Raw genomic sequence first — 288358 nt, forward strand, 5'->3', positions numbered from 1 at the left:
AACTGAATTCTGTTCAGGATTTTTTTTTTAACAATACAAGATAGACCATCTCCAGGATGGATAGAAAATCATTTTCTTGTAGCCATCTTGGGTTTTTAAAAGACACGGATGAGGCCAGGGCTTGGATTGTCGCTCAGATTGCTCAGCTGTGCCGGAGCACTTGATGCTGACAAGCAATACTGGAGCAGCGGAAAGCAATCTGCCTCCAACACACAACAATATATTCACTTTAAATGCACTCACGGTCGGAGATTTCATGTCACATGCAATGTGCGCTAGTCAGCTGGTATGTATGGTTCAGCAAACAAGAGCTGTTCTGTGCAACTGCTTGACATTGATTTTCATCACACTGGTGACCCTATTCTGTCACACATCACAGTGGGACACATGGAACTGAGGTTTGTGTTTGTGGTCCACATCGGGGGTTTGACTCTGATCCCGCCGAAGCACAAGTAAAAAAACTATGGACTTCAACTTGAAGTATACATTTGGAGTTTACATCTTGGGAAATTAATACCATCCTCTGAGAGTTTGTGTCACTCTGATTCTAAAAAAGAAAAGTATTCTATCAGTGCGTTTAGATTATGACAAGGTGCCCCCAGACACAGGAATCAGAAGAAAAATTCTGATGTTTTTAAACTTGGCTCAGACACTTTTTTATTGCCCTTTTGGGTTTCAGTGATTAATAGAGACTAAAAGCTTAGGAATAAACGCAAAAGTGAGAGAAAGTGCTAAAAACTGGCAACCACAGGCTGAAACTAAAATCGTAGAAGCCGTAGTCATTTTCAGGTAAGTCATCTGTGTGTGATGCGTTTAAATTTGATCTACCTTGTGCGCACAAGTTGCCCCAATACAAGACAACATTAATTAGAAGGCTTCAACAGGCTTTTACTCTCAGTCTGTTGGAAAAGTTTCCCTGGCATACATTAATCCAAAGAGCCAAATCATCATGTATTAGGCTTTTTATATCTTATAGATATGAACCACTTTATTAGACTGGATTGAAAATTTAGTTCAGCCCTCATAATTTTCCTCTGGAATGCCCCCTATTTTCCTCAACTTGTGCACAACTATGCAAAGCGAACTGTGTAAAGAAACAAAGAAGAAGAATCCACCGTGCCGCCCACTGCGCTGCCTTTTTTTACATCTCTTTCTGAAAATGTAAATTATCACAATACCCTTCATCAATGCTATGCTTGCTATTGTCTGAAACTGATGTCGGAACATGGAGCTGAACTCTGAAATCTGCACTGAAATGCCATCTGGAAGGGTGTACTGACTAACAACCATGCTGACATGAAGGCAGTGACATTTGAGTGGATGTACCTATATAAGTACGTGATTATGGGCCTTTACAAAAATCACTGAAGATATGTTGCTTTGGTTGCATTCCCATCAAAATACATTTGATAACTTAATTTTTGCAGCCATTTGACATTTTCATAAAATCTATAGGGTCATTTGGGACTACTGTCTGCCATGACTTGATTATTTCCTCTTGAACTTAAATTAAATATGAATACTTGACTTTTCACCAGTCTTTGTCCTCTATCGTTCATCATTAATATTGTGAGACATTATTACCTATTTTCAGTCAGTGATTTCATTTTAACTTTGGTAGTGAATCACCACTAATTCTAAATCCCTTGCAAACGAATCCCAGAACGATTCCTGCAAGACATGGTTACACTGTCTAGCTTCAACATCAAGGCCAACCCAACTTTATCCAAACTAATTTTCCAAAGAAAAAATGTCATATATCAGGGCATGTACTCTTCTTTTTCTCATGCTGGGCAGCTGAAAGCATAGACGCTAAAACTGGATATTTGACACACCATACTAAATAGAGAAACACACACACACACACACTACCTCTGAAACCAAAGCACACAAAACACTTAGTAATTGTAAATCAATAAACAATTACAGAACCACCATCATATAACACCCTGTTTACTGACCTCAAATCCCTCGGCACTGACTGTGTCTCCATTTTCTTGTTTGTTTGAGGGCAGCTAAAACAATACAGCGATAGCTGCCGTCTAATCTGGACATTCCCCACTGAAGCCTTGTGGTGTAGCTAGAATGCTGAAGTGCTTCTGTTTGTGCATTGCATGTTCATGCCTGGAGAACAAATCATGATTATTTCCCTTGAAACAGAAAATAATATCCATTACATCTCTCAGGTATTTTCAAGGAAACTTTGACTATTCAGAAATTTAAATGATTTCTATTTACTGTTAAAGATGCTTTGCATTTTTTGGACAGTGGTGATGTGATAAAACATTTTATTTAATTAAAAATTATTAAGTGTTTGTAATTGTTTTCATATGCATACAGGTTTCTGATGATTCATGGGAGGTCTTTATGCTAAATAAAGCACTGATAGTATTCTTAATCCTTCACATGATACCCCAAAAGCTTCACTTTTTGTTTTCTGAATGAAACAGTAGTCAGTAGCTACTGACAAATGTACTCTTTGTATTTTGATGCTGATGCACGAGTTACTGCTTAAAAAAGGGTGACTAGCAATATGTAGCCGTAGAGCCGCTTCCTGTGTGGCGACACAAAAAGTTCTCAAATAACCAATCAGCAGTTAAGTGATGAGTTAGGAGTTAAAATGTGCTGCAACAATAATGGCAAAAAAAAAAAAAAAATACACACACACACATACATACATACATATATATATATATATATTCATATATATAGTGTTTTTGTAAGGTGACAGCATTTCTTTTAACTTTTTTATGTCAACAGTTTTCTCTCATTGATAATTTAAGGGGCGAGGCTTGGACCAGTTTGTTTCTTCTCCAGGTCTTGATGTTCACAAGAGTTACAACACCACCATCCACTGAAACTTCAGCAGCCATTAGGTCACCTATGTAGCAGGTATGTCTCTTTTTATTTTTTTGTATTTATTTTTTGCTGTATAACTGGACTAAGTTACTAACTAGGTTTAGTTTTGAAGGGGTTTAATACTGTGTGTTGGTTAGGCAGAAGTGTGCTAGAGAAAGCTATGTTTAGCCAATGTGTATTAGTTGGCTAACCCATTGTTAAAGCTTTGGCTTTGTGATGCATTTTGCCTCCTGCAGGGGATAAAGGTCATTGTTTTTGCTGCTGTACAGGGTCTCATAATATGAAAACTGGATTCTGATGAAATGTGTATTCATGAGCTGCGCGATCTGGAACTACATTGGCTAAACTTAGCTTTCTCCAGCACATATTTGGAAAATCACATCACTGAAAAAAAAAAAAAAAAAAACTGTCAATGTAAAGATACAGTCAGCGTATAAAACACTGTCAACATAAAAAAAAACAAAACAAAAAAAAAAACACGGTCAGCATAAACATTTTAGATTTTAATTTTAATTATTGTCTTAATATCTATTTTATTTTCAGTGCTATGTTTACAGTCTTGGTACCTTTTTTGTGGTTCCATACCATTGTTTCTGTTTGAAGTTCTGTGATGACTCTGCCACTGTTGGCTGTGTATCAGAGAGAAACCACCTGCTCCTAAATACCAGCAAGACCAAGGAGATGTAGTTGACTTCCACAGGTTGACAGACACGTTGTGGCCTCTGCAGCCTTCTATGCCATCGTGTGCTGGGGAGGGAGCAGCACAGACAGAGACGGGAAGATACATCATGCTGAAATGGCTTTGAGCAGCTCCTTCAGCGCAAGGTTGCTACATCACACCCCATCACACCCCATTGCTTCCCACCACTCTTTTGTGCAATTATATGTTAATAATTATTTTTTATATACATTTATTAATATAATTCACAGTAGAATACATACATAGTTACTATTGCTGCTATTTTTATTGCCCCTTTTTTGTATTTTTTTCTCTGGGACTGACCTCTCTCATTGTTGCTGCTGTGGCATGCAAATTTCCCCAGTGAGGGATCAATAGTCTTATCTTACCTTAAGGTCAAGTTTAATATTTTAGAAACTGATTTTATTTTATATTAGCTTTAATCTGAGCTTTGAGTGTTTAAGCCCCACAGTCCTGACCTTAGATCTTCACTTTAGTGCTTGAAAAGTTTTGCACTTTTATTGAGAAATTAAATAATAGTCATTAAATTAAAACACTAAAAAATGACCCAAGTTTCAAATATCATATGAGCATATTTCAGAGGAAGTGTATGGGAGTTATTTTACTAATAATTCTGCCTGTAGTATGAAGGAACTTAAACATGGTAACCATCCAGAGGGAAATAATATTAAGATTAACAGAGGAAGGAGGAAGCAATATAAAACAAAGTCAGTTTGCCACTATCAACATGAAAAGAAGGTGTTTACTAAAAAATGAAATAAACACTAGCTTGTAAACTAAGAATACAGTTTTATATTTGGGCAAAGAGAAACAACTTTCTGACTACACAGAAGATTTCAAGCATGTAGGCTAACCTTAGAAACCGAGAGGCCACCTGCCGTTCACAAGAAACATGTAAGAGGAAATAGAGTTGTGGAGCAAAGCTAGGATGTAAACAAATACCTCCTATCAAAACGAAGGAAAGAGAAAATGGAAACACACGACCCAAAGCAGCACACTGCTCTCATTATAGTTTATACACTGAACTTGGCATTTAGCCATAAATTCACTTCTCATGGAAATGATAGGACGAAAACAGATATGTGTAGCAGCATTTGGTGTGCTCAGACATAATACAAAACTGGACTACCATACCCAGTATATCTCTCTGTTACCTGGGTTGACTTAGCCAGACATTTGCAATCCTGATAAGCGATACCAAGAAGCTGGTTATCAACTAATTCAAGCCAGGGTTTGTCCATCTTGATCAGTGCACACTCACGTCAAAGGTGGTGTTTGCATCGATCCCTAAAAACTCTTTCTCTCCTAAGCGCCAGTCTCATGATCTGCACACCAGTGGCCAAGATGTTCTAAGAATGGGCAGAATATTTTGCAAGAGAACCGATTGCTCAGGAGGTGGCGCTTTTAAACTTATTAATCACATATCCAGAACATAACCAGCAGGTTAGCCATTCAGCGTAAGTTGCCCCGTAAAAAGTGAACCAGCACTGTAGGATGGAAAACCCTGTGTTAACCCTTCGCAGTACAGGCCTGAGATGTCATATTATCATTCAGCAGGTCAACAATCCTACAATGTAGTCATTGCAGTAAAGATGAAGATGAAGAGGTAGAAAACTAGCAACAACCTGGGTCAGCAGTCATTGGATTTTTGTCTGACAGAGCTGATACCACGATATATAAAGAGCTGAAGGTATCGGTACTAGAGGTGTGTTAGCATCTATAAGTAGATGGAGAGTCATCAGGGGAAGATTAAAGCATCTGGTAATGTTTATGGGTTAAAGACTTTAATCTCTTAATGACCAGTTAAAAAAGTTGTGTTTTAAAAGGGCTGTATCTCCCACACAGTTTTTGCTTTTTGATTTAATAATAAATAAATAAAAACTGCACGAACTGAAGCTGACTCTGGGCACTTTAATGTAATACCCACGATTTTATCTGAAATCGAATGTGCTAAAGCACAGAGCCTGAAGAATATAAAATATGCAAGTAGCCAAATGCCTTTGGTCTCTAAGAGGAAATGTGTTTTCTATCACTTAAGTAGTGGATAGAGGAGGAGGAAACACAGGCACACACAAAACACACGCTCTTCACCTCTAAGAGATTTAGAGGAAGACGAGATTTTGTCAAATTCACACATCTTTATAAGACAGGACAAAATGGAAAAGGAGATCGTCTGATTGTTTGAAGACATTTTCTTAAGAGAGTCACATTAATACAAAGATCTATCATGGAATACCAGTATTTTATATACTGCAGTTGTTATACCACATTTTATATTCTGTAACATGTGTACATGGTAATATGCCAACTTTGCTTCAAAAAGTGTTCAGTTAGTTCATCCAAGAAAAGAAAGAAAAATAAAAAGAGTAAAACTTTAAACAATATTCAACTCACCATGACAGGATTACAATACCCTGCAAATGCTCACGGTCTGTGTCATAATGTCTTTAAGCGTTTATCTTTACCACAAGAGAATACACAAAAACTCAACGCTTTGGGTAACTCGATGGATTTGATCCCGCCTTTCATATAAAACACTTGAAATAACTGAATGCGCATTAATGCTTTACACAATCCCAAAAGGGAACAGAGACAACACTGTGATACTGTGAGAATTCATGTCAAGATAATAAGGAAGATGTGCAGAGTTCCACTCCAAAATGCTCTATATTCAAACACAACATGAAATAAAATTGTTGCCTGAGGTTTTTCATTCAGTCTCAAATCTCTTGGATGTGAAAAATGAACTAATTTAGTCAACTAAGCACTTTTTAATCTGTTCCTCAAAAATTAATACTATTTCAGTTTACATTGGGTTTTGTGAAAGGGTCTTTTTTTTTCCAGTCTCATTTTGGAACAAAACTCTTCATGTTTTACGGTTCGTTTAATAATGTAATTACAAAAAAATATGCATTTACGGTAATACCACACAATTAGCTGATCCACTTCAGCGATTAATCATTTTGATGCAAGGCCACAAATTGGCACAAGCATCTGCTTCACTGAGACCTCTGTGATGGGAACAGAGGAGTTTATTTATTTATTTTTTTAATCAAAGCAATGGAAATATAAACCACTATTGAACAGCTGATGGGAAAGAAAGCAGGATGGTAAAGAAGAAGTGTTTTCATTTCTGGATCATTTCTTTGTACAGCTAATGAAGTGACAAGATCTTGATGTTTTAAAATGAGTATTAAATGTTCCACATTTTAAGCTGATATGCTTTCTTGCTGAGTTACATGAGAAGATGTAAACCAATGTCATATCTTTACAGTCAGTATACAGCTAGTACCAGAGGTAGGTTAGCTTAGCACAAAGACTAAAAACAAGGGTAGCTGCTAGCTTGACAGATTTCACTAAACAAGATTTTGTGTTTAAGAAAGAAACATACTGAAGCCTTGAGGTGACACAACCTTGTACATTTTCATAGAGATTAACAAGATTTAAATGGGATTACATTACAAAGCCTAGATGTCATTTCCAAGCTAGCTTTATCAGGATTAGCTTTTGTTAAAACTATGTAATCTCACGCACACTAATTTTTCTTTTCTTTGCATCTGTTTATGTGATAAATTGAATTCTGGACATTGCAGGTAATTTGAAGTTAAACAAAGTGAAATACTATTGAGTATACAAAGCTACAGTTACAGTAAAAAGGCAGTGTACTTGTGTTAGCGACACTTGGTCTAAATCTATCCCGTCTATTTCCTGTTCTGGAATGGTAAAAAAAAAAAAAAAAAATCTTTTTTTTATTTTTTTAGTTCAGTGTGACTAGCTTGTGAATTAAGGCTTGTATATAATCCACAAGAACAGTTTTCTCTCTTCCAGGGCTGCCACACAAGAATGATGTAATGTTTTGTCTCACAGCTCTGCTTTGGGATTTCTTGCAGCTTGTTCTTGACACATCACCTCGAGAAAAATCTTTACGTGGTGTCCGACTTTTACTGTATGATTGCTCAGAAACTGGAAGTGGGCATGGTTAATGCAGAAAAGCGTCAAGTCGAAAGTTGTTATTTCAGCTTCTCTGTAAAAGGTTCAGGCAGTTCTAATGGATAGTTTAGAGAAACAGCTGGCCGATGTGGCGAGATGCAAACGCCTGCCCAGTGATGCGCCATAGACAAGGTATCTTGTAAAGTATGAAATGTCCTGATCAGAACAAAATTAAACTAGTTTCTCTGTTCTTGCTCTAATATGGTAGAATGAAGTACAGGCCTTTAAGGCCCATTTATGCTCCCTTACGTACATAAATAGGGATGTCCATTTCAAACGTTGTCATAAGTCACCATCCTCATACTTCTATGCATCTTTTGTCTTTTGCCATGGTTGTTGAGGTAATTCCTCCACTAGTGGGCAGTACAGACATCAGTTGGCAGTGGTAATGCTTCACTATAAAGTCTTTCCCAACTACCCAACCTGCCCTAAACACTCACATGTAATCTTTCTTCAAAAACTCGGGCAGTTTCTAAAGTTGTTGTCCTCGTATTCATTCTTCTTCTGCTTTTTTGTTCCATTCCTGATTCTCCCCTTTCCTGGTTTGTTTCTTCGCTGGTCGCATGTGAAAGCTCTGTGAAAATGGACCGAATTAAACGCGTAACTGACACAGGAAACAGACAAAACGGTCCGTCTGCACGTCCGTCTTTTGCATCGAGCATAGATGTGCCGTCATCTTCTGCACATTCAGTATGTAAACTGTTGCCCTGCATTCAATATGGCGCTTCAATCATCGAATCAGATTATTTTTATTCAACTGAAAGTTCAGTTACTAATGGCTGCAACTGAATGAATCATTTTTTGACAGATTCATCCATCCACTTTCTTTGCTTTCACACATACAGCCCTATACAACTGGAATTAAGATGTAATGACAAATAATATAAGTCTGAAATTAAGTTTAATTTTTTATGGTATGAGAAAGTTCTGAAATTCACCTTAGAGTGGCAGAATTGAAAGCTTTTCGTATTTTGAACAGAAGAACCAAGTTTAAAATATAAGATTGTTTTTAAAACATCTCAATCTTTTTTTAATATGTAATATTTTAATGAGGAAAAAAATCTTAGCATTGAAAGGCCATATTTAAGATTTGAACTTGTATTTGCAATATTTTAAATGTCATGTGCTTCACTAAAGGAGGCTTCACTGTGTGAGGCTTATCGCCTGTTTCCAATCTTTATGTAAAGCTAAATTTGCTGTCTCCTGGCAGTAGCTGCAGTTTGTTTAGCCTACTAATATAAGTGTTCATAACTCACAGCAAGAAAGCAAATAGTCAAATTTCCAAAAACATCAAACTACTCCTTTAACACATAAAGGAAACACACCTGCGACAAACAAATGATGAATATGTCGAGAGCTACAAAAATGTTTTTCTTTAGCAGTTTCACACCAAAAAGCTTGAAAATGAACAAAGCATGTGTTTGTGTTTGAATGGGGTGTGGTGTGAGATATTACTTATCAACTCATTATTCCTGCTATAAAAAGCAAATGAACTGGAAAGTGAAAATGAGGTTTCATCACCTTTTTGGAAAGTATGATGTTGAACCATGGCTCTGAGTCATCCCACATTCTCCAAAGTCTGTGATTTGGTGTCAGTGGGCTGTTTGAACTGTATTCACTGTCATTCACCTTCACCACATTAGACAACTTAACCAGTACGGACACGGGTAAATCCCAAGAGAAAATCTCCTCTGGATTAGGATGAAAACAAAGACCATAGCTTTATACTTTAGCCACCCAGATTACAGTCAGAAAAAGAACCAAAGTAACATCCGAAAAAATAAGTTAACATAATTCTGACACGTAGAATTTTACAATATGTACATTATTTTTAAATTAAAATAGATTTGTCGGTTGTCTGATTGGGTAGGTCCTCTACAGAGCGCTGCTTTTTTTTCTCCAACCATCCAGTGTTATTCCACAGTTCCCTTTAAAAGCTCAGTGCCAGCCAATCAGAGAGCAAGTAAGGCTTCCATCGCAAGTCCCTGCCAATAGTTTGTTGGTGGCGTCTTCGACAGGGCCGAGCCCTTAGCAACACAAATGGCAGACCCTTCAACACCTTGAGAAAAAGAAATAAATATAAAATATATGTAATATTTCTATTTATATTCATAAAACCAAACCCAGAATAGGTTTAAACTCTGATGTGTTTTTTTCTATATCATTAAACTGTGGCCATTATCCTATTGCCAGCCCACTCCCCATTCGTTCTCCATTTTTGTGTATTTTTGCAGTTTTTTTGAGGGGGGAAAAAAAAAGTATTCTTTAAACCTGTACATCTTATATGCAAGTAAACAAAATGTAAAAGTGCGTGTTTTTTGTTTGTTTTATTTTTTTGTTTTTTGTTTTTTAATACGTTTTATCCACTATATCCAAAAGTGTTGCAGGCACTTAAGTCCTTCCCAAACAAAGCAGGTGTTTTTCGACAGTGGAGCAGGTTGGTTTGGTTATTCCTGGATTCCTGTGGGTCGCTCTGTCTTATATGTCTCTGTCGATCTTTCTGTCTGGCGAGGAACGGGCCAGCCTGGGTTGCTGCTAGCCCAGGATGTCCAGGTAGACCGGCGTGGCTTTTCCCATGGCGAACAGGACCTTTTGAATGTCCTTAATGTTCAGTCGCTGCTGTGGTTCCCTCTGCCAGCAGCCCAGCATGATGTCATACACCTCCTTTGGACAAATCCGTGGCCTCTCCAGCACCCGACCCTGGGTTATGCACTCAATAACCTGCAGAGGAGACAGAGCATTGGAGTGAGACAGACGATTCTCACTGACTGATTGCTTCGCTTTGTTCATAATGAAAAAGTGGTGACATTGAGCAGACTGTCCTTTGAGGTTTGAACTAATGAAAGTGAGTGAAAGAAATAAACAGAATGAATTCGGTCCTAAATTTGTGTAATATTAAAGTGGAAACAAGTTTTAATCTTTTTTCAATCCCAGAGCACCAAATAATAATAATAAATATCAGTGGGGGTGGATGTGTGACATGTTGCTAAAAGCTTGAATGATCATTTCTTTGTTGGGCTTGTGCGCCAATTAGCCCGATGACTCACTGTTGTCATGACTGTTTGACTTCATTATTTGTGCCAATTCTCACCACTGTAGCTTAACTAAAGGGATCAGGATCTATTTAAACTGACTGTGGATAGACAGAAAAACTTTTGTTCATAGTCATTGAAAATCTTTACCTTTGAAGATTTTACCTTTGAAGCGTGGGGAAATTAGTGACACAGCTGCATGGGGTAAACAAATCCTCCCCTTAAGGCATTTTATGGTGTCATGCAATTTCATGTTCTTTCAAGCTAGCAGCACAGTAATACAATGCCAAAACAAAGATTCTGATTATCTATCACAATCTCAAGCCTAATTTTCTAGAAAAAAAAACACAAAACAAAACTAATCTGTGCTGTGATGTTCACGCAAATGTGCCCTTATGAATCATCAGATCAAACCAGTGGGGAAGCCCTGTTCTTATGCTCCAGCTTTTAGTTCCTTTCTGTTGTTATGCCTTTTTTATTAGGCTACCTAAAGAGTGGCAAGACAGACACAAACACATAGAGCCTCTTTGCATAAAGTACTAAATTACAAAGAGTACACGAGTACAAAGCTGCCTCTAGCAACTAACTACGATTTCTGTGCATTACTGTTAGTTTTCCTGCAGTTTAACATTATAATTTGTACCACTTTGAATCCAGAGGTGTCTAACTCTGTTTGAGAACTCCATTGTTAATGATCATCCCTTGCAGATATGTATCAAATATGAGAGATTTTGGTGTTAAGGAAACAAAAAGAGTGACAACAAGTGTGTGATGTGATGCTGTGATCACAGTTGTAGTCTTTGATTACAGCACAAGGGACTCCAGGCCCCTCTCCTAATAAGAAACTCTAGAGGACAGATAAACTGATGTAATGACATTGGACTGGGATCAGCTGCCACGACGAGCCCCAGCAGTTGGTGAAGTATGAAAAGAAAAAAGTGATGATGAGTTATCTCCTTTTGTTTTACTGTAAAGTAGTTTTAACACATTATTCTGCTTTATTTTAATTCGATGTATATCAGGTTTATGCTGCTACTGAGGTTTTTTAAGTGTCACTTCAGCAAAATTGTAGTTACAAAAGTAAGCAAACTGTAATATACATGATTTTTTTCTGACAGACATTAAGTATCAGTGCTTATCATTAATGCTGTAAGCAAGATGGCCATTATAGGAGACTAATTTATGTGTTTATTTACTTTGGAATAAATAATGCAAAAATCAATCATTCATGTAGGGAGCTTGTTGCATTTATATACAGTGTTTGCAAACTGTTACATTAGAATTCTCCCATGAGGCTGCAAAAGCATTAATGCAAATTATGGTAGAATTAAATATTATATCATCATATGTTAAAAAGCGTTTTACACATAAGGCCAAAATAATGATTAGAAAATAATTCATATTTATATTTTTTATAATTTATATGATATACAACGTGATATATTGCAATGTATGATTACTTATTTAAAAAAAAAGGCCAAAATGCAGAGGCAGTGTGTGATTAAAGAGCTATACCATTTTGTTTCTGCAGAAATGATGAGATTAACTCGCAGCCAGCTGCTGGTGATCAAATGAACTTGAATAAATGATTATCAGCATGGTTTGAAGACTTCTACAAAAGCAAAGGTTTGGCGGTTTGCTGGTCTGCAGCATTCAGGTGTGTTAACACAATGTCAAAGAGGAGAGATGCCAGCAATGGTCTTACAGAAGCAACTATTTCTGCCCCATCAACCTGGTAAGGGTTATAAAAAGGCCATTTCCAAAAAGTCTGAGTCCATTATTCTATAGTAAGAAAGATTATTCAAGACAGTTGCCAGTCTTCCTACCAATGTACATCCTATGTTCACACTAAGGTCAGACAGTGCAATGCTCAGAGAAATTCCCCAGAGCTCTGTCTTAGACTTTACTGACCTCTCTTAGCATGTTAAATGTTAAAAGTTTATGACACTGTGATAAGAAAAAGACAGAATAAGTGTGGCCTAGTCTGGAAGGATGCCAGGAAAGAAGCTTACGTTTCTGCTTTCTGAAAAGAACATGTCAGCACAGCTTAGGTTTGCAAATTACATCTACATAAACCACAAGAGGTCCAGAACAGTGTCCATTTGAAAGACAGGACATAAGTGGAGATGTTTGGCCTTAATGTGCAGCTTCGCCTTTGGAGAAACCCTAACACAGGGTTTCAACTCAAACATGTCATACCAACTGTCAGGACCAGTGGTAGTGGAGGGGTGATGAAGTGGGGGTTTTTTTTGCAGCAAAAAGACCTGGTTCCTTTGAGTTTTTATATGTTTTACATATGAAATTGTTATTATATTAATGGCATTTTTGCTAAAGATGTGCTCTCACGGTACTGTGGAATGTCTCTGTAACCCACACGACAAGGCATTAAACAGAAACGAAACTGTGGAAATCACTGCTTTCTTTACATGTTTAGTATAGCAGATGCAGCAAGTAGCAAGCTAAAAAGATGGAAAAATTAAGCAGGTACTCTCTCCAGCACACACTTACTCTGACAATGACAGCAAATACTATGAAATATTGCCTGTTACATTTGCACACTGTCTAATGAGTCTTTACTAAGGGGCTTGGTGGAAAATAGAGATTTGCATTATGGAATGCTACAACTCCACAACATCTCAAGAACATTTTAGAACTCCAGTGCATGTATAAATGTGTTTAACCAACCTTTAACAAAGTAAACTAAAGTATGACCGGTAAAGCTGGACTAAAACTGGGTCATGCAACAGGACAGTGATGCAAATCTATAACAGAGTGTACCAAAAAATGGGTTAGAAAACACTACTTGCAGTTATTCAGTTATTGCTGCTAAATATGGTTCTACAAGTTAATGGATCAGGGCTGTTCTTGATTAAATACAATGATTTGCATTTTGGCTTTTTGTTCAGTGTAATGTGTCACGTGTTTTTATTCATCTCATGTTGTATATACCTCATTTTAAAACTTGGCAAGGACCAGATTTTTAATGTCATAATAAAATCAGAAAAGGGTGTACATATTCCATGTTCCATAGTTATAATTATAATACACACACACATACACACACACACACACACACACACACACATATATATATATATATATACATATATATATATATACTTCATGTGCACTTCCGCATAGGCTTCACATTTTATCGCCGGAGGTTACCACTTGGTACTGATTCATTGTCACTGAATCACTTATACTTGTTTAGAATTCTAGCAGTAATGTAACCTCATGAGATGAGTTGGAATACATGAAAAATAATATTCTAGTCATCCTACCTGAGGATAAAGCTAAAAAAAAAAAAAACAGATTGAGGATATTTATAACTCACTCATTTCTTTATACTGGCATCAAATTTAGGAATAAATCAGAGTTTCATTTAGAGTTTCTCAAAATTAAACAGAAATCTGGATAATCCCATCTTTGTGTCAAGAAAAATTATGCTTTGACATCTGTATTACTCACAAATCAAAGGCATGCCATATGCTGCACTATTGTTTTGGTCAATATCCTTTTCTCAAGATGTTCCCTTTACAATATTCATTGTTACGTCCCCAGGCCTACAGCCTGTGAATGTGTGTGTAAACTCTACTGCTTGGTTGCTGGACAACGATTGATTGCAGACCCAGCTGGAGACACCCTCCTAACATACTACTGGGATTGGACAGATTTGCCCGCTTCCGGACTGATCTCACCGCCTACTACTGGGGTTGGACGCGGCCAGCGCTGTGCCTCCGACTACAGGGACCAATCAGGACGCCGCCGGGTCCTTAAGAAGGAGCAGCTGAAATCATTCGGGGCAGTTGTGTTTCATTGAGTCACAGTGTGCCAACTTGGGATTGGGCTAAACGCTGGTTGTGATTTTGTGGAATACCCAGAGGGGTTTGATAAGCTTTATATTCCCCTTTTTTTTTTTTTTTTTGGTTGTTTGCACAGTTGTGCTTGAAATTAAGAGTTGAGAAGAGACACTCCGTTTGAGTAGCAATTTTGAGTTTGTTTGTATAGGATTTCGCATTAGGAGACGTTTTGCATAGTTTTGAGTTACATTCTCACATTCTCATCAGGAGACGTTTTTGGTTTGATTGTGGAAATCGCTGTTAATTTGTGTAAACAAGTACTAAGTAAAAGACTGTTTCTTTTGTTGGATAGCGTTAATTGTAACAGTAATTTGTAAACTTATTACCTAATTAAGGACACCTTTTGTTTCTTTTTCCTTATTAAACCAGACTGGATATATTCCCTAAAGCAGGACACCTTTTGTTAGGTTGTTATTGCTTTTGTTTGAACCCTGGTTTATTTAATAAATTATTGTTATTATATATCCTCCCGTGGGTCTGGTTTGCTATGTTTGTTATCGACCCCAATTCCCCTAGCTTCTGAAAAGGGGTCATAACATTCATCCTAATTGAATTTTATTGATACAAAGCTTCAATGACAAAACAAGAAAACAAACCAAGCATGGGTGTTTTTTTTTACTGGTTTTACTGATGTGATTTTTACTAGTAGCTAAGTGGCACCTGTTTATAACCTCTTGGGTCGAGATGCATCTCACAGAGAGCATAAACAACACAAGACAGAAGATTAAGATCCAAAATGGCAGTGTTCCTTTAAATCAGCCATTAAAAGTCTCAGGCTTCCACTGTTGCACAAGCAAAGAAGTATCTCGCCTCCACCTTTGAAGCTATGTGACAGAAGGTTTCCAAATGCTCTGTAATAAACAGCACTACTTGATCTTTGCAAATGTAAAATCAGACTTGACATGAACACTGAACTACCTGGAGCCATCATTTCCAGTGTCTGCATTAAAGCCTGCATTAAAGGTTTTGGTTAACGACATAAATATACAAGGTTATATGGATGTTCATCTTTGTACCTCATTGTTGCCAAGTTGAAACCAAGGCTGTTTCCCATAGGTAAAGATCTCCCACAGGATGACTCCAAAGCTCCAAACATCACTTTCCGTGGAGAACTTCCTGTACATGATGCTCTCCGGGGGCATCCAGCGAATAGGTAGCATGGTATGTCCTCCAACCTGAGAGGAGATGAGAACAGAAGAGAGGGATGGAGGGGTCTTTATTTCAAACTGAAATACTGTATCTAAAACACAGATTATAATATTCAGTCATCAACACAACTGCTGCCTGAGGATTAACTGTCCTTAAACTATAAGTCATATTTTTAGCCTAACATTTTATGATTGCGTGCTGTGTTGTTGAGTGTTGACAATGACAACAAAGGAAAGTGCTGAATCATCTGCCTCCTCTTCTGTGCACTGAATCACTGGATGTGAAATTATTTAGGCTACAGTATTAAGCCACCCCCTTAATCTCGATGTGAAATAGCAACCTGCAACCCTTCTCTACAATACTTCTGAGTACTAGCATCAAGCAGAAGAATGAAGTGTCAGAGCAAAGAAATGGATATTTCTGAACATTTTTTAATCAGATCAACCAAGGAGATAAGAAAACAAGGCAGCAAATGTAAATGTTAACTACCATATAAACATCATGTATTCTTAGATGTTTGCAGGTTAAGGGGTAACAGTTGAGACAGATATCAGTGTGATGCTCAAACTGGTAGAAAATGAAATGATGATTTCCACTGATGTAAATTCTGTGACTGGATGTTAATTAATTAAACAGTTGTCCATTAATCATAAGCTTCCATTCACAGGAATTGTTTTAAGATCCTTTTCCAATATATATCAGTGTCTCTGCTTTAAACATGGCAGTGTCAAGCTTTACAAGACTGAAGTAAGACTTAATAATGATGTATTGCAAGTTTTGGCTTGAAATTTGAGGACAGTGTCACTTTTAGAAACTACTGTAGGATTCAGGTGTAAAAGTATAGTCAGATCATGTTATTAACATACTGTTGTGATAAAGTGTGAAACAAACTGGTTTGATAATAGTCCATACTCTTCTCTACATTCCAGTTCAGCTAGCTCAGTTACTTTCAGTGCTGCTCAGCATCACACAGATGATATAGAATTATTATTCACAACCTATTAGAACTACTAAAGGAATGTATTACTAGGACAATTCCAAGCCTTCTGTTAAAGATCTTAGTCACATAATTCAAGAATGTTGTCACAATACCGATGATGAAAACAGAAGGGCTTCAAAGTTGTTACAAGCTGCAGTTACAAGCTGAACACCTTGCATTGTGTTTAGCCATTAGCATATAAAGAGATGCTAGCACAACAATACCCAGTCTCTGTTTGCATCTTTTTCAGTTGTTTTAAATAATTATCATTATAATTATCTCAGTGTCAAATAAGGACAAGCTTTTATTTCTAAGTCAGTGAAGTTGCTTCTGAAATGCTTAAAATAAAATATTGGCTGCATGTGTTTAGCCATTAGCCAATTAATGGATGCTAGCACAACAATACTGCAATCTCTGTATCTTTTCTAGTTTTCTAAAATCATTATCAATCTCTATTTCAAACAAGGAATTTATGGCAGGAAAGGTAACTATTAGGGCAGAATGCTACAAATCATGAAGAAAAGCTAAAAGCCTCGCATGAAGTGAAAAAGTTAATCGGAGGTTCACTTCAGGCTAATGCATGTAGCATATTCCTGTTGATCAATTTGAACTTCTTTTGAATCGAGCTGCAGTAGAACTTGTACAGCTGAAGGCCTCTAAATGTAATTAATATGATATTCCCAAAAAGATATTACCATTTTCAAAACAACACTATGGTAATGCAGCGATAATAGCCACAATCCATTTGTGGTTGTTTTCTGCATCTGTGGGAAATGTATGAAAACTAAGAATGATGGTTTAATTGAAGGTTGACATGAAGGCATGCAGTGATATTCTCTTGTAGTGCTCTCAGTTTGTTAAAATTTAATCACTTTTTTTTTGGAGATATGGTTTCAAATTTGACAGTCACAAACACAATGTTCAGAGTAGAAGCGACCAGATTTTACAAACATCTTACAGGATGAACAACTCCAAAACTATATGTGCCACAAACATTTTTTTATGCTCAAAATAAATTTCCAAACACAGGAAACTTGATGTTAGAGTTCTGACTGATATTTAAATGAACTACTACTGAATTACTCTTGAACTGATTAAATCTGATAATGCCACTGTTATTTATTTTTTTATTTTATATTTGGTTCATTTGACAGGGACATTGTACATTAATGGCTATTTTACATCTGCAGTACCTGGACAAGGATTGAAAAACAAACAAACAAAAAAAAAAAAACAACAAAAAACAAATAGCAAGATAAAACTTCACACATATACAAACAATGAAGATAAATGTGCAGCCACAATACTAATAACAGTAAACAGTCTGGAATATGATAAACCAAAACCTTAAAAAAATTCAAAATAAATAAATAATTAAAAAATAAATAAATACCAACAGTTAGTTAAAAGTATTAGCACAGGGCACACATACTCAAAATGTTAATGATGGCACATCTGTCTTTTAATAAACCAGTTTTTAAAAAGTTTTTTGAACGTATATGAAGCCAGCTCTCTGATGTTCACCAGTCCCGTGCAGCCATTACTGAAAATGAACACTGGCTAAAATCACTTTTTCAGAGACTCACTGACAGAGAGGAACAACACAGTCTCCTCTTGCAGCACCTCTTGTTACTCAATATGAGTTATTTCCAATGTTTACAAATTGGCAAAGTGGAGGAGATGATAGGCTGTTAATACCGTTAATAATGATGCAGTACCTGTGATACTAACATGGATTTTGTAGTCCTTATCATCCACTGTTCTCTTAAGCCTGGTACACACATAACTATTTTTTTAATCTTATGAGATTTTTTATCTGGTCGAGACTTCACACATGAAGATAAAAAAATCAGTTTTGATCATATTGTTTGTGGTGTGCTCCGATAATGTAATCACAGAACAACACACACATAACGATGCTGTCCCGCAACTCATCTACAATCTACTCCGAACCGGACAAACGTTGAAACGTAGAAGAAGAACCAAAACAACAACAAAAAACGAAGACGAAGAAACATAGTAACAATTGGAAAACACAACACACAGCATGGAAGAGGATATATAGGATGAGGGAATGATGGTGGTCTTGGGACTATTGTTAACAGACAAATACAGAAATTAAAAAAATAACAGACTGGAGACGGCGTGAACACGGACTTTGTTTAACTTCCTTGTTCCCCAGCCAGCTGGCTCTCTGATTTCCTACATTCTGACCCACGTCATCATCTACGCAGCCAGAATGCACGAGTCGTCGGCGTTCCTCAGAAATCAGCTCTGAAATATTAAACATGTTCAATGTTCCCAATTGCCGGCTACGACCCATTTCAAAGCAGATTATCGGTATAAATCGGAACATAACACACCACAGACCAAATGATAATTGGACAGGAAAATCTCACAATGACCTCGGCCATCCGAGGTTGGGAAGAGGCAAAATCGGGAGAAAAACAGCCCAAAAATTGCTGTTACTTTCAGTTTTTTCAAGATAAAAATAAGATGAATTTTCAAGCTGTTTGAGGTTTTTATCTCCAAGTCAGTGAAAGTACTCCTGCAATATATCAGACACACATCTATCACTCATCCATCATCAAAACCACCCATCCATCAGGGCACTCAGAGATCCATCCAACATCTGTCTGCCCAAACATACATCTATCTCTGAGGTTGTTTCTGTGTTTAAATACAAGTCATGCTGTGAGATCTAAAATTGTCATTTACTGGGAGCTGTCTTCACCCTAACACACTGCCTCCAATCTGTACCACTGGGTTACAACACAATCAGATTCATTTAATCATAATAAGCTCTTCTCCAAACTCCATTTGCCAGCTCCAACATCTGTGTGCCTTCAGCTGTGAGTGCAGCGTGGCATTTTAAGTATCAAGAAGGGAAAAAAAAATCGACTCAATTCTTTCTAATTACCTCCTAGTACTGTGGCATATTCATTGCACATTTCCTTTGAAAGTCAAATATAATCTCCATGTGTCAGATTGATGCAGCAGCTGAATCTTCTGGATGTTTTTAAAAAAGCATGAGATCTGTCAGTCTGCCAAAAGCCTGCTTCTTCCTGGGCATTTATTTAGAACGTCCTCTAGTTTGTACACTTCATCAAATTTAGTTGCTGAGTATGACGCCTGTTTGTTTGTATTACATGTCCTGCATTTGTAACCAACTCTGATGTCTAGAATGGGTTGAACAAGCTACTCTTTACTCCAAGTTTACATGCAAGTCCTACTGGTTTGTACTGATGGCCTTGTGCACAAAATGTGCTATATTAATAAATTTGCTTTGTCTAGTAATAAAGTCTGCTAGTTCTTTTTTGATTTTTGTGAGGCTGTACAGATGAGCAGAAATGTCCAAACATTTTCATTTCAAACATTTAAATCATTTTGCCAACATCTACAAAAAAACCTCTCTCCATATTTACACATCTCTAAATGTCATGTGTATCACATGACAGTTTATATAGATTAGGGAAAAGTAAAAGGTTTGTTTAGCAGTGATCTATATGCTAAAGGGTTTTATATGTGGCAGGTGTCTTCTATTTACAAGCTGCTTATTGTTTCCAATGTGACAATTAATTAGGGGACAGTTATAAGTCTTTTAAATGGGATTTTCCTTCTGTGACCTTTAACTGGAAATCAAGAGGAAAACAAAAAAGCAAAAAGCATTTTCACAGTAGCTAGCTTCTGCCAAGCTAGCCCAAGCATAAATCTACCTGTCTTACTGTATATATTTTATTCTAAGCAGGAGTATTATTCACAGAATAAGACTTTTGTTATTTAAATAAGATGTGAAATGAGATTGAGACACCATGAGCTGTTCAGGAAAGCATCACAAAGAAATCGATGTGGTTACCAGGGAGTCAGTGTTGTATTTCAACCTAGACCAAGGCCAAAACATTAATACTCATTTTTTGGTCCATGTAATACATTACAGAAAAATGAAAACAGGCATAAAAACTTTGCAAATGCACGATTGCTTTACTTTTATTCACACAACTAAAGAAAGTTAACACTATTCATGTAGATCTGAATCAGTAACATGGACCTATCGGCCAAAAGGCTGGATTTCATGTATCTTTGCTCAAATGCTTTTGTAAGGAAATTCTAAAACATTAGTTCATACCATTATCATTCAGCTTTGATAAAGTAGCAGGTCACTCGTATCATCTATATCCCATCATCACCTTTGCTCTTAAGTCCCATTGGGAGTAATAAGCAACTTAAATTAACTGTTGTAAGTGCAAATGTTCACTCGTTTCATATTACATATGCTATGCCGCACTAACTTAGAGCTTATTGTGAGATCATGTGATTGAAAAGTAACACTGACTTCCTATTTTTTTTTTTTAAAGGCAGGTTTTGATAATTAAAAGTCAGAGAACTGAGCACACAGCTGGGACAGTCTCCTCTATAAAGGTAGTTTAAATGACTCAAGATGGCGCCTCTAAGAGCAGCTTTATAAATGATTCATTAGCCTTGTAACAACATCCACAATTCAAATGTACTTAAAGAAACCCCTCGCTTTGACAAAAAAAGAATTTCAAGGTATTTTGTATCTTCACGAAAGGATGTCTTTCATTTTGGACCTTGTTATTCCTCTATGTAGCACTCTTTCTTCACTGTCTTGAATAAGTGGATTTCTGCTTTGGAAAGTGTTTTCTATGTAATGATATCAGAAAGTTGTATCTGTATGCCCTCCTTGCATTTAACAAAAATCAATATTTGTATACTTGACCTGCAGGGGAGTAAAGGCCGTTAGAGGACGTTTTGCACACCTATATGCTGACTGACATTTTAATGGTTAATGGAGTGTTATTTTGGTTCTCAAACTTCTGGTCTTTCTGGTCCTTAAGCAAAAGAAATGGAAACATCATTTCACTTCCTGCTTCACTAAAACCACATCCATCTATCTGAACACCTTCTCCTTTAAAGTGTAATAAGATGCTAGTGAAGATTTATACTTGAGACTAGTCCAGTCTTGAGATATACTGCATATAACCACATATGTCCACACAAGTTCGAAAGGTTCCCTTATCTTATTTAAAGACCAGAAAAAATCTGATCTTCTGACTACATGTTTAGCTGTGCTTCAAAATGCACCCCCTGTGAGATATTTGACACACCACAAAATCCCCAATGTTCAGGAACCTTCAGGCTGTTAGTGCTGCACAATTATGAACAACTTGTTTACACATCCTACAATGTTCAAAATAATCAGCCAAAATCAGGTGTCTGGATGTATGAAGAAATAAGAGAAAATTCAGACTATGATCAAGTGAAATTATCTGTCATAAAGTAAGATGATATTCCCTGAAATACGATAAAATATCTAGTCTTTAGACGGGTTATTTACTTTACTGAGTAAAAGAAAACTCAAAACCAGCCTATCGACATTCCTTTCAGGGTTATTTCTTCTTCACTTTTAGAGAAAAAAAATCTTAAACAAAATTATATTGAATTCAATTCAGTTCTCTCAAAGTGAGAAAGAAACAACTACTGTATTTTTCTTTATATTAAGATGGCTATTCTTGTAGTGTAGCTCTATATGTTTGCTTTAAGGTTGCTCCGCAGTATCATGCACAATATTCAAACTTGGCTTTCATCGAGTGGAGGAGAGGCAGAGAGTAAGAGGAGAAGGAGCATGGGAAGTGGAAGAAGAATACTATAAATAAAACATTATATTCTACAGCTCTTACAATTTGAAGGAAAAATCTAAATGTTCCCACCTGAGCACAACCCTGTACTGTAGGAAGTGAATTTGGGCGCAGCTTTTTTATTTTCCCACTGTTCTGTGTGTGTGTTCACCATACTTTAACCCTGCTAATTAGATATACCGATATCCAGCTCTGACACATAAAACAGAAAGGATAGACATCTTTATCAGTTGTCAGTGGACTACTTTCCTAACCTTCACTGGGCTTCAGACTGAAGTGGAAACAGAGACAACCACAGTCCAGGGGAACCTTGTAATTAATTGAAAAGATTTCCTGGGTCTATGAGACCCCTAAAATTTTGATTATAACGCAGACTTTGTGTAAGTTTGTCATGGGAGGGAAAAAAAGTAGAACTAAAGACCTTAGTAACAGATATTAAGAAAAGGAATTTCAAATTTGAAATAGTCCTATATCTCAAGAGCAAAAAAAAAAAAAAAAAAAAAAAAAAAAAAAACCAAGGTAACATCTAATTCATTCAAAGTCTCATTTCCATGAACTCATCTTTGGGGAAACTTAATAAAAGTGGTGTGCATGGCAGAGCTGCAAGGACAAATCCACTGCCATCCTAAAAGGAGGTTGCAATCCGTCACATGGGCAAGACATGAGGCTCAAAAGCAGAAGCTTTTGGATAAAATAAGAGCCACTTTAAGGGCAGAAGAAAAGCCTCTTCACATTTATGAAACCCAGTGGTGGTAGTATAGTAGTTTGGGCTTGTGTTGCAGTAAAGGGTCAGGACAGAATGATATCATTAATAAACATTACATTTTGAATTATATCAGGACATTCTCATGGGAAAGATCATACAACATGAAGATGGCTATCACCTCAAAAGTCATTCCATCAAAACATATTTTAGGAATAAAGTTATATTGTTGAAATGGACGAAAAGTCTAAGTCCTGACCTCAATCCAACAGAAATGTCATGGAGGGATCTGACATGAGCAGGTCAAACTTGTCAAAGCCAAAGGTGTTTTTAAGAAGTAATGGGCTAAAATTCCTACAAACACTATTTTTTCCACTCAGATTTGTACAATTTTAATTAATCTTTAATAAACAACATAGAATAAAGTCTTATCTCTATGGGTTGTCTGTCTTTTTTAAAGAAAATCTGACAATGTTTTACATAATATTTTTTGCAGAAACAACATTTCTAACAGCTACATTTAATCTTTTTCCTCTTCAGAACACAGAAGAGCTCAAACTTAGGTTTTCCATTGTTAAAGTACTTAGAGGGTTCGTTCAGCACATGCCACTTTCCCACCTCTATCCTGGGCTACAACACATTCTCACACACGTTTACACCTTAGGGCCACCCAGTGCAACTACTGTCTTCCACTAATCTCACCAGGGGTTATGTGCTCTACTCAGCTGCATCTCAGTGTGGAGTTGCAATGTGAAGAAGAAAACACTTTTGTGCCATTTTTCCCAAATCTTCCTGTCACAATTCTGTCTCTATGACATGCCCGAGGGCGTTGGAGGCATTGGACAGAAACACACCTCCTAATGTCACAAAGCTTACCCTGCTAGCTCCCATCCTAAACAAGTTTGAGCCACTGCTTTCCGCTACTGCTGTTTCTCACCAGTGGGACAGATAAAATAGTAATTAAGATAAACGTACTTTTAAAAGGTGTTGTGAGTAAGGTGCCCTTTCTTTACATTGTGAATGCACACAGGCTTTATTGACATTGCCAGTGTGAATCTTGTAGCGGTGAGGAAGGCTGGCAGGAGCTCTCCCTCGTGTGCACCCGCAGACTCATTTACCACAATTTCCCCGTAAGCTAATGGCCAAATGAACACTGACTTACACTCCACCTGGTCTCATTACACATGACTTGTTTTACTATTGTGCATAGCATTAAGCCAATATTGATACCGATGATACTGACACCGCTCACCACCCCTGCTTGTGTAAACCCTCTGGGTCGAGCCAAGGCGAGGTGGGCTGAATGAGGTGAAGGAGCTGGTGAGGGGCTGTATACCAATCTGTCCCCTTGTGGAGCTTTACAAAGATTAAACAGAATTAATTAAGATCCTGTTAGTCTAAATGACTTGTCTGAGGCCCACCCTGCCCACTGGATCCAATGCTTAACCTCGTCAGATGCATACTAATGACTGAACCATTGTTGCCGTGGTGAGGGGAAGTAAAAGTGGCTCACTCGCTTCTCCCCAAATGATTGTTTGCTATCCACCTTGGGTTTCATGACAAGGCTATAGCAATTAGCTCGGGACATGTAGCGAAAAGAAATACCAAAAAAAGGAGAGCTCGTGACCAAAAAAATGTAATAATTTCCCCTGTAATTATCCTCATCATTCTTACTCAATGTCACATGGAGAAGCTGGCAATGCTCGGCAGGAAGTGAGGAATGAGTCTGGGGCTTTTTTTTGTTGCTCTGTAAACTGGATTAGTGCTCTGCCTGTCCCACCGTGGCAGGGGAGTGATTGGATTAACGGTGTGGAGAGCACTGCAGCATGGCAGGGGGATAGATTACTGGCCCAGTCAGGCTCTTCGATGGGCGCTTCGCGGCCCGCGGGGAGGCCCCAGACATCTTAAAGGACCCCGATAACCATCTAGACACACACTCACTTCCTGCTCTAACCGTGCTATCGCTGCTCTCCCAGCTCAAACAGCAGCAAACACAAGTTCACTCTTAGAGGCTATGATGTCCATTAGGTTTCTACCTGCTGCGCTGCTGCCAAGCGGAGATAAAGTGGTATCTACTCTGGCTGGTGCATGCTGGTGGGCGGAGGATGTCTCTGTGCGTGTAGTTTATTTATTTTTTTTTTAAATAATACACAGACACACACATTGCACTAATACCAACATGAACTTTTAATATTTGAATGTAATATGTGATTTGCTGTTATTTAAATATATTTTTTAATAAAAAGAAAATAGTAAAAAGACATAATATTGTATTCATCCAGAGGGATTTCATAGCTGCAGCTTAATAAACAGAATGAAATGTCTCACTCTTAAACTTTTTATATTTTAAACAAAATATTAGATTTGGAGTGTAACAACACATCGTTTAAATGATCCATTTACAATCCCAACTAAAAATTTGTGAGACAAGAGAGCACAAGGACTTTGTCTGATTCTCTAAATAGTAGATTGTGTAAAATCAGCTTGTGATATCACCTCATATTGATCAACTCCTTCTTTATTCTTTCCATTCAGACAAGCCGTTGTTTTCCTCATCTTTCAACTAAGCTATCCAGATACTTGTTATACTGTTAAATTTATTAAACACACCAGAGGAGCCGCATCTATTTCCTCCTCTGACGAGCAAGCCTAAAAATTTCCTAAAAGACTGAACACATTTGAGAGTAGGCTGCTGAGCCAAGAAAGAGAAAAGGAAAAACTCAAGAAAAGAGGGACAACAGACTTTTTTCATGCTATCATGCAGAAGTAACCAGTATGGCCTGTGTACTCATTAGCACCCAGCTTCATACAGTCTTGAGGAGCTTGCTCTTAATAAATAATGGAGTAGAGGAGCGTCTGTTTGATCCCTGAGACAAGACCAACCTGGGGGACCATTTTCCTTCAAAGCTAAGCAGCACAGGTAAGCAGAGGCTTCTTGGCAGAGTCACAAAGAACACAGAGTCCTTGAAACTGAGTCATTAGATCGTAACATGGTTACAGTGTTTACTCCTCGGTTTTTGTTTTTCCTTAAAAAAAAGTCTTTACTTGCTTCTATTGCTTTGTAAATTGCCAGGATAATGGGAAATGGATGCAGCAATTCCTAAAAAAAACATGTTCAAACATTGATAAAAATACAGTATAAAATAGAGTTTGTATAATTCTAACAATTGGTTTGCAACATGGTGTGAAGCCAGTAACACAGCAAGATTTCTTCTACTTCTTCATGGGTAGTTCTGCACGCTTGTTAAAGGGCTTTCCAACACTGTTCTTTGGATGTTTTCTACCTTTTGTTCTGTTTCCTGTTAAGATGATCCCACATGGCTTCAATCATGTAAAGGTTTGGGTTCTGGGGAGGATTCATCTCTCTATCAGACCTGTTGCCACTGATTCTCAGTCCAGTTCTTGTGTCATTTGGCAAACCTTAGCCTTCGCTTCCTGTTTCTCCATCTATAAGAATGATTTCTTGACTGCTACATTTCCAATGGAGACCAGTTCTGGAGAAGTTCCAGTGACCAGTTGATGGGTAAACTGAAGGTCCAGATGCATATCTGAGGTCCTGTGTCGGGTCTTTCTGGATTTTCTTACCATTTCTTAAAGAAATCAATTTCAGATACTGTTCATTTGCTGTGGAACAAATTTTTTTTAGACCTCACACTTCTTCTTTTGTCCTCTACTTGTCTAGTTTCCTGTTTGCTTAGGAATCACCTTGTTAATGCAAAGCTACTATATAAAGTATCCTATCCTCTCAAATGCAATTTTATAGGATCCTTTTACCAAACTGTAATATCTTTGGCATTTTTGTACAGGCAAATAAAAACCAAACTATGTGTCTTTGCAACACGCTGCTTGTGACAAACTGTTAAAAGATCCTATTTAAAATGGATTATTTAGAGACAAGGACCTTCGATCAAGGTTTCAAAGATTAAAATTTGATAGAAATGACTAGTTACATTAAGAAATTGTATTTAATCAGGAAGCAGCTGTCCTGGGCTTCTAATTCATTAAAACCGATGAATACTGCAGAAATTCAAATAAGCACATCAGGAAGAAATGAAGGAATGAAATTAGATGTCAAATTTACTGCAGTGCCCGTTGTTTGAACAACTCTGCTCTTTATTAAAGAGGACACGCAATATGAAGAAAGTTGTCATTTCGCAATGGGGAGATAATAATACAAATAATGACATCTGAGACCTGAAGGTTGCCAGCAATCCTGCATACGCACCTTCATTCTGTTAAAAAACACAACAAGCAAACAGCTTCCTGTCTTTCACTTTTAATGCAGAGGCACTCGGAGAGTTTTCACTTTCATTTATACCCACCTAAACATGCATAATTCAGAGCTCAGGAAAACTTTTCCTGACGCATACTGAGGCAATGGTATAAAGCTGCTGTCGGCCTGCGTGGGCTCTGCAGTTGTCTTAAATACCAGAGAAACACAGTCAATGCAGGTGGAGCAGAAGGATGTGACAGATGGATGTGATTTAGGACAATATTCCTCTCTATCTTGAAGTTGCTCCCTTCTGCTGCAAAGTGTCTCAGGAGTCCCAAAGGGGCAGCAAGCATCGATACAACTAGTCGGCGATGAGGCGGATTGTACTCTTGGCAGTATGCTGCTATTTATAATCACTCAACACAGGGAAAGTGTCCAATACTGTTTAGAGCTTCTTATCTCTGGGCTCTGTCAATATTCCGCAATGTAGGCGTACAGTGATGCTATCTCAATGCACCAAACAGCAGCTACACACAAAGAATGCAACACGCATTCAAACACACACAAATACACTCTGAACTTAAACTAAGGCAGCTTTACTGTGGTCTCTGCTTAATTTAACAAACAGATCTCTCAATTAATTATTTAGCTGCTTAAAATTTCCTCAAAGTCTCCACTTAGTGTGATACAAGGAGCCCACATTCAGCTGAGGATGTTGTTCACTTCTCATTCACTTCTTTCCATGAGATTATGTCTAGATTGTTGTCTTTTCTCAGTTCTTGTCACATTTTTGTGTTTGGCTTTACTCGTTAGAAGGGGCTCAAGGCTCCAAAGTGTGCTCAGGCTCCAGCAAATAAGACAGGAATGCAGTCACAGAGCTGTTAATTTCTTCAACCTTCAACCTTGGACAAACTCCTTCTGGTCTTTACTTGATAAATTCTTATTTTCAATTTTTTTAAATATATTTTTTATTAAAAAAATAAAAAAAATACATTTTTAGCTAACTGATTTATTTATTTGCCTTTATTCACTTTCATTTATTTGTGTGTTTATTTTTTTAATCAATAATTTACTTATTTTATCAATCGTCATTCCTATTTCCAATATCTAATGGGAGTCTATTGCAGTCTTTTTATTTTTGTTACTTTTTTCTTGATTATTAATTTGTCCTGCATTTATTTTGTTTTTCTTTAATCATAAATAAATTAGGTTTTATGGAGTTAACTTCATGCTCAGGAGAAGCTTTTACCTCTTCCAGTGTCCCATAATAATTTGGAAACTCTATTAATCTGACACCAAAATAAAGCTAAATAAATTTAATTGAGCCTTCTTGAGGTATGCATTTAAGGTATATTTAGAGTCCCAGTGTTGATGTGTTTAAATTCTTTGACTTTCTTTAAAGATCCCAATATGATTACTGATTTTTTTTATTAGTTATTTGGTCATTTTATGTTGATCCAGTGCCATTCAGGTGCTTCCAATTCAATTACAGTGTGAGGCAACAGAAAAGTGTGGATCAGTCGTTGTTCCTGATTACATTTTAATGTTGTCTCAGACTGATTTTGCTGTTAAAAACATCACCAGGAAAAGAACTGATGAAAAAGAATTGCACCTTTACAGATAGTTCACTCTGGAACCGTTCTGGAGCAACCCTGACGGCCTGAGAGGAAATACCTCCAGCAGCAAACTGTCAGTGTGAAAACCAGGAATTCCTGCTTTCTGTTCTAAAATTAGAACAGAATCTAACCGAGTCATTGACAAACAGAAAAAACAAACAAAAAAAAAAAAAAAAAAAAAAATTTACACAAACACTTTTCACTTTTTTCTAATTTCTAATGGCCAACAGAAACACTAAAATCTGTCCCACTGCTAACCTCACGGTTCGCCTGGGCATAGCTGCACATGGAGCATCCCGCTACTTCCTTTCATCTGTCAGCGAGGAGCATACTGTGCTTGGAGGGGGGCTCACCTTGTCGCCCCCCAGGTCCTCCCCCCTCTGCACAGACAGCTTGAACTACCAGCAGGAGTCTTGATGTCAAGGGCATGGTTCTTCACTGGTTTCCCATTTCGAGATGCAGCCAGTGTGAGGACTCAGCCAGCACACCAGAAACTTAACCTCAGAGAATCCCGATGCTCCATTATACCATATCTTTAGCAATCACACGCTTACAAAGAAAACCTTGTTCATTTAGGCTTCATCAGTTAAAACTTTGTTTGCTGGCAGCACTGACTGCATGTGCAGTAAAATAAGCTTCTGATTGCTCAGACAGGAGCTGCCAGCTGATCCAGTCTTCCAGCTGAGTGGTGTCTGCCCACTAAATGAGTTGTGACTGAGGCAATTATATGAAATGCTCTGCAGCCAAAACAAGGAATCACACTTGGTTCTGTCTGTTACTTGTCCACAGAGGCCAGCCTGAGCCAAGCAACACATCTATAGTCATACTGGAGTCGCAGATAAGTGAAATCTAACATTATTGGGTATATTTAAAAAAATAAAAAAAAACTTCAGATAATTATGTATTTGATTTCTTACCTCGTAATTGCATCTTGAAATTGGTTGTGTTATATTAAATTTAAATTTTCTCTCAAACTGAGACACAACCCTGAAAAGAAGCATTAACAGGATAGTTTTGGGGGTTGTTTCCCTCAATAAGGAAAACAAAATGAGTGTTTCACTACTTCTTTTAATTTTTTTCTCACTTCTCTAAATTATAGATTTTTTTTTTCTTTTTTCAGGGCATCTTAAATGTAATTATCTTACTGCATTGACAGAAAATTTCACCTAATTATACTGAGAATCTTAATCATTCAAATATTTTTTACTCACATAAGCACATTTTACAGTGCATTTTCTACACTTTCAACATTTTAAAAGTATTTACTGGCTCTATTATGAGCTGTCTTTGGAGGAAGCAGAGCAGGAGGGACCATTTAAATAACTCAATCTGCAAAAAAATTACATTTCAGCCCCTTTAAATGTCAAGATAAGTAACCTTTGTGGTAATAAATCAAAACCTGGAGAAATCCAAACAAAAAGAACAGATGAATATGCTATATAGGTGTCCAATTCAGATGCTGTAAAATAAGAATGGCACACATAAAAGCCATGTGTTTTCTTTCTTTCTTTCCTTCTGAAAAAAAACTGGCACAACATGTAAGATTTAAAGAGTAGCGTTTGTTATGGATGCCACTAAGCTGACCTGGAAGAGGTAGAAAGTGTCTAAACATCCAATTATCCGCCCTCAAAAACAGTTTGATGCTGAACCATTCAACAGCTTTGAATATTACATTTAGAAGAAGTGTGGCTGGCAAATGAAGATGTCATTAAGCTTTGTTGCACAGTTTTACATGCAACATGAAAATCGAGTCTCCTAAGAAGTGATATTCTACAGTCAATGCTCTAATTTACTTTAAAAAATATAAACAGATCAAGTGAAAAAGAAAGAACACTTTTAAGGATTAATGTTTTATCAGGTCTTAAAACAAGTCAAATAAAACCTCAGATCAACAAAACATGACATTGTGTTTTTATTTATTTGACAAAAACTAATTCAAAATTCAGAAAAAGTGTGTGAAAAAGCAGGGACACCAAACGGTTTGACAGCTTTTAGAACCACCTTTGGAAGCAATAACTTGAAGTGAGAATAACTTCATTCTGTGGGTAATTATTTATTTAGTGCTTTCGTAAAGTCCAGATATCAGATGTCAGGTTGAGGTCTACACTTTGAACTATTACAACATCTGATTCTTTCTTTTTTTTTCCTTTTTTAAAAACAATTCCTTGTAGATTTGTTGCCGTGTTTGGGATCATTTTCCTGTTGGACGACCCAAGCTTCAACTGTCAGACATATTGGCTTCACATTTGACTAAAGAATAGTTTGGTAATCAGAGGAGTTCATAGTTTGGACTAATCTGTCCAAAAGACATTGTCCCAGAAATCTTGTGGTTTGCTCAGATGCAACTTTGCAAACCTAAGCAGTGCTGCCATGTTAATATTTTAGAGAGAAGAGGCTTTCTCCAGATAAACCTTCCAAACAAGCCATATTTGTTCAATCTTTTTATAGTTTCTCAGAGCATTACACATTCTGACTTCGGGGTGAGTTTGCTGGAACGTCCACTCTTGAGAAGAGGGACAACAGTCTTGAATGTTTTCCACTTGTGAATAATCATTCTGACCATGGAAAGATGGACTTCAAATTGTTTAGAAAGGGCCTTTTAACCCTTTTCCAGATTGATGGGCAGCAACAGAGCAATGTGTTCACATGGGACACTTTTGATCCAGTCAAATGTCCAATCAAGAAAACTGTCATGTCAACATTTCAGCGTATCCAATTGGACATGATTGGAAAGAATTTTTCAAACCAAGAGAGCGAGACAGGGGTGGCTGAGACCTTTTTACGAAACAGAAAAAGACAATAAAACAAAAAGCATGTATACACTCATTCCGGTGATTTCTGTGGTGTGTTCTTTCTGCACATACATGAGCCACATGGGGAATAGGTGATGTAATGAGTTTCAGGAAAGACGTGGGGAAAAAACAAAACTTAACAACAGCAGCAAACCTAACCTGACTGGGGTGGATACAACATTTTTGGTGGAAACTGAAAGGGTTAAAGATTATGGAGCATCTTGATGATCAAAAGGCTCAAACAACGACTTGTTCATGCAAGTATTTGCCAGAACCTCCATCGTCTTTTTCTTCTTCCAAATTAGTACTCATTGTGCATGTCAAAAGTGGTAAAATGATCACACTGATCAGATCGATTCATTTCACTTTCATGTCAGCTGATAGATAAGCTTTATTGACATTGTAACATGCCATATGGGCAGTCATTTAACTTTCAGCAGTACAAAAGAAAACATAATAATACCTAATATGAAAGATATCTAAGTTAAGAGATAACTCAAATATATTAGCAAGTTTAAAAAACCTCTGATTAGATTGATTTCAATTGGATACAAGATTTTTCTTTCCTTTCTATGTGAACATTGCTATTGCTGATGGCTTTACTGGTTTTGTGTTAACACACACCTGGAAATTGCAAACAACCAAGCTGACAAAACTTCTTTCCATAGAAGTTTTTAGACATGTTAATGGTCAGTTAATCAAGTGCATCTGATCAGCAGCACCTGGCTCCTATTTAACTTCTCAGTACTTAATAAAGCGGTGACGGCGGCCTCAGTGTTTCACACATTGTGGCTAAGTTTGTTTATTAAATGCATTATAACACGGTGTGATACGTCATCGCTTTCTGTTTTTCCTGAAGTTGTACTTTTATTTTTATTTTTGTTTTTTTATAATATATATATATTCTGTTGCACCTCACAACACTATTTATTTCTTCATCCAGTGAAACATTAAATCCCCAGCTTGCATTGCACAGGACACACAGAATCTGATCATATTTTTTGACAACTTAAACAAATATTCTGGTTTTATGGCAGTAATATAACCATCACACAGATGGTGCACATGGAGAAGCCATGGAGCAGGCACAGAATGCATCTCCCTCAAATTTCCGAACAAATTATTTTATGGGTGCAGAGCTGCTCGCACAGCAGGCGAGTACTCCGTTACTGCTGGCATTGCCCCAAGCAGCGTCCGAACTGGCCCAGCTGTCACGCTGGGAACGCATTATCAGGCACACTGAAAGTCATTTCACAGGACCAGGCTATTTAAAGCAGCCAGATCTCTAGCAGCCATCACTTCTCTTATTCGTTCTGTAAAAATACTAAATCCTTCCACCCAGCATTTGCTGCCTGGTTTGCGGCATTCATAGTTGCTAATCGTGTTAAACAGTAGAGGAGACATGATTATGAAGCAATATAAACAAGCCTGTAAGCATCAGGCTGGAGGCTCAGCAGGCTCATATCCCACCAAACTGCTGCAGCAGCTCCATCCTCGAACAAATGTACAAGGCGTAGTGTGAAGGCCTGCAGCTGCATGCGGATGGGAGAACCGTTAACTCTCCGTAATGAAAAAAACTAAACAAAAAAACATAAACATGTAAACAAAATGACACAGAAGAGCAGCAGCATTCACCCATTAGTACAATCCCTTTTGTTTGCAGCCCTGGAGGCTTTTAAAAAAAATGTTATAAGCTTAATTAGAGACCAAGTTCTAAGCACTGTGAACTAAATTTACTTTTTGGGATTAGATTCCTTAGATTAAAATGTGCAGCATGTTGACAGCTAAAGGAGAGGGAATTTGACAGCTTTATATCTTCACACAATGTGGAGGAAAAGGTGCCTGTGGTAGAATTAATTAAGGGGTGGGATTTCAACAGGGATGGCTATTTTAATAGCAAATGACAAGCAGAACAGCAATGCTTGCTGAGGCTTACCCTGTAGTAGTCACTGCTGTAGATGTCCCTTGACATGCCGAAGTCTCCGATCTTGACCAGCAGGCCGTTGCCCACCAGGCAATTGCGAGTTGCCAGATCTCTGTGCACAAAGTGCTGGGAAGCCAGGTAGACCATGCCTGAGGCAATCTGGGTGGCGATGTGCAACATCTGGGAAAGACCCAGCTCTCCATTGGACTGCAGCGGCTGCCCATCAACCAGGATCATGGCGTCAGGGCCGTGGGCTCTGGGTTAGAAAGAATAATGCATATTGATTTAATGAGCTGGCAGCAATGACAGCAATCTCTCATCTCATCTCAGATCAGGTTTTAAAGAATAATAATGAAACGCTCATCTGGGTTGACTGGATTTTTAAAGGGGACATTTTCTGGGATTAAGAGCATATATTTGGATGTCTGAAGTTTCTGCTGATTACGTTCAGCTTTCTCATCTTTATCTCCATTCAACGCTAACTTCAAATCAAAACAACCTTAAAGCAAAGCTCGTATAAGCTATAGTTTTTTAAGCTGGCCTCTAAAACGATGAAGTGACGATGAAGCTATGGGTTTATGTGATGGAGGAATTACTAGTTCAACACATCACTTGCAAAGAGATTTTGCTCTCAATAGTTATCAGATTATAAGTGAGGATCCTGTATTTGAGAAAAGAACTGCCAGTTCAGTATTTATGAATTTGGTGTGTGGCCGTCTGAGCTGTGTTTACTGTGTGGGCTAGTGTGAGCGCTCAACTATTTATTGCATTTAATGTCACATGGTAATAACCTGTTTTCAGTGTTATTAAGTACCTCCGATCTGAGGCAAATCCTACAGAAAAAAGGGGTTGAGTAGGGGATGGGATCACTCCGAGCCATCAGACAGGTCAGTGTTAAAGTTAGGAGCGCATTCATGGTGGAAACTGTCATGGTGGTTTTACCAACTTGTGTATTTGAAACAACGCCATGTCGCAGATCTTTCATTAAGACCTTGAGATATTGCATCAGCTCTTTGGAAAATGATATATGTCTCTTTTAACATCACACAATTAGAAAAAGGCCTGAACTGATAATGCAAAAAATAAAAAATATATAAAGAACACCCGCTACTGCTAATACCAGGCCAAGCAGAGCTGCTGTATCAACAACCTTACAAGTACTAAAAAAACAGCAGTGTTATATTCTTCTTCTTTTAAAATGTCCAAAGTCTCTGTTAATAGCTGCATGTAGGAGTGCACAGTGTGTGCTCAGCTTGACAGATGCAGAATAGGGTTGCTCCTTTATAATGTCATCCAAAGCTCCTTACAGCACCACTGTAATAAACCCTTACGCTTGCACTATTTGTGTCTATTTATACTTATTGAGGATCATTAACATAATAAAGAGTGAATGTGAGGAATGTTAACAAATTAACTATAGCCTGGAAGCACTCAGACTGCTTTAATTTCATTGATAAACTGTTATGCGCCTGCACCATTGTGATTAATTCTATGGCTGTAATATGAGCATAGCAACCCCCCCCCCCCCCCTTTTTTTTTTTCTTCCCTTTTTCATGCAAAACTTTCATGTATTTCAACATGTCAGGAATTTAAAGTGAGTCTGTGGAATTTCATTGAGGTACTGCAAGTCATACTTTTGCCCAAAGAGGTTGTCTGAAGGTTTCTGGGTGTCGATGAAGAACTCATTTCCTGTGAAGTGTCCCTGCTGTTCTCATCACCCTCTTGTCAGTGTGATTACAGAGCAGCCGCCACACAGGAAGGAGAGCAGGCCTATCGCTCTGCCTCGGCCTGTCTTTCCATCGCCACTTCGGATGTGTGCACCTTCTTTGCTTTAAATGCTTGTGTGTGGTGACTGATTTTTCATAGCATGTCTCTTTTGTCTCTTCTTTCCCTTCACTGACATCCAGTAGTAGCTAATTAAGTGCACACTGCCCTCCATTTATCTGACGATTGAGTTGGATCCTCACATCTGATCCTCTATTCAGTCCCATTGATTCCCCCGCACGGCTCATCTTTTAAATGTGACCAGAAGGACCAGCAGACCAAGAATCAGCCACGTCTTGCACCTTCCATGAAAGAATTTCATCATTCGCGACGTTGCCTTTCATTTCAGGAATGATTTCCCAACAGAAGATCTTCACACATTCTTGAGTCTACAGACACACACACACACACACATTCACACTCAATCATAACATGTCATCTTTTCATCCACTGCTCAAATTTCAAAAACAAGAAAGACCACACACACACACACACACACACACACACACACATGCATGCATGCACGCTGCAGCTGCTGTCATCACACTTGAAAAAGCACTCTTCTATCTCTGACTTCTCTCGAGCTCACTGACATCAGCTACAGTGAAGTCTTCCATTACCAAAGCGTTCGCTGTAACGGCCTCATGTCGCTTCTGTTGAGGCTTGTCGGAGGTCACTTCTTTCTCTGCACACTGACAAATATGGAACAAAAGCACTAAAGTGCGCATGTTTACAAATGCAGAAAGCCACAAGGAGGTCTGAAAGTTTTATCACAGACAGGAGTTTGACATCAAAATTAGAGGTTTCTCATACAGCTAATGAAGTTTTACATTTCCATACCATTAATAAGACCAAGCTGAGTGGTGATGCTCCGAGTACCACTGGCACACTCACACACATTTGCATTGTAATTAAGTTTTCTCCCACTGCTGTGTTGTTTTCATGAGAACAAGCTAAGAACAACAGAGTATGAACAACACTTTCTGTGAATTACTGACCTCAGAAATTTGTTCAGGTCTCCATGCTTCATGTATTCAAACACCATGATGAGCGGATCTCCATCCACACACACCCCGTAGAATTTAACAATGTGGTCGTGCTGCAGGTTGGTCAGCAGCTCCGCTTCCCTCTGGAAGTCCTTCCTGGCCGACAGGTTGGGATCTTTAAGTGTCTAAGAGAAAAATGAAAAGTGAGTTCACCCAGTGAGAAAAAGACAATAAATGAGCAAACATGGCCTGTTTCAGTCTTTTTTTTATTTTAAATTATTATTTAAAAAAAAAAAAAACCTTTACCTATTACAAATTATTATTAATGTTAATTGTTTTTTTTAAAGAAATGAGTATATGCTAAATTCAAGTGATTGTCAACTCTTTCCTCCTTGTGTCCGTCCCTAAATTCCACTGCATTACTTGGCTTGAGAAGCCAACAGGGATCTCATGATGCCAGCAGGATGAATCATGTCAGTTATAAGACTGAAAAATTCATTGGACAGAACCAGGAGAAACCAGTGGGGAGAAGAGGTCACTGAACAAACTGTTTTACGTCATGAACCATACATCCCACCACCTCCGTGTCCCAAAGCAGGAACAGCAGAGCTCATTGTCAGCAGACTCATTCAGCTCTGCTGTCAGAGAGAATGCTGCAGGAAATCCTTTCTACCGACCACCGTAACACTGTACAACCGCTCACCATGCTGTAACAGTTAAACACTCTATTCTGATTCTCATCTGTACAAACTCAGGTTATAAATATGTAAATTCTTACAGCCGTTTAACAATCTTCCTTGTCCCCCTCCTGTATGTAATGTTTTCTCTTTTGCATTATTTTGATTCATTATTTTTCTTTGCTTTTATTTTATTTTTACTTATTTAAAACTTTAATTTTTTGTTGTATTTATTTCTATATTGTATTCAACATTTTTATTTTAAACTTCATTGTTTATGATATTTCTATTTTTTATTATTTCCACCCAGGGAAAGTATTTTAGATTTTTTTCCCCCTTTGCTTTATTGTTTATTTATCCAACTATCTATCTTGTTTAACATTAACTCATGCCGAGATGCAGCTTCTGCCTTTCCTCTTTTTACTGCTCACGCTCACTAATCCAATTAGCTCCCTCTGTTGTTTGCATTAGTAATAGACCATGTGCTTTGACTGAAATGGCCTGACAACACTTTGATGGATTATGATCACATTTGCTGCTGACATTAAAGGTTCCCAGCACATTATTTCTGGTGCTAATTAGCATGCTAAACTAAAACAATGAGCAAGCCTAACTTTATCTACCTAACATCAGCAGGTCTCCAAGACGATAAAGTCTGCCTTTTATTTGAAAGAAGAGCAAATCTGGGGTAACATTGAGGTTTGTGGCAGCAACCTGTGATATATCACTTTGGTTTTTGTTGAATTATCACTCCACACGGATGTTATATATTCTTTTGATGAAAGAATTGCTAGGTTTTATTTTAATCTCATGCTACTGTTTATTCCATCATCCGTTAGCAACATGATGCTATCTGTTAGCAACTGTTTGTTTGACCAATCTCATTTTCCCAGCTGATGAGTGTTTGACTGTTCAGATACCAGGTAATCCTCACATAGTGTACACCTACGCACATGGCAGTGATTTAGATCTATAGGATGATCAAAACATCACGACCACCCTCGCATTAAGTCAATCATGTAATGACATCTGAGGAGAAATACAAACTGACAACACTTATATGGCACTTTTCAAACCTTAATGAGCACATAATCACCATATTTGCACATACAGTGCCTCATTTAGTTCCTGGACTAAGTGCATATAACTACCAAATTCAGGTCTTTACATACAGTTCCTCCTGCGCTGCAATAAGGCTGAGTAAACAGTAATCACAGATATGTGCTCAGTTAATGTTTTAGGAAGACACCTTTCCTCTCTCAGAGTCTGTGGCTGTAATGCTCTGGTAGATGCTGACTTCAGCTAGCACTGAGGCGTACCTGCTGTGTTCTGCCTTCTGTTCCTTCTCCATAGCAACCCCTGTTTCTATGTGTGCTTCCACAGAGATATTGTACAATAATCACACAGAAGTAGTAAATGACCACCAGGATATCATTTGGTTATATTAACTATTTGTAGGTATGAGATTTTTCCTCAAGAAGAAGAACTAAAACTTAAATCTAACCTAAGTGTGTGCAAGCAGGGCATGTAAATATTACGACCATTGCTTTAAGCAAGAAATATAAGTGTTTCTTATGACATACTGTATTTACTGTATCAAACATTTATATTGTATTTCTTTCAGTCTTAAATCAATAAGGTGTAATAAAAGAAAAAATAACTTCTTTTAAATTATTTCATTAAATTTATATCCGTTGTTTGGGCTAATTAGTTGGTTGCCACAATAATAAATAAAAAATACAAATAAATGAATGAATGAATAAAAAAATAAATAAAATGAAAGATAAAGATGATTAAATAAAATTTAAAAGGATATACACATTTAAAGGACCCAGTGACATTTCATGGCAAACAGTTTGTGTGGAAAATGTACATTTGGTCCAGAAATGGGCAGCTTTGAAGGCCTGAGGGACTCTGACAGAGGCCAAAAGATTTTGGCTGATAACTGAGTGGCAGCATCTCTAAATGGCGAGGCTTGTTTGGAACAAGAATGAGCCGCCACGGGAAGAATTTAGATGCTGACCTGCAGGCAACAGGCCGCACATCTCCAATCGTTTAGCCAGGAGAACAACTTTGACTCTTGCTGTGCCCTGATGTTTGCAGATACGCATCAATGCAGCTATGAAATGAATAAATTGTCTGTCATTGTCCTATTTCTTTCTGAAAACAGTAATTTTGTTCTGCTGTCCAAGAGTTATGTTTGCTGTGACCAAATTAAATTAAGATTAAATTTTTATTTTAGGTTGCCAGGCAGCAAGAATAGTGTTTCCAGATAAAGAGTTTTTTTGTCTCCTAGAATTTCATCATGTAATTTGCTGTTTGTTCATTTCTATATATTCTTCCAAATTAGTACTGAGGCTGGTAATGAAAGGATCTGTAATGTTCAGGGAGTAAAGGTGCAGCGGTATCCACTACACCCAAAGCCTGATCTGACTGGTAATAAAATGAAGCACAGAGCCTGCCTTTGAGGTGGGAAGCAAATAAAATACCAAATATTGATGGGATGTCAGTTAAAGCCAGCAGCTTGAGCAAAAAAGAAAATAAATAAATAACAGCCGTAACCTGCTTTATTGCAGCCAACTCTTTCTTGGAGAGGAAAAAAAAGAGGCTCTTGACACTTCATCAGCTGCAGGAAAATAGTCAGTGTTGCTGTTCTTGATCTCCTCAGCCTTGAGTCCTGCTTTCCCAGCCTGCTGCACCCATTAACACAGATGGAACGACCTCAGGAATGCATTTACTTGTATGCGCTCTTCTTTTTTCAGTGAAGTGCTGGAGGTGGTTGAGATGTACGACAGGGCAGGAAAAATGGCCATAAAATTCTATTACCAAATCAAACACGCTTAAGGAAATGTTTTTTTGTCTGGGCATTCCTCCAAAACAATACCTTCAAAGTGCTCAACAACAATAAATTGAGAAAAGAGTGCTGCAATGAATTTTCTTTTTGTTGGCCTTTAAGTGTATTCAGAGAAATCCTTCCTGCTTCATCATTGGCAGATACATGATCATGAGGAAATGCACACAGAATTGTGTGGTAAAGAGGTCACGGTAGAGGAGACGTTGCATTTTTTGATAAAACTGTTCAAACTGTTCAAAACTGAAATCAAAGTAGGTGACAGCCGAATCCTCATTGACCCTCATCTGAACTATTTCATCAACTTCTGCTGTCAAGGGCGGGGTGATTTTTTTCTCGCTTTATTTTCTGACCAGTTATGCTGCGTTGGCAGCCTCTTATTCAGAACCAACCTGCTTCACATTCGTACAGATCTTTATTCTCACACTGGGAGCTGCCGTGTGAAACCTAATATTGATAGCACAGCGAGCCGCAGCACACTGACAACAGCTGCAAAGGCTCAAATCTTTCTGAAACAAATCTTTCGGTTCACTGGAGTATTAACTTTGTGGTTGCTCTTACATCATCTCTAAGACATCAATATTCTTTTTTGACAGCAGTTACTTGTCTTTGTGATTGATGGTAAGGCCGGTTTTAGTGTGGACAAAGACCAGTAAACTTGAGGACACCCACTACCAAAAGATAAAAAAGGAGAACGATCAGTTATATGTCAATGCAACAAACGTCCACTTCCGTTATGACTTTGTTGCTTGACTTTCTTCACCAGTAGTAAACTGCAGTGAGCCATGTAGCCGTGCTTATATGCTGTTTTCTCTTTTAATCAACGGGTTGGAGTTGTGCGTTATTTAACTTCTGCTGGTTGTGTGGTATTTGAATTTTAGCAAATGCCGCAAACCCTTAAATTGAAACTAGGATTGTCTTAAAAGCTAGATATTTTACAATACATAGTTTATACATTGCAATGTGCATGCCACAAAGGTAAATATCAGTTGTTACTACTTTTCTCTGATCCATTTAATGAAACTGAAGCCAACTTTTGAGCTGATTCAAACACTGCCTCATTGAACTCAGTGTGTACAAACTAAGGGTTAATCCTCAGATTCACTTATAATTTCTAAGAGTGTACCTCAGGGGTCAGTCCTTGGATCTTTCCTTTTCATTGTTTATATTGATAGCATCACACAGAATATTGCCAGGTTTCTATTTTTCTGCAGACTAAACATTGATATATACCTCAGCATCTACACATAGCCAGCCTCTCTATGTTGCAAAGTGCCTTTAATATTGTACAACCAATGGTTTTATTAAAAATGGTAAGAAAAGTCAATCTTTTTAAATATGAGGTCTTTATTTGGCCCTTTAACAAAATGTAACAAAACAGTTAACATTTTTTGGGAGGGGGTATCCACCATTTATTACCATGTGATAGTTTAAAAATATTACAATGTGGTTTTATGCTTCTAGGTATTTATTAGGGGACAAAAGACAAGTACCATACTGTGTTCAACAGGATTTTAAGCAAAGTTTATACCATAAATTAAAGCAAAATGTCTCAGAAACTGTATGTGACAAATATGTCACGTCTGGTTCTTATGGGTTAAAATTGGTTATAAATGCAACCAAAACTAAATACATGTTCGCAAATTCAAATTCAAAACCACTGTAATTACCAATCTCTGCAATTCTCTGTCACCAACTGACTGCACCCCTAAGACTTACTGTGTCAGTGTCTGGAGCAAATAAAGACCTGGATGAGGGAGAGTTGCCTACAATTAAATGAAGACAAAGCTGAGATTATTCTGTTTGGTAGCAAAGAGAAGAGGGTCAGCATTGGTAAAATTCTGGAAACTTGGCCTCTTAAAATCAAGTTCGTATGTTGGAGATAGACTCAGATCTGACTATCAACAGCTACATCAAAGCTGTAATTACGGCAGCTTTTTAAGAGAAACTCATCCATGCATTCATCTCCTGTAGACTGAATTACTGTAATGGTCTTTTAACAGGACTTCCTAAAAGAGCATTAAACCTCTACAGCTCATCCAGATGCTGCTGCTAGAGTTTAAACCGGAAATAAGAAATCTGAACAAATCACACCTGTTTTAAAATCTTTACACTGGCTTCCAGTCAGTCACAGAATCAATTTTAAAACCCTTCTGATTTTCACAAATTGTTTGATCTTGAACATGAAAGTTGCTATACAAACAAAGTTGCCTTGCCTTTGAACCACATATTCAAACGACTTGAGCTAAAACTGGGATTTTACTTTAGGATTAAATCCTGCATTTCCTTTAAGGCTGAAAAACCAAAAAGTGGTGGTTGATACCTTAATATTGGTGCTTGATGATGATGCTATTTATATAATTGCTTCTTGTATAATGCTTGCATGCCTATGATATTGTTAACAATGATTTCATTTCAAAGTTTATTTCAAACATGTTCTTTCATTAAATATTTACATCTTCACATTTCATGTCTGAAAAGGAGTAAGCAGAAGTATAAATCTACACAGCCCTACCCAGTTTCTACAACATACTGTAACACTACAGCTCACACACTCCCTTCCCTCCTCCCAAGAAAACATAAATAAATTAAACAAAACACCACAATTTTTCCCCTCTTCAAACAGAGTCACAGTATCATCACCGTCCATCATGATGCTCTTAGATTCATCATAAATGACAAAGATGAGTCATCTTCACTTTTGTACTCTGGTGTTGGTCTGACTTGTTCACAAGAAGACTGAAGCATTTGTATGTTTTCATCCATAAATGTTTTTCCCTTATATCAACAAGCATACTTATACTCAGCTAGGTATAATCTCAGGTGACGTCACACTGTTGTTCCTAGATCAGGCGGGAATAAGGTTTTAAATATGCTGCTCCTGTCGCCTGGAACCACCTGCAGAAGGATCTGGGACTGAAGAAGCTGGTCTCGCTACGTGCTTTTAAAGATACTTACATTTAAGGTGAAATAGTAATTCTGACCATTGATGCTTTGTTTAACAACTTGTTTTAGATCGCCTGGTACTTTTGAGCTTTGATAGCATTTTTGTTCATGTTTTATGTGTGTATTTTTGCTTTTACTATGGTTGACTAAAATTAAAATTTATCTTGGTCTTTGTGCTGCTGCTTGTAAAATAGACTTTTAATCTCAACAAGTCTGTTTTGTCCTGGTTAAATAAAGTTTAAATAATATATAAAAATAAATAATTAATTATACTGTTTAACCTCTTTCTGTAGTGGATGAAGGATTTGTGAGAGTGGTATATTTTCATACAATTGTGCCATTTGATTTATTCATTCAGAGAGATGTCTATACAATAAAATTTAGAAAGTGTTTTAATCCAATATGTTGAAGAAAGTCTCAAGAGGGTCGAGATAGTTTGCCAAGCGAGTAGCTTGTTAGCATCATCGCTGTTTGGTTTATCCTCCACTTTGGCAGATAGTGCAGTCTCTTAATTCACTGTGAAAGTTAGACTTTTTGCTCATCCATTAAGCAAATTCCGGAGGGGAAAAAACATTATGGGATTATGGGAATTCCCATTGGAATGAAAGGCATTTCAGATGACTTGCATTTACATGTAAAAAAAGGAAAAAAAAATTAATATGTGCAATGATCTATATTTCCTTATAGAGAAATTACATTACAGAACAAAGAACAACTCATAGTAATATCACTGAGAATAAGTAATGAAGTAATAAAAAATATAAAGACCAAGTATGCTAAGAAGCCGAAGTAAACACAGGGCTCTGCCTGTCTTTGAGAAATTAAGAAAAACTGAAAGAACTGCTTGAAAAAGAAAAGATTTTTTTAGCAGGCTGATAAACATCAGCTGTTGTTTAACAGAGCTAATTAGATCATCTCTCCAGCACAGCTGTGGGATCAGCTGGTCATACTGCAGCTGGTTTTTCGCAGTTCTGCCGACCGGTGAGCATATTGTTACGAAAACCATGACAGAGGTTGTCTGTATGTGGCCTTTCAAAGGTATTTATACAAAACAAATAGTGAACACTCATTTAGTAGCAATACCATGTTAACAGACATGCATATAAAAAGTACATCACAACAATACATTCATGTTTAGAAGTCAGATCAGCACGGCAGGTTTAGTAATAACTTTGCTGCACCTGCAACTAATGGTGGTAACAAAGCTGCTACTCCACTGAAATGTAAGAAGAAAACATAAAATAAAACTTAACGTAATATTAAGTTTGAATTTGTTTTTAGAATAAAAATATTGCCATTGTGCTCATGTTCTCTATTCTAACTATTCTCCAATAGGAGCCTCAAACACCAAAACATGCTTTCCTGCCTTTGAGGCAACGATTAACCAGTCAGAATTAATTTCACTGTCGGTTGTTGGTGGTTGTTCTGACAACAAGCAAAAGATCTGGACAGATAAGAACTTAACTTCTTCAAATGTCACTGTAATGACCTTTATGGCACAACTGGCTCAAACAAAGATGAACTGATGAGGCGAGACCTGCAATACCCACTAGGTAACAAATTTTAGGAATTTAACTTAGTAAATCAGCTACAAATGACAAACTTATAAAAATAAATGACTAAACTGAACATGGAACTAGACTAAGATTACTTAAACACGAGTTAAAGTGTAGAGTCAGCAGCCCGGGATAAATTATTGACGGGGCGATGTATTTGGGCCTAAAGGCACCACATCAACTTTCTTACACTTCACCAACAGGGATACACTTTTAAAACACCAACAAACATTTCAGGTTATAAAAAAAAAGAAAGTACTTCTGAGTAAAATTTCTATTAAAAAAACACATGCACATGTGAATTAGGCCCAAAGATGTATCTGAAACTGCCTAATACTACTACTAATACTGAAGCAATACACCATAAAATGATTACCACATTGTTTCCATAGAACCATTTCCTGAGAGACTGTCACGTTACATATCGCTGATCAGAAATGCAGTTTCTGTTTTGATTTATTTTGTGAACAGTGAGACTGTTCCTGTCTCACTGTTCTGATTGTTAAAAACGCTTTACTTTCTGGGACATCCTAGTCAGGGTAGATCCAAGTTTTTAACATATGTCTGAGAATAACATTCAATTCTTGTCTCAGTACATACATGTGACATCTTCATCAGAACACATTGCTGCTGTATTCTAATAGCAAGTAAAGATGGAAAGATAGAATGCAAATGACAAGACAGATTACTTTAAGTGAGTCATTTGATTTTAGCGTTACTGCCTCACGTGGTAGTTCATATTTTAATGAACATCCTGCTATAACGTGTTACAGTTATGCACCTAAATGGGCACTGTGTTATGATTTACTGAGACACGGACCGCTCTAGTTTGACTGTATTATTCAAATGCAGCAACATTTTGGATGCAAATTAGGCAATTTTTTGAAAATCTTCTTATATATTCTTAAGGGATGTCAAGCTTCAAGGACACTAACATACTCTATATTTGATATAGTATAAAGCATGCCATGAACATCATGTTATAATATAATATAATATAATATAATATAATATAATATAATATAATATAATATAATATAATATAATACTTTGCTAATCTTACTGGAAAACAAGCTTGTAAACCTTTTTTTTTTTTTATGTTCCTGCACTCAAGTGGTGAGTGTCTCTCAGATTATAAGCATATTAGCTGATTAGCATATTTATAGATCCTCATTCACTGATCTGGATCCCTCTAAGCCACTTGAAGACCATGTAAATATTTTATTGGTGAAATTATAAAATGTATATACTTGAGTAATGGACATTACCTTTTAGGGGTTTCTAAATGCTCAGGGGCACATTAAGAAGTTATCTCTACCAATGCATAGATTAAACACCATAAAAACATCCAACAACCCACAAGGAGAACCAAAGAGTCTGAAGATGTACCTTGACAGCCACCAGCATCTTGTCCTTGGTGGGGCTGAGGTTGTAACACTCTGCCAAGAAGACTTTACCAAACGCCCCCTCACCCAGTTCCCTTTTCAGGATGATGTCTCTTCGCTTTATATGTTGGACGACTGAAACCAAAGAGAGAAAAAACAGTGAGTATTGTTTTCTTTCTAAATCCCCTTTTTGAAAATCCTGCCATGATATATTTTATGAGACAGAAACTGTGTTACACTGACAGGAAAACATGGTTAGAGAGGCATTTCACCACCAAATGAATATATCTCCTGGAGAGAGAATATGAGGACTGACAAGATGCAAGCAAAGAGAAAGAAATTGTAAGTGAATCTATTTTCTGTTTTTTTTTTAAAAAAAAGCTCCACTCAAGATCCCAAGATTTTTTTCTTTTTAAAGATACTCCGCCACGTACTTCATGCTCAATTATAGGGTAGCATTTAACAGGAGGATGCACAAGACGGTTCTCTGCTGTGTCTTCTGAATATTTCAATATAGTCGTAAGAAAAAAATAAAACAATGTTAAGAGAATAAACAATGTCTCAGTGTAAAAAATTCTTTTATCTGACTTTGAAGCTACTGAAGAAAAAATAGTGGGAGCAATACGGTTCAAGTGGTCTTAAATCTCTGAAGTGCGAATAAAGTGCGAGATGACACTGGACCTACCGAGCTGCACATCTCTTATCTTTATTTCTTTAGTTTTACTGTCATCGCTGCGATGCCACAGGAGGATACGATCTAATGAGAATGGAATTGTAATCTGTTTATTAGTGGAAAAAAAAAAACACTTTTACCTTTAACTGAGCAGAGTGAAGAATAACAGCCTTTATGTCTCTTTCAGCGTCTTTTCTTATCTGCTGTCCCTAATAAGTCCTCCTAACAAGATCATTTCACAGGTAGAGGCTTGTAAAATCTGTTTATATATATATATATATATATATATATATATATATATATTTCCTTAGATCAGTCTCATCCTCTGCTGCCATTGCTTACAATGCTTGTGCTTCCAGAATGGCTTATCCGTTTATTGATTAGCCTTAAAAACTGGTGGCTCCACAGCATAAGAGGCTGAGTAAGTGACAAAGCTGCAGGAAAAAGGTAGAAATAACGAGACAGAAAGCTCAGTGGGAAAGAAATGGGGAGGTGCAGAGAGCTTTCAACAGAACTACTCTTTGTGCTCCACTCTGAATAAAACATGACAGTCTGTAGGTTTACCATGAAAGCTGTAGTGCTCTGATAGATCTGCACACAGAGTACACATGGTTTCTACTACACATTCAGATGAAAATCACCACACTATGCAAGATGGGCATCACAGCTTCAGCAGCAGCTGTCTGTGACATTAAATATTAATGAGATGAAAGCAGTTTTTTTAAATGGATAAAACAGAAAGAGTAAAAAATGAGAAGAAACTTTTTTTTTTATGTGAAATTGGTAATTATAAAAGGGGAGTGTGGGTGAACGTGGAGTCCAACACGGCAATAATTATACAGCTCAACATATAATCATCTGGTATTATCAGAAATAACACAGGGCTTTGTTGCATTTCACTTTGTCTTGTTGAAAGAAGTCAGAAACAAAATAATGTTTGCTTTTAATTGCCTTCCGATCATTATGTTCTGTTTCACATACGTCTTTATTTTTGCAGCTGCTTCTACAAGCTTTTCGTAACACACACTGATGTTGCTGACACTTGATGCATTAATAAGGCAATACATCTTCAGGCTTCAGAAATTTTCTAATACATCCATTGTAGACACGTTTACCTCCATGATTTTAAATCATCCAGACAACAGATGAGTCTGAGTGTGGTGGACAGAATGCCACAGCACACGAGGTTACAAACAGTATAAGCCGATGGTAGGAAGCATTGATGTTTGTGGTTTGAGCTGCTCAAGTGTTGTATCTGTTCCTATAAAATTGTTTTTCGTGTCTATCAGTAGAAAAATCCAATGACTTGCCCTCTCAATTTCTGATTGCAGTTCTATCTTTTAGCCACAGTCTTCTTGAGGCCCCTCTCTACCTCACTTTTTGCTAGAGGTATGCTGAACTATTCTCAAGACAGACATAATCAGATTTAGTTATACACCCAGGGATGTACACAAGTAATAGAATAAAAGCCTGAAATGCTGCTGAGGGGGTTTAAGCAGTATGTGGACGGCATCTTCTTTGATATAAGCTGTGCTATGGGCTTTGTACTTAACCCGGCACTAAAAGCTATGTAGCACACTAAAGGCAAGAGAAATACCCTTCATAAAGCATATTTTTACAGCTGTACATTTCCAGATGACTATTTTTTTTACAATAACAAAGTTCTTCATGTTTGATGGGGAAAAATAATGATTAAATTACCTTATTCATACCTGGACAGAGACATTTGTGGTAAAACCAGGGCTCAGTAATTCCTTGCTTACATCTATTTCTCACATTTTCAAACTTTTCTTTATTGCAAATGTGGCACAAAATGCTAAGTTTGAAGCAGTGCAATCATCCGTAAAAAGCACTCAGTGCTGCTAACATTAGCCTATTCTATACTCTGACAGAGTAACATCCAGAAAACTCTTCCACACACGCGATCATGATTCCCAGTGAATGTATTTGTTATTTGTTGTTTGTAGTGTGGATAGAAATGACTAACAGCTAACAAAACTTAAACTAACTAGCTCAAGTTGGTCAACAAACACACTGTTAATACATAACTTGAAGTTTTTGTCATGTATTTGCTTTTAAAATAAGCTTTTAAAAATTACATGCACCATTACGCTGGAGAATTAAGCATATTACTTCAATTTATCACAAAACCAGGGACAGTACAAACTTCTTTGGACTCCTTCACTGGCTTTTTTTTTTTCTAAAGTGGTTAATGTCAAATCTGCATTTAGCTAGATTTAATTACAACATTGGAATTAAATTTAGAGGAAGGTCAGAGCAGGAATCTGCTGTACAATTGTAGAGCCCACAGAGGGCATGGTCAATTAGTCAAAAACTTTTTCTATGGTCTTTACCCAGACTCTTTTTCTTGATATTGTTAGAAAAAGTCACATAGTTAAGGACAGGTGGTAGGAGAATTCTCGAAGGCATGTGGAAGGAAAATATGATTACTTAAACTAAGAATCTGATCACACTTTTCACTTTGTTCTTTAAAGGGTCAGAGATGGAACATGTACCTCCTGTGAGCCTTTACATATCAAACTGGCATCGTGATATGAGTGTAATGCTATGATGACGCATATATTTAAAAGCAGAAACAATCAGCAGTTAATCATACGTACAACAGTGTGGTGGTCTAAATATTTTGACATCAACACTGTTGCTTATGGCTGGTGAAATGGTATGAGGGACATTTTCTATTGCACGTTTTATACGCTACGCTACATACCAATGGCACCTAGTTAATGTCACACCTCCTGTGGTTCCAGATTGCAGTAATGATTTATGAAAGGACTCACTGGTGATGGATTGTGGCAACTAGTTTTGTTCATTTGTCAATGGACAAATAGAGAGGTGGTCAACGTTGTGGCTGATATTGGAACCACTTTGTGTAAAGGGAGACAGCTGTGAACATTTCTTTTTTGAGATAGCATAGTAGTTAATGAATGAATGAGTTAATTAATTCATTCTTATTACTAGCTCCAAAATGGCACCATCCCAGCAAATTTGGAAAGTAAAAAATAATAATAATAATAATAATAATAATAATAATAATAACTTGATGTAACATCACAACATGAAAAATCTTTTTTCTATTTAGCATCTGCTAGTTCTGAATATTCAGGATGGATGGATGGATGGACGGACGGAAGGGATGTCACCCAATAGGAATTAACCAAATGCTGAGACAGTTCTCTAAAATAATCATTTAAAAGAGTGATTGCTTATCCAGTCTAGACATTCCTGTTTTGTTTGTTGTTTTTTGTCATTCCTTCACATTTCTACAAACACCGGGTCATGAACATGTTAAGAAGGTAATGCAGAAAAAAAAAAAGGTTCCTTTGGTTCTTCTATCAGACTGTGTCAAAGCTACTATTTCTGAAATCACTGTTAAATATGAAGAAATGTCCTAGTTTGAAAGTAGATCGAACAGAAGTGTCTGCACAAGCTGGCAGCCACTTTGCTGGGTGACTTGGCCCACCAGGGACACTAACATACCACTGCTGTCAAAGCTTCATCCTGCAAAAGTCTTTCCAAGAGTAGAGAAAATAAAAGTCAATACATGTACATTTAGATTCTGAATGTGTTTTTAGAGGATTCATGGAGCCAAATATCTCCAACACTTTCACAGCTGATAAAGGTGTGGAGACTCATCAGATTCTATTCCCAAATGAATCCCACTGCTGCTTTTCTTGTATTTTTTTTAAACAATACCAGTAATCTATTCATTCATGTCTTATGTTACTTTTTTTTCTTCACTCCTTCATAAGGCGTGATTATTTAACCCTTTAGAGCCTGACCCAAGGAAAAAATGTGATTTTTTTTTAATCTGAAGTCTATTTGCCCCTTTAACAAACTGTTTAAAAAAAGAAGAAAACATTATGTGATGTCCAGAATATTGCTGTGGAAAAGGTATCCACCCGGGGGCAGAATACAAGTATCGGAACATGGTTTTGAGCCTAGTTTTTACCATAAAATGATGCAAAAGGTTTCAGAGACTATATAAATCAAATATGATATACAGCATTAAACGGTTAAGGAACATCACTGGTCACCTCATGATGGTTGCCATGGTGTTACCATCCAGCTACTGGAGCTTATTCTGATGTTGCACTCATCATTTGGTTTCAACAGTTGGTGAAACTGAGGTATCTAAGCATAGCATTTGTATGGTACACACTCAGGTTTTTACCATATGAGGTTCTCTGTCCTACAGACTGGATTGACACACGAACATGCATTCTATGCAAATGAGCATCCTATAGGCAAACTCTATGATTGGAGGACACAGGACTGAGGAATTTTCTTTGTTTAAACCCTATATAAGACAAAACAACACATCGGGTCTTTAGGTCTTCGTTCTGGTTTTGGGACCTCCAGATTTTGCTGCAGAAATCTGTTTTGATGTCTGAACTTTTGTAATAAACTTCTTTTTATTATTCAAGTCAGCGTCCAGAGACATTTTTGCCTGAAAGCCAATTTTTCCACATCTCCTGATCAAGATACATCAAAACAAAATGACAAAACAAAAATGAGGAAGATGTTGTCATCTATATATCACAGATGATTAATCATTTCTTAAAGGGATGATTTATCTCACATGTGCAAGTTGAAAAATGTATTTTATTTGAATCAGATTTAATCAGCTTTATCAGATTATCTCCATGTTTGTCTTATTTTATTATTGTATAAAGTAACCAGAGTGAAATGCATAAATTATTGAACCCACGGTTCTAATTTCAACTAGTTGTGCTTCTTACATACAAGTACTCGGTAATCATCGGGTTAAGTAGGAACTCTATTGGCACTTTTAGCCAATAAGTTGTGTGGAAAATCCCTTGGTGCTCAGTTTAAGGCAAAGTTGCAATCAGCTAAACAACAGCTTTGAGAAAGAAAATAAGCACTGACCCATGCTAACTGCTTAGGACAAAACTCTAGTGATTTATTCTCTGTCTCAACTTTAACTTTTACAATTTCACAGATCAAATCAATAAAAAGTCAAATCAAAAGTCTTTAACAAGCTGCTAACATTTAATCTCTGCAGAGAGGTCAAGTAAGCTACCAAAACTCCTTAAACTCTGTTTAAACTCTAGAGGTTTGTTTCCACCTGTTCAGTTATGTTTCTGGCTTCTTTTTTTTTTTTTTAATGATGAATAATTAACATTTTGTAGATGCATTACAGACTAAAGTTGTTTACACTTTTAAAGGACTTGCACAGTTTTTTCATGTGTTCATGAAAGAAATTGTTTACAACGGTTTGTATTAGTGGCAATTAAATATTATTTCATCACCTGGCTTGTGATAAGCAGCAAAAAGCCAACTATATGTCTCTCTCCCTACAGTGGAACAAAATTACCTCAGCTCCAGATGGGTTGGCCAGATACTACTAACCCAGATGATGCACACATCATACTTAAAGCATCTGTGTGATGCTTACAGTCCATCAATTATAATGTTGAATTAAGTCTGCGGGGCAAGGAACTGCGGAAGTTCTTCCAGATTTCCTTGGCATTGCTTTTGAAATGAATGCTACACGCAAAAAGAAAGTTTAAGAAATCTGTAGATCATTTTACAACTTGCCCAGAGATGTCACTGCAGTAATGGAGCAGCAACCACTTCTGGTATTTGCCCTGATTCATTCATAAAGAGGTGTCAGTAGACTTAGGTATTTAAATTCAGGTAATGGAATTTTTCTATCTATTGATAAAAAATAAGTTTCTGAAAAAATTCACACTAGAAGGCTGCATTGTGAGTTGGTGGTAATGGTCAGTAATTCAATGGAAGAATGTAAGAACTGAGATTAAGAAAACCGTCCCACATAGAACCGGTTTTCAGATTTCACAAAGCTATTTCTGGATTGAGCATGATTTTAAAAAGTAGCGTTTCTGCTTCTTCAGCTGCACGTAAAACCTGTGTAGTTGCCCTCTCTTCTTTATTTCCTCCATGTGAATAATTCATCTGGTTTATTTTGTTCAGCTGCTATATAGGCGCCTTGCACCTTGTTCCTCTCCACTGATGGGATTAAAGCGGCCATTATGGAGCACGCCACACTGACAGTGGTGTAGACAAGTTACTTTAACCTTCAGTTTCCTCTTCAGGCAGACTCAGGCTGCATCCTGCAACCTATTTACCCAGAGTGGCACGTTGAAAAGCCCCGAGATTAAATCTCTATCCCACAGCTCAGCATCATTCATTTGTCCTGGCTCACTCGAGGCCTCCAAGCCAGCAAACATTCTCCCTAGAGGGAGAGACAGCACAGCGCTGAGATTTACTCAGCTAGTCAGGTCAGGCTGCTGTGGGAGAACAGATGTTTGGAGGGCTTTGTTCTGCACCCTCAACTGTGCATGTCTGCGTGTGTGCATGCATTTCACTACAACTACCTGCCAACTTTCTCTAGTGTCACGATGTGGCGGTTTGGGAGCGTGTTTGTCTCCTGCCAGTGTTGTGAATTAATATGTATGTTTATGTGTGTGTGTGTGTATGTTTCTGGCAGTCCTCCTATGTTGGGTTGACCTACGTGTCTCCTTGCTCAACTACTTAAAAATGGTGGCTTGTTCACAAATGCTGAGGCCATTCATATAAACCGTCATGTCAAAATACAGCTCTACATTTTTTTCTTAAAACACAGTTGACTAGTCACATTTATTTTTTGTATAAGAACTATAAAAAAGACACATTAGATAAATAAGTCATAAAAAATCAAAAGGGGAAGGCATTTTTTTTTTACATTTAGGCACAGCAGATGTTGCCAGCATTAAATCCACTGCAGCACGGAGACTGTGTGTCTGCTGGCATCGCTGGGTGATTGTGACGTGAACGCCAGCGTTCACTGTTGACTCTCAGTGGGTATCTACTCCTAACCTGCTGCTGCTGGCTGGCTGCCGGTCGGTGAGTCTGCTTCCGCAGCTGCACGGCCTTGGCAAATGCTCTGTAAAATAACACCTACGCCCAGATAAAATACAGAATACATCACCCACAACATCATCCTGATGACACCAGCTTTGTTCTGTAATGATTAGAAACGAGCTCCGGAAGTAAGCCAGCTGCCAGCAGTCCTCCATCGTTCCTGGTTTCAAAGAAGTAAGGTGTTCCCTGAGCTTCTTCTTCTATTTTTTTTGTTTAATAAATACATTCTTATTTCATATTTACCTTTTCAAATGTCTGTTTAGGTTTAATAACAGCATTTTCTTCTGTATAACTTATATTTTTCAGTGACAGTTATGAAATGGCATAAATACTCAATGCTCATCTTTTCAGCCAATCACATGCCCCCAACTACAGAAAAGGTCCATTCATGGCTTTCTTTCTTGACAAGTGTCCCATTATGGCATCATTAGTAAAGTTCACTCATTATGATCAATGGTCACTTTTCAATAATTCTACAGTTAAAACAGAAAATTCCCCTTTAAAGAAATCTCATTTAACTCAGTCATGTCTAGGTTATCACTTTCCAGCTCCACCTGTTCCAGCACCAGAAAGCAAGCAACAGATTTAAAGCCAGAGACAATTCAAGCTGAAGAGTGATTTCCTGTATCTGTTACATGGTTCTGCCACTGCTGATGATCTCCTTCAGGAAACTCATGTCTCATCCTGAGTCTATTCATTGCAATGGGAGACATGACAGTACAGATTGTGGAAATGTTGGACACATTTGACCCAAGCCACACATCTTCTGATCATTGTGGCACAGAATTTTTTTTTTTTTTTTTATCTTTGTTGAACCTACAGAAAATTAGGCTTCTCTGTATCCCAGCAGCACCATCTCATGAGATGTGGAAACATGTTTCCTCTTCTCAAAATAAAACTTAAATATATGCAAATGTCCTAAAATGAATTGATATTTAATTACTATATGCGTCTGTAGCGTGGCCCAGGCATGTTAGTGCTTCTTGTATGCTACACATGCTAACTGGCTAAGTGCTCTAACAGTTTGTTATAAAGAAACATTGAAGATTTAAGTAAACAAATTTCTGTCTTAAAAGTAAAATTCTATTATGAAAAACCGTTATGTTAATAATCACCTCAAATACAACAAAAATTTATTGGTGTATTAAACAATTATTAGAATTATTATTATTATTTATTTCATATGGCAACACTGAGGTAAAACTGTGAAAGTTGATATCCTTTTAACATTGTTTCCTCCCTAAGATTAACCCCAGTGTTATTGCTGGATTAAAGTTTGAGCATTTAAGCACTTAACACTTGCTTCTCAGGGGAGTTTCTTTAAAAGTCTTGGCTGGCTATATTATCTTTGTGGAGATGAGGCATGCTATCCACACCAAGCTGTTAGTCCCAGTACATACAGTATAAATTATGTTTCTAAAGCACTTTAGTTAAATTTTTTTTAGTACAAATTTTAATAATTTAAGCTTTTTTATGCTTCAGTTGAAACACTATAACATTGTTAATGTTGTAAAAATAAGGTCAGCGAACAACACATGCTCTCTCTGTATATTGTACATTCCATGTACTATATATGACTGAATCTGGATGATCTGGATGACACTCAACTTACTTGAATGGGGTTTCAGTCTTTTTGGGTGTAGTTGTCACAGGGCTTCAGCAAACATCATTTTAGAGCTCTTCTGGCTAAAAAGCTTATATTTTGCATTTGTCTGGCATGAGCTGATGGGGACTCTTGGTAATTTTGGGTAACACAATAAAGTAGGTTGTTTGAATTCACATCTTGTTACCGTGTGGGACCGTTTCATTTCATCAGACTGTAATTCAAGGAATCATAGCCTTGGAACATGATAAGTGCCTTTCAATCAATCTGCTGCCTATTCCCATTCATTTGCTGAGCTTTCAGGTTGCCAAATTAGTCACTCCTCATCTCAGCTGGGAATATTTTAGTCTCAAAAAATGTCACCTTAAGCATAATTATGTCTCTGTTACACCAAAAGCAGAGGAGACAGGGATGGAAGGCTTGTCCGAGTCATGCCTAGGAGTGATATCCCTAATAACATGGATGTAATGGAAGACTATACACACTATACTCCAACATCAAAAGCTATTGTCTAATTTTGGCCAGCGGGGTGTGACAAATCCGTAATTAAAAAAGCTAGCTGAATGATAAAACAAAGCCACTTGCTGGGAGACAGGGGATCAGACTAGATATGGATCTGTCATTAGGCTAAAGGATTGTCCTTTGCCTTCCCTGCTTTTATCACCCTAATGCGGCAACATTTCCCCAGGATTGGCCTTTTTCAGCTTTCTCAGTGTAAAACAAAAGGCCAGTTTAAACAAACGTCCTCATTGCCCACGATTTGCCTGTTTATCTCAGCAGAATTTGAGGACACCAGTTCAGTCAGGAGGTAGCCAACTGCATTATGGTACATTGTGCTTCTAAATTGGTACAAGAACAGCTACATTAATGCTAAAGCCAGCCCATTCCAGCCTGTTTACAGCTGCAATTGCACCATTGCCAGTTCAACAACAGGGCATCTATAATGGAATGATATTTATATTAGCTTTTCATGTTCTCTCCTGCAGCGAGGGATGACAGCAGCACTGTTACTGATTTCAGGTCTCACAAATTTACCAACTAAAATATGGGCAGTGCTTTTTTTTATCCAATTACAGCTATATGACCAATGGTACCAATATATAGATTTATGTATAGAAGTTGTATATATTCTTTTGCCAGAACTGACTTGTAGATCAAACGCTCATGAATAATACATCTGGAGCACGAATGCTGGAATTAATGGTGCGAGCTCTGCAGCAGGCAGTTTCTCATCACATACAGCTGTTTAAACAGGCCAACAGCAGCAGCATCTACACATTGTTTCCTCTTTTCATTGTTATTATTGGAGCTGATTTGAAAACACACGCAGAACAACAGAAAAGGGAAGTCAGACATCGCCCAAAGGTGGACTGGAACTGACCATCACATTAATTCACTCAAGATGGACACAGGTAAGTAGTAAATTCATATGAGTGAGACTGTGCCGCCATTGCTGGCCAGGATTGTGAAATTTCTGTGCGTGCGTGTGTGTGTTTGACACCCCGACAGCATGCTATTTCCCCGGATAAGAAGCTTTCAAGTAAATGAATGAATACATTATGGATTAGTGGTGGAGCGCCAATCTAGCAGCCATACTGCATCTGAGTGAGTGCTGCAGAACAATCCTGCTGAGCGAGGTCAGCAGGACAATGGCATCCCAAAGACCCCTGACACATCATATGATAGAGTAAGTGGGGGGATGTAAGGTGACATATCTGCAAACTTTCTGTACACAAGCTGTGGCAATGGCACATCCACATCTGTGAATAGATTATTTTTCTCTGGCGTATGCTTACACACATACTACAGATTTACATGCGGATGAATTGAGACATATCCTTTCTTTGTGTGTATGTCCTGAAGGTAAAGAAGACATTCATATTCAGTGAGTGATCAGCAAAAGCAGAAGCCGTTCAGATCTAGTTTGTTTTTCTAGCCCATGGCAGGAAGCAGTGGCCATTATGACCTTGTGATGAATTCAGGGTTCATTTACTACGGCTTCCTTTTTTGTGCATGCACACAGAATTTAATCTAAAAGGAGAAAGGGGGCAATACCTGTACGTACGGAGGGGGAAGAACACTTGGTCAAAGCTGCAATGGTGCATGGACATGGTCTGACTTTCAATTCCAGGTGCCCAGTGATCGGGGGAAAGTTTAATTTGTGCCCACTGTCATTTATTCATTAGCTTGCAATCAGATCTCCTGTGCAAGGCATGAGGCGTTATAAATCAGTCACTGGCAGGACATTAAAAATTCATGCAATTCATAATACATAAGACCCGTCATTTATTTATCACCTCTAAATGGGATTTCCTCTCTTCTCATTGGCTCCTATTCAGAAGTCAGCTTTTGTTAGCCTGACCAGCAGCCATTTTGAGGCAAAGCCAGATCTGAGCTGGACAGGGCAGTGGATGGAAAAGCTGGATCTGACATTCAGAACAAAGTGGAGCTGTTTTTTTAAATCTACATGGTTTGATTGGCGTAATCTGGAACAGATGCAGCAGACACAAAACTGCAGCTATCTGCTGTTTTCTACTCATTCACTTGTCGATGCAATTGTGATAAATTGGTCCTTAAAGTGGTCTTGTCTGACCTGGAACATTCAAGATCTACTGGTTCGTTATGAACCAACCAGACCCTTCTGGTCATCAGTGTCAAATCTACTTTCTGTTCCCAGAGTCAGACCTGAACATGGAGGGGCAGCGTTCATCTTTTATGCTTCTCACAAGTGGAACAAACTCCCAGAAAACTGCAAGTCTGCTGAAACTCTCAGCAGGTTTAAATCAAGGTTAAAAACTTTTTGGTTTGCTTCTATCAAAACAACTGTTAATTTCTTACACTGGAACTTTATTTCTTGCATTTTATCTATTTTATTTTAACTTTTCTTATTTGTTTTTTTGTTTTTTTTTTCATTTCTTTTAAAGTTTTTACTTATTAGGAAAAACTCTCAATGACAGTCACTCAAATCAGTGAGAAGATGCAGCTGTTTTACTGCAGTTGCAGGAGTTCACACAGAGTCTGAACACACTGGTCGACAGACAATATTAAACCGACATTTAGCTTAGAACATTTCTTTATACCCCCGTCACCATCGGGAAACTGTTATCTCTCAGCCCCTGGTGCAGGACCCTTAAAGTAAGGTTTCACATTGACCTACAATATCATCAACTATAGATTTTTCCATCATTTATGCACTTGTTATTGCTTCCTGCTCCTGTAATGCTTTTAATGTTTTATGTAAAGAACTTTGAACTGTGTGTACATTCATTCATTCATTTATTAGCTGTACAGGGTGAAATGTGTTATCCAAATAAATTTGCCTTGCCTTGCCTAGAGGAGGGACAATGAAGATATCAGACATCAGTAAAACAAAGATAACATTAGTCCAAGAGTGACTTTAGAGTGGGAGGTTGTAGGTACTGTATCTAAATACCAGTATGTGGCATTTTATAGCCCCCTTCTTTTTTTAATGGAGTCTGTTGCTGTTACAGCAGATGCTAACAGCAACAGCTAACAGAACACGATGGAACTGATTCCGCAGCTAAATTATACTTTTACCCTGAGGGCCCCAGCATATTGCAAAGATCCACAGCTCATTGCAAATGTTATGCAACAGCCAGAGCAAGCCTTGTAAAGACTGCTGCTTCTGAATGATTCCTTAAAAAAAAAATCCTCAGGGTCATGAGAGATTGGTTACACTTTATATAAATATCAGTAGCTCTTCAGTAAAAATGACAGGCAGTCAGCGTTTTTCTCCAAACATTGATTGGGTGTGTTGATTTCAGATTGACAGACTTACGGGTGGTTGGCTTGTTGCAGTTGTGTCCATGTCTAAAGTACTGAGGATTCTCCACCACAGGTATACGAGTCATCCCTATGACAACCGCATCAGGGCCCGCATCCAGTGTACATGGGGTAATAATCCCATGGTTGACGTGATGAAGCGGGCTGGCAGAGTCTTCCTCACCACTGATTACAGCTACAGGACCTGAAATAACAAAGAAAAGTGGCTTACTTCACAGTACACGTTGTTCTTTATTTTTTATTGTTTTCTAATAATGTTGCATGAGGACACACTTCATTATTAAGAATAAAAATAATTTTCTGAGGTTCAGTAGATTAAACTGCCTTACTTTACACAATGTAATTGAGGTTGTCAGAGAAATCATACATTGTTTACTTTTAACGATACTGTTGTATGTCTTAATCGATGTGTCCTAGTCTAAACGTCTGCTTTATCAAGTGACAAATGTATAACTAATGGAGAGATTTATGGTTTTTATTCGTTAAAAAAGGCACAGAATAAAAAAAAAAAAGGCAATTACAGTAAATGTGTTTCTATAATAGCTCACCAACACAAACACAAATTTAAATCAAGCAGATGATATGAAGTGATTGTCTTCAAGAGTTATTTCATAGTAGTTTTCCTTCACCCTCAACATAGAAAGCTTTTCAAAACTATTCCCACCCCTGGGCCTTTTTCCTGTTTTTGTTCTGTTACAGTGTAGAATAAAATGGATGTCATTTCATCAGCACAACATTGCTTTGACGAACATACACAAAACATTTTTAATATTCAAACAGTCATGCTTTTGTACCAGACTGTAAACATTTCTATTTATATGACTGCATGTTTACATACACATGGTGTTTGGGGTTTGGGAGCTTTAAAGGGATCCTCACGTGGCCATTTAAGGTAGTGAAGTTTCAGCATTGGCCTAATTTTTCGGCTCAAGAGGCTTGCTGCATTTTGCCTTCATTGGGTAGACAGACTTTCTACTGCTCAGATAAAAATAAAGCAACAACTTGAAAACATACTGAATCTTGATGGGAAGAAAGAATAATGCTGGATACCTATACTGATGTGGACTGGGTAATGTGCTAGAAACGAATAGATGCTACATCTTTCGATGAAAATGAAAAAGTGTCCAATTACAGAGCGCTGAATTAAAAAATACCACAAAAAAAAAAAAAAAAAAATTAAGTCCATTTTGCTGAAATTTCATTGCAGCTCAAGTGATACTCAGTAGTTTGTATTGGCTCCATGTGCTTGTATGCATGCCTGACAAAGTTAGGCTGTGCTGCTATTAAGACAACGGGTGGTGTCCTATCTCCTCCCAGATCTGGACCTGGGCATCAGAGGACAAAAATAATGTCCATGAGGTGTTAGTTGGATTTAGGTCAGGCGAGCATCAGGGCCACTGATATCATATCCTTCATCCTTCAGAAGCTCCCTACATACTCTCGCTATCTGGGGGCAGACATTGCCATGCACCAGAAGGAACCCAGGGCACAATACACCCGTATAGGGTCTAACAGTGGACGCAATGACTTCATCCTGATATCAAATGACAGTTGTGTGCTGGCCTTTGTGTCCTTCCATGGATATGTCTCCCCAGACCAGTGCTCATCCACCACCAAACTATCCATGTTGAACAATATTAAATGGTGCATAATGTTCACCAAGCCTTGTCTAGACCCTTTCATCTTGGTCACATGTGCTCAGGGTGAACCTGCCCTCATCTATGAAAAGCACAGGTGGACCTGATAATTTTTGTGTTTCGTGGTGAATACCAATCGAGCTCTATGGTGGGACGTGAGAACAGGGCCCACTAGATGATGCTGGTTCCTTTAAGCCACACTCATGGTATCTGTTTCTGAATTTTTGATTCACAACAGCCAGCTGGAAGTCATTTTATAATGCTCTGGCAGTGCTCATCCAATTTTTTCTCTCACAAAGCGACTTCTACTGCCTGACTCTTCTAAAGTAACTGCTTGTCTCCTGGAATCTCTTCCTTTGAGACTGGGCTGGGAGATACAGCAAACCTCCTGGAGGAATTGGACCACCTGTGAAACCTCTGTGCGGTGTGCAGGTATCACCTCATGCTACCAGTAGTGACAAGGACCCTAGCCAAAAGCATGCAATGTAACTGATCAGATCAATATACCAGAAGTTTTACTGACTTAATGCTATATTCTGATTTAAAGTATTCATCATTCATTATGTATTTTGCAGTGTATATTCAGGAGTGTTCAGAAGGCTTCAGCTCAACAGTGTAGTCAATAAAAGCAGTGAGGTTGAAATGAAGAGCTACCTTGGCCTTTTGTGATTGCAGATATGTTTCTTTTATCATACATTTCTGTTAAAATAACTACTGATGTCATTAAGTTGTGTGGAAAAATTCTGAAAGTCCACCATTTACTGTCAGGATAAAAAGGAAAGAGAAAAAATTATTATTATTATGGGCACTGCCAGAGAAGGTACGCTTTATGATGTCATATAACATAGTTGTCAATATGGACCATAATTTCCTGTCTATTTCTTTAAACAAAACTCAGAGAAAGACCCTGAAAGGTTGTGATTTACTTTCAACCAGCGTGATCCAGTTTGCTGTTCTATCACCACTGTGTCAAAAGCAACTCACAGCTCTGACAACAGCAATCTTTAAAGAGGAGTGAGAGGGAGGGAGGGGATGAGAAACAGAAAGTGGATATATGAAGTCAACAACAGCTGATTCGATGGAGCGGTGACAGTGAATCTGTTCATCCACCATGAGGAGTCTTTTTCTCACCTTGACAGCACTGTGAATAGTAATCAAAGTCCAGTCATATCAAATTATAGACCCTCAGTGGTGGAAATGGGGCAGTAGGGGGGGTGAAGATGACATGAGTTGATGTGCCACTTGGAAGGAACAATTTATTCACAACATTTATTTTCACTGCAGAATTTTTCAAACCTGAGCGCCTGCTCTATCAGAGACAAATACACAGCGGAGCACAGGTCTTCACTGGGTGACTACCCCTCAACCACTGGGGACAGGTGGCAGGCTACAGCTCTAAATCTCAGCAGAGGCCGTATACCCATCACCATACAGCTCAGATGCAAACATACAAGAGAAATAAAAACATCCATTTGGAAATCTTAAAGATTAAAAAATCATCCTTGGATGCTGTATGTCCTGTTTATTAATATAGTACGAAACTGAAGGAAAACCCATTTGATTGGAGGCTGGTGGCAAATCATTGCAGTCTTTACAAATGCCTGGATTTGCTTCAAACTGTAGTGCTAAAAAATATCAAAACTCCCACTTGATTCCTTTGGAGATAAAGGTTTTCTCTGATTCTAAAGGGGAAATTGGAATTCTTGACTCCAGAACATCTTAAAAATAGCATTCGTGTTACCAGAGTGATGAAAAAGTCCAGTGGCATCCTGGAGGAGTTTTATCATCCAAGATGATGTCTGAACACAGAAAGGGTTCCAGCTCTGGACATTTATCGCTGAAATGTTTATTTGAAAGTCAAGTTTCTCTCTTTTGAACAGCCTTTGATTCATTTAAGAGAACTAAACAATGCAACGAGACAACATTTGACTCTTGACTCATCTTCTGTCCAACTTCATTACAGCGAATGATTCAGGCATGAAACCTGATTTTCTGCTGGATTTATTTCAGACCTTGACTAAACACAGGAAGTGATTGATCAGGGGTTACTGCCTTCAGTCCTGTAATTAGTCTGGTATTTTCATCAATTTCATGATGTACAGAAATAAATCTTCATAACAACAAAAAAAAATCTACAAACTTGATGAGTATATCAATATTTTCAACGTTCTTCCATCTGGTGCCATTGTTGCCATTTATGTAAAATTTTGACTCTTTCTCCTACTGAATTTTAAAAATCAGTACCCATTAACTCCTCAAAGCTTAGGTTAGTTTCGCAGATTGTGACTATATGCTGTATATAAAGTGAACATAACCTTCGTGGTTTCAGACCTCTGTCCATTTTCAGATTAAATAGCGACAATGTGTGGACAGTTCGACCTGGTCTTTTTCCACAGTTGCTGTTCACACAAAGTACTTTGGGACAAGTAGGAGACTCTACAGAAGTGCTCTGGAAATATAAGGGAGGGGTTGTGTTTGAGTGGCAAAGAAAATGTACTTTGTAGAAGTCTCTGTCTTTTTTAAGAACATGTCAAAGGCAGTAGGAGATGCTCCATGAGGACCATTGCTTTGTTGATATCAATACCACATGTATTTATAATTATGGAAACTGTCTATATTTAGAATAAATGAAAGGAAAATACTTTATTAATCCCAGGCTTTAAGGTGAACTTTGTTCATTTTGGGCTGAGCAATGCTAGACTTTTCCCATGGTTTTCAGCCTTTAATATTTAAAGTGATGCTAACGATACTGGCATGTAAATGATATTAAGCTTGCATACAACTTGCAGCATGAGAGCAGATAAATGACTAGAGTAATGTGTGGAACTTTTAGGGATGTACAGCTCAGTATGGGACACTGTTAGGTCAACTATGCTAATAGCCTAGCAGCTATTGTCTATATTTCAATCATTTACATTTTCAGAATTTGCTTCTCGCTCACATTACAGCGTGATGCACCAGTTTTATTAAAAGTAAAAAGAATTTACTCTTAGATAATGATGCAACAGTTTCTGTTTTGAACACTTATTACAAAGTTTTTTAAGATACTTGGCAGCAAACTATTCAAACCATCTTGATGAACTCTTCTTTAGGTTGGTTCAGCTCATGTAATCTTAGATGTGATCTCCAGAATGACCACATCAGGATTCTGTGGGGACAATGCTGTGCGACTTCTTACCCTTCCTGTTATTGAAGTATAATCAAATATTTTTTCAAGTCATAGTTTTTGCCATTTGGCAGAAAAGTGATAAGAAATTTTAATTATCATTAAAAGGACATGTCACTAGTGAGAATAACTTATGTAACACATTGAGTGGAGTAACAGAAACTGGTTTGTACTGAGACTCCTCCTGGGTGGGTCTTAGATTAAAAGTGTAATCATTAAATCATCATCCCACTTTCTTCTAATTATCTAAAATATGCCACCGTTTCTAAGGTTTCTGTGCGATCTCTAAAAACTTGTCACTGGTCCTCTATTTAATGTTCTTTCTCCGTAAACGTCCACAATCCTTGTGGCTTGTGGCTGTGCAGCCAATGCATTAAGTCCGTGCGAGGAATGGTTCAGAGGAACGTTAGCTAATTTAGCCAAAACAATTGATTAAGAGTGACATTTGCATCATCTGTCTCTCAGAGTTTAGAAGTTAATCTAATTGAGCCCATACAGAAGTAGAGGAAGCGTAACATTCGTCTTCTGGGTTTTAAAATAGACTCATAAATTATAGTCCAAGTGCTAGGCCTCAGTGATGGATTAGAAGGACAGTGGCACCTTTTCTAGAACGTTATCAGAGCCAGACATGAGTATGATAGGACAACACCTATAATGCAGGTGGGGAGGTAATGTAAGAGAGGTTGCTCTGCCTGGTGGTCACGGAACCCAGACATTACACACCTTACCTGTATTTTAATGATAGTGTGGGCTAAATATGATCTTGAAGTTTTCACTAGATTGTGTTAAAAATGGACAGTTCTGATTAGTTCAACTGTAAAGCTAGTAGTTTATTAGACTGATTCCTATCTTTTTCATTCTTCCACAAAAGTTGAAAGAAGTCAACACAGTCTGGTGAAATTCTGGAAGGGAACAAATGCTCATCTAATGGAGATTAGAGTGACTTTTGGAGGAATTAATTAACTTTTGGATAACATGTGGATCCAGACTGTTATCTGGTTAGAGCTGGGAAGGCAAGGCAGGTTTATCTGGAAGCAAACTTAACTTTTTGGATTTTATTAACCTTGGATTTCACCACTTATTCCCAAACTTTTTCTGCAGTCCCCCCCTTTCCAATGACAGCAATAATACTACCACTACCCACTAACACATGCACCCCACAGCTTACAAAGAAACATATGAAGAAATGTGTCACAAAACAGTTTTTAGCTTCCTGGCTGCTACTTCGTTAACTATAGTTAAAACCACAGCAGTGGCAGAAGGAATTATCAATTCCTCTGCTGTAGTGTGAAGTTCAAACCAGGATAATCTGCAAACTGCTTCAGGTGAGTTGAGCTTTCAGTGAGCTGGATGCTGCTTTAGTAAAACAGCTCTGCTATATATGACAGTTGAATAGTTCATTTCTAAAGTAATCAACAGGCTTTTCTTTGAGTTCAGGATGAGACGTCCCCAAGTAGCACTGTAACTTGTTTGGCTTGATACTGTCAGATGCTAATATTTTGAGACACACAACACACTTCATCACCCACCATTGACCATTACTTATAAATTACCTGGTCAAGCCTTGGGCAAGATGTGCCTCATCATATTTTGTTGTCTTTTTTTGGTAGCTGAAATCTCTGTTGCCGATTCACCAGTTTGCCCATTGGGGCTTTCACAAATGTATTCGTGTTTTGCTGGCTGTGCAAAAAACTATAAATTTGCCCGTCATAACTCAATTCAAAAGCAATACTGCTGTATGTAAAAAGACTGTACTGTAGCAACAGGAAGTTTGAATATACACAACCAAATGCAATGCAAATGCAACACACAGCTGATATAAAGCTGGTCTAAGCTTTTCTTGGCATGTAGCTTGTCTAAATGTATTTTTTTTACTTATACATTTTCCACTTATCTGATATTTCTATCAGACTTTTATCATTTACTTTTTAAACTAACATCCACAAAACATATGAAATCATCAGAGCTAACATGTTTGTAGTTCCTTCTCCCGTGTCATAGGAATTAATGGCCAACCAAAAAAAACAATGAGAAAAAAAAGATCTCAAAAAGGATCAAGTAAATGTTTTAACAAACTGTTAATTTGTGGCATAACTTAACATAAACAACGCTTTTTAAAAGTTTGATTTTAAAAGTTAAGAGGAATATGTCAACCTTAGGGTTGCGTAGTGCAGATGGGAAGGAAACACACAGACGGTTATATGTTGTATGTGTGCACGTCTGATCCTGTAGATTGTTGGCTGGATAGCTCAGTTGGCAGAACAAATGCACCCATGCAGGAGACCAGAGTTTGATTCCCCCAGGGGATGAATACTAACACACTCCAGTTGGGTCCTTAGGCAAGACACTAAATGATACTGTCTAACCACTGTAAGTCGCTTTGGATAAAAGCATCTGCTAAATGGCTGTAATGTAATGCAGATTGTGGTTGGAACTGGATCAAAATGACCGAGTTTTGTTGCGGTTGCTTTGAATTATTGTCCCTCGTTGCTTTGAATTATTGTCCTTCCATCTCCTCTTTCTGTGCTGTGTCGGCGCTCAGTTAATATATTCCAGTTCTAATTTGTTTTTGTTCTAAAAGTTATCTCTGCACAAATGCCGGACGAGAGCAAAAATCTGCAGGGGTGTTTGTCTGGAGCCACCTGATTATTTTTGTTTTTGCTTTTCTACATAAGAGTGCATGCTGAAGGTGATTCTTGGGACAGTAGGAAAAAGATGGAAGGCAGCGGGTGACTCTGCAGGGTTTTCCCTGCGGTGGGAAATAAATGTGCAGAGTGTGATTGCTTCCGTTCCACCTCCTTGTGGTAATTATCGCACAGATTTCTTTCAAAGGTAGTTAATTAGGACTGGAATTAACTTAAGGACATGTAAAATGAACAAGAGAACACAGGAAGGATAACTTACTGAGGCAAGGCCACACTTTTAGTTAATGATGGATTTGAAACTAATTAGATCCATTCCTGGGAAAGGTTGAAAGTGACACCAGGACTACCTGACATGACAGTAAAGATGGATAGACAATGCTTTTCTCATTAATAAATCTGTTGGCCACTTACTATTCAGAGCTGTGACTAATATATTTAGATACTACTGTTAAAGCTACCAGCTAACATCTAAAAGGTAGAATTGACATAATCAAAGTGAATATCCTATCTCGCCTACTCTTCTTTTTTCAGTCAATAACGGTAGAAATACCGACGAAGCAATTTACTACGTGGAACAGAATGTTCTTAGGATTTATATGGAAGGGCCACAAGCCCAGAGTTAGACACACAACACGACATTACAACTTTCTAAGGAACAAGGTTTTATTTTAAAGTCGCTCAATTGAGATTTTCAATCTACTGCCCTTCTTATGAAGCTAAACAGAAAGAGGGGACATTACTCAATTAGACTGCAAACAATAATTGGAGACAGGAAACCGTATTTAGAACAGAAAAAACTGGCCCTGAAGAGTTGTCCTATAATAAAAAATATAACAAAAGAAACAAAACACTTCACAAACCGAAATTCAGAAAAGAAGAAAAAAAAAATGATAATAATAAATAATAATAATAATAAATGAGACAATTTCATTGTTCTAGAGTAAAATATTTAGACTGTTCCAATCTATTTTATGTTGTCCACATTAATTACAGATTACATAATGAAAATAAAAAAAAAATCCCTTTAAACTGAAGCAATATAGAGCACATTTTACCAGGTTCAGTTCAAAAGCTGCATCATTTATACTTCTCAAATCTGGACATTTTGCATTTATACAAATCACTTACTGTAATTTACAGAGTTTCGACAATCTGTGGGATAATCAGTTAAGATTTGACAAGTCTTCTGTAAGGTGGACCATTTCACAAGAAAAAAAAACAACAGAACAATTAAATGACCCTTTTCTGCATTTTAAATTAACTGCCAAATCATAAATCAAATCTATGAACTCTAACTCTGACTGTTCATAGACTCACTGGTAACGTTTACATGCCAGTTTTAATTCCCCTTCAATTCAGAATATTACATCCTCTTTAAAATGACCTCACAAACACAGAATTCTGAATGAAAACGACCATTCCGAATTAAACTGAAAGCCGTAGTGAGTGACTGCTTTATTCTGATTTTAAATCTGAATTGAATAATTCCTTGATCATATTCATTCTGTTTTAAATTAATTCAGGTCGTCCTGCGCATGCTGGTTCCTTTGTCCTGTCATGATGATGGTACGGGACTCTTTCTCCCTTCAGCTGACCAAAGTGAAGTTGTATGCTAGTGTCGAGCTGCTGCTTCAAAACTAGAATCAAAATCAAAGTGAAAATGGTTATTATGTGGTCTTCCATGTTGTAGACTAAACGGAAAGAAGCAGGAACTTGAGTTTGTTTACTTCCGGTAGACATAAATACGTCACATCTGCCCCCTGTCCAGTCAGAACCCTTCCAAACCCCCCCATCTTAAGCAGAATTAAATAAAGACGATCAAACATGTCTTCCATGTAAACATCAATTTGGAATTACTATTTCCATGTAAATGTGAAGGAGAATTATTTAATTCTGAATCATTCAATTCGGAATAATTAATTCTGAATTTAAAATACATCATGCAACCGTGGCCTCTGTTTTGTTAGTGGTTAGAGCCATCATGGACACATGTAAAGCTGCAAGAGTTGTCAGTTTAGAGGCGCGGATGAGAGTGAAACTAACCTTTGTTAGCTCACCAATATGTTTTATTTGCTAATTTAACAGCAGCCAAATGTGCAGATCCACACAGCGAGTGTAGCGCTAGCTCTAGAAAAGGTCAGCCTATGGCTGACTTCCTCTGTCATGCGCCTTGGGGTTCACAGCAAAATTCATATGACAACTCCTCTCGCTGCACTGAAGAAGACATGCAAATAGTTCTTCTGACAAACGGCCTCAACCTGCTCACTCAACCTCCCACTCAAGCATGGTGAGCATATGACAGCTGGGGAGGCCGGCGGCAAACCCACGCTAACCCCATTTCTCCCAGTTTCATGGTAACAGCTTCTGCAGATTGCAACATCCCTGGACTGCATGCAGTCTGCTTTCCAATTGATGGTGGATCTCCAGGACAGCTGATATTTATGAGCTATCGACGATGCACAGTTGTCCCTCATCGCTCAAAGTGCTTTCCTTTTTGAAATAAGCAATAGCAAATGCTGAGGGGAAGAGCGGCTGAGTCAAAATAAAGATAAACATGCATTTGAAACCCGCTGTAAACCCATCAGTCATTGCATCTGAGTCCACTTGTATGCCCTCTAAAATCAAGCGTCTGCACCACACTAGACATTATCTGCAATGACACAACAGTAAACCAATTACAGTTTGTGTTGCTGCTACATATCTGTGGTATTGATGCTCAGAATGATAATAAAAGAAAACACTGAGATTGTTATTCTTACTCTGTTCCCACAGCACCCTATCAGCTTTCATATAACTGACAGCACATTACCCATGTGAGCTCCCTGAAGACAGATGAAGCAATTTTAAACAAGTCTGAAAAGTGATGGAAAATGACATCATCCAGCAGCTGAGTAGTCCAGACTGTTGTTTCTTGATTTATGACTGAGAACAAGTCAGGTTCTTCACTAAAACTGGCACATACATTTTAACAGATGTAATGCGCCCAAACGCAAATTGGAAACGCAATACAGAAAGCACATATAGCAATCTGAGTAAATATTCATACAAGTCATCCGAACCCACACCCTGGGCTTTCATTTTTACTCTCTCTGCAATGTAATCAGAAAAGGCCAAATGAAAAGCTTGTGGCGGCATTGTTTTAGAAACCAGTTTTCATCAAAAACTCAGCAGTAAAAGCGATAGCACACACACACGTATCCAGTGTAAACAAATGCACAGCAGCAACCTCGCACCAGACGGCTGCATTTCTTGTCATGGCATTAGAATATGAGATGATTCCCCAGCGTCGAGCATCTGGCAGTTTGCATATAAATCACAAAGGAGACCGAGAGCCACATTCAGCCACTGCGGCCCTCAGAGCTGTTTGATGATGGTGCACATCAATGTTGCAAGTGAAGCCTCTGCATGCTAATGCGACGCACCACCCTGCAACCAACAAGTGTCTTAGATGTGGGGGAGGGTTAGCAGGGAAGCATCTCATTAGCCATTAGCCATAGGCTCTGATACAATGTGATTTCTTCATTATGTTAAATGTGGTGAAAAGTTGGACACAGGTTTACTTGGTAGCCATAACATATATCAACAAAAGGAATCTGTCGAAAGGCAGTGCTGATCCTGTATTAATCCCTGTTTATAAATATTTATAGCTGCCTGTGTAGCTAGACAGACAGCTACCTCATTGTGCTCCCTAGAGAGAAAATGTTTTCACAGTCTGCACATGGAACATGAACAGTTCACTGCACCCCGACACAGTGTGGATGTGTGTGGCTGGATATCTGAAAAGAAAGCTGAAAATCCTAGTACAGATCACGGTGTATCTACTAAATGCTGATTGAACAAGAGGAGCAGTATTAGTTACAGTGCAGGTACCACATGTTGTAGTACCAGTTAATGAGATGGAGACAGACAGCCTTCAGCCACACAAGCTACCTTGTGCAGGTCTATAAAGCTAACATGCGAATGTTTAGATGGTGGAGTTTAGCTTGGTCTCCATTTTAATTCACTTTGGAATTAGAACTGAAGTTTCTATCATGGGAAATTTTATTATATGCAAGTTCAAAAGCTGCAAAGCTGTTGAGTTGGAAACAGTCATATGCATGGTTGCACCAGAGCAGACTTCCTTTCTTTTTATTTAAAAGGTACAGCGTATAAGATTTACTGACATCTAGTAAGATGGGCAGAGAGATTACTTCAAATGCCAAGCACTGTTGTGAATGGATAGTGGCCGTCAGTGGGCAAAATTATTCCAAATACAAACATGTTTTCATCCTGAAGTGGATCCAGTAGCCTCTGGTTCAGCGATGACTGCACTTCAGGTAACTACTTCGAAATTGTTGAAATTGATGGAAACAAGCAAAACTGGTTCTGCACTTTTAAAGCTTAACGGTTTCTTGAGTTGTTTGTCCTTTCACAGATACCATAGTAAAAATAGTGGCACAAATGGCAACCCATGGCAAACATAAATGACTCATGCTAAGAGAATAAAAAGAGAATAGTAAAGTAATTAGAAACCAATTAAAATTGCTTTTAATGATTTGACCTTTGATTTTCTTTGATTTAATATGGACTGACTTGTTGATTGGAAAATTCATGCTGGATATTCAATGTAATCATTACTGATAAAAATAGAAAACGGTTCGGTCTATTACCACTAAGACATTTATGGAATAAGTCAGTAGAAACTCAGCAATAAGTCTTCAAATTGAAGCGATCATATATAACATTCCCAGGTTCAGGTTCGAAAATGATCATGACCACCATCACCCACATGGATCCCATTATGTGGGTTGCTTTGGTTATATGCAAAAACTCCAGTTAGGACAAAACGTTAGGCCTTTATATATTCACCTACATGCTGGGATTTATGTGCCCTCATTGTGCATCAGAGTTGAGGAAAAACAGAGGAGGCATGAAGAGGTCGATGGGCTGCATGTCCAAGGTTAAACCAGCATTGTAGAACTCAACCCTAACCAAGAATTCTGTCATCATTCAGCTGAAACCCAACACTGTCTGGATGTGTGTAAGCACACACAGATTAGCTGAAGATGGTGATTCAACGTTCTCATTATACTAAGATTTTACCTAGATTGGCAATAAAAATCCGAATTACACACACAGGACTCAAACAAGAGACCTCCAGCTCACTGGCATGTCTTGTTCATTTACTGAGCTACAAACAACAGTATATGAGTAAGGTGCATACAAGGCAAGCTGCTAATTACCATTTTATTGTTGCAGGATGAAAATATTAAGCAATAATATCTAAAGAGCAAGTTCAGAAAATAACAGAGAAAATCTGATTAATTTTTAATCTGAACTTTTCCCAGCCAGTTAAGGTAACAAAGGCAATGCCCCCATAGGGAGTTTGAAATTAATTGCAGGTAGCACATTAGTGTTGTTATTAATGTACCTAGTTACATTCAGGTATTGTTTTCTTAGCTTTTATTCAGATTTAAAAATACATAAACACACACTCAATTAAACCCTTGGCTTATTGTGCGATATCAGTCAATCAAATGTCTGTATTCCCATTCTCTCTTACCTCTCTCCCTCCCACATTCCCTTCTCTTTGTTTTCTCTCGACAATTTCTCTGATTACTTTCTTCCCCTTCAGTGGCCTGTTTTCAGACTCTTAAACATGTTGCCAAAGTTAGTTCAACTCCTTGCATCCATACTAATACCGATTAGAACATAAAACGCCTTCAGAATGAGAGCAACAGCAATTGATCAAAACCTAAATTCCTCTATCAGCATGTTTTACTCGAGCAACTGCTGTTTCATCATAACTTAAAAGCTGTTTTTAGCCTCACATCATTTATTTCATCCCTCCGTCTCTACAATCTCTTTCTGTCCCTGCCTCTTTCTTGTTTCTAGCCCCCTGGGGTCTTGATTCCTGCCTCGCTTCGCTCACAACCTCCCTCCATTGGAGGGTTTCAGACCAAACAGATTGGCTATCCCATGAGGTGGAGGAGTGAGAGAAGGGAGGAGGGTAAAGAAAAGGATGGAGGTGTGTGTGTTTATGTGCACACATATCTACCCGTCAGTCAAATTACACATTTAACCATGGTGCATAATTTCAAATCAACCTTCATGCTCCTCTACCTAATGTCCACCTTTCATGCACACAGACTATTAATTCATTATGAAATTAGCAACTGGCGGTCAGTCGGTTAAAGCCAAACCCGGTGTAAAGGACTTCAGTTAATATACCGCTATAACATACATGATGACCAATTTTCATTTGCATCATCACAGTGTTTTCACTTTGTGATTCGATACACCCAAAAGACATTTAAACGGGTCTGAAGACGTCTTGACTGAAATCAGGTTTTAAAGAGAGAGGGCTCATTTTTGTATATTTAAGGTGCTGAAAATTGTTTCCATTTAGTCCTGATTTCACCAGGATTCCCAACATAGATAGAAGATAGAATAAAAGCAACACACTGACGACTCAAACTAGAATTCCTTGCTTGGCTTGATGTTTTGGGTTTTCCATTGGGTCGTAGCACCTGGTACCAGATACTGTTTTTAGCACCTACTCAGCTGGTGGCTCCAAGCGAGATGTGTCGAGCCAAACATGTGATGTCTACAAAATGCATTCCACTGATTGGCCCGCGAGTGATGTCACTAAAGCGACTCCTTCTGAAGCTTCCTGTATTTTTCAGTGTTTTGTCTCTCTGTCTGCAGCTTTTTCTGGCTCTTCTTTTACCATGAGTCTGACAAAAAGCGATAGACTTAGCAGGAGGTTTACCATCAGCTCCATGTCCTCCTTTATTTTTTTCTTATGTTTGCTTACAAAGAATGTTATGTGACCTTTGGTTTACATTGAGGTGGTACTCAGTTGAAGTGGAAAGCGACCTAAACCTAGAAGAGTCAAGTCAAGTAGGGATGAGTAGGCACTAGAGAGGCTATAGTCTCAATAGGCACAACCATAGTGTTGTATTGCTGTTACCAGGTAACATCCACGCAGTAGCTGAAGCTGTTAAATGTTTACCATGTATTCAGCTCCTCCCTTTTTTGATTTTCCATAAGCATCTTGTCTGAAGCCTACAGCCTCTACCATTCTATATTTATATAATTTCATATGAAACATTAAGTGTGTTGCATTCTAGTAGACCACAATTATATCTACCAGTGAAATATCATATATTTACATTAATTGATATTATCTTTTGTTTAACACACAATTTAAAGTGAATAAATGTGTGTGTGTATTTTATATTTAAATATTAGAAGTGCATTTTCAGTAGCTGAAAAGAGAGTGATAAGTACTTACACATTCAGAGCATGTAACAATAATTTTACATATAGTTTGGTTGTTGGTTTGTGGGACTCCAGGCGGATTTATAGAACAATTTTCATTTGTATTTATATTTTCTGTTTATATTTTTACTGATGTATAAATCATGTAATGAGTGGTGAAGTCACTGGATTTAAAAATGGTCTACATTTAGCCCGAGATATTTATGGTTTATGAGGATTATGACGAGAAGCAACACCAACATCATGTCTCGTGCTCATCAGAACTGTGAAAATGCTGACCACTGATTCCCTATGATTTTAGAAGGGTTTTGAGGTTTGATAACTAAAAAGACTTTAAAAATGGTTTTATGGGACATGAATATAATTATAATTACATTTACCAGCATGGATAATTTACTCCATGTGGTCTAATGTGCAGGTTAAAGATATTGTGGTGCTTCTGTAATGTGTCATTATAGAATGGGGTCTTGAGTACAGCAGCGAGAGGTGACTTCCATCTAATGTATGCCAGTTTAAGGGCATCATATACACAACAGGACGTATTTATATCCTTGAATGAATGCATAGTTAGATGGATAAATATATCTCAGGATTGATGGTAATATAAGTGTCAGCTTATATGAAGAATAATCATCTGCTCTTGTTTCACCGACAGTAAGTGTCCAGCCATTACATGCAGTATCTACTGTAGCTATGACATATTCTACACCCTGCTTGTTCTGTGGTAAGGTGCTACAGCGGGCGAGCCGGCAGACTCTTTAATATTTTAGTCAGACTCGCGGCAGACTGATGGCTTACAGGGGCAGCCAGGCAGGGCACACAGCCAAGGTTAGCAGTAACATCAATCTCCTTTCATTTGAACCTGAACACTATACTGGTGCACTCAGAAAAAAGGACGCCTCTACTCCACAATTCCCTTCAGTTCAGGTTAGAGGTCTACATCATATAATGCCTAAGATATAATATGGAGCAGGAAAAGTGCTTTTTACAGATCTTTTCAATACTGATCATTTTTGCCTCGAAAAATTCTCCACGAGTTACAAATGGCAATTATGAGGTTTATATTTATAGTGCCATATATATATATATATATATATATATATATATATGCAGCTTCCCTGTGACCCTGAATTGGACTATGCATAATAGAAAATGGATGGATGGATGGACGGATGGATGGATGGATGGATGGATGGTTTTAAAGATGTATCTTTTCTGCAATAACATCAAAGACAAAATGAATAAAAAAGGCTGCATTTAATTTAATCCACTTTGTTTAACTGATGTTTGCTTTAATTACATCTTAAAGTCAAATTTCCAAACTTAAAGTGGTAGTGCACTGTAAATTGTGTTTTTTGAGCTGTAAACAACATAGTATTACTTTATTGTGATGAAAACCACAATTGTTGTTAAAATCTGTCATTTTTTTCATTTCTTTAAAAATGGGATTTTGTGGGTCAAAAATGATTAAAACCGTCCCCTGCAGGGTAAAACCAGGTTTTGTTTTTCATGATGTTCAGGTAAAATTGGTGTTCCTCTATGTCAGGAGAAAATTTTTAAAAATTCACAGCCCCCTCCCTCCAGATGCAAAATGTGCAGGTTGTCGCTTGCAGGCATAGAAAATCCTGTCCACCGACACATATACATATGTCAACTTGTTATATGATGTACATTCACTAGTTACAGATGTTTTGGACTTTTAAAAAAACCTTTGAGAAATATTGCTGCAATGGGATGGATTTGTGCATTTGAGTGTAACAGTAACACCAGACTTTATTTTTTACCTGCTGATCCTCATCTAGGGACAGACAGCAGCTCAAATCATGGCAGCGACAACTTCCAGCGGCTGCCACAACCTGCTGTTTACAGACTCAGACTGATACGGTTCAGAACCACCTCGTTCTTTCAGCACTGCAATGCGTAGCTGAGGGTATTCTGAAGGGGAAAAGTCTTCCACTTCAAAGACCGCTGTGGGCCGTAGGTGTTTTGTGAATCTGTATTGCTTTCCATCTTGCTAGTGGCCGCTGAGCTGCTGTCTGTCAATTGAACAAAATTAGGATATAGTAGTAAGAGATGGTTGATGAGAGATATCACTACTGCAAACACAGTTAAGGTTTCTCTCACTAACAAAACTACTAACTGCAGCTTATTGCTGTCAGCAGCAATGAGCAATTTTATCTACAGCATCTAAATCATAACTAAAGAAATGTTAACATTTAGGTTTGCCAATGATTTTTTTTCCTTCTAACTGCTTTTTTTATTTATTTTTTTTTTTTACGGAAAAACTATCAAAATACCCACATATGTGTGGACAAACGGATCTCATGACAGACAGAATTAACTACAAGGTTCCACAGCTCACAAAAAAGTGATTGTTGTTTCACGATAATTGGTTCTTTAGCACCTCAACGTCCTTCATCAACCATGTCTGTGGGTGTATTTGGTACAGGCGCTCCTGTAACTGTCCAATCGATCACTGTGCTGCCCCAATGCCACAAGAAATGTAAGACAACGACACAGAGAGCAAAAGTCAGGATTCAGTTATGGGCCATTGAATCAGTCCTTGTAAATGAAGGGGCAGATAGAGATGGTCTATTTACAGGTACAAATAAATCAGTTCTGTCAAGAACTGACTAAGCTGCTGCTGTCAGCTGACAAACCTTAAGCTAACATTTAGTTAATCTCTGAAACAAGACATCTTTCCTCTACAGAAATATAATTGTGTTTATTTAATAGTTTGTGTATCATTTATAGTTTTTATTAGTATTTCTTTCTACAGAAGGTAATGGAAGCTTTTGTATTTTTTGTAAGACTGAGGTACTAATAACCAATATTATATTGAGAGAAAAAAGTCAAATAATATCCCCAAAAGTTTCAGTTTCTGACTGCTTGTTTTGACTGTTTCTCCATGTAAAATCTTCATCATAAACATGCTGAAGGAGGATTGCTCTATGTACAAGAAATATAGGCATTTCAAGCAAAACAAAACTCAGAAATTCTCTGAAGGCGACTGCTGTGGAAACACAGCAGATACACCATGAAACATGCGACATCATTATCCACAGTGGCCTGTCAGTCAGTGTCATGGGATTCAGGATGAAAATGCTAAATTTATCTGTAGTCCATATGAAGCTATCCATGTCACAATAATCACAGAGAACCGTGGACTCGATCATGAACAAAATTCCTTTTAAGAGAAACTGGTGGGGATGAACTGGGATCCTTCAGAAAAACTTAAAACATCACAGGAAAGACTAGTGGCACTGAGTCTAAATTTGGAAAGAGAGGGAAAATAAACCTAAATGTAGGTCACCCTATCTCGCTCACTGTGACTTGGGGGGTACCTGGATAGTCAAAGAGAAGCAAATAAACCAATACACCCAATTAGACTCCCCCTTTCCCTTACTCATAACACCCCCCGTCCAGCTTCAGCAAACACTTCAAAGTGCTGCCATCAGCGAATGGGAATAAAGCGAATGAGCTGGCTGTAAATGGACTTGGATGCTGAGGATGTGGAGGCAGGGGACTGTCAAATGAAGCTCATCACACTGAGAAAACAGTGCTCCCTTGCTGTAAAACCAAAATGGGTGTCCAACACCTTTGACATGGAGGAGACAAACCCTGCTAACTCTGGAATAATAATACAGCAGCAGTTGAAGAGCACGATCAGACATTTCTGTTGATGTTCATGTGGGGTCGATGACTGTGCTTGCGAGCAACAAGAAAACAGAGTGGCATTATTAACGCGGTGTGTCAGAATGTCCTGGAAGAAAGAGCCATCCCCCAGCAGGAGATCTGAAATGACATCCTCTCCTGACGACCAGCCTGATGACTAAATCTGACAAAATACAGAGCTGGAGTGTTTTCCTGAAATAGAGGATATTCCCCCTGCAGGTTGAGAACACCCGGCTTCATAAGAGATTTCTATTTTACAACTCAAGGTCAATTCTGCTTCAAAGAGCAGATTTGAGGCATCTAATTACCCAAAATCCATTTTTTCCCAAATCCCTTTCTTTATGAAAAAAGATTAAGTTTTCCTTTCAGCACTCCTTCTACTCCTCTATCACACTCTGGAAGTGAAATCTCTTTCACTTCCAGAGTCCAGCTGTTTTGTGTCCTGCTGGGCATTTGCAGTGGGATGATTTCCACACAGATCTGAGCGCCATTTAAATAAACATCAACAGAAAATGTCAGAGGGAGACTCTGAATAACACCGGGGGCTTATCCACTTGCACAGCTTTAAAAAAGGGAAGAGGCTCTGTCCAATTCCTTCATTTCAGTCTCAGTATGCTGTTTGAATAACCAGCAACCAGCCATTTGGCTTTGGCTGTCTCCATGTTATACGAGCCAGAAAGGCCAGGCTTCAGCTCCCACAGTAGTAGGCCTGGCTCCTTGCTCCCCTTGAAGGCTTTCCTTATAATATAGATGTTTTTCATAGAATTTGCTTGCTGGCTCTGTGCTGTGCCTGATTCTTGGTTAATTGTGATTCAAAATAAATAGGCACAAGAAAGTGGACAGGCAGTTCGATGCATTCCTTGTGAAGATGCTTTCTATCAGCCTTCTGCAGGAAGAATTAAGAGTTGCCAAAGGCTCTACTTAAATATAGAGCAGGGAAAAGCCAACGCAGACTGAAATATGATCTCCGTGGATTGTTGTTTTAAAAGAATAAATCGTTTGTATGAAATAGATCTGCTAAAACTTATTTCTCTCATGACTTAAGTCATTTCAGGGCCTCTTTTAAAATCGATGAAAAGCATCCCAGCTGCAAGGGTGGGATCATCACACAGCCCGAGCGAACTCTTCACAGACCTCTATCCCCACTTCTCTCTGTTCTCTGTTCTTTTGTATTTGCATTGGAAAGCTGTTGGCAGCACTTGTCATTTTGCTTCATAAGTGATAGCAATTACTATTCCAGCGCTTGGGATCAAAGAGACACCAAAAGGCGGTTTTTAGACAGGAGAAAACACCAAACCCTGTTTCCCCTCTTCTGTTTACACTGATAGAGGTTGAGGCCTCGCAGGCAGAGTCAATGTGACTGACAGATTGAGAATACACCTCCTACTTTTAATCCTTGAGAGGGGGGAGGGGAGATGAAGGGAAAAAGGAGAGAAGAGGAGCTGTTTCTACAAAAAAAAAGGGCAAACTGTACCATTAACCATGAGGCTCCCTCCTGCTTACACTGGATTAGTCCCATTACTGATTCTTTTTCAGCTCTGAGAAAGCTGAAAGCATCAAACCCAGCAACAAAAACACCACTCATAATGAGACGACGTGGCCTCGACTTCAAACAAGCCTCCTCAAAATGCTCTCTTTGCTAAAAACACAAACTGAAATTGACCATGTAAACATCATTCACAGGGCATATTCCTATTTCCCAGCAGTCTTGTAGATTTCTTCATTAACAGGAAGAAATCATGAGCTATCCTGAAACTGTTTTACACAAGTAGGGTTGCCAGTTTCAATCTTAAACAAGAGGCGAAAAGTCAAGCATTGATTTGTATACTGATGCCTGGCTGATAAATTAGCCTGGCCAATATTAGCTTCATAAATTGTGGTGGTGAACATGCAGGGTTGCCACCAATTTTCTCACGTAGGAAAAAACTAATTTACAACTGATGATGTGTTCAATAAATAGAAGACAGACACCTAAAATATTACCTGGACAGAAGCAGCAGCAGTAAGGTTTTCAGACTAATCAGGAAAAAAGTGAGAAATATCTGCAGTCATGCTATTTTCTTTTTACTCACTCCAGCACCAGAGTCTTTAGAAAACATAACCTCATTCCCAGCTGTTGACATACAGCCATTTGGCTAAGTCTCTGTGTTAGTTTTCAATGCTTGGGATATCCCCTTTTACTTTAATGAACGATTAAATAGAAACTAATCTACAGTTTAACGTTGCTAGTTATTCTCCTGCAGCCGGTGGGGTCCAAGCCACTTTGCTTAGAATAGCAGTTTCAATCAGTCAAGCAGTCGGACACACAGTTAGGTTGTGTACACTGGTACTGTTTGGTCCACTTCAAGTTAAACCTGGTTCTTCTCCACATATAGGACAGTTCGTTTGGAACAGTGTGAATGCTTGTTCTCATTCTCAGGTCTACCTGAAAACCTTTCTGGTGAACCCTGGTGCGGTTCCCTTTCAGTGTGAAAGCAAACAGACCATCCAGAGAACCAAAGACAGGAAGAGTGCATCGCAGCACAACATGATGGATAGCTACTGGACAGCTTCTAGTAAACGCCAAAGAAAAACAGAAACCCTGAGACTAGAGAAACTTGGTCTTGCTTCATCAGTTACTTGCGGTGAAAAAGCTGGCTGAGAAGAAGGATATCCATTTTTGGTTTTGGCCTATTGATGAGCTAGATTTTCTTCTACCGCCATCTTTTTTTGTTTCTTTGTGGTCAGTGATTGTTTTGGGAATATTGCCTCTAGAGCAGATGTTGAAACTGCATGACGTTCAGGTGTGAAAGCGTCCTTAGTCAAACAGTTTCTTTGGTCTATGCCTCTGTTGTCATTTGAAAACGTTTGTTCTCAACTTTCCTCTTCAAGTTTTGCTGCGAAGCAAAGCAAAAAAATCCAGAATTTAATTTGGGAATGCAAGACATCACTATACTCAAAGTGAATGAAAAGCAAGTCTGTGAATCTGGCCTGAGTGCACAGACTAGCACAGTATTTCCCAATCCAGGTCCCCCTGCCCTGCATGTCTTAGACATGTTCCTATTCCAACACATCTGATTCAAATTAATGAACTTCCTCACCAAGTTCTCTTGCAGCCTGTTAACCAAATATTCATTTAATTCAGGAGTTAAAGTAGGGTCACATCTAAAACATGCAGGACAGTGGGTCCTGAGGACCTGGATTGGGAAACACTGGACTAGTGCAAGTGTCTGTCCTGCAGGTTTTAGTTGTTTCCCTTCTTCAGCGCACCCATTTCAAATGAAGCCGATCTTCTCTACATCTTGTTCTCAGGATTTGCACAAGCCTGATAATGAGCTAGGGCTGAGCGATATGAACAGCCAAGACTGTCATTTTGACTTTTTAAAATTTGCACATTTGATAACTTTGTTAAACAAAATCATGGAGCCTTGCTGGTCCCTGACTTTTCCTAACAGTACATGAATTTTCCTTAAAACTACTTTTAATATTTAATATGTAAAAATCAGTGGGAATATGATCATTTCTATCTATTTTGGCCACAGGTGGTTATTTTGACAGCACAGGACTTTGTGCTGTTCTATTTTTAGACTCCTGTTGTTCTGGATCTGATGATGTGAAAGTATGTAAAAGGTGATGTGCAGAGATGGATCCATGCCGTTTTATTTTTTATTTATTTATTTAGCCATATGTATAATAGGGGACGTTGTTGGAATAAAAATCCACATCAATGCATCGAAACCCAAACAGCTCAAAGCAATTTCTGCAGCAGCTACAACATATCAACAACATGCATGCTGCCATCTTGCACAAAGAAGCACATGCATGTGGAAAGAAAGCAAGAATATTTACATGTCATGTCATGTCAGACCATGAAAATCTACACTAAAACAAGCATTTAGAAGTACCAGCCAGAGCAGATCAGGTCTCTTCTCTTGCTGCACGCCTTTGCCTCACGTGCTGAAAGTGTCTGATTTTATTTATTTATTTATTTATTTATTTTCCAGCTTTGTGTTGCAGCCAACTTCTACACTTCACAGAATAAAACAAGATGGTTTAAAACTCACTGGGGTTTTTACTCTACTGAAACTCTTTTATTTGACTTCATCAGTGGAAGGTAAGTCTGTTTTATCAGCTGATAGATCAGCTGCTGTGTGAAATCATTCAGCTATCAGAGATCTGAAAACGTTGATGGCCTGCAAGATTATATTTAATAACAATTCTAATTTCCTTTAGTGCACTCAGAAAAAACCTACAACAGAGACCTGAGCTACAAGTTAGATCTGAAGGGGGGTGCGGTTCTTCAAGGAACGCATTAATTGCGCTAATTTATAAGAACATGTAGTTGATGAGATGTTGACGAGCCGTGGGGAACTTCAGCTCTATGAACATTTTTGTAGCTCTGAGAGTTCTGTGCTCTTAAAACTAAATGAATGAAAACACTTTAATGACCACATCAAAATATAATTTTTTTTGCTTAATTCAAAAAGTTTTTAACTCAAAACAAGCCATCTTGATATAAACAACAATCCCTCATTCTATACTGCGTGTGATAAAGTCTCAATATATGTAAAAATCTTCATATATTGCCCAGCCCTATAATGAGCCATTCATTTAGGCCAGGTGAGTACAAACAGGGACACAACTAAAACCTGGAAGACAGTGGCCCAGGTGACAGGAAAATGTCATGGTGTGGGGTTATGAACAAGTCACTAGGACAGCGTAAAAGGTTAAAGAAGAGGAGGATAGACATCCGACTTTCTGGCATGTGACTTGTTTTTGACTCCAGACTAGAGACCACTTGCTTTTTTCTTGTCGGTACCAGCTTTCATTAGTGATTTTTCTTTATTCTGCTGCGGTAATACAGGCAAACTAGCTGGTTAAAGTTATTGGGAGCTATTTTATTATTCCTAAAATGGACTTCTGTCTACTTTGTGTGAGTAGTCAGTGTTTTACGTTTAGTAGAGAAAAGTCAGAACACTCTCATTTTGGAGGGTGGAGCAAACAGAGGGTGGCATCAGAAGATTGAATTTGATGCCATCTAGAACAACTCAATTTCAGGTTGTTTTTCAAGATTGAGTTAATTTTTCTGGACTTACATAATCCAAAGAGTTAGAAGATGTGCCAGATTTATTAAGCAATTATGTCTCAGTGACAACGAAAAATCCTAAATGAGTGACCATTTCCGTAGTGAATCTATTGTTGCAGCAGGAATGACTAAAAAAAACACTTCAAGGAAAGCATTACTTACCAAATCATAAAAATGCTCTAATCACATAATTCTGCACAGCAGAAAGTGTTTTACCTCATTTCAGATCTTCCTGCTGGGCATTTCAGTCAATTTAATGGCCAAAGTGTGAACTTTTAAGCTAAATGATTCTTACTGTGTTTGGAATTTGTGTGTTTTTTTTTCTTTAAACTCTTCTTGATTGATTAAATGGAAAAAACCTACAGGCTTCAGATGTTAATTAGCTCATGCTAAAAAAGTTTAAAAATGACATTTTCACACTCCATAATTCATCTCACAGCTACAACCAGCTACAGCTCCACAGGCAAACTCTGCTTTGCTTGATCAATTGATAAACTGCTCTGTAAGGGAATGCGCTGACACCGGGAGTAATCAGTAATGCTGTCTTGCATCCCAGCTGCAAATGACCTTTTAATTTGAGCCAACAGGATATGTCTAATTTCCAAAAATTCTAACTTGAACTGATTGTAATGTTGATGTAGGAGTTGGAACATATTTTACAGTGAGAGTGCCAGTGAATCTAAGAAAGGTCAGCAGCTAATTGTCTGAAAATGTAAATTAAAGTGCTGTTGCCCCGGATACAATACTTGTACTGTGGGATTAATCTGCAGCACAGTGACAAGCCTGGTCCAACACTGTGCTCTGTGTCCCGTCTCCTCCCAGGATAGCTCTCGCTGACACATGGAGGACACATTCCTGGCCCACTTCCTCACAGGAAATGGAGGTTGGATGCTGCTTTTCCACATTTCTGCCCACATTAGCATCTCTAGTTAATTGGCACCATTTGCTCAATGGCATCGCTTGAGTTTGTAAATTACTTTTACAATTGTCACTAATTATCAAGCTCAATGAGTGGAATTGGCGCAATTGGTCCCCAGTGGAGCAGAAACACAACAGGCGGAGGAAGGATTAAGACTCTGGGGGCAAGAAGAGGGGCTGGCTAGCTGAGAAATACAGTAGCACTACATGCTAATCAACAGAGGATTATATGCAGATGGTGCTACTGTGGTGCTGGATGTGTGTGCTGCATGCCTGATGAACTATGGATGCACTTTGGCTGCATCCCCAAGAGGCAGCTAAAGTTTATTTTACCCAGGCTTTTACATTTAGATGGAAATGTTTAAAGAGCGTATGTCGATTAATGCTTAAATAAAGATAAAGACTATGATTGATTTAATTGAAAATGAATACAACTCCTAATTCAATATGTTGATTTTTGTCTTTGCACAAATATATAACATTTAATGCTCCTCATTGTGGTTAATATTGCTAACCCCAATGGTTTTATTAAAGCAGCTGTAGTCATATTTTTTCTTCTTCTTTCTTTTAATTTGCTCAATATAAATAGCATGATTTCAGTTAACTTGGCTGTAATAGTATTCGTGACAATAAGTCATCCCTGGGGATCACAACTTCTAGGCTGGCCAATAAGCATCAGGATATGTTGGACAACCACTGTGCATGTAATGTAACCGACCAACACAGATGTGCTTTGACAAAGAAAATGGTGCCTAATAAGTGCATAAATCGCTCTTTGATGTTAAAATGATTAATTATAGAAATCACCATATGTAGCATCGCGTGAGCTGCTGTGACTCTTTGAAGTTTGAGTTGCTTTGGATGTTAAAAATAAACTCTTCTGCAGTTCTGTTCTGAGTAGCTTAGCTTAATCCAAAGAGCTTGAATAAAGAAAAGTAAAATAAAGAAAAACACTTCTTCTTGATTTTTGAAAAAGGTTTGAAGGCTCTCTGACTGCAGTTCACAGTAGGTAAGACAGCTGACTGATTTCTCTTTTTGGATCAACATATGATCCAAAGCTTTTGCTTCATCATGCATCAAACTCCAAAGGCCTGTCATGCCTTGCTTCATGACCTCGGTTTTGCATGTCCTGATGATAATCTCATGCTGACCTATGAGCAAGTGTTTCCTCCCACCCACAGTGACACAGAGACAAAATCCTGAATCAAGAGCTGAGGTGTAGCTGCACCAGTCTCACAGCTTATCTCCAGCACATGACAGACGTGCACAGTGCAGAGAACATTCTGTTCAAAGACGCCTAATAATTGAGGATGGAGCAGTTATCTGAGAGACTGTTTTCTCTGTCATGTCAGTATGAGCTAGACAGTCCGGCCTTCTCAAAGGCCAGACAATTTGTGCTCCAAATGTCATGTTGCGAGAAGGCAAACATGGCCTGGTGGAAGGAGGCCAGCCAGAAGCAAAGGCTCAGGTTAAAGACATGCCAGACAATAATTCTTCTAAAAACCTTGTGATAGAACACACAATATATGAGGTGATACCATTTTTTCTATATGCAAGAGATAAATAGTCATTTACTGCAGGTATTACTCACTGATTAAAAAATGTCTTGTTTTTTTTTCTTGTCATGTTTTTTTTCTTTTCTTCTTGCATTATGGAGGAAACTGGATTTTGCCGTCTGGCACAAAGGCAAGATCAGATTGTGGCTGTAGTAACGTGGATTTTATCTTTGCTGCAGTACTGGTCCAAAACATATTGCTGGGCTTTTCTTAGTAGAAATATGATTTACCTGTGCTTTACTCTTAACAGACCACAGGTTACAGATACACAAGCCTGCAAACGTGCATAGAGACAAAAAAAAACTACATCTTTTCAATCATTTTATTCCCGCATGCTGTAGCTTTCTAAAGGTGAGTCTGTGTGTGTGTGTGTGTGTGTGTGTGTGTGTGTGTGTGTGTGTGTGTGTGTGTGTGTGTGTGTGTGTGTGTGTACATACGTATGGGAGGTGAAAAAGGTTGCTATATAAATCTAAAGGATGCCAACTCTCACATGACCCAGAAAGTGCATACTGTCGTGCTTGAAGTGAAGACTATCTTAAATCAGAGTGCAGTCCCTGGAGGTGGTTTTAAATCAAATGTACACACTCACACACAGAAATGCACCTCAAAAAATGTTTGAATCCATATTATCTCTCTCTCTCTCTCTCTCTCTCTCTCTCTCTCTCTATATATATATATATATATATATATATATATATATATATAAATATATATATATATAACATTCTGTAGAAATGATGTAAATGCAAATTTTAAGCTCAAAAAATGGCTGGATGGCTGGTAAGAATAAAAGTTAAATTAAACATATCAGTCCTTTGATAAGTTGTCTTTCACCAGTGTTTTTGTGTTAGAAGGAAATTATTCCCACTGCACTGATGTCAACCTCAGTTTTACCTACTCATACATTAATGTTATAATAATGATCATAAATCTCCAGGCTGTTTAAATCTAAAGCCGGCCATACATCTGTCAGGACCACAGAGATTTCTTTTAGAGCCAGGCAACATCCTCTGGGTGGAAAAAAGTAACATTATCTACTATATAGACATATTCAACCCGACAGTCACAAGAGAGTGTCAGCAGGCTAGCTAGCTCACCCATTAGCTAAAACACAGCTGAGCCAGCCTTCCAAACCTCCCTGAACACATTTTTTTTCCCCCTTTTTTATGCCACTGCTTCTTTTTTTCTCCTCTCTTTTCTTTCCATGTGTAAAGAACATTCAGTTTTTAGAGCTGTAGCACCGTTAGCCTGTTAGCCTATTAGCCTATTAGCCTGTTAGCCTGTTAGCCTGCTTGTTTAGCTCATCATCACTGTGCTCCCTTGGGCTGCATGGAGTTTATCTTCTTGCCAGTTAGCTGCCATGAAGCCCAAAAACAGAAACAAAACCACTTTGCAAGGAAGCTGAAGCACAATATTTCCTCTACAATACAATATCACAGCTCCAGTTGGGTTTTTTAAAGCACTGACAATGAAAGATGAAGATGGAAACTCTTCTGGGAGTTTTTTATTTTTTTTATTGTTTTTAGATATTGTGGACATTTGGTGACAAGACATTTCAACAAAATCCATTTTCCCGAGGAAGGATGCCAGTGCAATCAAGTGTTTTTTGGAAGTATTCTTTGTCAAGTTTTTGGTGACAAGCATTACACACTCAACACTGATGAAGCATTGAAAAACCTGGCAAAAAAAGGATGCAGGAAAGCACTGTTAGTAGGGCAGCAGCATGAGGCAGAATGAGAACAGTATTGATTAAGGAACAGTCACATCCTGAGGCACTGACATGTTTGTCTGAAATCTGAAAATAAAGTGAAAATCAAGTGAAACTGAATCAAAACCAAATTAGAGCAAATAATAGGCCACAATATTTGCTCTGTGAATTTTATATTTGCAGAGGCAGCTCAGAAAATAAATAAAAAAGAAGATAAATGCAACAAACGGCAGTAACATTGCAAATAACTGCCAAATTTATCTAAGAGGATCTCTGTTGTTGGCTTAAAAGAAATAAAAAAAAAAAAGGAAAAATTGTACATGCATTGATATATTCATGAAACCAGTGAATCAGATTACAGGAATAATGAAAATCAGAAGAGACTGCTGGTCGCTGACAAGAACAACTCAAGAATAGGTTGTTCTTGTGTGACCAAATATGAATGCCCCTTTGTAGTTTTGAGTATATGTGCCTTTAAATGTACTGCTCTGCCTCCTATTAAAGCCTATTAATCTTCATTGTGTAAAATCCAACACTAATAACAGTAATTACAGAAGCAATATCCTCTTTCCAGGACTTCTTAAATGATTACACCAACAAAAAAACTTCAAATCAAGTGAGTGGAGTTCAGTGCTCCGGAAAGATAGCAATGACTTCCTTTTTTTCACAACATGAAAAATGTTCTTTCATTTTCCTCAGAGCAGCGACTTCTGCTGAGTCGAATAGTGCGTTGCAGTTCTCTTCCGAGGTTGTTTTGCGAGGAATTTTTGCCAAAAACACAAAGTGACCTATTTTACTGAACAGAGAGCTTATAACTTGCAGAGAAACCAGAAATTCCAGATTTCAAGATGGCTGTGACTTATACCATCGACAGTATATTGTTGTCTTTATTTAATTTCTTCCTCGTATGATTTGCATCCATTCAAAGGCAAAAAGTGCCAAGTAGTTGTTATCATAATTACATTGTTACACTGGGGTTGTTTTTTAAATTTGTGATTTATTAATTGCTATCACCAAAATAGACTGGTGTTCTCCTGGTGCACATTTTTACAACCGATTTGTGATTTTCTAGTTTTATAATTGTCGTTGGTGTTGGTGCAGCGGGAACGCCAAACAACTATCTTTGCCTGGCAAAGTCATCATCTACTCTTGGGTACTCATGGGATTTGAAACAACCGGACTGTGCTATAGACCTAGCCGCTGTTGTTTTGGACTGTAGCATTAGCGATGTTGGTAGGTTGTGCTCAGTTGTTAGCTGACACTTCAGCTAACAGACACTTTATGTCACCCAGGGACAACCTGCAATTCCCTGCAATGTTCCTGTTCTTTTCCATGCAGAGATTGGAAAAACACTGTCCTCTTTGCTACCTAAGAGAGCTACACGTGTGGACTAATCTGATTTCCCTGTATTACATTGAAATGCAGCGACCAAAAGGAAGAAATGTCAGTAACAGTTTGCTTGTTTGACAAAGGAACTAATGATCTGAGTATTCCTAACACTTATTATTACAAGAACAAAGGAGCCATAATGGAGCTCATTGGAAGAATACATTTTCATCAAGGCTGTGTGTATAACAACCTACACCTCTTGTCTGTGATTTTTTTGCAGTTTCATTCCAACAAACAAAGCTCCAGAGCTTTCTGCACCATCTGGTCTACAATACTAGCATCACTGTGTCACCGCCGAGTTTTCCTTGCACAAAACATCAAGAGAACAATGGCACTCACTGGCTTATCCTTTTATATTTATGCATTTTCTATACCATCCACCCATCCATGTTCTATACTATCCATCCATTTTCTATACTGCTCAGTCCAATTCAGGGTTGCGGGGAAGCTGGAACTTCCTGTCATGTCATGTTTTCCAACAAATCTGATCAGCCGGGGTAGGATTTAAGGGTAAATGAGAAAGCGCTCCTCTACATGTAAACTGCCCAGGTCACACAGTTCGGTCAAATGTAAATGCTTTGAACAAACAAGATGAAGAAACAACAGTGATTTCAATAATCATGGCTGCTCTTGTAATGGAAAATTTATACACATGTCTGTACTTTGTATTGTTACAAAACCTTGTCTTGTGAGTTACTAAGGAAGGAGGATGACTTGTACCCAGATATTAACTGAGTGAGCTCCATCTACCCCCCCTTCCAATCTTCTGATACCTTGAAACAGAGGACTCATGATTTGTCTTGATGTGATCAGCTCATGCTAGTTTATATAAACCAAACCCAAACCAACACCTCCATTCGCGCAGTCAAACCCCTTTGTCAAACTCTCATTGTCTGATCAGCTCTTAATAAAATACTTTGTTTGATTCTCACTTAGTGTGTGATCTTTGATAAATAAAATTCCACAACACTCTAAACACACCTGCCAAATAAATGATCTGCCAGGAGAGACAACACCAGTGGTTGTGGATACTCTGAATACAAGCAGTAACGTCCCGCTGCCATCTGGCAGCATCTAATCATCGCCAGCTACCATTTAGCTGCTGTCTGTGAGCATCACAGTCCTGACGTAGTGCGTATTTTAACTCCAGGCACTTGTGGACTCATTACCAAGTGTTAAAATGTCGCAAAGACAAAGCAGATAAAAAAAAAAGAATGTAGCTGTCCACAAGACTGTGACCTGTGAAATTGACATGATCTGCTGCTTTTGAGGGGCCGGTAATGACCTCTCATTGCACAGTGGCACACTCTGTCTTCATTTCACACCCTCTTAGAGCAGCACAGATGGCCTTGGCATTTCCTTAACGGCCTCTGAAGTCTGTCATGAAGGAGGCTGCAAATCTTTTGCATCTACTGTTGCTCAAAAAAACAGGAAAAAGCATGCCGATGACAGTGAGGTAACTGCTTATTCAATAACAGTCTCACAATAAACAGCTGTATGCAACCCGGCTACTGCAGGAGCAAACACACAGTTGTGTTTCCCTCCTCACATGCATATAACCCCCAATCTATTTTGCATCACTGTGTACTAACAATGCTATTCCACGGGTTAATACACAGGTTAATGAGGCGGGACAAGGCCACTGTAAAATGCTACAAAACCAGCCATGCAGGATAATTCGTCTTGCTTCAGGAGTGTCAGCTACCGCAGCTCCCTCCTCTTTAATTCATTCAAATGAATTTTCTTTTAATTGTTCTAGCCTTGGTGCTCACTAACTCCATTAGTGGGGAAACGAAGGGTGGGTGGTTGGTTTGGAGAGAAAGGTACTGGAAGAGAGATGTAATTGGAGGCCAAGGAAAGCAAAGACAGAGACTGAAATGCAGGAAGAGAATGAATAAGATCCACTTTCTGTGTGTGTGTGTGTGTGTGTGTCTTTATGAATAATTAATTCCCTTGTTGTGATTATACAATTACTCTCCAGAGCTGAAACTTTAACCAACCTTATAAAAGATGGAGGCATGTTTTCTACCCATAACAGAGAGGTCTGCCAGTCCCATAGGTGTGTTAATGCAAACTTCAGGAGGCTGATGGGAACAGGGGCCAGTGGGATATATCAGCAGATGGAGAGGCTGAGAGATGAACACTGCTATATTTAACAGACCGCGAAGTTTTCAGGTTGACCGGGTCTCTGGATGAGTTATTTTACAGCAAAGTTGTAGACAAGAGGGAACAATATTTCAAAGAGTAATAACAGTAGTCCATCCCAGTCTAATCAGGATTATGGAAAAGTAGAAGCATATACATTCACTGGCTGCCTTATTATTAGGTACACCTGCTTGATTGATTGTTAACACAAATAACTGATCCTCCAATGACAAGAACTCAGTACATTTAGTCATGGTCAAGAAAATCAAACTGAGCATCAGAATGAGGAAGAAAGGGGATTTAAGTGACATTGGACATGGCATGGTGGTTAGTGCCAGATGGGATGGTCTCAGTATTCCAATAAACCACTGATCTACTGGGATTTTCACACACAACCATCTGGTTTGCAGAGAATGGTCTGAAAAAGAGAAAATATCCAGTGAGCAGCAGTTGTTTGGACCAAAATGCTTTGTTGATGTCAGAGGTCAGAGGAAAATGGGAAGACTGGTTGGAGATGACAGAAAGGCAACAGGAACTCAAACAACCACTGGTTTTTACCACTAAGAAGACCACATCTGAACACACAACATGACCAACCGTGAAGCAGGAGGGCTACACTCAGAATTAGGCATAAACACATGAAAGCATAAATCCATACAGACTGAATCATAGTCTGCTTTTCCATGTGCACCAGTATCCTGGTTATCAGGGAATTTTAGGAGCATCTCAACTTTTTTTTTTTTTTCTTTTTTCCAGGAAGTAGGATATACATCTACCAAGATAGCTTTAGTAACATAATCCCTAAAACTGGAAATCTCACTAAACAATATGATTATTTCTTATCTGTGCAGTAATTGCTTATTTATTTTCTTGTTTTACTCTTATTTATTTCATTAGCTCACTACTGCACTAGTATTTTATAATTATTTTATCTCAAGTGTTTTTAATTATGTGTGTTTTTATTGCTGACCCAGCATTGTCCTTTCGTTCTTCAGGGCATCTCTGATGTAATTTGCTTGAAGGACAATAGAAGTGATCTGGATCTCTGTTCTGAGCTGAAGCAGTGTGACATTGCTGGCCATCAACGCATACATCAATCCCAGGTGACTAATCAAAATCATATTTCTAACTTGAGTGCAACACAGGTGCTGCAGTCAAAGCAAGTAAGAAAGAAAAAAGCATGCCGACTGTGTGGAAGCATAAATTAAAAGGCCGATCAATATCACTGTCACCTCATTAAAGTAAAAGTAGACCTGATTATTTATGATAGTATATTTTATTAAATTTAGCGGGTGTGTTATTGCTGCATGTGAAAACATTTCAGTCACATTCTGCAGCATTCCACGCCGGCTGTGATCGTTGCACCAAGTAAAGAACAAACAGAAGTGACTTTAAGCCAGTCTACGATCATTTAGGCTCAAATATGCTTCACAAAAAAAAAAAAAAAATGTAATATGTGTGTGTTTCTTTGTGAATAATTAATTGCCTTGTTATGATTATACAATTACTGTCCAGAGCTGAAACTTTAACCAACCTTATAAAAATATATAAGGTTTTTTATATATATATACAGAGGAATATATATATATATATATAAATATATATATACATACACACGCACATATATAAAGACCTAGGGCAATTATTTTTTATATACAGTTATTATAAATTGGAGTAAGCTATACATATAATGTTTTGTTTTTTGGGGGGTTTTTTTGTTTTGTTTTTGTATATAGATTATAATTAGATTAAAAGTGAACTGGTACTATACAAATAAAGCTGAATTGAACTGAATATGTAAATGAGAACCATTCACACACATAGCTATATATTATATTAATTTAGCAGATGCTTTTATCCAAGCGACTTACAGTGGAAAGGCACTAACGTTAAGAGTCCTGCCTACAGATCCAACTGGAAGATGTTAATGCTGATCTCTTGGAAGAATTGAACTCAAGTCTTCCGAATGAGGCAGGGCTGTTCTACCAACAGAGCTATCCAGCAACGCATATGAACATGTCGGGAGTTTTGTACGTCTGACCTTCATATTGGCTTGCGATGCAACAAGATTTTTATTTTGATTATTATTGCTGCCTGAAAACTAAATATATTTACATATCTTATTATACAATGAAAAAAGGTTTTGGTGCCAAATACATTCCTGATCTGCTCATACATTATGAATCCTCCACATTTCTTCTTCATCTGGCGTACATGTGATTTCTCTTCCTGGACTTGTTGTTTACTCTCGCCAAAATCTGAACCTCCAGTAAAGTTCAGGTCAACTTGGAGGTTGTTTTTTTAAAGCAGAGTTTAAAATGTTTGTGTGTGTCTCCATGTTAATACATTTTGTTTAATTATTCAGTTTTAAACTGCACATGAGCTCCTTCTAATTTTCATTTTATATACTTGCATCATATTTTTAGGAAGATTTTTTCTTGTTTTATACACAAAATCTTGTTTTTTTTCTCAATATTATTCATGTGAAGCCATTTAAATCATCACATTGCCATGAGTATTAATGAGAAAGTTGTGTTTCAGTAAGCAGATATTCTGTTGTAAAACATGCTCTTTATTGTATATACATCACTCGAATACAGGTTACTGTACATATAATTGTTAAGCATAAAGTCCTTTCATCATTGATTTAGCAGAGAAATTCATTTCAATGCAAGATCTTTTTAATATTTGTCTATAAAAAAGAAACACAGTCCTGTGCAGCGTAGGAGTGAGCTTGCGGCATCCCACGTACGGCTGTTACATAACATGAGCCGCTTCCTCTGCCAGTGGCAGAAAAATCATACTGAACTGCGGAGTGGTTAGAAAAGCATATAAAAAACTGTCAGATTGCTTCTCCTCCACAGGAATGCAACTAATAATAATAAAATTAGGCTAGAATTTAATCAGTGACCTTCTTACCTCTGGGCATCCTCTCATGTATTATAATGGGGCAAAACATCACACCTCCAACATGTAGAAAATCCACCTTTGACTCAATTAATCTTTCCTCAGAGGAACAAACAGCTCCACAATTCAATATTTGTGGAAGAAGACAAAATAAATATTTAGTTTCTTCTTATTTGATGGTAATAATGGCTATCAGAGATGGCTGATGGCTTTTCCAGAAACATCTTGCGGGTGGTGTAGACAGCAGGGAGCAGTCAGATCAGCGTAACAACACGTGGAAAGTGCTGGATAAGCTGAATTTGCTGCACTTCGGGGTCATCTGATAAGATGCAGTCCCTTAATGTTCATTAACTTGGTAGAAACTCATCAACGGTATAGCGCATGAGTCTATATCAAGGCGTCATGTAAACTGCAGAATAAATGAGCACAATAATCATTAGCGGGGGTCCTCCAGGATTAGGAATGCACTTCATGGATGGAGAGTTGAATTAAAGTTCATGGCAGAGATAATAAATGTGTTTATGAACACTCGCTGTAGGATGCTGATCAGGAGTCTCTTGGGAACAAAAAAAACTGCCGTTGAGTGAAATTTAAGCAAAAGGAATGTAGTAAATGGTAAATGGCTGTGGATTAGTGGAGAGGCCAAATAATCAAACGAAGAAGAATAAAACATTTTTTGGTTAATTTTTTTTTTTTCCTTTTCATGTGCTCTCAGATTGGCCTTTTACTGTAACATCTGTATTCACAAAGCTAAATGTTGGTTCCTGCAGCACAGATAGTCCTTTTAACAGCTGACTAAGAACAGCAAACCTGTTCTTTTCTGAACTATCCCCCCCCGGGAAAGGCACCGCATAGCTGCAGTGATTCAAAAAGCCTTCTTTTTTTGTCCTCCAACACCTCCATTCTGCCACATCCTGACATTTCAAAATGCTATATTAAGCCATTGTTAAACTCAGAAGACACAGGACAGCTTTCTGAACTATTGATAGCAAAGATTTAAAAGGGAAGAAGCTTCCTAACACCCAGTTAAAGTGCACTCAACAAGACCACTCTGCAACACCGGCCTTTCAGTGGGAGTAACAGAGCGGCGGACATCTCTGCAGAAAACTCTATGAGGACACAAGGCACTTAGCTATTAGCAGTCTAACGCTGAATACCCAAAATAAAAATAAGACAAAAAATAGAGCTCCTGTTTGTAGCAGAAACACAATATCCAAAGCAACAACCCTGGGCCTTCCTGGCACTCTGTATCCATTTAGGGACAGATGGCGCCACAGCCAAACTCCTTGGGAAGGTTCTCATGCAACTTTAAATAAGCTAAATAAGTAAACAGCTCTTCTTTTTTTTCTCTTTCTTTTATGCAATTTAATTTTCCATACAATGTGCAAAAAGACTTGTAGACTAACACGTGAGCTCATGCCGTGGCTGAGAGGTTGCAGGCTGCATCAAAATCCTTTTAGGGGCTGGACTGAAAGCGCTGGCGGTTGGTAGGTATGATGCATCAGAGACAGAGCTGCTCTAAAAAACAACACAAAGTGATGACAGAGACGGTGGAGAGATAAGCTCTACTTTCTAAAAATTGCCTTGTTTTCTGGGAAGAGATGAAAGAAGAAAAAAAAATGGGGAAAAAGATAGAGAGAGAGAGCGAGAGAGAGGGACAAGCATTTCCCGGTGGTCCTGTTGCTGTTTTCTGGCAGTCCCCATCTGTCGCATGTGTTCAGAAGAATGGATTACAGCCAATTAAGATGACAGCGCTGAAGCAACTGAGCAAAGGGTAAACACAGTTTATACAGGAAAGACAAGTTTTGTGATCCATATCGCTGCGTCCCTGCTGATGATGGCGAGCTTTTTTGCCTCTACCTCGGCGTGGTTGTTTGTCTGTTTGTCAGTAAGATTCTGCAAGATCCGCCGAGCTGAATTTCAAGAATCTTTGTGGAGAGTTGGAGCATGGGCAGTAGGAATTCTGGCATGGTTCAGGATCCTTTCGTTATACTGCAAAGTCTCTCTCTTTCAGCCTCAGTGGAGGATGTGCGCTCGGAAATAATATTAAAAATAAAGTAACTGCTGCTGAGTAATTAGCAAAGTGATGCAATTATTTTAATTATATCTACATTAATTTTTTTTAAGGTAACTGGACCAAGACATGAAAATTAATTTGAATAATAATATTAAATATTGAACAAACTAACAGTTTCATGAAGTCCTTATGAAATTATCTGTTATGTGTGTCAAAATACCACAGAAAGACAGTACAACAACTACTCTTTCCATCATGAACGACCTTTCACATTTACGTTTCAGGTTGTGAGGGTGCCTCATTTCTTGTAAATAGTAAAATATAAAAGAAAAAATAATCACATTTTTCTTTTGAGGCCCTTTAGTGAGTTGTTGCTGCCCCTTAATGCCTCGAGGGTATAGTAATGTTATTTATATACTGAATCTGTTAGGTGAAAGAGTTCCAACTTTCAGTGAAAAGTGAATGCAGCATGATTTGAACTTGAAGTTGGGTAAAGATAGGGAGGACGGATATTTCCATTCTTAGCTGGGAGTACCAGGTTGAAATCTAGGGGGCCGTCCCTACGATGCTGGATTGCAGCAAAACCGCAAAAGTATTTCAGCAAACCACTCTTTCACCCCACCAAGCCAGGGATTAGCCTCCATGAAACCGACCATGTCTGAAGCCAGGTCCCAAAGTGGATAGGTGTGAGTCCTCTGCCGTCTGCGGTACTGTGTGGACAGCGAAGCCGCACAACCAGAGGATAGTGAATCCTCAGCTATCTTCTCTTCTCTGCTTCCAATGTGTACTTCCTGCAACACGCAGTGAGCCTTTATCTGCGCATGAGTTGTTTTGCTCTAGCTTTTGCGTGTTACTCTTTAGCACCCCCCACAGCCTTGTAGTATGTACTACAGCGGTGTCATGGGGATGTTGAAGCCTTTATCCTAGTTTTCGCCACCTGAACTGGCTTCTGTGCCATGTGGACATAGCCTAGAAGAGGCTGAATACTTACCTCAAACAATGGTGATTATCCTAACTTGCAAAGAATTTGGGGATTGAGTCATTTATGCTCCATAATATCATTAAAAGATTGTAATAATCTGAACAAATTCTCACTGTCCAGGATGTAAACATTGACTCTTATTGACAAGCACCGGACAGAGTCTTTGGTGGCATAAAGAATACATTGTTTGTTGCATGGCCACAGACTACTTTTACCAGTGAATGAGATGTTGCCAGTCTCACATGGCCACAACTTGGTAACTTGTGGCCATGTGAGACTGGGCAGGTAGTGAGTACACAGGCAGAAAATACTGAATGACAGTGGATACAGTGTAAAGCGATACCGAGTCTGAAAAGTCAGAAACTAGTACGTCAGATAACAAGTTCACTTCTGTATGTATCTCGGTGGGCATGGTTTCTGTGCCTGCAAGACAAGAGCCTGCCCTTTTTGCACCAAGAGAGGTTTTTTTTTTCTCGTGATATAGAGCAGTGGTTCCCAACATGGGGTTTGGGACACCCCAGGGGGTCCCCCAAAGAGCACAAGGGGGTCCCCAAGGCTTTGAATATTCAGAACAATTGTGATTAATGTCCACAATTGTCCCTATTTTAAGAAAAAAAAAAAAAGTAACGTTATATCTTGTTCACTTTGACTTAATAGAAGGCCAGGACTCAGCCAGAATACATTATTTATGGTGAAATTCTCCCTTTTGAAAGCATAAAACCAAATATGGTTTCAGAACGAGGTGGCTCAGGAGGTCCATGGCTCTTTAGTATTTGCATAAAGGGGGTCCCCAAGGAAAATAGGTTGGGAAGCACTGATGAAGAGAAACAAAAGTAAGGCTCTGCATGATGTTTAAGTATGAAAAACAAAACCTGGCTTTACCCTGTAGGCGGAGTTTTGAGTAATTTCTGACCCTTTAAGTCATGGCTACATGTTACCAGTTTATCAGCCTAACTTGCCGAATGGCTGCATATTGTTCTCATAACAAACTGTGCCCCTTAAGCACCCAAATTAATAATCTCTTTCTAATTGTGACACTATGCTTAACTCAAGCAGATCACAGCATATTGTTATTATTTGTCCCAAGATTAAAATAAAGTGAAAATAAAACCAAAATTATTTATATTAAATATGTGCTATGGCCATGAAGAGGCTTGACCATTATCATAACGAACATGTGGCCACTAGTAAAATTTTGTTCCCACATATTAGTTATATTTATGCCTGGGACTGAATGTGTGGCCACAAATTGATTTATTTTCTATCAATGTCAGTAGACCACATTTATAACAAACACTAATCTGTTGTGTATTTTACTGCGCTCGTTACCACACCTGAGAGTAATGGTCAGTAAACACAACTTCGTACAACTCTCCAGCTGACAGAGAACGTCACAAAAAAACACATCCAGTGAGGCCACTGCTTCAACCATCACTGGGATCATATGAGATCAGACTCCTTTTCCACACATTCACATATTATAACACAGTAACCCACCTTTTTCTTTTTTTTTTTTTAACAAGGTTGTCTGACCTAAAGTAGAAGTACAGAAATAAAGTTTTACAAGATTTGAGTAAATGTGTGTTTGACCTGTTCTACTTCCATTTCCTAAAATATTATGTCCGTATTTATGAGGACGAGCGCTAACAGAAAGACATTTTACTGGCAATTTGCTTGACATTTGCTCAGACATGCGGCAGCAGAGGGTCTCTGCAGATGGACATGTCTCACTGCTTGGCGGCAGAGCTCACCCTGGCCACTGGAGGCCAAGTGAGGCAGTGATGCAGTAAATGTTGCTGCTGCTGCTGTGTGTGTGTGTGTGTGTGTGTGGGCTGATCATCCCCAGGCCTGGTTAAGGTAATGTAGCAGAGAGGAGGGTAAGTCAGCTTGACACTCATCTCTGGATCACAGAGGCTAGCAGGCTGCTGCAGGGCAGGGTTTGTGTGTGGATACTACATGTGTGCACCAGTGTGAGTTTGTGCAACGGACATTTCTGTCATTTATCCACCTGACTCTCTGCACGTCTAAAACCAAAGCCTGAAAACTGCCTGTTTTACTCTAGTCATAATTCTAATGAAGGGACAGGTGAATGTCTTAAAAATGTCTCAGCTTTATTTCTTACAACACCTTCTGCTGGTGACCGCTACCTGAGCACTCGATAACAGAGTGGCTAGGTGGCTAAATTTGATTAAATGTTAGGAGTGCCTACACACTTTGTCTCACTGCCAGGTCCTCCTAACACTCCTTCATCTGACCTTGACGTCTAGGTACTTTAACATTTATGGGTCAGTCAGATGCTTCACACATTATTTCCAATATAATTATACTAATTGAGTCACAGTCAGAAAGCCAATGACACGGTATTTGAGCTATTGATTCAGATTTGGAAGATTGATTTTATCTGAACCACTCGAATAACCAAAGTTCAGCCAGATTGTGAAAGATCAATTTCATAGATTAAACGGGGAGATATTATGTGAAGAAAATAAAAAACAAACATTTTCTGCAACAAAAGGGGAAAATCACAATTTTTTGACAAGGAGATAATTTAATTTACTTGATAACAATTGGATGTTTGCAGATAACACAAATTCTGCCACAATACAATTTAGATCTGATTGGATTCAAGAATCACTAATCAATATAAAATATCACATGTTCATCAAATATAATCACTTCTATTCATACGAAGTCACAATACCAAATCTTAAAAGAAAAAATGGACTGTAAAGTTTCACATTCTTTATATTGAATAGTATAAAAGAAAATTGAAAGAAAAACACTGTCAGTCAGTCAGTTTCCAGCCTGGCTCCATGGTCCATGCCTTATTTGTTCATGTTTCCTGTCATTTCTCTCTATGTTTACAGCGATCAGCCACTAATTAACCTGATCCGTTTCACCTGTCTCTCTCTCTTCATAAGGAGCACCGTCACCAGCCCTCTGCCAGATTGTCTGCAGATCTGACTTCTGCTGGCAAGTCTCTGTCTGAAACCTGCACATGACTGAATGCCTGATGTCTGACCTGTTCTGACCCTGAGCTGGACCTCTGCCTCTGGCCCCCGCTTGTTGTAAGTTTATTGATAGCTGCCCTCTGACTGTTTTTGGCCTAGGATCTCTGTATTTGTAGAATTTTGGATTCTGTCTGCATGTCAGTGTTAGCATCTGTGTGTGTGGACCTGGCTCTGACCCTGGACCTGGATTATTCTGTGTTTCCCTCTGCTCTGGCTTTTAGACATGGCTATGTTGTTAGACTTAGGATCTGTAACTTTGGCTTCTGTTGTGTCTTTCTGGCTACTCCTCTGTCTGTCTGTCTGTCTTGAATATATACATATAGATAGAGAGAGAGAGAGGGAGAGAGAGAGCGAGAGAGAGGGAGAGAAAGAGAGAGAGAGAGAGAGGGAGAGATAGAAAGAGAGAGTTGTTCACATGCAATAGAATGAGAGAACATCGTTTTATTTTGGGATAGCTTGTTTTGAGTTAAAAGTATCTTTCATTAATTTTGTTTAAAGAGCATTTAATTTAATAAACAGCTACATTAATTTCAGTTAACTGTTTCAATGGACATGTGCTGCTGATCATTAATAAGAGAGTATTTAGCACTCAAGGCAGTAATTTAGAACTGTCTCTTTTATATCAAGATATATGATGTATATTGTGATTCAGGTAAATAATGTCATAAGATTAAACTTGGTTCAAATCACACAGCTCTACCCCCCCCTAAATTGGTTATTATCTGATGGTATTATTATTATTATGGTTATTATTATTTGTAGAAATTAAAATAGGATATATAAATCATACTTCTGTTTAGAGTCTCAAACTTAATGTTTTGAAATTTTTGTTGTTTAGAATAAAGCAACTAGACCTAAATCTGTGCTTTGGACTTGTTTTGGTGACCTTTGACATTCATTATGCACATCCTGGAGCTGTGTTTAAAACTGCATTTCAACTTTCACACGCCAGCAAATGGATAACACACTGGCTGATTCAGCAAAGAAGCACCAGAGGACATATCAAGTAAAAAACAGGATCTGTTGCAGGGTGGAGAGAGCTCAGAAGAGATGTGCTCCAAGACAGATGATGAATTAGCTTATGTTAGGGGGCGCTAACGTGCAAAGTTGCGTAGTGGGGCTTCAGGCATGTTTTATAAATGATTACTCTACCACTGCTTGCACAGTTGATCCGTGAATCACTGTTATAGCACTACAAGCAACAAAAGAAAACCAAAACCAAAAAGTTTGGATGTGGTATGGAAGGCTGAGGAGGACCTCACCTTTTTTCTTCTTCAGAAAAATGGAAATGAATAGAAAACTTGTGGTGTTTTAATCATAGATGGTAGTAGCAAAGTAAAGTGGGTTGAGTTTAATATATTCACCCACTAAATATAAAATTTTTAATAAATACAGTGATGAAGGGGATAATTTCACTCTAAATACAAACAACATGACAAGGAAGTGTACATGAACTGCATCATACTTTTAGGTTATAAACCAATTATAAAAAGTGAAACGAGGCTCCTGCCGTTAAAGAAACATCAGTCTTTGGACAGCTTCTTCACTGGTGCTTCCATCATCTGTCACTTCCTGCTGACATGTTTGTTTGTTCACTGTATACTGTATTTCCAATCAGAACGCCGTGGGGAAAGTTAGCCAAAAATAGCACCTGCATCATCTGCTCCTTACATAAACACGCAGCAGCTGCCAACTATGATTGTGGATGAGCCCCAGATAGAACCAGAGTACAGCACAATGTGAAAGTGGTCCTCAAACCAGGATATGAGGAACTGGGTGAAAACGTGATTCATTTACCTGATTCAGAAGTGGGTGTGCACTGTAATAATTACATTTGAGGAAACAATGTAAGGCTAAAATTAGGTATACACCAGACTTATCTGGAGGCTCCTCCCAGCCGATCCTTTCTACTGAACTTCATGATTGCCCCTGATATTTTTATGACTATTTGATAGAGGTATGTGATCAATATCTAGTAAAATTTTAATGTTTTTGCAGTCAGTTCCAGTTCACATATCCAGTCTGAAGCCACTCAGTCTTAACACGTAATTTAAAGAGATGTCTCACTTGGGAATATGTTTTGAGAAAACACGGACCATAGGGAAGTTGACAAAACATTTTGTTGTTTACTGGCTGCACTTGCAGTGAAAGCAGTCATTTCAAACAGAATATAAAGAAAGATTATGGGGAGGACAATTCTCATTAATGACATGCTGAGTGTCTTTTCCTAAAGAGGCATTATCGATTCCCCACTGAGAAAAATCTTTGGGCTCAAACACCTCAAAGCCCACTGGTGTGAATCCCCATGTCACACTTAGACTGCAAGATGTTTTGACTGAGCGGTAAGGTGACAACACATTGATTAGAACAACAAGTTATCTACAGGATGAGCAGTTATGTACATACAGGTAACGTATCTTCCATAAACCGCAAGAGAGTCACATAAACTGAACGGCTGTAAATGCCAGGCAGCAGTGGACGGAGCCACTGGTGATCAATCAACTGAATGCACCTCACCCATGCATAGAGCCACATAAAAAGAGGAAGGGGGGAGAAAAAAAGAGTTTTTATTGGATGCCCAGAAACGGTCGGTGATCAAACTCCAACATCCAAAAGAGCCACTGTGATTTAGTGGAGCAAAAATCCATTATGACTCTATCCAAAGGTAATGACTTTTTCAAGCCTTCCAGCTGATTTTCTAAAACAAGAGTGGGAGTAGAAAACACACACAGCGGACAAATCAGGCCTTTATACAGAGCAGTGCGAGGTCCTGAAAGAGCCAACCACTAACATCATCTCTTTTTTGGTCTTTTATCTCCTCAATAACTCACAGCAGTGGGGACTGAAGCATCTCTATCTTAACTGAACTGGATTACAGTATGTAGCCACAGTCTGCCATCTCAACTACAACTAGATGGCAAATGAGGGACTACAGCGACAGTACTATTGATTTGTTGCTTGTCTGTCATTACATTGAGCTATAAAGCTGAGCATTATGGCTGCAATATGGTGAGGAAATATTGAATTTACATCTTTTACATTATAGATTGTCCATGCTCAAAATAACACTGACATTTCTGCAAAAACTGGCACATTTCTGCAGTAATGATATTTCTCAAGCATTAAAGTGCTCCTCATTTTCTGCAAAAGTATAGCCATCTATCAAGCTATTCATTACCTTGAACAAGGCAGCTAAGCTTAAATTACTCAGGTTAACATCCTGGCTAAAGAAGATAATTTTGTATGATGTTTTTTTAACTAGTCTTTTTTAAGTGATGGAAGCTCTGGAGCAAATTGAGTAACTTTAGCAAATTAAAAGAAGCAGTAAGTGTTGCTGGACAGCTGCATGGCACACTGGGAGATCACAAGAAGAAGGAAAAAAGAAAAGAATACTGCAGTGTCCAAAAGAACTTTGGACCTTGTCATCAAGCAGATGGATTGCATCCCTTGCCGCTACTGCATGGAGAGTACTGAAACTGCAGCTGAAGCACCATTTTGGTAAGGGTTGACCTGCTCAGCAGCGGCAGATGCTCTGAGCATTGAAACACGCTACACTCTCCGTACTGCTAGCGATGTGAGGCAGTGCCTTTCCTTTGATTCTGATAGCAGGTGTAAAAATAAGGCAGCGCTGCAACACAGATTCCTGACAGACCCGAGTTTTGCAGCCAGATTTATATTGATTTTTTCTGATGCTACACATACTGGATTGTGAATTGAATAAAACTCACAACAGCAACTCATGCTTGTGGGTGGATGTAAATATCAAACTTGTCTGCTGGGTAAATTCACGATATGCGATGAATAAAAAGGAATGGAAAAGTTAATGTGCTGTAGAAGCGTCATTAGCAGGCAGATCTCACTTACGGAAACACACACACAAGAAAAAAAATTCAGTTTTTTTTTGTGTGTGCGACATCTTGCTTTTATTATCCATCATTTTTCTTATGATTTGTCATTGATGTGTCGCTCTTCTGTTTTAGTAGAATGGTTTTTGTTTTAGCACAGCTAAAAATTAATGTGACATTATAACTAGGTCTGTAAAGCCTTATTAGGACTCATCCTCGATTAGAGCCATCTTTGGTCCAATGCAATAATTGCAACCCCCTAAATTATTACAGCAGAGACTTCTTCACCGAGGTAAATAAGGAATGCTAATCCTGTAAAGTGGCTAATTAAAAGGTGGCAGCAGCTCATGCGACTTTACACCATCCTTACAGTATGTAATGAAGAACAAGCATTGTTTGAGGGTTACAATACTATGTTATGAGAAAACAAACCACATGAATAAACTGAGCAGGTTCTTTAGCATAACAGTATAGATAAAGTGACAAAAAATCCAATTTGTACTCACATCACAGATTTTAAACGACCAATAACAAGCAAGTGCCATCGCTCAGACAGCCAACCTGTCAAGGCCTGCCCCCCCCTGGTGGGCTAATACTTGAGGTCTAAGTTACCAAGACCTTCTTTGCTGCTGTCATCGCCCCTCTGCCCTGTGCTGTTCCCACACCAGTGATACCACTGCTTTCTCCTCACCAACAAAAGAGAGATAAGCGAAACCTGGAGCTGACCCAAAATAAAAAGCTCAGCATGCACAAAAACACTTTAATCCTATTCAGTTCCTCAGCATGATCAACAGCAGTCAGCTAATTAATTCGCTATTTCTTTCTGTGATCACTCAAGACAGTTACTGTGCATATATAAAATGTGTTTACTATACTTGCACATCCACTTTCCTGTTACATTGATCTTGTATGTGACTTAAGTATAACATGCGGCGGTCACGATGTAGCAACAAAACCAGTAATCAAAACCATTCACTGTCCCTTCCAAACAGGAAAAAAGATTTTTTTTTACCCTAAATAAAGCAGTAGTTCCTTTTAACGTGCTAAAAAAAGGGGGTGGGTTGCTATAGAAGCTGTTTGTACAAATTTCTGGCAAACAGCTTTTAAAAGACTAGCAAAGGGGACTGATTCTTTTCAATGATGCAACTGACAGAGAAGAGGAAAACAGAGCTAATGGTCTGCCTGCCTTTCTTCTTTTTGTATTTGTGTACACTTACCCTTCATACCGAATTTGGAGCGTCGGCCGTATTTGTTGATGAGAACGAAAAGAACGAGGAGGAGGACGCAAGCAAAGCCCACCAGACCCACAGCAATGGTAACCTGGGAGAAACAAAATGCTATGTCAGACTAGGGCAGCATTAACAGGACTAGTTTACATCTTTCAGATTTACTGTGATCAGAGTTTAAGCCACTGGTTTGTCACTTTCATAGATTAAACTAATGTGGAAAAAAAAGTTAAACATCTTGTTTGTGTTGCATTCTGTTTGAGAGAATCATACAGTACAGCAAGACATTGTGATGCAATTCTGTAATTGTCAAGTGCTCTACAAAATCCTGATTTTGGCAAATCATTGCTGCATGCTGTGTCTGATTTAAACTTTGCAAACCTAAAGCAGTGAGGCTGCAAATAATGCAGTTTCAATCGTACAATCTGTACAGCTCACTCCTCATCATCACATATGTGATTGTGTGTTTAATGTCACAGCAATAATCTGAAACATATTTATTATCTTCATAAGTGAGGGTGAAAACAGCCAAATAATTATTATTTTGAATTATCGCAGCAGGGAATGCACAGTTGTAAATGATAAAAAATGGCTGCTATGCATTCAGGTGAGCTTGCATAGGGTCTTGTGTGTTGTGCAAGCTTTCTCAAATTTACAGCATAGTAATTTGCTCAAATGAACTGTGTCATTGTTAATAAAATTTGTCTATTGGTGTTTTGTTTTGTTTGTTTTGTTTGTTTGTATTTTTAAAGAAATAGCCAAATGTCTACAGGCATATTGAGTCTTCTGGTACTAAAGCAGCGGACAGTGGTAATTCAGGCATGCTGGATTTAAAGAGCGTTTAAAGAGGTGATAAATTTTTCTTTTACTTCTAAAAACACATAATTATATGGGATATAAAACCATTTTAACGCAAGTTTTTCTTTATTCTCACATTAAAATTATTACCATGTTTGGCTAACCTGCATTGAATTAGCAACTGCTAGCTGTTCAATCAGATGAAAATCTGAAGGTGAAAATGATGGAAATTTATATGAAATCCTACTAACTTAGCTATTATAATAGCTTAGCTACCACTATAGCAACTGAGTTAATGTTATAGCTTTGCTAAACTAGCTCAGCTACTATTGTAGCCTATAGTAACTAATATTGTCAGCACCACATCATGCTAACATACTATGGTAGCTCTCATGATCTGAAGTTAGAACTCAACAGATGTATTAAATGTAGTCATGTTAGTTAAATTTACTTTATTTCCTTTTGGGGTTCCCTCATTTTGTTTTACTATACATGTGTTTGAATCTCTGAACATTTTTCAGCATTTCTAAAAAAAAAAACAAAACAACAAAAAAACAAAAAACAAATATGGCACTAAAGCTAACACAGACCTGTTAGGAAGACTTTGTGTTCTTTAATTGTTTTTCTTTTTTTATTATTTGACTAAATGAGGATCTATCAGTACTTGCAGTTTGACATTTACATTAAGTCAGTGCTCACAAGCTATACGAATAGGAATGTTTCCCGTCAATTAGCCTCCATCTCACATTAACCAAATGTGTCACAGTTAAGCACAGTCAACGTACATCTGCATGTGGGAAAAATAAAAAAAAATGATTCTGTAAAATACTCTGTATTGTATGCAGAGATTTTGGTAAATGTTGTCTTATCAATTTTCTCCTAAAATGTTTAGACTAAGAAATGTATGTCAGCTATGTCTACACATCCAAGAAATTAGAACCATCCACCACAATGACAGTAGTCATTATGAATGTTACAAATGACACCTGTGCTGTTCCTGCTCTCATATATCAAGATGTCTGCCATTAATAAGTCTATCAACAGCCCATTAATTGTTGTTTTTAGAGCTGTTTTTATCACCACATTACATGGTAGTGGAACATAATGTGTTCAAATTAGCATACGTGTTGGCACTGCAGAGCAAGATACAAATAGTCAAATGCAACTTTGGCTTGACATGCAGAATTATGGTCTGTAAGTGTGAAAATTAAGTGTGACAATTATTCTTTCATTTAACTAATTTAGATTACAGACCTACAGGAGATGGAGAGCAGAATGGTTGTTTCATTGCTGCATTCTGCGATGTTGTTAGCCTATTGTTACTTTTGTTAGCATTTGCTGGTTATATTGATTGTTTTTACTCTTCATGAAAAGGCAAAGAAATGCATGGTGTTTGAGACTGAATGCACATGAACTTAACACTGGAGCTCATTTCCTTTGCTTTAATAATCTCAGAGCTTTTAAGAGACAGGGTCTTCACCACCACATGCAACCAAACATGTCACCACTTTAACACTTTCATTAAAAGCATTGGTCCTTGAAATACATCATAAACAATGGATGACTATCTTGTTATTTTAATTCTAAAACATGACATACATTCTTCACAACATGCAGTGTTATATGATGCTCATTTCACTTATTTACACGAGACCAGACTGACAAAATCTTTAACAAATGAAATAATGTTTTGGAATTGTGTTTTAAACACAGCATCTCTCTGCTGATACCAGGGCTGCCATTTTGACTGCTCTTTTATCAACATCATTAGGGAGAAAAACTCACCCCGAATGTATCTTCATCTTGTCGGCCTGAATCACCGTCTGGTGGTGGATCTGTAACGCAGGAGCACAAACACAGGAATCAGTGGATCTGAAGGGGAATAAACCTTTGATGACTGTGGTTTCTTCCCACATCACTTTATAGTAAATACATTAAGTATTTCCACTCTTTTATTCATGCATTTTAATATCAAGGAAATACTGTAAATACTTACAAAAATACAGTGAAAAGAACAGAAATAGAATTTTGTTGAGTACACAGTGGTGTAATTCCACCATGTGAATGTATTTATGGATCCATTATCACATTTATTAAAACTAATATTTACTCAAGCCACTTACAGCCAAACAGTCTCAGTTTAGATGGCCTGATGCACTCTGTAGTGAATATGACTTGAAGCCTATTTTTAGTATCTCCACAAAGTAAATTGGCTTTAGACTCTACAGTTTGCACATGTCTTATACTATCCCCCATGTCTCCTTTCAAATAAATTATTTGTGTAATAAAAACATGAAAAAGTGTAAACAAAATCCATTTTTATCTCTAGAAGATCACAAGGTATAAAGCTTTCAGTTAGAACTGTGTGCAGACATCAGATCTGACATTTGGGAACATTTGCTATCCAACCAAACTTCAAATAATGTAACAAAAGACAAATGCATGTGATGCTTGTGATTGAACATATAACACACAGCAGAATTCAAAACAAGCTGCTCAAGTTTACACAAACAGAAAAGTAAGTCGATACAAAGATGCCACACATTACGTTTGATTAAATCACTTGAGACACACTGAAACAGGATCAAATAAATCAGATTAATTATTAGACAGAAGTGAAGAATACTGTACTCAGATCAGGTAGGAACCATAATATCTGCAGTCCTCGATATGCTGCTTGTAACATCCATAAAAACAGAAACAGTTTGCGGATTGAGATGGAGCCATAAAATGAAGAATGAACTGTTGTGGGAGAAACTCTAGTCTGAGGCCTCCAGCCAAGACATCAGAGAGTAATTGTGGACAAATTAATGGCCACATGGCAGACTGGCTGCCATCAGCTCAGACACACACACTATAGTAAAGTGTGAGTGTGTAGGTCCTGACTACCATCTCTGCGTCCCTTCCTCCAAGCCTTGACCCCTGTCTCTTCTCCTCCCTCTGCCCTCCTCTCTGCTCAGCAGTGTTAGTATCAGTCAGCCTGTCAGGCTCTTGTCCACGGCTGAGCTCCCTCACACACCAGGAGCTGTGTGCGTGTGTGCATGTAAGCCAACGTGAAGTCACAGCCTGTCTCATACAGCTCACTACTCAGTCCATTCGTCTCCATACTGCTCATGCTGTAGCCTCATAATCCATGGCTGATTAGAAAGAACGACCTCATAGTAAGATGGGAGGCTACACTGATGAGGGTCAGAGATCAAACCGGCCCACTTTGTTAAAGCTATCAGCCGTGAGACCACTACAACAGCCAGAGGCTGATTCTCACACCACAAACAAGAGATTTGCAAGACAGAGTCAAACCTGGTCAAAGTCACAGTTTCAGCTACATGACTGTGTTTACTCTGTTACTGCTTCATAAACGCAGCAACATTAGCTGTACCTGTTTTTGTAGCATGTATGAGACCAAAGTTCATATAAAGAAAATGTGAGATTCTTTAATATCAATTACATTCTAAAGCAAACTTAAATGCACCCAATGGGTAGGTGGTCATATTTTCACATTTTGTGGACATTTCTTTTCATATTAATAATTTTTTAAGGGGTTACTTTCATGAGTAGCATCTTTACTGTGTCCTAGGCTGCTGCATTTACCCACAGTGTCGACATTAGTCCTACTTTATCAATGTTTGCGCTAACATTAGTAGCTTTTTAGAAAACTTGAAGTATTTACACTGACAAACAAAAGATATTTGAATTTGATTTTTCTTTCTTTATTTAACGAGCAACAACATTTACCAACATATAAAAAATGTAAATGTAAATATACCCAAGATAGCCAAAAGGATCATTTTGATTTAGCAGTTCCTTACATATTTTAGTGATAAAGGATGTATATTTAATGACCAGTCTGTGAGGGCTCATGTCTTTCTATACCATGCTTTCTGGGAAACCAGTCAGCTTAAAGCTTTGAAACAGTTGCAGATTTTATTTTTAACAGCTTACAGAGATGGTATTAGCTTTAACTGCTAGCTAATATTATAGTTCATGAGTTAAGACATAAAATCTAATATCCTCAGTTGTTTGATGGTTAGGTGCTTTGACATGAAAATACAGTCAAAACCTTTAATTGAAACTGTCATAAACACCATCATGTATGCCATTTTTACCCTTCACATGCGGTTTTACTCATGCGCAGTTAAGATTCTTTTAACCCAATATCTGCCTGCATTAACAAGTCCCACTTGGACACACTTTTCTGGAGGCCTAAAGGCCTAAAACAAAAATAGTGTTGAGGTCTAAAAGTAAATGGGTAGTCAGCAATAACTCAAACATCCTAAAATCATAATGAGGCTGCCACTCTAACTCGGGGTTGAGATGCAAGCAAGCACAGTGCTTAATACACCTTTCTGTATATACTGGGATGCTCTTAAATGAGTTTAATGAATGCTCATGCTGTTTAGCAAAGACATCGAGAGAAACAATAACAAAAAAAAAAAAAAATCTAACACTAAAATCTTTTCATTAACTAATGCACAAAGTGAACAAATTTCTCCATGGTTACCATCTCGAAAGTGACAGTTAAACAGAAACGATGGGTCTGGGTCTCAGAGTATGAGTGTGTGCGCACTGATACCAAACAAGCTATAGAAAAGAAAAAGAAAAAACAACAAACAAAAGGGTTGTGTTTAAAAATAGAAACACTCACCTATTTCCACTGTGTCTGCAAGAGAAAAGACAGAGAAAGTCACGCTATGTCAATAAAGTGACAGTTTTAAACCCTGGAATATTGACCATGGGGAGAAATTTGCCAGTCTTTGTGGGACTTCCCCCCTTCCTGAAAACTGAGCAGGAGGGTTAGGGTTCACTACAAGTGAACAATCTACCTGACTGAACTGTGGATGAACTTTGGCAGCTATCCACACAGCAGGGATTTACTGCACAACCGGCACCCTGTGCTGGGAGATATTTATAAAAATATAACTTCTTATAATAATTTAGATAACCTGTGAGACAGAAAGGTAGTCAAAACAAAGCAAGTTAAACTAGTTGAGGACTTGCTCCAGTCACAATGTTTATTCCCAAAAAGTGGACTATTATGGAAATAAGTAAATTGATTGTATTTTTTCTTCTGTTTGAATCTTAATTAAACCTAGTGGAAAGAAGCCTTACATGAAAAAAAAGTTTACCCAAAAGAAAAAAAAGAATGTTATCCACTCACCGTTTTCATCAGGAGGTGTGAGGAAGTGACCATATACCGTCTTAGTGACTGTTCCCAGGTGGTTGCTAGCCTCCAAGGTGTAGTTGCCGTTGTTGATGTGTGTTGGGTTTTCGAAGATTAGACAGCCCTCCAGATCATCCTGATAGCTATCCATTTCAGTTCTGATGTATTGGTTTTGCTGAATCTCCTTGTGTTGGTAGAACCAGCGCAGCTTGGGGCGAGGGTAACCACGAACCGTGAATTCGATGCAGGTATGAAGGCGCTTATCAGGCTCAAGCAGTCTTAGGATGACTGGAGGAACTGCAATGGGAATGGAGGAGAAATTGGAAACATTTTCAGCATACTGAGGAGAAACCCAAAGCAGAATGAGAAGAACACCTATAAGACACCTTTGCCTTCTTAAAAATATAATCAGTATGTCTGTTTTTGTTCTAAGTATAAGTTTTTGAGCGCAAGGACCTTTATGTGTCGAAAAGGTTTTACAACCCTTGGGCGGGTGAAAACCTTTCCTAAAACTAAAGAAAAAAATAATAATAAAAAAAATGCAGCAGCAGATTGAATGGACTAGTTCTAGGAGAGATGACATTTAGCAAGTTTCTTGCTTGGAGTGGTGATGAGCCTTTTATCATATGCTACATATTGCAGAATTACACAGAAGAATAAGGAGTGCCAACAGATCATAGGACTTGCTCAAAATAGACAGAGGAATTTCCTCAGCATGAACAAGCACAGTTTTTTTTGTTTTTTCCCCTGACATACAGTCACACTCCTATGTATCCAAAACTCTGCCAAACTGAGAGGCAATTTATCACTTTAATACCATCAGATACACTTCATAAACAATTCATTCACTGATTTGTCTTTGCGATGAGTCACTCTTGCTCTTTCATCATCAAAAGGAAATATTTGGCAGTTTTACCTGGCATCCTCTTATGGTGTCTGTTCTATATTCAACTCCCCCCACCCCCCTTTTCACCAAACCTATCATTCCTCCGCCACCACTCATATGCACACAATCATGACAAAACCATTGGCTTTTTTTCTTGCTGGGTCTCAATGAAGCCTGCAATTTCTATAGACATGCATGAGCAATCCAATTTATTCTGCTAGATCAGGGCTGAATGTGTGTTTATGCCATCACTCAGATGCCCCAGTGGGTCCTCACATTCAATTCAAAGCAATGTGATACTAAACAGTATGTTTTCTTATATAATTCTAAAAAATAATGTTGGGGTTAATTGAGCTATACATCAAGCAGATATAACTGATGGGGATATGACTGGATTAACCTTGGAAAACCATATCCACTGCACCAAATATACTTCACATACAATATGTAGAAGTGTCTCAAGAAATTCCTGTCTGAGCACGAGCATTAAGTGTAAATCATTCCATGATGCTGCTAGAAGTTAAGCAATATAATTTTGATTAATCTTTCAAGGGCAATAAATGTCTATACCAAAAGTAATTGCTTTTAATTTGCTAGTTGCAGAAATCTTGGCGTTTAAGCCAACAGGCCAAGCAATTTTGCTTTGCTGCAGGCATTGCTAATTCTGCAATTCATCTTTCCTAGTCTTTTTTCTGGAGAGGAGGATCTCGGGGTGTTCCAGTGCAAGGTGAGATGTATTAATATGCACAGAGTTGTGGTTCTTCTACTAGTTGGACAGTTGGATATGACTCTTGATCAGAAACCTAACCACCCTTGCCTGATACATTCCAATGCAAGATTTACTGTGCTTCTTCTCCAAGCTCTCTCCAGAAGTCTGGGCTTTTTACTTTCTCTACAAGTGAGTCCAGCTAACCTTCACTTCACTTCACCCACTTGTATTTAAAATCCTGTTCTTGGGACCACTCTGCATCTATGGCCATAAAAACCCAACTACATTGTTTGCCTCTACTCTTCACTTTTTTGTCTTACTCCTTTGTGTGGAATGGATTATCTGCCCTTTTCTTATGGGGTCAAGAGATAGTGGTCATCTAGCCACCCAAATGGCCCCAAAAACCCCAACTGAAGGGCTAGATGACTACTTAAACCTTAAAAGTAAAGGGGCACCCTATTTCAGAAAATTAGAAAAGTAAGACCAGGGATGGGAACTGGTCATTGCTCCTTTTTGCTCAGTCTGAAATTAGAAATCCAGAGCCTTCAAGAAGATTCTTGTAGCACCAGACACAGTGGAGTTAATTCTCAGCCACATGTCATTTGACAAAGCCAATAGAACCACAAAAAAGGATGCCTGTAACTGGTCCTAAGATCAAAAACTTTAAGGGATTTCTACCACATGGGCAAAAAATAGGAGTGAAAGACGGGATTTACTGCAGCTGATTTGATGATCTGGTGAATGACAGAAGAAGGGAGAGTGATGCAAGAGTGTCGATAGAAATGTGCAGCACAGAAAGCTGAGAGGAAAAATTTTATTCTCTTGGTGATAGACAGTTAGGGCCTGATCCATTTCCCCTCAGCAAGGCCCAGTCTCAGTCAATATGAGTCATTATAGAACTATGTTGTAGTCCATATGACCACAGTGTCCTCGTAGTGTCCATGCAGATAACAAGCTTTGATCAGTGAGAAGTCTGAATACGAGGCTTTTTTTTTTTGCATGTTATCTAGTCCTGACACTGGTTCCGTACTCAAAATACCATGTTTCAGTTAGATAACTGGCAGGATATCATGGCTGGTGGAGACAGGGGGGCAGCAGCATTATGGGACAGATACTGTGACTTCAGTGGTTCCCAAACATTTTCTGCAGTGACCCCTTTTCATGAACAACAGCAGAGTTAAGCCCTTACATCCCACTAATAAAACATCTGAAATGTACAAAACAATCTTGTTTGGCAGAGAAATAATTTTTTGCTTATAAGCTTCTACTTCGTTAATTATAGTTAAAACCATATCAGTGGAGGAAGGAATTATAATTGCCTCTGCTTTAGTGTGAGGCTTTTAGACCCGGAAACTCTGTACACTACTTTACATGACGTAGGTTTTAGCTTTCAGTGAGACGGATGCTGATTTAGTAAAACAGCTCTGCTGTTTATGGCAGTTGAGTAATTTATTTCTAAAGTAATCAATGGGCTTTTCTTTGTATTCAGGATGAGACGTCCCCAAGTGGCGTTGTAACTCGTTTGGCTTCATACTGTCAGATGCTGATATTTTGAGACATACACTGTGGTGTTTCTTCATTACCCACCATTGACAATTACCATTACTTGACCATTACCTGGTCAAGCCCAGGGTTCAGATATGCTTCGTCATATTTTCTTAACCTTTTTTGGGGGGTTGTCAGCTGTTGATTTGTCATTGTTTACTCATTGGTAAGTTTTTCCATGTTTTACTAGAAGTGCAAAAGTTACACATTTTATTTAGCATAGCGGTGCCCCCCCATGTCCCTCGGGCCAGTTTGAGAATCACTGAACTACTTATTCTCTTAGGACTAAAACACACAGCTTTACATATTTTAATCTCTTAGATTAGGTGGGGTGAAGTCACATTATTTCCCTATTATTCTCAATCAAACATCATGTCTTCTTCAGCTTGCTGTAGAAGCCACTCAGACCACTAAGTATAAGTTTGTGCTGTATTATTAATAGGGAGCTGCACAGTGCATAAGGGACCAAAGGAGGAAAACAAGGTAAGTTATGCGAGTCCACACTGCTGCAGAGCTGCCATTGTTCCTGACAGCGGTATAACAATGTGCTTGCAGAATTTGCATTGTGGTTAATTACGGTTTCACTAAAATAGCAAGCTCATCTTTGAATGCAGAGAATGTCACTTGACGGCTGGTAATTTCGCTGTCAATCAGATTACTCCCTAATCAGAGCAGCAGTTTAAGCTATTTTATGACATTTCCAGAGACAATAGGCTGCACAGGGGAGGAAATGTAATTACCATCTGAGCATGTGGTGAAAAATTAATAAGTTAATTTGCAGCACCAGCAGAGTGTCAACAGGAAAAGAAATGCCTGGAGATGTACATCCATTGAGTGTCCATGTGAAGGGAGCCCTGAAGACTTGATGTTGCAAAGTCAATCTGTCATTCTAACATGGGCCTCTGCAGCTCTGCTCCAGTAGGGAGTGTTAGAATTGTTGACAAATCTTCCCTGTCCTGCAGTGTGATGCATTACAAGCAGCTACAATAGATTGTGGTCTACAAGAGAAAGCTTTCTACAAAGAGAAATGTCAGGCATCTTTGATAAATATTGGCTTTGAATACAGTCTGTCCCAAATCTGCCCAGGGCCAATGCACTCGGTAGACTTATGTAAGAGCTGAATTATATACAGTAATTCATAGTCTGGATGTTGGAGGAACCTTTTGACAGTTACCAAATCATTGCTTTTTCATTGCAGAGGATTTGTCCCCCCCCCCCCTCTTCTCTTTTTCTGCTTAGATCAAGGCTGAGCTTGCAAGTGGGCTGGAGGGTATATTCTTGCTAATTGGCTACATCAATTTTACTTGGTTGGTAACTGCGCAACACCTCATTGCATTCTAAATGTACCTGCATAATTTGGCTGCTCAGCTTGATAAAGGATATTTTTTTTCCTGTTCTAAATTATTCTCTCAGACTGTCTGTGTCATTAATACATGATACATTTAAGTCTCCAACATAAGCCCATCAAAGTTGCCATGAAAGACTTTTCTGGAAAAGAAAAGCCAACAAGCATTCTTTTATAGGAGAGTTTATTGCTTTTGGCAGTTTGCGTGACACATTTTAGAACAAGAGAACAAGTCTGTATTATTAATGAACAACATACGTTGACCCTTTTTTTTTTTTTTTAAATAGATCAAGAGATTTTTTTTCCCTAAAAAGTTTGCTTACTAATGTCATTGCTGATGTCTTTCCTCCTTGGCATCTAATTGACACACACCTAAATCCAGATCAACAAACTGCCAAAACCTCTGCTTTAGCAGAGGTGCTCAAACCTGCAGATGATCAGTTAATCAAGTGGATTTGATTAGCAGCAGCTGAGTGCTACTTCGTTTCCATGGAAGCAGTAATGGTGTACCTGGTTTACTGAACACTTCCTCTACATTTTGACTCTTTTGCTTTGATAAAAAAATAAGTATTATTTATCTGTGGTTGTGTTTACCTTGGGAACAGAATTTTTATTTTGTCTTGATCATTGAAACCAACTTCTTGTTATTATACATTCAATGTTAACTCCTGTGTTTATGAACGTCACACTGGATTAAATGTCTAGTGTTACCACTTCATAATGAGCCTATCAGCTATACAAATATCACTTCATCTCTGAAAGTTAATACTGCTATTATGAAATGGTCTCTTTGGTAAAGCATATTTTCAACTGTATAAAAAAAGAGTTTTTCCAAATCATGGCAGACCCAAGCTGAACTGATGGCCTCAAATGTAGATAACCCACTTACTCTGTGGTAGGTAACATGATTTAATTTTAAATCATCACTGAACCAGCAGGCTTCACTTATTAACAACAGAGCAACATGATTTCACATTTTAAGCATTTGAGTCATATTCAGAGCATTTATAACAGGTGAGCAAATCGGATTAAATAAACAACTGCTGTGACACAACAATACAGATCTCACGGTGGCTTCAGTGCTTATGTTTTTTATGTTAACAATGAGGGACTCTCTCTTTAAGTCCTGCATTTAATCTTTAATAAAGTGACAAATTAGCATTTTTAGCTATGTTTTTACCATGTATCTAGGCCCCCTTGAACTGGATGAGAAATTCTCATTTCCCCTGTATGGACTGAAACATTATTTTGGACTGGCATGGTTCCCAGAGAGTGATGACTTTAAACTGGATGATTCTTTTCTTCTGTAGACACATTCCTCATTTTACTGCCTATTACCTAGACTAACACTGTACGTGTTAGATGTTAATCGGCTTACATCTAATGTCTTCATCTGGATGAACTCCAGTGATGAATAAACTGACTAATTCAGAGCAGTTTCTAAAACACTTGCTGTCATCACTGCTAGCTTAAAAGGGGTGTAGCTCGTAGAATGCAAAAAAACATCGAGTTGCTTAAAAACCACAAATGGTTTTTGCTTTAACTGAGGTTACTCAATCACCTTATTTTTTCAACCCTAATATTAATTTGTCCAGGACTTTTGGTTTGCCTGCTAGGCTAATGCCACTGCCATGAGTGTGAGCAGTAATGTGGTCTGTAGTCCTTGTAACTTATCACACAGTCAGTCTATACGTGGTGTAAAACTCCACAGTGAAACCTGCTAGAACCACTATGAAATATTTAAGGCTTGACTTGTTATAGATGGTGAAAATTAGCTCCCCTGCTGGCCCTGGTCTGAGCTGGTTAGCCTAGCTCAGCACTCATAAATCCTTTAGACTCTCAAAATTTAGAGGCCTCTGCTGTCTACCTAAGGTTATGTACAACACAAGAGTTGTTCACATAAATGTACCTCAAAAACTGGAATACTTTACCTGTATCCTTTTTCTTTTCACATATACTTCCTCTATTCATTTATGTTGTCCAGATAAAGATAATAAGTCAATAAAAAGGGTAAAAGTGAAAAAAAAAGATCAGCACCTCTTAAAGACCTGGGTTAAACCATTCAGTATAGCAAACAGTTTATTAAACATAACTTTTTTTTACAATGCAAGTGGTATTCCAACAATAAATTAAAAGAAGTCAATTATCAACCAGGTGTCTATACAAAACTTTAAACCAACGTTAAATTTACACTTAACATAACACTTAAGAAACCCCTCTCACTAACAGTAAAGGCTTCCTCTTGTTATTTTCAAATTAACTCCCCCCCCACCTTTTTTGTCAAACAGCTACACAATTAACAAAGCTTAATCTTTTAAACTAAATATATCTGAGCTTCTTAATGTACCAAATGTTATATTAAACACAAACAGCTATGCAAATTACAAGATTAATCAAACTAATTAGTTTGAAAGAGTAAGCATTTTACGTCCGCATACATACCTTTATGTAACAGGGGCAGCAGTATGATAAGCTCTGAGTGTTAAAGCACTAGAGAGTTTCCCTTGTTTATTTAATAAATGTATCTTTTCAACAACCAAATTTAAGCAATAATTTAATTATCAGCTGCAAATTTAAAGCATGTATCACTGGTCTTTAACCCCCCATCTGCTGGGACAGATTTACTAAATGATAGAAAACTTCCAACTCACACTGTACATTAAGCTGGATGGAGTAGTTGGTCATCCCCACCACGTTCTCTGCGATGCAGGTCAGCTGGAAGTTGTTATCACCTCGGCTGATGTTAAAGAGAGTCATGTTGATGGAGTGGATGTTCGGCCAGTAAACATTCGACTATGGAAAGAGAAGGAGAGGAACAAATAAAGTTTAGATATGTGTTTAGGTGCATGATGGATCTACTGTACAAGACATACTATTGTACTGCTGGGGTTTAAATTTTTAATCACTAATTAAAACTATAGTTAATTATTCATTAGTTAAATTCCTGTTAAAGGAAATGGAATGCAGTCGAGAAGTGCACACTACCTGTGGGAATTAACCACTTCATTGATCCACTAGACTCCTGTTACCATGGGTCTGCATGCATGTAAAGAACAATACAGTCTGTATTTTGGAACTAACTGATGTGCAGCTCTTCACCTTTAGGTGGCCAAATACAAATCCCCCCGTTGTGGCTTCAGCTGGCCTGGCTCCCATTTCCAAACACTTTATTCTTCCAAATACATTATCTGTATGTGCTTGAGCATGAAGCCTGCAGCTAAGGTGACTTTCATCTTTAAAGTCAATGTAAGCATTAAAGGCACAGATGACAAATGCAGCCACACAGCAGTTTTAGAGACTGCTGCTCTTTTTATTTTTTGCTGTATTTCTGCTGTTCTTACTGCTGTAACGTCTCTTGGGTCCATCCCAAGGAGCCAGGATGGGTTGCCAGTCTCATTGTGGGTTCAAACAGAACATCTCAGTCAGACTAAAGTGGCTTATTTTGCCCAAGGGGAGATCATCATGGTAACCCACAGGCTATAATGTAAGAAGTGGAGGTAGCCACTGTGGTGTCATCCTGCATGTTTGTAAGTGACCATTCTGAAACTTTCAGTTTTGCATTCCCACCTGTTCTCACTCAGAACTCATCACACACCTCATCAGCAGCCAGGTGCACGGATTTTTTGTTGGTGTACATTTTCCCAAATTGTATTTTAATACAAAAATAAATAAATAAATAAATAAAATAGAAATCTTGGGGGGGGGGGGGGGGGGGGGGGGGGGGGGGGGGGTCTATTAAAAACAACAAAATGGCATTGGGTAATGTAAAAAATCTGACATTGAATCATACCCTGTGAGTGAAATATTGATAGTAAGGGGGTGCTCCATGCACTGAAACTGCCCCGAATAGCTCTCAATCAAATGTCAGCAAGGAGAATAAAAATGTGTTGTGCATTTGGCCCGTTATCCTCTTCCTTTTCGAGCAAGATGCCATCATAGGCTGCATTTCTATTCCAGCAAAATAAAAGTGACATTTTTAAAACTTCAACAAAGTACAATTACAGGTGTTTCCATTGAATGATGTTTAGCTGATAAACCGTAATTCTCGTAAAATTTTGTCTCCCGAGACTCCACTTTGAGGAGGATGGAGATTTCTAATTCCTTGTAAAACTCTGCTTTTGTTTTTGTTTGCTATCAAGGATGGCAGTTATATTTTTCTCTTTAATTATTTATAAAAAGATTTTTGTCTCCTCCTCCATCCCTACATACTGTGCCATCTTTATTTCAAATTAACTGGTCATGTGACCTACTACGTCACATCCAGTAGCGTGTAGATGCGGAAAAAGTGTTTCCAATATACTTTTGCAATATACTTCTATATATCGACACGTCTGAAAATCCATGTCATGAGAGCGTAAAAACTTTTTAGCAATATTTGAGATGTTTATCGAAATGTAGGTGTTTCCATTACCAGTTTTTTTTTTGCAATATTTGGGTTGTGCACAATTTTAGGGGTAATGAAAATGCACCTTTTGTCAAAGAGTGGAGATGAATAGTGAGAAATGCATGAATGTAACATACACATGTAATTAAAATATAATTGCATTTTATATTAATGTGTTCATTATTTCAGAAGTTTATTGTCAGCAGACATCTTCATGATTTTCAGAGCTGCTTCGCCTTCTTCACCTGACTGTCTATAAGCAGAGTCCAGGATAGATGCTCGGTGATGTGCACAGCCAGGCCCTTGAAATTGCACACCCTCTCCACTAAAGTCCCATTAATCCTCAGAGGGGTGTAGTTCGTCTGCTGTTGGAGCTGTGTGCTTGCCCATCCGCGCCACCTGAGTTCTGTTTGACAGGAAGTCCATGATCCAGGACCACAAGGTGGAGTACATCCCCAGGTTGAGCAGCTTGGAGTGGAGTGTGGTGGGGACTATAGTGTTGAAAGCTGAACTAAAGTCAATGAACAGCATCCTTAAATAGTCCCCTGTGCATTTGTCCAGGTGGGTGAGAGTGGTCTGCAGTGCCTGGGAGATGGTGTTGTCTGTGGATCTATTTGGCTGGTAAGCAAACAGAAGTGGGTCCAGAGATTCAGGGAGGGAGGCACAGATGTGCCCTCTGACCTGTGCCATCCTTTGTTTATACAAGGAAAACAGCGTTGTGGTATGATATTCTGAGAGTAAAGTCTTTGCTGCTCCCTTTGAATTGTGTGTAAAAGTGTTATTCTCTTTGGTGGCACATGTGGCGTGTTGTTAAAAAGTTAGCCTAACTTTTTTAAGGTTGGCCTTGTTAAGCTCCCCCACCACAATGAGGGCAGTGTCAGGTGTTTGGCCTGGTGGTGACACAGCGCATCATGTAGGTCTGATAGTGCTGTGTCAGTGTCCACGTGTGGTGAAATGTATATGGCAGTCATGATGATCTTCCTCGGGGAGATAGAATGGTTGGCACAGGATAGACAAATGTTCCAAATCTGGTGAGCACAAGTTGGAGGTTTTGGTGTTTGGGGGTTGCACCAGTTGTTCACTGTAAAACAAACTCCTCCACCTTTAGACTTGCCTGATTTCTCTGTTCTGTCCTTGCGGAAAACAGAGAAGGACTCTGACGGTGATATGGCCTGGACCGGCACCAGAGGAGTGAGCCATGTTTGAGTCAGACAGAAAATGTTGCAGTTCCTCACGTCCCATTGATATCTCACACCAATCTTTAGCTAATAACTTTCATAAATATGATCCAAACTGAACAGATATAAGCAAAAGTATTTTTTTTTTAAAATCAGCTCAAAAGCCAATGGCTACATGGGATGGGTCTGCGGCTGGGTCTATCTTTCACATATTCTGTGGGAATTCAATTATTCATTATCTCGATTTTAACCTGCTTAATATTTATCTGGATCATAAAGTGCAAGCTTATCAACACCTGGATGTATTACCAAACTATTTTACATTTAACTACTGTACTCATTCACTGGAAACTGAGCTCTTAAAAGTATGGGTGGCCTGCAGCTCAGTGGTGTGTCTAAATGTATCCTGCTGTTGCTCACCGGTGCTACAATGATAACTTCTGTCAGGAAGAACTCAGTCAGTCATGCAGAAAACATCAGTCACAGTCAACTACATTTGACAGACACTATTCTGAAGACAGAAGACTGAAATCACACTATCACACTGGCAAACTAGCCGGTGTCTTTTTTAAATTATCATGCATTATATTTAATACCAAAAGTGAAACACAATATGACTTGATGACTGAAACGTCATCCACTCTTATTATCAATACTAATAATGGACACACTTGTAAAAAAAATAGTTAAAATCAAAGTGCAATACCCATCTATAGTAGTACTAATACTGGACAAAATGTTGCTTTATGTCTTAATGAGAAAGATTTAACCTGTGGTTCAGACCTACACAGAGCACTGAAACACAGTTGCCAAACATCATTAACGCTCGTTGCCATGTGACCAAGCTCTTGCAGGTTAGATTTCTCCATCCAAAGATAAATGGCTCCTCAGTGGTGATGAAACATTAGAAACACTTGCAGCACCATGCAGAAGGAAATCAGAGCAGTGAAATGCTAAAAAATATGTTTACCACCACAAACCTTTTGCCCCTGTGCATGCTGGGACATTATAATGCAATTACAGGTCTGCAACCACATGATCAGCAGCGAGCCAGTCAAACAAAGAATGATCAGGATTTTACAGATAAGAATGAAAGGTGATGTCATAATCAATCCTGCAATTGGATTTTTTTAGGGGCCAATTTGACTAAATATGAGCTGATGTTACTCTAGTTTGAGAACAGCTGCCTGGATTAATTAACCCTTTAAGTGGCAAAGTCACAAAATGGTGACAAGCACCGGGCCATGTCTCCAGAAAGAGAACTTAAAGATCCACCACAAAACTTTTGCAGTTTTCTCAGTGGTGCTCCCCCTATTAACGGCTGATTCGCCATCCATCTTGCTTCCTACCTGCACTGTGAGATTTCTCCAATTAGTAAATGATTCTCTTGTTCTGTCTCTTTCTTTTCCTCTCTTTTTCCAATAGTGTCTTCTTGTGTTTCCTTTGCTGGGTGCACATTCAAAACAACTTGTGTGTTTATATTCCATAACTTTCACTAGACATATATATATGTGTGTATGTGTAGTGAAAGTTGCCACAATATAAAAATTAGATTAGTAATTTTACCGACAAACTCTGGTGTGCCTTCAAAACTTTAGGAACTCTGGCGCCTAAAGGGTTAAGTCACATCTGAAGAAAATAAGCCTGCAAATGAGGAAAAAAAAAAAAAAAAAACAAAGATGCAAAAGCATCACCAATATTTTGCTAAGGCACTTTAATGGATGTTTCAGTTTATTTGAAGTGGGTTTTAGTGAACTACTTAAAAGCACTCTGTGTCACGGACTCTGAGTTTGGGAAGTCAGATTTAATCTCAAATTAAAATTGAGACAATTAAAATTAATTCCTGTGTAGGCAATTTGTGATATAAAAAAGGGAGATAAATGTAACATCAGTCAAATAATAATATGTAAAAGTATGTCTAATCACTAAAAAACACTACTGTTATAGTTCTGTCAACGATCAGACATCAGTACATAAGTAATTTGCATCAGGCGCTTTACAACAATCGCTTGTGTTTGTTTCGTTCGAACAACTGAACTGTATTTTGAGTTGATGAGGAAAAATGTAGCCTGTTTCCAAAGGTGCAGAGTTTAGACATGATACAGTAAGACTGTAATTATTAAACTAAAAAGTATATTTTTAGACTACATAGAACTATTCCCTGCTTTAATGTATACAAATATAATTTCATTGTTACATTTTGTGTGTCAGAATGTGGTACTTACAAAATAAACATTGTTTTTTTTATTTAAAAGTCAGAAATAAGAATATCAAATGATATTTTAGATGTTTTATGTGATTTGATATAAATGCCAGCACCTGTGTAAATCAGCAGATGAGAAGATATAATCTCATATCATTAGCTGACTCCTGAATCATTAAAATAAAATGGTATCATGGCAGAATTTGTGATATCAGCAAAACGAATCATTGATCATTGAATGAATATAATATTATATCAGAACTAACCAGTAAGAGCTTCATATAAACTATCGACACCTGAAGTCTCTTATGATGTGGAGCAAAACAGGTGTTCTTCAGTTGAGAACGCAGCACTGTGGTGTAAAATTCACTATTTAAGGTGTTTACTTAAAAGTCTTGATATAGCTGTTTGGGATGTAGAGGAATTTCTTGTCTGGGACCTGTTGAGAGTACCCATTAGCTTAGCTGCTCATCAAATTTAATTAATTTTCCTTCAAACTGAGCACTTTTTGTGACAATATAGTAGATTTTATTCCAGTTGATGCTTTTATCTGTGTTTGTGGGTTACTTTTAACCATAGCTGCGTGTGTGACTGACCAGGTGTGTGTTGATGGACTGCAAGCCGCTGACAGTCCAGTCCACTTCAGGCAGCGGGGATCCAGTTCCATTGCAAGTCACCGTCACATTGTCACCCTCCATCACCAACACACTGCTGTGGCTCACACTTATCTCCGGTAAATCTGAAAGTACACAGATGCAAACACACACACACACAAAAGAGCGTATGTTCACATTAATATATGCCTGTCACTGTTGGCGCATATATTTTCATACCAAATCAATTAATCTCCTTTTTCTAAACATAATAAAATGAGCACATAGGAAATGGTGGAACACACACACACACACACATGCAATAGATGTCCCAGGGGATGAGTCACCGCAAGGAGATAATACCAGACAGCCTACAGCCTCTGTCAAAGTCAACACTCTGCTCATCACATCAGATTCATACTATGAACTCGTTACACTTCCTCCTCTTTCTATCTCAACTCGTCTCTCTGATAGTCCCTTTAACTCTTTTCTTCCATTTTGCTTGTCTTGCCTGTTCCCCACTCTCGTCCCTTCCTTTTCCCTCTAATTTCTAATTTTTTTAAACATCCATCCTCCTCTTACCACAGTTGTGGATGTACATGTTGTGCAGTCGTATTTTGGAGGCTCCGTTCCTGCAGTAGAGCTGCTGTGTGTGAAGGCCCGCCTCCCCTCTCTGCTGCCACAGCTGGATCCAGCGGATGTCACAGCCACAGTTGAACACCACTCCATCCAGACGTCTTGGAAGAAAATTGAGAAATGACACGATTAATGAAAGCAACAGAATTTACAGAAATCACACAAACAAACTGGAGCATCATAAGCAATTTCAAGAAAAAAAATAAATAAATAACATAAAAAAGCAAAGAGAAAGGCAAAGTATTTGTAATGACATCAGCGCCAACCATGAAATCAAAGCAGTTAAAAGGTAACTACATGTGTAATCATTTTAAACCAAAAATGCTTTTTAAATTTCCTCCAGTTTTCTTCTTTGTCAAGCTTATGTTACTCAGAATGCAACTCAAAGTCCAACAGTTTGATTGGAAACACAAACATTAACAGTGCCTTGTGTTGCCTGGAACATTTAGCCCCCGAGCAGGTCTTCAAAGTGGTAATCTCACTCTTTTCTCACCCCCCCACCCACCTGGTTTTCATTATCTGTACATACTATCAGATTTGATTAGTTACCTCTGGAGCCAAAAAATGTCTAATGGCTCCAGTTTAAAGTGAACTTAAGTATTTATTTCGAGGTCTGTTTGTTGCTGCTATACCTCAGAGATTTTATAGTAAGTTCTGAACACTTTAAAAGCACAGGTGATCCACAGCTCAATAATGAAATTAAAAATGTAATTAAATTAAATTAAAAATACTTTATTTATTCCAGAGGAAAATTACAATGTTGACATAGTTTTTTTTTTATTTTTTTTTTTTTAATGAAAACAATGTTCTGAAGGGTGATGGCTACTGGCAGGACTGATCAGTACCTTTCTGTCTTGCATTGGACCTGACGAAGCCTCACACTGTGTAAAGGAGAGGAATCATCCATTATTTTCAGCAGCTTGTGCAGCATTCTCTTCTGGACAATCAGCTCCAAAGGCTCCAGTTATTCTCAGCACAGAAAAGTCAACCTTATCCCTTCTTGTAGCTGGCTCTGTGTTGCAATTCCAGTCTAGTCTTGTCCAGCTGAACTCCGAGGTACTGGTATTCCCCCACCACCTCCACCTCTTCTCCCAGGATGTAAACAGTGCTTCTTTTTTTTTTACTCCTGTTCCTCCTGAAGTCAGCAATCATCTCTTTTTGTTTTGTTGGTTCAAGATGAAGTGATGGTTTTTACACCATCCCTCATATTGGCTTACCAGTTCTCTGAACTCAGCTTCTTGTCTGCCACTGACACACCCCACAAAGTATTTCTGCAGATGACAGGACTCAGTTGGATTGGAAGTCTGAGGTGAACAGTGTGAAGAGAAATGGTAGGAGTACAGTCCCGCGTGGTGCTCCAGTGTTGCAAACTGCAGTGTTTTTCCTAGACAGTCATAAATCCAAGAGGTTGTGGAGGCATCCACCTCGGATTTATGGAGCTTCTCACATAACAGAGCAGCTGAATTGTATTAAAAGCACTTAAGAAATCAAAGAACATGATGCCCAAAGTGCTGCCTGATTGGTCCAGATGAGAGTGGGCTCTCTGATGCAGGTAGATGATGGCACCTTCCGCCTCAAGCGATATGCCACTGAATCTACTGAAGAACATTTTTCAGCTCATTAGCGCTGTCCAGACCTGATCAGTCTGATCCCCCTGTAACCTAAAGCCGGTAATCTTTTTCATTCCTGACCACACATCCCTCACGTTTGTCCTGCTGAAGCTAACTTTCTAACTTTTCCTGTAGTCCTCCTTACACTTCTGCACCTCTCTTTTAAGTTGTTTTTGTGTTGTCTTCAATAACTCCCTTTCGCCCTTCCTGAATGCTTTCTTTTTGATGTTTGGCAGCTTGTTCAGGTCACTGGTGATCCAGGGCTTGTTACTGGGGAAGCACCTCACTGTGTGGACAATACTGTTCACACAGAAGTTGATATAATTTGTCACACACTCACTCATCGTATTAATGTTGTGTCCATGTGGTTCACAGAGGACATTCTGTGGTCTCAAAGCCCCTCTCAGAGCATCTTCAGTTTCATTAGACCAGGTTTTAATAGTCTGTGTGCTGACTGGCTGCTGCTGAACGATGGGCTTGTTGGTGAGAAGAACCAGATTATGTTCTGATCTTCCGAAAGGAGACAGGGCAGAGGAGCTGGATGCATTTTCAGCATTTGCATAAAATAAGTCCAACGTCTTACCTTCTCAGGTGGAGCAGCTGACAAACTGTTGGAATGTTGGTATTGTTGCAGAGAGGGACAAGTTGTTGAAGTTTGCAGAGATTGCAATGAATGTGTTAGGATGCTGTGTTTGTAGCCTAGCAATGACACGGCTGATGATTTCACAGGCTGTGTCTGCAGCAGTACCAGGTATGAGGTATACCGCTACCAGAATAACAGAGGTAAACTCTCTGGGTAAATAATATGGAAGGAAACTAACGGCTAGCAGTTTGATGGCCCTTGTGCAGATCTTCTCCTTTACAGTGACATGTCCAAGATGGCATAAACAGTGGTTAAACAGCTCTGCAATTCCACCTCCCTTTAGCTTTCCACTTTTCCTATAACAGTCTGCTCTTATTGTCTTAAAGCAGTGTGCAGACTTTAGAGTTTGGATGTGTTTGTGCAGCTATATCTCAGTGAAGCCCGTAATTCTACATTCCCTGTATTATTTTTGAGATCTTGTTAGCACCTCAAGCTCATCCACTTTGTTAGCTAGCGATCTCACATCTCCCATCATAACGGTTGGAAGAAATCATTTGAATTTCCACCATTTTTCTCTCTGCTTTGCTCCTGCCCTGCATCCTCATTGCTCCCTCTTTAGTTCTTTTGGGATTTGGTGTTTTATTTCACTGATTATCTTGATTTTGGAGAGCTTAATCAGTTGATCCTACTGGTAAACAACCCTTCCGTTGCCATGGAAACTCAACATACCAAGTCTTGAAAGAGTCTAAAGTACACAGAGAAATTACTTGAGCAGCACAGCCTCCTAAACCAGTATAAAAAAAGTCTTCTTGAAAAAATAATTTGACAGTAATTATATTCAAAGACAGTTGGGCTGTATTTTAAAAATCAGGACAGTATGGTCAGACCCTCTAGAGCAGGGGTGGTCAACGTCGGTCCTCGAGAGCCACAATCCTGTAGGTTTTCCAAATTTCCCTGCTCCAGCTTCATTCAGTCCCTAAGATTACAGTCACATTTTATACAATTCTTAGGAAAAACACCAAGAAAACCCACAATTTGTAGCCTAATATATAGTGAAATATTAGTGCCGATTTAAAATTGGAAACACCTGGTAGTTTTTATACATATATATATTCTTTTTTTTTATCTGCAGCAACAAGTTTTTTGTGCTAAAATAGAAACCAATTGTCTGGCTAAATTATTTAACAACAAAGTGGGTACAAAGCAATGCTTACTTAAGATTTTATTAAAGCAATGGAAGCACAAATTATCTGAAATGAGAGACTGAAAATATTGGATATTATGGTAATCACGCCATACAACTGGCAGTTTGTCTTTCTACTTCACACAAACAGTATGATGCTAAGAAAAATTGGTGTTCTCTTGCAACAAAGAAAAACACCAGAAATATGGATTGATGTTGTTTTCAGCTTAGAGTTTGATTGTAAAATGAATGAAAGACTTAATCATATCCCAAGAATTACTAAGACTTTTTCAAAGTTACAGAAAAACTCTACAATTTCTAGTCTTTGGTGAAAACATCCATTTCAGTATCAAAGCCAATATCTTATCAACAGCTATAGTAACTATAACTCCAACTATATAAATGCATGTTGATGACAACCAGTTTTTCAACCTCAGAGTTAAGTTTAGTTAATAACACAACATGGTCCACTAAAAAATGGCACGTCCTTGTTGGGTTTAAGTGGTAACATAACTTTTTTCAGAACTGATCACGATTAAAACTACAATCCATTATTTTTATGACGACTTTCGCCTTCGCGGAGGCCATTTACATACAGTTATTCTAATGACCACTAGAGGTCGGATATTTCAAGAGAATTTTAGGCCCTGCCAGTCTGTATGAACAGACAACCAGTGGGAACGTATCTGGAGAGAGGAGAGTCTCTCAATTTTTGCTCATCTAACATTCACATTTAATGTTTTGGCAGATACTTTTATCCAAAGCAACTTACTATGTGTGAAAACAACATTCAAGCTTCAGTGTTTTTAATCCATTTCTTTCTTTTTTTTTCCCCCCAGTAGCCTAGCTGTGGTTCCAAGAACACATAAGTATTTTTATAAGAGAAATTGTACCTGGAAGGTGTTTCTTAGGTTACTTTCAATAACCTGAAATGTTTGTTTGTGTGTGGAAAAAGGCCAAATAAAATATCAAAAGCTAAAAAAAAATAAAAAATGAAAATTCTGTTTACATGTTGGCAAGCCTCTTCAATTCAGTGCCTTGAGGCCCAAATACAAGGCCGAGTGAATATAATAAGAATAAAAAGAGAAGTGCAAGTAAAAGCGGGTTAGGTGTATTAGAGGTATAAGAGGTATCGAGAGGCGGTGTTCTCTGATTGAAGGTAGAAAGGGGATGCCTCTGTTTTGATAGCACTTGGTAGCTCCCCCATCATGCAACCATAAGAGAGAGAAAGAGAGAGAGAGAGGGAGAGAGAGAGAGATTATTGTAATGTTTAGTTCATATAGACAGTTACTCTGAAATGTAAAATTTGAATTGGATTTGCATTGCCATGGTGCAATATTACAGTTATTGTTCATCTTTAATGTTATATGGGAACACATGATGCATTTCCCTCATGAAGGAATGAAAAAATAAAACATGGCAATTATTCACAATTTCAAATGGAAATTTCCACAGCAAATGAATAAGCTAAAAATTATAGTTCTGTCTGTAGTTCTGTTTTAAAAAGTGTTATAAAAAGATATGTGAATTGATCCTTACCATTATTTTCCCCAAGCAGCTTTGTGTTGCATCAGACAGAAACAGGTTTTTGAATACCCTAATTGTTTTGGGGTCTGGTTGTCGTGTTGTTCAGGGACAGCTGAAAATGTTCATGAATTTGGGAATGTAAGTGCTCTCAGCGGGTTGCATGTTGTCCATTAATATGGAAAGTAGAGAGCATAAAAGGCTAGTCAGACAGTATTGTGCGATACCACTTGGGAGTATCACTGTAGACAAGTATGAACGTTATGTATGTGACAAATTGTTCAAACAGTTTTTTAAGTGCACTTCCCCCAGATTCTGCTTAAATTAATCATTGTTCAGAACAGAAATGGCTGATGTAATTATTATTCCTGATATATATTGTGATGGATATTACATATGCTATTAAGCCTACAACTGAACTAGTAGATCTGTAGTGTAGAGAAAGTACAAGATGTTGCCAGGGCCTTGTACAACTATTTAGGGGAACCTGGCGACTGTTTACATCTTCATACTAGAAAGAAATGTTCTTACTGTGATAAGTTCACAAGAAGCGAAGAGTCATTACGAGGCAAGAAAACCTAATTCACAACATTGAGCCTTACAAGCTGCTTAACAGTCTTCGTGGAGACATTGGTGTACATTCTTTATAGCCTTTTTGATAAGATATTGTGTACAAATACATTAGGTCTCCTCACAGCATAGTTCCAATCTTACATTTTCCTAAATTTAAAACTTTAATTAAACATTTGCACCTTTATAGCATCTGAGGGATGAATAAAGCTCTTTTTATAGCTCTTTTTATATTAAAAGTGATGATAGTATTCGGTTTCCTAATGTTTTCCAAAAGTTGGATCCATTTGCATCAGCAGGGAAGAGGAAGAGCAATGAGAGGCATTTAGATGAGATGAGTGTCATAGGTCAGGGCAGCGTTCAGACCATCAGTCTTACACTGCATTAGCTGCCGACAGGTATCATTAGGTTCTACTGTGCATACATTTTATTCTCGTGCCGATGTGCAGCAAAGAGCCCCATTATTCAACACTCTATGCCACCTCCACATTTTGCATATGTTTCATTCAGAGGCTGTGATTGGCCAATTTATTCAAGATGAATGCACATCCAAATGCCCTTGACGGAGGTCAATAAGATACTGCAGAAAGCATGAATAATGTACGGACAACATCCGCTGTATGAAGTCATGGGAACGGACTCCCGTAGCTCTACAGCACACCGGACCTGATACGGTAGTTAGAACAAAGACTCTTCACTGTATGACTACTTTAAGACCATCATTAACCCATTATAAACTTTTTTTTTTCTCTCTCTCTCTCTCTTTTGATTTGTTGCCAGTTAGTTTAAGTTTGCTGAGCAAGAAAGTCTTGCAACAAAAGCATAAAAAAGAGCCAAAGTGGAAATTCCTGGATGTTGATCTAAGATCAACACTGGAGATCAATATTTCTACTTTGGGCATTTAACCACCTCTGACCAAATGTTCCTTCAACTCCATCCTCATCTTGTTCAATAATGTAAATCACAAACTGATTTATCAAACAATTAGGATAAAAAAAAAATAAAAAAATAAAAAATGGATTAACATTTAGGCACCGTGTACACAAATAAAGTTTCCATGCAAAATGCAGTTTTCTTTTGCAATTTTTGAAAACCATATAATAATAAAGAAATAAAAAAAAATACAACATTTACACAACAGCAGAATGAAATCTACAGGTGTCTCCCAATTCAGACTACAGTGGCTGCAGAGTGTCCTCTGTAGTCTACACACTCCGAAGTCGGCTTAACGTTCATGATATGGGACAGCCTACCTAACCAACAAGAATTTTACAAAACTTTATTAAAACCTAAAACACACTCTTCTGAGCTCGGTTGCTTATTCACCACAGTCTTGTGCGCAATGGGAGAAAAGAGACTGCGAAGAATGCATCACCAGCCACCTTCGTTTGAGGCCATACGAAGTGTGAATTTGAAGGGTGGATTCGGAGGCTCCTTCGAATTCTGTGAATTGGGACAGTGCTTGGTGCACCACAATGATGTATGTAGCCGACAAATCCGCACTTCGAAGTGTGCAGACCCTGAATTGGGACGCACCCTATGTCCACTCAGTAGAAAATCCAGGGGACCAGAAACAATGTAGTACAAAAGTCTGCAAAAAACAACAACAGAAGCTTTGTGTGTCAACCGCTAATTGTCTGGCGCATTTAACCTCCGTGTCTTCACTGATGGCATAAATACTCTACCAGAAATAGATTTTGCTTCAACAGACCAAATAAATTATAAAGATTTAGCAGCACAAACATGACATGGAGGTCCGCCAATGTTGCTGATGTGCTTTTCGTGGGTTAAGCAGAGTCTGAGTGCACAAGTGCAAGATGACGTGAACGTCATTGTCGTCAAACGATTCCACTTCCTGTTTACACTGACTGGACTCGCCTTACTTTGTAGGAAAAATTCACTCTGGAGGCTGTTGTCAAATCTTTATAGTTTTATCCACTCAAAACTCTACTTACGTGGAAACGGAAAGCCAGAACACAACTAAACTTTTGCGTTTTACTGTCTCAGCGTTGTGGTGTAAACAGGGCCTTAGATTTAATGTTTCCTGGTGTTTTCAAAAGCTAAAATTTGTGATTTTAGCTGGTGAATATGTAAAGTTTGAAATAAATAATAATTAAATAATGTGTGGAACTTCTGCATAGTAGAAAGTTAAGATAACCAGTAAGGAAGATTACATTCAATGAGCATATTATATTTCAAATACACCAAACAAACCATTTAGAAAGCACAATGCAACTCTTACAGACTTAAAGTGATAGAACATGACCAGATTAAAACACTTCCTTTGAATCAACCTTGTTACCTTAAATTTATCGTAACTGTCTCAGATTAGAACCAGAGTACAGATTGTATTCAAGGAAACATACAGGGAAAGACAGATCACTTTCTAAGGTGTGGAAGAGATTCTCAAGGTTGAAAAGGTTTTCATTTAATGCTGAGCAAGCAAACCACAAGGGATCGAAGCTCAGTGGAGCAGTACGGCCTGGGCTTCCCTCTTATGATGTAATTATGGCCATTATTATTAATAACCACCACCTCCATACATTACCCGGTATGCCTCTGGGCAGAGCGGATTTACACCTGTACAGATGCTATATTGAAATAAGAAAATCCCTGCATTTCAAACACATGCCATCTAGACAACAAAAGGAAAGAGTAACAGCTCCCTGACAGCTGGAAGTTGATAAATGCATGAAGCAGGGCACATTAGACTTTCAACGCAGCAAAAGCAAACAGCAGTGTGACCCCAGATAGAGAGCTAGCAACATGGTGCTTCCTTGAAGCTGGCTAACGATCCACCCTGTGACTCCAGACGAGAGGTAATGATCACCACCAGAGGCTGTTTTTCCTGCAAATGTACACACAGGTGCTTTGGCTTAAGAGTTGTGGATCACAAGCAACAATAAGCTGCATTGCATTGTAGCTCGCTAGCTTTGATCTCCACTCCTCTCCTTACACTGTTGTCGGGAATTACCTTAGATATTTAAATTCTGTATTGCTTGATAAATCACTTTGGCTTCATTTCAGTGCAGTAGCTGAGCTCCCGGGTTTGACTGGGTGTATGGTAATCTTGCAGAAAGCAGTGTAGTTCGCTGTTAAATGTTCTGATTGTCAAATTGTTTTAATTTTAAAGTGCAGTTACGTGCTACCATTTACAGCACTGGGAAATTGTTTTCGAGTCACCCCCATTTATTAATTTACTGAAACCTGTTCATAAACGTAAATAGGAATACAAAACAGAGCTCAAAAAACAGAGTTTGTATAGTTCTAAAGTTTGGTTTGACCATTTTATTGTTTAATACAGCCTGAATGCTCTTAGACAAGCTTTGTTGTCATTACTTTAAGCAGATATCAAAATGATCCCACACTGCTTCAATAATATTGAAGTCCAGTCTCTGTGGACCTCTGTAAGACTGCTGCAGCCCTTTTTCAATCCAGATCTTGTGTCATCTGACATACCTCGACTTTTTGGTTTCTTGATAGGCACCCTTCTATGGAGCCATTTCTGAAGGCTTTGCGCACCGTGCTGACATAAGCTACGTTTTAAGCTAATGAATCTTTGGAAATCATCGAGTTAGTGCAGAAATTGTATTCTATTCCTCTCAATCTATGATGTCTTTATTTTTAAAGGAGGTGCAATAAAGAAATGCAAACAAATTGTGTTTTGCGACAGGCTGCGTATATAAATATCCCTTAAAACTAAATTTAAATGTGGTTCTTTAACAAGTTCTCTGTTAAATGAAGATGCAACACTGCTTCATTGCAGTTACATGTCTTTTATGCTTGAAATTTTATGAAAATAGCCAGATTAGAGAAGTGGACTGAAAAAAGGAGTCACAAGAAAACTATTGTAACTATTGCTCAAGACCACTTTAAAAGATGACAAGGAAGTCTGGATCCATTGGAGCAAACTACAAAGGGGTGATTCAGGTCCATTGAACAGAAGGGTTAGTTTTATCAAAATGAGCCAGGAAAGGTTTATTCATTAATTTATTGCAGTGAGTAATGGTGCAATAAGTATACTTGGTACTGCAAAGCTTAATAAATTAATAACGGTGAGAATATTTCTTCATTTTCATCCAGTCTGACTAAATATAAGCACACCAATCATTTATCAAAACATTTTATGATCCCTTTGTTATATTGAAAACCTTTTCTCTCAAAAACAACAATTTTGCCTGGCAAATGTGCCTTCTATCACAGTAAACTACACACTGCACCAAAACAGAAGGCAGAATTGCATGTCATATCTTTTTTTTCGTCTTTTACTTTAATAAAGTCACAGCACCCTGTTTTCGTTGGTGCAGAGCACTCGTTCTTTATTTCTTCTCCGCTCTGCACTTCTTATAGACAACATGTCGATCAAACAGTGAAGCTTGTACCGGCGTTATTTTATTGTCATCATTATAGTGTGGAAGAGATATAATTGAGCTGTCGTGCCATCAGATTGAATTGAAGCGTGTGGAAGCAGCCGACTGACAAACGGGCATTTATTCAAAAGCAATGGGTTTAATAAACAGATGCAGCTGTGAACTGGCACACGACTGCTGCTCTACCTCTACCAGTAACATCCAGTTATTTGCAGCTTTCATGGTGTAGCAGGAGGTTGACAGATGAAATGAACAAGTTAAAATGAATCAGTGGGATTGATTTGGAATTAAAAATGAGGTTATTTAATGTCAAATGTCCAACATGAGCATGTTCCACTGATCCAGATCTGCCAGCTTTTTCCACACCATACTAAACGCGTATTGTTGCTTCAGCACACAATCTGTCGTCTCTCCACTTCATCATTCTCATGCTGCATCTTCGGGTTATGTCACGGACAAAGCAGGTGGCTGTGAATGAATAAATCATCTTTGCTTTTGTGTAAGGTTGCAGCAATTTGGTCAGTTGGTGTCCCTGCAGGCTTTCTCTGCCTGATACTTTTTTTTTTTCCTTCAGCCCACTAAAGAATAATTTGTCTGAAGAGCCAGACTTTATTTTGGCTTATCGACAACTCCACCTGCACTGCAATCATAGAGGAGAGAGGCGACACTCGAGTCAGGTCAGGAGAAGCTGCAGGTAGGGAAAATAGAGGTAGAGAGCAGAAGCTTTATAGTTTGTTTTTCTTCAAAGTTTAGCAGAACACACGCGTTTTAGAGGGTTGATATTCAAGTACTTTGACTTTTATATATAGCACCGTCTTAAGGTAAAACATAAACTAAACCTGAAATGGTCATTTATTTATTTATTTTGTCTCATTGTGTTCATGACTTTGTTTCTAGTCAGTTAAATTATTGATTTTGTTGTCATCAACATGTATATGGAACTACTGAAAATCCTGACCAGCACATCTGTTGGAGCAGTTTGGTGTCATCATAAATACTTTTTAGAAATTTTACAACATAATTGCATGAAAAACTGTGCCGACTGAATTCATGTTAAGTTGAGTTATGGTTATAACTCGACCTGGCCATTTAACTGGACCACTGTCCGGGTCCTGAACATAGAGCTCAGGAGGGAGTCGAGTTTTTGACATCAAACAAGACATCCTGCCGCTTCTAACTTTTCATCATGTACTTTTACCATTCTACATGCATTTGGGTGTAAAAACCATTCATTTCAATTTTAATATCTGTTTCTTGCTATATTGGCTGGTTAAGCAACATATTTTTCCCAAGGAATTTATTTACTTTTTTTTAACTGCAATAGATGGATGTATGTAACATGATAAATAGCAGCCTATAGTACTTTGCTTCTTTTAATGTCATTTACAGTATACATTTTTGTAACGAACATTTGGATTTAATAGTTTCTACTACAACAAAAATAGATTCTGTTAAATGAAATTATTTAATATAAAAAAGGAAAAAATGTTAATATGTTAGCTTAACCCTTTCATGTACCAAGCAAATCCTTTCCTTCCAGGTTACAGGAGGTTTTGTTAAGCTGATTTTATCCTTTTTTATTTATTTAACATTTTATGTGACAGGGACGGACCATATAAAAAAAAGAAGACTTCTAAATATGCCAGATTTAGGCAAAGGGCTAATTTACATCCGTTGTCCCTAGGCAGCTCTTACAAAGGCTCCCTTTTTTTTTAATTAAACAAAAGGTATATGTGTGTACTGTACATATAGGCTAAAACAGAAATAACATGAGTTCCCCACAATGTTCTGTTACAAATGATTAATCAGTATCACCTGCCCATAAAGTGTACTTAACAGTTTTAGGTTGTCTTCTCATCCGGATTTATCAGATTTTTAATTCATCAGCAGGTTCCTGGTTTTGATCATACGTCAACAAAGAAAAATCCATTTTTGCAGTGAGAGACAGAAATATTTGACTTCGCGTTCGCTGCTGAGAGCCGGGATTAAAGAGGCTCTAACAGAATAAAAGGGATTGAGGATCTACGTTGCTTCTGGCAGATCAAGCCGGTTACTGAAAAGGAGGAATATTTCCTCTTTTTGTGGACCAGACAGAATGAGCTTTCTCGAAGACTGACACTGTGGCTCGCTGCTCCTAACTCTTTCAAAACGACCTCCGAGCATATTAGCCTGGGAGCTGCAGCGGCAAATGTTGCATTTAGCCGGCCCCTTCACCCTGCTGCTGCTGTCTGGCTTTTGGCTGGCTGGGCTGTGCACCATGCCTGCAGTGGCTGCGGTTTTTTAGCTAAAGGGCATGCAGACAAAGAGGCAGATCCGATTATCTGTGTCTCATTCTGAGGCAGCACACAGCACACGTCCATTATGCAGCTTCAATGTGATGATGGAGCCTTTCACAGGAGCCACAAAAGATTTGAGATTATTGAGATTCCCCCTGATAATTTTGCTATTGTTTGTGATAAAGATATTGCAGGGAGTGCAAATTATCTGTGAAGCCAACCTGCCAAACAAAGCTGCGGATGTGTACTTGTACTTCACATGAATTGATAATTACTACCTGACACCAGACTTGATGTACACTGACTGGTTTGACCTATATGATAATATGAACTTTCCCAGCTTGGCTCCTAAATATTGCCTTGAACATGTTCAAAGTTGAATGTGGCGAATGAGATCCAAACCATGAGAGCTAAACCTGAAACCGCATATTCAGATCCTGTGTAACATGAGACAAGCCTCCATTTTAACAGATTATTCCCAAACTGCTGCATAGCACTTTTAATTGAGTGAAACATGTTTTTACAGTCAGTTAATTATGTTTAAAGTAAGACTTTAAAGTAAGAATCGCTTTGTACTATTCTAACTCAACCAGCTTTTGCTGCTTTGATAAAACTGTGTGATGTTTAATGTGGATTTTTTTTTTTTTTTTTTTTTTTTTTAATTTTCTGGTTAACAAGTTTGAACTGAACAAATTACCTGTTTTTCAGGGGGGTTTATTTATTTATTTTTTTTTTGGATAATTGGTATCTGCCACAGCATGAATATAGCATTCTGTTATAATTTTTTAATAAATCTTGATTGACAAAAACATGTACAGGTAATTGAAGAGAACCTTGAATTAGCCCTTAATGAAACACAATGAATTAATCATTGAGGACATTGTTATTTAAAGCTCATACAGACCTTCTATGTAATTCCAGGCTTAAAAATCATGTTATTTTCATTGCAGATCATGTATTGCAGCTTTTAAATTGGTTCTCTTTCATTGTGAAAAAGAAAAAAAAATTGAATTACAATAACATTGCCTAGAGTGACTGAGATAACACGGTTAGCGTCACCGTTGAGGCAAAGGGCTGCGCTCTCCTTTCGTCACATAATACGGAAATTATTTCAGCTGGTTTGATCTTCCTCTATTTACATAATATCTGTGTGACTGAGCAGCATGGGTGGGTACTTACCATTGATACTACATTGTGTATTATTGGAATAATTAAAGGCAATAGCTGCCCAGTGAGCTTGTTTTATTTGCCATGATTGGCACTTTCCAAGCTAATATGGTGTTGGGTGAGCACGCTGACATGGTGAAGAGAATAATGATGTCAGGGCCACGTTGCACTCTCTGGCCATGATAGAGTGACTCATTTCCTATTAGCGAGGCCTGATTCCACATGGTTTCCTTCTTGCATAACACTGCAGCCCACGTCTGTGCCGCCACGCCACTCCGACTGGCACCTCTTAACCAAACACACCAAAAGGAATAGACATAAGCCCTCACCCCTCATCAGCATTCAGTAGGAAACACGGGCATCACCCTGGCCCTGCTTCTCATGTAGGACAACAAAGAAACCATTCGTACGCATCTGAAATGGTTGCTTAAGAAGAAATAGGATTGCACATCAGAGGAAATCAAGCCCTGTGAGCTTGAAGAGAGATTTGGTTGAGGAAGGGTCTGAGCTCGGTTGCTATTTCAGTTTGTTGCACATGATGAAGACTATGATTTCAGCTCATTTAACTGTGCCATAACCGTGCTTTTCTCACATACAAGTGTTAACTAAAACTGTACTTCACATGGAATAATAAAGGGCTTTTAATTAAATCTTCATGCCAAGACTTTAGCATTCCTTCAAGATGGATGCCTACAGAAACAGGTCATGGAGTAAAATAAAATTCAGTAACAGTAAAGGAGGAAATTGAGACTACTTTTGGCAAGTATGGTTACAACATACTTTGCAGATGAGTAAGTTTAACATAATATTTGCTATTAGCAGTGGCTTAACTTGGGATTTGCTCTGTGGGGTGGGTGGGCCGTGTGCAGTGTAACTGGGCTTTTAACTTTGTTTTTTAGATTAGATGAATGTTGCTGTAAAAGCCCACTTTTAAAAATGGACTTATTTTTGAAAGTCTCATTTATGCACCACTTTTTTCCCCAGACTATGCCGCTGCATGATCACGTGATCACACCCTGGCTTATGTGCCAGGACTCAGCCTAATTTAACCCCTGATTATTAGTATATACTGGCAGGTATTAGTGCATATGTATTGACAAATTACAGAATCACAATCTTGAACATAAATTCAGGCTAATGCTTAATATTAACCCTCATCCAGGTCTTTCGAGGACTTCTTTAGAAAACCAAGTATTGACAATTAACAAATTTATAAAGAATAAAACTGTGAAAGTTGGACACAGAAAATAAAAATCTGTTTGATAAAGATGTTGGTGTGGAAATATAAATGCAGAATTGAAATGAACAAAATATTCAGGACCTCAAACCTGAGGTTGTTTAGAAACTAGGCTGTATTTGACACTTTATTAGCATTTATTTACTGTAATCTAAATACAACTTCAGCTTTAATAGTTAGACAGTTGTTTTTCTTTTTTATTTTTAGTAGACTTGTTTAAAGTGTTTAAGGGTTCCCAAAGCATGAGCCAAGCTAAACAAATTTATTCCATCTAAAATGCTCAAGTGAAAAAAATTGGAAGCATTTTGAGAAAATTTCAGCTTTGGATTTTCAAGCTCTGTTGCATCAAAACTATTACACAGACCATGGACTGAGTTGCAACATAGACATTCTGAAATTACAAAAATGCTGTGAGAGTAAATAACATTACGATTCACAGTATATAAAATATTTTTTGAGGCAAAAATGTGCTCTTCTGTAGTCTACCAGCGGTAGAACAGTGACTTCTAATAAGTCCTTCACACAACCTCACCAAAAGAAAAATGAATAAACAATCCTAAATATTCTTTTAAAATACACTGTACACTATTTAAAGATGTGGAATTTTTTTGCAAAGTTCAAACACTGCAAGACTTAAAAAGAGCAACTAAGCATTAAACTTTAGTAGTGTCACAGCTGGATAGCTGGTAAGACAACAAAAGTGAAGAACTCCTACGTTCCAGCGAAGAATGAGATTTGCAGCCCAATTACAGGCACCGTGAGGGATTCAGAGACCCATCTGCCTCTGATGACGGCCCACAGTGAGGCAACACTTGTTTAGCTGAGGCACTGGGGTCTGGTGTAAGCTGCGTTCAGCACAGAATGAACAAAAGGCATCCTTTATCAATGGTGTGTCTTGTGAGTGGAAAGAAGTTTTAAGCTCAAGGATTAAATGCGAAACTATGACATGCATGTGAGAGGGGCTTCCCCTGTGTTCTACCGCTTGAAGTGTAGCTGCAGGTCTTCCCAGATCAGCATTGTGCCATGCTCTCTAAGGACCTGCCCCGCTTCTACCTCTGAAAATAGCACAATAAGCAGGTCTGCTTTAAATAGTCTTGTATCACATCCTGATACACCTCAGTTTTGTATGCCAGGAGGCTCATATGAGCAGCAGCAGTGTTCAGAGCACAGCCAAGGTTCAAATGATGGACAGTACTGACAGGTGTAATGATGTGTAAATTACAAGCAGGTCGACATCGCAATGTTCTCCCCCGGTGGTGTCGGAGCAAACTCATTTTATAAACACAATGATCGCTAAAATATTCATAACAAACAAGAAATGGGGTCAGACTCCCTCCTCCTTCCAATCCATTAAATTTTCTTTTGAGCGCATTTATTAAACCAGCAAATGACCTATAAGATCCCAGAGCCACCGTGCAGCCTATAGGTTTGTTCTTTCACGTGTGCTCAGACAAATTGGAGTATTTGTACAACACAGACAGGAATTATAATGACTTGCAGTGACAACAGTTTGTATCGAGGCTGGTTGAGCGCAGAGAGCGATGATAAAGTGCCGCAATAAAATACAAACAAAAGTCAGCAAGACAGATTGGATGAGACTTACAGCTCGGAGAGTTGGAGGTGCTGGAAGAGCTGCCATGACAGAGTGGTGAGAGGATTCTTCGACAAGTTTCTGTGGAAGGAAGAGAAAGAAGAAAGAATGTTAAATTAAATTATATGAATTATTCTTGGTCATGTTTTTATTTTGTTTTTTTCATGCTTGTTTGAGAAAAACAAATTGCAAAACTCACTTTGGGATCATTTTAAGTTATAAATTACATTTTTGTAGTTTCTGGAATTCCACTTATTTACATCTGCGTCAGAAACATTCAGATCTGGATACTTTTTTTTACCCCAATCTGGAATCTGCACAAGGTATTCACACCCCATCTCTGCCCAGAAACAACTAAAGTTCATCACTTTCATTTTGGAAGTCTATCGGATTTAAATCACTTGGACGTGGGATTTTCTTATAGTTCTACAGATTTTCTGGTTTTCCAAAGCCAATCTTTTTTTTTTCTTTTTTTTCTTTTGTTTTTCAAATCTGGGCTTTGGATGGACCCTTCTTGGGAAGTTAGAGATTTGCCTGTAAACACCTTAGAACATCCTCCACTGTATTCGTTATAGCACCCTGTGGTGCTTACTGTGAAACATGATCCATTCCCAGAAATCAGGAGTTACACTTTCTTTCTTAGTTTCTGTCTAGTCTCCATGCAGTCACTGTTGCAACTGAAAATCAATGCTTGTGAAGTGTTGATAAAATAGAACCTACATGCAGAAATCAACCTTAGGATTAAGGCAGGTGTAGTAACTAAAGCTTTGAAGAAAGGTAGGACACCCATGATAAAAACAATGACAAACCTGGATGCATAGACATGGATCCAGCAATGAAGCATGGAAACCAAAGAGTGTTTTGCTGAAGGAGCCAATGACTAAATGCAGAGCAGGTGTGGCACCCAGAAACTGGATCAAAGCCAAAAGCAAAGAACATAAGACCAACCTTACGAAAACTAAGAGATTAACAGAACATGATCCAAAAAAACCAAAAGACAAAATCCTCCAAACACAAAGACCCACATACTATGACAGTACTATCTGAGTAATGAGCAGCACATTTAACAGATCACATGATGTATCATACACAAAACATATTTCTTATCATAATGAGTATTGCTGTGTAATCGTATTACCACCACAGCATGCCAATATATTTTAGGCCCTTAGACTTTAGTTTTTTAGTTATTTTTTTAAATAAAATTGTAAAATATCTAGAACCATGTTTTTGTTTTGTCATAAAGTGTTATCACTATTTGTAGAACAATTAATTACTTTTACATGAAATGTGTAAAAACTAAGTTTGGATATTTTCTGAAATGGCTGCGTTTTTTGGAAATGGACTAAATCCACTAAATCTTTGAAAAATATAAATAATAAAAAAAATTAAATAAATAAAAAAATTGCCACCTGAATGCACGAGCCTGGAAATAATGCAAAGTGCAACCGACAAAGAGAAAGGTATATGCCTGGCTGAGTGGAGCTACAGGGCTTAGCATACTCAATAAAAGAAAGTTGACCCTTTTCAAGTCAAATATCTCTATTGACTTAAGGATCCCCTCTGGCTCAGGAAGCCACGAATTTCAATAGCAAATATCCAGAAACTTGGAGGTAAAATGACCAGAACCGTGAATCAGGCATATGTGCATACATTTAATAAATAATACAGCATCTTTGTCAGAGCCTTAACACAACATTTAAATTATAAAACATCATGTAATATTAAATTTTAATGAGTCTATTCAGTGTCTGAGTACTCTATTACATCATGAGGAAAAATATGACACAATCACTTGATCATAAACAATTGTATGTTTCTATGACAGATGGCTTAGGTGATACCTCTGCTTCCTCAGAAACAGACACACTGCATGTTATTGTTGCATTAAACAGCCAGGCTTGTGTGTGATCCGTCCAGACAGACTACAGTTAAAAGTAAAGTGTTTTAATGGATTTTTTAACAAACAAATGCAATACAGCTATGTAAAAACAAGTTAGGCATCAAAATGGAGCAAATTTGTCAAAGAAAATCCAAGATCATTCAGTAGTATGAAAAACATTTTAATATTTTAAGGGAGTTTAAATGTGAAATGTTTAATTTATGTACATGGCTAAACTTGTTGTCTCTTTCTCTCACACAAACACACACAGAGCCGAGCCAGTAGCAGGTTCATTTGTATGGGAGTCCTATTAGATACTCTTATAACCAGACGTGTCGCCATAGCAACAGAGGGCTAAGGATGTTGCAAGTCTGACTTATTCCCTGCGATATCACACATCCAATCACACATCCACATGCAAATCCACAGACAGGAAGATTTTTGATAAAAAATAAAATAAAATAAATAAATAAAAAGTGAAGTGTGTATTGAAGGCACACATCTTTAGCCTCTCAGCATAATTGCCCCTAAGTCATAGTCATTTGGCTAAATTGTGATATCTTTCTAACTGTATTCTCCAAATATTCCTGACTGGCTATCCATCATTACCTATAAATCCTTAAAACATGATCTAAGCAAATAAACTATGAAGCTAATGACATGCAAACATACAGATATTTTAACCAGTCAAATATTATTACTGTGGAATGGACGTTAGCACGACTGCACTAAAGATCCTGCGTAAAATTTCACCTCACAAACCGAACTGAATTACCCTGTAGGGGTAAATAAAGTTGTCTTTGACTTTGACTTGACAAAGAATGCCAGTGTTTCCAAATGAGTGTCATTATGCTAAGACTGAATATATTACACGACAGAGAGGGAGAGAGTGAAAAGGTGGACAAGTAAACAGCAGCTCATTAGACGATGTAGACCAGGGCAGCTCAAAGCTTGTGTCAAATCAGACACACAGACACACACTAAATGTGAAGCCAAAATAGACACTTTAGACCACATATAACCAAATATGAAAACAGTGTGTTAGAAATAGACATACAAAGATGCCACGGTTAAGTTTTACCCACATTTTACCACAGTGGGTTTTTTGTTTCTGACTCATCGTGCTGTAATCAAACTGACTTCGACCTCTTAATTGTTACATTCCAGCTTAATGACCACAAGCTATGAATGAATGAATGAAGCACACAGAAAAAATGTGTTTTATTTTAATTGGGTGCAGCAGTATTTGTGTTGATCTCCTGCAGGAATCACACCTCTAAAGGCACAGCCAATTAAGACAATTAACACAGTCAAGACCTTGATTCCTCTGAGGACACATGCACTACCATTATAGGAATACACGGAAGTGTAAAATTAACCCAAAGATAGTCCCAAAGTTAACAAGATAACATGAATTTCAGGAGACGCCCTTGTAAACTTAAAGTTCTTCTTTGAGAGATAGATGCCTTTGCTTTCCATACAGTTTGAACATTGTTATTTGAACCAAGAAGGAAATGATCCTTGACACATTTATGTACCCAGTGAATCCAGAGGATCGACTCCTTGTGAATGTTGGAAAGTCTATTGAGGCAATCTCGTTTCTGTCATTCCAGATCTAAATCAAATCTGAATTTCAAGTCACAAGATCTCTGTAAATGTTGCTTACATTTTAAAGAAGATATCTCTGCAAATTTAAACTCAGCTGGGTTATATGCAAAGGGCGTAATCAGAGGCGATTCTCTGGTCTCTGAAGGTCCCAAGCAAAATTTCACAGGACGCCCCTCCAACCAGCGTTCATTGCCCTTTTATTATGATATTGTATACGATGGCATGAAAAAGAGATGTTAATAATGTTATCTTTAAAGGTGTTGTTTTTTTCAGCACTAAATTCTTCAATTGCAACTTTTAAAGATCCCATATTATACATTTTTTCAACAATTTCAGATGAGTGTCGAAGGTCCAACAACATTGTTTTCAAATTGTATTACCCCAAATTCAGCCTTGGTCCTTTATTTCAGCCACTCCCAATGTTTCTGTGTCTGAACCTTTAAATGTCCATGAGTGGTGCCTGTCCACGCTGCTCTTTGGGAGAAGATCTGACTTTCGCTGGCACCCGCTCTGTGATTTTAGAGGGCTGGCTCAGCTGGCCAGGGGGTCGGGTCAATGGTAGTATCCACTACCAGAGGCAGTGTTTTTTTCCCTTTGTGAGGTCACGGAGGGAAAGATCTCAGATTCACCTGTTTAAGCACACATTTGCTAACAAATGGCGCAAGCAAGTGAGAGAGGAGACAGAATTTTCTCATTTTTGGGTCTCATACACAGGCTATGAGGACACATATGACTGTTAGAAAACTTTTAGAAGTGAATTTTACATAATATGGGACCTTTAAATGTTCTTTGGCAACTTTCACTTCATCTACTGACTTCTACTTCATTATTTATTATTTTCATTTAGTTAAACAGGGAAAATATGATTTAATGTATTCCCAGTACAGAAGATTAAACTATGTGCTGAAACGTGCATTATGACCCTTTAGGATTACATTTACACCTAATACAGCACATACATAAGTAACTGTCAGAAGGATAAAGCCTACTGGACATGGAAAATAAAATATAAACACCAACTGCACACAATACCCTTCATCTATACACTTTAGTAGCATATATAAGAGTCTTTGCCCATAAATTGTATAATTTAAGATTCTTAGCTTTACAAATAAGCTGAACTAGACAGTTTTATTTTGATATTATCCACATTGTCTGTTTTCACTTTCAGTCATCAGGAGGAAGGACTGAGCTGTTATGAGCTAAATTAGCTTCTGTATTATCTGCAATACTTAGTCATGGCCTGCTCTTTACTCTTCCTGTTTTTTCTATCTTTCTTTTGTCCCTGCCAGATAGAAAACTTCTCACTTTCATAAACCTGTTTTCTCCTGTTTGTTTACATATGAGGCACCGCTACTGTGGCAAGAGCAAGAGGTGTTGGTGAGGGTCCCTTTAGGGAGTTCTGTAATGGTCGACCACTGCCATTGCAAACTCTGCATTGTCATTGCTCTGTCTCGATTCAATTTTGGTCGCTCCTCAGCGGCCCCCTTCTGGCTCAGGGCCCCAAGCATTTGTGATTTGCCTCCTGGCAAGCGGCGCCTCTGGGCGTAATCAGTGTCTCCCATTATGCCTCAGCACCTCCCTCAGTACAAGGAAACAAGTTCAGGCTCACACAGATGCAGCGATGATGCACAGATGGTGAGTGATAATGTTTTTTTTTTTTTTACATGTTTCTACAAAAATGTGTCCTTTATTTAAATGCTTCAATACTTATTAAATGTTGAATGTTGACATCATATGGATCCTTCTGAGTCTTTGGGTGACTTTATATTGTCTCTCCAGAGATAACAATTGGAAAAAATACCCTCTTTGGCTAATTTTGGCATGTTTATTAAAATGCCCTATCCCTATTTATTAAACTAATTAAAAAAATCAAATGAATACTCCAAACACCTAACAGCTTGTTGACCTCAGCATTGATGGTACGTGTAAGGTATATGCTAACAGGTTAGCGTCAACTGGAAGATGAATGACCACAACTGATTTCATTACAAAATGAAAGAAACAAGAAAGCAAAAGGTGAACTTCCTATTTATCACAAAAGCAGTTTTTTCCACCTCAAATGTGTTTTCCTTGGCACAGCAAAGAATAAGAACCAACAAAAGCGTCAACACAAGAAGAGTAGCCTACACATCAGAGGGCTCTGTATATTTTTGAGAATTCCCAAGTGGAACTCAGATGGATGAGATGGATGTGTGTTTACAAAGCGGTGCACGCTAATGAGGAGCAAACGCGCATTAGAGCCCTTATTTAGTTACATTACCACAGGCACTGCTTGTCTAACTAGCGAGATGGCTAGAAGCTAGAAAATAAATGCCAGATAGTGCATGCTAATTAGCAAGCTTTAGTAGAGCTGGTTAAACAGACTTTGTATGAGTGGATCTGTTGGCTGTTTCTAACCTTAATCTTTGGACAAAGCCAATCAGCAGTTTGAGCTATATAGCTGTAAATTTAGCAAACAACACACTAAGAAACCGCAAACAAATCAAAAAACTGTATTACATCTGCTCTATTTACCTTCTATTTGCAGCATGTATGTTAAAAATGCTTTCTGTAATGAATACAACTGCTATGTGGCTAACAAAATACATTTATGAATGCCTACAAGTCAATATACAACAGCCTTTCAATAAATCTTTTTTTCAGTTGTTCTACCCTTGCATACTGATAAATAAACAGAGAAGAAGTGTTTTCTAAGTACAGAGTAAGACCTGCTCACATCTCTGGCAGGGAGTGTTCTGTTTCCAAAGGTCATCATTCGCATCTTGACAAGAAATGTCAACTAAAATTGGATTGGGAGGGGGGTTAAATGAATTAATAAATATATAAACAAATCAGCAAATAAGCCATCAAAGCTGATGGAATGCCAAAAGACAGGAGGTGAGGAAGGCCAAGTGTTGCTGGGGTGGGTGGTGCAGCAGAATATTAAATTAAAGAATTAATGATGTTGAAAATGTGTCTCTTTCTAAACAAGGTGGGTGTGTTCCCTTATATGACAACCAACACACACACAAACATACAAAAAGAAAAACCAAACTACAAAACAGAAGCAGCATCAGCACCCATGAAGCAGCTCTTCATGCAGCAAGCTGCAAATCATCTCCATGGCTCAGACAGTGCTCATTTGAATAAGAAATTGTAATTATATGATTCACATGAAATTTTCATAAGGTTGGGCTAAAAAAAAATACTCAATACACCAACGGATGTATCTAGGTGTTAATATTGATGACAGTATTCGCTCCCCCAGCCAGAGGGTGACGAAGAGAATGCTAAACTAAGGCTGAGTGTTTTGCTCCTCTGCAGAAGAGGTGCGACTCCTCCTCCCTCCTTCTTTAATAATTCTGTTTGGCATGGATGCCGTTGGGAGGGCTTGGCTACTCAAGAGAGTTGGCTAATTAGTGCGGCATTACTGGTAGCTACTGTCTGAGTGTGGAGGAGGTCTGCAGATTGACATTCAGGACCACGCGGAGGAGAACCAGACAGCCACCGAGCAAAGTGTCGGAAATCAAGTCTTCATCTGTCATGCTAAGGAGGAGCTGCTAATGTGTTCTGCTGCAGCCCAAATTAACAGTGTCCTTTTAGCTGTGTCTATGTACAGCATTTTGTCACTTACGAAGAGATTTTCTTCCCCTACAACTGTCTTGAAGCTTTTTACCTTATGAGTAATGGTGATGATGGTAATCTGCAAAAAAATTACCTTAAAAACCAGATGTTCTAGCTTTGAAATTTCACTTGTCAATCTTAAAAGAATTTGTATTTCTTCAGTCCTGAAAAGCTGACATTTAAAGAAAAAGGGATGGTTCTTTTCTACCACATCCACACATCAAATAATGGAGCATTCAGGAATTAAAGAGGTGGAAGTACTTTGATCAAGGCCATCTCGTGTCTCAAACTAGTGCCAGAATGGGTTTTCAGATGACTTGAAAGGTAATTACATGCATTACATAAGAAACATATATTTCAAAGACGTTTTTGTGAAATGCACATTCATTAGTCCTCCCTCTACCTATCAGTTTCTGCTTCCACTTGTGGGTCTATTTAAAGCTTGAAATCCATTCAAAACTTCGAGCAAAGACTCTGTTTACTGGAACATGCTATGATTCAGTTTCAAGATGCTACAAGTTTGTGTATTTATTATGTTGATCGCCACCTAAACTCCTTCAAAGCCATAATATTTATCAGCAAAAGGTGTTTCTAACATATATACAGCTCCCCTCATTTGACATGGCTGAACTTATTGCAACCCCTGGCAGTAGCTGGAAGATCACCAAAACAGTCAGTTCAACAAAGGAAAATTAAGGGTTAAGCGAATTAAAACGGCTTTCACGACTCTATGTTCCTCTGTGTGTCTTCTAGCTGATAATGCTCAGGACTCATTTCATGCTTTTCAGCCTCTAGAGTAACTATGCATCCTCATTGTCAAGTGATCCTTCCCTCTCTGCAGCTTAAATTTACCTGTACTGAAGCAGCTGGCTGAGTACACATTGTGGAAAAGTACTGAAAATTATACGCATCCACTAAAGGGTAGGTACATTACCATATTTATCTCAGCTCTCCTGATTCCCAGAAGAACTGGATTTTTTTTCTCTCTTTAGTATACTTTAAGCATTACCTACACTGGCCAATGAGTTTTTATCCACCAATTTTTCATCCCCACAGTCATAATTACAGCTACAATAGCCTAGTCAGTGAGAGGATTATTGGATGAATGAGTTTTTTCTGAACAAAGAGGCGTTTCCCTCTCTACCTTCTATTCTATTCTTATTTTTGGCAGCTCAGTAAGAGGCTTAGCTTTCATGTGAAAGTGTAAATGCATCTTTTCCCTCTGTCATTCTATCTGATGTTAGGAAAAAAAAACAAAAAAAAAAAAACATTTAACCCCGTTAACAAAAAGTTTCACTGGAAAAAGGGTACTGATAAGAAAATTGAAAAGAACATTAAGAAAATTGTAAATGATTCTGGTTTCATTTAAAGTTGACATGTCTGTATGAAAAGTACTTTTTTGTTGTTTATATTTAGCGACATTGCAGTAGTTGACCATTTACATAGATATGAGTAGTTCCAGTTTGCAATATTTCCAGTAACAGATGTTTGATGTTTGGACTAATGAGTCTTCTTTCATTTCTTTGCAGATGATTAATGGTTGTTTATTATTGATATAAAACATTATAGATAATAATACTATCAATGTAGTCAATGACACCTGTGTGTATTTCACTTGTTTTGTTAGTCTAAATTTCTCACATTGTACAGAATCTCAATACAAACTGAAAAAGTTTTTGCCTAATTTTGTAGCATGCCATCACAAATCATATATTGCACATTGTTGGTTAATTGCTACTGAAATTCCACTTCCAGAAAGTACATGCTCAAAATCTACTACAAGCCTTTCTCCTTTTATTTATTTAATTTATTTATTAAAGCAACATAAGAGTGACAAAGTTCACAGGTAACAACCGATAAGAACCAGCTAGAGAGGCAGCCATAACCACTTAAATACTTAAAGTATTTACTTCTTGTCACATGATTTCTTTTGCTCAATCTCAGAGAGGAGGGGTTATGAAATTGCAAAATCAGTACTGGCCCAGAGACATGAGAAACAATAATGCATAAACTATTCCTTATTTTCGATGGAATAATAAATTACTGAAATGACAACTATTCTTTCACCTGATCAGGAGCAGTTTGTACTACAACTATAATGATTGTATCCACAGCTGTGTGAGCCTGGTCTATTGTTCCCACATACAGTACATCCAAATGGACACACCCACACAAACATACAACATTTCCTAGTGTCCACTGTTTCAGAAGTCACCCAAACTAGAAATCTATCTAAACTTACCCAAAAATTTTTTGGCATCCCAACCAGGTGTTCTTGGATCTGTTGACCCCTGACATGGTTTTAACAGCATTACAAGATCTAATAAAAAAAGAAAAAAAGAAGAAGAAAAAAAAAAAAAAATTTGTTTTTGACGTCTTCATCAGAAGTTGTACCTGGATCTTTAGCTGTTGGGAGGAGCTACAAGAAATTCACTCCTTAAATTAATCAATCTAAAGAAACCTTGAAGGGAAATGTCATAATTAACAGATATTATTTTAATATATAATCTATATTTATTCATGATAAACCATGTTACACAGTACATCATCATCCTTATAGCTGTAATGATTTTGAATAATAAAATCTTTACGTGATCACTTTGGCCAATTGCAACTGCATAGTTTGTAATGTTAGAGGAAATGTAAAGAAAATGTAGAGGAAATTACATTTTTTCCCTCATTTTAATTGCAACCAATGTTTAAATTCCTTATATTCTTATTTATTTTATATTATTTTTATATTATTATTATTATTATTATTAGTCCGTAGAATATTATGTGAAGGTCAGATAAACGCTTCAGTATGTGGTATTATGACTTTGACTAGATATTAATCAAAAATAGAGATCAAGTCACATTTCTGCGAAGGAAAGCTCACCTTCCTCTTCACATTCATTTCCTCTTTTATCTAAACTATCTGCAGCTTTGATTCTATCACACAAGAAAGAAACACAATTTTGGGACCAATCAAAACAGTGTAAACTGATTATAAGGTGTGGTTTAAAGCAGAGCTGCTGCTGAGAGAGCACAGTAACTCTCAGCTGTCCTGTGCCACGAAAAATAGTAGGGACATTCAAGGAGTTGCTGGACATTGGTTAGGGACATTTCTACATCCATGGTATTAGCCAGTTGGAGGCAGAGTAGGGTGGGTCATGGCCCAACTATCTCTCGGAGAAAAATGCAAAACACGCAGGTATATCTGAATGGTTGGCATCACTGGGGTTTGGAAGTGGGCATGCTGACTGAAAAAAAAGTGGGTGTTTGCCGTATACCCACTTATACCCTGGACTACACCACTGGTACCTGTGATGTAGTTGCTGTTTATGAAGGTTACTTTTCATCAGCTTTAAATATGTTATTAAACTCTGAATAAAACACAATTGGCTGTGAGCCCAGGTGTCGTATTTACTGCAGCAGTGAAATTAGAGCTGTTTGGCCCTCATAGTATAGTAGCTATTTCCAAGACAGACAGTCCAGTTTACTGGAGATGAATGCATGGGTGAGTCTCTTCTGGTCTTTTTGGGACACAAATATTTGAATTCTGTTGATGTTTTGAAATTGCTAAATATCTGCTTTGGGAAGAGCTGCAGTGGTCTGATGACAGAGACATAAAGTGTATTATCTGCATAACTGTAATAATTAATGTTAAAGTTCTGTAATGTTTGACCCAAAGGAAGCATATGAAATCTGAACAAAAGAGGTCTAAGAACTGACTCCTGGGGGACTCTACAAGTCATGGACACTTGCTCAGATTCATACTCTCTTCTGAATTTAAATCAGGAACTAACAGTCTGTTTGAGCATCATCCCATATAATTCAGATTTTATGGGATGTCTTGGTAACTATATTATGCGGTACACAAGAAAAGCTGTGTGCTTATTCCCATACATGTTTCACTCCATCGAGATTAGAGTTGCAGACTGTTTGGTTTCCCCCAGCTGATACATAAAATGGAAACACTGAATGAAGCTTCTACTAGAGACATCAACCTGTGGTTCTTTGCAAAGTGTAAAATTCATTTGACCCAGACTCAATAAACTCATACAACAAAAGTTTCCACTACTCACAAATTACAGATATTTATTTCACATTCATTTGATCACTTTTCTGCTGGGGTTTCTCTACTAATTATAATACTCTCAAAGCGTAGTTATCTTTCACCTTGTTGGCTTAAAAAGGTGGCTATTTGTGTGTTTTTTATAATTAATTGTGATCTGGTGACACCACAAAAAAAACTCAACAATACAGAGTAAATTTATTCATTAAGCACTTTACAGCCTAACAGCTCAATTCCACAGATAGGAGGGAAGAAAGAAAACTACTTTATTAAACATCAGTATACAGCACAGTGTTGTAATTATTATGAACCATGATAGGAAGTCTCAAGGTCCCATAAGCTTCTCAGAATCAAATGTTCATTTTTTCTGTTAGAAGCTTCCAGATAATTTTTGGATCAGTGCCGCTTTGTAAAATGCAGTGTCAAAGCTGATGGCCCCCTCTCTCTGTATCCCTTGTTTGCAAATGTCCCAAAATCCATGAGGTAATAATTGACTAATATAAAAATATGTGACATAATGAAAAATCAAGCTGACTGCTGAAAGCAAATGGAGTTAGTCTTTTTACATATCCCAACCTAGTTAAACATTCAGTGCATGTAGTGAAGTCCTTACACTGGAGGTAGCAGACTGCAGCAGCAGCCCCAGTGCAGTGCCTCAGGAAAAGAGTCAGAGGCAAACTCACAGGTGGAACAGACTCACCTCCCATAATGTGCAGTACCGTCGGTCCTCAGGTTTACTTTTGCTTACAGTTTTTGGAACTATTGTAAAAAAAACAGCAATCCTGGGATGGTTATTTTCTTCTATTTTAAACATCCTGCTTTATTAAACCTATCTTAATCAATCAGAAATCCAGCATGACGGCACTGTAAATTATTGATGAAAAACAGTGAATGCATTTCATGATGTACTGAAGGTGAGGCAGCACTTGAATAGTAATACAGATAAAGGGAAGCAAAATGAATGTGCTTAAAATCTCCCTCCTTAGGCAGTTCAATTACCAGAAATACAAAGAGAGGGTGTGAATCCCTTAAAATTGTGTCGGAGGTACCTTATGGAATTCATTTCGTCAAAACAGCCAAGGAGAAACTTCAAACAGCCACCATTTCATTATCATTGAGACCATCATTCGCTGGAAATCTGCATCAAACGTAGGCAAGGTTGGCTCTTGGGGAAAGGTATAAAAATAGTGTATTCTTTAATCTCAGAATATATATATATATATATATATATATATATATATATATATATATATATATATACAGTGCTCTTTTCTCTTTCTTTTTCTGTCGTTTTTCTTTCTTTTGTGCACGACTGGTCATGCGAACGTCCCGTACACCCGCCAGATGCTCTTGGATATCGGAAACCAACACCAGATATCTATTTCGAGTGACTTTCACCACACGCACAACATTCCAGACGACATAGCGAGACCACCGGACTCTCTGTGGATTGTTATCGGGTCTGGAAGGCGGCGCAGACGGAGGAGGGAGAGGAAGCAGAAGCGGGGCTGCAGGTCCGGCGTTATGCTACGGCTAAGAAAACAACCTCACAAGCCACCTCTTCCGAGCCTGTATCTCTCCAACGCCAGATCCCTGGTAAATAAAACGGACGACCTAGAATTACTACTCGCTGGAAACCGCTATGTCCGGGATTGTTGTGGACTGATTATCACTGAAACCTGGCTTCACCCGGACATACCCGATGCTAGCGTGCAGCTAGCAGGCCGAACTCTGCTACGCTGGGACAGGACTGAGGACTCCGGTAAGAGCAGAGGAGGGGGGCTCTGTATCTATGTGCACGACAACTGGTGTAACAGCGGGACAATCATAGACCAACACTGTTGTCCGGACATAGAGTACATGTCGGCCTTTTTTTCTGCCGAGAGAGCTGACTGTTGTTATCGTCACAGCTGCGAATGTCCCACCCGACGCCAGTGTAAACACGGCGCTCTCTCTCCTGCTGAACACCATAAACAAACAACAGCGGGCTTATCCCAATGGTGTTCACATTATTGCGGGGGACTTTAATAAGGCCAACTTAAAGACTGTACTCCCGAAGTTCTACCAGCATGTTAAGTGTGCTACAAGGGGGGAGAACACCCTGGATCATGTCTACACTAACATCAAGCATGCATACAGGGCCTTACCCCTCCCCCACCTCGGACAGTCAGACCATCTTTCCCTCCTGCTTCCCCCAGCCTACACCCCCCTCAGACGTAGGAACAGGCCCACCACAAAAACTGTAACAACCTGGCCTGAAGATGCCCTCGCCAAACTCCAAGACTGTTTCCAACAGACAGACTGGGACGTGTTTGAACAACAGGAACTGGAGACACTTACAGGAACGGTACTGGACTATATTCAGTTCTGCATCGGGAATGTGACTGCGGACAAAACCATCAGGGCTTTCCCTAACCAGAAACCCTGGATGACCAGCCAGGTCCGCGCACTCCTCAGAGCCCGGGACTCTGCCATCAGGTCAGTCGACAGAGCACTGTATAGTGCTGCTCGAGCTGACCTGAAAAGAGGCATAAAAAGAGCCAAGGCGGACCACAGGATGCGCATAGAGTCCCACCTGTCCAGCAACAACACTCGGGAGGTGTGGCGGGCATACAGGACATCACCAACTTCAGAGGTTGTGATGTGTCGACAGCAGATCAGAGTGCAACACTGGCAGAGGAGCTAAACTGCTTCTTTGCCCGGTTCGAATCACAGCAGCATGCATCTGCTCCAACCATGCCCCCACCCACACCCCCATCTGGCTCCCGCACCACCCCACTCACCATCCAGGAGCACGATGTCAGACGGGTGCTCCTGGCAGTGAACACCAAGAAGGCTACTGGCCCAGACGGAGTACAGGGCAAAGTGCTCAGAGCATGCGCCCACCAGCTCGCCCCCACCTTTACCAGGATCTTCAACCTCTCCCTGGATCAGGCAGTCATCCCACACTGCCTCAAATCTTCCATAATAGTCCCGGTGCCGAAGAAGTCTCCCATCACCAGCCTGAACGATTACCAACCGGTGGCCCTCACTCCGGTAATCATGAAGTGCTTTGAGAGACTTGTTCTTCAGCACATCAAGGACCATCTCCCCCCAGACTTCGACTCCCACCAGTTTGCATACCGCGCGAACAGATCCACTGAGGACGCCATAGCTGTAGCTCTACACTCTGCGCTGAACCACCTGGAGCAGCAGCCGAGCTACGTCCGGATGCTCCTTGTGGATTACAGTTCTGCGTTCAACACAATAATCCCGGACAGATTATGCACAAAACTGGACACTGTTGGCCTCTCCCCTCTCACATGTGCCTGGATAAAGGACTTTCTAACAGACCGACCCCACACTGTGAGACTAGGTCCCCACCTCTCCTCCACCCGCACGCTGAGCATCGGCTCCCCACAGGGCTGTGTGCTGAGCCCCCTCCTGTACTGCCTCTACACCCACGACTGCAGGCCGGCCCACAATAACAACCTCATCGTCAAGTTCGCTGACGACACTACAGTGGTCATCTCCAGGGGTGATAAGGCTGCCTACAGGTAGGAGATCCTGAAGCTGGCTGCTTGGTGTTCTGAGAACAACCTCGCTCTCAACACCAAGAAAACCAGGGAGATTATCATCGACTTCAGGAGGTTCAGCACAGACCCAGCCCCCCTCTACATAAACGGCGAGTGTGTGGAGAGGGTCCACACCATCAGGTTTCTTGGCGTCATCATCTCGGCCGACATCTCCTGGTCAGAGAATATCACGTCAATCACTAAGAAGGCTCAGCAGCGGCTACACTTCCTGAGAGTCCTCAGGAAGCACAAACTAAACTCCAACCTGCTGCTGACCTTCTACCGCTCATCCATCGAGAGCCTGCTGACATACTGCATCACAGTATGGTACGGCAGCTGCACTGTAGCAGACAGGGAGAGGCTACAGAGAGTTGTAAAGACAGCACAGAAGATCATTGGCTGCCCTCTCCCCTCCCTGACGGACATTTACACCTCCCGCTGCCTCAGCAGAGCCCAGAAACATCATAAATGACAGCCTCCCACCCTGGCTCTGATCTGTTTGCCTTGCTGCCCCTCTGGGAGGCGCTACAGGTGCATCAGGACAAAAACAAACAGACTCAAAAACAGTTTCTTTCCAAAAGCAATAACTGCCCTAAACTCCTGTAGGACTTCAAATGTGAAATACTCTGGACACTAACGACATGTGCAATACATTCTGTCATGTGACATATTCGAACACTATACACATGTATAGTATACAGGTATATACAATTCATACTTATATCTGCAAATCACTCGAGTGTGCACATCTGTTATTTCTGTAAATATTTATACCTTAGATCTTTTATTTATTTATTTATCTTCTATACTGCTCTCTTTGCACTGACATTGGGGATGGCTTAATTTCATTGTATATTGTATAATGACAATAAAGGCATTCTTCTATCTTCTATATATATATAATATATATATATACACACAGCTGCATACAGCGGTAGTAACTGTGTAACATATATGCAAGCACATGACTTTGGTCAAGTCCCGGTGCACACCAGAAAATAAGGTTCCCCCAAAAGCCCCTGTACACATGAATGTTTGCGGCAGTGACAATAAGCTAATAATTAAACACACCCACAATGTTTGGTTTTGACTGGATAATCATTGTGACCTGCATCTTTCATGACAACGATAATTGTACAATATCAATAGAAAACTTGAAAACAAATATATTGCTATCTGATTAATTCATCATTTTCTTTTTAAGTTTATTTTTGTCTCTTTTTTGGCAAATAAATATTCCCAATCATAATGCCTGTAGATGCATTATATTTTTGTTGGTCATTATATTAACTTTATAACAGCAACAACAGAGCATTCACTGTAGTTTCAGTGTGGAGACAATGTGTCAGATATAAAAAATACAGCTTACCTGTTATGATTACTGAGAATAATGAATGATTTTAGGCCATGTTGGCAACTCAATGTAAAAAGTAGTTGTGCTGCTGCAGCAGAAATGCTGACTAACTACAAGCATGCAGCTGCAAGCTGAAGATGCAAAGCTGGCTACAGGCAGCAGCCTCTGGTGCTGACACCAGTGGAACTGGTCATAGATTAGTGAGAAATCCAACTTCACAACGATGGAAATTGTGCACTGTTAGTCTTCTTTTCACATGTTTGCTTATTCGAATTCCTCCTCTCAGTTAAACTGCTTCTCTTTCCTCCAACATTTCTGGTGCACTAAAAGCTTCTTTGTCATGTTAGATAATCTGCGTATGACTAATGTCCTATCAGCTGATCTGTGGGCATTGGAAAAACTGTCCTGTTTTGGGGTGAGTATTAATAACCTGACAGTAAAGTACTGCATGTAGTTTTGTTACATTCTGATATGTGATGACAAACCTTGGAGCAGTGTGAACACATTGGTAGTTTTTAGCTAATATCAACACCAGTATATCTATTAACGTCTTCACTGGTTCTTCTTACATCACAAATGAATGTCTCTCCTCTTTTAATCCAGTTTACCACCCAGCAGATTCATAATTAGTGGTTTTAGTCTAGAAGTTGATCTCTATTGTATACCTGTAAGAGTAGTTTTAATTTTCTTGCTCCATATTGCATCTCTGGGGATCTCCAAAGTTATGTGGTGATAGATAAAGCATCTGTTCATAATCATTGTAAGTAAGGTTCACCATATGACAATAACTGCTCTATTTTTAAAATTCCACGGAAAGCAATACATTTTGAGATTTTCTAATGTGCACACATCCTATCCCACTATGACACTTGGTTAAAAGAGGCTTAAACATCTTGATGTTTTATTTAAACAAACAAATAAAGACTATAAATACTGAAAATCTTTTTCAGTATTTGAAATGAATGAAGCAAATCTTGATGATGACTCATAATATTAACAACAGCCTATCTAATCTGTTACCCTCACTCCAACGACAGCTGCAAATAATGGAGAATAATTGCTTTTAATAATGGCTAAATTTTGCTTTTTAGTAGCTTTTTAATGGATCCTGTTATCAGCATAGCTATGGCAACAATTTAGCTGCTGAATAGTGGTGCTGTTTGGCTAATTCTAATCTCTAAATAGCATTGACACCATGTATGTGTTAGCTGTTCTAAAAGGTTAGAAAGGAAAAGGGAGACGAAAAAAAGGGATAAATGAAAGACATGACATTAAGCTCTTATGTAATCTTAGCATTATTGTGTTGAAGACATTGGTAGCTGGAACATATACCTTAAATGTCAGTAATTAATGCAAGACAATATTGTGCACAGTCGTCTGTTAAGCTGCTGACTGCAAAGGAGGGATGTGAGTCAATGTTCCACTGACACAATAGAGCGAAGCCTTTAAGCCAAGCTTCAGATTATTTTTCCAGATTGCGATGGAGATGTTAATTTAGGCTGAGTAATTTAATGAAAAATGTCATCAATCTAAGGAGACAAGCACTGATACAGAATTGCCAGTGGGCTGACACCACTGCCACAGGTATACTAAGACCTTTTAGCCATAACTCTTATTGGGTTTGCTAATTATGGAGATGAAATATGTGCTTAGCCTCAGACGAAATGTAATGCAAAACAGACAGGAAGACAAACAGTAGGGAGAGAGACAGGAGTTTTGCAGGGTTGGACTAAGGACTCAGGGTTCCCATGGAGAAAAGTTTGCTGTTTGTTCAGCTGAAGGTACACACTGCCAACCTGTTCTGGCCTGCTGCTTTATGAAATGCCTCTTGCGGAAATCAGTAAAATGTTAGAGTTGATTAAAACACCAATAAAGACACTCAGGGGTATTTTTTTCCAGACGACTTCGAGACACACTTTCAGCCTGTCTCCTTGCCTCATTTCTCCAGGAAGCAAGTTAGGAGTATGATTACAGTAAATATGTTTATTTGTTTTAATTTATTTTTGTTGCATTATGAAACAGCGACATCTGTGGAGGAAGACTCTGACCAAATGATTATTGTATTTGCGGCATGTCCTGGAAAAAAAACTATTTTACGACAGTCATTGTTAGAAAACTTTAATTATTTCTCCAAAGCATGCCATTAATCACTTGCCATGAGTCTTTTTATTCACAATCAAAATGTTTTGGAGAAGTGATCAAGGCATTCCTACAAAACGCATCCAAATCCACCTCAGCCCAGAGTGCATTACTAGACTCGCCGCAGTGCCCATGTCCTCTCCCCCTGTCCTGAGGACTGGATTAAACAAAGCTTCAGTTAATTAAAACATTTCTACCAAGCCACAAAACCGGCCCTGGTTGGTCTTTGTCACGAAGATTGCTTCTCTTCACCACCAACAGAGACAATAGCCAAGAGAGTTGCAAGAAGATGGACACTATTCTTCAGAGCAGTGGGGGCTTGTGCAATCAATATGTTTATCATCTAGATGTGGAGCAGGGGAATCCTGTGTCGCTGTCAGGCGCTGAAGGGTGAACTATTGCAGAAATCCCTGTTTTTACTGTAGACACTGAAATTCTAGTGCACTTCCCCATGAGGAAAACTGGGAAAATTTAATTTTGTTTTCTGTTGCTATCAGGGATTTTTAAGAGGTCTAGAGGTGTATAACAATAACCTCTGAGAATCATCATTCTCTTTTTACTGGAAAAGACTAAAAGCTTGAAAGAAATTTGTTGATAGATAATAGATTTTATCCATATTTCCAAAATTATGGCGATCAAACTAGGCTTTTTAACATGAGGGGAGATGGATTACTTCTGATTATTTTCCCTTAAGCACTGTGGCCAGTTCAACATTGTCAAATATTAATGTTAAGATATAGAACATTAATGCCATAATAGATGGTGAGACATAAGCAACAACCTCATCACAAAGTGAAGCATTAAATGCATACAGCGACATACAGCTCATAGTAGTAGGGTAGGGTAGTAACGTGCAGCAGGTAAGAGACTACATTTTTGCTCTGTATGTGGTGCATTAAAAAATTGCAAATTTTATCTACAGTATAGCTGGTTTTCATCACAATTAAGCCATACGATGTTGTTACAGCCCAAAAACACATTTTAGGGTGCACTACCCCTTTTAATGCGAAGAGATTAATCTGTGTAATAGATGCACCATTTTTTAAAATGCAATAACACATAAACCACTGCAAACCACTAAACCAGGTGAAAAGTCCAAGGTTGACACCTCTGTTATCAAACGTGACATTATAGCCTGCTCTTCGAGCCCAAGATGTCCTTCCTAAAACCTAATGACAAATTAGATAGTGCAAACAATCATCGCTAGCCACTACAACAGACTGTCATCACTAGAAAAAAACATGCTGACAATGTTTACCCGCAGCTGGAAGAGGTAGAAACTTAAAGTACTCAGCTTCAAACTGATAACTGGAAGCTAAAGGCTAAGCTAAATGACCTGGAGGGGAGAAGCAAATGCTGCAACGTTCGACTGACTGGGCTCCCCGAGGTAATTGAAGGTCCACATGCAGAGAAGGGAACAGCTGGTCCGGAAGGCTCATTGGATAGGTACGCTGCTTAAACAGCGTCATTCATTCAGAGTTTATGAAGACTACTCCTCTGAGATGCTCGATGAGAGGAAGGAATTTAAGAAAGTGATGTTGTCCTTTTAGAAGATGGGATTGAAGCCATTCCCTCCCCCCATAGACTTGCATCACCCAGCAGTCAGTCCGGGTCAGTCACAGACGCAGTTCATCCAAGCATTTGGTAAACCCTCCTGACTGTTTACTTGATTGGTTCTGGAGTTAAAAATATAATCAGACATGAAGATGATCAGTGTTTGCTATGTGCAGAATATAGCTACCTTCAATTTAATTGGTAATTGCAGTCATTATTAGTATTCCTTTTTTTAAATTGAACTTTTATTAAAAAAAAAATTCTAACTAACTTTTGTATTTAATTCAGCCAAATTATTACTCATGTTATCTTAAAAATTTGAATTTGACATTGCTGAGAAAGAACCTCATTTTGTGCATGTGAGCACTTTGTTACAGTGGTGAACAGAAGCTACCAGAAAAGATGTTCTCAATAAATTATTTATCAAATATGTATTGGAGTAAAAGCATGAATTAGGAGAAAACATATGTTTTTCTTTTTTTGGGGGAGTTACAAGCATATCAGGTAAACTGCTAAAAGTACAAATGTTTTCAGTAACTCTCCGTGACAGCTGTATGCAGGACCCTAAACAGTAACATCATCTGAAGGAGTGAGGACATTCTGAATACCCATAATTTATAGCTAAACTTTGCCATCTGGCATCAGGTTACAAATTATCCACTTTTCTAGAGTCTGTCATGATGATAAATGGTCCAACTTTTGTAAATTGAACATCAAAGCTTGCAAGGATTGCAGTTCATTATATTATTTGTTTACATCATCAATGCACAAACTTTATCTCTTGTTACTTTAATGTCCCAGAAGATGATGAATGCATACATCAACCACTGTGGCTTGTGCCTCTATCAGGAATGTTCTGCCAGTGTTGCGCCGGTGTAACGCTGTGCAAACATTGCATAATGCCAGCACTTGATAGTAATGGAGATGCTTTCATTAATTTCAAAGGAAAGCCTTACGTCTGTGGCTGCAGAGTAGCTCAGTAGCCTCTCACTGTGCATCTCAAGATACTGCTGGGTATTGGTTACTGTGGAAACCAGGAGACCAGCTACAGCAAACACACTGAGATGCACACTCTTTGAATTAAATTAGTCAAAGCAGTTCTAGGAAACAAAACACTCATTTCTGCCTCATAGACAAAGATAAATACATATGATATAGGGTCATAATGTTTACACAGATGGCAGCGGTTTCCTAGAGTAGATTGCTTTTCTGGCAATGCTGGTACCGATGTGTCTTGCAAAAGCATCTGCTCAGTGCACACATCCTACAAAATGTCCACAACACTAGAAAATAGTGACCCTTGGTGTCAAGTGAATCTGCTTTAGCAGCTTCAACTGTTTTAACAACTGGAAGCAAGGAATGAGGACTGTCTCCACGTCTTCCTGCTCATGAAAAAAAAGAGAAGAACACAAAGCTAAAAAGCGGTTTCTCCTTGACAGCTCAAAAAAACTCCGGTCTGAAGGACATTCTCAGTGTCCCAGTTATGCTAAGAAAACACATGCATTTTTTAAATGCAAGCAAGGGTGTGGAGAATGTAGCTTTACTGTCAAATCATCCTCTGATAATGTCCTGTTTTCATAAAGTGATAGCCACCAACATTTTGATAGTTACTGTATACACATAACATAGAGATTTATAGAGGAGGTTGAGTTAAAATGTATAAAGATAATTTAAGTTAAGGTTCTCTATATTTAACTGTAAACAGCATGAGAATGAGTTTTTACACTTTGAAGATTTAAGTGTTTTTGTAGTTTACACTATGGTTGGGCAATGAAAAACCTCAGCTTGGCAATTAAATTTCTGTCAATATTGAGAAATTCCTTGTCAATCCATCTACAGTCAGCTGTGTATCCCTCAGCTCATTCCAGTTCACTAATTGGCAGCAATACATATCTAAAGTGGTAGCTAACTGCCAAGAAAACCTCAAAAAGAAGGGGGAAAAAAGAGAATGAAAAAAGTGGATTCATGAAAGGAGAGTAAGACTGAAATTGAACTCACATTTTTTCCCAAACTGACAGAGCAGTTTATAAAAGAAAGTCATTAATGTGGAAGTGATTGGGATTAGCTAACAATTATTTAAGTCTTTGTAAACTTTGTCATTGCTTGGTGAAAGCCCAAATAAGAAACATTCTAATTAGTTTAATGATCTAAAAAGCTATCACCCCTGCAACAAGGAAGAAAGTATGAAATTGCAGGTCGATGCAACTCGGTGCAATGGTTCTTGCAGTGCAACTGTCAAAATAGAAAATCATCATCTCATCATACATGTTTAGCCACTCCATAAGAAAAACATTCATTATGAATGAGATTACAAGAGAAAGAGACATTACACCATTTGCACTAATTAGTACACTTTTTAAAACTGATGGCATTAACAAAATCTATGTGTCATAATATTTTTTTCATATTATCCAGCCCTAGTTTACACAAATATTTGCAAATGGGAAGAATCTTTAAACATTTTACCTAAAATTAAGAGGCTACATTAGGAGGAGTGGACACATTATGTATCATTTAAATTACAGGCTGAGCCTTGTGGGTACCCTGAGTGCCTGAGAGTGATATAGTTGTCGTGGGAAGACAGCGTCTCTCTCCCTCTCCCTTTCTGTGGAGAGTGTGTGAGTAATGTTACCTGAGCCTCACTGCAGTGAAGTGAAGTGTGAAGTGCATGCCAACAGAGGACGGATATCAGTTACCCGAATGTTGTACACTGTGTTCACTGCCTCAGAAAGTTACCAGCTATGAGCCATGCTACAGTAAAGACAAATCCAAAGATCTTCTTGGAACCACAAATCTAGAACGACTTTGATGAGGGAATCTCTGCATTTAACGTGTTGAAGGCTGATGGGTCCAACACTGTCAAGCAGGGTCTGTTTTATATTACTAGGCCTAACACTGCTGGTATTAAATACAAACAAATTTATTCAGTTGCATTCCATAAACATACATTTATGTAGCCTAATAAAATGTAATGATAATAAAGTTTGTAGTTGCTGTAAAACTACACAAGAAAGACCTAAAAATTGTGCTGACTGGTGACTATGTGCAGTGGCTATGAGCTAGAAAAGTAAAAGAAACAACCATTTCAAGTTAAAAGTTAGCTTCACATATTAAATTCACATATTACTTCATAGCTTTACAACCTTAAAACTCTGCTTCTAAATAGTTTCGATGACACGCTGACATTCATTATGAACGCTCCTGGAGCTGTCTTTGCCCTGCAGCATCTTGGGGCTGAGAAACCACACTTCACAATTTTGTGTTCCAGCCCCAAGCGTCATGTGACAGCTGTGTTTTGCTTTAAAACGAAGCGTCACATGCCAGCAACTGGATATCAACACACCGGCAGTTGGACACACAACATGGCAGATTCAGCAAAAAAGAAAAAAAAGCAAACAAAAAAAAAAAACAACTGGACATTATCAGAGGAAGCAAAGAAAAGAAAGAAAGAAAGACATTGGACATTGATGTTGTGTGCATATATACAGTATGTCAGAGAAGTTTCATTATATCTTTTCATGGGACAACACTATAGAAATGAAACTTTGATATACAGACACCAAACTAAACTTTGATATTCTGTATGTCACATGTATGAGTTTAATTTCTATAGTGTTGTCCCAGGAAAACATACAAAGAAATATTAGCAAAAATGTGAAGGATGTACTCACTTCTGAGATACTGTATATATATATATATATATATATATGTGTGTGTGTGTGTGTGTGTGTGTGTGTGTGTGTGTGTGTGTGTGTGTGTGTGTGAAAAGTATGAAAATATGCCAAAGTTCAGTAGTGCAGCTTTAAGAGAACACAGATAGCTTTAGGTAATGATCCATTTCATTTCTTCTTTATTTGAAAACTTTTCATTTTGTTCCACTGAAAATGTTTCTAAAGAATTCAACAGCACAGCAGCTAAATCTTTTAACCACAGACACACAATGTCAGGTGCAAACTAATTAGCATCACATCAAGTGAAAGCCTACCTCAAAGCTGGCAGAAAAATTGCCATTCTTTTAAAAGTAGTCAGTAAACAGTTTAGTGTACCAGGAAAAATAAGGTGAAATGACGTTTATACATAGGCTATGGTTGCAGTCTAAACATTACGCCCCATTTGAAGAGGGAGCACAGTATCTAATTTTGCAAACAATGAAACTTGATGAGCAGCTAGGCTTTTTTATTGCACTGCAACACAAACTGCAGCTGGCTGAAAAAGAGTTACCGTGAATTATTTATAATGAGGCTGCATTTCAGGAATTCTATTTAAAAGACAAAATCATATTAATCCAACAGGAGGCATTTTCTAAAATTCACCAAGGAACTGCATCAAAATGCATGATATTCCAGAGGCAGTCAATTGGAAGTAATTACTTGACCAATTCCCATAATAATACTGAAAATTGCTCATAAAGGCATAATAAGAGCAGATTAAACTAGTGGAAACAACTTTCCTTTCTAGTAAAGTCACAGTCTGCTTGATGCCAATAGAAATATAAATAAGAGGTTTTTAAAAAAGACTTAAGCAGCTAAGAGAAAACATGGATTATTGAATGTTAGGAAATACTAACACCAAGTACCCTCTTGCTACAGAAAGTAATTTTTTCCCCCACAAAAACAAGGCTTTTTCTAATGAATCAGTAGAAAACAGCTGTAAGCAGCTGTTTGTCAGCTTAACCCAGCTTGTTGTGTCTAACATCTGCACAGCTGGTGGCCGCTCTGTAGAGTGAACGAATCACAGAAGCTTCGAATTGAATGACAATGATGAATTCATGTGGATGGACACCGTATTTCAGAAACATAACCTTAGCAGGTGACATCCCCACTCTCACCAGCAGAAATGAGCATGGCGCCATTCAGAACATGAAAAACAGCTCTGCCGCCCAGCCGGAGAGATTCCTCCTTGCTTGGTTACAGCTGGCTCCACTCGGTGGGCTGCAGGCTGAGCTGCCTTCTTCCATTAGCCTGGAGGATCCATTTATCCCTTCATCACTCCACACTACTGCAACAATAACACTATCACCTTCCCGTGCGTCATCAGGGTGGCTTTCGCGTCTCTTCAGCAAATCCAGTAATGAGTTATGGTTTGAAGAAGAAGTGATGTATAGAGCTAATCATGTACTCAATGCTAAGGGTTTAGACATTTCTGAAGCTTGACAGAAGAAGAGACAAAGGACAAAAGCTGTAAGCATAGGAGATAAAATCACATTGGTCCTGAGGTGGAAAACACGATAACAAAAGAAATATATACTTATTTCAACAAAACATTTTTAAAACAAGACAAGGCAAGACCTTTAGGGAAAAAAAACCACTACACTATAGTGAAACCTCTCATACACTATACTGAAATTTTCTCTCATATACTATACTGAAATGCTCTCATACATAATATAGAACTCATTCAGACACTAGGGAAATTTCTGAAATCACGTTTTTACGAGTATGTATGAAAGGAATTCGACTAGTGTGTGTGAGAGCGAATTTGAAACGGAATTCATGTAGTAGAAGTAGTACTGTAGACAGCTGTGATCTGTACCCCCATTAAATATACCACGCATGTAGACAGAGTATTCTCATCCCTGTTTATAGGCAAGGCAAGTTTATTTGAATAACACATTTCATGTACAAGATAATTCAAAGTGCTTTACATAAAACATTCAAAGTATTAAACACATATATTAATATTAAACTGATTCCTTTTCCTCTGTTGCAAATCTTTTCACACACAGCCCCTGATTTTTGGTGGTACTGCTCCGTTTGCTGTGTTTGGCAACACATCCTGAAATGGACTGAAATGAATTTGACTATGTTTGGCACAAATTTTTCTGACTAACTGAATTGTGGGCCAGAATTATAATATGTGTATATATAAACATGTGAAATGCTATTTATGTAATGTGTGTTTTCCACACACAAGTGTTGATTAATTTTTTATATTTTTGACATTCTGTGAAGAAGGAGCTAGCTTCAAGGTTAGCTCCCCTTTCTTTTTACCAACAGTGGTGAAGTAGACACAGGACTCTGCTGGAACTAGAAGCTATGTGGTTTTTATTGCTAAAGCTGGTAGTGAACACAGCTAAACAAGCAGTTTCTCACAGCAACTTTCTCTATTCCAACGTCCCCCCTTCCTTCCCAACCCTTCTCACATCTTTTTGCTAATTTGTGTCCCCATTCCAGCAATTTATCACAGCTTGACTAAGCTCCAGCTAAATATTAACTGATCTCAGTCCATCCAATGTCATCATTTGAGTCTTGCTAAGTTTATGTGAGTTTAAAATAATCAATATTAATAGGGACATAATAAAAGTTACTCTAACATGTTTTTATTTGGAGATAGAAACGATAACAGCATTGTGACACAATAACCACCGGGTCATGTGCGCCATGTTTCAGCTGCACCTTGGTGTCTTTAAGACCGAGGCGGATCAAATCACAGCAGAACGAGTCAGACGTGGAGCTCCTGCAATCTGTCCGTAATATGCTCAAAGGGTATATCACTTTCATGATATATCACTTCTTGTCATCCTTGATGAAAAAACATAAAACAAATTACACTCTGACAGATGAATAGCGTAATGTTTATATGGTTCAGTGAGCATAAATTTGCAAGGGCTTTTATTTTGAAAACTACCAGAAGCCCTATCTGAACTGCTGAGCTTGACACAGTCTAGACGTGAGCTCTGTCAAAAATAGACTTGGCGTGTAAGTTTAGCAGAGCCACAACAAGGCGCTTCTGGGATGCTTCTAAAACGCGCTGCAGCGCGCCCAATGTGAGCCAAACCGTTGACTAAAACAGCTGCGAATAGCTGCCGCGGTGCAGACAGAACGCACACGCACCGGGTTAAAATTTGTGTTTTTTTGGGGGGGATTTATTTGTTTGGGCTTTTGACTCTCAAATGTCATATATGTTTTTTTTTTTATATATATGTCTGTTTTTTTTGTTTAAGTGTTAGCTAGCTGACAACACATAGCATTTTTTTTTTTTTTTTTTTTTTTGCTGTATTATGTTTTGTAATACAAATCTGCTAATTTTATGGTACTTGCAGTGCAGATATACCCTGAAATATACTCCTAAACTTAGCAAGAACTTAGCAATTGTTAAAGTTATGTTTGCATGGGAGTTCTATAATTTACCTGGACTTACTGGTGAATCTAGTGGCTATAAACCAATCTTGTAACCAGTGTTGTAGAAGTATATTAAGGAATTCAGGGTTTTTTTGTTTTGTCTGTTTACTTGTTTGTATGTTATTTATTTATTTTTTTTTTACCAAGAAAGTGAAATAAAAGTCCTGAAATGTTACAGCTGAACATACTGTATTCTACAAGATTTTCTGTTGAGTTGTGCAAGAATCAGTGCAGTATTTCTTTAACTCCATTTATATATTTTTTTCAATGTTTACTTATATTCATGTGGCCTTGTATACTGATTTTGTGTGATGTTGTAATGATGAATTTCTTACTTCTTCATACCAGCTCCACCTTTTTTTTATTATTTTATTTAGTTGTTTGCAGTGGCCCGGACACCCAGCACTGACGTTTTATTGTCTCTTCAAACAGTATATTGAACTAGTAAATCAGTGACTCAGCTAGAGCATGCTGCTTTCTTAGTGGTTTAGCAATACTCCACTGGGACAAATCAGCTATTTAATAGCTACATGTAGAATATTTAACAGTTTACAGAAAACTAGTGCTTTCCCTCAGCCGATAACAAAGATGCATGAAGTATTACCTTGATAAATAATAAAGGAAGACGTAATAAACTGTCATAATTTAGTTGGATTAGATTTTTTAAATGATAATCAGGGTCAGTTTATAAAATGTTTTACCCTCTTTATAAACACAGAGATGAAACAAGTGTTTCAGGCATTAATGCCAAACAAACAGAAAACAGAAACAGCAGCTTTTACATGATAAGGTGGTTACAGTGGGAAAAAAAGAAACGTTACAGTGCAGGCAGCCTGACAGCCTCTAAGAGGTGATCCACAGCTAACTTTTAATCCATGGCCAGATATCTTGGAAGATGCTGTAGCTTGCTGCATTTCTGTCTTATAGCTGAAAAGGTGTTGAAGTGGTTATATGGCATAACACCAGTCTGGGCCTGCCTGGGTGATTGCCACAGCCACACAGCAGCTCCAAGCATTTCACAGCATCCCCTCGGCCATAGCTGTCATACACAGCCACCTGGGGCTGCCATCTTGACTTGTTTTGACGAGGCTGGCTGCGCAGGAGGAGGAGCAGGGGCAGATGGTACTGTTAAACTGGCAGGGGTGACGTGGCTGGCACCGCGCCTCATATCCTTGCGAGTCTCAGACAGCAAGAAGCCACCTTGACCCAGCCAAGACTGCCGGATCTTAATTCCCATCACCCTGCTGGAGACAGAGGGCTGCAAGCCATGCAGATCCAGGCATCGGTGAAGACAGTTCAGACAGCCTGGCCTCCCAGCAGCCCCTAGGTCATTGGCTAACATGCTGCCAAACACTCTGTTAGGAATAATCTTGTGCATTTTGGCTAGATTCTGTTTCACTGCCACTAAATGCAACAACCTGAGAATGAGCATGCTAATTAGATTTTGGATGAAGAAAAACCATAAAAAAAGGAGCAGGAGGGAAAATGAACCTCTACAAGAATACTTTTTTTCAGCAGATGTTTCTATCTGACATATGCACGTACACATGTTTTGACAGATTTCTATTTCTTTACATTTTCTTTCACTATTTACGAACTGACTTGCTCAGCGTCTTATCCTGAGGCGTTGCTAAAATGCCAAGTTTTACATCGAGCAAGGCGGTGCAAAATAAAATTACGTCACAAAAAAAATGACCATTTATAGTTGTGTATTTGACTCAGTGATATTCCGTCTATGTTTTACACCTCTTAGTCCAATTCAGGGTTGCGGGGAAGCTGGAGCCTATATCCCAGCAAGTTTCAGACGAGAGGCAGGTGGACAGGTCGCCAGTCCATCACAGACAAAATAATATTAGGTAATTATTCTGTTAAGGAAGTGTATTCTTGCCCTCAACAGGTTCTCTTGCTTCCCTCTGCAGACAACAACTTTTAAATATTGTTCATTGTCTTTAACATTTTGAAGAAATAATTTGGCAACTTCCTTCACGTAAAATTCTTTCACTTTGTGGGTCTTCTTACTTGTACTGTTGGTTTTTAATCCCTCCTATAGCAGTTTAATGGGATTCAAATTGGTCGCCCATATTTTCCTCAATTTTTCCTGTTAGAGCTGTCCCCAGGAGGATTTGCTGTTTAGGGGTTATAATCCTGTTTAAACATCCACTTAAGTGTTCCAAAATATGACATCCCTTCATACACTATATTATTAAGATTACATGTCTGAATCAACAGTCGTACCCCACTACTAAAACAACAGTGCGCACCCAAACCATGATATTTCCACCACTGTGCTTTACAGGTATGAAGTTCTGAGATGTTCATTAAACGATTGCTCCCATGGCACTAGGGTATTTTCTTTCTTTCTTTCTTTCTTTCTTTCTTCCACCACAACAGTACACATCATATGCATCACTTGCTACTTTTTAGGAACATAAAAGTATCTTTCAGCCATAAAAAGGTTCCCATAGTTACTTTGAGGTCCAGTTCATACATAATTCCAGATTGTGTCTCAGGGTACAGAAACGTATACTGTATGTCTTTTCCTGTTAGTGTAGTGTTAGGGCGGATTCATACTGGCGCTGCATCTGCATCGCCGCTGTAGGAACTGCATAGCTCTGTGGAGGCCCAACCAAACCTCTTCCAGACCTGAGATGTACCCCTTCTACACAGACAGTTACACAGATGTACTTCCTTAGGCCAGTTGTTCAAACGTAATCTGATCGGATTTCGAATTGGATATGAAGTTCTGAGATGTTCATTAAACAATTGTTCCCATGACACTGAGGTATTTTCTTTTCTTTCTTCCTTTCTTTCGTATTTGGCCTTTTGTTTACAATTCTGGTCTCAATAAAATACAGACCTTTGTGGAAAGCTTTGTCAAAGTTTTTTCATATTGCCCTGGCAAAGTTTTTTTTAGACCTGTCATGTTACTAGATTGGGACACCCTGCATTTGCATAAGTGATGCTATTAGGTCACCCTGTGAATTCAGATCCCACACAGCAGGTTTCTGACCAAACATCAATATGTGACAACTTGAGAGAGAGAAGAAGTTGGTTTTTACTCTATGCAGACAATTATTTGAGTCATCTGTACAAAGTGACTTATTCCAGAAGTTCTGATCTTTATCCATATGTTCACTTGCAAAGATTAGTTTTGCTGAAATGCTTGTTATTGGCAGCTTTGGCTCTCTAATTATGTGGCAACCTCACAATGCAAGAGCTAGCAAACAGATAAGTTACTTTAGTCTCTTTACTGTTCAGGTACCAAAGTAATTCATTTTTCCACCTCAGTTTAGTGTTAAATAAAAACATGAGGAATCACAGAATATCTGGGATTAATCTCTCTGCAACCAAACATACACAATACTCACTCAAGCTACAAGTGCTACAAATCTTGAAGTGTAAAGTCAGAAAATTATGTCTTTACAAAGTAAAATATAACCAGGAACATTCAATTGTAATCTCCTGTCAACCTGACAAGATGCATTTTCCCGCCTTTCTGCTCCACTTAAATTGTTCTGTTGGTTTTCTTTTCATGTGGTCTCTTTTCTTGGGGTATAGTATAAAAAGCAGAATAATGTGTAGAGCATTTTTTTATAGGATTGATAGAAAAAGTGAGGTAGCAAGAGACCTTCAGCTGTGCAGTGTAAAGCTAACCCGCTAAACCATAGGCCAGGATATTCCTTATCAGTTAGCCAGTAAGCTAACTGTGAAGTCAGACAGGGCTGTGCAAGTGTTTTTCTCTTCGCTGACATGACTTAATTAAAATGCCAAGCCTTGCTTTAACTTCTTCTCATTTAATTGGATCATTAACAGAACCGATTTAATTACAGCCAGCACTGAAAGTTTAGAATTTAATCTGCACCTGGAATACTTGGTTTAAAAACAAAGTTGGACTTTGTCAAAGGGGAGGTGGTCCTTGCACCTCAGCCCTGAGAACCCTTAGAGACCAGAGAACTAATATACATACGTCAGGTTTATGTGCACCTTTTAACAAAGGTCTTCAATAATCAACAATGTTAATACCAGTTCTTTGAACAAATCTTATCACTTAATCACCAGTTTACATCTTGCATGCAAGTTTCTATGACAACAGTTGCTCACATGTAACATACAGTATGTTACATGCTTATTAAAAGAGATGAGAGGTGCAGATAGCCAATATGTGACTTTGATGTGACATGTACTGTGTTCTATAATCCTGTAGCCGAGCAGCTAATAAAGCCAGAAGCAGCACAGAGTACCATTAGTCAGAAAGTATTTCATACATTCACACGGCTTCAAAAGGAGTAAAGAATCTACATTTTCACTGGCTGCACATCTTTGAAGTGAACTTCAGAAATGCATAAAATGTACCTACTGTTAGAAATGTCTGAATACTGTGTGTCACATTCAGGGTCGGTCTAATACTGAATCTGCGTCACAGTTTTTAGTCATTCATCTCACGTGTCAAACATGCTTTTAAATTGTAACCCTTTTCATCTCAGCCCAGCAATTTACACAAAGCATAAAATGTTTTTTTTTTCTTCAGTTTTCATGCATCAAACTCTGATTGCTGTTAAAATAACATTTACAGCTCAAAAGCTGTTGTTGTGTACTTTAACCTACTGACTTGGGTGAAAATGGGTATTTTAAAAAATCATATTTTTTTTTCTTCTCCACTCCCCCCAAAAATGTTTGTTTTTGAAAAAAACAAAACAAAAAACATCTTAGTCTACATTAAAATTCAAAGACAAAATTGAAGCAACGTGATACCGTGTGCATGCACATTCTTTGGATAGGACTAACAGGTGATGAAATAAAGGCTTCATGTCAGACGTCGTTAAATGTTCAGAGTTCACTTCTGAGTTGACATCAGTTTCAGACAAAGGCAAACTTTATGACTGTCTAGGAGATTCTGATAATGTACATTCACAGAAAGAAACATAAGGAGACTGTTATGTTATGTTATGCCGAGCCAGGATTTGTGTATGCTCTTGGTGCTCTTCAGGGATTGGTACCAAGGAGTCGCTCCTCTTCCCGTCCAGTCACAGTGTACCTGTCATACAGCCATGAAACTGTCTGGTATTTAGGAGTTTGTTGGAGTGGGCTGCCATTTTTCTTTCCTTCCAGTTTTCTCTTGCTTTGTTTAGTTTTAGTCTTTTCTTTTTGTTTGATGTAGGTTATCTTTGCAGAAAGTTTAGTTTTGTTTGTTGTTTTGGCCTTGGCCCACCCTGAAATAATAACTCCTTTTTTTTAGCTCCTTTGTCAGTAGTATTAATTAGGTGAACAATAAAGCTTTGTACATGTAGGAGCTATTTCTGTCTGCGACTGTTTGAGACTTGAGGAAGGTGAGTCATTTCCGTGTTATGCCTCAGCCTCCGCTAGACGTGGCATAACAGAGATGCAGCGCAGTAAGTGCTTTGTGCAGTCATTAAACACATCAGAGCTTCTTCTTTTTCTTTGTTTCTTTTGTTGGTCGCACATCAGCTCTACTGCTCAACGCTGCCTCTGCAGTTTCAGGTGCTACTGCTCCATTTGCTTCTTCAGGAGACACATTCACAAGAGCTTTGGAAACGGCCCAAATTATACACATTAAGGACGCAGGAGGACGTCTGTGTATCCATCTTTAGAGTAGAACATAAATTAGCCTTAAAAGTCTCCTGTATTTAAATTGACAGGCAAAGCAGCTCAGACAACAATAAAGTTGATGTTCTGGCAAATTAAAATACTGACATTCTTCATCTTAAATACTCAGTTTCAAATTTGGCCAACTAACCCGTGGTCCAACAGAGTTTGTTCCAACTCAAGAAATTTTAGCATTTGTTTGTTTGACATTTGATGCAACGTACTTCATAATGTATTCTGATGCCTCTATTCAACAATTTAGTCATGAAATCTCCAAAAGTTTATGTGCCATCTATAACCCGTTAAAACCCCAAAAAGTTATTTAAAATGTGGGAAAAGAAAGAAAAGGAAACAAATGTGAATCACAGAAAATGAAAACATATAAAACTAAGTTTGCATATGAATAATAAACCTTCTGTGAATATAATATACTACAATTTGCTCATCTTCAAGACATGCACTTGTGTCCACATACATTCCAATACTGCCTCGGTACGTCATTTGAAGAGGCCACGTGTGCTGACAGTGAAGTCACTTTAAAATGGTTAATGATTGTAACATGCCACCCAGGCCTTTGCCAGTCAGCAGCATTTCAGTGAAAGATACCCCTCTCATTTTTTAATTGCCATTGAACTGAGGACTATATACATCTACATTGGCTGTGAATGGGGTAGTTATGCCCTATCCAAATAGGAAGCAGAAGTAAAGAAAGTGAAATTAAAATGCGCTGATGTGGACAGTGATAACAGTAGAGCATATGTGCAAAGTACACTTGTGCTGACATTTATGAGCGAAGGCTTCACTGATTATCAAAGAGTTCAGTGAATATTGAGCCTTGATTGCTAACATCACTTCAAAGTCCTTTAGACATTTGAAGATAGTCATAGAGTTAGGATCTCTGAAAATTATCTCTCACTCAAGCTGCCTCATTTCTCTGAAAGGGATGTGAAGCTATAGTTTTTTGGGTTTCTCACCCTTTTTTGTCTCTCTTTGTGAAATGTCCCAGCCATTTTAAAGGTCAATAGCCATATTGAACGTAAAACTTATAATCTGTACAATATGTAGTAGCCCATGCATGCTCTGCTAGCTTTCAGTATATTATCATGGTCATCTTTGTATTTGTAACACCCATTTTACTAACATAAAGTTGTATTTCATGATAGAAATTAAGGTTGAACAATATTAGCATTAAATTAAAGCCCAGAACAACCCCCCCCCCCCCCCCCCCCCCCCCCCCCCTTTTTTTTTTTTTTTTTTGGCTTGGCATTTTAGATTTTGCACCATTGTCTACTTGGTTTAATATTACAGATATGTGACACTATATGTGATCGCACTGGTGCTATCCTGGCTAAAATTACTTTTAACATCATTTGCAAATGTAAATTTAATTCAACAACTATATTGGGGAAATGATTAGAAACAACAATTTGTAAAATATACTGCTGCACAAATGATGGTAAGTTTTTGCAGACAAGCACCAAGATGATTTTTGGATGTCCACGATATCACTGTTGCATTCAACTGAACTGCTGTCTACATGGATTGATATATTCACCTATCAGATCTTTCCAAAAAGTCACACACCAGATCTCTCCATTGTCATGTTAGTAAACATGGCTGTTTGGATGTGATTTTCTTCAGGGAATTAAGGAGGTGGAAATTTGTTTTTACTAATACTGGTGTTAATGTGTACAAGGCCTGAGCCTAATTATATTCACTGAATCAAGACTATTTGTCTGATAGTGTTGACAGCTTTAGTCACAGGTGCTGGAGAGCAGGTTATAGGTTAATTATTATCATCTATAAATCAGGCATTCATTTATAAGGGCAAATATAAAATTGATTTTGTACTGAGCCACATGATAAAGTAAACGGCTACTTCCAACAGCTTGTTTTCACCTGATAGTTTGTACAAACTTCAGCCAGAAACTGAGATTAGCAGCTACATGGAGGCACCACCAACGTCCACCACCCCTGCTAGCATACTCACGCTGTGTCGATATCTCGTCCGAATCTTTGGCTGAGCACACCCAGCATGTGAAAGTTCCACAATTTATCAATATTACCAAGTTAATCAACAATTGGAAAATGGCAGAGTGTGGATGTGAGTTCCCATCTAAGCAGTTTTATTTAGTTAAACAGATCCATGTAATCCCTCTATGAGGCTCATCTTAAAAATGGTTAAACCCAAAATCATTTGTTATTCTTGTGTTGTCTTCATGTGTCTTTTGTATGTTTATTTCTATTTATTGTGTTATCTCTTTTTCTATTGTGTTGCTTTTATTGAGTTTCTTTTTTTTTTTTACCTGCCTGCCGATGGATGAAACTCACGTTCTTTTCCATAATCCGGCATTTTTACATCATGTTTTGTTTTTAAATACTGATCTTTATTAACCTGTACTGCGATAAACAAATAAACAAATGAAGTCAAAATAATAAAGAAAATCTTAAATCAGTCAGTGTTGTTAACAAAGATCAGTTTTTTTCATGATTTCAAAACCCAGCTTAATTTACATGTAAATTGTTTATTCATTAATGCTTGCTTGGGAGTTAATAGCACATTTTTCTGTAAAGTTTTAAACTTCTTTCTTCTTTACTTGGACTTAAAATGGACATTTTTATGTACAAATTTTACCCAAAGTGTTTGAAGATGCATGTCTGACATTCTGATGCTGCTTCGTATGTCTGAAACTTCCTTAATGATACTGTTTGCTGCTTTTTGCTCTAGCTGCTCAAGCTTCAAAGCCGTTTTTGGCTATATAGCATAGAAACTAGTCTCCACAAATCATATTAAATAGCTGACAGTTAAGAGTCATTTTTTGTGTTTTTAATTGACTGTGGCTGAGTGAATATGAGTTAAGTTGGCATCATAGCCAGAAAAATGCATGCTAAGACATTACATCCTTTTAAACCTCAGCTTAGATGAATTGAATACTTCAATGTGGGCACAGCTAACATTAATACAGTCCAAACTTTCTTCAAAGATTGCATCTGTTATTTATAATTGTGTTTATAAAAAATCTAGTGTTTTATTAAAGCTGCAATCTATGATAATATGAATCTTCTTAGGCGAAGTTGTGGCAATGGAATGAATCTCCAGCACGCTGAACAGACACCTTATCAGCCTCCCTGGATACACAGAAGGGAAAAACCTTATTTCCTTTTTCACATTATCAAAGTCAGTCTCCCCTATCTGTCTCTGTCACAGTGAAATCAGTCTGCTTCCACACTCCCACAGCACCACACAGCATCAGTAAATGTGAAGCTGGAGGCTCCATCCAGAGGCCAGCCAGGGGAGCCACAGGGCTTGAGCGTGGGGGGGGGACCCCATCTTCTCCCCCCTGTGGCACAGCTAAGAGCAATCTGCGTGGCTCAAATCCTCATCGCCTTGTCCAAACACATCTAAGGGTTCCCGACCAGTGTCGTTTGATTGACAGCACATGTGTCGGAGGGCTTGGCGCTGTGTACACTGAATGTCAAGCCTCAGCCAGACAAATGTCTGTCAGGCCAAGGGTTGTGAAGTGAGTGGTGAGTGATGTGGGAGGATAGAAGAGGGTGGGAGGGAGCAGAGGAGAAGGGGAGGCTGAGGCAAAGCGCTGCCTCAGGAATCAGAAAACCTCATCTGGCCTGTGGGATTTAGCTGCCCTCAGAGAAGAGCTGCTATTGCTACCTCTTCTACTTGTAGTCTCATGGCACTGACAGATATGCAGCTAGCCAACATTGTGAAAGTGGAGCACGATGACACTGCATGTTCGACCCCTGCAACGTGATTTGAGAGCACTCCAGCACTTTGGCTACGAGGATGGAGCCACACAGACGAGTTCCTGTACACCGCCTTAAACCAATCCCTCACCGAGATGAAAGCGACTATTTTTAGCTGCTCTGTCAGCTTAGGTAAGGAAAATGTGGTTTCGCCTCAATCATATTTTTCACCCCCTTTGGTTGTTGGACACTCAAGAGATCAAAAAGGACGTCAGAAAAGCTACAGCAGCAAGGTGAGGATACAGTGAACTGATGGTGGGGGGTTTGAACTTGAGGCAGTAGGGAAAGCTTGGCGCTACACATGCTATCGATCCCATCATGTTGGTTGGCATGGAGTCCCTCGAGACAGAATGTCCTGTACTCTGCAGATTAGCTGAAGCCATTATTCCTGTGACTCACCACGACCTGCAACCCGCTGCTGTCTCAGGACCAGCACAGCCATCATAAAGCATTAGACTCTGTTGGAGTGCCGTGATTATGGATGTAAAGATCGCCTGCACAGCCGGGCTACTTTCTGTCTCACTCAATGGGCCTCGAGGTGAAGGACTCCTTTTTCCTTAACAGTGCTTTCATGCCCAATTCCTTTGTCTCCAGCTCTGTCTTCCCATCATTATCTACTGCAGGCAATGCCTTGCTGTTCTTTAATCTCTCTCAGTCTGTCTTTTCTTTTCCTTCAATCTCAATTTCCCTCTTTTTTACTTAGTTTTCAGGCTTGGTTTGAGCCAGTTTCTCTGTCTCCTCTGTTACTTGACCACATTTGTTTTATCTGTACTAACTCATCCCTGTGATCTCATATCAAAATCTGATTTAGCATCAAATAACCATATGTCAGATTAGAGGACAGAACGTTATGAGTAACGCATTATTAATATGTATTAATGCAAAATATGCCAGGGCTGTTCATAGCCAACCATCACTTTTACATCAGAATGTTGTGATGTTGATCGAGCGTACCCAGAAAAGAAATGAGGCCGTATAGCAGTGGCTCCCAAGCTGGGGGGTTGGCCCCCTAAGAGGCCCAGAGTTGTGCCGGAGGGGCACAGATAGGCTTAATAAAATTTATAGTTTTTGCACTGCTAGCAAAACATGTACAAATTTATGAAAGTACCACTGGGCAATGAACATGCATTTTAACTGTAAAACAAAGACAATAAAATATGATGAGGCATGTCTTTCCCTAGGCTTGACCAAGTAATGGTCAAGTAATGGTAATGGTAAATGGTGGGTAATGAAGAGAGAACTGTGTGTTGTGTGTCTGAAAATATTAGCATCTGACAGTATGAAGCCAAATAAGTTACAACGCTACTTGGGATGTCTCACCCTGAACACAAAGAAAAGCTTGTTAATTACTTTATAATAAACTACTCAACTGTCATAAATAGTAGAATTGTTTTACTAAAGCAGCATATGTCTCATTAAATGCTCAACTAGTATGAAGTAGTTTGCAGTTTCCTGGTTTAAAATGCCTCACAGAGGCATCACTGGTTTTAACTATAATTACTGAACTAGCAGCCAATAAACTAAAGACTATTTTGTGGCACATTTCGTCGTTTCTTTGTAAGCATCTGGGTGAATGTGGTAGTAGTGGCCCTGCAAAAAAGATTTAGGAAATACCGCACTACAGAAACACTGAATCAAACACACTGTGATAGTTTCATGCCTTGCAGATGCATTGATTTTGGACAACTTGAAGGTACAACAACTGCCAAACAGCTTTTTTGAATCAGGCTTTCTTAGGTTAAAAAATGAAAAAAATAAAACCTGATATTGATTTCTGAAACAGTGCGCTAACCAAAGTAGTTCCTGGAATCTGAGAAGCACCAGAACTTTTAAATGTGGACTTAAATCCACACATTAGCAGCAAAACTAATTTCGGGGAGAAAATGAAGGCAAATGTTAAACTGTTACCCAATGAGGGACCTCACTTAACATTACATACATGCTCACTTACTTGGGTTTAGTTGGTATTGGAGAACTTACAACTTTTTAATTGAACTTTTCTTTGGTCATTTAGCAACCTTGATAGGCTTCAACCAGTTTTATTTTGTTTGATGCAGTGTCACAATAACCAGACTTACAAACATTTGATTCAGAATATTAATACACAAAATGATCTAATAGTCTTCTCCCATTTTTCTTTAATCTTATAGAAAGAATACAAATTTGGCATTGTGCTGAAACTTTGTGAAAAGGCTTTTATAATATATTGTCATGCTAGCGAACTACTCAGAAAAGCAGCTTTTTGCAGCACAGTGGGTGTTTGACTTCAGACCATTCAGACAAAACAAAGAACCAAACAGTTTAATCTACTGCAAAAGAAATCTAGAAAAATCTTTGCAATTCAAAGAACTCGGTGAGTAATTCTATTCACAAAAAAAAAATCTTGTTAAGAATTCCTACCAATATGTGAAGATTACCGTCAGTCAAATCAAGTTATAATTCTTTTTTTTATTCATTTATTTTTTTATTTTAAGAAAAAAGGAAAAGCCTGATTTCCTAAAGAACCAAGTTGCTGCAGTTTTACAGAAAATAGTCTTTCAAAAGGGATAATTAGTGCGCTCACTTGGCCCCACTTTCAACTACTGGTTTCATCATATGTACCCCTCGGATAAGTATTTACTCTTTAAATTGGTGGATTACTGAAACTTAACCAACGCTTGTGGCATAAAACACTGCAACCTCAGTCATGTTTGGTTCATTGTTGGATTAAACCTTTTTAGCAGTGTTGTTCTCTATAGCCAGATTTTCACACGTGTTTGTAGATTTGCACAGCGATGTAAATGTAATCTGGAATACTACCACTCGTGCACCACAAAACTGTATACGCTGACTTGAGGTCATTATTGCCTGTTTAAATGAAGACTTGCTGAGCAGAAGGTAAATAGAAATAAACTCCTGTCTAAACTTGCAAAGATGCAGTTATGGTAGCTGAAGACTCAGTCAATATAGCAACCAATAAACTTACACTAATGACCAGTGTCGTCACAGATATAATATAATATCCCAAATATATCACAGATTGTTGTAATTCCTTAAGTAGAGTTTATTTATTGTGTTTTCCTCTTGTGGATGCCTACCAGTATTTAAGGTATCAGGTTAGGATAATGTCTTCTACTGATTAGACAATTACTAGGATTTTAGCATATGTGACCACTTTCTGGTGACACAGCACAACCTGGTTTCTTTGCTTCAAACCAGTCAATAGCAACTTCTCTCACTTGCATTTCTTTATCTATCAGATTATCTAAAAATTCTTTAGTAGTTAATAGAACGTAATACGAGCCTGAATCTGTTCAGAAAGGGCATGCTGAGTGCTTGACTGCAGGTTGAAGTGGTTAAGTACGTGAGAGGCGTTAGAAAGGCCCATTGGCTTGCCAAGTCTTTTAGTTGAGCAGAACACCAGTCTTGCATGTCTATATGTTATATCCAGGGCAGTATATAAGCATGTCTGCGCTCTTTCTATAAAAAAGTGCAACCAATAGACCTTGAGCATAAACTGACACACTGCTCGCGGCATGTGAGCGCCCCGGTGGCCAAACAGTGGCAGACAGTTGGATGGTGGGCAGTGGAGCAATTCTCCCTCCAGTCCTCACAGCCAGAAGATATCATGCTCCATGGCACCACTGTCAGAGGGTGGCAAGCCCCTCTGTTTGTGTTTACTCTGGGATTAGCTGCATGCATTTCCAAGCACATGTGCATGTGGATGCAATGTAAATTTGAGCTAAATATGAATTTATGAAGGTTTAAATTAATGTGAGATATTTGTTTGCACTTTAAAATTTTCACACAAGGGAAATAAGTTGCTCTTTATGTCCTGTGTAACTGGCAAATCTAATGTGTTTGCCCTATGCTTACAAAAAGTTGACTTTTTCACTGTTGGGAAAAATCCATTACCTCCAGAGTAACAACTGGAAAGCCAAGCAACCAGCGTGATCAAACCTCACATCGGTTCAGCCACTGACAAAGCAAAGACGTGTCCACAGTGGAGAGTGATTTCATGTGGTGCATTGTGGGTGGTGAAGCTCTGAGAAACGGCGGGGGTGGTCTACTATGAAATCTAATGTTAGAGGGAGATCCTGAAGTACCCTTCACCTCCACATCAGCTATCTCCAACGGTAACATGGCTTCAGTCCTTGCAAAAAGAAAAAAAAAAAAAAAGAAAAAGCAGGCCCGTCTGTGGGAGGGAATCAGGTCCATGCAACCTTTACCCACAGAACAACGCCAACTTCCAATTTAACACACTCGGAAAGCAGAAACTCGCCCACACAGAGCACAGTGGGCAAGAACCATTAGAGTATGATCTCAGTTAAATTACTGTTGATTCAAGGATAGATTCTGGAATTAATGAAAAAGGAGGTGCATCCAGCACTTGTGTGAGAAGCATGCACCCAACTTAATGATGTATACATATTCTGATGGAAATAAGAGCTCACTGGAATTAACTTTTGGTTCTCTGAGGGAGCACCATGAGTGTAGGAGGAAGTCCTCCTCCAGAGCAATGCTAAACTGAGAGATGACAGGATGGGGAGAAACAAACAAACCTGCTGCTTATTTTAAGGATCAAAAGTCATTAGATGACTCCTACAAAAGCAAACACTTAATGTTGTGCAAATTCTTGAATTAACTGTTGGAGTTTTGCAGCAGATTTTTTTTGTTTTAATAGATATTTGTTTATATATTTCCACAAATGCAAACACAAAGATATAATTCCCCACCGCTGCAGATAAATAGTTAATGAAATGGTGTGGTTATTATCTTCATTCATGTGTATTATTAAGAGATTTTTTTTCCTGGACATATACTGGAGTAGCACTAAAAACAGATTGAATAAAGGAATAGTGGCTTTCTCATTGTATGCATGTCTAAATATAAACACTACACATCATAACACACTAAAACAACTCCTGCAGTTACATTAGCAGTTATTAAAGACTCATTTGTGGTCACTGTTCTATATCTGTAAATTCATCGTATTCATCAAGAAATAAGCCACGGTGTTGTTTCTTCACAGAACTCCAATTTGTACCCCTGCTGCTACATTCACACACCCTAGCACAGCTGATTGTCTCTAATAAAGAATTTGTGCAGGTAAAGGGACAATCTGTCACATTACTTCCATACAATTTTCCCCACATTGTCTAGATTTCAAAATGGCAAAGCTCCAAAACTAATTAGCGGCAACAGCTGTAAAGAGTTGTGGTGTATCAGTAATTTGACACAGATTGTCTTTTCATGCCTTTGAGACTACACAGAAAGAAAACATTGATAAGAATGTACACTCAAAAAGTGTCATGTGTCCATCTGAGTCAGGCTTGCATCAAGGTTTTGAATCCCATCACAGAAAGAAGAGGTTTCAGTTCATTCTCCATTGCAGCAAAATATTCGGTTCAGATGACATCTAGCATGACAGAGAACTAATTTTCTGGCTAATTGCCTTAAACATGAATGTAAAGATGCTTGACATGGACAGTGTATCAGGATTTAGCGTGCAACTGCACTTAGATCACCACTCTGTTTTTCTATGCCTGTGGAGGCACCAGGCAGACGACTAAAGAGACTGCAGGTGTCATCTGGGTAACTCTTTTATATCCCAGCCAGCCACTACCTGAAGTGTAAAGGTTACCAGAGGACCTGAATGAGTAACTCCTTCAAAAATACACAGAGAAAGAAAATGAAGTCTATTTTTAAGAATTGTTCAAGAGAAAACAGAGTTTAAAAGACTTGACAATGTAAACAGAGAATAATCAGCCTTCTAATTAAAGGTGGTCTCAGGCTAGCTGGCCAGCTGACCTGAATATGAAAGTGACATTTAGGAATAAAAAAAAAAGAAAAAAAAAAAAAGAAAAAGAAACATAGCCAAGAAGATTTAATGAGAGTCTCTTCACTTCCTTCTCCCTGTGGGGAATGACCTTTCCGACTCCCCTGTGACAACGTTCCCTCCAGATTTATTGGGCCTCTTCTTTGGCTGCTCTGGAGTAAAGAAAAGACTTGCTTCACCACCCAGACACTGACCTTTAATTTGACACAGGCGGGGACAAGCAAGGCGCAAGACGCCTGGCCGACCAGTGACATCAAATAGAAAACTGGACCTAGCAGTGGCAGCGATGATTTGAACGCCCAAGACCTTGCAGAGGGGCCTTTGCTAATAGACTTCATTTCTACCTGGTGCTTTGTGTGGAGGATAAAAGTGAGGAAGATGAATGTCATAGAAGCAAAGAAAGATCGCTGGGTGTTCGTATCTAAACACATGCAAAGCTCATGAAGACCCTAATAAGCTGTCAGCTATTGCCCTCACATTAATCAGGGATACAAGTCACCACACCTCACTCTAAGTGACAAGTCTTAAAGAACAGTTCAGTATTTTAGAAATATAAACCCATGTTTGCCACTCAGTGGCAAGTGGCTAGCTAGTTTAGCATAGAGATTGGAAACAGGGTAAACAGCAATGAAAAAATAAAAAAGAAGCACCTCTTCAGCTAGCTTCTTTGGTTTTATGGAGGAAAGAAACCTTGCAGCACTACTAGCAGTCAAAAGGTAGTAGTTAGCATGTTGAAAGGACTCCTCACAGAGTGAAAGTGTTTAATTTGACCTCGTTCGACCTACAACAGTATTTTATAGTTCGAATAGTTTGTTCTGTTGCAAAAGTAGGAATAAATTCCTGATCAGTGAAAAGTAGTTATTATTGGAGAGGCAAAGCATCCAGTAATTAGCATAAAGTTACAGATGAGAGAATCTCACAATATGCTATTTAAAGAAACAAAATAGCCTAATTATTTATCTTTACTCACAGTATTTAATGTTTCATTTCAAGAAAAGGCTCACAAAACCCTTTTCAGGGTTTAAGAGACATAACTGTGTACATATTATACTGTACTGTACCTTCTGATCAGCATCATCTCATACATATTAAAGAATAGCTTCACGGTCTGAACCACAGAGAAGGCTGTGAGTCACAGAAAAGCAGTTTGGATTTAGTAATGCGTCAGTGGTCAAGTACATATGTAGTTATTGTAGAAAAAATATCTTTTCGCTCAGTTCATAAGAGAGAATTGTGCACTTTGAAGTGTTAGAGTTGCTTGTGTTTCAATGGTGTCAGCCTGACCAGACGAAGCAAGGTCAGATCACAGCTTCTCAGACACTTGTAGGAGGGACTGAAATAGAACAGGTAACAAAGAGCAATAAACAATCATGATTTCATAATAATAAAGCTAACCCACTTCAGGCCCACTGCCACTCTGAGCGGACACAATTACCTCCTGTAAAATAAATCTCAAGGAGCAATGCACAAGATGATGTCCTTTATTGTGATCACCTGTAGGGTGGCAGTGCAGGATGTAAGCAGTACAGAGCAAGACCATCAAGATCTAGTGTGTGTGTGTGTGTGTGTTTATGTGATCTCCTCCTGAAGGAGATTAAAGCTTTCATATAATTACTGTTATCTAAAGACATTTCACAAGGGCTCTTATCCTCTATATCGCCACCATCACAGCAGGTAAGCTTCTATTGCCAATAAGACACAACACATGCTTTGGAAGAGACCAAAGACCTCCAGAAACTGTCATCCACTATTTATCTCTCTACCCCTTTAAACAAAAACGCATACAGTATATCTGTGTATTAAAAATTTATACCATAGTTGTTGTAACGTGCTTTAAAATTAGCTTTTATTATGTCGTAATTTGATTTGTAATCATATGATGAATGTTAGTAGTTATAAAGTCTGGCTGCTGGATCTGACTTCAGGGTGTTAGTTGGACATAAATGATTACTTGTCTTGACATGCCTCCACAAACATCTGGTCATAATTTCCCATTTTCATGCACACATGTCTCTCTGTATTCTTTATGTGTCTGTATTGAAATGATGCATCACTGAATATTTATTGTTAGCATCAGTTTAATATAATTTGACAACTCCCCAGGATATCTTGTAACCTTTTTCAATAACATGTTGTCTTTATCTTTAATGTTATTCTGTCATATATTGTTTGACTAAGCTATTTCAAAGAGGGAAAAGAAGTTGGATGTATTGGAGCAAACTTATATATTTAATGGCATTAAAGCCAATCATTTAATGCTCAATTGTGAATGGACCTGACACTTGGAACTTAACTGACTGGTAGCTCTGCTACTGAGTTAAACTAAACTCAGATACACCAGTAAATTGAAACAAAGGACCCAGAATTCAATCGCATGACATCACCTCATTGAAATTTTATATGAAGTGAGACTGTTAACACCTGAAAGACATACATGTAAATACTATCTTTATATAGCTGTTGGCACATATAAAAAACAAAAGTGTGATGGTTATTCAGACAGCCAGGCTTTTTCAACAGTTTCTGTCCACATATACTGTACTCTTGAAGTCTGGAAGCTTCATAGTGGAGATTGATGTGGATAGAAATGGGAGTGGAAACAAAGGGACATCTGACTCAAGCAGCAGGAGGCAGAACATGATTAGAAAAATACACAGTGGAAATCACTATATTTTCTTTATGTGTTGAGAATGTGAACGTGTCCTTGACTGTGACTGAGTTTACATAAACTCCTCATGTATCTAACAACTTCCACAATACAACATAGATTGGGAAAGAATCGTTTAATAGCAGACACACTTGGGCTGCATTCACACCTAATAATCCGCTGCACTGCAGCTGGGGACTCGGTTTGATTGGGTGTTTAGACATTCAGCTGATCCGAGTTTGCTTCCACTTGGCACTTCCACATTTGACCGCAAGACATTTCTCCAGGCCAGAGCGGCCTATCATCCCACATGTGTATGTTTAGGTTGTGTTCACCTACGATGCCCTGTGCTGAAACCACAGTGCACTTTGCTTTGTCACCGCTTCCTCTATGTCGGCTTCTGTGATCCAAATCAGTTTGTTTGGGCATTTACAATTCCCCAAAGGAAGCAGGCTTTCCAACCAAGTTAACTGTTTGAATCAAAAGTCCTGGTGTGCATGCACCCTCACTCACTTCCAGTAAAAGCTCCGGATGATTAGTTGTTGTTTGGAACTCATCACACCCACTTATCTTTTGGAGGTTTTACTGGGGAGCTTGGTGTAAACTCTCTGCAGATGTCCAGAAGAAATGAGGCAGACATTTTTACACTCACATAATACTGGGGTCTAAATGTGTGTAAACGTTGAAAAACACTTAGTATATAACAACAGAAGTAGTGCTGTATGAGTATAGGTTTGTCATTATGATATATTCAAAATACTTTTCATTTTCAGACATTAAGATAGAATTTTCTTTTAGAGAGTTAGTTGTGGACTAAAGTGTTGTTATTACCAATTTTATTTTAAATTTTAGAGATACTTACTTTTTTACCTACTTGCTTTTAACTAAATTGTTCCTGAAACTTCCATCTGAGGGCAAACTGGGAAACTTTTCATTAAGGATAGACCTTAGTTTTAGGTACCTTGTGGTTAAAGGGTCCATGTGAACTAATTGACTGCTTCTCTTTTTCTGCATGAAGTAACGCAGTACTGGATATAGCTTTTTCTCCCTTTATTTGAATCGTGTTTTGCTGAAACAGTCAGAGAACTCTAACTTAGGTGAAATCGAATCATCATGATGACTGATTTAATTTTTAAAGTGATTATTTTAAGTGACTGAAAATACACCGATGACTAATAAATCCAATCAGTCAGCATCATCATGCATTTTTTTTTTTTTTTTTTTTTTACGATACAACTGTACAAGAAAGAGAAAAAACACCATTACACCCCATGACAAATGATTAACAGCTTCATTATTAAGATCTCAGACCACTTCTATTAGGATGAATCAAAGAAAACAAATGGCTCTTGCAAAGGGACCTGCAAAGCTTTTATGGTTGTTCTTCTGTGCCGTGACATTAAAAGTAGGGAATTCCAAGCTTTCAATTTCCCTTGTTTGTTTGTTTGCTTCTTCCTCTCATCTTAAAATGCAAAGTTTGGTAGGACATATTCATGGTTGTCAGGGGAGCATTCAGATTCTGTATGAAAGAAGAAATGGAGCTAACACTAAACTGCTTGTTTACTAAGCTTGAAATCTCAGTAGTCATTTATAACTGTAGACACACTGGTGCTGAATATGATCATTGCTGCAACAACAGTGTAAAATATTACTGATTGTTTCTTCAGTGTCCCCTTATGGTACTTAAGAGGTTCAAGGCCGTTTCATGAGTTTCTCCAGCCACAACAATCTGAGTGATGGGATTTGTAGCCGAGTCACTCGTACCACTGAGACAGGTGCAGTCATATGTTTACTTGATGAGATGTCTTTCTGAAGACAGATGTCCCTTGGAGACAGACATTCTTAAAATATTTCTCAAACAGAAATTTTTATTTTCTTCCTGATAAAATAACTTCATTTTAAAGAGCCAGTCATTTGCAGCTGTTAGTAAATGAGCACATCTTTCTGAAATGCATAGCTTTTGTAACAGGTCTTTATTAAAAACACACACTGCTGTGAAAAATGCAAATAATATTCATTGTGGATGACATGTGTCTTTCACATACTGTTATTTCCTCTTCCATCACATCTTTACCATCCAGTATCAATTTCAATGTCACATTTAGTTTAATGTCTGGGTGCAGTGACATCTAATTCTGGCACCTGTACCAGTCTGAAATGTTTGCCGTACAGCCCCGTTTGATTGTAACACCTATGCAATGTTTTGGCAGGTTGCTGGTTTCATGTTTCTGTCTCACATCCACATTAATTCAAGAGTGATTTCCAATTTTTTTCCAATCATGATGCTTCACAATTTATATTTTATCCTCATCCCATCCAGCTGATGCTTTTATCTGAGTTGAATATAATATATATATATATATATATATATATATATATATATATATATATATATATATATATATATATATATATATATATATTAGTTCTGTATTTTGCTCAAAAACACATCAGCAGGATGAAGGTTTATTTAACATATTGGTTGCTTTATGGATCAAATCCCTGCATATTTCCTATGCAAGCCAACATCCCACTGATCAGAATAAATGACTCTTTCAGGCTACTGTTAGGTTTATTTTGGTCTCTTATAAAACAAATTTGTCCCACAGAGGTCACTTCTTAATAACAGCACCAATGCTTTGAAAGAAGCTTTTTATGAAATTAAACAAGCCAAGCGAAAAGGATACTAAATATAGCTGAGATCAATTTAAAAAGAAGTCATTTCATATCTGTCTTTCTCATCCCTATTGAATGCTTTCATCCAGAAAACCTGTTGCTTATGCTCCATTTTCTTTCTTTATAGAAGTGTCTAAATAGTTTATGAAAACTTTCTCTGTCCTCGTTTTTATTGGTGCCTTTTTTTCTGAATCAGAAAGAGACTAAGTTTGCACGAACAAGGAATTTGTCTTGGGGTGGTGGTGCACAAAAAATCTTTTGAAAAAAAGTATATAACAGTAGGAATGCATGATATCATCACATCACTGATAGTGGCTTTTAATTTAATATCGAGTTTGACCGGGACATGCAGGATTTGGTTTGCTGGAAAGTAATTGTGCTTTGCTGACGTAAAATCATTTACAGGTCTCTTTAACATGCTTTGATAAATTATACCATGATAAGAACGATTAATGGTTAAGACACCTACATAAAGAAGCTATTTTTGTATTGTGGCTTGAAGCTAGCTGTTTAAAGATACAATGTTAACACAGAATGTTTTAGCTACTTAGTTTGGACCAACTTGATGTAATGTGCAGTCGTGTTTCAGTTTTAACATTATGACAAAAAAAAAAAAAAAAAAAAAAAAAGTCTAAAACAGCTAAAACAGTCTAACCTTAAAAATTTTCATGGTGGTTTAATTGAACTCTAAAAACTGGATTTTTACATCATCTTTTTGCAACAATCTGTTTTTTTACTTTGACATTAGCTGCATAATGTCTGTGTGTTAGCAGACTGTGTGCCATGTTGCAGCTCTGTCCATGTTATGCAAACTAAGTCCCTGTAACTGTCTGACATAGAAGTGACTATGTAAAAAATATATAAAACAGCATTTATATGAAACAGTGATTTTTTTTTAGACTTGAGTTGTTTTAGATGATGAAAAATGTGTTCTTTTTTTATATCCCAGCAGTGAACAATGTTAACTTGACTTAACCATCATAAATTTCTCTTTACTACAGGTGAGACACACATTATAAAAACTCCACAGAGACACAAATCAATGAGCAAATAAATTAGGCAGACATATTAATGTTTGCAGTTTTTATTTGCTGAATTATATGATTATATTTTTATAGTCCTACATTTTTAATACTTGACATTGGAGAAGTCATTTAAAAAAAATAAAGGAGAAGCTTGAGCTCCCCTTAGACTAAGAACTTTTTCTTCAGCACAAATTAAATGTATGGTGTGAGAGTCAATTGCAGAAAAGTGCCAGTTGCGTGAGTCTCACGTGTAACACTTGACAGCTCTGCAACATAGCATTGCTCTCAGAGAGCCCAACATTACAAATGCTGACAAAATTGCTTTGTCATTTTTAAAGCCACATTTTTTTACATGTTGTTCCAAAATCAAGCAAAATTTGGCTCCAACTGCAGAAAGTGAAACTTTTATCATAAATATCTTTAAAAAATGTTCTTATAGTATATGTCATCTTGCAATTGAATGAAAATGTAATCTAGATAAGTCTAGGTGCTTCACCAGAAGCGTTCAGAAACTTATGTCTATTATTTCTCTTTGAAAAATCCCTAAGAAAAGGGTGAAACTGCTAATCAGGGCAAAAAAAAATCACATTTGCCAGGAATTAAGTCAAAGGATCTTCCTTTGATAATCTATTTATACATAAAACAGGACTAATTACATTTTAATTCTAAATATATGATTATAACACTTGGTTTGACTGCAGTTTTTGCAGTCCATGCACACTGCTTCAGTGAGCCGCTCTAATACATGCTAAACACTGCAATGCATAATACATATATTGAAAATAGAGCAGGAGAATACTAATTGAATAGAGAACATAACTGGGGTGGAAGTTAATTAGACCCATCATGTTTACAGCACATAGAATTAATGATATCTTTACTGAGAGTAATTGAGCCTGTTTTGGTCCGAACATGTGATGAAGACAATGGATTCAGTTCTCCTGATAAAGGAGCAACCAGTTGAGTGTCTGATGGCTCGGGCTTTGAACAGACCCTCTCTGACACAGACATCAATGAGGTTTGTCCTCGGAGGCTAAGCATAGGCAATAATTAATCTTCTTAGACATCATCATCCTCAGTGTCACCTAGCAACTGGCCACCTGCATTAATAGCATTACAATAGAGGCCTGTCATGGACAGTCCGGAGTCAGAGCACTCAGCACATGAATCAGTACTGAAACATTTTCTGCTTGTAAAAACAGCGTTTTACCACATTTATAATCTATCTATCTATCTATCTATCTATCTATCTATCTATCTATCTATCTATCTATCTATCTATCTATCTATACTATAAGAACTAACTTTCAAAGAGAAAAATGCATGAATTAACACTTTTCCTGGAAAGATTGTATTCCACTTTTCCACTTTTAATTTATTGCTTTATAATTCTCTTTTTAAATCTGAACATCACACTCACACCATAGGTGTGGAAGAAAAAGACAAAAATAGGTAATTTACTCATCTTATGTGTTCTTTTGTATTAAAATCTTTCAATATTAATTGATTAAAGCAAAGGCAAGACTTAAATAATTTTCTTATATGCCAAATTGTCATATAATCTCCACCTAAGTAGATAAAGAGAACAGTAAAACCAAAACCAACGCATTTCTTTTAAGATACAAAAGACACAACAAATATGAGGACACGGAGCCCTGAACACACACTCAAATGCCAAGAAGCCACTTTGTATGATGGCACAGTTTTCTGCCCCAGTAACAGACAACATTTAGTTGTCAAATGAAAAATACTGCAGTTTAGTATATAGGTAATACCATTCCCAGTTACCCCCAGTTACCCCACCACACACATAGATTCACAAATTTAAGCCAAACAGCAGCAATCTGCAGCAGAAAAGAGTCCAAACTACCCACAGATCAACAACTGGAAATTGTAGATGGCAGTGTGTTCAGGTAAAGACGTGACTGAGTTCCTCAAAGTGTTTACTCCCAGAAAATTGGGGAATAACAGGCTGTCATATGGTGACACATCAGCCTTTGTTAAAGAAATTAATTTGCTCTTCGCCCAGCTCTCTGATGCTCGGCCTCATGGACAAATTGTCCATTTGGCGAGTGCAGTCTAAATGGAACTGCGTCTTCGGCGCGCTGCTCTGGCAAAGCACAAAGAAACCGGAGCAGATAGGAATCCAATTATCCAAGGCAAATAATGGATGTCTTATTTAAGATGTGCGGCTGTTGCGACAGTAATGGCACTGCCACAATTTTCCCAAAGCCAGCCTCTATCAAGTGCATCATCTTCTGTTCAACACTAACTCATATACAGCCCCATACTGCAAGCTGTCAAGCTGAGCAGATCATAATAAAGCTTCTAAAGGCACAGAAAACATGGTTTTAAAGATAGAGTATTTACTCACATGTAGCGTAGGTGTGGGTTCTGAGCAAATGCTCGAGGCTGGATCACCTTCAGGTTACAATTCATGATGGTTCTGAAATGAAAAAAAGAGAAAGTACGGATGAAATGGTGCAGGAACCACCAAAAATAGACATTTCTTTTCCTCCAAATGCAATTCCTCCAAAACTGCATGCCCACAGGTTTATTATGTGATGATCTGCATGTGGGCAGTTTTTTTTTTTTTCTTTTCCTCCCTTTTCTTCATGGACTTAATTATGTTTGCTTCTCTCTCTTCTCTCATCTTGAATTTTTCTTCTTATTTTGGTATTTTTAGCAGCTTCAGAACATTTTTATTGCATCTTTTTAAGTTTGTAAAAGATTTTTTTCTCTCTCTCTCTTTCTTTTTTGAGCAAAAGAAAAAAATAAATACGGTGATCTCATAGTGGGAAATCACTTATGCAGTACTGGTCCATTTCAAGACTTCTTACATGCTTTTGTCTGTTGTAGCAATGCTCTGTAACAAGAGCAGTTCCTTGTCTTTTCCAATCCTTCTTATTCTAACTCAGATCTGGATGTGTGTACACCCTGTGGAGCTGCGAGTCAAATAAAACTTTACTTTGATGTAAGATGTGTTTCTTTACCAAAACTGTGTAAAAAAGCTCTGGGTGGGGAAGCAAGCAATCACTCTGTGACAACTTGTATGGAGTGAAATAATTGTCAAATTAAACTTATTCTCATTTCTCCCAGAGACCCAATGGAATCCACTAAAGGACTCCTGGAATTCCCAGTGCCCCTGTATGGGAACCAATGTTCTGAGCTACAATTGTAATGACTTCTAATCTTGTAATCACAGATGTCTCTTTCCAGAGAAGTCACTGACACCATCAGTGAGTGTCTCATAATATGCTGAGCTGATTAAACGCAGCTGTTGGAGACAATTGTCTTCTAAAATCGGATCATAGCTTTCTAGTGTTTGACTCAGATTTGCCATCACATAAAAGTTCCCAAGGTCAATCAGAGGCTTTTGGGTAGTTCCTTCAAAATCATTTCCATTAAGAAAGTTAACTAAAATTATTTCACTTTTGTTCTCTCTCACTTAAATTTACCTAAATTAGGATGACTGTGGAGTTTTTTTTCTCCTGCTCGCAGTAATGCTGAACACAATCCACCCTGTTTAACAAGTCCGTAAAGGAGCTTTTAAGTTCTCAACGTGTCTGACTAAAGGAGGAGTACTGTGTTTCCTCCTGTGAGCATTTGGATAGTGAGGAGACCGACTACTGCAGGTTTTTGAAAGAGAAACATCCTCTGATCTTTCCTCAAGACAAGATTTGAGCTGCTCCATTCTTGCTTTTCTCTTTTATAATGTGCCAAATGTTTTCAGCAGGTGACGAGTCTGGAAGATTTCCCAAAAGATTGCCAGGTTCTGATTGGTCAGTCCACAGGGCAGTTTTCCACTTTGCCTCCATCTATTTAAAATGAGCTCCCACACAGAAAAGGTGGCAGTACGTCTGGATTGTGTTTATTTTGTTTATTGTTTTGTGGACCATGCAGTTAATTCCATTTTAGATGAATGGTTTTAGTGGAAGAACAAGAAGATCACAGTCATCCAGTGCTGTTTTTGGTATTAAATGATGCTTCCTTTGTTTTTAACCCCCAGATTCACCGATCTTTTAGCTGATGTAGAAAATTACAATGCCAGGTACCTGCATGCAGTCAATACCATTAAAATAACAGCCCCAGCGGATTTGCTGCTGTTAGATAACAATAACTGTGTTTTATTGTCAGTATTTTAAGTTTAAATGGTATCTGATGTTTGAGAGTAACTTGGAAACAGAAGCACAGAATCAATAATAAACATATTAAATTTGTGGAAGTGTAAAATCTGTCTTGTTTTGTACAATGGAACAGGACTGAGAAAAACTATCAGCTTCTGTTTGTGCATTTACAAAACATCCTCTCTCACAACTCAATCTTTACAAATGAACGATAACATCTGCTCTCATTTTACTCAAATAAGTTAACAGTGACGATGAACTCCAACCTGAAATAAAAAGCTATGAGTAACTGTTTCTGCACTTATCCCTCCAGACTGCTTACAGACCCACAAGGCGGCATCACAACAGCCTCGACTCCATGTGGGGAGGAGCCGGCGTCCCCTGACAAGGCAGCAGAGGGAGGCGGCAGTAATGAGAAAAATGCTAATTTGGCGGAGGAGATATTGCACTTGGCCTCCCTGATGAGGGATCAGGGGAGAGGCCATCTCTAACTTTGGAGGGCAAAGGAGAGTATGGTTTTCTGCAAAGAGAAAAAAAATGAAGTGGAAGAGGAGGTCTGAAGACAGCTGCTGAAGTGGAGCAGCTGGGAAGGATGTGGCCTCACACTGCATGGCTGCAAACCAGGAAAGGAGCATCACATTCCTTTAAGAAGTGAAGAGATGAGAATAAAAGACAAAAAACCCACAAAGCTACAGCAGGGACCCTTAATTCAATTTTCCCTGCTGCTTTTTAGCATTATTTGATCAGTAGCTACACAAAGCAAAGGGGGTGTTCTACCAGCGGGTGACTGCTGAGAATTAAAAGCTTGTTTAAACTTCAGCTGACACCCTTCTCTTGCAATTTTCTCGGCACAACCTGACAACCTTGGAGAAGAATGGGACATTAAATCCACCCGCTGGACCTTGTGTTATGATGCGAACCACCGCTGTCATCTGTGGAAGTAAACCACTGGCTCTTCTGCAGCAAATAGGGGGAAGGGGGAAACCTCACAGAAAACAGGGATTAACAGTGGTGCAGTTTCCACTGCCCTTTTTCCGGATCTGCATAACACCCCCAACACACACACATACACTCAACTCTCGCCTTCCCCTGCAGATAAAAGCATCAAGACTCACAGTCTCTGTAGTCCGGTGTAGAGCTCCATATCGACGTCTCTCAGAGTCTGCAATCCCGTCCAGTTCTCTATGTGTCTGTAAAGAGCAAGAAAGAGGATGTAAATGAGACATTCCCGCTCATCCGAGGAGAAAGGAAAACAAATCTGGACATATGACAGGAGAAAAAGTCCTTTTTCGAGTCCCAAGTTGCAAATTAACTGGCTGTGTGTTGTCAAAAGTTTTTGAATCCATATTCATTTAAACTGCAATTATTGGAACAGCTCTGACAGAGCGCTCTCTGTGCCCTCTGATAGATTTAATTGCCAAGAGGCAGCTTTTGAGGCTTAATCTATGTAAGGGAAAGTGTGTGGGGGGGTAGACCTAAATAAACGCTGCAGATGACTTTACTGCTGTTACTGTCAGACTTCTGTGTGGTGGGATAAGACAAGTGGAGCTGCTGCCTTTAAATGAGCTTTATTTAAAAGTAAAGTGTTGGTGATGGGTTAGAAGTTGACAACACATCATGCACATGAGGAAACATGGCAAAACATATGCAGACTTTATCCTATATAAAAAGAAAAGCCAGATCAATGGTATGAGCACATTGTTGGTAAATGGTATAAAAGCATTTAAAACTCACTTCATTTGCAAACACAGAAACACAGATGCAGTCAAACTTAGAGTTAGGTGATCAGATATGAGCTTGTATTTTATGTAACAGCAGCAATATGATATTTCTTCACTTCATTTTGGAGAAACCAGTGCTCCACAGTCTGATGAAACACTATCCTGTCTGCGAGCCCCTGAGCTCTGAGGTGCATCACATGCTTTTGTGCTTGAGGAAGACACAGGTCTGCCAAATGCTGCCATCACTGCTGGAACCCCACCGAGCACTGCTTCGTAATTGCTTACAAGCTTGCCACTTTCTTTAATGAAGACCGCCAGATGAGAGCAGTTAGCAATTAGAGAACACAAGTGACTCTGTTCCTGGATATTTATCCAGTAAATTAGTTTTACAGTATCATTACGTCACGGATAGCAGGGAGATTTGGGAGATCTGAACATCAAAGTACGATAATCTGATTTGTTCTGGTTCTTGTTTGAGTCTGTCACTGCAGAGTTTACCATTTTGAAGCTCACTTTGTGACTCTTTTGAATGCAGAAAACTCAATACTATGCTTTATGCTAACATTTTATGCTCATAAAAATCTGCAATTGTAAAAGCACAGTTCTAGATATTTTATTGCATTTATACCAACAAAATGTCCCTAAATCTAATGTTGTCGAACTTTGTAACTTAATGCAAGACAGCTTTTGTTTGTGGACACAGTTTTAGTTGGAAAAAAAGAAAAAGTAATATTTGAAATACTTTAAATACTGGACTTAACTAAGCAGTTTAATCAGCATAGTACCGAGAACTGAAGCAGCTGTGGTGTTCAAAAAACAAGCGTTCTGCTTCAAAAGTTTTATTTTTTTTAATATGAAAAAGGGTGTGTTGGATCGGGGAAACATTTAAAATCTGTAGGATTGAAGCTCTCGAGGACTGGAGCTGGATACCCTGTTTTGACCTGTAAACCCTAGGGTTTTTGGAGGTGAAGTTAGCCTAAGACCTACCCAAGTTAAATCAACAATAACTCCACAATTATCAGGTCAATGTACATAATCTTGGTCTCAATGGATATGTAAGATCCTGTGGAATATAATTCTAGTGTCAGAAACATTGTGAATGTTCATATGCCTGAGTAAATTGTGATAAACCAAAAGAAAAAAGAAAAAAAAATATCCTCGCCTAATTGTTTTTTTTTTTACTTTACACAGAGCAAAACATCATGATAGAAATTATTCTATGCATAAAGATACCACTGCAAGCATTCAACAAATCCTTGACTACAACTGTACAAAGTTACATGAGAATAGAACAAAGCTTGTAGCTTTTATGTAGGTTTTAGTGTGGATAGTACCAGGCGGACTCTCCATTTGACCACTTGGATACCCAAACTGTGCCAAAGTGTGCCAAATAGTTTGGTTTTTTTACCTATTGGAAGGCAATCTGCCTACAAAAAAACACTATAGGAGGCTGTGTAGATTCAGTCCACCATTTGGCCCTGGTACAGTATAAAATCAATAAACAATTAATGAGCTGTAAACTTTTTTATTCCAATCGAAAAATATTTATTTCAATAATGGACCGGTAAAAAACAGAAAAAAAGAAACACAAAAGCAACGTGCAAAATGTAGTAGCAAAACACAGTGAAGAAAACTATGTACATTCAGTATAAAATGACAAATATATACAAGACAAAATATCCAAATGCCCTTTGCATTATGAAAGCAATAATTGTGCAAAATGTATATATAGAAAAAGAACACAAAGGTGAATGTGTAATATTTCTAATAATAACAGCCAAATGTCAGCTGTGTGTAGTAAGCTTAAAAGCTGTTCATTTAGCATAAAGTAAATAACATAAATAACGAGCAACAAAAAAACTGTTCAGTTCAAAATAAAACCTGTCAAATATATAATGTAACAAAAGAACAAGCATTGTGCAACATGTAAACACAAAAAATGTCAAAGAGCAAAACGTGCACACTAAAATAAAATAAAGAACAGTGTCAATCTGAGGAGTTTAATTTCTTTAGGTGGAAGTCCCTGAAAAGGTTCCTTCCTGAGGTGAGCCAAAGAGACACATTGCATTTGTTGCAATACACTGGTGTCTTCACCGTTCTCCCCTGGGCCCTGCACTGCACACACACTCTCCGAGCTTCAGTAGCTGTTTCTCCAAAGTACACTGGCAGGCAGGTGGTGCTGAGGGTAGGCTGGGGGGCAGAAGCAGCATCTATGGCTTTAGCCTCCTCCATTAGCTCCTTCATCAAGATTTCTCTGAATCTCTTCTTTGTCATGGGAGTGTCCCCTGCCGATGGCCAACTGCTTGAGAAGGATGAATGAGTTCATAATGGAAATGTCAAGAAAATGGTAAATGTCCTTTTCATTTCATTATCTTCCCATGCACAAAGTAGTACTGGATGAGGGCATCTGAGGGGTCCACTCCACCCATGTACTTATTGTAATCCCTCACAGGATCAGGAACATCAATGTTCTTGATTTGCCACTGTCCAGCCTCCTTCACCCTCCTTTGTGTTGTGTGTGCAGTAAATGCCTTATGGAAAGAGCTGCACACAGTTACCTCCTTTGTATCTTTCCACTTGACAAAGAGGAGGTTGTTCTTTCATAACCACCTCATGTCTCCCCTCTCAGCCTTCTTTGGCAAGTCATTCACATTTGTTTTAGCGAATCCAATGCGTGTCTGTCTTATGGTGCAACAGGCCAGTGTGTTGTGGGCAGAGAGCTTCTGGAAAAGCTGGAATAAAAGTTATCCACATATAGATGATAACCTTCTCTCATCTGCTGGAAGTTCATCACGTACATTACAGAGGTATAACTGAGGCCCTCACCCTGAACATTTTCTGTTTTACTTCGGTATATGAAGAAGTTCCAAGTGTACCTAGTTTGGGAATCTGCTAATACAAACAGTTTGTATCCAAACCTGGTCGGCTTGTCCTTCATGAACTGCCTGAAACCAATGCTGATTTTACTAGCAACCATCCTCTCATCAATTGTAATTTCCCTCCATGGTTGATAAAGTGAATGAATAATTTCATTTTACAGGGGCTTTATTTTGACAAGTCTGTCATAAGCTGATGTTCCTTTTCTTTTTTTATTCTCTTTATCTTCTATTATGCTGCACAGAGACTAAAAAATAGACTCAAACCTGTCCCTGGTCATATGGCTCCTCGGAAAACCAAAGTTATGTAGTCACTCTCTACGCCACATATCAGCTCTGGCATACACCAGGAACAGAAAATAATAATTGCTAAAAATACATGCAGTTCTTGTACTGAGAGGGGAAACCAATGAAATTTCATCCCTGATGCCTTCCTTTTCTCTGCATTGGTGTTTGTATTGTTTACTGTGTTGTGCAATGAACTGGAGCTAAAGAAAAGCTTGAACAGGCTGAGAGGTGACCATGTCGTTGTAGTGTCAATTCTGCGCCCTACTGGATTTTTGGGCTTAAATTTGGGGATGGTGGCTCAACATCTGGCTCCTCTGCATTGTGCCACCTCTCCAGCTCATCGGCAGATCTGGATACAGCCGGTTTTGGACGCTTACTTGCAGCTCCATGCCCTGTCTGCCGGGTCCTCTTACGATGTGTTGATGGAAACCTTGAACGAGACCTTTGTGTTGGTAATGAGATTGAGGCTCCATGTAAACGACGTGTAACAGGCCTTGAGGTGGACACGCGTGTCCTCTTTGTCACTGGCTTCCTTGCTACGGAATTTTCAAGAATAAAATCAAAATGTCAAAAGCTATTATATATAATTACGGTACTATAATTATACAATGATAAATAGTTAGGATATAATGAAATAAACATAGACTAGAATTACTATAGAATCAGTCATAACTGGCCTATTTTTGCATGTACACATCTGAAGATGTAAAATAAAGCTACAAGATAACTAACATAATTAGTAATAAGAACTACAACAACTACAAAGTTTTCACAACAAATACAACTAGAAAAACTATACTACAAAGTTATTTAAAAGGCAAAAAACGTATATACTTACTCATAACTGGGTCTGTCTCTGCATTTCTTCCAGAGTTTCTAACAGGGTATTTATTTTGTTGTAATCTCTTGGACATGTTTATGGCTTTTAGCCTTCGTTCTAAACGGATAAAAAGTAAAAATGGAACAACGAAACTGCTGTTCGATAGTTGCTCTCTCCGGTGTGCCCCCTGCACATAATTGAACTTTGTTTACGCACAAGGATATATACCTGACAGATGAAGTCTCTTTAAGTTATATCTTACACTCGATATCTTACATTATCTAAGTGTAAGATATGACTAGAAAGCTCGCGAGATGTAGAATTTGATTAAACTTTATTCTCATTCCCAAGACCCACGACAAATCAACAAGATGGCCGTGAATGGTAGCGTGATGTGCGCAGGGCATGATGTATCCAATATAGTTATCAATCTCTAACTAACTTACCATAATCTAAACAGTGGTTATAAATAGACATAGTTGAAATGTTACCTCAACAGTGAAATTAGCTAAATTAAAAAAAGAAAAAGTAATGGTGTCATAAACTCAGTTTCTCAGAGATATCGCAGGCAGGTTTATTTCCATAAATTTTTAATTAGAAACAGTACAGTCACTGAAAATTGTACTTTGGACTTTGAAGAATTTACATTAAATGTGTTTAAATGACTGACTCTGCTGCTGTTTGTGCTTAGACATACTGTATCAAATAAATGCAGTTACATTTGGCCATCATTAGGCAGAAATATGTATAAAACTGGATTTTATTTTGTCTGGATTACTTGATGCTTTAATATGATGTAGTTTAGTAAATAATGGAGCTAACAATGTGACCAAAAGGGAAAACATCAATAATATGAATCAATGATTAACAGTTATAAACAAAGTCAGTGTAACAGCAGATCACTCATACAGTAGACAGTCATTTATAGAATGACAGGGACAATCATGCTATTACTGCAGAGGCGCTAACAGATGACCATCGAATGGAAATGAGATGAGATGGAGCAGCAGCTGTAACAGGCTCACACTGATAGAGTCACGCTGCTGATGTTGGGATCAGTTTTGAACTGGGGGGCAGTTTATTCTGCAGGCAGCAAGCTGAGTCATTAATGCGACCCGCGAGCAGGAAAGACCGACACCCCATGAGAGGATTTGCTTGTTTAGTGTGCTGTTGTGTTACTCCATAGACACTGAGAGAGGGGAGGCCCAGAGGAAGGTGAGTCCACACCATGAGCTCTCATACACTGTGAGCCCCGGATCTTCTCAGAGGACTTACTAGTTATTATTATTTATCATATACTGTACATGTTTTGTCATTAAGTAAATGCACAATATGTTTCTATTGCCAGTGATGCATTTTTCATATATTCATTAAGATGTAATTAAAACATTCTAAGAAAAATATGTAACACAAATATTGCAGACTTGGATGGAAATGCAGGAATGTCTCACTTCTCTCCTCTCTGATTAGATTATTATTCATGACACAAATTAAAACACAGCAAGAAACAACCACATGAGCCAATCAGGGTCTGTAACTAGACTGAACATGTTTGGCCGGGCTTCAAACTCACTACATTTTTAATCACAAACGATCACTTCAGTCCAAGAATCAGAAACTCTGAAAAATGTACAATGCGGCTGTATTTGATCTGCTAGTTTCAATGATGGCTACAGTCACGCCTTGAGGACTTTACTCATTTGTGCAGAACTAGACAACACATGTTTCCCCAGCATGATCAGACAGTGTTTGGAATATGATCCTATGATCCTGTAATGTTTGCCTTTCTCAGTCCTAAAGTGCCACATAAATGTTCAGTGAGCTTGCCTCTGGCGGAAAGATCACAACTGTCAGCACTGTCATCCTCTTTCTTGGTCGTCATTGCTCTTTAAATAATCTCTTAAAAGGTGAGTCCAAACACAACTTGCAGATTTGCAGGTTTACTTTAAGGCAATAAAGGCTCGTTTGTTCAAGCAGGAAATAAGAACGACCTTCAGTTGTGTTAAAAAAAAATATGACATCTTGTGGTCATAAGAGCAACTGCATGAGCAGTGTCAAATGGCGTCCATCCATCCATCCATCCATCCATCCATCCATCCTTCCATCCATCCATCCATCCATCCATCCATCCATCATTTATAGGCTACCTGCTTATTACACTTGGAAGGGGGGCTGGAGCCTACTTTAGTGGCTTCTAAAGACAAGCAATAACTCACACTTACTCCTAGGGAGAATTTACAGAGAACAAACAACCTATCAAGCAGGTTTTTGGAAAGCTTGCATATTGGGAAAAAGTCCACAGATACACAGGGAGAGCATGCAAACTCAACACAGAAAAGGCCCTGCTGAGGTTCAAACTGAGAACCTTCTTGTCGAGAGGTGAAGGTGCCAACCACATGCAGCCCCCATCCAAAGACCCAAAGAATGTATTTTAGTCCTACCCTTGATGTTAATTGATTCTAGCAAAGTAGTTTTGATTTCTAACCCTAAGGAAGTGACATTTCTACCTAAACCAAACAAAAGTGACAGATAATTTGCAATAAAGTGTGTGCATTACTGCCTGAATCAAGACAGTTATATTGAATTCAGTGATTGAAGATGCTGTGCATATTCTCACCATCCGATCCAAGGAAAGGAAACACTTGAGAATGGTATGTTTTCCAATGTGGGAACACTCAAATAATGCAGGATTGGTGGACAGAATGCCCATGTGGCTTGTGTTTAAAGGTAAAATAAAACAAAATAAAATAAAATAAACTATTTGAAACATCTGTATGTGGAAGAGAGACCAGAAACTACAACCAAAAACCTCTTAGTTATGTCAATATGGAATTAGAAATAAAACAGTACAAATAGGCCTCTCTTATTAAATAACTATAAAGATTCACAAGATAGTTCATTAGATTAAAAAAGGAAAGAGGAAAGAAAAGATATTAAAAAGGAAATGGAAAACAACTAAAGATACATTAAGATTTTTTCATACTAAATCTCGTCACTGGGCATCCTGTGGCTGCGATATTAAATGACATTACTTTAACTGCTACATCATTTCACTGACTGATTTATTAAACTTAAAAATGTAGAATGCTGATTGAATCAAGGTTTTGGAAATCTTGGTGGGAAGCACTGGATATAGCCACAAAAAAAATACTTTTTAAAACACTTGTGAGTAGATAATTGACCGTAGTTGTATTTCTTCATACCTTTCATGTTAATACTGTACAAACAGTTTGTCAAATAAAAACCAGACCATTTAACCCGAATGCATCAGTCCAACACCCGGTAATTTGGGCTATAACCTTGTGAAATACTGATGCAACATTATAAATTATGCAAAAATCTCTTTTTTTTTTTATATTCCTTGATATGATTTTGCAGTCTCCTCATTTTCATCAAGCTGCTGTCAACAAACAGCCCAGAGGATGCAGCCAACACCTCCCAGCAGACCTGATCACATTGTCTGAGCCGAACCTCTTGATTGTCCGCGGCATGCTGAATATGCATGTGGACTAGACTGCTGTGAAGACATGGATATGAATAACAAAGATTCTGTGATGATACAGGAGCATTCAATCTTTGTCCTGTTATCTCTAGATCCTCTGAGGATGCACGAAGAAAGTGCACCAAAAATAAAATCAACATGATTCGAAAATGTAATAGAGATGCTAATGTTTTACATTTCACAGACTCTCTCATCCTGACTTACAATGAGTGAAACAGAATAATCATTAAACCACTGCTTTTTGAAAATGAGTATTTTCATAAGGAAAAAGAGATTTGGGATAAAGAAAAGAAACTTTTTCTTCCTGTCTAGTGTCTGTTCCATCTCTTATCTGCCTATAAATTATTTTCTTCTTGCACAGTATTTAATGGTCCTGTTTTGTTGAAGTGATTTCTAAATAAATTTCCTGTGACATAACTGGATTAATAACTGCAATCCAAAGGAAATGATAAGATCAGAATCAAAGCGTTCAGGCAGATTAACCAGCTTCGTCTCTAATATACAAGCCTCTGAAATTACAGCCATCTTCCATCTGCTTTAGAAAATGGCCTCCAACAAAGTACAATCTGAACTGGGTGGCGGGATGGTTCAATGCTTGAGGAGAACACCCTGGAACCAAACAGTAACAGATTCCATCTCAGCAACAGCCATCTGTTGTGTTCAAGTGGCCCTGGGCGACGCACTGAACCCCCTACCTGCTATCTTGTCCTGAGCTTCTGTGAATATGAGCAGCAGAATTTTACAACTGTGGGATTTCTTTTTAAATAGATAAACTCAATTAATGCAGATATCGACCAAATGGAAAAGAGAAGAAAAAGAAAAAAAAAAAACTAAAAACTAGCAGCTTGCTACAAGCCATGTATTTTACGGAAGTTTATTTGAAACAAAAGGTTTGTTAACTGTAGTAAATGTGCAGGACAGAAATTAATGGAGGAAATTGTGTTTTGTGGATAAATTTTTGTTACATGATATTTTTGGCAGTGCTGTCATACAGTCTGTTTTCAACAAACATTTAATTGAAATTATGATACTAATATTTAACCGATGCTGGAAATGTTCTTTGAGTTTTCTTTTGCAACCAGTATGAATCTGAAAGAAGTCATGGTTACACACTTTTTGTATTGTAAGATTCTTTCTGGTGCTAGTGGTTTTTTTAAAGCATGACAGGAAATAGATGTAAGTGAAGGAGATGACTTGTGGCAAAGGCCCACAAGTCGAGATTTAAACCCAGGCTGGCTGCAAGGACCGTTACCCTTACACAGTGGGCATCTGCTTGGCCAGGTTAACTTCCCTGTGCCTCTCACTCTACGTCATTTAGTTCAGTTATTTCAGTTTTCATCACAGTATGCATAGGTAACGATATTACAAGCAATCCAAAAACGAAATGAATACTGTGAGACACTTGCATCAGAAGTGACACTGCTAGCTACTATTTGAGCTAGCTAATACTATAATATGCGACTTTTTAAGATTTCCAGAAGCTGTCCTTCCTAATTTTATCATGGCAGACCTGTTCCTCATAGCTTAAAACAACTCTGACTCAGTGATGAAGGACATATAGATGGTTTTGTTAATTTGCATCCGCTGGCTGTTTTTTTTCCAATTCTGATAGAATGAACAGTGCTTACATAAGTTCTACTGAAACCTGGATCTGTGTGGACTGTTAATGTGGATCTGTGTGGACTGTCTAATTATGTCTAATTATGAGTAACTGATGACCTGTAAACATCTAAAACAGCGTGGCACATTACACACAATGCCACACTGTAGAATATTAGTAGAATTGATGGAATATTGATACATTTGTAGAGCACAATCACCAGGGACAGCGCAAGGATTTAAAGAAAGGGGGGGCTTAGCCCTCAATAAAATGACATAAAAGTGCTCCTTAGGCAGCGGTGAAATCATGATGATAATTAGTTAAAAGCAACGCTGAAAAGCAGTTATTGTGACGACATGAAAGAAGTTACCATGACCTCATGCTCCTGCTGAGTTTTTCTGGATACAAACATATAAATAGTGAAAAACTGTTTTCGGACACCCCATGCATTTGTGAAATAATGCATAAAGAATCACTCTTAGGTCTTCAAGTGAAATTTCTTTAACTTTAACTTTAACTTATTTTATTTTAAAATATTTTGATAATATTTGAGATTGTGCACAATTTTAATGGTGTCTGAGAACTTTTTCAAGAGCTGTAGAAACACCTCATACCTAATTTTACTTCCTGTTAGATAACCTGCAGGCCCGTTCATCCATTTTCTATACTTGCTTTATCGTATTTGGGATCACTCACATTTACTTTTACAGTCAATACAGCCAGACCAATTTACATGCATTATTTTTTACAATGGTAGGAAGTAATTAATACACAGAGAGAGAATCCAAAGTCCACATAAAGTCTCCAGACAAGACTTAACCAGGAACCTTCTTACAGTGATGCAACTAACCATCGAGCAGCCCGTCACAGGTCACCATCTCTGCTCTGCAGATGGATTCAACCAGGAATCTAACCACCGAGCAGCCCGTCACAGGTCACCATCTCTGCTCTGCAGCCTGATTCAACCAGGAGATAATTTTACTCTGTAGTTTTACTTTCTTGTAGAATAAAATAGAACCCAGGAGTTATTTTAAAGCTCAAAGTGAAATCTGACCAGATGGAAGCATAGAAAAGGATGAATCTCTTTATTAACTCCTTAAATTCCAAACTTATTTGGACTGACTTCACCTTCATTATTAACACAGAAATGAACTGTTCTGGTCTGTTCTGTGAATAAAAAATACCTTGCATGCAGCTGTTCAGCAGCATCTGTCTGGTCATGTGGCTTTGTGACCTAAATCAGACCCACTAGTGGAAGGCGTTGCTTCTCTATCTCTGGATCAGTTCGAACTCTTTCTCAAACATCTGCTTCATCGTGTTCTCTCTAATGGGCAGCTTAACATAATTTTAGCTGTTTATATTATTTGAGTAATAGAACTCCATATTTTTGAGGGTCAGACTTTTCATTGATGATCACAGGTAGAGAACAAAGTGGTCTCAGCGCTAACCAACAACAACAGAACTCAACATCATGCTAAGATTTTAACTAAACAGAGCTAGCAAGTCTTTATCAGTAACAACCTGCTGTTAACTAGCTGGAGTTAGTGACTACTACTCACTCTCATCTTTACAAAAGACGTTTGCAAAGTGGATAAGTCTGAGCTGGCAAAGTTTCTCCTCTACAGGTAAGCACCAGAATTATGCTTAAATTAAAAAGTTTGTCTTGATTTAAAAAGATTTTAGTCTAATTTATTTCTTGGCACTCATTAAATTAATTTGTGTGACTGTATGGATGTATTAGTGGAGTAAATTGGTGGCCTGTTAGTTTACAACAACAATTGCCAAGTGAATACTGTGTTTGTCCATATAAACTTATGAAATTACTATGAAATTAATTTATTAAGTGAGACTAAGGGAAAACAGCCGCTGTGTGCCATTTGTTGATTAATGTAGCTTTTGTTTACACTTTATTTTATGCTAACGTAAATTAGCGTGTGAAATTAGTGCTAGCATTAGGTTTGTCTTTTACCAACTAGCAAAAATTAAAATTTGCCACCCTGAAGAGAAAGCAAATGCAGATCCTGTGTGAGTATAAATATAGTGCAGTAAACTGCTGGAAAGCATAAATATTGGACTCTGGAACAACAGGAGGTCGTGTGGCCCGATGAGTCCAGATCTACCCTGTTCCAGAGTGATGGGAGCATCAGGGTAAAAAAAAAAAAGAGGCAGATGAAGGCATGCATCCATCATGCCTAGTACCTACTGTATAAGCCTATGGGGACAGTGCTATGATCTGGGGTAGCTGCAGATGGTCAGGTCTTGGTTCAGCAGCATTATGTGTCCAAAGAATAAGGTCAGCTGATACCTGAATATACTGAAAAAGCAGGTTATCCCATCAATGGATTTTTTTTAATTCTTTCATTTTTTCTTCTCTAATTGCACAGCCATATTTCAAGATGACAATGCCAGGATTCATCAGGCTCAGATTATAAAAGAGTGGTGCAGGGAGCAGGAAACATCATTCTCGCTCATGGATTGGCCACCACAGAGTCCAGACCTTAACACCAACAAGAATCATTGGGATTTGCTGGAGCAGGCATTGCACAGTGGCTGATGACTCTCCCATCATTTTTTATCAGAGAGAACATCTAGGATGACGCGGACGATGCCAAGAGGGGTTGTAGTATTTTCAGACATAAAACCTTATTCAGCGAATCTTCCTTCTCTTACAGAGCCACAAGTCTGTGGAACACTCCTCCAACAGAATCAATCACATGCACAGACCTAAAGATGATTTCACGACTGACCTAAAACTGTACACACTGACTGAATTGTTTTTGTGTGAATGTCTGAGTGAGTTTAGTTTATATTATAGTTTATTTGTTTTGTTTTGTTTATGTTATTTATTATCCTAAAAATATTTCCCTTTGAGATCAATGTTTTGCTCTGCATGTCCTTGTCAAATAAATTAATTCAAATTTCATCACTACAAAGTCTACAAAAAAAAAAAACTTTAATGCAACACTAGATAGAAATAAATCTTGTGACAATGCAGAAGCTTATCGAAACAATGCCACAGCGAATGCTGGCGTAATCAAATGTAAAAGTGGTTCAATAAAACAAAAAATAATTAGTGTGAGACCTTTCTCTTTTATTTTTTTACAACTATAGTTGAATAGTCAAAACAGTGCATGTATGATATGCTAAAAATTCAAGAATTACCCATAATTCTGACCACTTTAATTGATATCCTAGTCTGCCTGGCAAGCAAAAGGCAATGAACACATATAATTTATGGTTGAAAAGGCAAACATGCTGTCTTACTAACTGCATAATTACACATGCAACAGAGCAACATTGGCATTCACTCACACTCCATCAGCATGTCTTTTTGTCTGGTCTGTTTCAGTTCCTGAGGGAAATATCTGAGGCTTCAGCAAGTAAATGTTGTGTTAAACACACTTGTTAACCAATAACTGTGTCTGCCAGTTGTTTGTTAAAAGGAATGGCAACATTTTCAATGCTGTTTTGAACTTTCACACTTGAAATGAGGTTAACAAAGGCATCAGGCCAATCCTAAAGATAAAACTATATGAGCTTCGGCCCTGAAGATGAGGGCAGCTTTAAATGTGCTTTTGCTTCTGATGAGCTTTTGTTTGTGGAAAGCTTAATGTTTACTAAGCTAACCTGCTTAGTTGCCACAGCAGCAGGTCTAAATGGAGTTCCCTTGTAAGATAATGTCAGTCACTGTTAACTGTTGTGATTCTGATTAAACACAATATGGTTTTGATGCTACACAACAACTTAGACATTCCCTCAGCTGCAGTGTGTAGTGTATAAGAACAAGGTACACGAGGCTCCCAGCAGAACAAACAGCAAATAGCTTCTGTTTCTTAGTAATCTCCTCTGATTCTGCCCATTGTTTCCAATGCTGCTGTCTGTCTGTGATTTACGACTTTGTTGGGATGATCTACAATGCTGGAGCCACAGCTTTAATGGGAAAATGTTTAATAAAATAGAATGACTCGGGTGTGTTCCTGGGATATTGATCTATATTCTGTCTCCCTCTCTGTTTTCATAAAGGCAAAGCAGCACTACTCTACAGTCCAAACACTTCAGACTAGGGACGCGGTGGTGAAGTAGCACTCCTCTAGATTAAAACACAAGCCGAACATCAATCAGATAACCTGTTTTCCCTATTTTTTTTTTCTTTTTCTTTTTTTAATGCCTGTTTGTGAGCTGCATTGTCAAATCAAAAAACACAGAGAAAGGACACAGAGGAGGAGACTCTGATGCATAATAGAAGAAAAGAAGCCATTTCCTCTCAATATTTGCTGCAGCCGGTAGTCTAGAAATAAGTCATTCTCCAAACCAATCATGAGGGGCATTTGGCATTCAGAGCCTGTAAATTGGAATCAAGTATAACACTCTCTGGTTTCGTTCACTGAGACAAACCCACGCCTGTTACCTCTATGCAAATGTAATCATATGCACAAGCAGACAGATGCACCAGCTTCCTTCCTAATGTATGAGCCTATGAAATTATATCCACCTTCCTTCTGTTGGTCAGAATCTCAATTATAAAATGGCCTCAAACAACAGTATTAATATACAAAGCCAAGTGAGGCATATGGTGGACTTTTTTCACCTTTATTCCTCTTAACAGGCTAGTTGTTAATGCAATGAGGGCAGTACTGGCCTTCAGCTAAACCCTGAAATCTTTTAATGAATCTATATTGTCTCCTAATATGTAAGGAAATTAAATTATTGACTGTACAATTAATACTTTCAACACGTTTAAGTAAGAAGAGTTGTAGCACACAAATTTCTACAGTCCAAGGTAAACTTCTCTGCTTTTTTTGTAATTTTTCTTTCATTTTGGCCGGTCCTGTTTCCTTTTCTTTCTAAAGACTGATAGGCTTTCTGCCATCTTTGTTCACAACAAAGAACTTCCATCCATGATTTGCTATGTGTGCTTGAAGATTAGTGTCTGGAGCCCTTTTCACACACTGGTTGTGCACAGAAAAGCTGATAATCCATTGATTTCTCTTATTGGCCAATATTTCAGCATCCTTAAAATACAGAAATTTTTATTTTCATTTATTTTTTAATTTTGTTTATTTAATTAATTTTTTTTTTTTTTTTTTTTTTTATGGAGTTGTCTAAGAAAAAAGCAAGCTGAGCACTTCTAAAAAGTCTGTCAGTCACTATGCTGCAACTGACAGAGTGGTCCTGGCCAGTCCTATAGAGGCTGGGACCTGAACTGACCAACATTAAAGTGGCTGCTGACATTCTCAACATGGTAGATGTTTTATGAACCATTCTCAGAGAAGGGTACAACCATTCTTAACAGTGGTCCTCACCACACTTAAAATCTGCTGTGATTTATGTTGCATCTCATGGCAAAACATGAAATGTTGGAAAAATCTGAACCTTTGCATTTGTTCTGATTATCACAAAATTTGTTCACGATTTCTCCTGCCACCAGTGCTTAGCGCATGATTCACCTGCCAAGGGGCTGGGACTTGGAGGCCATTAATACATTCATGTTATTACAGTGTTTTCTCATACCCTAATCTTAACTGAGCGTTTTCTTTGTTTAAACAGTATAAATCAGTGACTAAAAGTACAAGAACAGTTACTAGAGGCAAAAACCTCCAAATACTTTTTACACTTGCTAAATATGACATTCTATTACAATTTTTCATAATGTGTTGACATTATGTTCCTCTTTGGAGTTGTTTTTATCCAGCAGCAAGAAAACCTGCAAAAATTGTGGACATGAATCATAACTATTCAATGTGTTGCCATGAGACTGGGTTGATTAAGCAAACTTTATGTATTCCTATTAGTTGCTTAATTGACAGAGAATTGGAACATCCTAACAATCTAACAAACCCCAAACAAAATAAAAAATTAAGATTTCATTTGAATATAGAAAGGCTGGAAAAAAAAAAGTCAACAACGTGCTTTGCAGTTTTATGATGTAAAACATGAAAACCCTGCAAATTGTGAGAATTTATCTCAAATTAGCAGCAGAGAGTGTAAACTGGAGAATATGACACTGATATGAAATAAAGATGGTCAAAACTGAGCAAATTACAATCATATTGAAAAAGATTCCCTTCAAAGAGGAACGGTTGATTCAGAACTATGGATGCAGCCCAGTTTTCCCAGAAACAGTTGAAAATCCACGAGAAACAGCAGCGATGGGAGGGAATGCGACACAGAGAGGCAGACAGAGAGGTCTATCGAAAGGAGCTGAAAAAACAAAACACAGTTATCAAAGAATTCCCAGGCTATGATCCTCTGGTGGGAAATATGACCTGAATTATAAACTGATCACTGAAGCACTTGCTTCTCTTAAGTGCCGGTCTCCGTAGACCTGAACATTATTTTTCAAAAATAACTATAAAGGCTGTGTGGGTGTATGTTGTGTATTGATTAAAGCGTTCAGCAAATTATGTCTACTTATACATTCTCTTAGGTTTTTATGCCTCTTAACCATCAATCATACCAAATCAAACTGAAAGATACAATAGACGATATTTTTCATTTTTAACATCCATTTTCACACTTTTATATTTAACTGATGTTTTCTATTGATTATCTCTCTTAATATACTTAGTACTATCCCTGCTGCTTGTGTTCTCTGATAGTTTCTATTTTCAAACCTTTAAAAAATATAAATCCAGTTTAGTAAAATGTTCTTTTTTAAAACATATTCTATGTGTTTTGGGTTGTTGATGCATCCTATGTGTGATCTGGTGAGTATTAAGATATTCATTTTTATAATCATCATAACTTTCACAACTAATGTGCTAAAACTATATAATAGAAAACTTTGACATTTAGTGATTAATGTTAGACTCTAGGCTCTTTAACATTAACTTTAAGAGCAGCTCGGTGGTGGGTGAAAATGACTGTCAGCTAGTTACCATTTCAGTTTACTTGTTCAGTCTGTGTGAGCTGTGTTCTTCTGGAGTCATGCCAGAGCCATCAGCTCAGAGTGTTTTAACACTGCTAATATTCCCAGTCAGGATGCCGTTCCACGGCTGCCCCCAGACTGTTCTGTGTCACCAGTTTGCCGATCCAGCCTTGGGTAGAAACTACCTAAGCCTCTGAGTGTCAGTGCTCGCTACTGGCTCAGCCAATCCGCAGCAGGGATTTGGCAGGGCTAAGCGTCGAGGGAGCATTGGTCCGTGCTCTGAAAGGTATCAACACTTCGCACATGACTAAGCTCAAGCTTTTCTGCCCAAAATGAAAATGACTATAATTAGCGAGTCATTTTGCCAAGTGTCATTGGGCTATGATCCTTTCCAGATTCAGCTTCACACTGGAATTACTCAGCGGCAGCTCAGAAAGCAGTGCATCTACGCCTCAACGGCTGTGGCTTTCAACACTGTACACCTCCATCTGCACCTGAAAATAAACAGAGTACATTAACACTGTCAAGTAACAGTTAACATCCCACCATTAAATCTCCTACATCTCATATACAGGCCATTTCTAAAGTGCAGCAGTGCCCTTTTAGTATCTCATTCATCAATTCTTAAAAGTTAACATCTGAAGAGTCAGTCTGCTTTTTCATTTAAAACAGCTTTAAATAATTTGTGAACCATTTCATGAAAGTCAAACAAACTAACACAACACTTAGAAATAAGCACATTATAAAAGCTACATTAGCATTAGCAAGTGCTATTGACCAAAGGCCAGACTAGTAACTATTTCTTTTCATTTGATTAAAGTTAGAAGCAAAAACTGTTAGAATAACAGTTTTCACATTTCATATTAATGTGTAGTGATTTGATGTACAGGCTTGATGTCATGTGTTGAGTAATCCAGGAAAAATCTTTGTGAAGAGCATATAGAGGCTTGCATCGTTTCAGAGGACTGACATCACTGATTACGTTCAAAGCCTCACAGCCCAGCTGTACCATGTGACTGGTTTGGAAAGTGCCTCAGTTCTTGCTGCGAGCCTCACTCTGTACCATGCAAAAGAATATTTCAACTCTTGTTCCATCCATCTATCCATTTTCTATACCGCTTTTTCTAATGCAGGGTGGCCAGGAAGCTGCAGCCTATCCCAGCAATTAGCATGCAAGAAAATTACAGATGGGCTTTGGGGGAGCCTTATTTTCAAGTGTGCTTCATGACTTTTAAAGTCACATGCACATGCATATATTAATGCTCTGCAATGCAGTCAAAAACATCGCTATTACTAAAAACATTCAGCTACTATACAGTATACAGCTGATACAATCAGAAACATCTTGTATAGGGATGATAATAACACCTTTAATATCACACACCATTGAAATCATGAGGGTCGGATAATTATTTTACCAACCACAAAAAGCAAGCAAATGAAGTGGTCCATGGTGCTGAAACAGCAGCTCCTGTAGTGAGTCAGTTTAACTGAAACACTCACATCATCGTCAAAATAATAAAGTACACCAATGTTAGATAAGATTCAGGTCAGTCCTGCTTATTGGCCTACCTGTAAGTCAGTGGAGGTCACAGCAGTCTGGGCTGTAACACTGTTTTTATTACAGTTTTCCACAGTAACAAACTTCTTGCTTGTCTTTTGAGTTATAGTACTTCATAAATCCAATAATCTGAGTGGAGTGCCGCCATGCATGACTGTCCACAGAAGGAACCAGTGCAAAATTATCTCAAATAGTAAAAAAGTACAGTATGCTCGGGATATTTAATGTCATGAATGAATAAACACACGACAATGAAAAATTAATGCTCTTCTTTTCATTTAAGAAACATCAGGAAATGTGTGGAAAGAAAAATAATATATAACCTGAAAGGGGACTATTTTTTTAGAGCTCCTCCACAGTGAGTGTTGTCTGTTTACAGGGGAGCTCATCTGCTTTTCATGGGTGTAAAATTCCCCATAGCTCCCCTTTAATACGAACCCTGACTCCACCTTCATGTCACTGGAAGTTCTCATCGTCAGCCAAGCATGCATCTGAACACACTTTGGTAGGTCAGTTAGTATTTAAGGGTGTTTGGTTGACACCTTTTATGGGCCCAAAAGTTATTATCATAGAAATGAATAGGCATTTTTCTTTTCATCTCTTATAAATTAGCTGGGAGCTATAGTTGTCTAATCCCCTGTGTCCTTCTGGTGTATTGGCTCAGTCCCTAACATTACATCTCATTTTTTCTACTTTGACTCCTGTTTCCATCACCATCCAAGCTACTTTCAAATATTATCTGCAGTTTGTTGCTGGTTGAGTACAGAGTGTTTGAGCAGTGGTTGTGCTGTGGAGTGTGTTTGATGTCTCATATTCATCAGTTTGCAATGACCAGCTTGGTCTGTTATACAGCCAGAAATGACCACTTCTGAACAAAGGCGGAAAGTTAAAAATGCTTTGAATAGAATAAAAAATTTGAACAGAAGTTCAACAAAATCAAGGTGCATCTATAGAATCTATCTTATCTAAATATACATACCAATATACACAACATATAAAGATAATACAATATCTAGACACTATAAAATATGTAGCTATTTAAAGGCCTGAGTGCCGTCCAGCTGATCATATAAAATATACAATATTCATACATATACTCAGCAGCAGGGCACATACACACTTTAAATAAGATAATTATATGATAATAATTTCAAATTGTAGAATTATTTTCTAAATGAACACTAACAGATGGATCTTTAGGATTAAATTTAGCTAAAGCCCCAAAAACCACATGCAGGAAAATGTGACTTATAGTGGGAGTCCACTGGGACAGCTGGTCTGTCTTTCATCTTTAAATATGTTCGGTGGGGTAAATAAAAAAATTCTCACTGAATAAAACCAAGTTAAAATTTGTTAAAATTTCTACATGTATAAAAGAGAAACGTGTGGTGATGATGTGCTTATTGTGTGGGACAAGGACTCTTTCAGACATTCACAAGATCCATTATTATGTCACAGAGACGAGGAGGTTGCAGGACTGATGAAAATCAAAGGCAGATGAGGGTAAGATGAAGATTGTAACTGTAGCAAAGGCAAAACTGAAGACCATACCGCTTACACAAACAAAGACCAGACTAGCTGACATGGCGATAACTAACTAACACACAATGAACTGATACAGGACAAAGGAAAAAAATCCGAGAGCTTAAATCCTGGGGGAACTAATTACAAACAAGAAACAGGTGTGAGACTGACCATGAAGCAGGGAGCAGGAAGTAAAGAAAACAGAATGCAAAGGAATCAACAAAATAAAACCGGAAAGACTGAACTCAGAACAAGTCTAGAAACTAAGACAAACATAACTAAAAATCTAAACCCTGACCAGGTCTTGACACTGCAGAAATGACTTTATACCCAAACAAAATAGAAATGTATTAAATAAACCCTGCTGTTAAATTTAGTTTTACGAAGAGAGGAATTCTATGTTTGAAATTGACTGATAACATTCAAGATCATGGTTTTTAAAAATGTATAAGTCAACTATTCAGTGAAATTGGTTTAATTTTGTTTCTTACTGGTGTGACAGAAAACACACAGCACAGCTACTTTTTTAAGGTACTGTGATGTTAGAAAATGTTAGAGAATGAAAGATTGAAAGATCCTCTAAGGGAATGAATGAACTAAACACTCAAAGAGGAATAAAAAATGAGTTATCAAAGAGTAACATGACTTTAAAAGCACAAAACCATTCACACCGGTTGTAATCAAAGGTAGGTTTTAAATGTAAAAAAACAAAAATGAGTGATTCATAGAGAGCAGATCTTCTCATCCATAATATTCATAATATCTTTTTGTTGCTGTCAGCGGTTATACTTTTCCCGGACGATGGAGCTCTTCCTGGAGAGCCTCACTGTCCTGCTGAGCATGACAATGTTTAATCAAATAAGTGATCTTATAGTGCTGGATTTCTGCCAGAAATGCCACACTATATTTAAATGTGCACGACCTTTAGCTCTGTGCATCCATCTGGGCACACACACACATGCATACACACATGTATATAAACATACATAAACCTGCACATCTTAGACAGCCTTAGAGAACAAACTGTTAACATGATAGCTTTTACTTTTCCTGTGGACTCAGTATGGTGGAGAAAAGTAGTAAATTGCAGGATAAAATGGGATAAAAAGGGACAAGATAGCATGGAGCATGACAGGAGAGATAAAATATGGCAGGAGATAAAGACTGGAATATAAGATAGGACACATACTTTGACAGGATAGCATGGATTACATTATTGGACTGAGTAGAACAGTATAGGACAAGACAGAGGATGAAACAAGATGGGATATACATTAGGAGTTAGAATATAGGCTAAGTAAAGACAGGAAGTGTTGAACATATAGGGAGGAAAGGAAAGGATACACCCGGCTATAGATAGTTATAGGGTACAGAAAGGCTAGAAGGAGACAATTTATAGTAAGATTAAGGTGTCACAAAGTAAATGTCTGAAATAGTTTCCTCATGGTGTAAGCCCAACATGGGAAGATTTGCTCCAACCTCTGTAGGATTTAATAATTTTGTTCTTACTTATCTGCACTCCACTGGTCTTTTCTTAGGAACACCCTGACACAGTACCAGGTTGGACCTTTTTTGTCTTGAGAATTGCCTTAAATTCCTTTCAACAAAAACTAAGGTGTTGGAAACATTACTTAGAGATTTTGCTCCATATTGATATGACAGCCTTGCACAGTTGCTGCAGATTTGTGGGCTGTACATTCATGATTCGTTCCACCACATCACAAAGATGCTCTATTGGATTGATATCTGGTGACTGTGGAGGCTATTGGAGTCCAGTGAACTCATTGTCATGGTCAAGAAAGCAGTTGGAGATGATCTGAGCTTTGTGACATGGAGCATTATTCTGCTGGAAGCAGCCATCAGAAGATGCTACACTGTGGTCATAAAGGGATGGACATGGTCAGCAACAATACTCAGGTAGGCTGTGGTTATTAAATCATGATCAATTAGTACTAAGGATCCCAAAGTACTAAAGATCCTAAGAAAATATACCCACACTATTACACCACCAGCAGCCTGAACTGTTGGTAAAAGGCAGGATGGATTCATGCTTTCATGTTGTTTACAGCTAATTCTGACCCTACCATCTGAATGTTGCAGCTGAAATAGCGACTCATCAAACGAGGCAACATTTTACAAAATTTGTCCAGTTTTGGTGAGTCTGTGTGAATTGTAGCCTTAAGTTCCTGGTCCTAGCTGACAAGACTGGGACCTGGTGTGGTCTGTAGCCCATCTAATTTAAACTTGGGTGTGTTGTTTCAAGTTTCAAGTTGTTTATTTGTCACATGCAAGATGGGAGTGAAATGCAGTCATGCAGGCATCTGAGGCTGTACACACTCATTTACCACTAGTAAAAACAAAAACAACAACACAGTTGTAAACTAAACTAAACTTGTTAAAGTGACATGAGTAAATGACAGTGTTTTTCAGCAGTAGGTAGGACACTGGCCAGTGTCACTACAGAGTAGAGTTCACAGGTCTGACAGCCTGAGGGTAGAAGCTCATCCTGAGTCTCTGTGTTCGCCTTCATGAGCCTCAGGCGCTGGCCAGAGCACAGCCAATCCAGCAAACTGTTGTTAGGATGATGAGGGTCTCTTATGATCCTGTTCGCTCTAACTGGAGGATGGGGAGTGTTGTACCCATGGTACGCTCTGCTGACCTCAGTACCCTCTGCAGGGCCCTCTGATCACAACCAGTAATGTTCCTGTACCACTGGGTGATGTTACCAGTCAGAACACCCTCCACCATTACAGTCTAGAACATTTTCATGATTTTCAGAGATACTCTGAACTTGTAATCTGCATACCTCAGTTTTAACTAGAGCTTATTTGAGTTACTGTTGCCTTTTTATTGCCTCAAACCAGTCTTCCCATTCTCCTCTGACTTCTGACATCAACAAAACATTTTCCTCTTGATTGATGTTTTTGTCTTTTAAGACCATTCTCTGTAATTGGTTTGAACTTCAGCAAGCCTTTTTAAACCATGTCTACATACCGAAATGCTTTGATCTGCTGCCATGTGATTTGCTGATTAGATATTTGTGTTAAGAAGCCACTGAACAGGTTAAACTAATAAATTGACAGGCGAACATTCATTAAAGAAGACTCTGTGTTCTGCTTTCGTTTTAGATGAAGTAGCTTTGAACCATGATGATCTTAATGGAAAGGAAAGGAAAGAAAGGAAAGAAAGGAAAGAAAGGAAAGAAAGGAAAGGAAAAGAAAAGATTATTAGATTCAGAGTACAGACATATTGTGCACTGAGCTGCATTTAAGGGACTTTGATTTTAGATTACGATGCCATCTGTTAATAATGCTGGTCACACTGCACATGACGGGCGACATATTTAGTGTGGGCTGTGAGCACCTTCTGCTGCTGATCCCCTTCACCTAGGGGCCACACTGAAAAAAACAACCTCTGAAGGCCAGTGGTCCTCTGTGGGATTATTCCAGTCCTGGCAGCAAGATGGCACCCAGCGTTACAGCATTGAAGGGTGGATTAAATTTTCCGCACATGTCCTTCATGGAGCTAGTCTCCTCCAATTTCAGGATATGATAAATCTGCAGGTGAGGGGCATCTCTCCTGAAGAATTCAATTAGGTAAGAAAAGGAACAGGATCATAGTGATATTAGAGAGCTGATTGGAGAGCTCCTCGGCCCTCCCAGTGATGAACTGCTCTGTTCCTGTACCGGGACTAGATTGATTTGACGAGTGTAGCTCAGAGTTCATCCTCTTTTTGAAGTCATTCAGTCTTTGTGGAGGGGAGAAGTTTGAAATTCAGAATTAGACTGAAATATGAGTGAAGCTTTGGCCTGGGAGGCTGGGGAGTGAAGTGCCTGCCAGCACGTTGAGATAACCTTTAAGAGAACTTTGTGACCTTTTCAAACCTGGAGAGACTTGCCGAATGCTTTGCACACCGGTCCTGATCGATGACTCCGCTCTGTAAATACTTCACATCTCGATTACAATTTAAATTCACCCTCAATGGGCTGTCTCTGATTTCTGTCCATCTTGTTAGAAGTCTTTCGTGAAAATACCATTAGAAGCACAGCTGAATTAATGTTTGCTGCAGTTACCCAACTGGAAATTCTGCCTCTGGTAATAACCCAGTGATTTATGGTACCGCCTACGTACTGCAGAGGTTTCACTGTATATTTATATATTTTCTTCATAGAAATTCTCCTTGTAAAGCTGAGATTAGGTCATAGACCTGAAAAAGAGTCTCCAGGATGTACCTAATCGAGCCGGTATAAATAGTATAATCATCTTAAATAGGATCTGATAAGAATCTCTATTATGAAATTAAGTAGCAAAAGAGCTTCTATTATCACTATTATGACATGAAATTAAGCTTGTTAAACATTCCTGCCTTTCACACTTGTTTGTCTTATGTTTATCTCCACTAACTTAGTTACAGGGTTCTCCACAAAGCATTTAAATACCATTTAAGTGCAACTATTATGCAAAGTTTTAGATTTTCTTCATCTTTCAAACTGTCCCCAGCTAAGCTTATTAAATTTAAATAAGCTGAACAAACAGGAAGGACCACAGTCACAGTTCTGTTGCAACTCAGTCCCCTCATCCAAAACATTTGCCAGCTTGTCAGGTGCCTGAAGCTTTGTTTGTGATTGAAAAGCCCTACTTTTGGTAAATTCTGGGCATTTAGGAATTTGAAAGCTACAAACAGTGCCTTACCTTCCTTATCCAGGCAGTCAGCTGAGGGGGAAAAAAGCTGTAATTACTTGGTTTGGGTTGAGATGCACTTCAGTGCACTCCATCACAGTCTGTCTCTATCTTCCAATTTATAGTTTATGGCAAAATGTGACATTTAAAGGTCCTTTCATTTCTCTGCTCTCTGTTCAGTTTTCATCTCCTTTTTTTCCCCTTTTCCCCACATCTTTATTTGTTTAACTTCTGAGTGCTGTGTAGTTGTGCTTGTTGTTTTTGTTAGCAGGTAAATTTTGTTTGTTTTATTGTTTTCTCTGCATAAAGAATAAAACTGCAACTGCAGGTCTATAGTCAGACATAGCAATGTTATAGCTACTGAGAAGAGGGTTTAGTTGGAGAGTAGTGTGTGGTCAGGCTTTCCACTTAATGCTTTGAATTGAAAATTGAATTAAAGGAAAGATTAAAAAAAAAAAAAAAAAAAATCTAAATACATACTGGTATGGCTAGGTGGACAATATGGTGTTTGATAAGTTTGATAAGTTTTGATAAGTTTGATAGCAACATCAAGTAGAAGAAACAACAGAAGCTGGAAAAACACAGAGAACTGAAGATGGAAGTTGAAAAGATGTGTGGAGTGAAGGCGACATGGTGCCAGCAGTCACTGAAGCACTCAAAGCTGTGACCTCCACATTAGGAAAGTGGTTCCAACAAATCCCTGGATGGATACCATCACAGAGCTCCATCCAGCTCCCAGGCCTCTGGTAGAGGACCTGAGCTTCAAAGAAGGGCAGCCACCCATATGTGTTTTTGATCGATTTCAATTTTTTGTAAATCTTACCAAAGTTATTCATGTACCTCGAGCAGACTTTAACACCAACATTTTCCTCTTCACTTTGTGGGAGAAATAAATCAGCTGGAGTGTCGTATAAATGAACTATGAGCTGGTAAAAAGTCACACAACATTAACAGATGTCTGCAGCAGCAACAGCATGAAACAGATATCTAGCAGTAAACCAAAGCTTTTCATCTTAACTTGAAACCCCAACAAGGCTAATGGCTAAAAACGCTTTCATTTCCAAGACATAATGATAATGACTGTATTACCACTGAGCCAAATGTGACACAGCTGTACAGCTTCAACTTTAAACTACTGGTTAATACTAACTACTAACAATATATTGTTATATTCACCCATTATATTTCAACTAACACCCCCCCCCCCCAAAAAAAAAAAAAAAAAAAAAACTGTATTTCTGTATGAATATCTGTATTAATTCGTCCACATTAGCGTTATCTGGCTTTTCCTGGTATGGTGTTCTTCATGCCACTGTAAGCAAAACAGGAGGATGAGCAGATCAAACACAGATTATAAATGTTCTTGGACATTACATAATAACTCACTTTACAGATCTAATTCTTTTTCTTAATCTTCCTCCCTCTCCTCTGTAACCCATCTTCAGTCATTTTCCTCAGTCATCCTTTATCATTTAAGGTGAAGACTGTAAAGATGTATGAGGCTGGAAAATCTTGTAGAGGAAAGAATTCGCTGGAATTGATTTAATGTCTCTTTTGGTTTGGTTCAGACTTCACAACATCACTGAACAAAAAGTCTAAACTGAAAGATGTTGGGCACCAGATCCAATAATGGCTGTGACACTGTGACACACAACAAGTGATGGTTTTATCAAATGGAAGGCATTATGACCACTACTGCCTCATCTTAGATCTCTCACATCTTCTCGATTACATTTTTAGTGATTTTAAGTTTCCTTAAGTCTTTATCATTGATGAGCGACCTGTAAAGGGACAAATAGCTGCTCTGCAAATATGGTGGCAAAGTGAAAGGCCTTACTCATTTCTTATTTTCCTTTATAATTTGGACTATTTTTTTGAAGATTTCAGTCAATCTAAGGTCATACATTCTTGTTCATCCCTCACACATCCATCAAAAGGCAACCTATAAGCGGGTGGAGACAAGCCTGTCAAGACTTTAAACTAACGCACAGCAAGAATTCATGACTTTATAATCGCTTCATTTGACGCAGAGTATTATTTTCTCATAAACATTGTTCCAATCAGTCAGTGAGTGAGAGCATTAGAAAGAGTCACAGCAATGCAGTAACCACACAGTAATATAACAAGCATCTATAGTAGAATTCCAAGTTGAAGCAAACAAAAATGAGACCCAGGAGCAAACACAGTTGTTTACTTGCAAATACCAGGAATCAAGTTTGAGGGAAATCAAAGCAAAAGGTTAACCTGAATCATGTGTGTGACACTTCTCCACCTGAGTTGTCGTGTTAATTAGTGCTTCGGGTGAATTAGCATTTCCATGTTGGCGGAGAAATCTGACAGGAGGAATTCACACCTGCAGCAAAAGAGCGACACTCACAGCTGGAATTAAAGCTGGAATTTAGCTGTGGTGATATTTTCTGCAGGAACATAGGTGTTTGTTTACAGAGCTGACAGGGACTGAAGGTGTTCTTCTCTATAAGGGAGTTAAAGGTGCTGGAGGAGAAGCTGAGATAATGCCACTTGTTGCTAGAGAGAAAAGGAGAATTGATATTTTGTACAGGGAGGTTTAATTTATTTGAAACTTCACCTCAAAGATATTCATTCAGTAGTGCAAAATGTGTACATAAGACTTTAACAGAATGCAAATACAATAAAAACACTGAAGTGAATATAAGCTAAACAGCTGGACCTTCAAAAAGTTTGATACATAAAACATTAATTAACCTTCTAATACTTATTAAGGGGTGACCTATCTATGGAAAATAAAGTTAAATCTGTTTGTATAGAAGTTGAAGAGCAACTGACAATTACCTGTGTGCACATTTTTCTAATGACTTTCATGTTACGTCTTTTTTAGTCACAGCTTTATGGTCATTTAGTTCATTATGGTCCCAAAACACAAAATAAAACAGTTGTTCTCGTCTCCTGAAAGGCTCTACTTCTACTTTTGGGTGTTCTTTTGGGTGTCCCACCCAAGTTTATCATTAGTTGTCAGATATTCAACCAAGTGTTTATTTTTTTGTGTCCAATGTTCCTAGGCCCATAACTGAGTTCCTCATATAACTTAAGCTACTAATTCTAATTTTGTTTGGTCAAATCACCACAGAAAGCATTAAAGAGGATTATTTTTAAGCTTTTGTGTGTGCATGTACACTGAATTTTCAGATATTTTGAGAAGGTGGGAAATGCACTCGCTGATTTAATGATACTTCAACAAGTTAGACTGCATGTGGCTGAAATGTGAAAAACTAAATTAATATGTCAATAATTTTTTCTATAAGAATTCACTTCTCAGTTTTCATAAAATCAAAGCTCATAAATGAGTATGTGGATGGTTTTAATTAAATTTCTGCTAAATTTGTCTTCTTGTTTTTTGGCTATAATACGAAATGTGATAACACCCAGCCCTCTCAGACAACAGACCTCACACATCCCCACAGTGTCAACCAATTACCTCCAGCAGGAGGGTGAACATAGGAGGGAGACGGAGATCAAGGCTGCTGCATATTTGACTTGTTCTGGTTTTTTTTTTTTTTTCTCTTTCCTACATCCATCTCAGTAACAGCTTCTCTCTTACATACATACACACTACTGCTTTCTAAGTCTATTTTACACACATACACACTCTATTTTTATCAAAATGAGGATCAGGGAGCGTGATCCTAATCCAAGCAGCCAGACGTGGTTGTCTAAAAACACGCTTCATCAATCTACCTGTTGACATGAAAACTTGGCAGCTAGATGCCACTTCTCAGTCTGTGTTTTACAGCTACAAGCAGCCACAAAGAGATACTAACAGATGGATTACTGGACAAGCCTACCTGTCAAAAGAAAGTGTTACTGAACCTCTGTCCCTCGGCAAGTATCTGAAGCCACTGTTAACTTTCTGTTAGAAGATCAATTAAATGATCAGAAAACAAGTGCAAACTGGCAGCCGAGATAAGCTCAGGAGTCACCAGGAGAAACAAAATGGCTTCAAAAGAACATTTAAAAACTACAAAGAGATGCAAAATGGCCATGAACAGAAACAAATACAACAAAAGCAATTACAGACCTACAACAGCCATGAAAAGATGCGAGGTGACTTCAAATGATTAAAAAAACAACAACAAAGACACACAAAAACTACAAAGAGAAACAAAAAGAATTCAAACGAGAATAAAATAAATAAAAGAATAGTCACAAAAATACTTCAGAGACCAAAGAAACTAATTTCAAGGGTGCAAAGTCATCAGACACTAGAAATAAAAAATATGTGCCAATAAGTACTAATGGACACAAAGAGACAAAGAGAAAACAAAACAAAAAAAACAAAGACCAACATGGTAGCCATTTTGTATCGCTTTTGGGTGTATACATTTTTATTTAGCCCTATTTTAAATTTTAAATTTTGATCGTCCTTTGTGTGGTGTGCTCCGATAATGTAATCACAGAACAACACACACATAACGACGCTATCCCGCAACTGATCTACAATCTAGTCCTCCGAGCCGGACATCTCACGTGACCAAACATGGCAATAAAGGAAGAAAAAGAAACACAGTAACAACCGGAAAACACCACACCCAGCATGGAAGGGGATATATAGGTTGAGGGAATGATGGTGGTCTTGGGACTATTGTTAACAGAAAAAGCCAGAAATGAAAAAATAACAAAGTGAATATGGACTTTATATCCTTTCTTGTTCCCCAGCCAGCTTGCTCTCTGATTGGCTACATTCAGAGAGCCACGTCACCTTCCAAACAGTTACTATTCAGGATTCGTCGGCTTTCCTCGCACATATGAAGATATCGGGTTGTAAATGTTAAACATGTTCAATATTCCCGATTCTCAGATATGACCCCTTTCGAAACGGATTATCAGGATAAATATCCTCGTAATACACCTCAGACCAAATGGTAATTGCACAGAAAAATCTCATAAGATAATCAGGCGTTTGCCATCCTTGGTTGGGAAGAGGCAACATCGGGACAAAAACAGCATGATAATCTTTATGTGTGTACCAGGCTTAAGCAATGAAACCCCGAAATAATGAACTTCAAAAATGCAGAAATCTGCAGAATCCTGGCATTCTGTCTCTGCCTCATATGAGATTGAACTGGAGGAGAACGAGTGGATCTTTCCAGTAACAATAAACACATTAGTGATGCTTGACATGTGATGGCTTCCTCTGCAGTTCACAGTGTCAAACGCAGACAGGCTGCCAGCCCAAGTCACTTCTCCTGACTGACGTGCCACCACTTTCTCCATCAAAGTCTCGTCAACGAAGAGACATCAGTTTTCCATGTGGAGGCTTGAGCTGAAGCTCAAAGTTAGTTTGACTCCCAAAGGTGCCACTCCTGGTAGTAATGTATGCACACTTGGTTGTTGTTTGAGTGCTGTTGATTCTATTGACATTGACTTGTATAATGTAGGGGTCTTGTGTTATCAATAAATTATACACCAGCCTCTGTGTTTCATGAAGTGCATGAAATATGGGCTGATGCAATTTAAAGAAATGTGTCCTGAATGTGACTAAGGTCAAAATTAGTCATAATCATGTCTGTCAATGGCTAGCAGTGACTTACAATGCACTGCAATGTACCAGTCAGTAATTCTTCTTAAAGAAACAATGTGTACCATAATAGTTTTATACTATCAAATGTACCAGTACTTCCACTTGAAAAAGTACAGATCTTAAAACCATCTTAAATCTCCCAAGTCTCCCAGCTCATTGTTTGTATGCAACCAAATAACTGGGATCTCCACATTACTTAGCAAATAACAAAAGACAAAGGACTGAAAAAAATCCTCTTCCATCATTTTAGAATGATGTCATCATATATAAACAGGGAAACTTCTACACAAACTATTTCACACTGCTTATCACTACATCAAAAAGCCTGAGGAGGAAATTTGTGTGAAATGAAGAAAGCTCAAAAAACATTTCAGGACAGAAAGCTACAATTTTTCCTGAAAAAAAGACATTAATTTCCCAGTATTGTAACAGAAAATGAGCTTGTTTGCTTTTTGTAGCAGAAATAAAAGAAGATCAATATCACTCTAAACGATATTTGCTACCTGGTTAGTTTAGCTTAGCATAAAGAAAAATGCCTGTTTTTTTTTTTTTTTTTTCTTTTCTTTTAAAGGTAAGATATTAGGCCTGCAAGTGCGAGATAGGAAAGACATATAAAGGCTTTTAAAAGTTTGGGGATATATGTAAGAAACATGGGTGTGACTAAGCAGGAAGAGAGGCTGATGTCAGGCCTTCTGTAAAACAAGAAAGTATAAAAGGGAAGATGGAGAGTGACTGTGACACTCTGATTTGAGTAGCAAGGTCACTGCAACAACATGGAGCCAGTAGAAACGAGAGCTGAGTCCCAGTGGATCATTTACTTTTAATATGTTCTCATCTGCTTGCACACAAAGCCTCATCAGGTCTTGGAAAAAAAAAAAAAGAAAAACTCTGCTGGTGCTCTTGACTCCTGCACTCAGTTCTCGCTGAGCAGAATGAGCTGAGCTGAGTAGCCTGCCATGCTGTTTTATTTTAATATAGTGCACTATACAGCGATACTTCACAGAACCCAGGAAATACATATATCAAAGCATCCTATGTAATCGATAAATACACACTGCTGTGGTTCTCAGGGCCGATATGGAGTATTGTATGAATCTCTTTGCTTTCTGGAAAATGTGAGGGTACATTTGTTCAGCGATGTTTTCACCCACTCGCACTGCTGATGACACCGGCGGTCAAAGCATAACAGCCAGGATGGCAGACCCATTAGTTCATGATGAGTGTTTATCACCAGAACAACGGCATTGGACCAGTTTGTATGGGAAACTGATGGACGGATGTGGGCAGGAGAGGGCAGTCCTCTTCTCTGGTTAATGCACTGGTTTGCTTTGTCAGAACACAAAAAACACAAAGCAAGAGTTTCAACTCATGAATGAAAAGCTTTTTGCCTATTCGGAGGAAACCAAAACGCTGTGGTTTTAGAAATAACAGAAATGGTTTTAAAAAATTCATCAGAGTCCAGTTGGGATGAGCTCCAGAGTCACACACACATACACACACACCCACACACACACACACACAACACAGAGGGAATTCGATGAAAGTGGTCACAAAAACGACGCAGTGCTGCAAATGACTGAATATGAAATATGTGCAAAGAAGCAGAACTTTGTAAAAAAGCTCCCCCAAAAGAGCCTTTCTTTCACATAAGAGAAAAGGGAATAGCAGTGAATAGCATCCATCAACATGGTGTAGGACAACATGGCTGAAGCTCAGTGAGAATCCAGACAGCTGCATTATTCACACAGCTCTGCCAGTCATAGCTGACATGGAGGACGGGGGGGTGTGTGGGGGGGTGACTCATCCTACTTGATAATACGTGATGATTGATGTTTTTTAAAACGCTAAACATCCCACATGAATAATAAGAAGGCGTCTCGTTAGAAGCTGTACGAGAAAGAAGGAAGACTTTTTTTCCCACTAATGGAGGGAGTGGACACATGAAAATGGACGCTGTAAGGGTCAGACAAACGTCCTCACCTGGGAGGAGGTTATCTCTGAGGAAATTAATGGTGCCTTCGAGTGAGGAAGAGAGAGAAATAGAGACAAACTAGCCGAGACAGAGAGAGAGCGAGAGAGAGAGAGAGGTGCACTGTTGTACAAAAGTCTTTAGCCAGCCCTCCATTCTTTATATGGAGGCAGGAAAACAGGAAAACATGCAGTTTTATTGAAACACGTGCAAATACAAATGGAAATGCAGCATGTAGGGCAAAAACAGAGTTTACACAATTGTAATAGGTTTCAAAGTCAATGTATGGTTTGACCAGCTTGACGCTGCAGCTCCCAACTAAATCTACAGAGTATTCTCATTCTTCCCGTCGTTAGTTCATCTACAATGGCTCCCCATCCACTTCAGAGTTCATTTTAACACTTTTATTTTAACACATAGAGCACAAGTTTGTATCAGAAAAGCTAGATGTCCCCAGCAGGTTGCTTAGGTCATGTAATCAGGGTCTGCTGGTCGTACAGCAAACATTGCTTAAAGACTAGAGGTGACAGAGTTTTTGCAACAGTCACTGTTCTCTGAAACTTCCTCCAAGCATGGGATCTGTGGACTCGATGGTCTCTTTTAAAAAGCAGCAAAAACCCCATCTTTTTAAACCTGATTTTGCTGTTTTATTTTGCAAATAGTCTGTTCATAACAACAATAAACCAAACCTTAATTTAGGTGCTTCCGAATAATTCATTGGTCAGTGTAAAGTGGCTTAATGAACAAAAAAAAAATTCTCTGAAAAGGCCAAGGACTGGGCTAAAAACGATTGGAAAAAGCAGCCAAAGAAAAGCTTTAGAAGGAGTTGAACAAACAAGGAGAACTATTCCTCAGGAGCACATGTAAAGCAGGTGGCTCAAGACGTTTGCACAGTAGAAGAAAGAGAGAGAAAAAGAAATCAAGATGAAAAAAAAAGTATTTCCACCCCAACCACCATCACGCTTACTCTATGAATCATCCGTCAATATCATGCAGAAGGAATTAGCTGAAGTGCTGCTTTCAGTGTGGCTTCACTTAAGCCTGCAGATATTATGTTTAAATATGCTTAACTGCAGTAAAGCTTCAGTAAAGCTCATTTTACCTGATAAGACATGAAAATGACAAGTCTAAAATAAAAAATCCGGCAAAAAGCAGTGCATGTAAATAGATGTAAATTGATTAAGGATGTACTGGGTAAACATTTCACTTGGTTAATTTTATATTTCTTATGTCTCCATTTATTAAGGTAGGTACATGATTTTTTTTCTGCTTCCTTTAATCTTTGAACTTGTTCGTGTTAAACAGTTGCACACAGCAACACAATGACTCATAATCTGCTTTATAAAAGTAAAAGCTCAACCAAATGTCAACAGCAAGGCTCTGGTATGCTGCTGTAAGGTTTTATTGGGTTTTTTTAGTACTGGTAGAAACAGCAGAGCCTTCAGTATTTTCACCCCCCTGATCATCAATGCATCTTTTATTTGTTAGAGGGTGTGGGAAGATGCTTCATTAGTATGCATCTTTTATGGTAGCGAGGGCCGACAGCAGACGCAGAATTTGAGGTGCTGGGGGCGTGTGAGAAGCTGGGTCAGTTACATGGTCGGGACTTCTAGCAGCATCCCTGCATGCGGAAGATCTGAACGAAGGCGCCGTTCTCTCCTCCTAATTCTCAGATGGCAGCCATGACCTACTTTCCACAAAGACAGGCTCATGCAAACTTGATGATGTGCCTTTAACGGAGGAGGCCGTCATACTCTGCCTGAGGTGAGCATCACAATGTGCAGTCAACGGGGGGTCTCTGTGGTGGGGACCAACTGGCGGCATGTTAGCAGCTCTGTCCTGAGTGGTTTAACGACATTAGCCGCGATGATGCCGACACAGTGTGGGACTAAAGACGCAGCAAGGTTTTTGAAGCTTGTTGGAATTGATCCCCACCGGCAAGCAGTTTCATCTCAAGCTATTTTGTGAACTAAGTTTTCAAGACAAGCCAATAATTAATGAATCTGAGAAGCTCTTTTCTTGTTTAAGTCATACAAACAAATGCAGTCTTTGCAGCATTTATCCTGCAGATGCAGTGCTTTCACTGAGTGAAGCAGCCACTGCAGCCATTGGATTTAAAATATTGGAGTTATTTTAGTAGCTGAGTGGGCAGATTGCAGCCTCTTAAATCAAATATCCTGCTGCCTATTACCAACCATTCTTTGCAACTTCTAAATGGTAAAACATAGAGCTCTGTATTTAACTTTTGCCTGTTCTTGATGCAAAAGAAAAGCATCTACAGCAACAGAATTTGTAGCTTTTTCAAAGCTTGAAAGAAAAGCTTTCCATTTGGATTCATATAGATCAGTAGCAATACACCAGTTTATATTATCAGAGTGAATACTAACGTCAGTCAGTTCACCAGTTTCTACAGATGGTGCTAAACACTAAGAAGAGATTGCAGTCCTTGCTCTTTTTGCACATAGACATAAAGCAGATACACAAGGCTGATGCAAGCAAGTGAGGTTTACATCTTTATTTGAGCTTTCAAATTAAATAAATGCACAAAAAACTGCACATTACACAAAAAAGCCCCAGCAGGCTTGTAAAAACATCTCACCCCTTATGGTGTCAAAGAAAAAAAATCAAACCACAAAGTGTGAGGATGATAAAGAAACTAAATCAAGATGGCAAACAGATTCAGGTGAGCAGAGCATCATGAATGCAGACATCACAACCTCACAGCATGAAGCTGAGAACAAAGACAAAGAAATGGGTAAACAACAAAGGAACAGTGGTGGGGATGCAAATAAATAGATCTGCAGAGGAAAGGGAGGAAGGAGTGTCTGAGTGAGAGTGAAGGTGTGAAGGGGGGTTTCATATCTATGTACACCCATCTCCTATCCCATTAGAGGGATGCATAAACCCTTATGAATGGGTTTCATCTCATTGGGCCTGGAAAACCCTTGAAGCCATCTGTTATTTTCCAGAAGGAGAAGAATTGCATACATTTTCAGTGTCATGCAATTTAGTCAGCAAGTATTTTCATTACTCAATAATCCAGATTATGTTATAGAGGGTAAAGAAATGTCTATTTACTTGTATCTATTTTTTTCTAACTATAAGCATCTAAATGAACATACAATAATACTGGCATGCACCTTTTTTCTAATGGGAAGTTGCTTATTGATGAGAGGAGGCCTGAGGCCCACTGTCAGCCAGAGCATGGCTCAAAGGGATTGGTTGGGTTTCTCTCAACAATGAAAGTGGGTGTGGCACAGGAGTAGACAGGCATAAAAAGTGTCCCCTTCTACCCATTCCTGGCATTTTCAGTCAGTAGTCATGGTTCAGGCAAAACCTAAATCTTCACACTATAAGCAAAATAATATTAATATAATCTGACTTCAATCAAACAGAAAGGCACAGAGATGTTTAAACACTCACCAAAGATGTGTAAATCACCTCTGTGGTAGTTCCTGCAACAATATGGCTGCAGCTTGGCATCAAGACACACCAGAAAACATGCAATGCATACAGTTGGCCATGTTTCCAATATGTATAATATTTTAAAATAGTAATGTATCCGTCCAAAAATGTATTTTACTTGTAGCATGTTGACAAATTCTTTGTACTTTTAATGTCTAACCCTATTTATATGTGGTTGAGAGCGCAAAATAAAAATGAGTCTCAAACCAAAAATCTTTTCAGACTACAACCTCCATCATGCCTTCTTTCCCCCTTTTAAACCTTTGTGGCCAATTAAACAATAACTAAATGCAAAGTAAATCCCATCACAATGGAACAAGCATGCAAAAAAAGTATGTTGACATACTGATGAATCAGAACAAAAACCTGTAAATCCTGATTTATGAAATAGAGACATAAAAGACTAAATAGATTTTCATTTTAATCTAACGATTTAACAAAACACAACATTTATTTTTGTGGGGAAGTGGACCTTTTTCAGTTGCTTTTAGATGCGGTACACCAATTAATCCCCTTTAGAGGGCGGAAAATGTGCCAAAATAAAAACAGTTTTTAAGAAACTTTTTGATTGTGGGTACTGTGGAAGTCTCTTAAATAGGACAGCAGGAGTCTCTTATATTGTTGAAATGTTTCTTTGTAGGGAGTTGAGCAGGAAAAAGACCTTTTATTTCCTATGCAAAGCAGAAATATTCCCAGTGAAAGACAAACTCTGGATGTTTTGTTCTATCTCCAATCAGAAACTCAATGCATTAATTCTAGTTAAAATCCACATTTTTGAACATGTTTCTTTGCATCAAGTCTTCAAAAGGACAGAACACATTTCTTCTTACTCATGATGGAGTTGGACTGTATCAGTGGCAGTTTTTGGAGCTTAACCAACACAAGAGATCGATTTTCAAGCGATCCATACCTACACTGCTCAGATTTTAACCCTTATTGCTTTTGTCCTCCAGCTTGATGGAAATTCTAAACTAAACCGCTGAAGTATTCCTTTCCACAAAAGGAAAAGATTGTTTTCATTGTGAGTTTAAGTGCTGCTCCAAACCATCAGCAGAACACTTCACTTTTCATGACAAATTCAGTTAAATTCTAGTAAAGTTCATGTATCGATTCTCATTCAGGAGCAACCACTGATATTTGAATCTGAAGTTACTACTGGCCTCACACACACACACACACATGCATGCGTACGTGGGCTGCCTGAGTTACAGGAGGCAGAGAAAACTCTGAGTTTATGTAATGCAGTAAATACTCAGTGTCTGAACCAGGGGACATTTGCAGCCCACACACCCACCTAAGCAGACCTCTGAAACATTCCTGGCTGTATGGCTTTTTCTTTTTTTTCTTTTTTTTTGGCAAGCATCAGCAAGCTGGTTTCACATAAACTTTAAACTCAAAGGTGTCTGAAGATCAATAATTTAAAGAAGAGCTTTGTTGGTCCAACATCTAAAAACAGGAACAGATCTTTACAAGAAGATGTAAGCAGTCGCTGGTAAACAGGGAGTCAGCTGGATGATGCAGGGACACCTGGACGACTTGCCTTAGCTTCATTCCTCACAAGTTTGAACATTTGAAGGTGATGTCTACTGCAGGCATATTAATCATGAGAAATGCAACTTATGAAGCAACTGAAAGTGGAGCTAAAGCTCTTAAAAATGAGAAGAAAAGCTTTTTGTAAACAGGATGATCAAGACTTTTAAAGATGTAAAATGGTGAGCTTCATGCCACATTTGGCAACGAAGATAAACAGCAAACCATTTAAGAGTTTGGAAGTTGCATTTTGTTTGCAGATAAGCAGATGGTAGTTTTACAATCCACATGAATCTGTGAAGAAAAGAGTCAACATTAAGGAAGATGGAATCATGATAGTTTTATAAGAGCCTGCTCGTCTGAAAAAAATAGTTGATTTGTTTTAAGAGAAGATGTATGTTAAAAAAATAAATAAATAAACTATTTAAATCTGACATTGGACATCAAACAACACTGTTAAAGACTTTGGGATTGTAAGTGGATGGGTGTGGAATATGTACAAAAAATACACTTTCAGGATGCTGAATCAGAAGATCTCCTTTTAAAAATCACCCCTGAGGTGTAATCCCACTCCTCGACTAAAACTTTGGCCTTTCAGGGGTCAAACTGCAGCTTAAAACCGTGTGGAAATTAGCAACCTCCAGCACACACACACTGAGCGGGAGATAATGACATGAAACCAAACATAATAACATTTTATTTTATTTATTTAATTGTTTTTGATTCCTGGTTTGAAATGATCCGACAAGGAATTTTTAAAAGGGAGCTAGAAATCCCCGTGTTTGTGATGTGATGAACGTCATGCAATTTCCTCAAATGGCCACAATATCATCACCAAAGTGCTGCAACGGATTTGAGAGAATGTCACTTTTTTTTTCTCACCAGATGTTTCACTGCAACTAGCTTTTGTACCTGAACATTGGTTAAAAATTGTGTTTCTGGAGTTTGAAATGTTTTTTTTTATTAATATTTATTGTGCCAATATAATAAATCAGATTTTGTTAACTTAGGACTCAACAGCCTCCATTTTAATATAATAAAACATTGTGTGGCTACAGAAGATTTGCTCTGAGATTATGTGGAGGTATAGTCACAAACTGATTTTTTGCAAACATCCTGATGTGTCCTAACAGGAAGTGACGAGTAAACCAGTAGGCAGTGGACTGACATCTCTGCTTTTTTTTCCAGCAACAGTCAGGCTAAATGTCTGCAGTGGAAAATGTGGCATCCATAGTTCAAAGCTTTGCAACAGTTGGAGTAAAGATTGACTGCATGGAAGCATTGTTGAATGAAAGCATCAAGCGGTGGAGAGGGCTGCAGGGGTCAGTTTTCTTGTCTCTAGTTTCAGATCACCCTGATACTTCAGCTTCTACTCGCAAACCTGATTCGGCACGGCACAACAAAGGAGGAAGACGAAGAAACAAAAACAAAAGAAAATGAAGCCAAACAAAATCTCCAGAGGCGGAAAGCCTGATTAGATTCGCAGTTGCACTTACTCAAACAAGTAAAATGCTTCAGCTGCTCTCAGAAAACTGTCCCCCCACCCCCCTCAAGTATCACAGCAAGGCCTTATCTTATCCAATTCATGCAGCGATGCTTCCTGTGATGAATCTCCACTTTGAGAGAACTGGAAAACTACTATCTGGACTTGGCAGTTTTCTTTTGGCTGGCCAATACTACTCCCCCCTCCTCTTCCTCCTTCCATGGCTCTTGCAAAGAGCCCTTGCTTTAGCTTTCTATCTCTATGAATTTGCCCAATCTATTGATGTTTTACTTCAGATGAATATAAATGGACTTCTTGTCCAGCAAAACACACGCATCTTCCTACTTACAAAGAGAGAGGATCAAGGACCACTTGTGGTGTATTGAATGTGGGCTGAGTCCCTCACTACTTCATATTACTATGGATACCAGTAATCATTTTCAAAGAGCAAGCCTATCTGGCTCACAATAAATTAGCATCAAGCACAAATTTGCTCTATTCCAATCTTTTTTTTTTTTTTTTTTTTTTTTTTTTTAATGGTGAGATGCAGTATGTGATTAAATGTTTCTTTTTGTAGCTAAAATTAAATGGGAAAATTTGAAGAGTTAGCTGACATGAAGTTGGGCCATTTTCTCTTTAGGTTGTCAGTGAGCTGCTGGTTGTGCTGGTGGATGTTGCTGTCCATGCTGAGCAGCAAAGGCAAAGAAAGAGAGAGAGAAAGGGTGCTGGTGTAGAATACACAATTAGCTCTGGATCAGTTGCATTAGGTTTTCTGAAAGGCAAACAAGGCAATCAGGTGACTTTTGCTCTTACAATAAAGAGAATGTGGGCAGGAAAATCCAGGAGGTTAAAGAAGTGAATGAAGCTGGTGTGTTAATCTGAATGTAATGATGAACCTATGCTCAATTAGTATCAATAATAACATCAAAATGTGTCTTTTGATTTTAATGCAGCTGAGTTGCAATAACAATAACAGAAGAAAAAAATCTCCCTGATAAAACAGTCACGTAAATGACTTCTGTGTTGTGGCGGGACTCATTTTCAAGAATATAAAGGGTACCAGGCTACCCTCTAGTGGTCCAGGGAAGCGATGAACCGTGTCACAAAATAAGTTGTTGTTTGCCTGGTACGGATAAAGAGAAAAAACGGGATTGCTGATCTGATGGGAGGAAAAGTCCTTTGTGGCGTAAGACGACGCGGAAGAAGCCGTGCAGGGAATTCCACTGCGTTAGCTGGGATGTTTACTCTATATGCAAATCATCCTCATCGACACCAGGAGTCTTATTTTAAGGCCTGAGCTCTTTTCCTCCTGCTTCTTTTCTCTCTCTCTTTTTTTAGGCCCCCTTCCTCCCCTGACTTTTCAAGAAAGAAAGCTTTGATGTTGGCAGGAAGGATCGATGCCAGAGAAAGAGAGAGGAGCGAGGAGGGAGGGAGGATGCAGAATGAAAATGTAGCTACTTCTGGGGGTGTGTGGGTGTGCGGATGAGGGGGAGGGAGGGGCGGCTGGATAGTCTGCCGTCATCACAGCTCTTCTGTTTTAAGTAAAGCAATTTAAAATAATACATCTTAATGTAAAAATAAAGCGTAAAATTCTCTATAGAAGGGGGGGAGGATCCACAAGTGATGCTCACGCGCCCCCTCCCTCTCTCGCGTCATCTGGACATGATAAAGTTTGCAGGGTCGCGTCGCTCTAAGGGGATGCGAGCTGACATGTTACTGGTTGACCTTACTGCACCATTTATCCCCCTTTCATTTAGCCCAGCCTGTCGGAACACTTGCAGTACACGAGGACGGGAATCAAGTGAATGTGGGTGATGTGAGATTTTCTCTGCAACATGACTCTGTTTGCCATGTAGGCCTGCGGTGCTGATGCTGATGCTGCGGAGGAGCAACTTCATGGGGCCACACAAGAAAAAAGGGGATGAGAAAATAAACACACACACACACATTCGCTACCGTGGTTCAAGATGAAGTGAATTGTTGCGGGGCAGCGAATGTTAGATGTTATTGTGCACAGAAAGCAGAATGCGCACATTTAGACTTCCGTCCATTCAGCACCGGTTATTAAAAAGGTGGGTATGTCATGGAAATGCCGCTTCGGGGACTATTTTAAGTGTGAAAAGTCTCAGAATAAAACCAGAAGAAACAACAAGTCAGATCAGTGCACAGAAAGCAACATACGGGGGATGAGATCAATGAATGATTCAGAAGCGCACAGCATAATCCGCATCTACTTACACAGAGGTGATGTTTTTGAATAACTCCGCTATATCAACGTTGGTCCCATTGCTCCCATCTTGCAGGACGAGTAATGGGAAAAATCTGCCGCTGTCGGACTTATTGCAAAAGATCTCTGTTTGAGAGCAGCTGCAGGTCAGCGGGCAGTCCAGCATGGAGCTCAGATAGTCCTGGAAAACACTCATCAGAAACAAAACCCTCCACCAGCAAATCCGGATCGAAAGAAACCATAGATCCATGTCTCCGGGCAAAGTGGGGAGGGGGGATAGAAAGGGGGTCCCGATGTCCTCTGGGTTCGAACAGAACGAGAGAAGAGGAGAGGAGAGTGGGAGGAAGAAAAAGGAAGGAGGAGGATGGCTGGTGCGTCTGTACAGAGGATGCTCTGTGTGAGCGTTTCTGCCGTGGATGGATGCTGTAGTGTCCTTGCGCGTCAGAGATTGGGTGAAAAAAGGAGGAGGTGGTGGGGGGTGGGGGGAAAGGAAGACAAGACGCAACAGAAATAAAAAATAAAAAAAAAATAAAATAAAAGAGGAAAGTCAAAATCAAAGATAGGAAAACGTAATGATGAGAGCCTCCACTCGTGCCGTCAGCCTAAGATGCATGGTGTTCCCCGGAATGCAGGGCTGCTGATGCCGTCGTCGTCTCTCACCGAGCAGGACCAGGACGACTGGCTGGAGAGCAGAGACACAAAATGAGAAGTTGGAGCATCAAGTCCCTCCTACTGGCTACAGTCATACTGACACCTGCAGAAGCTGCGTGCAATCAACAGTGATTGCAACTGCAAAACACGTGTAGCCTAAAGATAGCTGGAACACAGTAGCAGTGGTGTTTTATAAGACTGGGGAAAATGTGATAATTATTTAGAAACAAACTAACAAATTTATCTTATATATCAGCAGTTATATTGCAGCTATCTCACTGTTATGGGAAATTGATGTAAACAGTTTATGGCAGCCATTATCATTGCACTAATGTCGTTATACAAGTTGATGGCCCATTGATGTTTATTTTATATCTTTAGAACATGAACCAGAGGTGGATGAATCATTTTAAAATTTCGCACAGGCAGCTTTTGAAGAGAGATTATATGATGCCACTTGCCACATAAGTGAATAAATCTAAATGACTTTATTCCCCCATTGAATACAGTTTCCTAGTTAAAAAAATAGTGTAACAATGACAGCAATGTTTAGTCCCTTACCAAGAAAGTCCAAGCCAAAGAATCGATGCTTTTAGATGGCAGGAAATCATTCATAGTTCTTTTTATCAAGAACTGAGGAAGTACTCCATCGTTTTTTGTCTACAGTAAATAAAGGTTCAGGAATAGCAGGAATCCAAGCGCCATGTCTGGCAAATGTATACATTTTTTATACATTTTTGTATGTATCTTGTGTAGAAACAAAATTAACATGAAAACTACAGTTAGAAAGGCCAAATCATGCAAACCACCACCCACACCTGTTTGCCAACAGCTTAGCCTGTCTACTGTATTTGTCCATGCCTGATGGAGCCTTGGGTGCCATTCATAGGGAATATTCTGAGACCAATATGTTTGAGTAAAAACCCCATCTGGGCAAATGTTCAAAACCAGAAGAGGCTGTTTAGTTTTAGGCTTTTGGACCAAATACTGTAGATGCTGCTGAAGGTTAAATGGACATGGGGACTTATTTGGTCCATTCCTCTGTGTTCTGCTTTACTTTATAAAGACAACTATGGGATGGCAGCTGGTCTCGTGGGTCTTGGGGGCCCTTTGGTCTGCCTCTCAGGGGCTCGGTCACATTTGAACAATCACACTCATCACTGATCACTATTCATTCCTGATATTTTGCCCCCACATTTCCTAACCTGCATGCTAACACAATCATTGTGTTGTCCCGTGTGTTTATTCACCAATAATTGCAGTTATCTTGATGTTGCTGATGTTGGTTGTAATGATTCATGAAGTTTTCCAGCTTGTCTGCTTTTTAATAGGCCCTTATTCAGTTTTAACTTTTTTTCTTGAAGATGTTTCTTCAGCACAACACAGCAGCCAGACCATCATTCTGCTGTGATGATGCTGGACACGACAAGTTAGGTAAAAAAAGGAAAATATAAAATGTTTATGTGATTGGTTGAGATGGTTTTGCTTATTTTGGAAATGAAAGAGCATGAGGGGAAATGGAAACAATTTTGTATATCAAAGATTTACAGAGACTAAAAGGTCTTAAATCACTAGTTGTTCCCAGTCAGCAAAGAACAAATTCACATGCACACCATCAACCTTTTCAGATAGAATCATCCAGATATTCCCAGAGATGAGAGTAATTCCTGAAGAAGGAAGCTCTCTGTGGATGTCCAGTGCAGATGTTGTTTCCTTCCTAGATCCTATTTTCATGGTCAATAAGCATTTAGGGGGATTTTACACATTTGTATTACAATTATTTAACTAATTATTAATCAGCTGATGGTATAACTTACTGATCATGTTACTGGTGATGCTATAAAGTGAAGGACTGCTGCCAGTCTCATTGTGTTGAGTTGTAATAAACTAGTGAGCTCATATAAATTTACCAAACACTTATTGGATTTCCAGACGCACTTTCTTCACCTTCTCTTGACAATGGTTGTTTCTTTTTTGCATCATTCCTCAACATTTCTTTCGGGTAAGGACAACTACTTCTTATTCTGAATTTCAATCACTAACTGTGTGGCCTATAAAGGAAATGTGTCTGATTATTTCTTTTATGCAGCTTCTCAGAAGATCACATTAGAATTACATCACTGAATGGAAACCCAGCTGCTTTACACTTCTGTTGTCTAAACCATTTATTTTGATGGTGCATCACAAAAGGTTCCTTACTTGTCTAGAAATAAATAAGGAGCAAACATATCTGTACAAACAGTTAAATTGCCATGATTTGCACTTCTTGTAGTGGACACAAAAATTAGCAGGTACTCCTTCCATTAAAATAAAACAATATTAAATTTAATGGAGTCTGGAAGTATCTTATAGTGCCAACATCAGATTTGGTACACTGTGAAAAAATACAATAAATAAAATAAAAAGTAAAAGCAAAAGTAATCTTACAATTTTCCACATGTTTTTCCTGTATTATTACAAATAAAGGGAAATATCAATTAGATTACAGAAATTAAGTGAAAATGTATTTTTCTGGTGCCCCAGCTACTAGAAAAACACTGTTTTCTGTTTCTACTGTGTTTTTTTTTTTCTTTTTTATTCTAGCATATAAGAGACCTTCAATAACTCTAACTTAATGGTAGTATTTGGTTTGGATGTTAAACAACAAATTTCCCACACAAACAAAAATTCTTCAAACAAGCTTGAATAACTTTAATTAAACACAAAGGGATGGAGCTACTATAGTATGCAGTTTCTTTAACTTGTATACACAGAGGATCTCCTCTCCTGGCTGGCAGTTACATCATTTTTACCATCTGATGGGAAAAAACATCAGCATCACCACAAAGAAAACTAAAAAACAAACAAAAAAATACTATAAAAGTATATAATCTTTCAGGGATTTCAGGCCCCATTTCCCTCAGGAAGCACCTTTATCTGGTTGGTTAATGTTTATTTATGATTAAAGTTCAACTGCTTCATGTCTTTACACTTCCCTCTAAAAATGTCAGACTTTCGGTGAGCACCTGTTGAAGCACCAAAGGTGCTGCCAACTATAAATAGGTTGTAGAAAACAATGGATTAAGAAGCAGTTCTGGGTCCTTATGAGAACCCTATACTGAGTAGAAAACGTGTTTATGCAAAACCATTCTAAAAGCCATCATGGCTAAATAAAAAAAACTGACCGTGGTGTCTGACTAACTAGGTCTTTACCAGGGCTGTCCACTAAGGAGCTGCCCTCCAGTAATGTACTGGCTGCCAAACAAGGGAAATTACAACATTACGTAATCTCACATAGTTCACATACATGTAACGCTGTGTGCCTTTGATCCTTACTGTTAGCCACTTTCTTTTTTCCTCTAAAAATAAAAAGCGCTGCTTTAAATTGAAGAAAATGAGAATGCGTCGGTCTGTGTGGTGTAATTTTAGTTCATATACCAGTTCTTGCACATTCTGCCTGAGTACCGAGCAACCACTAAAAAGCTTCATCAGTCAGACCGCCCTTTGAGCAGCCCTCCCTGTCTGCTTGGCTCAGGTCGCCCTCCAGAACTGTTCTGCCTGATTGGCTCTGATCCTTGTTTTTGAATTGGTCTCATCCCTCCTCTACACCCCCTCCACCTGCCCACCTTGATTTGGACTTTATTTGGACTTTGTGGAGCGGTACTGCCATGGTCTGTGAGTTTTGGGTTTGGTGTCCATTTAGGTTTTGTCTCATTTTCACATTCTGCACTCAGTCACTTCCTGTTATTTGTCGTAAAGTCTGTTCTTTTGTTCATTTCGGTCGGTGCTACATCTGTTTCTGTTCCTGATGCCTGCTCTGCATTTGGTTAGCTTCCTCAGGATATGATCTGCGAGGTTTCTTTTCTTTGATCTAAGATCCTTGTTGTTTGTCACTGTGGTAATTTGTACCAGTTAGCCAATGCTTTCTTTTACTTTCTGGAGTTATGTGCCTTAGCAGTACATTCTGTTTATGTTCACAGAAATTAAGTCCCAATTACAGTAAGTGCTTCTGCCTGCCTCCCGCTTCTTACTACAGCATTTGGGTCATACCCCTCCTAGCTACCTTAATGGGAAACACACTAAACTGAAATAAAGTGGAATTTTGTTTGAAAAGATGCAATATAAAACTCCAAGAGACAATACAGTGTCACAAAAGAGCAGCAGAATTTCAGTCCACAACAATGAGGGTCAAAATAAAAGTAAAACCAAAATCATATACCTGCAACTAGCTTATAAATCTCTATATCATGAAGACTACCCTAGTCCCATTCTTATAATGTATAATTATAATGCCAGAATACATCATTTGTTCAGTGGAAGAAAACTTGGAAGTTCACGTGCTCCAAACTGCAAAGCAGGATTCAAAATGTGGAAGTTTTGATTACAACATAGACAAAAGTCATGTCTTCAACCTCTGATAGGGATACTTTCATGCCACAATATTTTTACAAACTAATACTTATTTGTTGTAATGTATGTGTTGGAAAAATCATCTTTTAATCCTTTGAGTGAACAACACAATGTAAAGATAATTTTAAAAGTCTTCATCATAAGTAAAGGTTATTAAACCAATCATATGTAAGGTGCCCCATCCCGACCATAAAATGTCATACGTTTTTTGTTACTTTAATTGGATTTTTTAGCCTTACTATTTGACAGCCAATCACATTCCCATAAGTAAACTGCACATTTTTTATTTGGACATAACAATATATTTCAAGTTACAAAACAAAAGGAGTCATTTTGGAGAAAATGACCCCTGGGTAGATATGAGTGGTACAGAAAATAGTTTAACTGATTAATTTATACTTCTGGGGGTGTGTGGGTGTAAATGATATTTCTGTTGCTTGGTTAACTTCCATACAGTTATTTTTCACACGAGTCTGCTGAGTGGTTGTAGAGGAATGTCTTCGTTCTTTGAGTTTACAGTGTTGAGATCGTAGCTGAGGCTACTGCTGGACGGACAGACTGTCAGGCCCATAAGTGTCCAAACAATGAGGCAAACAGAGCAAATGCACCTCCCAGGATTCAATTGAGGAAAGTACAATTATGGCTTTGCAACTCTTTTTGTGTTTTTCAGTGTAATATTGTCATAAAACAGCTGCCACAGTCAGATGATTACGTTCAAGCAGAAAGTATTTCAGTGCTATTTTCTTTTATTTTAACAACCAACAAAAACAACAACAACAAGACACAATAATAATAGAAATAAAAAAGTGATATTTCCACCTTTATTTCTACTTGATGTGAATCACCGCCAGATGTAATCTGTGAATGCGAAGATAAGAGTGGCGCATGCTTTATTGCAAACTAAACCCGCCCATAACCTATGGCACAAAGCTTAGCTTACAAAAACAAACAGAAGAATCCCAGTGCTGTTTGGACTACTGTTGTACATTACCCTCCCATGCAGCTGCAACTCCAATATCTGATGTGGCTCCCTCGATTTCACAGGATCAGGTTTGTTATGAACATGACAAATTGTGTTGGTTACTGTTTGGAATTGTATTATGTCTCTGTGGTTAGATCTTATATACCTGTAAACTGCCCAGTACTCGGAGAAACAGCCGGATCCTTATTTATAATTCTTTGCCACCTGGATGCTTAATAATTAATGAAAAGGCTGATAAAACATTTTCTGGTAAACAGAAAAACATATATTCATCAGAGAACATAAAGGCACACAAGCACACAGTCCAAATGCAATTACACAAACATAGTCACAAACATTGTTTATCTTAAATATTTTATTTTCATCTCAAATAGCTGACATTAAGAAGGTTAAGTTTTGACATTCAGGTAATACAAGTGTATGAGATTCTTAGATATTAAGTTCAGAACAAACAAAAGTTGAGTCAAATGTAAAAAGTAGTTTACAAATCTTCTGGTAACCTTCTTTGATGAAAACCAGTTTCTTCTCAAAGTTACACACTATTTGGACTGGGTTTATTTCAGAACAGGTGACAGTGGCATTCTAGGGACATCAGAGTATTGTTTTGTATAGTAGGCTAATGTACTCCATTATGCCTCTGAAATCTTTGTTCCTCAAAGTTATGGTCCTGGATTCGTAAGTCCCAAATAAACAAACCGTGACATATGAAACCACTGAGCGGCAACACTTCAAAAGAACTTTAAGATAACCAAAATTATAAGGCAAAAGGGAGCCCGACCAAACATGGGAGCAGACTGTAAACCAGCAACAAAATGAGCCATAAGACCTGGGCTGCTCCTATAACAAATCCAAAGCTAAGCTAAGAAACCAAAACTGAAAACAGGACTGCTGGTGACTCCCATCTCAACTAATAAGCAACTAGACAAAAAGAAATTGCAGCAGTGCCATGCTGGCATTGGTGGTGGCCGACAGGAAACTGCTCCCTCTTGACTCTGTAACCCCAGGTGAGTTCCTCCAGCCAATCACTGAGGAGGAAACAGAGAGCAAGTTAATCAGACAGATATGTTGTCAGTTGCCTGTGACTACATATTGTATGCAAACATATAAAAAGTCATGTTAGCATTGTTAGCACCAATGCTTTTTGGCAATGCGCTGCCATCTACAGAATGACCAACTGGTGAAAGAACCACCTTTCAATTCAGCCTATGTTAGCAGATTTTTACGCAAGAATCTTTTAACAAATGCAAAAACATGCCATTTAGCACCAGAGGGATCACTGAATAAAAATAAGCATGACTAGGTAAGCCAACATTATGTTGGTGTTGTTGATGCCTTAAAAAATGTTTCTTCGGGATGACACACAAAGCATAAAAGGCATTAGAGGCATAAACTAACTAAGTGGCAATTGCTCTTGAAATGTTAAAAGGGTTCATGATTTTTTTTAAGAATATAAATATATAATTGAACAATTTAAATTAAAATGGTTAAAAAAAAAATCCAAATTTTATTCAATTTCTAGCATGGTTTTCATTCCAAATAATACCCGTTTAATTATTTTCCATTGATTGTTGTACAGTGCATGCACATTATAAGTGATGCTCTAGAACCTCTGAAGTTCATCAATGACAGAAGTCAAGGACCAATCATCTGTGGTTTTAAGCTATTTTGTTGTGGAGGATTGCATGTTTTGCACAAATGAATCTGGTGAACTTGTTTATTCTAAACTTCTTGTCTCCTGATGTTTTCTGTTACATTCAAGTAAAAGTTCACTCTAAATATTAAAAGTACAAATTTATATCAGACCATTTTCCTGAAATTTCTACCCCAGTTTAGTACAACAAAATATGCAAATTAATGGGTGTGTTGCATTCAGTGTATCAAATGATCACCCACCAGTAAGAGTACCAGTGGTGCTGTGGTGTTCGGGGGTCCCCCAAATCAATTTCTAGTTAGAGCCCCATAAATGCTTAGGGTGCCGACCACTCACATGTTATGTGTCTTTCTGACTCCACAGACTCTTAAAGACATGAGTAGGTTGCCATGGTCTGCACTGCAGTTACAGAGCCAGTAAATAAAAGAAGTTACAGGTTTTATGTCTGGGAATTTAAAAAGTTTGTTCATTTGTAGATAATTTTTTTAACTGTTAAAAATAATACAAATAAACCAAATAGCTCTATTTCATAGCTTTATTTTCTTATTTTTCCATTTCAGGGAGGGTAAACATGTTGTAATCCCCCACTTTTGCAAGCATTGTCCTCACTTTGGGCCTAAAACGGTTATAAAATGATGTGAAAATGTAATAGTGTGAACAATGAGCACCCTGGTAGTTTTTGACAGAGTCCACAGTGTGATAGAGTTTGGTTATGAGATAATTTTTTGCATGTCTGGCTCCTTGTTTTTTTCTGTCATAACAGTGTCAAGTTTATGCAAATACCCCCTGAGGTGTATATGTTGATAGACATATGGAAATATTTAAGTAAAAGTGAATTCCATGGCTGACTTATCCTATAAATGTTCAATTCTGAATTCTCCAATCTCTTTGATAATGATGAAAAGTCAAACGCTCTTAATCTCATTAAAAAAAGAAATTCTGTATCACAACATTTTCAGATCTATCTGTTTCAGATCCCTTTGATTTTCTGTCACTTTTAATAAGGCAGAAACTTTTTTATTAACTTTCATTTTAAAAAGTCAGCTGTGTGGAGCCGAGTCAGAGGGCAAAGGTAGGCAGTTTTCTAACAACTTGTATGTGCTGTTCCCAGCATTTACCTCCAAATGACAAGATAACAGTATTATTATGCTTTGGAACAACACCTTCTCTATTACAGTTATACAAAATATGTACATGAATTTACTGGTAATGAACAACCTTGTATTTTGCCTCATCTATATGTAAAGTAGTCAGATATCAACTGTGTGTTTACATCTCAGACATTTTAACATAAGGGCTTCAGTCTTTTGCCTTTCTGTTGGTTGTGTAATATTATTTGTAATGACCAAATTTTTCTCCCAAGAAACCAGGCCATTATTCACTTTTCCTAAGCATATTCGTACAAATTCTAGTAGAAATAAGAATAATAAAATGTCAAACCCAATAAACCATGATAAAACTTCAGCAGGAGAAATTGATGGCACTCACTCGAGTGAATACTGAGCCATTAGCAGGTGACTGTAAATGCCTCATAATGAGCTACTGTTGCATTTTTAGGAGTTAAAACCCCTGTAGCCTTTTCCCCATGTCTTTTACTGTCTAATTCTATTATTTTTAGTCAAATTAAATCCAGTTGTTTCTTTTTTTACTCATCACATTAAGTCCAAGTGGCAAAACACATCCATGAACAACAAACACTCACAATGGAGCAAAATTATGTTAATAAGTATAACTAAATAGTACTAAAAAAGATATATGAAGCTGAATAAATTCAAAGACAAGAGAATTTAATTTAATCTCTAATTCAGTCTTACCAAAGAGACATTGGTTGTATTTACTTATCATATAATTACACCCATCTTAGCTAATTACTGGTTATTTATCCATTCCATCAAAAGCTATTCATTCATTTTTAACACATTTTTGGCTTCAAAGTGGCACATTTCTATACATATTTACTGTCACGGTGAAGACTTTGCTTACCTCAAAACCATTCTTGAAATAATTTGTCATATTTAATCTCCTTTAACATAACTCTAGAAGCTCAGGTTGAAGTGTCTTATGTCTTCTGGGAGACAGCTCAGGTAGAGGGCCAGCTGATAGTGACAACCTGTCATAGTTTTTCTGACCTAATCCAGCATGAAGCTTCATTTTTAAAAGCTAAACAGATATGAAAGCACACTGAGATTTTTCTTGTGCCATCCAAGGTGCTTTAAAAACATGACTGGGTTGCTGGATTCCTCCCAATCCCTTCATCCCATTCTGAAGTTCCATTTGTCCTTGTCTTTGCAATATGTCCAATAATATGTCCATAAATAGGGTTTTGGAAACTTATTAAATGCAGTAACAAATACATGACAACTTTCTCCTTCAATGAAATGAAAATAATCAAAGCTTTTATTCTTGCTCTATGTAACTTCTCTGAGCAATCATTGATCTTTTAAATCATCCATACTTTACCAAAGGCATCCTTTACATTCTTTGAAGTATCCAGCTAGCATAGTGCCATTTATCTATGTCTCTGGGGTGCAACCAAACAACAACACTACAACTCAATCAGTTATTATTTTGTAGCTCAAAACGTCTTTTTATAGTGACATCCACCACCTTGCACTTCTTCATCAGCTCAACTGCTCCCCCAGAATTAACCAGGAACACCCAAAGTAACTGTGCAGCCTTCAAAGTGTCTTCCTGATGATGAAGGGCTGCATGAGCAGAGCACAAAGTTCTTGAGGTCTAATTAGGTTGAAGAAGTGCACCGCCATGCCTCCAAACTGAGCAACTTAAAAAGACGACATGCCCTCAGATCTTTTGTACACCAGAGAAAGCAGCAGTGCGAGATTTACAAAGTTTAGCAGAATATTACGTTTCCTCTCCCAACGAACTGCCTCTTCAGACTGAATGTTTTTGCACATAATCAGTTCTTGCTAGCAAACACTTATAATTGCATTATATACAGAAGAACAGGAGAAATCTGACACTGTAAGTTGTCCATATAGTTATTTCATGGTGCTTTCTAAGTTTTAATGCATTTTGTGGTTCTGACCAGCATCACAGGTTGTTGAAAATTGTTCAAATTGTGTCCTGTTTCTCAATCCAGGTCCTTAGGACCCACTACCCTGCATGTCTTAGGTGTGTTCCTACTCCAACACACATGATTCAGATTAATTAACTTCCTCAAGCTCTTAACAATCATGTTAACAAGCCATTCATTTCATTCAGGTGTGTTAAAGTAGGAGAACCTACAAATCAAGCAATGCAGTGGGTCCTGAGGACCTGGATGGATAGACACTGTTCTAAATGATATCACTGTTTACCAACATATCATGGAGTACACTACAGCACGCTGTAGGGGGAAATCTATCTTAAAGGTACAAACACAAAACTGACAGCAAGTACTAGCAGTGATGGAAGACTCATAAAGGCAATGACAGATCTGACGGTGCATCCTTGTGAGTCCTTGTAGTATATAAAGACCATATTTTCTGTCTTATTTCAGTTTAACCTTCCCTCAGTTCTCAGTTTATAATCCATTCTTTTCAGTCTGCCCATTACCTCAAAGGTTAAGAAGTCTAATCAGCTGCACAATATTGCAAATCAAAAGAAATATTAGAGAAGTTAAGGGAGAAGGTAACTGAAATGCATCAGCTTAGAAGTGGGTTTACATACCTAGACTCTAGGATTCCTCAGATAAAAAAAAAACAACAAGACTTGGAACAACAGATCTGGAATCTTCCAAGCAGCTGTCAACACTTTCATGTTCCTTCATGTGCTCACCTTATCCCCAAGATCTGAAAAACATTGGATAGAAACCACGTCCACAGAAAAGTGCTTTGTTACAAATGTCTTTGTTTAAACCGCACCGTGAGGATGGGAACTGCCCCATCTGCAATACACACATTTGTGGTGACTTTCAATCCCCATGTTTTTGTAACTTTCTGAGTAAGTTTTTATTCCACATTTGAGTCTTTGTTGTTGACAACCTGATGACTAATGTGTTGGAAGTTGGTCTGATTTTAGGAGTACCATTAAATTTGCTGTAAACCAAACAGAATTGCACAATGGAAACATCATGGAGAACATCATACTTACAGAGACATGAGTCATCAAAGTTATTTTAGAATTTTTGGCCTAGTATATGATTTTAAGATTAAATTAAATTAAATATTTTCTTTTTTTAAGGATTGTTTCCATAAAGGAAATACTTTTGTTTGGAATTTCTAAAATAGCTCTTAGACTGTGTGGTTTAGTAAATAAGTACAGAAAAAAACACTGAATAAAAAGTACTTATCAAGATCTCCACTGGCATGGCATCAAGCCCGTTAGAATAATATTATACCTCTGTTGCTGTTTTAGCTTTAGTTTTTGGATATTGATCTTTTGCCAGAAGCACTCTGAAAGAAGTGAAAAAGCAACACATTAATTTAAACTGCAGTAGTTTATGAAGGGGGAGGAATTCGTGCTAGTTACTGGGTTTAAAAACCTTGGTATTGTGCTGGACTCCAAAATCACTTTTAAAAAACACATCAAAAATTAAATCCATACAATAAAATTCAACTTAAAAAACATCAAATCAGGCCTAATGTTCCAACAAATGCTGCTAAAATCTACCTCCATTGTACGATTTTATTTCCCATCAAATATTGCTTTACAATTTGGTTGTTTGCTGGTGTTACTGCACTAAAACCCATCAAACAGCTGAACAAAGGAAAACCTCAGTTGTATCATATCTGCACAAACTTGGGGAAAAACTGCTTTTAAAACTGAAGAAAAACTGTATAAAAACCTGTATAAATCAACAAGGAATGGAAAGATCCCACAACTCCTGGAAGATTTTATCAAAAAGGAAAAAAATGGTATGAGTCGTTCCAGGTCAGCTCCCAGGGGGGACTGCGACGTACAGTTCAGAAACAACATTTGCACAAAAAGTTCCTTCTGTTAAAGGACGTGTGAACTGGAAATACAGCTTAAAACATGGCTGATGAGTAATCAGCACTAAAACAGTAGCTTTAAAAAATAGTCTTTCCATAATTATGATAGGCACTGTCGTAGAAGCACTTTAATTACATGCAGCTTGGATGCTAGTACTTTAAAGTAAGTTTAATTCAACTGATACTGCCTTTGTTTTATTGTTACTGTTTTAATTTAATTATTATTTTCCCTCTATTGTGTATGGTGTGGCTCTCTTGTTATTTTGTCGAGGTTATTTTTGTGGATGGAAATGAGCATCTTGTTAAACCCGACATATTTATGACAATACATTTTACATTCACTAATATGCATTGTCTTATCCAAATAAAGAAATAAACTAATAGTGATAAGTCATGTGAATGAAGCATATTATTGTTTTAAAGTAATATGATTCCCAAAACACCTAACTGAGCCCAAGAGCAAATACAAGCTCTACATGTAGCTGAGGCCTTTGTTGCTTTATCCTCTCTCTGTCATTATCTAGTGCATTGTGTAACTATGCACAATTGGTGATTCTGCAACAGAAAATTGGCTCTTCGTATTCCTTGAAGGTAATTACAGTTGCTCAGCTCATAGTTTATTCTGCTGTATTGTGTAATCCACAATAAGAGACATGAGGAAGCTGTTGTGCTACATTATATAACTACTATTTAAATGCAATCTAAAACTTTTCTGGACTTGCAGATGTCCTTGCTTATAAGGGCACTGGCCCCATCACATTGTAGTCTAAAGGTGGCCTCTAATGAATGAGGACTATTGAGTCAGCTACCAGACCATCCACCCACATTGTTTGTGTTGGTTTGCTTGTTTATGTATGTAGAGTTTTCTAAGTTAACAGTAAAGGTTTATTTTGACATTTCAGGATGAATGATTGTGTCTGATAGATTTTTTTTCCCCTATAATTTTTAGATTCTACAAATGCCTGGTTTTCTCCTAAATTTCTTCCAAAGATCATTAATTAGTATTTTGCTTATTTATTCCCTACACAGCCAAAATAGCTTGGTTCTGTTTTACCCATTAATGCTAAGCTAAGTAGCTTCATATTTGCTGACATGAAATCTGTGTTGATCCTCGGATCTAACTATAAGCAAGACAACCATTATACACATTGCAAAAAAGGGCAAGCTATTTCTTTAAATTATTATTAAAAGTTCATTTCAATGTTCTGCTCATTGACAGGCCACTTCCTGCCAAGTAAAACAGAGCTAAGGGGAGCTGAGGGGAGCTTGGCTCCCCTGAAAGGCAGAGGAGCCTTTCTAAAGCTGATACTTTTGGGGGAGTCCTAAAAATCTTCCAAACGACGTTGATGATCCATTCTGTTTCCTTTAGCACGGTGGACAGCAGCATTGTTTTGCTGTGAGCATCCACACCACCACCTGATGTGCTTCTTTTTGTGGTTAAAGAGCTCTCTGTTGCTGTTTCTGATTAAACAAGTTGCATAGTTTTTTTTCTTTTATAGTAATCATATTTTTGACTGCGCTATGTGCATTAATATAAATGTGCATGCATGTGACATGTGAAGCCGTGGTGCACGTGCGAAAATAGGGCTCCCCAAAAGCCCTAGTGTAAGTCATGCCCTGCTGATAATCATGTCTATTTCAACCTGAGATAACGTGCACAGGTCAAAAACCACGGTGTCAGTATAAATTAACATTTTATTTGGAGTTTGTAAGTCTGAAATAACTTATTTTTATTCTCTTAGAATGTTAGATATTATTTACTTATTGATTAAAACATGTTTATGGAAGAATTTTGGTCACCAACAGCAACCATGTGCTTTGCATTTAAAGTCATGTCTATGCCCAACTTTACCACTAGATGTCAGTAGTTCTTACACACTGCACCTTTAAGAAACTGAAGCTAGATTTGTATTTTCCTTTATTATAATTGTAACTGTTAACTTTAATTTTATTTCAAGATAAAATTATGTACTTAAATTAAAAAAAGGCTGGTTCCTGCCACCTTTGTGTTGGTTTTAGATTATGGTGATAATTTGTACATGGATGCCTTGTCTCCAAGACTTTGTGCTGTGCATCCTGTGTATCACTGGGCTTTGAGGTGCATCACCAATTTTAGATCACTTTCTCATCAAGTGTATAGTACAAACTTGTTGGATGGTCCTCTTTGTCCATACCAAGGCTAAGCAATTGGCATATCCTTATTTACAAAGGTTTTCTATGTCTATTCATGCCTACTGCTCAACCTTTCTCTGTCTGAAGAGATCAGGGCCTTACAGTCTTTGTTCAGAGTTTTTATTATTTTCAGTCCCAAGGGTTCGAAATGAGATGGAGAGAAAAAAAAAATTTTTTTCTTTATGCTGCTCCTCTTGCTTGGAACAAACTGCAAAAACTCTTAAAACATCATGTTACAATTTTTATTTATTGATTTGTTCATTCATTTTTTATCATTTATTATTTTTATTTAACATTTTGTTTAAGGGTCACACAAAGACTTTTTATATCTAAGGTCAAGCTTTAAAGGATTAAGTATATGTTATAGTTCTATCTGTTTTAATTTGAATTCTAAGATTATGAGATGCATTTTCTTGTGAGTCCAAAAAAGTTATCATATCCAGTCAGACAAAGTTTAATCTATGCAGATGGAAAAGAGTCACTTCAACAGCATGAAGAAGTTTTCACTTGCAGATAATTGTGTGGTTAAAAGATCTGTTACTGACTTTATTCAACCAGTTGCTGTTCTGTTGTTTTTTACCCGGTGACAAATGTGCTGTAAGTAGGGCAAGCATGTTGACGTAAAGAGATACAAGAGTTTGTTGAAGCCTCTCTTTACACTTTTCCACTCAATGAACATTTTACATTCATTAATCATTAATTCAAATAATTTTTACACAATTAAAGGACAAACTGACTCAATGTCTCTTTCAAAAAGTCAGATCCTTTCTCCTCTATGACAGGAGCAGCTGAGTGAATAATAGCAAATGTTTATTGTTTGTTCGGTTGGGTGGAATCTGTAAAAACAGGAGTTTATTCAGGCTCCTGTGCATGACAGCAGTTTACAGTTGACATAAATTGTTGTAATGGATATAGCTGGAATTTGAGCTTTTAAAGAGAAAAGGTAATGACAAAAAGATGCCAATGAAAGAAGGAAAAGGAGGGAAGATGCTGAAAAAGTTTTGTAGATAAAATTAATTTGACTGACTTCATTACATGGCAGCGCCTTACTTTTATTTCTAAGTATAGCGAGTATAAACGGCTCCGTGTAACTCTGGTGGTTGCATCTGCATGAGGACGCTGAAGTGAGTGTTTGATTCAGAACCTCAGATTTACCAGTTAACAGCTGGAGAAAAGTAATTTAATTTAATTTTTAACTGTTATCATGGGCATTATGAACTATAGTTAATACCTACACACTATTTCAACCCAGTTTAACAATTGTGAAACCTTCATTTTTGTTTGTGATTTGGCCAAATCCAGACAGAATACCCGTTTCAAGTAGACTAACATTATTTAAAGTATGTAAAGTTTTTGTTTATTATTTTTCTCCTGTTAATTGATAAGAAGGTTTGGAAGAAAGAAATGAAGACAGATTTAATTTTATTGACTTCTTGCTTAAACTGTGGAAGACAGTAATGACTATACAAGTACAACCGAAATTCTTAAAAAGTCAGGACTTAAATGTAAATAAAGACAGAACACATTGATTTGCAAATCTCACAAACCCATTTTTCATTCCCATAAAACACAAACAACATTATTTATTATTTAATGTGCAGTGTATTTATTTTTAAACTATTATATGTGCTTTATATTTTTTATGTGGAATGTATTTCTCTGTGACTGGCGACCTGACCTCTCTGTTAATTCCTGGGATGGACTCCAGCTCCCCCACCACACTCACTGGACTAAGTGATGCAGGAAATGAATGAATGAATGAATGAATCAAAGAATGAATGAATGAATATTCATATTTCCCTCTGTAATCAGTGCTGATGTACATGTTTCCTGTTCAATAAACTAAATAAACTGAACACATGTCAGAAAGGTTGAAAATGTAATTGGAGCTTTTGACAACTAAATGAGTTAATTGGTAACAGGTCAGTTACATGACTGAGGCAGCGCCTCACGTATAAAAAATTTGAATCACATTTCGAAAAATGGTCCATTAAATTGCAAAAACTTTGTCACAAGATTCAGAAAATCAGAAGGATTTTATTCTTTAACCGGAACGATCCTTTAACAATCACAGCTTCCAGCCTTTTGTTTGGTTTTATTTTGTTTATCTGAAGACAATCTTTTGACAATAATAAGAATAAAAACTGCTGTGATCTAACCTAAATCTGGGGCCTAACTTAACTTTAAGTCATCCATTTATCCTCATCTAAATTTAAGAGAGAAGTAAAAATGAATAAAGTAGCCAGGTCATCAACTCCATGGTGTCGTGTCCTTGATCTCATTCATCCACATGACACCACAGAGCTGATTACTGCCTACTTTGAATTCCTCCAACACACCAAGTTGTTTTAAATGCATGATTACAGAAGGTATCTGACCATCTACAATTCTTTTTAATTCAATAGTGATAAGACAAATTTATTTAGTTGAAAAGTAAGCAATGCAATCCTATAAAGCTGCATTACTTGTATGCAGTGTGAGGTTTACACCTTTCATTAAGCCCAGCAGTCCTCAAGCTTCAGTAAACAAAGCCCCTTGACAAGAGCTCATAGTTTCTCTGCTTTAACATCCACATGCTCCTGCCATTCAAAATGCCACAGTTAATTAGTCAAGGTGCATTACACACTGTCATCATGACCTGAGATTTACACCCCTCAGTGCTTCTGTTGTGCAGGAGATGAAGGATGTAATCCCCTCAGAATGATGACAGTTCATGTTTCATTACAGAAATGGCTGATTTTATAGTTTTTCTCAACGTCATTGTGTATTGTTGAGCACTATTGCTATGATATAACATGAACTATTTGTTGTGACCAATTTTTTTCTTTTCTTAAAAGAAATCAGCCAGAAGCAAAAATATAATCCTCAAACACAATCACTGCGTTGCAGGTAAACCAGCAACTAAAAAAAACTTTTTCTGAACCATGACTGACATTCTCATCTACACCTGCAGCATGAATAAGTATAATCAATTATTCCTAAATTTCCACCTCTATGAAGTCAGAATCCCAGGTGGTGCAGTCATTAGCATGTTCTGTAGCATAGTATAATTTAGCATGTTGGGAATGGGTGTGTGTTCACATACAGCACTTACATTCAATCCTTAATTTTATTAGTCTCAGCTAATGCTTCTGGCTTACTATACCTAAGAAGCCCCACATCAATTATTGCTTATCCTGACAAGGTAATCAATCATACGGAACAGAAAGTGTGAGAGCTGTTCAGTCAGTCAATGTTCTTATACATTACCACCATCTTCTATGCTTGCTTTTGAAAACAAAGCATATATATTCAGCACAGCGACAGAGTGCTGCACTGCATTTAGCTTCTTTTTCAACACAGGAGGGCAAAGGTTCCTTTTGTTAAGAGCACCTCCTTTCCCAGCATGGCCACTGGGAGAAAGAAGACTCTGGGGAAATGAGTCTGTCATCTATAATTAGAAACAATTCTTCTTAGCTGGACTGTTATCTCACCCACCTACTGCACAGTAGCCGCAGGGAGCAGGCTGATTTTTTAGCAGAGCAGCTTTAAGAGCTCTTTACTCATGTCATGCAGGTATACGCAAGCGCAACACAATGACACCAAATGGACACTTCTTTGTAAGCAGCTGGTGATGAAAATTGGCGTCATGATCAGTTTTGAGAGCAGGTGGATTATTAGAAAAACCCTGGCCTTTTTCCTCATCTCCTGTGGTCTCAACATTGAACAAGACTCATCTTACAAAGGCACGACTGTCTGAGCCGTCAGCCTTAGTTAAATGAAACATCAAGGCACCTCTCTGCCACCAGCTGATTAAAAATGGATTAATCAAGTTTGGTAGGGATGAGAACAGTATAGAGATTCAATTTACCCCCCCCCCCCAACATATTTAAAATGTAATTACATCACAGGCACTGACAGATTTGAGCAAGGCACAAAGGTTTTAGATCTTTCAAGCAGCATAGACCTAGCACTGCTTCTACACACACTCTGTTAAAGGTGGGCGACAGCAGTAACGTCCTCACCAGGACTGCCGACTAACAGACTTAGAAGCATGAAAAATGATGGACAGTTTGTGAGAGGGGTAAATAATGATAATGGAAAAGTCAGTTTGTCTTATTTGTCGGAATTAAGTTAAAACTTTATGTTTATGTTTCAAAAAACAGCTCTTTGGTTCCTGTCAATCATTTACATGTTAGCACAATGGTACCAGAAGCATTTTAAATAAATGTAACTGTGAACAGACCTGTAAAATCACCAAAGTTTAACATCTTATGGAAACAGACTATTAATAAAGATATAGTTGTGCAGCACTTGTTAATTTTATGAACTGTTTAAATAATTCCCTAAGTTACTCAGCTTGTAATAATAAGTATACTGTGTAATTTAGCTAAAAGCTTTTCCCTTATCATAGCTGATAATCACAGGTTAGTGCTGCTAATTGTATGGTTGATAATGCAATTTCAATAAGATAAAATGTATTTTTTTTGTCATTCATAAACAGGTAAATGGTTGTGTGTGTGTCTGGGTATGGAAAATGGAACATATGAACTTTTTATTCATTGTTGCTCGGAAACAGGCCCGTGCACAGCCACTGGTTATGGATATTATTGCATTACATGTTCATAGACTCGCACACAAGTGTGTGTATGTGCCCGGGTATGACACAATCATTTTATACAATACAAAGTACTGGACATTGATTTGTACCTGGAAAATTCAGGAAGGAATATTATAGAATAACTTATGTCACTGTAATGTCAGATGGAAAGAAAATTAGAGGTTAATGCTATTAGTATTTCTCCCTGTGAGGAATGCTTGTAGCTGTTTAAACATGTTTTAGTTATCTAATTTTTCATGATGTGGATGCCATTCTGAGGACATTTTTCCACTCAAAGAGTAGAATATTTAGTTTTAAATTTTAATTGTTGTGGATATGGTCCTCATATTGCATTGTTGTGAAATGCATGAAGGTAGATTGCACTGAATATCGAGGAGGCATGCTTAAGTTTTTTTGCTACTCTGTTTGAGCGTCAGGTATTGTTTAATTGTGCGTTTTGTAAAGGATGATAATGTGAACAAACAAACTACAAAAATAAAGTTTGAAAATGAGATTAGCAATAAATACAAGAGCATTGAAAATTCTGTTTTTTAGCTATTAAAACTGAGTGTTCATTGTAGGTTATTCACTTCTTACCTCTTAAAGTTATTTTTTGCTCTTTTCAACAGAATAGTCTGTAATTAAACACCCTCCATACAAAAGATGACACATAACTCTGAAATAAACTATAACCCAAAGCATTACAAACTAATTTCCTCAGAAAAACTATTAGTTAGATGTATGATGTGACCATTGTATCTACTCTACTGGGCTAATGTGTAAATATTATATCACATGCAGAAAAACACACCACTGTCACTGTTGTACATCTCTGCATGATTGTAAACATGTGAAGTTATGCAGGAAAGAAAAGAAATTAAAATAAAGTGATATTTAGAATCCATAGAAAGAGCTCCTTGGCGGCTTGATTGCACCAAAAAGCTTCCAGAAATGGATTAAACATCTGGATTTCTTAGAATAAGGTTGTGCATTCAAATATGTGACCTGCTGGGATAACTGACATTTGAAAAATTAGAAAAACGGCCCTCAGTACACACTTGTCTACAGTAAAGGTGTCATTAAACAGTGCATATGGCAAAGATGTAAACCACTCAAATAGCCTCTTGTAGTGAATGTGAGACTTTCATGCTGGGCAGATCTGGGCTTAAAGAGGAAGAATTGATTTGTAAAATGAATAGAGCTGGAAAAAGCAGAGGTCTTACAGTGACCTGCAATCATGACATTTAAGAAATGGTTCATTGCTTTTTAATTGGAACTGCGCCCTCTCAATGTTTTATAGAAACATAAATGTGCCTTTCCAGTGCTCTGGTACAGTTTAGCTACAGTAAAAAGGATATATTTATGACCATGCATTGTTTTTTATTTTATCTGTATCTCATATCCAAACAATGATTCAGAGACTGAAACAAAAGTTGCTGGAAAAATATATTCTAGGAAAAAGAGTTTCTTTTTAATCCTGTTGACATGAAAGCAAACTTCTCAATACATTTGAGTCTATCAGACATATTTAAACACAGGGGCACTAAACAGCTTTTTAGTACATTAATATTCTGTATTATCACCAGTTTCTTCTACTAATTCTGCTTCTTTTTCTGTTCCTGTTGCTTCCCCCTTAAAACTGAGTTTGGAATATGTGCCAAACATCCTGCCCAGTTTGAGTTTTTTCTGTAAATTCTGTAAACGTAGAGAGAACAAGTGGAAAGATGCATAATGGACCCCAGCAGTCTGAACCAACAGTACCTAATTTAAAGGGCCAGCTGAGCCAAACTTGACAGTAAACATAACAAAAAAAGGAAAAGTTTTAAGTCTAACTTGACTTCAAATCACACTATCTGGATGTATTAATCCAACTGTGAAACATTCAATTTGATAGTTTCTGTCAGGCTAACATGTTTGCATATGTTTGAAAGTAAGTGGTTTAAGGTTGATTAACTTGATGATAAAGCTGTTTTCTGCAAAGACAAAAGTGCATCAGCACAGTGAGGTGAGAGGGGGACAACTGTTTTACATGTAAAACAGAGACTGTAAGACTCAGACACACAATAAATGAAATATACTGATATTGTGAAGCTGCAACTGGGGATTCCAGGAAGACTTCAAGCAGAGTTAGAGAGAAATAAAAAAGAGCATCTGAGGGCAACAAGCATCTTAATTGTAGTTGACCATGCCCTCCCAGGTCCCCCTGTGTCTCAAGGCCTGAGTTTTGTGAGATGGAAACATGGCCAGATTTTCACAAACGCTCTGCTGCATCAGGGGGTTTTTCTTTCTGGACAGATGAATCTGAGCATCACGCCTCAAGTGCACCTCGGAAAACCATGCAGTCCTGACGTGCCATAATACGTCCACATCACTGAGAAAGCTGTCCATTTTACTGGTGACATGGCTGTAACGGATTTAGAAGGCATATGACATGTGGGAATTACTTTTCAGTAGGTTTTCAGTGTGCTCAGTAAGCGGAGTCATGGATATTGTGGACAAAATAGCATTTGCCTCCAGAGATAACAGCCAGCCTTGTGGAAAATATATTACAAGGAGGCAAGAGATGACACTCAGCAATCCCAGAAAACAATATTTTGATGAAATACCTTATTACAGGGTCAGCTGTACCTGCCATGATTTTTTCCTCACTTTAAAACCTGACTGTAATTATGTCATTTTTACCAGCTAACTGTTGCCAAAAAGTTTTCTGTGTAGAACAACGATGAAACATCAGGTGGAAGTACAAAAGAGAAAAAAAAATAAAAAAACAGTTACTGAATCATAACCAAATTTTTAAGTAAAAAAAATACTCAAAGGCAACAATGATTAGAACAGAAACACAACATTTCAAAGTTACTTGAAAAGATATTCTTAAGAAGAGGACATGATCTTGACTCTCACACATGGTGAGTAGTTGTCACCATTCTCCAACCCCTCCCACCACCAAATACCGAATTCTCTCTTAGATGTGACAGTTAAAACCGGAATATAACAAACTATTGACACTATCTACTCTTTAGACTTATATTTGTCAGCAAGATGGTGGTGGTGATGTTTACGGTGGAATAATGGGGAGTGAGATGGTAGGTACTTTTAAGGTGATCAGGAACTTTGAGAGGATCCCTCTGGTTTCCTCTAATGAGATCCAGAAACTATCCATGGACTTTCAAGTTGCATGAGAGAATTGTTAAGGTGGTATCAAGAAAGGTCTCTGCGTTAACATGAAACATCTGAAAAAACCTTTTTGGTTTTAGAAAAATGGAAAAGAATCTAACAGATGGACATTTTCATGAGATAAAATAATATAATATAAGATAAGATAAGATAAGATAAGATAAGATGAGATTAGATAAGATTTTTTTTGTCTTATTCTACAATTGCATGGCAAATATTAGCTTTTAAGTGGACGTATGTAACATATGTAGAATGAAAATAAGGTATGCAAAATAGGATAAACTAAATCTGTTTGCAATATTGATTTGATGTGAAAAAAAAATCCTGAACCTTAGTTTTCCTTCTTCCCTGTAAATGTTTGTGTTCTTTAACTTCAGCAACCAGTTTGTGCCACTTGCTAACATCCGTTAGGTAAAACATTCACACTGATACCAGTTTGATGAAAAACTGTTTTATGTTTGGATGTCAATATACTCAGCATTTCCAACACACCTCATACTGTTACTGACTCTAACCTCGTTTGCATTAATCAATGCAGAACAGTGCAGCAGCAGGTGTGTCGCATCACGCTGCAGGGAGGGTGGGTAAAATGTAAGTGTGTAATGAACTGCTTGTCTGCACACATACATATATAATGTGCTGCAGTATTTGCATGAGCATGAAGAAGCCGTGTTTGAACCTCTACCTGTAGCTCTCCGACTTCCTTTCTTTCTGTCTTGCTCAGTATCTGGATGACTGACACGATGCAGAGTTTAGACTTAATGCTGGTATGCTATAAAATGGAAATCCTATATTCACTTGCCACAATCAGCCATCCAGTTGCAGAGATTCAGCATGGTGATAACTAGTAGCCAAACGTGCTTGCAGCCAAATGGGCCGAGGCTGCTGGCAGCCACACCGCAGACAGATAATATTCTTGTTATGTACACATTCCCACTGTGGATAGATAAATGTGTTATAGTTGCAGTAATTATTCATTGGATATTTTTACTTCTGTGTGAATATCCATTTTATCCCTCAGGATTTTGTATGTCTCTTTGAGCGGGTGTGTATGCCCACAGCATGACAAGTGAGGGCGAACACACAATGACTCATCACCGCCTGCAAAGCCACACAAGTCGATGCCTGACGACTTCTATCGACCAATTACTCACTGGGTCATCGCTGTGTGAGCAGGCCAACTGAGTTGTCAGCAGTGCCACCGAGCAGGCTGTGCTGTAGTCTGTGGCTGGGATCGAATGGGGATAAGAGACGTAGGGAGGATTGAGGAGGGGGACCCTTCCATTGCACTGTGTCAAGACCGGCAGACCAACAGACATCTCAGTGGCAATTTGGAGAACATCAGTGCTCCAGCACAAGCTCTGCAGCAGAGATGGGTCACTTTCAGGACCTTGAGAAAATAAGGAAGTCAGACTCCATTTGTTTTCTGTCTTTGTTCCCTGGGGAATCAAAGGGGAAGACATTTCCAGCCGTCCTGCCTGACTGGGTCTGACTCACTTAAGAGGTCCATTTTCGCCTCACTCCCTCCAAGCTTTGTTCACACATCCAGCAGACATGGCATGTGGGACTGTTGTGGCTTGGCAACAACAGCAGGAGAACTAGGGGAGTGGAAGAGCAGAGCCGGCCGGCAATGAGGTATCTGTGAGGACAAACAGCATTGTAGAGAAATGAAAAGGGAGCTTCTTAAAATGCCAGAGATCCAGAACATGCTCCTTCCATCTTCAGGAAAGATTAAAAATGGCTGTGTGACTATTAGGGTAACTTCTTACATAGTTACAGCTTAGATTAATTTAATAACTTACTTGGATTAGTTACTCAGGAACTCAAAACTCTTTTTCAATTTAGTTCAATTAAATTTTATTTGTATAGCAGCAATTCACAACAAAGTTATCTCAAGGCACTTTAGTGATGCAGCCCAGTTCAGTGCAATTCATAGTATTTTAATAAAACCAATTAAATCCACATTAGTCTAATTCATAATAACTTTTATGTTCTATAAAGCCAATTTCTAAAAAAAAATGCTTAGCTAACAAAACCAATAGATTACTGCAAAACTCTTTGATTCAGTCCTCAATCCTGGCGAGCACAGGGTGGCGGGTGACAGTGGAAAGGGGAAAAAAACAAAACAAAACTCCCTTTTAACAGGAAGGAAACACCTCCAGCAGACCAGGCAAAGACGGGTCAGCAGTAAGACAACTTTGAGCCAGGGACACCTGCTGAGAAAGAAAAGTGTAACACAAGTTGATGACGGTAATAATGTCATATACTGTATTTACATGTGGCGAAAAATGAACATAGAGAAACAGAGGAAAGTGCTAAGTTCACCACAGGATGTCTCCGGCAGTCCATAGTCTTAGATTGAACACAGTAGTATAACTAAAGGGATAGCCAAATGTCATCTAACAAGCTGGTATTAACTATAAGCTTTATCAAAAAGGACAACGGATGTCTGCTTACCAAACCCAAACTAGGATCTGGTTGCACAAGAGAGGTGTGATAACATAAGATTCTGCCTCCCGTTCCGCTTTTAAAAAATCTTGGAACCATAAGCAAACTCAGTCTGGGAGCAAAGTGCTTTGCTGGGAAGATATAGAACTATGAAACAAAGTAATGATCCTTGTTAAAACTTTACCATATTTTTCTATTTCTCATAGGGTGAGATGATTAAACAAATTTTTTCTAGAAAGTAAAAACAGATATTCCTTATTCACACAGTTTTTTGTTTCCGTTTTGCTTTTTAGCAAGAAAGTAGCTAACATCTATTAAACTATCAAATCCTGTGCATGTGACTGTGCACATTTTACAAGCTAATCAGCAAATGAACCAGGAGAGAAAACACAATTCTTTTAATAGGAGCATCTGTTTTATCTGACCTTTTTTTTTAATTTAAATAGCAATAACACATGAAATACTAATACTAAAATAATAATACTAATACTAATACTGATACTAGAAAAAAGTAGCCCAGCCCAGGTTGAAAACTACGAGCCGGTCTCACTGCTTCCATTCATGTCTAAACTATTAGAGCGTGCCGTCTTCAGTCAGGTCTCACAGTTCCTCTAAAACAACAACCTGTTTGATCCATATTAATCTGGCTATAGGCAAGGCCGCTCTACTGAAACTGCTCTCCTGTCAGTTACTGATTCCCTACGGCTTGCCAGATCCACTGGTCAATCCTCAGTCCTTATACTGCTGGACCTGTCTGCTGCCTTTGACACAGTCAACGATCATATACTGTTCTCCACACTCTCAGAGCTTGGCATCTTAGGATCTGTCCTCTTGTGGTTTATGTCCTACCTCACAGGAAGATCCTTCAAAGTATCTTGGCAAGGGGGACTGTCCAGATCACATGGGCTGACAACAGGGGTGCCCCAGGGCTTGGTGCTTGGCGTTCATCTCTTTTCACTATACACCTCCTCACTTGGTGCAGTCATTAACTCTCATGGTTTCTCCTACCACTGCTATGCAGATGACACTCAGCTTTTCCTTTCTTTCCCACCTGACGACACAACCGTCTCAATGCGAATATCAGCATGCCTTGCTGATATCTCCGCATGGATGCGTGCAGCTTGACTCTATCATGCTTGTGCCTACGTCTTCTACCAGGAATCTTGGTGTCATTATAGACAGCCAGCTGACCTTTAAGGACAATGTTGCCTCGGTTGCTCGATCTTGCTGATTTGCTCTCTACAACATCAGGAGGATCAGACCCTACCTGACTGAACATACGGCACAGCTCCTGGTCCAGACTCTGGTCATTTCACGCATTGACTACTGCTCCTTACTGGTTGGCCTGCCTCCATGCTCAGTTAAACCTCTGCAGATGATCCAGAATGCAGCAGCACGTCTGATCTTCAACCAGTCCAAAGGAGCTCATGTCACTCTGCTCCTAATTGCTCTTCACTCTCTTCCAGTTGCAGCACGCATCAAATTCAAAGCTCTGCTTCTGGCTTACAAAACAATAACCCAAATGCTCCTGTCCTTCACTCCTTTATTCAGAGCTACACTCCCTCTCAACAGTTACGCTCTGCCAGCGAAAAACGCCTAGTGCTCCCACCACAACATGGTGCAAAATCAGTAGCTAGACTCTTCTCCTCTGTTGTCCCCCAGTGGTGGAACGATCTACCAAACTCTGTCCGATCCGCAGAGTCCTTATCTACTTTTGAAAGCAAGCTAAAGACTCAGTTGTTTAAGGAGCATTTCCGCACTTAGCTTAACTCTTCTACTTGTCCAGCTTTTTGGCTCAACCAAGTACTGAATAAGCTGTGTGCACTTATGCCCAAGTTGATATTGTTTGATGAAGTCAAGATGTTGTATTTACACAAAATGACTTAGAAAAAACTACAAAAAACTTTAAGGCACTGCCTCTAGCACTACATAACAGCACCTGGGTCCAACTGGTCTCAAAGCAGTCTGACTATTACTTAATTATGACATCCCATCATGTTTGAATTCTTGCTTGTGTTGCTCTTACTTTCAAATGTAAGTCACTTTAGATAAAAGCGTCTGCTAAATTAATAGAATAGAATCTGTCTCTTGTTAAGGACTCAACTTTTAGTTTAAGGACAAACCAGCTTCTCAACACTGAGTGCAAGGCCAGTAACACAACAAAGGGAGAGAGTAATCTACATTTCCAAATTAACAATGTCTACCTTTTGGTTTGGTAAAAGCTGTTAAAGGTCGCCATGAACATGAGTACTTGCATCACACGGTGCATGCTGTGAAGGGTCGATCAGTTATTGATACAATTTCATAGTTTTTACAGAAACTACCAAGATCTGACCTGTACAACCCTCTGCTTTGAAACATAGCAACATCACATCAACCAGCTAGTGACAGTAAGACTTCCTGTTGGTATTTGTACGGTAAACATGAACAAAGAGATTTCCAGTAGGTAGGGCAAAGTTTCCTGTCATTGGTTACGTTTTCTTAAACTGAACCCAGAGCAAAGATGAGCTCCAGAAATTTTGTTTTCTTTTCCGACAGTTTTGCTAAACAGCAGTAAAAACTACAAAAATGAGTCAACCAATGAGGAGATAACTGAATTGGAAACATGACACAATCCAAGATGTCTATAATGGTTTCCAGTGGCTGCAGTTTGAATTATGCCAAAATGTTTAGCTATCTTCCAACATATACTAACATGATTATTAATATACTTTCTTTGGTATTTGTCAAAGGCCTAGTATCTCCTTAACATCAAAATTCAAGCGCTAATTGTGTTGTATGTTACCTGTAGGCTACCACTGCTCATTTACCTTGAGTTACAATCAGTTTTGCTTGAGGCTGAACACAAATTCTTACACATTATATATATATATATATATATATATATATATATATATATATATATATATACATATTTTATAACTGGTAATAATAACAGGAAAATGCATGAATACATGCATAATTATGATATTTAAACAAATATTGTGCATGCGTGACTCTACCGTAAGTCTCATGCTCATTTCCTATGCTGCTAAGTGTAGCATAATCACCATTTTGTTCTTTTTGGTTTTTTGCATAGACAAGAACAATAAAGGTGTTTCTAAAAATGGAGAAATTTTCAGGTAAAAACCAACAAAAACGTGACATTCTCTCCAAGCTGTGGCATGGTATATGACACTTCTGTATACTTGCATCGCAGCAGGTGGTGGCAGACAATGTTCCACTGCATTTCCCTGCAATTAACCCCCTGGGCATATCGCTATAGAGATGCAACATACAGCCTGAGTCAGCCTAAAAATGTGAACAATTATTTCATTCAGTATGATTTTTTTTTTTTTTTTCAAATATCTTGCGTTTTATTGTGGGTTTAATTATGTAACTTTTCCCAGATTAATCTTCATTCTCTGTGCAGATTGTTACCAGGAAGCAGAAAAAAAAAAAAAAAAAATCAAAATAATGTTGTCTATTATTTCTTAGCCAAGATCAAATGTTTGGAACTCAGAGTAACCTCATTCAAATAGAATGAGGAGGGAAAAATAGAAATTACAGTTTGCAAATGAAACATGACCTTATTTATTCTGGGATGACATGAGTTTTATGATACCTAAATTAAAGCCTGATAGAAGTTTATCATGGTGGTTTTAGGCAGTATTGAACAGTTTAGATATACAGCACATGCTGCTTTCCAATAGGGCAGCTTGTCCTTTTATTTGCTATTGGATAAATTGAAGAGATCGCAAATTTTACTTCAGTTTAACGCTGAATGTTGCTCGGTAAGTGAAATCTCATTCATTGTTCTTTATACCGTTATTTATTCCTGTAGGAATGTGTTGAGCATAACAAATAAAAGTCTACAGAAACACTTTGTGAATGTTTATTGTAACTTCTATGTGCAGTCTAAGAAAAATGGGCTGCAACAGAGAAACTCTACTTTGTTCCTGGAAAGAAAGAAACAAAAAAAGCTTGAGGAAGGAAGCCTTTCCTTGTTCCTTGGTCTGTTGTGGATATTTCCAGTACCAAAGATGTTCTGGGCCCTGCTCATCTCATGACAGTTTTCGTTTCAGTTGGGAAACTTTCTATTGCTCTTGTGTAGAAGTTTGAAATAACTTAATAAGTTGTTTCTGAGCTATACCCACAGTGGAGATGTGTAATGATCATGGCTTGGTTGTTTTTCTGTGGTATTGATTCCCACAACCTTTTTACCTCCAGCCCAGCTACACTGTAGACAGAAGGAAGTATGTTTGTTGTATTTTTCTTTTTATTCTGAAGGATTAACCCCTTGTTTGTCGACTGGTGAATAACTTGCTCCCTTCACCACACTTGAGTGTTTCTTATTCTTCTGCATGTTTACACAGACCTTTTAGCTGAGTAGGCTGCTCTCAAATATGGTTTGAATGATTTCTTAGGAAATGTAATGCCTATATGAGGAAAACTAAGTCAATGGTGGAGCTTTGTAATGGCGTTTGCACGACTTTTCTGGTTCCAAAACAGCAACACTGGATTAACTATGGCACACTATGAAGTTTTTGCGCTGTAATAATGTAAGTTTTTCTGTGTTTAGGCATGTTTATTTATATATTTTTTTACATCATCAGATCATTTTGAATGAAATCTGACCACTGCCATTTGAATTGTTTCATTTATATGATTAAACACAAAATTATATTCTTCTTATGTTTAAGGAGCATTTCCACATTTAGCTTAACTAAATAAGCTAGAAAGATTTGTCCAGCTTTTTGGCTCAACCAAGCACTGAAGAAGCTGCGTCCACTTATGCCCAAGATGATATTACGTGATGAAATCATGCACTTATGACCATGTTGATATTGTTTGATGAATGAATCGTGATCCTGTATTTACTTAAAATTAAAAAAAAAAAAAAAAAAAAAAAAAAAAAAAAAATTAATTCACTGCACTAGCACTACATGACAGCACCTAGGTCCAACTGGACTCAAAAGTGGTCTGACACTTAATTATGACGTCCCATCTTGTTTGAATTCATGCTTGTGTTGTTCTTGCTCTCAAATGTAAGTCGCTTTGGATAAAAGCGTCTGCTAAATGACTGTAGAATAGAATAGAATAGAATGATCAGTTCACAGTGAATATCCATCCATCCATCCATCCATCCATCCATCCATCCATCATCCATCCATCCATCCATCCATCCGTTTTCTACCGCTTATCTGAGGTCAGGTCATGGGGGCAGCAGCCTAACCAGCTCATCTGGGGGCAGGGGGTCCAAAGGGCGTTCCCAGACCAGACTAGATACATAGTAACTCAAATGTGCACCAGATCTTCACTAGGGCCTCCTCCCAGAACGCCTGACCACAGAGGTGGGACCAAGTCATTGTTTTGTAAGTCCCAAGTAAGTCTCAAGTCTTGGCCCTCAAGTCCAAAGTCAAGTCCCAAGTCAAGACAGGCAAGTCCCGAGTCAAGTCTAAAGTCAAGACTGACAAGTCTCAAGCCAAGTCCAAAGTCCTACACTTTGAGTTTCGAGTCCTTTTGAGTCCTTTTAACCACACAGCAATAATATATTTACACAGATCATGTATGCTTTTAAAATCTGTATTTATTTATTAAAACATGTGCAATTAGAATTGCAGAAATAATAGTGCAGTTTCTGTCCTGTCCTTATCTCATTTCATTTATCTCATCTCATATTGTCTGTCTGTGTGTGTGTACATGTGAGAAACATAACAAATACATGAACACAACAATGAACTGGCTTGTGCTTTTTATATGTCAGGGGCCTATGCTGCATTGCATTTGCAAAAGACCAAATTGGCCAAAAGTCTGTCAGTCATTTGTGCATGATGGGGGCATAGTATGATGCCACCATGGCTGAAAACTCGCTCCACTGGAGCACTGGAGGCAGGCACTGCCAAGACTCTGACGACCAGTCGGAACAGTGAAGGAAGAGTCTTCATGTTCAATGCCCTGAACAAAAGGGCGTTTTGTCCTTCGGCTATGTCAAGGTAGTGACTTAGCTGTAGTGCTGGAGTGGTCCCAACATCCTTCTTCTGCCTCTTACGGTATGCTGCAAACAGCCCCTCTCCTTCTCTAAGGTCCTCTTGCTCTTCATCAACAAGAGGCGCAGGTTGCTCAGTCTCTGCAGCATCTTGCAAGATTAATTCTAGCAAAACATGTAAAAACAATAGAGTCATTTTACCATTTGTGTCAATTAGATCAGATTATGAGGGAAAAAGTTACATTAGACTCATTTACCTTTAACTTGTTGTACCACCTCTGCCTTGACGTCATGATCGACCAGCACATGGGGCTCCACCCACAACAGAGAAAAGCCTGGATCCAAGGCAGCTGCTTTGAGGTAGATTGGATCTGAAAAAGGGGCAGTGATCCCACCTTGTGACCTGGCCATTTTCACGTTGATAAAGATTCCAAGAAACCTTTTGTTCAGGGATGCCTGGAGACTTTTGACCAGGCCACTCAGCAAACAGACTTGAGGCCTCAGCTTCTCAAGGTGGTGGTTGAGGGACAAGACGGATGGAACAACAGCACTGATTGTGATGACCTTCTCCCCCTGTGTCAAATCAGTCGCTTCTCCAAATGGCTTCAAGATGTCAACCAACTCCTTCAACAGATTCCACTCCCATGCTGTGAATGACAACTCCCTGTGCCCAGCCTTTTCTAGAACAGCAACAAGCTTTAGATGATTGCACTAGAGAACTGCCTTCATTTGCCTCAGTGTTGAGTTCCATCTTGTGTTGACTGCAGCAGAGATGCCTTTCTGTTCCCCAAATTCAGCATCAAATACATCTTTGAATGTTGTGCTTGTGTGCAGCAGTGAGCTGAGTTTTGATAACTTTGAGTGAGAAGGAGATACCATTTTTGTTTCTTTCAAACCGTCTCCCACCACCAGCTGAAGAGTGTGCGCGAAACACTGCAAGCGTTGTTTCTTTGCCAGAGCAGCATCTACTGTTAGCTGATCCTCCAGAGTTAAGTCACACCAGAGCTCAGAATCATCAAGATGATCTCCATCATTGTCATCCTCTTATTCACTGGGGAAGCACACAGTGAATGCTTTTCGCATGTTGGCAGCATTGTCAGTAATAACGTAGTCCAGTTTATCTTTAATGTTGTACTCATCACATATTGCCTCAAATTGGTCACAGATTCTTTCAGCTGTGTGTGAGCCTTTGAAGCGTTCACAGGCCAAGAGATTGGACTTTAGCTGTATCCTCTCTGTCTCTTTTTCTATCCAGTGCACAGTGACACCAAGGAATCCCCTCATCTTTTGGTCCAACCAAATGTCCACAGTGACTGAAACATGGTCAGTGTTGCTAAATTGAGTTTTTAATTTTGAACGTGTCTTTTCAGCGAGTTTCTCTGTTTTTGATGTCAGTGTTCTGCGATACACTGGATTGTACTTGCTGTCAAGTACTGTCAGAAAGTGCTGAAAACTAGACATAAAAATAGACAGGGGTAAGTTGCAATCAATAATTAAGTCAGACAGTATTGCATTGGTGATAGCTTTCTGCTGTGGATGGCTCATGCTGTAATGCCCTACACGTTTGTCCAGGAATTGCGAGATTGAAGGCTGTTGTGGTTCATTTGAGATGCTTTTGTTCATCTGGTATTCTTCAAATCTGTAAGAGGTAAGCACATTAAACAGATGTCAGAACATCCCTTATAGCCACAAATGAACTGTATTGAAACTACTCTTAATTACTCATATTATTAATATCAATCTTAACATTATGTGATAATATGTATTTTGTACTATAGTGGGTTACCTTGCAGCACGTAGACCAGCAACTCATGTGTGCTGCAAGCTAACTTCTTTTTTGTCAATGGACTGCTGGAGAGTAAGAACAACTAGAAGTATAACTTTGTTTTCCTATCGGAAAAGTCCGTCTGACAGCAAGCTAAAACGGTATACATATTTTATTGGGATTGCCTCTTTGTAGCTGGCTAAAATATGCGTTGCTGCTAACCGCCGTCTACTGTGTGATACCTTGACTAACGTTATAAGTACCTCATACAGACCTGCTTAAAAAAATACTTAGTAAAGGTATAAATAAGGGAGTGAACTCGCAGTAAACTAAACAAATTACCTTGTTTGCAATGTAACGTTAACATTGAGTTTACAGCCTTACTGATTAACTACACAGCAAAGAAAAATTAGCTACTTAGCCAATAAACGTAAGCCTTCATACAGAACTTACCTTTCTTTGTGCAACTTCAGATGTCTCCATCTGTAATCTTCGAGCCGCATGTTTTGCATACTGCCATTCGTTTTTTATTGACCACCTCATAGTTTTTATACCCGAACGAAACTATCTTTGGTATAATTTTTTTTCCACCTGGCACGTTGTTTGACAGTTCCTCTTCATTGGTTGTCCTGCAATTTGATTGGATGGATGCTGTTGGATCAAAACAACGTTGATTTGATTGGATGTTGTGCCGACAGCACATACACACACAGACCCACACATACAAAGAAAGAAAGAGAGCGTTCCTTAATAACATCCTTTTTAATCTTTGGGTTTTGGGGAAAGTAGCAAGTCTTGTCGAGTCAAAAGGCTCAAGTCCAAGTGAAGTCACAAGTCATTGATGTTAAAGTCCAAGTCGAGTTGCAAGTCTCTTTACATTTTGTCAAGTCGAGTCTAAAGTCATCAAATTCATGACTCGAGTCTGACTCGAGTCCAAATCATGTGACTCGAGTCCACACCGCTGCCTGACCACATCCAGGAGGCATCGTAACTAGGGATGGGCATATAGATACTCTGTATACTGGTGTATACTTTGATACTATCCAGTCAACATATTGGATATGATACCTTTTTGAGAAACAAGATACCACTCTGCTGCAAAACATGCCATTTGTCTTCACTTCTGAGAGTTGTAGACTATAAAATTGTGTGTGAAGTATTCCTTCTGTGTCACCAGGGGCCTCATTCATAAAACTGTGTGTAGCAAAGCAGACTACAGGTGGCGTATGTAGGGAAAAAAAGAAATGCATATTTCCATATTTATAAAAGAGTCCACTCCTGTTTCCATTTATAAATCAGAATCTACTCTAAAGTTGGCGACTGTGAAGGAGCGCCTTGCCACGCAGTTATGGTGTCTAAAGAAGGTCAGGTGAACGCGTATAATAAATATTCATCATATCATTTCCATGATGGCTCAGGAGGGAGAAAGATTATAGAAGTGGATTTCTTCAGAAAGTGTGAGACTCTGATGATCCTGATGGACCACGCTGGAAAACATAAAAAGGTTTTAATTGGTGGGGATGGCACGGTCATCACCAGTGTCAGAAGGACAGAATAGTGGCAGCAGGTGGCAGATGCTGTCAATGCTGAGTCAGAGGGCAAGACAAGTCAAAGTCACTGAAGGGGCTAAGCCATAGCTTAAAACCACTGGAATGTTTAGGTCCAGAACATTTGGCTGACATGCTTCTGCCTGGTGTAGATGGTGTAAATAAATGTCCAGACGCTGTCTGTTGCAGTTAAAAGCTGATTTATTGTATTTTTCTTTTTTTTTTTGTGAAGAACATAAACCAAATGTCATGCTGAGTAATGACAGCATGTTCCCAGCAAAACGGTTAAAAACGGATTTCTCTTTCCAGCCTAACACACACACATAATTTCCTGTCTTATATAACAGTAGACTAATTGGATCTTACAGTCACCATATGCTGGTAATTTAGTCCTTTGTTTTAATTTATAAAATAAAATGTACAGATACAACTGAGATTGAAACCATTTAATTTACTGTTAAATAATATTCCTTTATATTTCCTGGGTGTTCCAGGGTTGGCAGTGCTGCAGCTGGGGTTGGAGAGGGTGAGGCTAGACTCCACACAGCACCGCAGTAGAGTGTCATCAGAGGAAGTCCTGCAGGCGCAGAGGGACACAATCAACACTAATAACAAGGTGACCAAGGAGTTGCAGGATATAAAGACCGTCTGGACAGAAACTGGGACAAAACCAAAAAAACATTGTGAAAAAATAAAAAAATAAATAAAAACAACTCCACCTCTTGTGTGTTTTATATGTGTTGCATCACTTCTAGATGCTCCAGCCTTCAGTCTGTGTCCAACTCTGCGGTGCCTTAGCATGAATGACTGAAGCTACTTTTCACATGTTTTTTACTGACTGGTATGTTGAGATGACTTTTTCAGAAAGATTGCGAGACACCATAACGTAGTGTGGTTCTGTTAGTTTCATTAGCCGCCTGAAACCCTCGCTTTCAACAACAGAATACGGGCGCATATCCTTGCAAATGAAGCAATCACCTCAGTTATTGTGGACCCAGACCTAGGAGGCTCAACATTGGAGAGCAACATGTTGAATCGCATATGATTTGGATGTTTAGAATGTTTGGATGTTGTGACAAACCAATGATGCCGTCTAATATGTCTGGCATAACCCCAACCTGTCAGCCAGGTTCCCTCTGGAAGATGCCAGTTGCCAGAAAACCCAGTGTTGTCGGCACTTGCAGAGGGACTGGTATGGCGTGGGTTCTGCATTTCTTTAATGACTAAAGCATCACAGAGGTCTGAGAGCACAGCACACGGCAGTCAGAACCGGTTCATGAGCCATGCAGCAAGTCTCCAACCATGAATTTTCTGAATAGCTACAGGTGGGGGAAATACCCTGATTGTAGCCTGACAGATGAGTTCTTTTGCATTGATGTTCTTAAGTTTTATTGATATTCCACATTGCCCTTCCAATAAAGACATTAATGTACAATTTTTTCTTTAAGGGGCAAGAAGTATCAATAACAATATTGGTATTGATGAAAAAGTACCATAAACTAATGTTAGTGTGTCGACAGAAACAATTCTTGGTATCACCCATCCCTAATCATAAACAGATACCAAAGCAACACCATGTGGCTCTTATCCAAGTGGAGAAGCAGCAGTAGCTTCTCACCCTATTCTAAGGGAGAACCCAGACACCCTGTAGAGGTAACTCATTTCGGTATTTGCAATCTTGTTCTTTTGGTCACTAACCTCAGCTGGTCACCATTATTTTGTGTGTTTTTGTCAGACCGTAATCAGATCATTTTGAATGAAACCTGACAACTGACAATAGGATTGTTTCATTTATGTAATTAAAAAGATAAAATTTTTCATCTATACTGTTACCACTACGTGTTAGGTACTCTTGCACGTCAACGTAGATGAACAGCAAGCCAAACTTGTTTATAAGCCAGGATCCGAGCGTCTCGCTCCTTTATTAACGGTCTTCAGAAGACAGCTTACAATGTGAAATTGCGGCTTACAATCCATAACAAGTGAAATTGAAATATACAAAACAGAGCAGAAAATATACATCAGTTTACATAAAACAACGCATTAAATTTCACTATCCGCTACCTATAAAGTCACGGTACTCATAAGCAGTTGTACCGATGCATTCATATGCCAATGAAATCGCAAATACATGTAAACAACGGCGCTATTGATATGCCAATACGAATATGCAACGCTAAACAAGCTAGCGGGATGGTTGGGCTATGTCTAATTCCTGGCACTCAACAGTCACAGAAAACGATCTTTAACAAGACTTATTAAACAACTAAAGGTCATACATTCTTATTGCATTGGCTATAAAAAATACTTCTAGAACTCACAGCTATTGATTTCGGAGGTTTCCGGCAAGATGTAAGAAAAAACAGCGACCGTTCGGACATGAGTATACAGGCACACTGACAACACGTTCTCTGGAGACTGAGCTCCCGCTACCCGAGATGCATTGCAACCACTGTTAGGGCAATAAGATGTAGGTAAACCGCTAATAATTTTATTTTTAGCTTAGGGTATTTCTTCCTCTTTTTAACACTATTACAACTACATGAATTATGAAATATTTATTGCTAATTACAATGAACTTTTTTAACCTTTATTTATTAAACACATATTGCTGAGGGCAGAACACATCTATTCACTGCTACTACTAGTAATAACAAGAACTAAAGTTGGATGCTAAACTACCACTGATGCACACGCTTTAACTGGGAGCTCCATGCAACCTAATTTGTACTTTATCATTTGATGGAGTTATAGAATAGAATAGAATAGAATAGAATAGAATAGAAATACTTTATTAATCCCTTCGGAGAGCCTCAGGGAAATTTGGGTACCAGCAGCAATACAACACCAACAGTAAAGCAGGACAAGCACAAGACACAATATATACAAGTACAAAGCAAAATAGAGGCAAATAGAATGCAATAAATATAACAATAATAACAATAAGATAAGTTAAATAAAACAATATAAACAAGCACTGCACACAGTAGAGGTGGTACAGATTCCCAGTTCACTATTGCACGTATAAGTGTTTGTATGGGTTATTGTGCATGTGTTGTATCAGGCAGACTGCACACCTCCCTCTCCCCCCTCCTTCTCCCCTCCTGCCTAATGCAGAGTTGTACAGTTTGATGGCTCGGGGGACAAAGGAGTCTCTGAGCCGGTTGGTCCTACTCTTGGGGAGGAGCAGCCTGTTACTGGTCAGGCTTCTCTGTGCACTGATGACAGTGTGCAGAGGGTGACTGGCATCATTCACAATAGCCAGTAGTTTTTTTTTAGTATTCTCCTCTCTGCCACTGTCACCAGGGAGTCCAGCTTCATGCCAACCACAGAGTCCGCCCGCCTGAGTTTTTCTAGCCTGTTAGCACACCTTTTTGTCATGTTACCCCCCCAGCAGACAACAGCATAAAAAAGCGTACTAGCTACCACAGACTGATAGAACATCCACAGGAGTTTCCTGCAGATGTTAAAAGATCTAAATCTTCGCAGGAAGTACAGACGGCTTTGGCCCTTCTTGTACAGGTGATTTGTACAGCATGTCCAGGCCGGCTTGTTATCCAGCCACAACCTGAGGTACCTGTAGTTGTCTACAATCTCCACCTTGTCGTCCCTGATGGTCACTGGACGTGGTTGTGGGCTGGACTTCCTGACGTAAATAATTAGCTCCTTAGTCTTTGAGGTGTTAAGTTGGAGATGGTTCATCTGACTCCAGGAGACAAAGTCACTGACCAGATTCCTGTACTCGTCCTCTCCATCATCCCTGATACACCCCAAGATGGCTGTGTCATCTGCAAACTTCTGGATGTGACACAGCTCTGAGTTGTAACAGAAGTCTGAGGTATAGAGTGTGAATAGGAGGGGGGCCAGCACCGTCCCCTGGGGTGCTCCTGTGCTGCTAATGACAGTGTCAGATGTGATGTCCTTTAGCCTGACGTACTGCAGTCTCTCTGTGAGGTAGTTACCAATCCAGGACACCAAGCAGGGGTCCACCTGCATCTCCCTCAGTTTGTCCAGAAGCATCAAGGGCTGGATTGTGTTGAAGGCACTTGAAAAATCCAAGAAGAGGATCCTCACTGTGCCCCTCCCCATTAAATTAGTTAAACCATTATCAGTGGTTATCAATATATTTGTATGGGATAGTAAAGCCAAACTTTGCCTCTTTGCAGGTCCAGTTTGCCATTTTCATCTATTCATTCAATTGATCAGCAGAGCTGAACCTGGAGGATTTCTGATCCAGTTTCACAGGAATCCAGTCTGTTGGCAAAACTCAAATCTTCAGTATTTCTCATAAACTTTGACAAGTCAATGCATATCATCTATAGTTTATTGTTGCAATTTTTCTGACAAAAAATGATAGACAGGATGAAAGAATGCCCAGGACCGATCTCTCGTGTCGATAGAAATACGTAGAAAATGCACAAAAAGCAAAACTTTATTTACAATATTATGAACAGGTAATGAGACTACACTGAGTTGAGCTATAGCTGGAGTTTGACCTGGTCATTTCATTAGATCCATTAGTTATTGACCGAAGCATGCCTAACCTCGTAGCGTTAAGTGGCAATGTGCCCCCTTCCAGCAAGTTAGTATTGTTCTTTTCTGGTTAACCTATTACATCACCCACCAAAACAACTGATAAACAGTTGGCTCTGCTGTGTCCAGCACAAGGAATCCAGTAAACTGAAAAATACAGCTGAAACAGAAATCCTAAAATATCATCTGGAAAGCAAAAAAGAAAAAAAAAAAAAAAAAAAGAAAAGCAAAAAATAACCATCTTTTAATTTTTTTAAATTAGACAGCATTAGCCTAATAGTGATAAGACAAGTCTGACAACTCCTGATGGAGTCAGCTGACCAGCAGCAGCACATATGAGGCAGCCGCTGTGTTTACAATGATGCAGGACATTATGAACATTCCTTGATCAGGAAAATAGTGACAAAGTAAATAATGCATGCAAATGTGACAAATGTGATGCAATGGGGGCAAAAATATTGCAGCTACTAAATTGTAGCAGTTGGAGTTATTTCATGTAGCAATAATATCATAACAGTAGCTTTCATTTGATTAGTTATTAGATAAACTCCCTCTTTGGAGCTGCTTTGTGATTCTTCACAATGAAAGTGCTCTGACTGTTTTTTGCTTTGCTTATAAGACACTGAATATTCAAAAGTACTTCACACAACCTCACTGTTAAATAAAGTTTAAAGGACTGATATAATGTTAAATGAAATATGGCTATAATATAAGTTAGACATCTTGAAAAGTGGTAGTAAATGTTAGATGCAACTTGGCTTGTACAGGGCTTAGTGCATCATCCCCTTACCTCTGTTACACTAATACACACTTCAGCAATATCAATATATTTTCACTGTTTAGCTTGAAAAAAGAGATTTAACACAACACTTCCAATTAGTAAGAAAATGATTATAGGAAAGGAAACAGATCTAAATCCTATACAGCTTTCCCATAAATCCTCCTTTGTGTAAAAAGATGCTGTGTCCTCATCTGCACTGTAGTGGCCATCCACGGGAGATGCTTGTTCAGCAAGTAGAAGAAGCAGCAATTGAAGTGTGACATGCAGACAAGCAGACAAGGTGTAATCCATAGATAAACGCTGACAAGGAGCAGGCAAACAGGAAGCCTGTGGTAGTAAAAGATGGCAGCACGACTATACACACTGCTGGGCTGCAAAGTCAAACAAGCCAGCCTGATGTTGCCAGCACAGCTCCATTTACATTATGTTTTACTTTCTGTATTTGATTGACATTGAAGGGCTCTGTCAAGGATAGCCTACAAGAATACATATTGTGCATTTTGATATAAGAATGCCTCCCAGTAATGAAAGAGAAAGAAAATACAACAATGGTCAAAGAAAAAAAAAAAACAGGAAATGCCACAAGCAGATTTGTGCAGATGTGGTCGTCTTTGAAGATTCGATCAGTAGTCCTTGGTGTGTCTCATTGATACCTCATTATATTGTCAATAAAATCTCACCCAATCTGTAAGCTTGTGGGTTAAACTTATAGAACAGTCTATGTGGAGTCCAGGGTGCTGATGTAGTCCCAGATCAGCATCAATGTTCATACACTGAAAGAGAAAAGGAGAAAAGATTCAATAAAGGAAGCTGGTCTGCTGTGCCTTAAGTCAGGTAAAGAACTTTTGTCCAGAAATTAATTAATATTGAATAATTATTCAGTTTAGTTCTTTCTGTGTTTCTTTCTGTCCCTGAAAACAAATATATCTTCTTTTTTTTCAAGATGGCAGCCATTTTCATTCTACTCTAGCTGTGACTCTGACTGGATAAGCTAATCAGCTCTCGCCTCAGGGATTACATTCCTTATCACATCTCTGCCACCAGTCAGGTTAAGCATGCTGCCACATTGCAACTCTTTTTAATAAAGCTCCATTTTTAAATCAAGATTTGGGTAAAGCCACCCACTCAGTTAATTGGTTTCTATTATATTAGGAGGTATTGTATGGCAGCCAACTCAGTTGGACTGGCTTGGACTGAAGTGTATGCAGTATTGCTGACTCACACATAGAGACCTTACAACTCCAATTTGCTCTATCATTCCAAAGCACTTGGTAACTACTCTAATGCAGGCCTGGTAAGTGTGAGGAGAATACAGAGGGCTCGGCTTTTGGGAATGTTGTTACTGGGGTCAGGCTGAGAATGTGTAAATGGATGTTATCAGCTTGGCTGCTAATATCAAACCCAATGGGTTTGCACTGCTAAAGGATGTCATTTGTCTAAAGGCTGCAGTGGTTGGAAATTTCCCAAAAAAGTTGCAAGTTTGCACAACAGATGATTCAGATGTAGAGTGAATGGGCTTCCCAATACATGATTTAACCACACATCTTACCACAGGCACAACTACCATTTAGCTAATGCAGCTGCATTTGTGACCTCAGGCCAGCATGCATGGACCGTTACTAAACTATTCTCTTGATTCAGCTAATCATATAAATGTCATTTTCAATGCAGTTATACCATGTTGCTCCACTTGTACCATTCAAGACATCTTACTTTGTAAAAGAGGAGGCGCAGTATAAGACAAGAGCTGTACTTGAAACCACTTTCTACATACTATGCATAACTGGTAGCACACAGCATTTGTGAACTTATAAGTGGTTCATTTCATTGCATTCCACAGCATTTTTAGTCAGTTTCCAGTTTGTAAAGGTGTATGTTAACAGTGCATTAGCAGTATTTATCCTGTTTATTGCTCATAGAATAAATTTAAAAAAGTGCATATTTTACTTTATAATAAGGGTATTTACTTATTTACTAATAAAAATAATTAGATGAATAAATTATAAAGTTTTTTTCAGTTTTGAGGCAGCTGCAGTGGAATGCATTATGGGATACAGTATGCATCTTAGACTGGTCGGAATCATTCTGGAGAATAAATCCAAATTAGCGTACTTTTCACACACCGCAGATTATAAAGTAGTTGGCACATTGCATATTACAGTTTGGCAAAATCCGTACGCTGTTAGGGAAACTCTGATTCCAATGCAATGTCCGATAACTATCCTAAGGTTAAGTTTCCTATAAAGCTAGTGTCTTGCATTCATATTGTGTGTTTTTTAAGACTGCATAACCCAGTCTGACTCCAGGTGGAGGTTAGTTTAGCCTATAGTTCAATTCAAGGGGCAGTTTTATTGAGTTGAGGGTTACTTCAGACTATTTTGATCTGTTTTCATGAATGGAATCTTCATGTGCCCTGGCACGAGGCCTTAAGCAGACTGAATACACACTTGGAGAAAAAATGGGTTATAAACAACTTCTAAAGACCTGTTTTTCTGCTGCATCATAACAAAGATGCAAATGTGAAGCTTTCAGAATTTAGTTTTCACCAATTGTTTAAAGAAGGATTTCTATGACGATGTATTACTAGTATTGTTAGTGGCTTCGAAAAGAGCCAAACTCATATAATTAATGTTTTTATTTATTTTCAAAAATATAATTTTGAAATATGTAATATAAATGAGAATATGATTATGACTATAAATTAAATCCATTAAAGGACTGTGGCATGTATTTAATGTTCATCGGACAGAAATAATTAAATAAAGTCGTAGCCTCCCACAAAACAATGTTTTGATGATCCATTTGTGTCATGTTGTATTTAGTTGACTTCAGCTGAAAATGATGCTCAGAAGCAAAAACATCTCAGTTTGTTAAATACCTATCACCTTATCTCCAGTCTCCTCCCATCTGCCGTCAGCCCTCTACTCACATCTCTGACTAGAAGGACCGAGGGCTGTAACATGCAACAGCTCCCACAGACGTGCAGCTACTGCGGGCAGTGTTCAAAGTGAGAAACAGATTGAGACAGGTGCCTCTTGGTTTTCTATTTCCTGATGGCTTTTGCTCTGACATGGGAATATGCTCACTTCCTTTTGTGAAGAAACTACACACAGTATAACTAAGTGCATTAAAGTATGGATCACTGACAGAAACAACGGTGATGTGTTGTGCTCAGAAGGGTAACATTTTTGGTGCTTTACCCTCCATTGTGAAATTGATTGATGTCAGTCAAAGTTAAGTCTTTCCCATCTTGAGTTAGCTTTTAGCCAATTTATCCATCAGCGCTGTGGGCTCTGCATTGTTAGCTTTTTTGGATGACCAAATGCCTGTACCATGAAAAATCACCCAGAATCCTTCAATCAGCAGGCACAGAACTACACAGATGGACATGTACACAACAGTGAAAATCAACTCCAAGATGCAAATAAAGGAATCAAGTGGACAAAACTGACTTGAAGATAAAATCATGTTATATTTCCAGAACTTGAAAAATCTGATTTCATATTTGTCACTGAAAGCACCAGCAGCAGCTGTGCCATTAGAATAAACTTGTACACACTGGTGTAAAAACTGTTTGGTGTATGCTCTGTCATAGTAATTATTTGCTGTAGGGGTAACTGAGTACTAATGATGCCTGAAGAGGTCAACCCCTGTGAGAAAGAGGGGTGGTGTGGTTTGAGTGTGCCACATCACACCATAAAATAGATCAGTGTGAGTGAATCTGCTTTAAAATTCATAGTGGAACAAGGCACTGTTGTGATGTCTTACTGTGGAATTTCGAGCAAAGCATAACAGACTTTTCATTAAGACCTCAGAAAATGTGTCAGCTTCTGAATTATGTCAGAATATCTCTTTTAACTCATAAATATGTTATAAATGAGGTTTAAATGGTGATTACTGGAGGATTTGAAGTTAGAAAATGAGAGTGTAATCCTGGGTCATGGTAATTAGACGAGAAAAATAAAAATTCACACAACAGACGGCAAGATGGAAACTGACGAACATGTACAAACACAAAAGCAAGTTTCAGAAGGAATGAACTTAAAGCAGCTATTAAAAATACAGAAAAAAATGAGGGGCTAAGCTGAATGTGAAGGATTTAATACATGACTTTGCACTAGGTAAAGTCACCTATGAAGTTAAACTTTGTGTTTTGTATTTGTCCACTAGGCTATGGCCTTGGTGCAGACAGTAATGTTGAGATGCAGCTGTACTTTAATGACTCAAATCATTGTATCTGTTAAGATTCTCCCACAGACTTCTGCAGAGCTGTATGCGATCTTTTCTTTAAGGTGTCTGATGTGCAGCATATTTACTTACAGTTTTTGGAGTTCTTTTGCTGATTTGACCTCATGTTAATATGGCATTGTGCGATTAAGCCAGATGTTTTGCATCAACAGGTTAACATTTTTGCTCCGTGTGTGATGAGCGGCAGCTGGCAGGGTAACTTAAGACAGGTGGCCGAATAGTTCGTATAATGATAAGACGCTTTGCAAAAGGCATTACATTGCATTGGAGCTCTGTGCTGACTGTATGTTGGTGCATCTTAAAAATGATTAGAATTAACTTTTTTTTTTGTTTGTTTCCTTAATGCCAAATTAAGCAACTTGCCAAACCTTTGCTGATTCGCTGAGCGTATAGGATACAAGTTAAAAAATAATCTTTGATATTTTCCTAGTGTGGAAAACTATGTTTTACAAACCTGAAGCATAAATTGGGCCTTCTTTTGCCTCTGGTTCAGTAAATTTTGGTCATTGTGAGATGAAACGTAAAGTATTGTAATTTGTGTGATGTGTGCTGTCAGTAGAAGTGTCGTTTGACCGTGTCCATGCCAGTCCTAGACACGGGAAGCCATAATTTCTATTAACATATTTTGTTGGATTTTGTGTACCTGGTCTTTTAGTTGTTTGATGTCTTATTTGTGTTTGGTGGTCATAGAAATGGTTTTACTGAGCTGTTAGCTGAGATTTTGGACTTTCTGTGCATACCACACATGTTTAAAACCGGATGTTAACCCTTTAACTCTTTAAAGGGCTCAGATCAAAAGGTTAAGCTCAACAGTCAAGCTAAGGACGCAAAGTTAAAGTATTTATGGGCAAGAAATCTAGCTTGTTAGCTAGCTAGCTAAATTGATAGATACAATGATAGATAGAATGAACAAACAAACAAACGAACGATAGAACGAATGAACGAACAATTGATAGATAGATAGATAGATAGATAGATAGATAGATAGATAGATAGATAGATAGATAGATAGATAGATAGATAGATAGATAGATAGATAGATAGATAGATAGATAGATAGATAGGCAGGCAGGCAGGCAGGCAGGCAGGCAGACAGACAGACAGACAGACAGACAGACAGGTACATAGACAAATCGATCGATCGATCGATCTCTCCCAGAGAGGGGCCTGGAATGGGCGTGAACAGGCACAACTTAAGAACATTTAAACTTTCAGACACATAAACAGCCCATTCTCAGAGCCACATTTAGAATGGCAAAAATTAAGGATCAAGGCTGAATTTAGGGTAATACACTGAAAATAATGTTGTTGGATACCCTTATGAAATTGTTGAAAAAATGTATAATATGAAACCTTTAGCACAGGCTGCATCTGTGGGACCACGGGCACGAGCCCAGTCATGCACCAGGTCACAATGGAGACAGAGCTAATAGCAGGTAAGATGTCAGCCGCCCTGACTGGAACAGCGTTGCTGCGATGAACGAACCCAGTTGGACGAAGTAGGGCATGATCGTCGCCCCAGAAAGATTGGGTCCAAGAACACAAAGCAAGACAAGACAGCAGAGTATCCAGGGGCACCAAAGCAGAACGCATCACGGTGCACAGCTTATCTGTGTGTCATGCAGATTACTTTAAGATTCAAAACATGAATGAATGAATGAATGAATGAATGAATGAATGAATGAATGAATGAATGAATCCCAGGCTCTCCTAACAATGCTAAGAAGAATATAAACCACATGAAAATAGTCGAACACATAAGCAAGAATATTACAAATAAGTTATACAATAAAATAGGACCTCTACACCGCTGTGTGTAGAGGTCCATGGATGGCAGGACCATCCCGGTGATGTGCTGAGCAGTTTTCACCACCCTCTGTAGAGCCTTGCGGTGGAGGGCAGTGCAGCTGCTGTACCAGGCGGTGATGCAGCCTGTCAGAATACGCTCTATGGTGCACGTATAAAAGTTGCACAGCCTTTCCTGTAAAGATGAGCTCAGCCAGATACTATGCTGCTGGAAGGCCAATGGGAAAGACAAATTAGGCGCAATGCCAAGTTACCGCTGCTGGGATCAGGTGAACTGGCTCATTTAGGAATGCCATCCAATTAAGGCCACAGTTAGCAGACCATCACGCTGCAGAAAGATGGAGCAGGTGTAACACCCAGAGAACCAAAGCTAGTGATGGGCAGGTGAAGCTTCCCGAAGCACTGAAGCATTTTATCAAATGGGCTCATTCATGGGCAAAACTTCTTAATGTTTTATTTGCTCTATGAAGCCATCTAGTGGATAAAGAATTTTACAGTTTAAGCTATCACAAAACATCAGTAACTTACTGAATAAAATCAAATTTATTCTCCATGATCTTATGGGCGTTTAATTAAGTAAAGTATGCATGTATTAGTTTTCTTTTTTGTTTGTTTGTTTGTTTTGTTTTGTTTGTTTGTTGTCTTTTCTGTCTATATTGTACATCTTTTAAAGTACAATGGTTGCAAGGGAAAGTGGAAACAAAGTTTATGGTGAACAGGGTGAATGTTCCATGTTCAACACTTTTCGGAATCAGGCGATTCCTTTTTTTAAGAGAGTATTTCTCCTGCTTTTGAAAACACTCACATGGCAGAGAGGATGCAGGGGTGTTCAAAAAGGCCATTGCCAGCTTGTGCAAGTTGGGGTACAATAGTGTTAAATTTATCAGCCATTTTAAATTTAGTCTCAGTTTTAGTCCAGTTTTAATCGTGCTTATTAGTTTTTATCACATTTTCTCAAACTCATGTCGTTTTTCTTTAATCAGGTTTTAGTAGACTATAAGTCGAGCATTTTAGTCTTCATTTTAGTCCAAGAAAACGTCATTTTATTTGTCTAGTTTTAGCCAACAAAAACTGTCAACATTTTAGTCTAGTTTTAGTCAGGACAATCATTTCAACCTTTTACTGTTTTTTGTCAGCAGATAATATTGGACATTATTAGAAGTATATTACATTGTTAGGAGTTAGTAGAACATTGCTGAATGTAGTTTAACAATCTTAAACTGCATTTAGGAATCCATTTAAAACTCATTTAGCCTATTTTATGCAGAAACAATTGCAGGCATTTTTATGTTTACATGTATTTATTTATATTAATACTGATGCCAGTTCAGATCAAATATCCTTGTGATGGTAACCTGAAGACACACAGAACAGCATTTTATGTCACCAAATACATACATTAGGATACAAACTCCTAGAGCAGTGGTTTCCCACCTTTTTTAGCTTGGAACCCCATTTAGATATCACAAAACTCTGGCGACCCTAGACATTCAAAACACAGTCAGTATTAGTTATTTTATACCACATTTAGACTATTCCATGTATCAAAATGTAGGTTAAAGTTATTTTGAATTAAGTGTGGCGTATTATTTTATTTTATCTAGATTATTTGTTTTAGTACATTTTAGGTTTTAGTCTGCATCCACGTGTAGCTGCCCAGGTGTTTTGTGTTAACTATTGTTCACTTGCAGCTCCTAGATTAGCTCATATTTCTGTCTGCTTTAATTAAACTTGCAGTCCAATTAAAAACATAGTTGCCCGACCAGTATAACGTGCCTAAGTTAGCATAAATTTAACTTCACACACAATTCTATCAACAGGTGGCTACTATCGCTACAAGCTACTAAGCTAGTAAGTTAGCCAGCGGTTTGCGCTCAGTTTTACGTTATTGTTGGACATTACAGCCGATTGTTTCATGTTAATGGATTAATGTTTAATGTTGTGGTCTGGAAATGTAGTTCCAGCTACATTTCCAGACCACATTCATTCCCTTCGACTAAAATCAAGGTTTTTTTTCTCCACTTCAGTGTAGTGAAAATGGGTCCATTTTTCACGTCTTCTCTTTCTCCTGGGCCCCGTCCAAAGCATGGCCATTAAAATTCAAACACTCACGTCACCTTGTGTCACAGGCTGAGCAACCTCTGATGTTGATGGTTGTGATGATGATGATTTCTGTCACATGACTGCAGCACATTCAGTTGTTAACCTTTTTACTGCTTCTGCCGTTTTGCTAGAGTTGCCTCAGCATAGAGGAAGTGTTGTTATAGCAAAGTTCTTTCAAGAGACACTTCACCTTAAAAAAGAATGAAAATAAAATAAGCAAGACAAAAAGATAAGGTGAACAATGTTATCATCAATATTTTCAAAAGTACATCAAACATAGGCCATGTCATTGAGCAGTTGAGAGTGAAAGCATATACCTTGCTGGGAGAAAACAAATCAAAATACTCCCAAACATACTAAATAAACAAAATAAAATTGAGGAAGAGAAAAAGGGTAAAAAGGGTGTGCTGAGTTGGTGTGTCTGCTGGCTCAGGTAGGCGTAACTGGGAAAAGTGATCCAAGATTGGTTGTTTCATCTGCTCTGAGACCTGAGGCACAAGAGGAGGCGATTAGATTCAACAAACATCACCTGAACAAGAAGATAAACAAGAAAAGCCAGCAGCAGAACATGAATATATCGGTCGCTGACCTCACCATATGCCAGGGACTGGGAGGAAACTTGGGGAACATGTACTACTGTGTGGTGATTAGCTGATGCGCGACAGATGAGGATGTGGATTTGTCTCTGGAGCCAGATTGGGAATGAGTGCCCTGATACATATAAACAGGTGAAGATAGAAAGAAACACTGGCAGAGGAGAAGAAAACAAGGGAAAAAAGAGAGGCTTAACCAGGACGGGAGCCCTGTCTTTAATGGGAGCCTCCAGTCAAACTACCAGGCTTGTCAAAGTGGTCCCGATGGAAGGCTCTAATGAAGAAGTAATCCAGAACAAAGAAGGGGGAAATCCAGGTGCACTTCTTTTAGCCTACCCCCATGAGTCAATCAGGTATTTAAACCCCAAACTTGGTGGCACTTATTTAAAAGCCAGCAAATGGTTTAGGCTTGATTGTTGATCTGGGTGGAAGGATGGAGCTCAGCAGGAATGCATAATGATAACCATAACCTTGCAGGTGATGGATAAATTATTTTCACTCTTTCAGAGGAGCCAGTGTAAAAATGAAATGAGACTAGGGTGAAAGTTCTGTGAGAAAGATTCAATACATCTGAGTTATTTATTTATTTTTTAATTTATTTATTTATTCAACTTTTCTTTTTCTTTCATGTCACACGTGTTTTTTCCCTGATACTCTGCCATCACCACTAGCCTCTAACCTCCGACACTAGTTATGATGTAACTGCTGTGGTCCCTCGTTAATTGCCGAAGTTAGGTTCTAAAAATAACCCACAATAGGCAAAATCCTAACAGTAGTAGGCTTTATTTTTTATAATTATTATAGATGTTTTAAGGCTGTAAAACTGCTCCTCAGTACAGCACTTCAGAGTCAAACTGCTAGTGATCGAAGATTTGTGTAAATTTAGCAAGCTGAACGCATTCTGTACTGTACAGAAGACACAGCACGGAGGAGATTGATTGACAGTGGTCTACAGCCAATCAAGATGCAGAACACAATGAGCTATTTAAAAAAAAAAAAAAAAAAAAGCATGCAAAATTGAACTCAAAAAATTCACAAAACTGTGAGGCTGCGAAAGGTGAACCGCGTTATAGTGAGGGACCACTGTACTCTGGTCCAGCAGTCTTCCTGTTTCCTCTCTCGCCCAGCCAATCAGTTAATTTTCTTATCATTTTTAATCTGCTTTCTGTTGTACATGCCATTCTGTATTATTGCACATTACAAGGTGACAAGGTGTTCTATAAGCTGTGACTATACTAGGACTTGCTAGTCTGTATTCCTGGAAAAAGTATCATTTGAAGCTCCAACAGGAAAGATAATTCTGCTAATGTACCTTCTACCAAAACATTCACAACCGCATACAACTGTTCAGAATAACATCTTTTGGAAGCTCTTTTTATACCAAGTTCATACCTGTAACAATTAACCAAATCAAAATGGTGGTTGACAACACATGGTGAAGGGTTACTTGTGTTATTTGCAGGGTAATTAAAACAGAACTTCCATCAAATGGTTGCAGACTTCTTTGACAGCATTAAACAAGCAAGAGAAATATGTAATTTCTTTACAATATTCTCAGCTGGGATGAAAACAGTCCAAGTAATACAGCTTGGAAGGTTAAAGGTGACTATACTGATGCAGGCTGAGGTGCCTTGAAGAGGCAAGGAAGTATAAACACATGCGATGACTCAGGAAGTGAGGGCTCCGCACTGGAATTAACCATCTATTCACATTCACCCCCATTTTCCATTTTTTTTTTTTTATCCTTGGAAAGAATTAATTTCTTAGCTGACAGCAGAATTACAACAAACATCCATGGCAGTAAAAGTGCTGACAGACAAAGTGGATAACATTGATTATCTCATTACAATGACACCTGCTAAAAGACTTGTTGTAGCCGATGTGTTGGAAGCACACAAGGGGAAATAAATGGGCAAGAATCAGAATCTGAATGACATTGATACGAGCCAAATTTTGATAGGTAGACAATTCATTCTGAGCATCTCCCAAACAGCAATGACTGATGGTAATTGTGGGGAATTAAGGGTGGCCTCTATTTCTGTTAATGTATTTGGAGAAGAAGCCATTTTAATCCATTTTAAAATAGTGCATTCCGGTTTTCTTTCTTTGACACTGAATGTGTTAGTCTCAGTGCAACCTTAACTTTTGGGCAAATGGTCTCACATTTCCAATGCGCACTATTTAATTTGAAGGGGATGTCTGAGTTAAATCAGAGCATCCACACTACCAAGCTACTGAGGTTCTATTCTTTTAGAAAGATGGTGTTGGTCTACAAATACATTTACTCTTTCTGCAATTTATCAGTCAAAAACACTTTATTCCAAAATACCTCCACTTTAATTTAATATATGTCCACTGACAAAATACAGTTTTGTTTAATTTGTTCTCATTGGATACCTCAGGTTTTTTTTTTTTTTTTTTTTTTTATCTCTTTCCATTTATTTTATGAGTGGTGGTTTTTACCTGTAACTGTGCTACTACTGTCGTCATCATCTGTATTGATTCCCTCGGCCTTAGTAACAGTTGAAATACATTATGTGTACAAGCAAACATGGATCTTCTTGTGATTGGTCATTAAGTTTTTGTTTAAAACAAAAAGAAGAGCACGTTATCATAAATATGTTGTTTCTAAAGGGAGGATCAGATATCCCCACCATTGACAAACGTGTTAAATAATAAATGAAGATGGGCTTGGCTGTGTGCAGGGTTGGAATGGGACAAAAAGTCCAGGAGTTGTACACTCACCCATGTTGCCTTAATTCACATACTGCACATATATGCTCACATGCAAGTTGTTACGGCCCAGGCCTGTCAGCTGGAGGGCCTTTATGTAAATGTGAATGTGTGAGTGCTTGCAGGTGATTGGCCGGGGTTCCTTCAGCTTCACTCCCTCCCTCCTTCGTCAGGATTGGACGACGACTTCTCCGCTCCTTCCCAGTGTTACCCAGTGGGGGTTTAGATAATGGAATTTATTTGACTAGACTTGTTATTTGTGAGTTTGATGGTTTTATGCCTCTAGTAAGACATTTCCCTTTTGTTTATGGTTTTTCTGTATTTATTCTCCTTTTGTTGTTAAGTCGCCCCTTTGGGCTTTACCTAGTTGCAGGGCGTTTTAAGTTGGTTTTTGTTGTTGTGTATAACGAGTTACACTTTTATGGTCGGAGTTAATGAGAAACGAATGTTGTTGTGGTGCCTTCTTTTTCTTTTGGCGACTTTAATACCGGCACCCTACCTTGTTTTGTATATTTTTATTTTATTGTTGTAAATAAATCACTCATATTGTGAGTATCTGTTTCCAGCCTTGTTTTGTTGTTACTCCTCTTGCCCCTAGATCACAGAGGGGTTGTAACAAAAGTACACACTCATACTTGTGGACTCAATACAATAGTCACAGCAGGACTCCATTATTCATATTATGATATTATGTTAACCTGAAACAACATGATCATGTCATTTTGTCAGCAAATTATTGAGATGCCAGTTTGTCATAAGTATAATATATTAACATCAATATTCACCAGAAGAGGTGAACAGCAGCTTCACCTTATGTGATTCAACTAACATTAGAAAGTTAGACAGATCAGAGTTTGTCCAACCTTAAGAGGGGTTCCCAGACTTCTCCATGCAGCAGCCCACCTGTGGAGGTACGTTTGGTCCAGCAGGAACCACCAAAAATTTAATGCAGTAAAATAAGTCAACAAGCATAAAATGCTGCAATCACAAAATGTACAACTAGATAAACATACTGATGAAGTCACAAAGTTTCCTCATCAACTTTTAACCTGGACTAATAAAATATTCCTCATTGGTCCAGTTTACAGATGTTTCTGAGCTGGACAAGGACAAATATGGACAGTATGTGTACAGACTAGTTTAGCTGAGCAGCCTCAGTATTGAAATATCCACATGTCACTTTAACACAGGACATACAATTAGCTAGCATTTTATCTATGATACTGGGAAATCCCATAGGACCTTTGTATGTCCAGGGTTGGAATAACCAGTAGCTTTTATGTTTGGGCTGATGAGAAATGTAACTGTACAGCAACAAACCACAGAAATATTATTGATAGAATGAAGTTTTGACAACAAATAGTACCAAGATCATAATTACAGCAGGTAGTACCAGGGTCATTATTACAGCTGCATAAAAAAGGTCATACAGAATCTCAACTAGTGCTCATCATGTCATGTTCAGATAAAAGTACCACACCAGCCATCGCTCCTCTTTCACTTTTATCAAACAATGATCTTACTTGACGTCGCTGGTGCTGCTGATTTGAAAATATCTCAAATTTTCTGACACACACACACCAATGTGATGCACCATGAATTGTATATACATATATATATATATATATATATATATATATTCTTTACAGGCAGGCCAGTCAGGCCACCTTTGGGCCCAGGCCGTTGTAATCGTCCTACTTCTCCTGTAGGCCAGTTTAGGCCTGGCTTAGTAAAACGGGCGAGAATGGAAAGAGGTTTGTGCGTGTGTAATGTGTGACAAAAAAGAAGAACAAAATTGCTTTAGATTTTCTCCAGCATACCTCCTCTTGCTGATGCAACAATGACCACAGAGCCACAGTCAATGCTGACAGTGTTTACAGCACAGCTCGGCCTGTCCTTCACAATGTCTCAGCTACTAGTCCAGCTAATTAGGACAAAGTGCAATTTCTAGATCATTGGCATCACACTCTGGTTCTGGAGGACCACTATCCTGCAGATTTTATTTTTTTTCCCTGCTCCAACACACCCAACTGAAATGAATGGGTCATTGTGAAGAAGCTGACAAGAATCTGTTGGATCTATTTGATTTGAATCCGGTGTGTTGGAGCAGGGAAACATCAAAAACCTGCAGGATAGTGGCTCTCAAGGACCAGTTTCACACCTCTGTTCTGGATTCTATCAATAGCCTTCTTGATGTAAATTTGCTTTTGATTGTGTGGTTAAAACCTGCACAGAAATGACTGATGGTTGATTATTTGTTTGGAAAAATTACAAACTGTGTCAAACCTTGCAAACTGTTACAACCTGTCCTTCCACCTTCAGCCAGTCACCCCACTCCCTGATCCTCCACACCTGTTCCTGATCCGCTTTTCAGAATCAAGTCAACCTGCCACACCTGTCTTCCTTTGTTTCCCCAGTTCTCTTCTACTCCAGCACCTCAGTTACTCCCTTGAAAACTAATCAAAGACAGAAAATTTGTTTATTTCACTTTAACAAGGTATTATATTTCATATTTAAATATAATGATTTCCTTGTGTTCTCCTAAAATATTTAGGAGATTGAAATGGGACTGCTCTAGCTCGGGACTATAAGGCCCAAAGAGAGAAACTTTTAGTCCTTTCTGAATGATCTGTATGTGTAATAAATTCAGATAATGACTACAAATTTAGACTTAGTGCATAATCTTTATTTATTTATTTTATTGTATTTATTTTTTGCATTACTTGTTTTAATAGACATTGTCTCAGAGAGGCTAAAATATTTTAATATATGTTCTTAACTACAAGGACTTTCAACCATTTAAAAAATAATGCTGTGTCTGTAATGCAGCAAAGAAGGAACACTGAGGCTTGTCTGCTTTATATTATCTTGGTCCTGAAGCACTGCTCTTGGGGATAAACTGCCAGGAGACAAGAGGATGACAACTAATGGACTTACAGAGATGTCCTTGGCTATATTTTTATACTGTAGGTCATGGAAAGTGGGTGTTGGGAAAGGTTTGTTGTCATGGTTTAAATCAAAGTTGCAGTAAGTCATATTTTACATCTAAATTAATCAAATTGTATGTCTAAGTGGTTCTCTCTTGACAAAAACTAACTTAACCATTTCATAGTACTTTTGCCAAACCCTTAATATTTATCATTTCATTGCTTCTGTCTATTTAGCATCTATTTTAGCACAAGTTTCATGTGAAACTGCTCCATATTTTTTGCCAGCCCTGTATGTCCCTATAATGCCTATAATGTATCAGACCTTTTGCATCGCTTTATTGTGAAGACTTTGCTCAAAATCTTGTTTCTGATACTTGTCTTTTGTCCCTGGTAGATAGAAAAACATTGACATTTCACACAGTATTAAATGGTAAATATCCAAAAAATATTCAGTTAATTATATTTTTGGATTTTGTTAAAGGGCCAAACAGAGACTTCAGATTAAAAATGGAAAGCCTTTTCTCCCCATTTTGTCTTGGGCTGGGCTTTAAAGGGAAATCTGGATGTTGGTCTTATGTCTGGTGGAAACTGTCCAAAAAGCAAGATGCTCTAATAAGATGAGGTAGTTTGAAAGTATTTCTGAGTGGCATGGAAAATAAAATCAAACATATTTATGTTAATTTGTAAATACAGAGATTTCTTTCTTGTTACTAAAACTGGTGTTTTTCAGAATAAGGGAGCTATGATATAAACTAATGTGCTGTCCTTAACTGTCATTTGTTTTCTTGACTTTCTTTAAGCAAAAGATGAACCTTGGTGCAGTAATGTCATAGCAAA

At 38.3% G+C, this 288358-nt stretch overlaps 1 protein-coding gene across 3 annotated transcripts; it reads right to left on the minus strand.

Moving 5' to 3' along the window:
* Positions 1–7838: 7838 nt before the first annotated feature.
* Positions 7839–234211, minus strand: ntrk3b (neurotrophic tyrosine kinase, receptor, type 3b). 3 transcript variants are annotated; one of them, XM_041985437.1, is made up of 17 exons: positions 233549–234211; positions 192982–193056; positions 190114–190185; positions 139345–139413; positions 123168–123322; positions 122589–122731; positions 116879–117020; positions 109740–110039; positions 109227–109235; positions 106367–106416; positions 103784–103877; positions 58624–58812; positions 45647–45777; positions 36240–36412; positions 33490–33733; positions 15461–15619; positions 7839–10270 (listed from the first exon to the last, which is right to left on the minus strand). In XM_041985437.1, exons 1-17 carry the CDS (start codon positions 233785–233787, stop codon positions 10085–10087), a joined length of 2430 nt encoding a protein of 809 aa, XP_041841371.1. In that variant the 5' UTR covers positions 233788–234211; the 3' UTR covers positions 7839–10084. The 3 variants fall into 3 exon arrangements, with proteins under 3 accessions (XP_041841371.1, XP_041841353.1, XP_041841361.1); XM_041985419.1 differs by having other exon boundaries at positions 103775–103877; XM_041985427.1 differs by lacking the exon at positions 109227–109235 and having other exon boundaries at positions 103775–103877.
* Positions 234212–288358: the final 54147 nt, after the last annotated feature.

Source organism: Melanotaenia boesemani, chromosome 1 (genome assembly GCF_017639745.1).
Source record: "Melanotaenia boesemani isolate fMelBoe1 chromosome 1, fMelBoe1.pri, whole genome shotgun sequence".
Taxonomy (NCBI): domain Eukaryota; kingdom Metazoa; phylum Chordata; class Actinopteri; order Atheriniformes; family Melanotaeniidae; genus Melanotaenia; species Melanotaenia boesemani.

Excerpts from the sequence above, each read along its gene's own strand:
- ntrk3b (XM_041985419.1), bottom strand. The coding sequence starts at position 233,787 with ATGGATCTATGGTTTCTTTCGATCCGGATTTGCTGGTGGAGGGTTTTG. Across the intron at positions 123,323-139,344 it reads CACCTCCAACTCTCCGAGCT|ACGTCTGGATGGAGTGGTGT; the intron begins GTAAGTCTCATC and ends TTTTCTTCCAAG. Across the intron at positions 15,620-33,489 it reads ACAGCAGTGACTACTACAGG|GTTGGAGGACATACCATGCT; the intron begins GTAAGCCTCAGC and ends ATCTCCTCTCAG.